Source organism: Macrobrachium nipponense, chromosome 20 (genome assembly GCF_015104395.2).
Source record: "Macrobrachium nipponense isolate FS-2020 chromosome 20, ASM1510439v2, whole genome shotgun sequence".
In the NCBI taxonomy this organism is placed as follows: domain Eukaryota; kingdom Metazoa; phylum Arthropoda; class Malacostraca; order Decapoda; family Palaemonidae; genus Macrobrachium; species Macrobrachium nipponense.
The window spans coordinates 66,209,366-66,497,723 of NC_061089.1; the positions used below are offsets into that span (position 1 = coordinate 66,209,366).

At 38.6% G+C, this 288,358-nt stretch overlaps 8 protein-coding genes across 13 annotated transcripts; 4 read left to right on the top strand and 4 right to left on the bottom strand.

The window, feature by feature from the left end:
• Positions 1-245: 245 nt before the first annotated feature.
• Positions 246-49,121, bottom strand: LOC135226925 (regulator of microtubule dynamics protein 1-like). 5 transcript variants are annotated; one of them, XM_064266614.1, is made up of 10 exons: positions 49,016-49,121; positions 26,333-26,409; positions 25,946-26,105; positions 25,042-25,074; positions 24,045-24,252; positions 22,494-22,677; positions 22,056-22,167; positions 21,161-21,375; positions 13,158-13,391; positions 246-12,890 (listed from the first exon to the last, which is right to left on the bottom strand). In XM_064266614.1, exons 2-10 carry the CDS (start codon positions 26,372-26,374, stop codon positions 12,825-12,827), a joined length of 1,254 nt encoding a protein of 417 aa, XP_064122684.1. In that variant the 5' UTR covers positions 26,375-26,409; positions 49,016-49,121; the 3' UTR covers positions 246-12,824. The 5 variants fall into 5 exon arrangements, with proteins under 5 accessions (XP_064122684.1, XP_064122698.1, XP_064122690.1 ...); XM_064266628.1 differs by lacking the exon at positions 49,016-49,121 and adding an exon at positions 48,988-49,011; XM_064266620.1 differs by lacking the exon at positions 49,016-49,121 and adding an exon at positions 47,068-47,203.
• On the top strand, positions 47,241-52,308 carry LOC135226956 (sodium/potassium-transporting ATPase subunit beta-1-like). The gene is made up of 7 exons (XM_064266644.1): positions 47,241-47,427; positions 49,037-49,180; positions 49,846-49,962; positions 50,715-50,875; positions 51,225-51,323; positions 51,449-51,596; positions 51,865-52,308. Exons 1-7 carry the CDS (start codon positions 47,241-47,243, stop codon positions 51,963-51,965), a joined length of 957 nt encoding a protein of 318 aa, XP_064122714.1. The 3' UTR covers positions 51,966-52,308.
• A 152-nt stretch (positions 52,309-52,460) lies between these two features.
• Positions 52,461-62,262, bottom strand: LOC135226963 (sialin-like). Its single transcript, XM_064266657.1, has 10 exons — positions 61,431-62,262; positions 58,879-59,078; positions 57,536-57,626; positions 57,169-57,405; positions 56,349-56,560; positions 55,628-55,753; positions 54,665-54,830; positions 54,423-54,578; positions 54,071-54,150; positions 52,461-53,831 (listed from the first exon to the last, which is right to left on the bottom strand). The coding sequence occupies exons 1-10, from the start codon at positions 61,465-61,467 to the stop codon at positions 53,685-53,687; spliced, it is 1,452 nt and encodes a 483-aa protein (XP_064122727.1). The 5' UTR covers positions 61,468-62,262; the 3' UTR covers positions 52,461-53,684.
• Positions 62,263-75,501: 13,239 nt separating this feature from the next.
• LOC135220464 (protein transport protein Sec16A-like) lies at positions 75,502-167,922 on the top strand. The gene is made up of 23 exons (XM_064257595.1): positions 75,502-75,638; positions 78,809-78,912; positions 79,393-82,372; positions 84,911-86,819; positions 89,981-90,234; positions 131,998-132,214; positions 134,148-134,216; positions 135,526-135,627; positions 138,617-138,880; positions 139,337-139,898; positions 140,216-140,458; positions 140,644-140,798; positions 141,070-141,634; positions 142,402-142,583; positions 143,219-143,271; positions 145,168-145,206; positions 146,208-146,443; positions 152,043-152,462; positions 152,960-153,142; positions 155,493-155,637; positions 155,860-156,140; positions 160,628-160,699; positions 165,209-167,922. The coding sequence occupies exons 2-23, from the start codon at positions 78,820-78,822 to the stop codon at positions 165,383-165,385; spliced, it is 9,201 nt and encodes a 3,066-aa protein (XP_064113665.1). The 5' UTR covers positions 75,502-75,638; positions 78,809-78,819; the 3' UTR covers positions 165,386-167,922.
• Positions 167,923-171,970: 4,048 nt separating this feature from the next.
• LOC135226966 (ER membrane protein complex subunit 4-like) lies at positions 171,971-178,360 on the top strand. The gene is made up of 4 exons (XM_064266671.1): positions 171,971-172,105; positions 175,869-176,103; positions 177,056-177,211; positions 178,065-178,360. The coding sequence occupies exons 2-4, from the start codon at positions 175,900-175,902 to the stop codon at positions 178,221-178,223; spliced, it is 519 nt and encodes a 172-aa protein (XP_064122741.1). The 5' UTR covers positions 171,971-172,105; positions 175,869-175,899; the 3' UTR covers positions 178,224-178,360.
• Positions 178,361-182,215: 3,855 nt separating this feature from the next.
• On the bottom strand, positions 182,216-211,163 carry LOC135226975 (pre-mRNA-processing factor 6-like). Its single transcript, XM_064266683.1, has 3 exons — positions 210,951-211,163; positions 192,590-192,734; positions 182,216-185,379 (listed from the first exon to the last, which is right to left on the bottom strand). The coding sequence occupies exons 1-3, from the start codon at positions 211,043-211,045 to the stop codon at positions 182,815-182,817; spliced, it is 2,805 nt and encodes a 934-aa protein (XP_064122753.1). The 5' UTR covers positions 211,046-211,163; the 3' UTR covers positions 182,216-182,814.
• Positions 211,164-225,518: 14,355 nt separating this feature from the next.
• Positions 225,519-266,339, top strand: LOC135226981 (organic cation transporter protein-like). Of its 2 annotated transcripts, none has more exons than XM_064266695.1 (12): positions 225,519-225,704; positions 256,024-256,161; positions 258,872-259,004; positions 260,392-260,581; positions 260,976-261,079; positions 261,888-262,039; positions 262,444-262,612; positions 263,237-263,384; positions 263,980-264,173; positions 264,512-264,672; positions 265,005-265,189; positions 265,513-266,339. In XM_064266695.1, the coding sequence occupies exons 2-12, from the start codon at positions 256,077-256,079 to the stop codon at positions 265,741-265,743; spliced, it is 1,752 nt and encodes a 583-aa protein (XP_064122765.1). In that variant the 5' UTR covers positions 225,519-225,704; positions 256,024-256,076; the 3' UTR covers positions 265,744-266,339. The 2 variants fall into 2 exon arrangements, with proteins under 2 accessions (XP_064122765.1, XP_064122773.1); XM_064266703.1 differs by lacking the exon at positions 225,519-225,704 and adding an exon at positions 231,575-231,764.
• Positions 266,340-280,374: 14,035 nt separating this feature from the next.
• LOC135220473 (golgin subfamily A member 6-like protein 25) lies at positions 280,375-282,862 on the bottom strand. The gene is made up of 2 exons (XM_064257602.1): positions 281,440-282,862; positions 280,375-281,318 (listed from the first exon to the last, which is right to left on the bottom strand). The coding sequence occupies exons 1-2, from the start codon at positions 282,860-282,862 to the stop codon at positions 280,375-280,377; spliced, it is 2,367 nt and encodes a 788-aa protein (XP_064113672.1).
• Positions 282,863-288,358: the final 5,496 nt, after the last annotated feature.

The window sequence follows — 288,358 nt, forward strand, 5'->3', positions numbered from 1 at the left end:
AATTCTCATATAAGAACGAATTCTTCAGGCGATCTGTATGAGAGTCTTGCATAGTGAAACCATGGTCCTGTTTGATAACAATAATGATTCTTTAAATATGTATTACAATCCTCTAAAAAATATTGCATCATTGTAAAATGAGCTACAAAACTAAATCATAATTCTAAAAAATCTAAGTTCTAAAGATTTTTCTAATCGTCAGCATAAAAACTACGATCTTTCTTATACTTGTACATATCTAGATGTAGCCAAACTTTTAAGGTGAAGGGATAGAAACAGAAATGGATATAGTTGAGTATACGGGCAGCATAACAGCAGGAAAAGCAGCTATGGACTTCCATTTCTAGGTGTACTATATTGACTAAGAATGTTGGGGATGACATTATGTACATGCAAAAACAATAATTCCAACTAAAAACACTAAAACCATACTCTTCAAATATGACAGAGCATTAAAAAAACATTTTTCACACAATGCAAAATATGACTAATTTTTAATCAATTTGTATTTTTTATAGCTAACAAACTTGAGGTCTTAACAATAGGCTCATGCATATACGAGGTGGAAGCTAGTCACTGACCAGGCTTGGGACCTTGTGACGCGTCAGTCTTTCTTTCAACCCAGGATATGAGAGGGGCGGCTATAAGTAAGCAGTAAACATCAAGACCTCAGGTTTGTTAGCTATGAAAAATAAAAATTAATAAAAAATTTGCCATTTGTTCATACATGGAACAAACATTCAGTCTTAATAACAGGATAGACTTATACACACTAATTGGAGGGAGGTCTAAGTACTCTGAACCAGCTGGGGTTTCAGCCCACCTGACCACCCTTCCTAGAAGATAGAGTTCTAAAGAAGAGTTTGAGCCCGTGAGAAACTAGGTAAGTGAGTATCTAAAAACTCAGCCTGCTGGGTTTAAACACAATGAGACATGTCTACTTTGATTGTTTTAACTGGTTTCCAGCTGGTGCTAGAAGATTAGTATCCTAATGTTAAGACCGAAGATTTGTCCCGCGTATGAACAGAATTTTTGCTGCTTTGCAAAAGAATGAAATGGCTATATGATGGAAACTAATATACTGCAGTTCAGAAATTTTAAAATGAATTTATGGAATTTTAAAAACTTACACTGCTTAAGGAAAATAAATCCTCTACTACTAAATGGACTATGCGAGATTAGTCAATGTGCATTATAAAGAAACTACTGTACAACTATACCTGATCAACCTCCAAGGTTACTTGATGATGTTACATCTTTTCCTTTCTGAAGAGACCTGCTATTTTGACATATCCTTTCACTCCTTCCTTCAAAACTGCTTACCTCACTCATTCATATTATGTTGCGGTAATTCTATTCTTCACGTATCTTCCTTACCCTCTCCATTTATTCTTGAATATTGTTTACTAGTTTGCTCAATACACCTTCACAAATTTCATTTTTGAGACAAGATTTAACTCTCATCAGTAAATGAATGATTTCAAGAATTAAGTAAATTATCACATGAAATATATACTACTATAGAAATTGATACATGACCATATTTAAACTCTGAGTGATCTAAATTACCATCACAATATGATCATTCAACTGTAGCTTCATAATAACAATACAGTACAAGCTTAAAAAAATCCAAACATTACTATGATTACACAGGCTGAGACTTCCCAATGCTCAAGTGAGTTCCACATTTCATTTATTCCTTTCCCTTACTGGCTCATTAAGTGGCTAAGTGCCATACTTGCATTTATGTCAATCAGAATGTCAAGGAGGAGGAAGATACTCAAAGGAAATTAAGAAAACTATTCTTAAGTAATAAGAAAATGTAAGCAACGGTTCATTTTATCACTGTTATTACAAGCTAAACTGCAACCCTAGTTGGAAATGCCATAGGGGGAGATCTCAGCCTGAGTAACTACCCCTCAATTTCTAAGTAGGAAATCTTCATTCTCTTTTCTGTACACACTAAACATTATGGCATAGGTACAATGAGAAGTACTACTACAGTTGTTCTGCTGAATGAACACTGACTACTGGGAAAGATAACCCTATAACCCTAAAGTTTTGTTAAATGGACACTAAACCTTGAGAAAAGTCATTTCAAGTCCCATAAGAACTCACCTTTACACAACTTTTGAGGCAGTGCTGAGTTACTTGGCACCAAAGATGCTGATTAAGAGTGAAGGATTTATTGGGAAAAATTAACAGCAGTACAGCTGGAAATGCTAGAGTGAGCAGAGAAATGGATGGTGGCCTTCATATCATGATTCATGTATATACAACATCTCTTAATACTGGAATGTAGTTTGTGTGGATACAGTATTATATGGCATAAATACCTGACAGATTAAAAATATTGTGAACTGCAAAAAGGCACTAAAAGTACAACAAATATTGTATACACTAAAAGTAACAAAGACCCTAAAATATCTGTATCAATAAACATATGGTAATAACTTGCATTAATGGATCTCATCTTGAAAGATTTTACTATAGATTTACCAATAGCTGACACAAACACCTGAAGTTCAAATTAACAATTACAGAATAAATGGCATTACTACAAGTTTTCAGGGTCTACAAATATACTACTTTTATTATTTTTCATGTTTCCAAAAAAGAAATTAAATGCAGAGCATAATAAATACAGTAGTATTACAAAAAGCCTACATTATCCAGGAACATATGATTCATTTAAAGTTTTTCCTCTCGTATAAATATGTATGAATTGTGTTTCTTATCCTAATAGATTTCAATATGTGACATTCATCATTCTCTTGAATACCCTTCTTACATAATGGGTTCATAAACCCTTTCAAGAAAATGCTTATATATTAGTAATAAACACCCAAAAACACACACAGGATTTGTAAAAGTGAGGTGGTACTATTCATAAAATCATTTATGATTTCTGACCTTTATCCACAAAACACAGTTTGTATTGTCAAGAGTTATTGTACATCATCGCATAAAGCATACATTAAAGAACAGTTGAAAAAAATTAAGGCACAAAACTAGATACATGACTGACTACTTGGGGTGAAAATCAAAAGTTGTTCAACTAAATTACAGGCATAACTGTAGTTTCAAGTTTTACTAGATATTCACGAAAATGCAAGTGTTTTGTCAGGTGACTTTTGACATCAAATCAGGCATCTTTCTATTACTTATGGAGAGATATTATCTTATTTACAGACTAATATTCAAGGTTTCAATTATCTATGTTTGGAAAAGTTAAATAATGTAAAAAAAAAAAAATGTTCGATATTAGCCTTCAAAATTTTTCACACCCATCCTGCACCATGGCAAACTTCTCAAGTAATTCAGCTCTAGGCCAGTGTTCTATGTATCCCACTGATTCTCTAAGCTCACCTGAGAATCTGCTCTTATGCTAGTGTTTAGTAGTCCTTAATGCCCCACAATAGTACACTGGCAGTGTTGATGACAGGCATGAAGAGAAAAGACTATATCAAATTTCTCAGAAATACAAAAAGAAGGAAATTTTTTAAGTAAATAAAACTTATGCTGCTTTTGCTTCTGCCCCATTTCACTGCAGAAGTTAGTCATAGATGTATTCATTTATTATTGCCCCATTTCACTGCAGAAGTTAGTCATAGATGTATTCATTTATTATTATGTTCAGAAGCTGAACCCTATTCATATGGAGCAAGCCAACAGGGGACATTGACTTGCAATTCAAGCTTCCAAAGAATGTGGTGTTCATATGAAAGAAGTAAAAGAAGGTAATGGGCAATGGAAAACACTTTACATTTGGGGTCAGAAGATGAAACATAAAATATGCAGAAATCTTAAAATGTGTGCAAGGACTCTCAAAAATCATCTACAAGACTGAGTGATGTAAACAAATTCCTTTATGGATGTAAACTCAAAAATATAAAAAAAAATCCGAGACTGAAGTTGACAGAAGAGAAAAGAGACCTCCAAGAACAAGTGTTCTCAGAAACTTGTTCTGAAATTAGATGCTGACCTGTAAGCATAGTGACAAAAGTGCCTGATTTGTTTCATTATTTACTTTCACAGTAAACTAAGTTTGCAATCTTTTCCCATAACAGCACTGATACCAACCTGCCATTTGTATTCTATTTCTTAGTTCTTCATTGTTAATTGAATAAATATGCTGCAGTACCATCATTCAAAAAAGGTTTAAACATAATCAAAGTATCTAACTTGCACAACCCTTTTAAACATTAATAAAAATCATTACACAAAAGTTCATGTAGAAGGACGGACTCTTGAACAATCCAAAGACTTCAAAAATTACTAAATATCTATTACACTTAGGGTGGGGAAAAAACCAATGAGTATGTGCTATACAAATCTATACATTATTGAGCTGGTTCGTAAAACTCTCAACATGGCATATTATACACTACTTTTACCTAACGGTAACAGATGAAGAAAATTAATCCTGTGAGGAATTTTTCTGGACACCAACACATTCAAGTTCCCAACTTCCAAGGGCAAAAACCTACAACTCATCATTCCCATTTCATTTTCACAAAATATTCCCTCCCAACAAAGGAGCAAAACAATATCAGACCATGTCACTTGGGTAGTGCATATATACAGAGAAATACATCAATTTCATCTATGATTAATGGTTTAGACAAGTTACCTTGCATTGTTTGTTAGTTAGTGCCTTTTCAAAAACTTGGGGATTTGTCATGCAGCTTACTTAAGATAGTGTAGGATAAGTAAGCACATGTTATCTGTATGTTGTTCATGTTCGAACTGGAATTGGAATAAGGAATATAGGCCAAAGACCAAATGCTGGGACACTACGAGGTCATTCAGTGCCATAATATTCATGTTAATGCTCTCTTTTTTTGTCTTGATTCAAAGTGTATACATAGTTTTTTCCTGAGGTAATTACAATACCTTGTGCCTTGTTACATGTTGAGCTAATAATTTGTGCTATATTATTATATTTGGTATTGTTTATTTTGTGCTATATGTACGTACTTATTGTAGGAACCATGCTTAGCAGTAAGCGTGAGCAGACACCTGACTTATCATGTAAGCTGTGTAATACCTATAAAACTACATTGCAAGAAAGCCACATAAGTTGTGCAAATCTTTAGAGAGACAAGTGTCTCTGCGTAATGCTATCTATACCACCAGTGCACACTGGTACAAAGAGTAGTTGATAGGGAGTAATACACAGGTCTATAGGCAGAGGCACCTTAGAGCCAATGTTTCTTCCTGAGCCTTTGATCCTTCTGTGTCAACTCCTAATTTGCAAATAAAACCAAAGTGCTCCCACTCTACAAGCTGCTCCAGTAATTCACTAATGGTGGTCAAAAAGTATTTATGTATCTACCCACAATAAGTCCGCTAATACCAGACCTAAATTAGAATAGCTCAATTTATGTTCTTTCACCAAGCTGAGCAGTTGAAACAACATCCTATAGCTTCCAATCAAGAGATAATGCAGTGGGAATGAACCTTTTATTGCCTCCAATCAAGAGATAATGCAGTGGGAATGAGCCCTCTTTTCTGTCTGGCCACAAGGTTTCTCACTAAATCTGAGCAAACCCATTATACTTGAATCTCACTCAAAATCACTCCACTGCATTGTTAAAGAATGCACTCACCCAGTTTTAGCAATCAATCAATCTGAGTAACTTAGCTGTCTCAGAGACTTCCATGTTGACAATAGAATTAGAGTTTACGCCTAAGGCCATGCGCTGGGGCCTATGAGGTCATTCAGTGCTGAAACTGAAGCTTTGAAAGGTGTAACAGGAGGAAAACCTTGCAGTTGCACTGTGAAACAATTGTTAGAGGGGGTGGAAAGTCAGATGGAAGAGAGAAAATTTGAACAGAGTTACAGTAAATTTCCACATTATAAGCCAGGTTGAGAGCATCAAACCATGATTTTTCTGAACTGAACTCCTAGAATAAACCCTGGCACAACAGTGACCTTGTGTCTTTCTGCCTCAGCAAAGATCTCTACTGTCAGAAAGGAGACTATTTTATTGTAAACCCCCTGACTTCTCAGGCATGTTAATATTTCAAACTTCAAACTTGTATTTTTGTTATTTAAGCCTAATTGCAAAAAGAATGAGCTGGGATGACAGCTGAGATCAGGTAAATCTTACTGCACAAATGCACTACCCATCTGCAGGTTAGTTATCGATATTCTTCCTGTGGAAAAGTTCTGTCTGCAAACATTTCACGATAAATGAACCTGGCACTATATGTGTTGTATTATGAAAATCAACTTTGATAAAAAAAACTATATATTTACAGCCTGTCCCCAATTTACAAGCCTGAAAGTTGTCTATATGCAATTAAATTACATTTCCCAAAGCCAACCCTTGCCCAAAATGAAGTAAAAAAAAAAAAAAAAAAAAAAAAAAAAAAACTTTCCAAATGTAATATAAACAATTATGTACTACACAAAATGAACTAATACATACATAATTATCCTCCAAAATATGACCAGCTGAAGTAAATTTTACTCAAGTTATACAAAAGGAATCGCATATTTAAATAAGACATATACATTATTGCATTTGCTGGTCTCTGGTTGATATCTATCCCATTTAATGTCTGATGACTTGAACCTAACCCCTGCATAATTTGGGGACTATCTGTATTTAAGTGGCCATTGCAACAACAGAAAACTAACATTAATTATAGCAAAGTAGCTGCAGGTTCAGTAGTACTATTACACAAAAACTGTAATAACCATTTACTAACTCTGAATTCCTGAAACCTTGTTGTCAGTGACCATTAAAACTTCACAATTACTGACAAAGATATGAAGGTGGATAAAGGTTGAGACAAAAACTGCAAAACTAAAACTACTGACAATGTTATTACAAGCTGCCATGTCAAATACTTTCCAATTTGTTGAAAAAAGGAATTAAACCTCATTTCCTGAATGCAGCATCAAAAAATGCACATGGATTCTATTAAATAAACTATAATAAATAAATCTATACTTCATTTGATATCAAAATCCCCCCCTGTAACAGGTATCACTGAGTAAATTACAGAGTGAGTACAGCAAATACTAATAATAACGTCTTCATCACCAATATTTCATCTCTTTATAAAATTAATAGTGACTACATTCTAAAACAACCTTCATTCATCTTTGAAAAAACCACAATGGACAAGATTAAATAAATGGCAAACATGGCAACACCATACAAAAAAAAATTAACAGTCACAGAGACATAACGTCCCTCTTGATAACCTTTGCTTGTGTCAGAAAAAATAATTCATCTTAAAAGGGCCTATCATTATATATAAATCAGAATAGGACACAAACTTAAAAGCATCCTATTTAAAGTGTGATTTTTTTTATAGGAATGCCTGAAAGCCCCCAACAAATGAAAAGAATAAATGCATACCTATATTTGTCTCTTGATTAGGCTCTGAAATATAGCAATCACAACCAAGTGTATGTCAAAATTTTGTTTTTCTTGACAGTGCCACAGATTTCATATACAATGGAAATGGATCTTCTTTCATGAGCGCCAATAACTGGGACCTCTAGTGATACTGTTCGGGACTGATACTTACTTTGACCCGGACTAATTCAATCTGACCCAGTTCTCAATCTATCTTGACTGTCTAATATAGTTTTCAAATACTTCCTCTGCTATCATTTACTCTTGCCTTTCTGTTCCAAGTGACTCCTGTGTTTTACATACCTGCATTAACTTTGAGCAGAAAATACTGGTAGTATTGGCTTTGTTACCATAGAATATACATTATTCTGTTCACATATTTTAGGTAGCATATTCATTACATAAGTTTTGATGGTTCTACATACTGTACTAGTAGGTTTTAGGTTGCTTTTGGTCCTATTTCAACTGAGCACAGGAACAACATGTATGCCTTACAATGAATTTTAAGATTTTAATGGTTTTTACTTCATTTTCATTCTCCTAATGTGTAAAAAACAGGGCTAGTTGATTATTTGGCCACAATCCCCTTTTTCATGCCCATAAATGACTTTTTACCTAACCAATCACTGAAAGTTCTACCTTACACACAACCTATTGTTGTGCCGTGATAACTTATTACAAAAATCTGTCATATTTTAAAAAAATTTTCTCTGTCTTCTAACTAAAAGCTACGGAGGCATAAAAGGTCCATCAAAATGAGTGACTCTTTTATACGAATTCTGTGAACTCCTAAGGTATTCTACACCATACAAGAAAAAGAAATAGACTTTAGAAAGGTTTAACTCAGCCATGTTGTCAACCAATGACTTCATCCATCAGGATATTATATGGCACAACCTCTAAGAGGCCAAAGAAGAGCCGATATAAAAACAGCTAGTGGGTGATGTGATGACATGTAGTCCTACTGGGAGGCAAAATTAATACTGTCTTTCAAGAAATTGGTCTCGTTTTAGTGTCTTTTCTTTTATTGCAGCTATGAAAGCTATATTAAGTATTTCCTATACCTGTTAGTTTTTCATACATTGCTCTTATAGTACATGGTGTCTTTGCAGCAGTATAGAATTCAAAGTACAGTATTTTGACTAATCAATGACACCATTCACCACTCCTTTATAGATCTTTTCTTCTCTCTTTTTTTTTTTTTTTTTTTTTGCAGGTTCCACTTTTGTCATTTCCACTGGCTTGAAATACTTGCTTTTAAACCTTCCAGGTGGTTTGTAACATACTCAAGCATGCCACTTCCCACAGTTACTCAGCAGTACAGCCATCTTTAGATTGCTTGGCTTCAAAGGAGTTTCTCTCTCTCTACTAAACTCTGTAACTCTCACTCTTTTAAGTTTTTCTGCAGTCAAGTTTTCAGGTAATCTCTATGGCACCTTTTTTTCATTTTTAATAGTCAAACTGGGCTTGATTTCATAATTTAACAATGACTTCAGTTACCTTTATACAGTACTGTAATTTCTAAAACTAGAGTAACTTAGTCACCCTAGTATGTCTGCTCTCTCCCCTGGGAGCAAGTTGATTGTCCTTGGAAACAGCTCAACTACTGCTACAAATTTATCAATTAGAGATTATGTCTTTTTTTTTGTTAGCCAATAGAACAAGCACTTGACCCAGAACTTCATTTTTCTAATACTTTGCATGACATTAGTTCTCTCTTCAAATGGGGTTTTGTGCTTAAATTTTGTTCATCTACAATGTTTGATCTTCATAGCAAACTCAGAGTACATTCAATAAAATCCAATATATTCTGAAGTTCTAACCTCTGAATTCTGTTTTCCCATAACAAGCTTCTACTTCAACTGTCATGTATCTCCTCTGACTTTGTCTCTCTAGGTGCAATTTGCTTTCCTTTGGGTGCTTTCTGGTATATATCTGCTAGTGGTTATTGGGTTGAGAATGCTATACAACAGTAAGTCCTTGGTCTAAACCCTTACACTTCTTCCAAGAGCTGTCAGTTGAGCTAGCACCTGGAGCACGGCAAGTAAAAACTAACTAAAGCCAGCCATCTCCCAGGTTCATACTACAAGGGGATTTTCTTGTCCATAAAGGGCTCACAGTCACTTCATTTTCTGGGTTCTGGGAAGCAATTGTACTGATGTTATTCTCATAGAATTCTACTATAATCTCATACTTTTCTGGTCACTTCTACCTTACATATCCTAGTGTGCTTTCAATTAAAACCAATTGTGCTCTAGACAAGCTGAACAGCCAAGAATTCTTTCTACTCATGCAACCCATACTAAACACTTTTTTAAATAAAAACTAAATGATGTTATAACAACAGACTGATGCCTGAAACAGCAAAATGTTTGTGATCTTGAGAATTTTTTTAATATCCACATTTTAGTTTCAATAAAATTATGTAGTTATGCAGAGCATAAAAATTGTTGCCTAAGGCTTTCAAATGTACTGAAATCTGAGCCATATTTATGCCTGCATCACTGTTTCACACAGACTGCCAAACTGGAACAGCAATATTTTCAAAACTGTCCAAGAACATACCAGGTCCTCAACTATGATAAAAAGGTTTACTTTCTTCTACATCATAACTAATACTCTAGATACCTACATAAAAATCTAACTACATAATACTCTAGATACCTACATAAAATCAACATAGAATTTGCAAATATAATTTTAAAAGAGGTATGCTCAAAAGCTGGTAGCTTGCTTCACAATGATGGATAGAAAGAATAAAAGGAAAGAGATACTCAAAAGAATTCATACAAGGAAACTGAAAAGCAAAGAATCAGAGAGAGGTATCAAAACACATCAAAAAATATAACAACAAAATGTGGTTGGTGGAAAACACAGTAGTGGGCCACACAAATAGACTAACATTCTAGTAAATCTTGATATGGCATTTGACAAAGTACAAATTAGAAGGTCAGAGATGCAATTTATCATCAAATGAGGAACAGTCAGTCTGCCCTAAACTTACACAAACAGAAAACATACACTTGAAAATAAAATCACACAATGTTCTAAAACACATACAACTTGAACTAACTGTGTGCCAAGACTACCAAGAACATAAAGGAAAATTAAAATAAATTTCTATTTAAACATAACAGAAGAAAATATAATCCTAGAACACTCCAATACAAAACTTGAATTGGCCAAGAGCCAAATTCACCAAAAACATACAAAAATGTAAAGTGCATCTTAACTGGAAGAAATATAACACTATGTCATATCCTTACAACTGCTGTAGATGTACTACCTTGCATAATGCTGTTGTATAATAGACTTGAAACTAGCACTAAGACTATTCCTATCAAAGGGTACTGAATTTAAAACCACTGTTATATATTAGTGAAAATTAGGCTTATGTAGCTTAGTTAAATTAACTGTTTCCTAACTGAAACCCTAGTGAATAAGAGAGAGAGAGAGAGAGAGAGAGAAAAATTTGTATTTTCTCGTTTTATTATGTATCCATATGTAAATATCCTACACGGTGTACAGAATCGTTTTATATGAGGGATTTGACTCTACGCAAAATCCTGATAAAATGAAGCTTCAGTGAACTTACCACAAGCTCAAGTCAAGCTAACTGTAGTAGATAAGGGTGGACAAAAATGAACACCAGTAAGAATGTATAGGAAATCAGAAGGAAAGTGTCAGAAGGAAAGTGTACACAACTTACGACTTTAGAGAAAACTTATTTCACATCTAACCTTGTGGAAAAATCTGATATCAAATCTTTATTGTTGATGAATCTTAAAAACTATGTACAAAAGTATCGTATGGATGGATATGGAAAAAAATGTAAAATCCAACACTTCAACTTTCTATGAGGACAAGAAACTCTTATAATTAAGACTTTGTACTAGGAAGAACTAAAGTATCGTTAGTTACAGAAACATCAACTCTTACAATGACATTTTTATGCTGTTCCTGATAAAAACATAAATGGAGATAATAGCTGTACTGTATTCTCAAGCCAGGCTAAGTAAAATCTTTTCTGCTTTGCTACAGTACTAATACTGCTTGTCAAAGACTGCCGTCTACTTCAATGAAATACTATGCAAAACTGAGGCACGAAGTTAATGGTTAAGCCAGACTACAAAAAAAATTAATAAGTCTGCTTCATGTGGCTTGTGAGGCAGGGTGTAAACTTATGATTGTAATGGTATTGAACTTTCCAAATCATTTTGGCTTTATAAACTATAGTAAACAGAGGCAAATTTAATGACGTCACAAAAAAAGTCAATTTAAAAAAAGTTCTAAAAGATTAAAAATTTAATAAGGTTTACAAAATTCCCTTCATACTTCTGAAGAATTAAAATAAATAAATATGGCTTGATTACCTTTGAAACCAAGCTAAAAGTCACAACAGAACACAGCTTTGTTTCTTCAAGTTTTCCCCTACAACTTCAGCAAAAACTTCATTTCCTGAACATGAACACTCAATAAAAATTTTATTTGAAAACTCTAGTTGTTTATTGAAAGTAGTACCATTTTTCATGTATGTACTTCTCATTGTCTATCCTAAATGTCAAATCTCCACGGGTAAATAAAAGACGCCTTCATGCCTCCAGCCTTGGTCAACTAGTCTTCACTCAGTAACCTCACAAAGAACTTCTACATACCAAGGTATATACTACTTCTACACCATTTGTAAAGTGCTTAGCACTTACTAATGAACAAACCATTTACCTCAGACTAAAACTGACAAATTTTACAGAGTGGTGTGTTTACTATATCATCATACATCCCATCTGAAGTCTACATCCTATAATAACAAAACTGATAACAAAATGATAATTGATTGATTGACTGTTTATTGGTTATGTGGTTTCCTACTCACAAAATGATGAAGACTGACATTATGCATTACCACAATTAAAACACGGAACCTGTTTATGTATGTTTAATAAAAAATAAAAAAAATTTGAATTCCTTCATGAATGTAAAATATCGTAAGAACTAACTCTTATATCTACTAAACAACCACAAAATAGATGCAAAATAATCATGGTAAAATCTCTAATCGAATAGTAGCATTCCACTTAAATAACTTTCTGTGATACTGTCATAACTTACTGATAATAAAAATAAAGCATTCCTGTTCTGACTGAAACATCACAATAGCAAGAGCACAGTACAATACTCTCAGTACCCACAATTACTGAAACCACTCGCAAATAACACTATAAAATCACAGAGGCTATATCGCAGCTAAAAGTAGGGATGGTCTAATACGCTCTTAATGGTAATTTTGGTACAAACCAATCTCTTTTATGCAAAGCAATAGTGAGCTGGGATTCCAGGTAGCCAGTTTTAAAGTGTATGAAAAATTGCTATCCTGCCTAACTTGATTCTCATTGTATTTCTGCAATGTTTCAAGTACAGAAGCTTAACAGAAACAGCACTATTTCATAAGTCAGTGTATGACGCATACTTAACCTGCAACTCCCATACTTCTTTATGTACAATTTCATCCTGAAAAGAAAAGGAATCCTTTGTTACTTAACTCATCAATAAACTTAAGCATTTGATGAAAGAGAGAAACCATAATTTTTTCAAGCAAAATTAATTCTTTCATAAAAACCCACTTCTTATTTCTGGCCCTTGTTTGTGATCTTCAACTTCATTGATTCTGAGGTCCTGGCGAGTCAAGATCATTCATTTTTGTGAAGTATTATACCATTATAAATAAAGTCCACACACAACATAATTATTAACTACTAAAAGGAAATGAAAACTTACATCAGGTGTAATAATAGGGGCATCAAATGCCCTCTGTAACCACGATGCTGCAGCAATATAGTTGCTCAGCTGGATGTAACATTTTGCAATAAAGAGACGATTTTCCTTCCATCCTGAGGATCTCAGTTCTTCAGCAGCCTGGAAATGCTGCAGAGCCTCTTCGAAACTTGATGAAGGAACTTCTCCGAAGAGTGTTGCTGCAGCTCTGCGTTCCAACCAAGATAGTTGAGACACCTGTTACAAGAAATAAGTATAAGTAATTAAGTAATTACCTGAGTAAATCTAACACCAAATGGTAAAACATGATAAGAGATCGTGATGCACACACTGCAACTTTCTATTTTCATAAATGAAAAACAAGTATATCTCTTGAATTATAAAGTTTACTGTGCAGCCAATTCTTTTTGAAAGCATAACAAATAAATAAACAAATTTCATACACATTTTGGAAAAACTGCAAACCATGAAATTTTGCTGTCTGTTTCATTAACCAACGCAATTATTATTAATAGGTGTTAGTTTTTCCAGACCTCTGAGTCTCAAGTAGACTCTTCTCGGGCTGGTTCTCAGGGATCAATCCTGAGAAAGGGGGGAAAAAAAAAAAAAAAAAAAAAAAAAAATTTAGACTTTATTTGAGAAACCCGTCTTATTTAAAAAATTTATGATTTTATTAATTGAAAAATCCCTGCTTTCCGCAAGAATATTTTTCATTTCTGAACTCCGCAGATAAATAGATCTTTGCTGGGTCCAATTTGGGCACTCAACAAGCAAATGCTGTACTGTCATGGGTGTTTGACATCTGTTACATTTCACTGGGTCAGCATGTGGTGTTGACATCAAGTGACCATGTGAGAATCTTGTGTGTCCTATACGTAGCCTTGCTAGGATCACCTCTTTTGCTCTTTCCTCCTGTGAGGATGTCCTCCATGCATAGACTTCAGTTTTTATATTTTTAAGTTTGTTTGTTGTTGGCACCGAGGCCCATTCTTCTTTCCAATCCTGGTAAATTAATGTTTTAACTGATTTTACCCAGTCTGACACTGGGGCATATGAAATTGTTGGAGGGATAGTGCAGGCTAATTTGGCAGCAGAGTCTGCATATTCATTTTTTCCTTTTATTCCCACGTGTGCTGGGATCCAACATATTTCCATTGATATTCCTGATTGGAGGAGTTGATGAATTTTTATTTGAATTTCCTGTACTATTTGGTTTCCTGATTTATACTGTCCTATTGCATCTATAGCGCTACGTGAGTCACTGAAAATTACAGAGACACTTGCTTTTGCCTCAGATATCATATCTAGAGCCATCTGTATGGCTGTGACTTCAGCAGTAAATACTGATGATATTGAAGGTAGGCTTTTTTTATTTAACATATTTTTCGAATATGCAGATGCTCCTACTCCAACATTATTTTTGGAGCCGTCTGTATATATCATAAATTTGTCGCCTTTTCTTCTAATGTGCTCCAAAGCATGTTGGCGGTACATTTCCGTACTTGTCATTTGTTTTTTGAGTAGGTAAGACAGGGAGGTACATATCTTTACTCTATTTAAAATCCATGGTGGTGGCAATTCCATTGGTGGGTGAAAAATTGGATTCATATTATGTATGTTCATTATGTATCTAGCTCTTTTTGGGAAAGAGCTAGTACTATTAACTGCTGTTACTTGATTACAGTTTTGGAAGCAGTAAGTTGCAGGAGACGATCCCGCTTGCATTGAAAGACCTCTTTGTATTGTTATTAAATTACGGTGATGTTTTAAGGGCAAAATACCTGCCTCCACCAAAAGTGAGTTTGTTGGGGACGATCGGAAAGCTCCTGTGCACAATCGCACGCCTTCATGGTGCACTGCATCGAGAGATTTTAATGCAGATTCTGAGGCGGATGAATATATTGGACAGCAGTAATCTATTATGGATAAGACTGTTGCCTTATATATCATTAATAAAATGTCTCGCTTTGCTCCCCAATTAGTGTGTGATAACTTTTTTAATATGGCAAGGGCTTTGATGCCCTTGGCTTTAATGTATTTGATGTGCTCTTTCCAATTTAAATGTTGATCAAATATTACTCCTAGATACTTGATTTTTGTACAAAATTGTATTTCAGTGCTATAAAGATGCAGTTTGATTGTTTGGTTCTTCATCCACCTTTTGTCTTTGTAGAAGACGATTGCTTTTGTTTTATCAGTTGAAAATTTAAATCCAACTGAATTTGCCCAACTACATATATTTGAAATGGCAGTACTGAGAACTCTCTGAGCATGTCTCAGATTACTACTCGTATAGTAAATGACAAAGTCATCAACATATAAACTGTTTTTTACACCACTTGGTAAATTTATAGTAATGTCATTGATTGCTAAAGCAAACAATGTACAGCTCAAGACACTACCTTGAGGGATTCCTTCTTCCAGTTTATAGGTTACTGAGTAGGAATTTTCTACTCTTACTTGAAAAGTTCTGTTTGTTAAGAAGTTCTTAATAATATTGGTAAGTGGCCTCTTAGTCCCTTGGAGTGGAGTTTTTGCATGATGTTATGTTTCCATGTTGTATCGTATGCTTTTTCTATATCAAAAAATATAGCTACTGTTAATTTCTTTTGTTCAAAGCCTTTTTTGATATGATCTTCTAAATGTGTTAAGGGATCTAGGGTTGATCTGCCAGCTATTGAACCAGATTGTGTTGGTGTTAAAATGGATTCTTTGGTTATTACATACGTTAATCGTGCATTAACCATTTTTTCTAAGATTTTGCATAGGCAACTTGTTAGAGATATCGGTCTATAATTGGATGGATTACTTGCATCCTTTCCTGGTTTGTTTATTGGAATAATTATGGCATGTTTCCATTTATCAGGAAAGACACGTTTTAGCCAGATACTATTGTAAAATTTTAATAAATATGATTTAGCTATAGGAGCTAATTTTTCTATCATTTCAAATGATATTTTATCATATCCTGGTGCAGAGGGATGACAAGAGTTGATGGCATTATCTAGTTCATCCATGTTAAAAATATAGTTATATTCCAGGTCTTCAAGAGTTTCAAAATTGAGTATTATATTTTCTTTTTGTTTTCTGATACTTTGAAAATGTGTATCTAGGCTGGAGTAAGCACTGATGTTTTCAAAATGTTTCCCAATTATGTTTGATATTTCATAAGTATCATGGTATATTTTTCCATTTAAATGTATTGCACTTCTTGGAGGTCTTATATGTTTTCCATTGATTTTCCTTATCTTTTGCCAGACATCCCTTGTGGATGTGTTTGAAGATATGTTTGAGACATATTCCTTCCATGATGCGATTTTTTCAGCTATTACCGTTTTTCTAAATTTGGCTGTATATTTGTTATATAGTGGTTTAATGTGGTTAATTGTTATGTTTGTTATAACTATTTTGTTTAATATGTTTATACTATAGGGCATTTTGTTGAGTGATTTAAGGCGAGTTTTGAGTCTGTTTAGATTGCGACTCAATATATGTTTTATTTTACTTAATGTTGTTAATGTTGGATTCCACCATGGGACAGGGGATTTTGTGGAATGTGTTTTGGTTTTTGGAATACTTTTATCTGCAGCATTTATTATGAAGTTTGAGAAGGATTCACATGTAGTATTGTGATCTTCATTATGTGGGAATGGTGGTATGTTTCGTGTGTATAGGAAATATTTATCCCAGTTAGCTTTTTGGATATTATATCTTGTAGGTGGCAATATTTTGACATTACTTAAGTAGTTCAGAATGATTGGGAAATGGTCACTTGTGTATGAATCGTCTAGGACGTTCCATTCAAATTTCTCCGCTACATCATTTGAACATAATGAAATGTCAATTGAAGAAAAGGTTAGGTGTGTATTTGAAAAATATGTTGGAACTTCACTTTCATTGAGACAATACAGGTTGTGTTTCATTATAGTATTCTCTATGTTGATTCCGGATGTGTCAGTGGGTTATTAATATCCCATAATGGATTATGTGCATTAAAATCTCCTACTATAAGTAGTGGTTCCTGTATACTTTTGCTAATAAGTTCAGAAAAATCACTGAAATTTGCATTGAAATTTGGTTGGTTATATAAATTACAAATAGTAATTTTACTTTTATCAGGCATATACAGTTTAATTGATGTTATTTGATATGGCATAGATGGTATGTCAACAGGTTCATATGTAATGCTATTATGAACGTATATGGCTGTGCCTAATTTTCCACCGTCAGTTGGTGAATAACAGGCAATTTTATAGTGTTGGATATTTGTAGGGTTACTTCCTATATGTTGTAGACATATGCACATTGGGTTGTGGTCTCGTATGATTCTTTGTAATTCACCCAGACGTAGTCGGGTTAAGAGACCATTTATATTCCATTGAATGATTTTATATTCCATTATTGGGAGGAATTGGTGTTAAATTCTGTAAATTGATTGCTGATTTTACTTTATCTCGTAGTTTATATGCATTTGAATTTATTTGTGGTTTTTTAATCGTTGTATTTGTATGTTGGTTATTAGATTCTGCCGTTGTTTGTTTTTCATAGTTGAATATTAATAAGTCTATTTTGATTTTATAATTTCCTTTTTGTATTTTAAGGATTCAGAACATAATTCGTTCTCATGTTGGTGTGTTAAAGGGCACCTCCTTAATTTGGTAAAATTGTCAATACAATTTCGTACTGTGTCCTCTGTCTTGGTAGTTAGTTGGTTATATGTACTTACAAAGCATTCATTACAACCACAAGATGAAGCATGTTTGGTAATGTTAATTATTGGTTCAGAAGTTTTTGGTCTAGCTTTAGAAATTTCTGGTTTTGTAATTCTATTGTTCCTTTTCTGTAGTGATAAGGACTGTTGGTTTGAGGGGTTATTTGTTTTGTTGTTGTTGTTAATGGGATATTTCGGTCTTGTGGATGGTTGGGGGGTGATAGTTATATTTTGGTTTGGTTTAATGGTATGATTTTCATTAGTATTATTTGATGGAACTTGTAAAGAGTGATCTTTACTGTCCAGATGTTGGCTGTTTGATTGAGATTGAGGGTAATTGTGTATTTCCACTTGTGATGAGGTTAGTTTAATATCTTTTTTAAAATGTTCTCCTGGTGTAGTTGAGTCTCTCTGGATTGAATGTAATTTTCAATATTTACCTTTTTTCCCTTAGGTGGGGTTCTTTCTAGAATTCTTTTCTTTTTGCCAGTTCGATTATCATCATTATTTAATTCTTCTTCTATTGGAAGTTCTTTTCCATGGATAACTGAATCATCTATGTTAGTGGTGGTATTGGTTGTTGTAATATCACTTTTATTTTGTGTTTCAGTATTATTGGTATGAAATCCAGTTTCCCTGTTTATACTATCTTGTTTGTCATTGTGCTGTTTGATGTCTTGATTTTTAGTCACATTTGAAAAGGTGGGGGTTTTGGATGGATTGTTAACGCCTCTTACTTTTAGCTCAAGTCTGGCTTCCATGACTGACATTCCTGTCCTATTTATTAACAACTGAAGTTCTGTGTTATATTGGTAAAATGAACACTCCTTAGATTTTGCGTGATGGGCTAGTCCACAATTAATACATTTTGATTGATTACAGTTCCAATTAGTGGTATGGTCATCTGATGCACAGACTGCACATATAGCTTTATTACGGCATCTTTTGTATGTGTGTCCATACCTTGAGCACTGTGTACATTGTAATGGTTTAGGAACAAAAGGACGAACTTCTCTATTTTGTCCAAGAATTTTTATTTTAAATGGTAAGTCTTGGCCTGTAAATTTTATTTGGCAATGTTGATATTTTTACTTTTATCTTTCCTACTTGAAATAGAGTATATTTCTAAATCGTGGATATTGTTATATCTCAATTTTAGGGAGTCTAGCAATAGTTGTTTTGAAGGAAGCTCCTGCTCGCTATTGGGTAGGATGACTGTACCCTGTACATAATTCAATGTTTCGTGGCTTGTAATTATTACCTTTATATTATTTATTTCTGTTATACTTAAAAAGGCAGTGGACTGCTTTTTATTGGTTACTTGGATAAGCCATTCATTGTCCTTGATGTGTCTGCATTCCATGTCTTGTGTTGGATATATGTTAAGTAATTTGTTTTCTAGCATCGCTGCTGAGATTTTGTTGTCAGCTTTGAGGACTAGAAATCTTGACCAATTATCTGGTCCAAAGAGGTCATCAAAATGTACCAATGTGGGATTAAGTCGGTAATTTTTGTTTCTTTTTGGTCCCTTTTTTATGTATGTTGCTTGTCTATTATGATTTTTATATTTTTCTGTATTGCTGGGAGGATTATTTGTCTCTAATTCAGAATTATTGTTCATCATATATGGTTCCATTGTTACGATATTGGAGTTTACCAATTTATTTTTGTTTGTTTCTTTTTTATTTATGCACTCTATTTGGTTTTCTGGCTCTGCTGCTTTACTTGGAACAGGGTGTTCCTTTGTATCTTTTATAGTACTTTCACTACTTGTGGCAGTACCTAGGAAATTCGGGAGTGACGTGCCAATGGTCATCAACTGTGCCGTAGTTTTTCCATCATGGGGCCCAGGGGTACTCAAATAATTTATTTCACAGTTCATAAATTTTGAGTTTTTACAAAAAAAAAAAAAAAAAAAAAAAAAAAAAAAAAAAAAAAAAAAAAAAAAAAAAAAAAAAAAACTCTTGAAAAGATATCATTGGCCCTTCGCGAAGTTAAATCTTCTGCCAAAGGCACAAGTGAGAAAGGACTCCCAAATGTCCGCATCCCTACCCTACCCCAAAAGGGGATGGCATAACATGATTAGTATGGCCCAAGTGTAAGCAGAACCCGCTTGCTAGGACTAAGAGTATTATGTTAATACAATTATCCCCATCCTAATCACATTATGGGCAAACTGGATAGAATGCCGAGAGTTCTATTCCTAGAACCAGGCCCCCCCTGGAATCCGTGGTCCAGCTCCACAGAATAGTTCCGCCTGAAAAACAGGTCCGAACATTGTCGGGTAGATGATGGATCTACCACAGTTCTCACTATTTAGTTTCGGATTTAACTCCACGTTAAGCCATGATATGTTTTCTCATTTATTTGCTTTTAAAAATTTTGGCAAAAAATGGAAAAGTCCACATAAGTTTACTCGAAAATATATAATGTCATATGGGACTCTTGGGTTCGAACCTGGGAAGAGATTCCTGAGGTTCGAGAGCCCCCTCACCACGTCAAGGTGGTCCCAAAATGAGGGGGTAACCAACGCAAAAAATGCAAAATTCAAAATCACATGCTCATAAACAAAATGGCCTGTAAAAGAAAATTGCAGCCTACTGACTTAAAATAGCTATTAAAACTACCTATTCTCCTGTCGAATGTCACAACATCCTTGTCAGGGACAGGGATGGTCTAAGGACTAGTATAGCAGAAAGTACCACTGGACGTGTTAGTTTCCAAATGACTTTGTGAACTCCCACATCACTAGTTTTGCTACAGTACAATCATCGATAGTCATACAAAATCTAGTTTAGTATGACTGATATAGTGGTATCTTTATGCATCCGTTTTTAATATGAGCAGCGTATATAGTCAGTAGCCTATCATTCATTACATTTCCATTGTTAATAGTTCTATACAAAAAGAAAGTTTAATTATTCCTGATTTACAGCGCACACCAAAAGATAGCTTGATGATATGACTAATTGCTTTCATGCATGACCACAATCAGTAAAAACTACCTATATATAAGTAGTTGGTGTAATTGAATAAAAAAAAAAAAAATCTGGTAACTGAGGAATTTTTGTCAGTCCTCTGCAGTGGAAATCCCATAAATGGAACAAGGTTCTGCTAAATTACGTACTCTGTTCGTAATAATGATTACTGCAGTATTATCACAAAATAACTCAGAATCATAGATCATCTGAGAGTATTTCTCCTGAAACTTAGTAATATGAGTGCCAAAAAGACTTTGCATAGGACATTTTTTATTTCATCTCCAAATCAAATAAAAAAAATAAAAAACGCATACCTCAAAACAAAAGCGTCCCAATAAATGGTGGAGGGTAGAGTCGTCAGGGTTAAGATCCAGGGCTCTATCTATGTGCTCCTTGAAGACGTTGCCACTCTGAACACGTTCCTTTATGCCAAGGAACTCGCCTCTTGCCCCTGATAAAATGGCATACCATTTGTGGATTTCAGGGTGCTCCTCATTCAGTTTCAGGGCTCTTGCTGCATAATCATATGCTAATCAAAAGAACAAAGATACATAATATCAATGTATCAATCTTACACAGCACTACAAATTTTTCAAACATGATATCAATGTATCAATCTTACACAGCACTACAAATTTTTCAAACATGATATCAATGTATCAATCTTACACAGCACTACAAATTTTTCAAACACCTTGGGTCAGGTGACATGAATTAAGAGAACTACAATTGCTGGAGACCTAAGACCCACCTACCCATGGCAAGTACATACTATAATTTGACTGACACTCTCTCCTCCTTTAAGACGGACTAAAGGATCTGAGATGATGTGAGACAAGAAAGGGCTAATCATAAGTAATGGTTTTTGTATGATACAAATCTAAAGCAAAAATGACATAGCTTTTCTAGTCATGTTACAATGCTACAACAAAGTGCAAGAAAAAGATAATAGTTCAACAAATTTTAAAAAAATTTATTTACCCAAGTACATTTTTATTTGTTTATGTATATATTCATCTCTTGTGTATAATGTTTCATATCTATGTTTAGCCGACAAAGTATTTGACTGAATTGACCATACATTAATATACTATCATGATTGTTTAAAAGAAACCAAAATTTCACATTCTGCTTCTCTAACAGAAGCTGACAACCCAGCCGTATGCAAAATCTTATGTACATGATCCTAAAAATAAAATGGACGCTTACCTTCAAAAATCAATTTTTCTCTTTCTTTTACATTTCCCAGTTTTTCCTGGATTGCTGCCATATTTTTTGTTGCCTTAGCTAGCCGCCATAAAACTTCAGCATTTTGAGAATACTGAAAAGTATAACAGAAAAGTGAACATCAGAACATGGCTACTGGGCACAGGATGCAAATGAACAAATCATAAGAAATATAATTCTGTTACACGTCAAGTCTAACAATTATATCTACATAAAACAAAAATATGACAGATTAAACGTACCAGTTTAATATTTAATATTAAATCTACAAAAACATAGAGAGCTTTCTATAGGGTCAAATACAAATGCATAAAGAGCAACAAAGTTTTTAAAGTACACACACCAAATTCCTACCTCATAAATTCAGTAATAACCTCTAAACTTTAAAATGTTGATCAAAAGTATGTAAAAAGTTCTTACCGCTTGTAATTCTTTCTTCAATAGTTGGTATGCTTTGGTTTGGTCTTCAGCTGTACCATCATTCAGCACATCAACTTGTTGTAAGTCTTCATATAAGCTTTCATCTTCCAGAGAGAGAGGTAAAAGACGGCTTCTTTCAGGCGAAGACGTGGGATGCTGTTTCCCAAATGTTATCACTTCTAAACTAAAGAGCAATAACAATAAACAAATACAATCAAACTTCATTCTGCACTGAAACTTTTGGGCAAGCAAAATTTTTAAGTGCTAACTCCAATATTTCTTCTCTATCTTCACCACAATAATTATGGATTAGTCTTACAAGTGCACGATCTCAAAATAATTTAAAACAGCATGGATGAAATTATGGAAATGGTAACACAAGTACAGGTCTTGAAAATCAAATAGCATCTACTTTTAAAAAGACAAGTGGACAATGTCCACACTATCAACAATGATATGATAAGGTTTCACAAAGACAAAAACAACATCTCAGCAGGAATTACAGGTACTGCTATAGCACTATATCACTTAATGAACAACACTGAGCAATATTATCACACAATTGGAAATTAATATTCCACGAAACACAAAAATTTATGAAAATAGACCAACATATCTAAATGATCATAGCAGAGTTTGTTCCATAATTACACATACATACATCTGATAAAAAATGATAAGATATAGAGATTATCAAACTATAAACATCTTTAATTCACAGTCCTTTATCTATCTTTGTATGGCATTTGTCTTGAAAAAAAACTGAAGCAGCAACCACAGAAAATATGACAGAATGAAAAAAAGGGAAAAATTATATACATATATAAAATACATAGTACAACATATACTTTACTGTAAAACTGAAATCATCATCCTCATCATCAGTAAAATTGTAAAATCTATAACCACTCTCAATCACTTTCTACTATATAACTTCAAAGAGAATGAAGAAGCTATGCACATTACACATGACACTCTTTGCAATGCAACTTTGTGCAAGTACATTTGGATACAACAGGCCTCTGCCACATGATTGATCAATCCATAAGTCCATAAAATAAAGTTGCTAAATGTGACATCTTTATTTTGTATAACACAGTTCAGAAGGTATAGTCATCATCTGCACTGACATCATTTGTAGATTACGTAAGCCAAATAGTACAAAGCTTCTATCATATGGGTTAAAAGTTATGATAAGGGTACATGCTTATAAGCCCTTTGATCCCCCAATACGTCCCTGATATTTAGCCTGACACACTGTTATTAGTGGATTATGCATCTCAAATCTCAAATAACTCAAAAGTTATAGATCGGTTTATAATCCTACATGACCTTTGATCCCCTGAAAAGTAACAATTTACATTTCTATCTTCCCCAAAATTTAACCAGTTCTTGACAGTTACCTTGGGAAAAACCTTTATAAGAATTCCCTCATAACTTTTTCCAAGACCCTATTAGCAAACAGATAAAGATACAGGCAAAATGAACAAAAATCATGACCTCCCTGTCATAGTTAACAAACTTGATCAATACGAACTTTCCAAAACTCACCTATCATCTGGTGACAAGTCAAAAAATTCGTCGTCATCTTCATCAGGGGAGTAATAGTCTGTGTCGTTAGCTCGGCTACTATCAGTATCATATTCACGTGCTGTGTGGTAGCTACCTGTGGTAGTGGTGCTGCTGAAACTGACAGTTTTCTTGCGGAATGCTGACCGAGAGACGACCGGGTCTCTGTCTAGTTGTGCCTTTTCTAGTTCTAAAAAGATAAATAATTAGTTTACTCCAAATGTAACGATTATTCAGGCTCTTTTCAGTACAACAGTTCTTAATATAAGTAGCCTCTGGCTAAATATTTTTTACCTGATGTAGTTACAAACATTTACAGCTTTAAAAAAATTTCAAGTTTCACTCAGTTTACATAAGTTTTTCCAATAGGTATGAAAACACTATAGGGCATCAATTGCAACTGAGAAAAGTATAGTTGTATTCCTTATCCTTCTGATAACTAATTTTAATATAGTATACTGGACAGAAATGTAGACAATCAAGTAAACAAGCTGACAAACTCATAGAAGAGGAACAACTTGTAATACTATTGTAATTACTAACTGACAGTGATGAAAAATGCAGCTGCTAGCATCAATGGTCTGGACCACAGTGGTGCCTAATCAAACTTTTAGATGTCACTATGTGGGCTAAAACAAAATGCTCATCTAAAACTTGATACAGCTTACTGATATACTACATAAATACCAATTTTTCCTTTCATCTGTAATAAAAGTTGAGATATCAAATTATCTGGAGACGCAAATATTACATGAGAAACTCTGTAGCAAAGCAGGAGTGACAAAGTACTTGTACTGAATACATTCAAGACCCAAAATATATTTGTGTAGTACAGTATTTGGTAAAATCTATGTAGTCCACTTAAGAGGATTTTCATGTCATTACTAATAGTTAAGAGACATTTGATCCAGACTAATTTTTTTGCAGCTATAAACAAGGTATCAAGATTATTTACGTATAGCGAAACAAATCAACTAACCTTGCCAGTTGCCCAACTCCTTCTGAGATAGACCTATAAGATATTAAAATTATTGCAACTACTGTACAGAACTAAAAGCATTTTGCTTTCCAGTTGTAGAATAACTTTTGCAACTTAACTTTGTTCAACAAAAACCATTACAAGTGCTTATAATCAGAACAGTATAATGTAGATAATAAATCTGCATAACAAAACACAGGATGTCACTCCACAGGAATATAGTCGGCTGTCATTTTCAATTGGTATAATTACTGACAGTCTTGCCAGAGGTATTCAACCCCTGTTTGTATTATGTATCAACATCTCTCTCAAAATTCCATGCATGAATGACATTAACTGCAATATGTACTGCACTAACAAATAAGAAAATCATCTTTCTATATTTTTACTCTACAATGTACGTAAAGTGTATTGTGTTTTAGGCCAAAAAAACGTACAGCACCGTAATGATATGATATCACAATGTACTTCAAGAGGCATGAAGAGTACAGTTACCAATTTCCAAACAATCCAACATGCAAACGGCTGTCTGCAATGTAACTTGTTTTGTAAGTACAGGCAGTCGCAGGTTATCAGCGGGGGTTCCATTCTCGGCGGGATGCTGAGAAGCGAAAAACCGCCATTAACCGAAACTCAGCAATTTATGGCGCTTATGGCACTGATAACTAGTTACTGGCGCCTTTGTTAGGTATGTTATGGTGCCATAACTCTAATATCAGCACCTTATGGTGCCGATAACCAGAACTTGGCACGTTACGGCGCTATAAATCGCTGATTTTATGGTAAAACCAGATCGCAATTGACCAAGTCTGCCGATAACCGGGGACTGCCTGTAGGTGGTGATGATTGTACTCCATTCAGGATTTTGCTATATTAAACACCAGTGAATAAAGAGCCACCACACCTGTTTCCAAAGAGGCTAAATCTCGTTTCACTTCTAAGATCGTAGCGTGTAGGCTTGAAATCTGCTGCGTGAGGTGCGTGTGCTCATTGATGCGTGTTAGCAAATACGCTGTCCCTGCTCCCACCAGGACTCCAGCACCCAAGGCTGCTGCTACAGCAACCTTGAAGTTGAGAAGCAAATATCTAATTCAGCATATACCGTGGTCTCTTTCAGTACATTACATAATGAAAATAATTAGTACTCCACTATGAAGACCATACTAGACTTACCCAAGGGAAATGGTTATAATATTCATAAGTTCCCTCTGTAAATCTTATATATTTCAAATAAAGAGTTATTTCAAGAAGGTCCTTCTGCTGAATTAATAAAAAATTCACTCAAACTCACCTTGGTATTAACATTCACGATGAATGATTTTCCTCCATTCATGTTGGTGGATTAGCTAAATGTTAGTGTGTTCTCATCTGAAAAAATAGATAAATAATTTGAATTATAAAACATACACAAATAACTCACAGCAAAACAGTGTGTATCCAATCATATATGACAAAATAAGAAAAGTCAACCTATGTGGAAGGTGAAGTAAAAACTTCCCTAAAAACTAATATGATTTCCCGTAAGGGATATTCAAACTCCATTAAAATCTAAAAGAAATGTGTATGGTTGATCTATAGCCCTCACAGGCATCAAGTCAGAAGTCTTTAATAACATAATTTGGCTTATTCTGCACCTAGCAAATGTGTTAATAGGTTTTTTATCTCATTTCTCTGCTACATGCAAAGATATAATGCCATGTAACTGTGTTAAATTTGGCAGGGATCCACATTCGCCCCCAACGCATCTCGTAAGAATACAGCCAACATCAATGACTGCCTGAACAATGCCCCCACTTCAAATAGCACCCAGATTCACCCAGGTTAAAATATTTCCTCATACAAAATAAAGCAAGAGAAAGTGCCATACAACCCTTAACAAACTGTCTGAACTCCCCCCAACTTAATGGTATCACAGTATTACCAATGAAAGTGCAAACGTATTATATGATCATAGACAATTTCTACATTTATACAAAATAGACTGATGATAGTCTCCCTCTATTATTATAGAAACTGTAGTTTATCATTAGAATATCGCATCTGTCCTCCATCATATACACCCTTTTCTATATTGTACAGTAAAAAATTTTCATTAATAAACAATATCTCTTGGAATGTACCTTAGGCAAGGTTAGATTACATTTCTGTGAATGTCAATACGCACTACATTTACAAATCTGGGACTGTTACCGCTGTATATGTGAACTACAAATTATTATGGCTGCCTATGTTATTATTTATGCATTTCCTACACTCATGACTGGTACTTTTCACATTTTTCTACCCAAAAACTGTCTCTTTCCCACCAGGATCCCCCCAAAATTACTTGATAATAGTGGGGATGGGAGTGAAAAACCAAATGATTTACACAAACAATAAAAGGTAAAAAGGCATAAAACACAGGGTATCCAACCAGAAAAATAGTATCTTCCTTTTTATGTGTGTGCTCTGAACATTTCTGACAATCGTCTCATTAGCAAATAAGTAAAGTACTTTCAGAGATAATGAGCCCCCATTCTTATATCCTATCAATTGCATGGCCACGATGTGAAAACTTGGGATTTAGGGAGGGGAAAAACACAACAAAAGTTAAATACCTTGTCGTTTAAGATTGTTGTGAATAAAGTGTCCCAGCGTCCATGGGTACAAGTGGTGTGCAGACTTAGCACAGGAAATGGGAAGTTTGTTGACACAGGTGACTCCGCAAACACCGAGATGGCGATAATCTTCTAAACATAAGGTGTTTAAAGTAAAATTTCGAAAGCAACATAGAGGTAAGTTTGCACTGAGCATGGCTAGACTTTCATTAACTTCTTTTTAATCGGAAATTATGGCATTATTTTGTGACTTGAAAGAACAAACTTACTTTGAGAGGAAAGTAGAGGTCTCAATCTGTTGTTTCCACGGTGGTTGGGTTATGACTGGCGTCTAATTAAGGATACTGGAAGTGCTAAAGTTATTTTTAAAGAAAGTGACCAAGCAACGGTATAGTGTCCCCCTGTCCGCACAGTGGTGTTTTACCCTACTAGGGGAAAGAACCAAATGGACTAGCTGATCCAGTTTCCACCGCGTTTGAAGCCACCCTCCGAAAATGATATTGTTATGATACAATAAAGTTTCATACATACTTACCTGGCAGATATATATGTACATAGCTAAGACTCCGTCATCCCCGACAGAAATTCAAATTTCGCGCCACTCACTACAGGTAGGTCAGGTGATCTACCGGCCTGCCCTGGGTGGCAGGACTAGGAACCATTCCCGTTTTCTATCATATTTTCTCTCTTCCACCTGTCTCCTGCGGGGAGGCTGGGTGGGCCATTAATCGTATGTATCTGCCAGGTAAGTATGTATGAAAATGATATTGTAATGATACAATTAAGTTTGTTCATACTTACCTGGCAGATATATATATAGCTGTATTTTTCCGAATCCGACAGAAATTTAAACACTTACGACACACGCAGTGGGAGTCAGGTGGTTAGTACCCATTCCCGCCGCTGGGAGGCGGGTATCAGGAATCATTCCCATTTTCTATTCATAATTTTTTATTTCCACTGTCTCCTGAGGGGAGGTGGGTGGGTACTTGATTATATATATCTGCCAGGTAAGTATGAACAAAACGTTAATTGTATCATTACAATATCATTTTGTTCATGAAACTTACCTGTCAGATATATATATAGCTGAATCCCACCTTTGGTGGTGGGAGTAGACAGAATAGAAGATTTTAGGAAACATATATATGCAGATAATTGATATCTTGATTCCTTACCTGTTAGCATAGCTGACTTCGTGGTTACTGCCGCGTAAGTCTGCTTGTGCTACTAGAGTTGCCAGCGAGGTAGAGACCTATATAGCTGGTGCACTCCAGATGATCTTGTCAACAGGGGCGAGACCACGACGTGACTAGACCATTGACCATACAAATGAGGGCAACGAAGTAAAAACCAAAACCACCTGGCGTAGCCTACCAAAAGTATCCCACATAGACTAAGCTAATGGAAGGGAGATCCGCCGCAGGCAGGTCAACCCACAACCATAACACAAGTTAAAAACTCACCTAAACCATTAAAGGATAGGATGAGCGCTACTCCTGCCCCCAAAACAGTGTCTGCAGCGACGTATGGTCGAGCGAGTAACAATTTTCGTATGTTGCTTTCACCTCCCGCAGGTAGTGTGAAGCGAACACCGAATTGCTTCGCCAATAAGTGGCGCCCAAAATGTCTTTGATTGCCATATTTTTGTGAAAAGCCACCGAAGTAGCAATAGCCCTCAGCTCGTGGGCTTTCACTTTCAGAAAGCTCCATGTCACTTTCACTACACTTTTCATGGGCTTCCTTAACTGTACGTCTTAAGAAGAACGCAGTGCATTCTTCGACATTGGAAGATCTGGTTTTTTCACAGAGCACCACAAGTTCTCCGAAGAACCTCTGCATGCTCTGGTTCTCTGCAAATAAAACTTGAGAGCCCTGACAGGACACAGGACTCTCTCAGCTTCAGGTCCCACTAGCTCCGACAACCCCTTGATCTCGAACGTTTCTCGGCCAAGGGTTGGAAGGGTTCTCGTTCTTTGCTAAGAACGTAGACTTAAGGAACAAACTGCACTATGATCCTTGAACCCAATATGCTTGCTTATGACTTGAATTTCGCTAACCCTCTTCGCCGTCGCCAGAGCGGTTAGGAAAATGGTCTTCTTAGTAAGATTCCTAAGCGAGGCTAAATGGAGCGGTTCAATTGACTCGACATGAGAAACTTCAGTACCACGTCTAAGTTCCACGATGGTACTTTAGGTTGGAGAACTTTCACAGTCTCAAATGATCTAATGAGATCGTGAATGTCTCTATCATTCGCTAAGTCGAGTCCTCTATGTCTGAAGACCACAGAAAGCACGCTTCTGTAGCCTTTAATCGTGGGAACGGCTAGTTTCGCTTCTTTCCTAAGGTGAAGAAGGAAATCTGCTACTGGCTCACAGAGGTTGAGGTGGAGGAAATGCCCTTCCTTCTGCACCAACTTCTAAAAGACAGCCCACTTTGAATTGGTAAACTGCGATTGAGGAGGGCCTCCTTGCGGTGGCAATCGCCGTTGCCACAGGTCTTGAAAAAACCCCTCGCTCTGGCCAACTTCTTGATAGTCTGAACGCAGTCAGACTCAGAGCGGGGAGGTTTTTGTGGTTACCCTCTCGAAGTGGGGCTGTCTGAGTAGATCTTTCCTTAGGGCAGAGTCCTCGGAAAGTCTACTAGGAAGGACATCACCTCCGTGGTGAACCAGTCGGCCGCTGGCCAGAAGGGGGCGATGAGGGTCATTCTCGCTCCTTCTGATGCAGCGAACTTCCTCATTACTTCCCCGAGGATTTTGAATGTGGGAAAAGCGTAAATATCTAGTCCCACCGACCAATTCCACAGTAGGTGGCGTCTACTGCCACTGCTCCGGGTCCAGAACTGGGGAGCAATACAGCGGGAAGTCTCTTCGTTCGGGAAGTTGCGAAAACGTCCACATGAGGACGTCCACCCCCACAGCTTCCATAGCGCCTGGCATACTTCCTGATGAAGGGTCCATTCCGTCGGCAGAAGCTGGTCCTTGCCGACTGAGAAGGTCCGCTCGCACGTTTTCCACGCCTGATACAAACCTTGTCAGAATCGTGACGTTTTGCGACTTTCGGCCCAAATCAGGATATCCCTTCCTGCGCGATGACGAACAGAGAATGAGAGTGATTTCCCCCTTCCCCCCTGTTTCCTGAGGTATGCCAAGGCTGTGGTGTTTTGTCCGAGTTTATCTGAACCACTTTGCTGGAGACCTTCCTCCTCGAAGAACCTTAGAGCAAGGTAAACCGCTGAGAGTTCTTTTAGATTAAAATTGATGTGCCAGGACACCTGTTCCCCTCTCCAGGTGCCTGACACTTTCTCTCCCTCCCAGTGTTGCTCCCCAACCCGTCCCGGAGGACGCGTCGGAGAACAACACTAGGTCGGGTTCCGAAGCTTGAGCGAAAGTCCTTCCGCAAGCTTCTTTGGATCCAACCACCATTTGAGGTGCTTTTTCACTTTCTTCCGTCAAAAACAAGACCTCTTCTAGATCCTGTTTGCCGTGACCAATTGCTTGAGAGGAAGAACTGAAGTGGTCGGAGGTGCAACCTTCCCAGAGAAACAAACTTCTCCAGTGAGGAAATGGTCCCCAGCAGAACTCATCCATTCCCTCACCGAGCATGTTTCCTTCCCTAGAAAGGCCGACACTTTGTCCAGGCATTGAAGTTGTCGCCCCTGGGACGGAGGACGGAAAAGCCGAAAAGCCACTGAGTCCATCTGAATCCCCAGATAGACTAAGGATTGAGAAGGAGTCAGATGCGACTTCTCGAGATTCACCAGAAGTCCCAGGGACTTCGCTAACGACAGAGTCGTGTGAAGGTCCTTCAGACACCTGTCTGGCGATGAGCTCGAATAAGCCAGTCGTCTAGTAGAGGAGAGATCCTTATTTCCGCAAGATGGAGCCACCTCGCAACGTTCTTCATAAGAACGGTGAACACCATCGGCGCCGTGCTGAGACCGAAGCAGAGTGACCCTGAATTGGAAAAATCTTTCCCTTTCAGGACAAACCGCCAGGTATTTCCTTGAACGGGCGGGGATGGATGGGGACGTGGAAGTATGCGTCCTGAAGGTCTAACGAGACCATCCAATCCCCGGTCTTAAAGCTGCAAGCACGGATTGAGGTGTCTCCATCTGAAATTCTGCTTGGTAACGAAAAAGCGATTTAGACTGCTGACATCCAGAACGGGGCGCCACCCCCTGACTGCTTCGGCACTAGGAACAGGACGGTTGTTAAAACCCCAGGAGAACTCTGGTCGAAGACCTGTTCCACTGCCTGCGTTCTCGATCATTTGATCTAGTAGATCGTGAAGCACTTTCCGCTTTTCTCCCTGATACGACGGAGACAAATCCTTTGGTGTCGAAGACAGCGGGGGTAACATCAGGAAAGGAATTTCTGTACCCCTTCTTGACGATGTCCAGAGACCAAGCGTCGGCACCTCTCTCACCCAAGCTTTCGCAAAATGTAGAAGCCTGGCTCCTACCGGTGTCTGAAGGACTTCCCTCTCACTTCTTGCTCTTGGAAGGAGCGGGAGTCTTGCCTCTGAAAGAGCCTCTTCCTCGAGGGGCTGGCTTCGAGGAAGAAGCGGATCGAAAGGGCTTCGACTTCTTCAAAGCAGAGGACCCAGAAGACGAAGACGTAGTAGGCTTCCTAGAAGACTGTGCCAGAAGGTCTTGAGTTGCTTTCTCCTGAAGACTAGCAGCTATATCCTTTACCATAGACTGGGGGAAGAGATGTCTGAGAAAGGAGCGAAAAGAAGATCCGCTTTTTGCGCTGGTGAGACCGACTTTGCAGTAAAATTGCAAAAAAGTGCTCTTGTTTTCTTAAGCAGTCCCGTGCTGAAATGAGGCAGCCAATTCCTCAGAACCATCCCTGACGGCCTTGTCCATGCAAAGACAATACACTGGACAGCTCCCCCAGACTGATGGAATCAGAACTCCTGGACCTGGCATCCATACTCCCAGGCACCACCGTCAAGAAAATTAAAGACCTCTAGTGTCCTGAAGAGGCCTTTAAGGGGATGAAAAGTTCTAACTCGCTATGTGTCCACGAGACCTTCGAGGAAGACAAAAAAGATCTTCTGGTGGCGTCTACAATGCTACCAAAGTCTCCTTGAGCTGAGGCAGGAAGCTTGACTCCGACGTTTTCTCCCGTCTCATACCACATACCAGCTTTGCCACCGAGTCTTGAAGGTGGTAAAGCGAAAGAAGTCTTGCCCGAAGCTTTCCTCTTTTCCATCCAATCATGGAACCTTTCTAAAAAGCTTGCTTCGTAGAAAGCGACTTCTTCATTCTCACAAAGCCCGAGATCTTAGCAGCTTTGGAAGACGAAAACTGAGAGGGAGGAGTACGTGGAGCTTCAGGTTGGAAATGTCTGCAAAGACTGACTGAAGTAAACGAGTCAAAACCTTGTAGTCCGTCGAAACTGGAGCCAACTGCTGTTCTTCATCCACTTCGACGAAAGCGTCACTAACTTCCTCTTCAGACACTGGAGAAGTCGGAGGAAGAATAAAGAAGAGTCCCGTAGCTTTCTCAAAAGAGAAGAACGGCGAACAGGAAGAGTTCCCGCCTCCGCTTGTGCTTGCGGAAGTGGAAAACTGACGTCCGTAGGCGCGCGTTTGGCGTCCGAAGCCAATCTACTGGCGCCGACAGACGCGCGCTCAAACGCCGCAGGTGTACACCTGGCGTCCACTTGTGCGCGCTGAGCGGTCCACTGGTGCGCGCCGAGCGTCCACTGATGCGCGCCGAGCGTCCACTGGTGCACGCCGAGCGTCCACTAAAACTCGCTGAGCGTCCACTGGCGCTCGCGAAACTTGCACCGAGTCGTTCGGCGTCCACAAAGCGCGTTTGACTTTCACAGAAGCGCGGCTCGGCATCTAAAGAAACTCGCTTCTTACCACAAGTTTCGTAGCAGCGGAAACAACCGCTTCACGAGAGCGAGAAACGAATTTCCTGCCTCTAGAAAGTTGCTGGGGAGCAGCAGACGAACTCTAGAGGGAGACTCAAACGAGGAGACGAGCGAGGAGGAGAGAGAGAGGGAGAACCTCGCCTCGACTCTTCACAGGAAGATTGTCATCCTTCTTACGGCGACGTGGAACAGTCTCCCTCGAAGGAAAAACATCTCGAAGTTGCTGCTGAAGAGATGGAGAATCTTGCTTGTAGGTGAAGCCTCCTTTTCTGGGGAGGGGTGATCCTGTGAGCAGGAGAGTGGCGAGCAGGGGACGCCTTCTTGCTACTCCCAGGAACCGCCGCTTCACGCACCTTAGAGCGACTGCGGCGCTCGAAAGAAACATCTAGGGAAGACTCGGACCTCCGAATAATCCTTTACGCTTCTTCTGCGGAGGAAAAGCAGCAAACGCACTATCGGGCGACGATCAAAGTTCTGGAGAACAACTTGGACGTGAAGCGTCCCGCACGCGAGCCGTCCTTTTCAGCGGACGTGATGCGGTATGAGAGTCACCCCTTGCGCGGGGAGGAAGCTTCAGAAGAAGAAAAGCGACTCCTTGAGAAGACGTGCACGGCGCACGCTCCTTGGCAGTCTGGGTATGTTCGTCAGAAGCTGCCGAAGGCACGCCAGATCGGTGGGGGTTCCTCGTAACCCTCCTTCGACTTTCGACATGCTCTCTCCCCGTAATCTGGGAGTCAAGCAGAGGTCTAGGTCTAGAGGCGGAATGAGGCCGATCTGACGCACCCTCCACTACACAAGGGGCACTTTCACTGCACTTCTCTTCACTTTTTGCTCTCCAGAGCTAACACTTTGATTCTAAGTTACGAATCGACTCAAGAATTAGCGATAATGTATTACCTTCTACCGACACTGTCTCAGGGGCCGGAGGCAACACTACAGGGGTAGGAGCATAATCTACAGAAGGAGGGTTAGCAGGAGGAATAATTTAAATCTTGGCCTACCTGAAACACTCCTGGAGGAAGACCTCCTTAACCTACTCCGCTCGCTCAAGTTTCTTAAGATAGGTTTCATACGCCTTCCATTCCGACTCAGTTAGTCTTGTTTCACACTCCTTACAACGACTTTCAAACGTACATTCATTCCCCTGCAAACTTTACAAACAGAATGTGGGTCTACTGAAGCTTTCAGTAGCCTACCTCTACATTCAGACATGGAACAAATCTAGCGCTAGCAGAACTAGACACCCTGACATCTTGATCAAGAAAATCAATACCAAATTCAAATCAAACCAAAGTCAACGTGTGCCAAGCCACCGATCCAATTCAGATACCAAAGAAAAACCAAAAGGGATACTCAAGTAGCTAGTAAGTTTCCAAAATCTGGACGGAGGTGCTGCAAAACAGGTGTTTCCAGCACCGGCGACAGAAAAATTATGAATAGAAAATGGGAATGATTCCTGATACCCGCCTCCCAGCGGCGGGAATGGGTACTAACCACCTGACTCCCACTGCGTGTGTCGTAAGTGTTTCAATTTCTGTCGGATCGGAAAAATTACAGCTATATATAATCTGGACAGGTAGTTTCATGAACAAACTTTATTGTATCATAACAATATCATTTTCTTATACAATCAACTTACCTGTCAGATATATACATATGTTGATTGGCACCTCTTTGGTGGAGGGGTAAGAGACAGCTACTTATGGAATAGACAGGTAAACAACATATGTTTGTAGTATAAATAAACCTTGGTTTCCTACCTGATAGGTGGTAGACTTCGTGGCTGCTGCCCAGGAGTCTGCATCACCTCAAGAAACTTTAGCGAGATATATGATCTATGGCCAGAGTTCTTGTGGGTCTGCCGATGGGGTCTTATCCGCTTACTCGGCAGAGCCTGAAAGGACTGTTTGTCAATGGGTGCTGATCCACTTATATGACAATACACTTTATGAAGGAAGTACACCAACCAATCCGACCACCGTTGTAGTATTAAAAAATTGTTCCGAGTAGTTATCCCCAAACTCTTCACAACAACCATAATCAAAAACACCATTACGCACACACACATAAATTAAAAAAAAAAAAATAATGATCTCATCTAATAAGATATCACAAGAGTTCCTTACTGAACAGTAGTGACTGGCCGCCAGTGCGGCATCTAGCACTTTTGTCAGCAGAAAGTCTAGAACATATCTAATAGACGGTATGTACAATTTTAAGGATTGGTGTTAGCTCCTATACCCAGGATCGTATCCGCCGACACGAAAGGACCTAGAGAAAAACAATTCTCGTAGGTCACACGAACATCTCTCAAGTAGTGAGATGCAAATACTGAGTTGCATCTCCAAAATGTCGCTTCCAAGATGTTCTTTAGCGACATATTTTTTTGAAACGAGAGACGTCACTACTGCTTTTACTTCATGAGCTTTCACTCTTAAAAGTCGGAAAGCTTCGTCAGGACAGATCTTATGCGCATCTGTAATGACGCTTCTCACAAAGAACGTAGAGCATTTCTTAGACATCAGTCTTGTGGGGTCTTTACCGCGCACCAAAGACCTTGTCTAGAGACCCCCCATCTGGTGTTTTCTCTGAAGATAGAATTTCAGAGCTCTTACAGGACAAAGAGATCTTTCTGCCTCTCTCCCTACGAGACTCGATAAGCCTTTACCTCAAGGTCCTAGGCCAGGGATTCGAGGGATTCTCGTTTTTAGCTAGAAATAAAGCTTTAAACGAGCAAATGGCTGAGTCCCCCCTAAAATCCTACTTATCCTCTAGAGCATGCAATTCCACTAACTCTTTTGCTGTGGCTAAAGCTAATAGGAACAAACATTTCTAGTCAGGTCTCGAAAAGACGCCAGATGAGGAGGTTCGAACTTTTCAAATGATAGGAATTTTAGAACTACAGTACATCAAGGTTCCAGCTAGGAGGAGATGGCCCCGAAGACTTCGTAGTTTCAAAGGATCTTACGAGATCGTGGAGATCCTTATTCTCTGTCAGATCTAGTCCTCTATTCCTGAAGACTGCAGAAAGCATACTTCTGTATCCCTTAATTGTGGGTACAGATAGATGCGAATCTTCCCTCAAGAATAGCAAGAAATCAGCGATTTCTGTCACAGAGGTAGTGGAGGAGGAAACAACTTCGAGACTTGCCACCACCTTCGAAAAACTTCCCACTTAGACTGATATACTCGTCTAGTGGAAGCTCTGCGGGCCTCTCACAATCGCGCTTGCAACTTTGCACAAAACCCTCTCGCTCTGACAAGTCTTTCGATAGTCGAAAGGCAGTTCAGAGCTAGAGCGGGGAGGTTTTGGTTTTATGATTACCTCTGGAAGTGTGGTTTGTTTGAGAAGATCCGTCCTTCTTGGGAGGGATCTGGGAAATCTACTGTCCACTCACCAACTCTGTGAACCAGTCTTGTGCTGGCCAAAAGGGGCTTATCAGGGTCATCTGTGTTCCTTCTGAAGCCACAAAATTTCTTTAAGAACTAGTCCCAGGATCTTGACAACGGTGGAAAGGCGTAGAGTCTACGTGAGACCAGTCTAGTAGGAAGGCGTCAACCATCAGAGCTCTGGGGTCTTCTACCACTGAACAAAATACTTCTAGTCTTTTGGATAGGAATGTGGCGAAGAGATCCACATGAGGAGTCCCCCAAAGAGACCAGAGGGACTCTGACACACTTCTGAGTGGAGGGTCCACTCTGTGTGAAGGACCTGGCCTTCCTCCTGCTTGGAGCCTGTCCGCCCCATTACATTTCCTTTCTCCCTGAATAAATCTCGTAAGCAGGGAGATATTTCTCTGGGAAGTCCAAAGCAGTAGGTCTCTTGCCAGTTCGTAAAGGAACAAGGAGTGAGTCCCTCCTTGTTTCCGAATGTAGGCCAACGCTGTGGTGTTGTGTATATTCACTTGAACTACTTTGTTCGGTACCAAAGGTTCTAGGCTCTTTAAAGCCAGGTGTACGGCAAAGAGCTCCTTGCAGTTTATGTGCCAGGACACCTGTGCTGCTTCCCAGATGCCTGACACCTCTCTCGAGCCTAATGTTGCTCCCCAACCCTTCTCCGACGCATCGGAGAATAACACTAGGTTTGGGTTCTGAACCTTCAGGGAGATTCCCTTGTTCTCCTTCAATGGGGGCAACCACCATTCCAAGTAAGGCTTCATCTCCACTGGAATGGGAAAGGCGTCTGATAGATTTCCTGTCTTCCAACTCCAAGACCTCTTGAGGAAGAATTGAAGTGGACGTATATGCAGTCTTCCTAGAGGAAAGAACTGTTTGAGCGAGGAAAGGGTTCCTAGAAGGCTTAACCATTCCCTCGCCGACATCCGTTCTTTCCTTAAGAAGAGAGAGACTTTTTCCAAGCCTCTCGCGAGTCTCTCTTGCGAAGGAAATACTCGAAAACCCCGAGAATCCATCTGAATCCCCAGATAGACTAAGTTCTGTCTGGGGGTCAGCTGCGACTTCTCGAGGTTCACGAGTAATACCAACGACTTGATCAAGTTCATGGTCAGAATAAGGTCCTCCAAACACTGTCTCTCTGATCTGGCCCTGATGAGCCAGTCGTCCAGATACAGAGAGATATTCACCCCTTTTAGGTGAAACCTCGCCACATTCTTCATCAGGCTTGTGAAGACCTGAGGAGCTGTGGACAGGCCGCAACACAAGGCCCTGAACTGAAAGATCCTTCCCTCTGCCATGTAACGGAGGTACTTCTTCGACGAAGGGTGAATCGGTACGTGAAAATAGGCGTCCTGGAGATCCAGAGACACCATCCAATCTCCTTGGCATAAAGCTGAAAGGACTGAGGCAGAAGTCTCCATGGAGAACTTCTCCTTCTGAACAAATTTGTTCAGAGCGCTGACGTCTAGTACTGGTCTCCAGCCCCCCGAGGCCTTTGCAACCAGAAAAAGGCAATTGTAAAACCCCGGGGAGTTTTGATCCAGCACTAGTTCTATCGCTCTCTTGTCCCACATCTGATCCACTATCAGTCGAAGAGTATCCCTCAGTACAGGGTCCCTGTATCTGGCTGACAGTTCCCGCGGAGTTGACGTTAGGGGAGGACTGTCGTGGAAAGGTATAAGGTATTCCTTCCTTATCATAGACAAAGATGAGGCGTCCGTGCCTATACGTGCCCAGGCCTCCGCAAATTCTAAGAGCCTGGCACCTACTGGTGTTTGGAGGTGTGTAGAATTATTTACCCTTCTTAAAGGGACAGAAGGCAAACCTACCTCTCCTCTCAGGAGCCTTCCTTCTTGAGGGTGCTTTCTTTTCAACCGCAGCCGCAGGTCTCTTCTTCCTCGATGACTGAGTAAGAAGGTCTTGAGTCGCCTTCTCAGTTAATGACCGGGAAATGTCTTTCACCAACTGAGAAGGAAACAAAAAGTCCGATAAGGGAGAGTACAAAAGTGCTGCTCTCTGAGAGTGGGAGACCGCTTTGGTCAAAAAAGCACTGAAGACTGTCCTCTTTTTAAGAAGTCCCGCTCCAAATAAAGAGGAGATTTCTAAAGAGCCATCTTGTACTGCCTTGTCGATACACGACAGAATACAAAGGAGTACATCTGGGTCGAGACCTTCTGTGTCATGCGCCTTTTTGGACATCACCCCAAGGAACCAATCTAAGAAATTGAAAACTTCCAATACATGGAAGAGTCCCTTGAGGAGATGATCCAGTTCTGAAATGCCCCAAGTCACACGGGCAGAGTTCAAACCTTGTCTTCTCGACGCATCCACTAACGTTGAAAAGTCTGCTTCAGCCGAAGACGGGAGAGAAAGGCCCATATTCTCTCCCGTCTGATACCAAATGCCCCTTCTGCCAGCGAGTCTCACTGGGGGCATGCAGAAGACCGTCCTGACCAGCTCCTTCTTCGAATCCATCCAAGAATTCAAAGACTGAAGAGCCCTCTTCATAGATATGGTGGGTCTCATTCTAAGGAAAGATGAAGATTTTTTCGCCTTTGCGCTCGAAAACAGAGAGCGTGGAGAAGGAGGAGCGGCAGGGGTTAATGCGTCTCCATATTCCTCAAGAAGAAGGGCTGTCAAGACTTTGTAGCTTGACAGTCCTTCCCTTCCACGAGTCTCGTCTTCTGAGTTCTCATCTAACTAGGGGTCTAAAGGAGAATCCGAAGTAAAATCAGGACGTCTTTTCTCTGGGGGAGACAAACTCCTGATAGGAGAGGGACTAAGAGAGTGATAATCTCTCCTCTTCACAAAAGTTGGAGCCTCACGTCTGGAAGGCGCATCTTGTCTGAAAGAATGTTCAGCCTTGTAAGACGCTTCCCGCTTGGCTGGCACCACGCGCTTAGGTGGCTCCTCATATATGGATGACGTCTCGCGCTTGGATGACGCCTTGCGTCCGCCTGGCGTCCTGGCTGACGCCTAGCGCTTGGCTGGCTCCTCACGTCTGGAAGACGCCTCGCGCCTGGAAAACGTCTCGCGCTCAACTGGCGTCCTGGCTGGCGCCTCGCGCTTGGATGACGCTTCATGTCCGGAAGGCGTCCTGGCTGGAGCCTCGCGCCTGGCTGCTTCCACGCGTCTGGAGGACGCCTCGCGCCTGGAAGCGTCTGGCTGGCGTCCTGTCTTGCGCTTCGCGCCTGGTATATGCCTCTCTCGCTCTTGCTCTAGAAAGAATGTCCTCTTCTACCTGTTTAGAAGAGGAAGCTTCATGCCTGGAAGACGCCTCGCGCCTGGCAGGGGAGAGAGGACGAGACTTCTTGATAGGAAGAGAAACGTCCTTCTTACGAGGAGGATCTCTAGCCAAAACTCCAACCAATGAGGCTAGCTGCTCTTGGACAGCTAGAAGAATTTTCCTTGAAGCTTCTCCCACGTCTTCTTCAATGGGAGGAGAAGGAGAGTTTGAAGGCGAGCGATCCGCTACGTCCATGTAGGGAGATGTTGACACAACCTTAGCCTTCTTGATTGAAGAGGGAACTTCATCCGAGAAGCGCTCCGGGCTCGAATTCAAATAAGGTTCCCTCCAATGCCTTTTCAGGGGCCTGGAAAGGTCCGAATCCTTCCATCCTCGTTTAAGTGAAGGAGAGGGAGAGGAAGAGAAACACTCTCGCAGGACGCTTTTTCTAAAGCGGTCCTGAGCAGTCTGAAGCGAAACAGAGCCTGCTGAAGGGACGTCTGACCGTTGGGGATTCTCCACGACCTCCTTAAGGCTTTCGACTTTCCTTCTCCTCTGGGCATGGGAGCTTGGAAGCGGTCTAGGCCTTGGAGCGTCGCAGAGACGATCAAACGCCCCCTCCACAACACTGGGAGCACTCACTTCACTTAACACTTCACTCTCACTATCCTTACCTTGTAAGGCCGCCATTTTGGACCTCATCTTAGAGATAGTAGCCTTCAGATCGGCGATTTCAGAGGCCGATTCTGAAAGTAAAGCCTGTGAATGATTCGACACAGAGGGAGAATCAAATTCATTAAGGTTAGAGATAGAATCAATAAAAGGCTCAATAGGCCTTGTACACACACTCTTTGAACGTCTAACTCTATCCCTCTCTAACTTCCTCAAATAAGAAGTTAGAGTCTTCCATTCTTCCGCATTCAACCCCTCACATTCATGACAGGTATTAGAAGAAGAACATTCAAACCCCCTACATTTACGACATACAGTGTGAGGATCAACCGAAGCCTTCGGTATCCTCACCTTGCAGCCTACATTCACACACATTCTCACACTTACATTTGAGTCAGACATACTGAGAAAAATCAAAAAGCATCAAAAAGCAAGTCCAAATTCAGTCCACAGTAGCAAATGCCAAAAACCACGATCCAGGTACGTCACCAAAAAGCCGAGAAATGATGATCAAAAGGTTGAAATAATATTCCAGGTCAGGAGGTAGTAACAACAATGTTGATACCACTGGCGACAGAGAAAATATGATAGAAAACGGGAATGGTTCCTAGTCCTGCCACCCAGGGCAGGCAGGTAGATCACCTGACCTACCTGTAGCGAGTGGTGCAAAATTTGAATTTCTGTCGGGGACGACGGAGTCTTAGCTGTGTATATATCTGACAGGTAAGTTGATTGTATGAAAAAGTACTTTAACACATCCTGACACCGGAGATGGTCATCAGTCACGAGCTGTTGGTGGTGAGAGAAGGAGCTCGAGACCTCTACCTCCTTTCGAAGTAAGTATTTTCTCAAAAGTTGGAAATTAAGGTCATATTTTAAGTTTAAACAGAGGGTAATGAAAAGTATGGCTCTACGCAGTGCACACTACCACCATGACACTTTTGAAATTTTTACTTACAACTCGGAATATTTAGAAGATTGAGGCCATCTCGATGTTTGCGGAGTCGCTTGTGTAAATAAACTTCCCATTCCATGTGCTAAATCCACACACCACTTGTACCCATAGAAGCTGGGGCACTTTCTTCACAAAAATTGTAAACAATGACTTCCAACCACTACTTTTCCAAAGGAACTACGATTTTTGGTAGAAGAAGAAAAAGAAGTGTGCACTAGATAATTATTTAAATAAATAGTTAAATGGCAGTATGTATAAGGTCATGAATTGCATAAATATCTTTACATATTCATGATTATTAATTTGAAAATATTCGTTGTTGAAAAAGTGACTAGATTCCTGACTCAAATATCAACAGTTTTGCTTGTGAATGGTACCTACGGCATTCTTCATGCTCTTCAATTGTTTTATCAGTGTTGCCAATTGGTAAGTGTTTACCCTCCAAACTGGGTACAAGACTTAAACAAAACTGGGGAAATAAGAGAAATTAGTGTATCTATTTGTAGTATATATACATATTAGAGCAATTTTATCATTATTGCATTACTATGACAACTAGAATTCATGGAAACAGTTTGTAAATGCATCGGCGTATGTGTGAAGCTCCACTAGATTGGCAACAATGAGTCATTTTGCCGTCGTCTGCTTATATGTACTTCAGAAATATCTGTAATTTTGGGGGGTTAATTTGGTTGCAAAAAAGGGATAATAGACATTAATTAAATAAAAATTTTGAAGTAACAAAGTAAAGTTAAACTAAATAATGATTACAGTAAACAATTAAGGGAATATAACTTTGCACCTCATAAACCGTGTACTCGGGTGCTGCCCATAACTGTGTTTGTGGAGTGAGCACTTAGGAACCAGGAACCGCAACGTAGTTCAAGTGCAATTTGGAGTGAATTAAGACCAAAATGTGTACAATTACAATCAAATGAGCACTGTGGAATTTCAGTTGTGATGGTAGTAAGGATAAAACCACCGATTACAAGGTAAAAATGAATTACAGTTCAAACCATGACCCCAGGAATAAGAAGTTTCATACTTACACTAATATAGGCAACAAAATGTTGTTTAATTGTGCTGATTACAATTGCAGTCTTGAGTAAGATCAATAAACGTTACATACATTTGCTAACATTGTTCAATTGAGTGCTGGGAAGGCTGGGAAAGATGGTGGTTTCGCTGTGCTTACAAACGGCACCTCACGTGGTTGCCGCCATATTGGATTTCAAAACTGCCTTGAAAACATATTTTACGAAGACCTCACATGCTTAATTTAGTTCGTATGGCACTTTCATATATCACATTATGTTGACGAAACTTGAATTTTTTTAATGGTATGCTTAAAGGTGTAATTATATTTTTGTTTCACCAATTAAATATAGAGTGAATAAGGCTGATCCACGCGATGATGATGGATCCACTGCAGTGTTTCCCCCATACGATATGTAGTAGTAGGCCTCTTACCCTATGCTACTTAACAAAAGGCTTCTTTTGTAGGGCATGTGTCTGAATTGATCAGTTTTCTGTATTTCTACAGAAGCAGTCCGCACGGACTGCAAGGAACATAACCGCGGATACAGCATCCACTAGGGATTGGGGCATCCAATGTATTTCGCCGTGTTTAGTACTGGCCCCTGGGGGTTAATTACAGTCATCCGAATGAATATTTCTTAAAATTCTTGTTCAGTACCTAGGTAAAACTGCATAGAAAAACTGCAACTGCCATAGTCAGGTACCCTAGATAGGTACCCTAGATCTACCCAGTTTTCTTCTGTAATGGGCTATAGGCTACTACAAATTAAAAAGATCTGACATGATAATAAAGGCGTAGGCCTCGAAACTGCTTCTAGAAAGCGAGAGTTCAAAGTTCATTCACCTGTCTCCTGTACCTTAATCTGTCTAGCCTATACATAAAAATACAATAAGAAAACATCTTAAAATATACCATTTACTGTATAAATATAAAGGCTTTAGCCTCGAATGGCTTTTAGAAAGAGAGAGTTCAAAGTTCACTCGTCGTGCCAACCCTAAAATGCCCAAAACTCGAAGGGTACAAAACAAACAAAAAAAGAACCACTTCCTCACCTTATTTCTGACGCCTCTATGATTGATCTGAGTAATGCCAGGCACACACGAGGAGATTAATGGTTAAATTTGTCTTTCCTCGTAAAATGAAGAGCTTCAAGTGTTACGTTGAACAAGACCGAGAAACAAAATCAGCTGATCAATGTCAACATTTTCACTTGTGTTTGGTAGGAGGACTCCGGCGCGTTTCATCCGTCAACGGTGATGTTTAACCACGAACAAACATTATCGTCTATTGAGCTGCTTTGCAATAAGAATTCTTCTATATTATATTTAGCTTAACGAGCGAACGTATAGCATGAATTCACAAGTTACTTTATAACTCTGTCGCACTAATAAATTTGTTTTAGCAAATTTGCAAAGGTATTTCCTCCTACCACGAAACAACCAAACGTAACTTCCCCATAATAGAACGCATCTTTATCGAGTAAAAAAACCAAAACTTTCGAACCCGGTCACCAAACACAGTCATTTACTTTCTAAACCACTCTTGATATTCAGTCGTCTGTGTCTGCTTTGCTTTCTTGCTAGAAGTTTTTATAAGGCTCAGATATTGATACACTTATTATGTCTGATTACTTCGCTTATGAAGTCAATTTGTTATTGCGTCATTCGGTAAAGATAGACATCTTCAAGCAACAGCGATAAAGCAAAGAGATATCGGGAAGTAATCTCGCCTCTAGAGATCTGTTCTACAGGATGTTTTCTGCGTAGAATAACAATCATGTTAATTTATTATAATGGATCGGAGAGAAAGGCACCGGACTTGCAAAGCAACAGTAAAGCAGCCGTTATACTGATAAGCGATGGCAGTAAGTTTAGGTTGATGGAAGTTTATTAAAAGTAAGTTTTAAGCTGTAGTATCCACCATATACCCGTTCACAAAGTGAGCTGGTCAGTTTTAATCCCTGGACAAAATAGATTTGTGACATTCAGTTAAACCCCATTGGGTTTCTGTTGCCATAAGCACAAATTACGTTTGTGGTAGCCAGTAAACTATGGTGCTCATTGCAGCTGAAGTGGAAAAGCATGTGGCTAGCAACTTCATCCCAAAATACTTCATTCATTCCTGTCTTTCCCTAACATAGGACTTTTTGTTCCAAATACCTCTTTCACACCATCTATTCAGTCGTTAAGGGTCGTTATTGTGCTCTATGTCGAACCAGCTCTCCTATATGGAAGTGAAGTGTTGATATCCAGTTGAATCCAAGGAGACACAGCACCAACTCATTAACCCTAGTCATCAATCCACTGCCCAGTTGATTTTGCGCTGGAGTTAAGTGGAGAACCGTGAAGGATGAAGCACAGGGGAGACATAAATGAGGGAGTTTCAGAAAGGCCCCTTCAGCAACACTGCTCAGAAGCACAGAAGATTAATCTCGGCGCCATATTGATAATCTTTGCAATGTCAGCCTATCAACTCTAGGCTAATTTTATTCATCTGTAACTTTAGAAGCAGATCAGACGAAAATTCCACCAGTTTAAATAGACAACATGATATAATAAGCCCTTGTCAGCATGTCAATGGATATTTAAAATGGATTGCAGTATAAAATTTAGGGTGAAAGGCCAAGTGCTGGGACCTATGAGGTCATTCAGTGCTGAAATGGCAATTGAGAGTAAAAATGTGTTTTAAAGGTGTAAAGAAAGCCTTGCAGTTGCGCTATGAAAGAATTGTTTGGAGAGGGTTGGAAGAAAGGTAATATGAACGGAGGTACGATAAAAGGAATGAAAGAGTTTGCAGGTAGGGGCCGAAGGGACATTGCAAAGAAACTTAAGTAATGCCTACAGTGCACCACGGAAGGTGCACTGACAGCAATGCACCCCTAACCAGGGATATATTTAATATGGATCTACGGATTGAAAGCATTTATCTAAACATGCAGCCAGTAGTACTAATTACGTCTAGCTGCAATTGATCTACTGGGCAATTACGCAAATGGTCATGATAAAAGAAATACAGGAGAGAGAGAGAGAGAGAGAAAGCTGAACGTCCTGCGTCATTCCTTTTATTATGAGCTGTGTTGTCACCTAGCATTTCATAAAAATACTGAGTCTCTCTCTCTCTCTCTCTCTCTCTCTCTCTCTCTTCTCTCTCTCTCTCTGATCTTTGTGTCTTTCACCACGTTTGTTTAATTTCATTATTTACAAAAAAAAAAACAACCTTGGTTTCTCTGTGAATTTCAAATAAAAGTCATCATCTATTACGTTGATTGAAGTGAAAGGATTTATACCAACACGTTTTGCAATCCGCTACAAAATAAATAAATAAATAAAGTGTAAAAAATGAGCTTTTGAAATACTTCTTTGGAAGTGATTCTGTCATGTTGTAGAAATGACTAACCGTAGTTAGCGACCGTTGCGTAAGAACCAGCTAGCAAGCTCTTGGTATAAGGGACCTTTCTCTCTTTCTTTTTAAAATTGCAACATCCTCTGGCGGGCTCAACGAAGTAGGAAAATGCCTCAATGCTCTTCGGTAGCATCTCTAGAAATCTTTAAGATTAGGTGAAAGATGTAAAGAATAATATACAAGGATATACAAGCTTTCACACACACACACACACACACGCACAAAGGAGTATCAAGAATGTCTAGTTTGAGCTCCACCTTAATGGCGAACAATATTAGTCTACAAAAACATCGAGCGAGAGGAGAGCAGAGTAGACCCACTCGTTAAAAGTTTGTGACCAAAGCATGGCTTTGTTTTAACTCCTAGAACGCACGTGTCTTTGGCTTCAGAAATATGTCTGTTTATTTAGCAAGACACAAATCAAACATTCATTTATCATATGCAGTAAGGCATAAAGAAACCGGAATTATAGAAAAATAAATAAAAAACTGATACTCTGAAGTGCTACATATGCATATGATATGTCAGCGTATGTTTATAGAGATGTTTGTATATAGATTTACGAACGAGGGAGTTTAATAATTAAAAATGTCTCTCTTATTGGCTCTAGCGGATGCTAAGCAAGATTAGACTTGCACCTATCGCCCATTTTCAACAAGCAGACGGTTGGTTGTATCTCTGTTTATATTAATGTACTTATTTCAATAGCAAATAGCCCATTACGCAATGGCAAAAATCAATGAATACGTATCTCGAGGAAAAACCAGATATAGTACTAGGCCTATGGATAAACAAATACAGTAACTGCTGGGGGCACAAAGACATTGGCCCTCATTTCGGAGAAATTACCATTGCCGAAACTTGCACGAATATGGCCCAGATGCCTAATGTGAATTTTTGGGACAGGAAATCAAGGACCACATGTTGATAAAACATCCCGCCCGTCAGTTGCTGCTCTCTCTCTCTTTCTCTCGGTCGACGGTCGAAGGTGGTCTCCCTTCAAGCTGGAGAAGTTCGTCACGATGTCGAAAACTCCGAACAGCAAGACGGCCGTGTATGATGGAAAGGAGGTCGATCTCAGGCGCCCTCCTCCTCCTTCGCAGCCCTCTGGCGCCCCGCCGGCGTTCTACGACAGGGGCGTGGAGTGGAGGACGTTTTTGTGGAATCCGAAAACTAAGGAATTCCTCGGACGTAACGCCCAGTCATGGGGTAAGTGCTTTGATTGGCTTACGGGTTAATTAACTAACTTTCGATTGGTGTGCGAAAATAGATACGTTAAGTATGTAAGAATTGTGATCTACTTTGCATAAGTAGAACAAAATCTTGCAGCCTCAGTACATTGAGAGAGAGAGAGAGAGAGAGAGAGAGAGAGAGAGAGAGAGAGAGAGAGAGAGAGAGAGAGTTTTTATCATCAGTACCTATACATCATAATTCAATAGCAGATGCTGTTCTCTCTCTCTCTCTCTCTCTCTCTCTCTCTCTCTCACATATTTTCTATATTAGTATAAGCCTATACATCATAATTTCAAAGCTGATAATTTTCTCAGAGAGAGAGAGATCTCTGAGAAAATTATCAGCTTTGAAATTATGATGTATAGGCCTATACTAATGATAGAAAATATCTGTGTATGTGTGTAATAGAGAGAGAGAGAGAGAGAGAGAGAGAGAGAGAGAGAGAGAGAGAGATTTCTATCATCAGTAAAGCATCATAATATAAAAGCAGACCATTTACGTACAAAGAGAGAGAGAGAGAGAGAGAGAAGCGTTTCTTAAATTTGGTTTCATTAATGGCAACATCAGTATAAAATAATTTTGTAAGAAACGTGACCTCTTGAGTAGGTGTATGTCCTAATTTCACGTCCTCGGTTTTAAATCTTGCAGTTGGTTTTCAAGAAGAATTTGTTTCAACACTTATAAAAAAAGAAAAATCTGCTGTAATATTCTGACAAATATTCTCTTACTCTGTGATTATATTCGCTTCGTCATTTCCTGTAGCTGACTCACTGACAGATACAGAGTTTCAGGTACAGAGCGTTACATAACCACGCACTGGGGGCTTACAATATTACAAAGCAGATACGCACGAGTCTCCTTGGTTCAATTAAACAGTAATTACCCATTTGAATACAGCATTAGTCCGAAGATGAATCCTATTCATAAGGAACAAGCCCACATGGGCCACTTGATATCCAAGCTTCCGTAGATTATGACATTTTGAATAACAGGCTATTCGAAAATGGCAATTCATTATCACTAAATATTTTATTAATATCTAATTAATAAGACGGATAAAGTTATAAGGGGAAATAAATGTTAGAGAGAATATTAGGTCTATAGATTCAGCAGATTTTTGGATCGTGTCCGAGTGTTGCAACAGTAATATCTGTCACACGCTTATTTATAGAAGAGGGTTTGACGTACTTTTTATTAGTCTACAGTTTCTTCAATTATATATATATATATATATATATATATATATATATATATATATATATATACAAACGCTCCTGGGAAAATAATTAAAGACGGTTGTAAATCACGACCGGTGTCGGCGTTATTGCTAATCAGCAACCGGTGATGATTTACTAAAACCGTCTCTCATTGTTTCCCGGTGGTGTTTGATATACAAAATCACGTGTAAACGTCATTATAAGCATATATATATATATATATATATATATATATATATATATATATATATATGTGTGTGTTGTGTGTGTGTGTGTGGTGTGTGTTGTGTGTGTGTGTGTGGAGAAGAGGAATAATTACCACTAGGCCTGGACGTATAAACACTAACTATAAACTCCTCCTGTCGCAGGAAAGATCACAGCTTTCTACGTCGTCTTCTACGCCTTCCTGGCCTGCTACTTCGCCTTCATGATGACTGTCCTGTACCACACACTCGAAGACGACCGCCCTAAGTACACTTCGCACGGAGGGGAGTCCATCCTCAAAGCCCCAGGTAATTCAGACTGAGATGAGACTACATCTTGTCCATACACATACGTAAGTCATCGCCTGTGCTTAGGTTCACAGTACCACAAGACCTCGTCAGTTCAGGGAACTGGCTCAAGTCGTATTTCCCGCCTGGGATCGATCGTGGGCCTCTCATTGGTGAGGCGAGGCTGGTGCTCGTGGTCAGGTGGTACTAGCCTGAGTATAATATGGCCTGGATAAGTGGCTTAGGCCTAAATATCGAATTAAGCCTATGCATATGGTAGTTGGTTAGTCATGGAGGATTGTTGTTAGCTTGAATAAGGTTACACAACCAGCGATGTCATTCTAGGGTTCCTATATACGTAATAGTATATATACACATATATACCAATATAGATCTAATACATAGGTTTGTGTGTGCCTTTTTTTTTTAACCAAACAATAACTCATTATTCAGTGACCAAGTTAAATATTTATATGTAACGTAAATTGTACTACCCATATTTTTCTGCTTGGCAATAGAAGTCTACGGTAAAAATGATAATAATCGCTATTCTAAATACACTTTATGAACGCCGTTACTGAATCGCCAAACATAACAGTATCCCGTATCATTCACATATACACAACCTCTCACTTGTTTCCACCATAATTTCAGTTTTACTATTATTCTCTTTTGGCGCAAATCAGGTCTGGGGATGAGACCAGATTATCGGTCTTCTGACCTGTACCATCTCATGGAATACGACCCCAACGACGAGGATTCGTATGTGCCTTACGTGAACTCCATAAAGAACCTTCTTGCCGGTAAGTTTTCAGTTGTCATTCAAATCCAGTCTTCAAGTTTTCCTTCTTCTCATAGGCCTATATGAGTCTATGGCCCGTGTCTCGTACGTGGATTCCATAAACATTGAGCTTGCTTTCAAATCCAGAATATTCTTCGAGGTGTCTTCTTTTCGGTCTAATGACATATTTACTGTCAAAGCTTCAGTTTTCTTTCAAATCCAGAGTTTTCTTCTTCTTCTCTTTTAGACCTATGACTTGTTCAAGTTTGCGGATCTCTACATTTTCATAACTGAATCCTCTTTTTAAGTATTGAAGAATGAAGCCACCATATTAACATATTTTTGTAAAGGATGAACGTTACGCAGACTTAAGGGAATTTGATTATGCAAACTTAGATGCAACTATATTTTTATAAAGATATTTTTTTTTTGCATTTTTACATGTTTATTCCGTCCTATTTATTCCTCGTCATGCACGTATTGTATTTTTTTTTATATAGTTTTCATATTTAAACTGCTAAAGATGTCAGTATTACGCCATTGAGTTTTTATATATTCTCTCCCAACAACTGCAAGTTCTGTATTGTCTATTTCTTTTTTATTCATGAAATACCTAAATACATTTGGTAGCTTCATTCTTATCGACATTTAAAGATACAGATTCAAGGTAACATCTGAAATAGAATCTTAGTAATCAGTTCAAGCTGAATTAGTTTTTCTTGGTAAACCATCGAAGCCCAAGAGTGCTAAGAATATTTCCCGTTTTATTTCAAGGTTACGACAGTACCAGTGACGATATTCCAAACTGCAAAACGAGAGTGAGTATTCCCTGTGGTTTCGACGTAACTTCTCTGCGAGATTCGCAGTCGACGTGGGACGAAACTACCTGGGGATACAACACTGTTTCCCCTGTGGTCATCTTGAAGTTGAATAAGGTGGGGTACTGATGCGTATATAGTACTACAATCTATAGTGATTTCCTGCTTTCGTTTCGTTTTTAGTCATTTCGTGGTCTCATATTAGAAAAAAATCTTTCTCAATTATGGATTTATTTGCTTCACACGGCAGCAATCTCACGAACGTTGACAAAAAAATTGCAGTAAAATAAACTAAAGAGAATTCCATTGGTTTCCTTCCTATTACTGTAGTACCATGTGAAGTTCATTTGCCCTGCTATGGTATGACAGCCATTGGAAATAACAGTTAACGTACATTTCAGACATTTTATTTGTATTTTATTTGTGTTGTATTTCTAACTTACGAGGATATTTTGATTTATTCCAGGTTTTCGACTGGATTCCAAAACCTTACAGCCCCAGTGGTACCGGTCTTCCAGAAGGACTCGGGGCCTACATCAACGAAACTGTCACAACACAACCTCAGGTACTGTATCGATTGGTATCATTATATCCTCTTGAACTGCTTAATATATTAATCAACATAAACGTGAGAAATCTATCCTAAATATCAAATAGCTTATTCATTCTTTATCCGGCTTTTTTTTTCAGATGGTGTGGGTTTGGTGCGAGACTAAAGAGGAAGGGGTGACCTTTACCTACACCCCCTATCCCGGTTTCCCAGTTTATTACTACCCCTTCGTGAACCAACCAGCGTTCGTGTCTCCTTTGGTAGCTGTGCATATCCAAGATGTCCCTGGTATGTATAGTCTCTCTCTCTCTCTCTCTCTCTCTCTCTCTCTCTCTCTCTCTCTCTCTCTCTCTCTCTCTCTCTCAAATAAATTCTCGTATATACCCTCATCAGCGAGCTCTGTAGTTTTAAATTTACATTCATTCAACAAATATCATACGGAGAATTCGATATATTTTCATACTTCAATCTACTTTCTCTGTCTGCAGATACGCATGAACATTGTTACGAATAGATTCAATTCTTGTGTTTAATAGACTCTAATATTTGCTTCCAGTTGAGACTGAAGTAAGGATCTCCTGCAAAGCTTACGCTAAAAACGTCAAAGACGAAGCTCTTCTGTTCACCTTGAAAGTGAAACCGGTAATACCAGCCTAACCAGAAAGAAAAGAAAATAATCCCGTTTTAAACGAATCCAGGTAAAAATGTCACAGGAAAAAAAAGGCACAATTAATTTATGTGCCGGATAAGGCGTGAAATTGGGTCTCTCAATTATTTTATGTCTAGTAGAAGTCTTCACCTTTGGTCTAAAGATTCCATGCCGATTGGTTCCAATACTTTCCTGACATCGAGTTTCATTTTTGTTGACAGGCTGTGGACGAACTATTCCATAGTATAAGCTTGTAGACCTACTGTAGATATTGTTTGTCTGTTTGACTGCTTTTTTGTATTCTTGTTGCAATTTTTTAAAATCATATGATAAATTAAACATTTAACAAGTGGTGTGATTCTTTTTAACTTTGCATAATTCATTCTGGTATAAAAACCATAGTCTGTGGTAGGTATACAGTTTTCAATTTTGTTCGGGAACTTAAGTCTCCTATGAATTTTGAGCGATTTTGAAGTTTTATATAAAAATACATAAATAAAAGACTGATATTTTCACCTATATGCCATTTATTCTCGAAAAAGAAGTTAATAAAACTTACTATAGTAAACAAATGAAAGGCGAAACATACAATGACATACGATGAAAGTACCTTATAATAACACAGACTTAAATGAATGAACATCATAAACAACACAGGACTGTTTGTAACAAAACTCGTATATAGAACTAAGTCTACAGTAACATAGTAGATAAGATGGCTTCAGCTGATATACCTCATATACCACTTTTCATAATTGTTGCTATTGCATTGCAATAGCTGCAATGAAAGTAGTTACAGGTCAGAGCATATATCTTTTTTTATTGTTTTCCATAGCAATTATAATGAAAGCAGATGAAAGATTGGCAGCTGTACTAGGACTTTCATAATAGCTGATTTCTGCATAACAATGTGATGAAAGATAAATTTGAGTATTTTAATTTTTTTTATCAAATGTAATTGAAGGAAAGCTTTCACTATAGACTTATAAAATATGGAGAATGTTCAGCGTGCTGTTATGAGATTCTGTTAGAATTGCTACAAAGAATTATTATTAGATTAAAATAATAATGATGCTTATAAAAGTAACAAAAATATATAAGGCTTAAATTCATTACGAGATTGTACAGTATAGTATGTCAGATCTAGCAGAATATCGACTCTGTTAAATTAATTACTCAACATTTGTTATAAAATCATGAACTGAAATATTTTCCTGAATCTGTCAAAAACTAGATCATTATTATTTTTTCAGTGGTTGCTAAAATATTTTCCGTTAAGAACTATGTCTGATATTTTTAATATATTAATTTTAAAGAGTATTTTTAATTGCAACTACTTCGAATATTCTTGAAAAATTAAATTGAAAAAAATGAGACTGCAATTTCTCGAGTATAAAAAATAAAATCGAATAAAGTTTGACTTAAATGAATACTTATGAAGGTGATTTGATGAATTATTTGTATTTCTGCTAACTGTATTCGACGAATTCAGAATGCGAATAGGCAAATGAACTATGAAAACATCAGGTGCAAAAATGAATCGATGAAGTTGGAGGTCCATGAAGAAAAAAAGGGATGAACACAGACAGATGAACTAGGCTGATGATCATCTCTGCCCTTTCTATCCTATTAAACAATGTTTCTATGCATTGCAGCTCAGTAGTGAAAGAGACCACGTATAATACTACTAGAGTTACTCAAGAGATGAGTCTTTCCGAGTATATACTTTATCGACCTGATTCCACATCTGAGCTCGGGATTTCTTCGTAATAGTTCCAGTCCTGGATTTCAGTGGTCGTTAACATGACGTACAAGATTCCAGAGCAGAGGTAGACTCCTCCTGCTAGGAGAACGGAAGAGGTCCAGCTGCCACTCTGCAAACAAATGAACAACTACGTGAAAAATACGAATAAAACATAGGCCTATAAGTTCACGTTTTCGACTTACAATTGACAAGGCATTCGTATGGTTTTCGTCTACCATGCCGTAGTAATTAGCTCAAAATACACAAGTTTATTGCCCATTCAAAATCTTATATGCCAATTTAAACGAAGTAGAGGGGGAAAATCCACAGTAGAATTTTGTAACAATCGTATAAACGTAGACCATTTACCTGCAGAATCAATGCGTTTGTAACAACAGGCGCTACAAAGCCGCTGATGTTTCCAATTCCCAGAAGACCAGAGAGTGTACCTGTGAACAAAGGGTAAAATTGGTCACCATAGGCCTAGAAATATCTCAGTCCCCAGTAAGGGAGGTCTCACTAAAATATCAAACATAAGATTTATTGTTTGTTTCAGGTTGTAATAATTAGCCTAAAAAGATCATTAAAGTGTGGATAAGTCTTTGGAACATGTTTATAATGTATACATATGGTCACGCGTTACCGTTTTTGTCACATACGTTTCTAACTGTAATAACAATAAGTTAGTGTTATATATGAAACTATAACCTTTATTTCTAACCTGCATAGTTAGGGGCGATGTCCATAGGAGACAGAGTGTAGGTGGACAGTGAACAAGAGCTTCCTATCGTCAGAATCACCATCATGGCTGACACAGCCAACGAATTGCAGCCGCTCAGTACGATCCCAAGAGTTCCCATCGTTATGAGAATTGTACCTGGAAGCATAAAATTAAACAGTTCCACGAAATCGCGACAAAAAAATATTATAAATATGACAAATGGCTGACAAAATACTTTCTACTTTTCTCGGGTCTTACCTGAGAGTGGATGGCCCTTCTGGTATTGAGCTTAGAGAGCAGGTACTTGTTCAGGTAGTCGGAAATCCTGCCGAAGGTGAAGGCTCCGATCCAAGACCCGACTTGCATCATTGTCAGAACCCTGCTCACTTGGTTCATGTTCATTCCAAACTGTTAGAGAGAGATTATAGAGTTACAGTCTGGTTAAAAAAAAAAATAGATTATAGAATTACAGTCTGGGTCAAAATAATAAACTATTAACACGGAGAGATAATGTGTAGGCCTACAGTTATGCCTAGTCGGGGTTAGAAAAATAAAACTATAACACCGAAAATAAAGGCCAACAGTGTTTAAAAAATAAAACTATAACACCGAAAATAAAGGCCTACAGTGTTTAAAAAATAAAACTATAACACCGAGAGAATATAGACCAACAGTTATAGTCGGGGTTATAAAAATAAAACTAACAGCGAGAGAATATAGGCCTACAGTTACATGTTGAATTCTATGAGCATGTAGGCCTAAATTCGCAAAATGAGTTTAAAAGTAATAAACACTTTGAAAATGTATATAGGCCTACAGTTACAGTCTGGATTGAAAAATAAACTATAAATACAGTGAGAGAATGCATATAGGCCTACAGTTGCAGTCTGGATTGAAAAATAAGCTATAAATACAGTGACACAACGTAGGCCTACATTACAAACTGAGTTAAAAAATAAAGCTAAACACTGAGAGAATATAGGCCTTCATTTAAAGCCGAGTTAAGAAATAAATTGTCATGGCATAACTAAATAAACATGAAAAGACTAACATAGCTCACCAACCAACATGGAGAACTATCTAGTGTATATATATATATATATATATATATATATATATATATATATCATATATATATAATATTACATATATATACATATAATATATATATATATATATATATATATATATATATATAGGCCTACCTTAGCTGTCAGGAAAGTGGGTCCTTCTGTTGTCGTGATGTTCGCCAGCCAAGACGTCGCTACTTCCCCTAAAATACTCGGGTAATATCTCCAGCACGTAATGAGTTTCCGCCATGGAACGGAGTGCTGAAAAAAAAAAGGCAAAGGAATCACTTGGTTTATTTGCATCAAACTAAGCCATATTGTAAATGTGTCATACAGATGGAGGTGAAACTGAAAACTATTACCCCGGAATATTTACCGCCTTTTATTCATGATTTAGTTTGTGTTTATGTCTTTTGTTCTTCTCTATGATATTTGCCGTCTTTTGCTATACTGTTTACAATCGTCTCCAGCCCACTTTGCACGTAAACTGGTGTAGTTACTAAAACCACAGGGGCGTACCCAGAGTTTTTTTTTTATAGGGGCGGGGGTTGGGGGCGTCGTTTTTCCCAAAACTGGACCTTTACTTCTATAAATGTCATTGCATATATATAGGTATATACAAGATGAAATACTCGCAAATGTTATTTTAGTTATTTTAAGAAGACAAATTGGGTATGTGGTCTATGCACTTTAACCCGATTAGATGTTATTCTAAGTTTACTGACTTTGGTTGACAGAAAATATGGACTTCCAGAAATTTGGGGAAGGACTATAGTAGTCCTTCGCCTTCAGTTTCATCTATATACGGGGTAAGCGCTGGTATTGGTTAGGCCCCAGAGAAATTCCTATCTTATACCTTAGGTTGGATGGACTCGTTGATCAGCAGAAGGTCCTGCTCGTATTTGGAGATGTAAGGGTGCTGCTGGGGGTCGTTGGTCACGAAGAACAGCCAGAGGGGCGTCCACAGAATGGCCAGGATCCCCCCGCCGTAGAACACCCACTGCCAACCCAACTCGCTGACTATGTAGCCTGATCCTCCTAGGGCTATGAGGCTGCCGACGGACATACCTGAGGAAGTAGACGATTGATAAATAGATAGATAGATATTTACTCTTCCGCAAACAAACTTACAAAAGGGTACTAAGGCGACGATAACTAATCCAGACTTATTTTGAAATGGTCTATTTAGGCCTAGTCCCTGCTATTTCTACTGTGTAAATACTGAAGTCCAGCTCGTTCTATTAAACAGAATAATAGTTAGCTAAAGAGTTATTGACCTTTAAAAAGTGTTCGTACGTACGTACGTACATACAAGAAAACCATTTGTTCCTGTGATAAAGTGGTCATACAACAATGCTGAAAAATTTTCCCATCATATAATATTTCTTTGCACGGGACGTTATAGTCCTACTGAATAAAATACAGTCATTTATCAAAGCAATTAATTAAAAGAAATGTGCAAGAATTCATATTTATCAGATGCTTACATTATGACTCCACAAAATAAATAAACAAATAAATTAGGCGATTGCCAATTAGAAAACACTTGAACTTAGTAATAACTTTAACGCTAACAACTGTGCATTGTTTAGAAGCACCATTGTTATCAACTGAACTGCGCTTATGACTTTTTAAACTAATTATTGAAAATGTCAAAAACCTGTTATGAAACCTACCCGAATAAGCGACTGTAACCATAGTAGCCAGCTCGTCGGGCGGAGCCCATTTGGCAATGACGAAGTACAGGGCGGGGAAGGCAGGCCCTTGGACTAGACCCATGCAGAACCTCACACCAGCCAGGGCCAGAGGATGGACATGGGCCATGAAGGGGCACATCATACTCAGGATACCGGAGCTGAACAGGCTGACGGCCATGACTTCCCGCGCTCCGAATAATTCGCTGATGCGTCCTCCTGAAGGAGAAAGGTTCGTGGAAATCGTTATAGGCCTATGTGCGTTGGTTTCGCCAATCGCGTTGTATTATAGAACGATCTTGCATTAGCAATGAATTCGACATTCAAGGGGGAATTGGGGTTGCTTTACCTGAGCTTTTGGTCATAAAGTAGCCCCAGAAAAACGTTCCGAGGATGACGCTTTGTTCGTATCCGCTCCAGTTGAACTGTTCTTCGGAAGTCTGCGGAGAGAATTTTCGATCATTTTTTGCTTCGCGAATCGTATAAATAAGTTCGGACAACTTGTTGAGCTATGGCCGAATTTATTTTTACTTTTATCAAGCTGTTATATCAAAGATATGTTCTTGACTAACACATCTATTGAGAGAGAGAGAGAGAGAGAGAGAGAGAGAGAGAGAGAGAGAGAGAGAGAGAGAGAGAGAGAGAGAGAGAGATAACTTAAACAAGATCTTTTAAAGAGAAAATTAGGTTAGACATTAAGGTCTTGTTAGAGAGAGAGAGGAGAATAGTTTAAATATTGAGGCGTTATTTTAGAGAGAGAGAGAGAGAGAGAGAGAGAGAGAGAGAGAGAGAGAGAGAGAGAGAGAGAGAGAGAGCTTAAACAATAATACCTTTATTCCACAATATTACAAGGGTTATTCTTACAAAATGCAATGGATTAAAATATACATAAAATGTTTGTTTAAAATTTAACCTCTGCTGATTAAAGTAATATGCACATAGATTAATATCTAAATATCCATTAAAAGTATTTGACATAAAATCATTAGATACTTATAATAAGAGCAATGTCTTTTTTTAGAGAGAGAATTAGATTAGACATTAAGGTCTTGTTAGAGTGTGAGAGAGAATAGTTTATATAATATTGAGGCGTTACTTTAGAGAGAGAGAGATCATAGTTTAAACAAGGCCTTTTTTTAGAGAAAGAGAAAATAGTTTAAATATTGGGGCGTTATTTTAGAGAGAGAATAGTTTACATAATATTGAGGCGTTTTTGAGAGAGAAGGAGAGGGGGTAGTTTATATGAAATTGAGGCGTTATTTTAGAGAGAGAGAGAGAGAGAGAACTTAAACAAGGCCTTTTTTAGAGAGAGAATTAGCTTACACATTACGGCCTCGTTAGAGAGAGAGAGAGAGCATGGTTCAAACCAGGCCTTTTTTATTAGAGAGAGAATTAGATTACACATCAACGCCTTATTAGAGAGAGAGAGAGAGAATAATTTAGATATTGAGGTGATATTATAGGGAGAGAGAGGGAGAGCATAGTTTAAACAAGGCCTTTTTTAGAGAGAAAATTAGGTTAGACATTACGGCTTTGTTAGAGAGAGAGAATAGTTTAAATATTGAGGCATTATTTGAGAGCGAGAGAGCTTAAACAAGGCCCTTTTTTGAGAGAGAGAGAGAATTAGGTTACACATCACGGCCTTGATAGAAAGAGAGAGAGAGCGAGAGAGAGAGAGAGAGAGAGACTTACCGAGGTGTCGGTGTCATTATTCAGGTCTTGCACAATGGCCGCGGGACAGGACTCTTCCGCAGTCATGGTAGCGTTGGCGTTCGTGTTGTTCACCATGGCTACGATAGCGACGCTCAGACCGTATCTCACCAGATAGTCGACGCTGCATCCCACCATTCCCAGGACCGTCACGACGTAACGGATTCGGGGAGTCCACCATTCTGGTCAAAGATAAGAAGAAAACGGTCAGAATGGCGGAGTTTTTAGGACATTGGCCGGCGCAATGAGCCTATAAAAAAATAGGCTAAGTAGTACGATACATATTCTTGAACAATGTCTAGGTCTAAGTCTTGCGTATGAGACCACGAAATCGCTTGCTATACACCATTGAACGCATAAATGAACACAACAAGTCGTTTTCCAACCAAGAAATGATCGGAAATGAACGCGCCGCCCCACCAAACCTCAACAGGTGAACACGTGGTCTTGTTTACACCGTTTCCTTATCGTTAGGTCTAACTTGTAAACCAGCTTGAAATCTCAGCAAGAGATAATCTAACCTTGATTCGTCTCGTCTGATAAGAACTCTATTTTCTACCGCGATTTTGGATTAGGGATGACCACCCGAAAGATAAGGGAAATACGCAGATAATCATTATCGTAGTCTAGTTCAGCAGATACATTCGTGAGGCTCGCTCGAGCATATCAGATATCTAGAGTCTAGACCGATTTACACTGGAATGTAAGAGAGAGAGAGAGAGAGAGAGAGAGAGAGAGAGAGAGAGAGAGAGAGATGGTTAAATAAAAAAAGCGCACCCCAGATGGATGTAACAGGATAATGTTAATTATCCTTGCTCGCTGACTTGAATCTCCGGTCACATGACACAGGTCAGTTCCGTAAACATGAGCAGGTGTTGCCAAAACCGATGATACTTTGGTCAAAATAAGATAATGCATAGACATCTGGCCTACGCGGATTTCTGAGAGAGAGAGAGAGAGAGAGAGAGAGAGAGAGAATCTCTGCATGTAGTTTAGATTTTCTCTGGTAGTAGACTAAAAAACATATGAAAAATGTATTACATTACATTTTATCGTTTTAGTGGTCACTTTTTTTTAATCTTTTATTAAAAAAATATCAGTCATTACACAACACGTATGGTATTACAAAATATTACAAAATTAAATATACATACAATATTTACAATTACTATTGGTTAAAAAGAATTAGAAATCAAAATCAATGTAATTTTTGCTAAACAAATTTTCAATCTGTCTAGTGGTTAGAGATATGGTAAAGTTTTTTTTATTAGTAGAGATTTTTTCAGGTGAATTAGCGTCGCAAAACGTCACAGTATTATGTATATTAATACCAAATTCGAGATCGACGACGTGTGAAAAGGACTTTCATAAAAAGATGTAGAAAAACTGCAGACGTTTATAGTCTATTTCTTCATAGTATGATTATCGATCATTTCTTATTCTATTTTGAAAAACTGCTGTAAAACCTTATTCTATTTTGAAAAACTGCTGTAACAATCAAGGATTGTTAGAGTAAAACAGTGTAACGGAGTCCTATACCATTGGCGAACAAAGTACGCATAAGTCCAAGGTCTTTGGGCTACAAGACAATCTGAGGGCGTAAGGAAAGTTATTCGTTATATCAGCCTGTGCAGATTTCGACGCTGCGAGAAATCAAAATAAGAAATATGAAAATGATGAGGAGAATAGTGAAAGGAAGAGAAAATAGTTAAGACGAGAACGAAAGGAGCGCGTGAATAGGTAGAGGATGAAAATCTATAAAAGGGCAGTGTAATAGTACCATAGCAAGCATCCAGATGTCCGCTCTTGTGACGTCAGCACTGATATCACATGAACCGGAAAAAAATGTACACCCTCTGCATATCACATATCATTCTTTAGCCATGACCCGTCGATTCATTACCATTCGCACTAAAGCTGCAAACTTTTTTTATTTGAAAATATACAATATTTTACAATTTTAATAGTATTGCAAGCAGAATTTCATCAAAGTTGACTTAAATTTTGTCTGTGGATTTGCCTGTTGTTTAAAAAAAAGCTACGTGATTTAAAAAAAAATAATTAAAAGCTTGTTGAATGAGGTTGTATGAATTCTTGTATTAATCGTGAAACTGACAGGTGGGCTAAAAATACAAGTTTAACTGAATGTTGTACTACAACATTCTACGAAGTCTGTGAGTAGGCAAATCTCGTGATAGTACCACAGATCGTATTATTATCAAACGTATTTAGAGCTTTCATCATATAAGAAAACTAACCACTATCGTTGCGACGCTAGATTGCAAGAGTAAAGAAAACATATATAAATTATAAATTTCTCTCCTAAAATGTATACAACTAAATATAGCCTTATCCCGATGCATTAAGTAATGAAATCCTCCTACAGTTTGCCATTTTGGTATAGAAATTTGATATCTTAAGAGACAATATAGATCAATATCGCGTACGTTTATCGTCCGAGGAATTAAATATACATCAAATAAGCCAAAACAATTGAGCTAAACTAAAAATAAAGAGGTTCAAATCGTACTTACTTGGCCGCGGGATCTGGACTTGGCCTTCGTACGGCATTTTGCAGTTGTCGTCGATGACCGTTGTAATTAAGTCGTGTGACCAGTATACCGAAAATAAATCTATCAATGCAACCCACGTACAATTATGCAAACTTCACTATAATCAAACTGTCTATAGACAAGATACAACCTCAGAAATTCAAACCTCAGAGTGGGAAATATATAGTACTACGATCCCTGAACTCAACTGAATCTGCTCCTCCCTTTTTTCCCCGCTAGACCTAACTATTGAAATAGGTGTAAACCGGCACAATACTTCATGATGAGACGAGATGATGTGAATTTTAACCATAAAACGATCAGGATGAAAGCTTTTATTTAAAAACTGAGATTGTGTGAACCACCGGATGGATATATCAAAGCTCAACAGATGAACTTTTAGATGCAACGTTGGAAATCCATAGCATCAAACTCCCTTGTGGACGGAGCCTCGTGCCAGACACACAATGGGGGTGCTAGACACATTCCTCTGGTGTTTACTCCTAGACATGTAAGGTAACCTCCAAGAAATGGCGACATTATGGTTAGAATAAATCATTTTAAAGTAATTTTATGGGAAAAAATACTATGGGAGGGGGAAAATCCCAAACCTAAAACAACCACCCGTGAAAAATGAGGACGAAAACTAATCTCCAAAGCGAACCTCAGTGATTGTGTTTCGTCAGGGACAAAACACAAAACAAACCTTTCCTAAACAAACACACACACAAACGGACAACAAACTGCAGCCAGACGGTTCGTTGCTGAGGCCTCGAAGTCTCGTAGATGGTTAAATGGCAAATGCACCGAATAGGTCCACTGGCTGGCTTTTATATCTGCCCAAAACGACCTGATAAGACTTGCGTCAGCTCCGCCTCCATATTGGAGGCCAAAGATCATTGGTTGGATACGCTTTGACGCAGAGGCCTACCCACGGTCTATCTGGACCGTGGGCCTACCCTGGGCCTATCTATCAACAAACGCACTTGCAGTAGATTGTAATTTGTATACTGTAAGGAAAAAATACAATACTGAAAAGACTATAGGTATGGATACGCTTTAACGCTATTGGCCTTCCTACCAATAAATGCACGTGTAGTGGATGGTAATTTGTATACTGCAAGTAAGGAAAATATATAATGAAAAGACGATAGGTAATATTAATAGATATCATTTTTGCGCTCTCTCAGTCGTTTAACCATTTATCCCGCATTTCGAGAATAATCATTATAGTTTCATTTCCAACAACAATCAGCATTAAAAGTAAATTAGGAAATGATTTGGATGACTATTCCAAACAGATTTATTCAAATTGTATTTTTATCTCCTAGGCCAATAAACTGTCCAACCCAGAACTATCTAACATTAGAAATCATGGGAAATTTTGTAAAAATAGTATAAATTATAAGGATTTTAAGATATTGTTATCAAGTCCATACGCACATCACCTTCTAATTTTAGAATCTCTAGCTATAAAGAAACTAGTTCCAACCTTGAACAACCACTCTTCATCTGTTCCCTTGTTACAAATAGCTTAAAAACCAGGCCCATATTCGTTGTTTAAATTTCGATGCGTTTCCCATACAGCAACCGACGTCGTTGAGACAAGGTGTCTTTTTTTTAATAAATTCCTAATTTGTTAATAATGCTTTAATATAATTATATATATATATTATATATATATAGATATATTAATATATTATTTATATTCCTAATTTTAATAATGCCTTATATATATATATATATATATAATATATATATATATATAGATATATATATATATATATATATATATTCATTTTCGTTTTATTTTATTTCATTATTTAGAGTAACTTGTATTTCAATGTTGTGAATTTCCTTGTATTACTTTATTCAATGTGTTTTTTTTTCAACAAAAATAATTTAATGCTGTATTGTATATCAGTTTTTATCTTTATTTTAGCCTGGATGATGAGACATTGGTCTCGAAACGTCGCAATGAGAATAAAGTGACATATGTTTAATGCTGTCTTCTTCAACGCCTTCTGATATGTGTATATATATATATATATTATATATATATATATATATATATATATATATATATATATATATATATATATATATATATATATATTTTGGAGAATTTGAGTCTAAAGAAATTGTATTACCATTTTCTACTCTAAATATAGAATTCAGAATTTTTTTTTCTTACATATAATATTATAAAGAGCATTTTAGTGTTTTCATTTACTTATTTTTTAAGTTATCTTCCTTTTTTTGCTATTTCCGGAAAAGCTCGAGTAAAAAAAAAAAAACGTATTTCTATAAGTCAAACTCGAATTAGACTAAGGACAAATAAATTTGATGAAGAGACAAAAATAGGTTTTTCATGGTCTCAACCTGAGTATTTCGAGATTCTAAACGACGCCATGTCTAAAATAGGACCCCATATTACGATATTGGTCAAAATTGTTCTTTGTATTGAATGAAACAGATTCAGTTTTGCCTATCGAGACTGGACGGCTATCCGGTTTGGACTAGTTTGAACCATCAGAGAGATGCGCAGATACGCCACCAAGTATACGCCGCTGAGTCACTTTTGGTAAACAAGAATTAGACATTTCTAACGGTTCTCTTTAATCCCGAGGGTTAGTTCAAAGGTCAGTTCTTGGTCACGGGTCCTAATCCATCCCAGGCTTGCGCACTGCAGGCCACCCACCGTCTTCACCTGGCCTGGTCACGTGACCGGCGGTGCCATGTTTGCCGGGTTTTAATTTCGCGTTTGCGTCTCGAACGGCAAGTTGGGGATCGCTAATATAAGTGGTGTTTTTTTTAAGGGTATTTTCAAGAACGCGTGAATACTTATTCATTTTCAGCTCTTAAATTTAATTTAGTCTTCTATATTACGAGGAATAAGGTTGTGTGTTATTAAAGGTAATATATATATATATATATATATATATATATTATATATATATATATATATTATATATATATATATATTATATATATACATATTATTTATATTATATACTTTGCCGTCCATATCTTTCCACTATCCATTCATTCCTTAGGCACGCCAGTCTGTATAGGGCCGATTCTGAGTACAAATGTCCTCGACACGTCTTGACGAAAATATTCGGAGCCTGAAACTGCCCATGTGACTCGATAAAGAGCCTAGCAAAGCTCTGAAGTCCAGTGCATTTAGAAATTCTGTATAGAGCGATGTCATTCAAGATGTAATATTTATTAAGAATAATCATAATGAAATAAGATGTGTATGATATCCCCTTGAACGTAAGAGAAAGCTTTGTTATGTATTCTTGAAAGTAAACTACTACTTATTATTATTATTATTATTATTATTATTATTATTATTATACTTAGGAAGCAGACCCTCTCTCAAGCATACTTTATTAAAAGTAATGGCTACTTCAGCAGCGTTACACTTGTAGAGATTCTTCTCTAGTATTTTGCGAATAGCAGCTTTTTCCGTGCTACCTAAACAGGCTAGTAGAGCGCCTATAGAGGTCATGGTCAAATACAGGGTCAAAATAGGTGTATATATCTGAATTTTACAACATAGTTTATCTGTAAAATTCAAATATATATACCTATTTTGACCCTGTATTTGACCATGACCTCTATAGGCGCTCTACTAGCCTGTTTAAGTAGCACGGAAAAAGCCGCTATTCGCAAAATAGAGAGAATCTCTACAAGTGTAACGCTGCTGAAGTAGCCATTACTTTTAATAAAGTATTATATTATTATTATTATTATTATTATTATTATTATTATTATTATTATTATTATTATTTCTTACAAGGGCATTGCAGATAAGTACAAATTATTATTATTTCTTACAAACGTATTACAGATGAATACGAATTATTATTATTATAATTATTATTATTATTATTATTATTATTATTATTATTATTATTATTATTATTATTATTTCTTACAAGGGTGTTGTAGAGAATGCGAATTGTTATTATTTCTTCCATATTTATTACAGGTGAATAAGAATTAATATTATTACTTATTATTATTATTATTATTTCTTACAAGGGTGTTGTAGATGAATGCGATTTGTTATTATTTCTTCCATATTTATTACAGATGAATAAGAATTATTATTATTATTATTATTATTATTATTATTATTATTATTATTATTATTATAAGAAATGGCTCCAGCGAAAAACGAAACATTATTCACTGCCTTTTTCACAATGTAACTGCTTTAAGCAAAATCGTAGTAAATAGCAATCTTCAATAAATACAACATATACTGGTGACAATATCCCCATAATATAACAAATTAATTAAGAAATGCGCAAAAACTCCTCTGACTTGACTTAGTTGTAATTATCTATGCATTTTATTTTTGCTAAGGCAAATATTCGAAAGTATTTGAACACAAACTACGGAAAATATGGATGAATCTTTTAATCTTTACATACATACATACATACATACATACATACATATCATACATATATGGGCTCCTTTTATTAGATATATATATATATATATATATATATATATATATATATATATATATGTAGATATATATATATGTGTGTGTGTGTGTGTGTGTGTGTGAAATGAATTTTTATCATTTCGCCGTGATTCATATACATGCATTAAGCTACAAATGTCCTTTAATATCCAATTCGCTCTACCTCGGAATTAATATATTTTTTTTTCATATATTTTAAACGAAGGGGAATTATTATTATCAATTAAAAATTCCCCTTCGGTTAACATATATATGAAGGAAGATATATTAATTCCGAGGCAGAGCGAAGTGGATATTAAAGGACATCTGTAGCTTAATGCATATATATATATATATATATATATATATATATATATATATATATATATATATATATATATGTATATATATATATGTATATATATATATATATATATATATATATATATATATATAGTATATATATATATCATATATACATATATATATGTATATATATATATATATATATATATATATATATATATATATATATATATAAATGTATATATAAATGTATATATCACACTATATGAGAGAGAGAGAGAGAGAGAGAGAGAAGAGAGAGAGAGAGAGAGAGAGAGAGAGAGAGAGAGAGAGATATGCAACATGTTAAGCTATAATTATAGTGTTTTTATTTTAACTTTCTTTTTATTTATTTATCATTTTTTACATCAGGAGTTTATTTTGTTCACTTCAACACGTACCCTCAAAGAGGCTACTCATTAAGATGTTCTAAGTAAAAAAAATAAAAACCTCACGTATAGCGTATTTTCTATCTCCATGAAGTTGTCAACGTTCATTCTTGTGTTATAGTCAATCCTAGCTTTCTGTGTAAATATTCTTAACTCTAGATTAAGATTCGGTTACGTAGATTTTGTAGCGAATTTTATTCATTTTCCACACAAATATCTTCACCTTAAAATGTTATCGTGCAATATACAGTTTTGAACACTATTATTAAAAGTGTAGGGATAGCATCGACGTCAAAAAGATTTAAAATTTTCTTGCACAAGACGAATATATCTAGTTGTGTGAGACTAACATTGGGCTAAATATCCTATCAGTGAGCTCCCCGCCCTCATACATTTCTGGCAAAAAGGATGATCGACAATTCCTACTATTCATTCGCATATAATTTGAATAATTCCCTGGTTCATGATATTGAGCAATAATATGGAGCCATGTTGGGGGAGTCACATAGTAATGATACTCGTAGACTGATAGCGCAACCTCCTTCCAAGAAGTCCCTATTATTCCTCTTGTTATCTTCAGAAAACAAAGATCACTGCAGCTGTGCAGCTTAAACAACTACAAAAACAATGTGCAGTTTATTCAAACAACAAAAACAAAAGCTGTGCAGTCATTGAAACAACAAACTAAAACAAAAGCTAGACTGATAGTTTCCCGCTCAAATCACCCCTCCCTGCTCCAGTTACCAACGGTTTTCGAGCCGCATGGCATATAGGCCTAAAGAATAATAATTTTAAACTTAATCCTGTTTTATTAGAGGGATGTTTGTCCTTCAGATTACAAGGGTTTATGGGCCTTTTCCAAGTCTGGTTTCGCTACCCGTTGAAACCTGTCAACATCGCCTCTGTGTTTGATTTGATGTTGAAGTTTTGGAAAAGTAGTACTATATAAATATACCAGATGTTCTCATGCAGTGACAAGCTGTAGTTTTGGTCTACTGTTTGTTTATTTGATAAAATTTCTCGATAACAATAATTAATAATAATAACGCATTTCAACAAAAAGAAGCTACAAAATTTGTAACATGATTTAATCATGCTATTTTCATAAGGCAACTCTTGGCCTGGATAACGTCTTTCTTCGAATAGGACCACCCCATGAGGTCCTAAATCAGGATTTAGCCAGGACCCCGATATAAACTTTAATCTGCCCAACTACATGACCACCTGCATATCACGTGACCGTCAAACGAAGCGCACGCACTGAGAATTCGGCAAATAATTCACGTAGGCCTATAGCGAACATGTTTTGCTTGTGGTGAATGACCGCCCCTAGGCATAATTTTCAAACTGCAAATCGGTTATCACCAAGTGTGGCCGTATAAGTTTGATTTCGCCCTGCCTGGAGTTTCTTTTATCTCCATACGAGTTATACTGGCTGCCCTAAGCCAGGTAAATTTAGAACAATTATATACGACCATTCTTTTCGGTGCGTTCTTCATCTGTGTTTCTTGGGCTAATACGTTCGTTAAACAGTAAACACTTTTTGTACTATCTCTCTCTCTCTCTCTCTCTCTCTCTCTCTCTCTCTCTCTCTCTCTCTCTCTCTCTCTCTCTCTCTCTCTCTCTGGTATACAGCCTATACCTATCTTGTAATTTGACACGCTTATCTCACTTAGCCATCCTCCTCCGAACTTATATTCAATTTCAAATGGCTGCTGATTCATACGCTGGATACATAATCGAAACACATTTAACGTCCCGAAACGACATTTTGTTGCTATGAGCCCGGAAGTAAATATATTGCTAGAGTAAGAGACGTTTTTAGTTTATTTTAGTAGTACATGGGTCGACTATGCCTATTTATTACGCATTGGCAAATTACTTAGTTGGAATATAGGTGATCAAAACAACGATCTAAGCACTGTGGGATATCCTGAGAGCATGAACCTGTGCTAACATAATGTTAGATTAGAGTAGACGATGGTTGTCATATTGAGAAAGTAGCTTAGTTACCCATAAAATTCGTTATGGACTAGTTTTCTATGAATCCTTTGAGAGATTTCAGTTTTCTTCATTTCATCTTATGAATGATTTGTTTTTTCTTTGTAACTGCGCTAAAATTTGTTGCTCACAGAAAATTCCATCGATTACTTTTTGTTTGAAATATCTCTACTTATTGATTTGTTTTAGAGACTTAGAAAGCTAAAATTATAGCCTACTACTCTACAGATAACTGTTCATTTAGAAAAAATGTACTAACAAAATTATAAAGTTTATGTTTTAGATATACCTAATAAAAGACTAAAGAGATCAAGTAATACGAGAAAGGCTATACCGGCAATTGTATAGGCCTAACTAGTTTAGAACAAAACTTCCAATTCAGAATACTAAAAGCGAAAAAATACAGAATAATAATTTAAAGAAATACATGACTTTTATTCACTCAACTAGAAGTATTACTGCCCATGACAGCAATGCTCTGGATTTAGCACGAGTGATCGATAATTTCGGTAGAGATATGTGGAGGCTTAGGAGATGATAAGCGAGTTTAGCCTTCTTTTTAAAGTCTTGTTTTCGTGTAGATGTGCGATAATTGGCCGTTCGTGATCTTGCAAGAGCTTATAAGTCTTATCAGCACGAACAGGAAAATGTCAACATTGAATCATTCGTAAGAAACTGCGGCCTCATTTTCGGTAAATTTAAGTGTTGATACCGCACCCCTAAAAGTAAAGTTTGGAAGACGCGTTATTATTATATTATTATTATATTATTATTATTATTATTATTATTATTATTATTATTATATTATTATTATTATTATTATTATTATTATTATTATTATTATTATTGACTTGAAAGGAAGGTGTAATTCTAAAAAAACAGCTGTTATTATTATTATTATTTGTAAGAATACCTGTAATGGAGTGTATATTAAATGAATGGTTTTTATATCAATATCATTATCATTAAGAATACACCGAAAGATACAAACATATAGGAAATTATTGCCATTATTATTATGATATAAGAGGCGCAGTTGAATAATGCAAGTTGAGGTAAAGGAATTTATTAGTCAGTAATTTCATTAGTAAATATATATATATATATATATATATAGATATATATATATATATATATATATATATATATATATATATATAATATATATATATATATATATATATATATATATATATATATATATATATATCTAATAAAAGGAGCCCATAAAAACACCAAAATATAGAGAAAAAAGTACTGTATTTCAGAGACTGCTGTCTCCCTCTTCAGGTAGATGAATGAGAAAAGTTTACAGAAAAGGTGGTATTTATACAAAGAGGTCCATCCACAAACAAGCCAATTTAAGTCACCCCCGGTGATAATCTTCCTTTAATCTTCTTAAGTGTTGGTTGAATGAAGACGTTGTCGATCGTATCTGAAATCCATGCTCCTTTTGAGATGTTCATTACCTGCCTCTCTTTTATTAAGGCCGATTCCATCATTTGACTCTTGTACCGGCAGTTGCTGCTATAAATTACACGTGACAAATTCCAGTTTATTCTATGGTTATGTTCATTTATATGGTTGAAAATAGCCGAGTTCTGTTGTCCATACCTAACTGACCGTTTGTGTTGTATTAATCTCTGGGGAAGGGATTTACCTGTAAATCCGATGTAAGATTGGTCACAGTCCTGGCATGGGATTTCGTATACCCCAGAGTCCTTTGAAGATGTCTTTTGTTGGACGTTAATCGGGGATTTGGCTAAGGTGTTTGGGTAAGTAAATACAAAAGGGTTCGATTTTCCGAGGGGGTTGGTTATTCTCTTAATCGTGTCCAGGTGGGAATTATTATTTTATTGTTGGGTGTATCTCTGGTCTTGTCTTTAGGGGGTCGGTAGAAAATTACGTTTGCTTTGTGAATTGCTTTCTCAATTATATGGTCAGGATATATATATATATATATTACTTTTTTGAAATTGCTTCATATTTTCTAATTATTTTCTTTACTTCATTGTTCAGGTTACTAATGAACCCCATTATGTGTCCATTAGTAACCTGAACAATGAAGTACAGAAAATAATTAGAAAATATGAAGAAATTTAAAAAAAGCTGGTTAACAGTGAGAAAGCCATTCTATTAATTATATATATATATATATATATATATATATATATATATATATATATATATATATATATAATGTGTGTGTGTGTGTGTGTCTCATAAAACTTACGAAGGGCTGTAGGATTTTTAAAAATATAGGATTTAGTGTAAGTAATGCGGTATACTACTCCAGCTTTCTGTCAAATTGCACAGGATGTTTTTTTTTTTTTTTTTTTTTTTTTTTTTTTTTTTTTTTTTTTTTTTTTTTAAGAAATTCGTGTTTTCATCTCCATTTTTTTTTGTCACGTTGCCATAAGGTGAATCACCCCCTGCTTCTGAGGAGGGGAATATTATTCCCCAATTTACTTCTGCTTTTATTACCAAGATTTTACGAAAGTTGGACATCGGGAACCAAGAACTTTTTCCTTTTTTTATATTAAGGATGGATGAATGATATGTTCATGCTTTTACACAAAAAAATTCTATTTAAGACATTTCAGAATTTTGAATAATGCCCACACCTGTGTGTTTATGACTTCTTCAGCTAGCAATCTGGCAATGGACATCACTTTCAACTCACAAAGGCTTAAAGATTAAAATGCGAAATAACTGTGCAAATTATGAGTTACAATATCCAATGTGCTCAAATATATATCCGTTAATTTTGATAGACCTACTGCTCTAGTACTAGTTACATATCCTATGTAGACAATAAAAATGTCATTTCAAAAGGCACATTTGGGTTAACATTATATATTTTATATATTATGAATAAGATAATATAGCAAAGTTACCCAAACGTACCCATTAATTCTGACGAACTGATCACCCTGGTACTATAGTACTATGCAAATTATAGGAGTAACAATAAAAAAAAAACAGCTTTGGTTGCTAAACAGAAAACTATTCAGGCTTAAAAGTCACAGTACACTAGACTAATGCTATTTATGATATGCTATTTTCCTAAACAATTCTAGCGATAAGAGTAAACAATGTTTGTTTTGAGTACGGAGCTTTATCGACTGCAGGAGAGGTTCGCCATGATAAGACTACAAGGACTTGGACTTATTTGTCTGAGGCTCGAACTTGATTAGTTGCAAGATGTCCGTAATCTGGTAAACAAATGAATATTATTAGGACACAGTATAGTTTTGATGTGTTTATTAGGACGGTGTTCGCTTAGCTTACTCTACAGAATATCGTACTTTGTACTCAACAAACATGTTTACTCTTATCGCTAAAATTGTTTAGGCTAACAGAGTATCATAAACAGTATTAGTCTAGTGTACTGTGACTTTTAAAGTGTGTGTGTGTGTGTACAGAAGACTAAACAGAACCTACACAGTAGAGTACATAAATAACTCAAGTGTACGTACGCATGCACAAACCAGCCAGATTCTTGCGTAAGACCATCAGAAATCTCTATCATCAAGAATTCAATAATGCAAATGCAATTCTTAGACAAACATCTTTCATACAATATAAATACAATTCTTATACAAACACATCTCTTACAGTATCGTGCATCAGGTCCGAAACACATGTCTTTTATAGCCTATCAAAGGAGTCCCACACTTGCCTCTCTCGTGTACAGTGACGTCAAAACTGTTTTGAACATACAATATATCAAGTTGTTAAGTCCAGGCTAGTTCATTGTTCAAGGATACACCAAAGTACTGTCTTCTCCCTGATAAGACGAAAAACAAAGTTTCAGATACACACTGGAGGTTTTTATTTATTTATTTTTATTTTACGGCCAGTTCAGTGTTGGTTACTCGCTGAGTGAGTGAGCTTGTTACTTTCCAAGTGACTGGAATCAACCAGGGAGAAATCGGCATAAAAGTAAATTGTTATCGCAAGATTTATTATCGTTGTTAAATATGAAACGTGCAGAAATTTAAGTGTAATGAACACGAGTGTGTAGTTAATACCTGAAACAATTTCAGAGCCAGTGTAAAAAATAAAGTGTCGTCTTAAAAAGGTGACGAAACTGAGTCTTGACAAACAGCTGAATAATCTCGCATATTTTTTATCAAATGTGAAAGGTATATTGCTATCGATTCATAACTTTTTTTATTTATTATTTTCTTTTTTACTAAGAAACAATTAAAGTACGTGCTCCTGGATTGTTAATAAGTGGCTCAATACTGCAAAAAAGAAGAAGAAACAGATAAACCGAACATACGCTTGCGTTTGTAAGCTCTTGTCTGTGTCCTCTTATCTTAGTATGTTACACAAGCACACATACAAGTAGGCTCACTGTCGCTGGCTAGCACAGCTACTCGCATGTGCATAAACGCACGTACACACACACACACACACATTCACGTACATACACGCAAAGTTACACGCATGCACACACACACACACTTACACACAAAATATAGCATTAATAAAAATCACACGTCAGTGACGTCACACTTACGGCTTCCTGATCCAAGTCAAGTTTTTTCGTCTAGATTTTTCTCTCTTGAGTTTCTCTCTTTCTGTCGCCTCAGGAATTTGTAAGGTTGCCGAGTATATTCCTGCGATTTATAAGCTTGGGGTTCAGCAAGAAAAAGAAAGAAGGACAGGGTACGTAAACAGAAGAAGAAGAAAGGAAAATGTCGAGATCTCTGCCCTTAGCAGTACAAGCACAGTAGCATCTACGTCATAATATCTAGTAGCTCTACAGTAGCCTAGACCGATCAGCAACAAGAAGTTCGCTCAGCAAATTGATTGATAGCCAGTATCGAGCGAACTCTGCCCGATGTGTGTGTGCGTGTGTGTGTGTATCTTGGCGAATGTCTCACATTACAGATCTCAATTGCCATTTAATACAGTTTTGCTCTTTGTTAGGCCAAACCTTTGTAGCTAACCTGTTTAATAAACAATATTGGCATTAAATATAAATGCCAGCTGCTTTTCAACGATGCTGATCTTTTCTTTCAGCCTCTTCTCACTTGTAGACTACAAGTTGTAGTCTCACCAGCCTGTAGTGTCTTTCCACTCTGCAACCACTCAATTCCCTCTTACGTACTCACCAGTCACACTTCCACGCGCACTCTCAAAATTTGACACACTTGGGCCATTCTGCTCTGTCACTCCTATCTCCTCTCATACTCGACGAATCGTCAAAGTACTCCATCGATCAAGGAATGTATTCATTCCAGAGATGTTGTTAAACTTGAGGCTGAATTTATATATCGGACTTTATGACATGGATAATAATTGTTCTGCGCGCTGTTACGATTGGCAATAGGACGGTGACGACAGTTAGTCCTACATAGCTTGTAACTTTTCCTGAATAGATCTGTCCACTAGATACCATCCTGTTAAAATGAGGTCCTGCTTTTAAACACATTATATATATATATATATATATATATATATATATATATATATATATATATATATATATATAGATAGATAGATAGATAGATAGATAGATAGATAGATAGATAATAGATAGATAGATAGATAGATAGATAGATAGATAGATAGATAGATAGATAGATAGATAGATAGATAGATGCAATCAGTTACTTCAGTCTGAAACAGACAGACTCGTTATATTATTTGAGATGACTCAGCTGTCACAAGTGTAGATATAATCTATTGAACAACCGAAATTTATTTGGAAATGGTATAAACATCTGTGTTCTGGCTAATTGGGAAGATTAAAATAGTCCCAATTTATTGGAAATGTTTCAATTCAACATCTGTTTCTTTCTGTCAGAGTAAATTCGTTCTTTTTATGGCGTTTTTACTTGCTGTAGATTAAGTCAGCCTTTTTCTAGCACGGGCTCTTGCTATTCAGCAGCTCGTAACAACCTGGCGTTCCTCTGGTATAAACGAGAATGGAGAAAGTCTAATGGAGATACATTTGGAAAGAGGTTTATTAGGAAATCGCGGTTTTCAGCGAGGAGTGTTCATGAATATAGGCCTACTTGGGAAAGCGTATATATGGTTTGAATAAGAGTTTGTTAGAGTACTATATCTCTGTACTACAGAGTGGCTGGAAGAGCAAGTTGATGGAAGAGTAAGAATAGAAGTGGCTGGAGGTATATCTGGTCATTATTTGAAACAAAGTAATTGGTAAGGATCTCCAGTAAGCGCAACTGTGTATGAGAGAGAGAGAGAGAGAGAGAGAGAGAGAGAGAGAGAGAGAGAGAGAGAGAGAGAGAGAGAGAGAGAGAGAGAGAGAGAGAGAGAGGAAGTTTTCTACATGGAGGCTTCATCCACGATTAAGTAGCCAATCTATGATTATGTCAGTATTCAGTTATTTGTAGGTTTTAAACGATAAATGGAGAGTTTCCAAGACCATCATTTCTACTTTAATGAATGTAAAACATTTCTCTATATCGAACATTTGAAGTAGAGTTAAAAAACATAGTCATTCCTAGCCTTTTAAATGTTATTTGGGTCAAGTTATTTTAGGCATAATGTCACTATACTTACCATTACACTCTTCTGCGTAATATTTTATCGTTATAGTCTTTAACAGAAGCAAATTTATGGAATAAAAATATGACAAAGAGCAAAGCGAACGTTTTCCATTAAAATACGAATCCAGAAATGAACCATCGTCTTAGTTGTTACTCCAACTTTTGACAACTCTGTTCGATTGGTATACCAAGTTGATGCGAATTAACAATGTAACGCCTGAATTACGTATTCGTGAAAATATAGCATTAAAAGATTTTTATTTATATATTTATTAATATACTAGAATAGAATTTGCCATAAAACTAAATTTGAAACTAAGAAAATGAGTCGTGTTTTGCCGAACATAAAAGTTAGTTGAAGGCGTTCGAACGCGGCTCCCTAGTACACGTAAAACCCATAATATGGCTGTCCGGCCTTCTGGCTAATTTTTGTATTTAAGTAAGTTTTGCCGCTTCCAGCGGCTTGAAAACGTTTAGAGTGTATTATTACAAATCCGCAATGTTGTTATTTATCATTCAGTGTGATATTATCCGTTAAATACGGAAGGAAAGTCGGGAAAAAGCGACGAATTCCACAAGGTAAAGGTGATCAGCTGCTTCGTCTGCAGACGAAAGGGGCGACCAGATTGTCACTTTCTTATCCTGCCAGGAACCTCAGTTGACGCTTAAATCTACCCTTGACCCTTTATTTAACGTTGCCGTGACCTGTGAAGACCTGTGTGTTGACCTGTAAGTGGTGTACAATCCGGGAATTCGGGTGTGTGGAAAGCCCTTTGTGTGTTTTCGTGGGTGTCAATGAAGGGGGCCTAAGTAGTAGGTATAAGACTGGTCGTCTCTGACTTACGGTATTCAAAGTCAACTTCTTTACTTATCTATCAAAGATACAATTCTTTAGGTCATTTATTCTTTTAGAAACATCAAACGTGAAATAATATGTGTTTTGAGGGTAGGCCTGCTGGAATTGTAGCCAAAGGACAAGGCTAAAATCTAGGTAATGATTCTGATGTCTGGCTAGGCTAGCCCTAAGGTGAGATACCTCAGGTAGGGTAACTGTGATAGCTTAGTTTGTTATAGGCTTACTGAAAACTTTTTTTTAGGTAATAATGCATAATGTTATTTTACCTTTAATTACACCTACCTAAGTATTAGGCTATGTAATAGGATAGGGTAAATGACCAATCGGTGACACACCGGCCACCTCTCTCGGAATGCGGCGGCTTCCTGAAAAAGTGCCTGAATTACGCCATTATTTCGTAATTCAAGAGAAAACTTCCATCAAAATGAACGTAGAGTTCTCGGTGTGCTGCCTGGATAGGCCACAGCTCTTGACTGACACTCAAAGCAACCAATTCAAGTACTCTTTCGGGAAGTTGGCCACATTCCGGGATTGTTGGCTGCTAGGGTAAAAAACCGCATGGTACAGGGGTTGACCATGTACGATCAATGTGTACAACCCCCAAAAAAGTACATTATAATGCATCCTGACATCGGAGATGGTCATCAGACGCGACTTGTTGTTGGTGAGAAACGGAGCTAAAGACCTCTACTCCGGTGTTAGGACGCGTTATAATGTACTTTTCTTGGGGTTGTACACATTGATCGTACATGGTCCACCCCTGTACCATGCGGTTTTTTACCCTATGTCACAGCTTGGTCATTTACCCTACTTTTGTTTTCATGCTGTGATCTTAGGCCTCCTCAACATCAGTGCAAAACTCGTGCTCAAATCTATTGTAATTTTAAGCTGGCAGAGATGTTTATCATCTTTTGTTATATTTTACTGATATTTTTATGTGGCAAATATATAGTACCTAGCTTAGACTTATTCCTGATCTTGTTTCTCTGACCAGCCTGTGTGTTATGTGCATTTTCGACCTTTTTTCTTTTTTTGGTTACAACCACTTGTGTTTTTCTTGCTCCTTTGGTAAGACTTTGGATCTTCCAATCATTTGCGCAACTCTTCGGATTTCTCGAGCTTCATGTTGCACAATTTTCAATTAGGCCATGATATGTTTAGTAGACTAGCAGATATTGATTCCTCAGATACCAAGTTCAGTCTATAAAACTCACAGAAAGGTAGTGAAATGCCCTTGCCAGTTTTAAAGGATAAGTCTGTGTAATCAGTAGGAGTGATTTGTCATCCATTAGTACTCACTGTGTCATTCATCATCACTATTGAACTTGTTAATGTAGCATCTGCTCTATTGCATTCCAAGAGCTTCCATATACAGGCAGTCCCCCGGTTATCGGTGCGGGTGCCATTCTTGGCCGGGTGCTGATAAGCAAAAACTGCCATTAACAGAAAATTGGCGATTTATGGCATTTTGGTGCCAATTTTCAGTTAATGGAGCCAATAACCGCATAATGGTGCCTGTATTACGTGCGTTGTGGCGCCATAACTCAATTATTGCCACCTTGTGATGCTGATAACCCGCCATAAAACTGGATTGCCATAACTTGGAACTGCCTACTGCTTCTGAATGTTGTACTGGCTTGAGTTATATCTCATGAAATATCTGAGAAATATATCGGACGATGTGCTTCAGTTATTGGTGACATGTTTTATTTATGTAGGGTTTTGAAGGGGTTTGCGAGATCGAAAGTTTGCTTGCACATCTCTGAATTTGCTGGCCATCCATGCTGACTACATAGTAAGACTGAAAAATTAATCAAGTTTGAACAATGTTTTTAATGTATGTACTTTAAAAAATAACATTTTTGCAAAGATATACTATACCAAAAGTCAGGTTGGAAGAAAAATATTTGGTGAGGCATGAACAGTTCAAGTTTTCAACTTCTTAATGGGAATACTGTATTTTGTAACAATGTACTGGATTTGTTTTCTCAGTTTTATGTAGGTACAATAATGAAAGTGTAATAGATAATGAATTGCAGGTGTAGCTTAATTAGTGCCTCTAATGGTCAGGATTAGGCTTCTCTAGGTTGCTTGGTCTTAAATGCCTTAACGGGGTTGCCCTGCTAGACCACTCAACCTAACTTGACATAGAGTTCTGTTAGTTATTCCTACAGCATTGTGAAGCTGATAGGTCAAGGGGCCCTTGGTCTCTTATAGTGCACAAACTGGAAGAGATCTGGTGAATGTGACTAGAAGGATCAATGTATAATGATTAACAGCTTCATAGGTTAGAAATGTGATAAACAAAATTTATCCTACAGCAGGTATTAAATGTGGGATGACATGTACATATTTTTATTGATACTGTTATCTTTTTAATTTTGGAATGTTTGTAAAAATAACTACAGAATTTTCAGGCATCAAGCAGAATTGGTAGATAGGAAAATGGTCTTCATAGTGGGTGACAATGTAGGTAGAATCCTCCTTAAGCGACTGCAAAGAATCCAGATTTTTCACCCAACAGATTATGTACCACAAGTTAGCTTTGGATTGTTCATATGCAGATTTAAATGGAAAACTGAATGGTTAATACCTGTATGTTATGAAATAGATTAAAAAACTCTGTAAGATTAACTGGGTATATGGTATGAATTGAAAAGCTATTGTATTATTGACAGTTCTCATTTTGTTTTACTCTTTTTCTTTTGATTTGATTTGCATTCTTCTACATACTAATTGCTTCGTATTTTCAGATGTCAGAGCGATGTTCCGTAATAGACTGAAAGGTGGTCATAGAGTTGGTGCTAGTACTTATCAGCAAAATTCCCAGGGTCAGTCAGCTCCAGTTCAACCATCGGTAAGTGTTAACATGAGTTACTCGGGTGTTTTGTGGAGTACAAAGGCATTGCGTCACTTTGTAAATACAGCTATTGGTTTAGTTCAATATTTGTTTCCATTTGCAAATTGCATAGATATTAATTCTTTCATAGTTGGTTGGTGCTTGGTGATTATTTTTGAATACTGGACTGAAAATTGATGTATACATACTTGGCAAGTTTCTACATAATACGTATTAATGTCTTTTTGTGGAATTAGTAAGGCAAACAAACCCACAGAAAGGAGTAGTGTATGAACTTTAATATATAAGTAACGATAAAAAAATTCTAAATAATCTTGAATAGATAAAAGGTAAAATTTAGAAGAACTAAGGTGGTGTGCTGCAGAGACATTACCTTTAAACAAGGAAACAAACCCGAGGATATGGATACTATTTTTATTTATATATTATTGAAAACTGCATAATTGACTGTGTATCTTAAAAGAATATCAATTTCAGGGAGGATGGGGCAGGCCACCACCACAGCCATATCCAACCCCCATGACACCCGGACAGCCGCCTCCACAGCAGCCAGTTCAACTGCAGCAAGCGCCTAACGCAGCAGGCTGGGGTAATGAGAATGCAGACAATTCCTGGAACTGGGGAGAAACTGACCCATGGTCCAATAACAGTAATCAAGGTTTTACTTCACAACAACAATTAAATCAACAGCATCAGCTAAATCAGCAACAAAACTCGCATGCCCTAAGCCAACAGCCTTCTCAGCCGCCTGTGCCTCAGTATAACCACCCACCTCAGGCTTATCCGCAGCAGCCGCTGCAGCTTACTTCTCAGCAGCAACAATTTGCCAAACCATCCACAAATGCAGTTCACAATAACCAGCATGCAGTGAATAATGCGGCCGTCTATGCACCTTCGCAACACCAGCAGTTTTCTGCCGGCTCGCAGCCGCAGTACGTGAACGGCAACAGCCAGAACGGAAACGATGATTGGGGGAATGACAATTGGGGAGATGATTGGTCCCAGAATGAAGCTAACAAGAATAACAACAAACCAGCTAATTATGGCAGGCAAGAGCAACATTACAACCAGCAGCCGCAACAACAACAACAGTATCAAACACAGCAGCAGCAACAGTACCATACACAACAGCAATATCAACAGCAGCAGCAGCATAGTCAGCTTCAGCAGAACTATCCACATGATGCATACTCAAACTTACAGCAGCAACAGCAACTACAATATGAACAGCAGCAGAAGCAGGAACAGCAGTATAAAGAACAGCAGGAGCATAACATCCAGCAGTCACAACAATATCCCGTTGATCAGCAAAACTATTATCAACAACCGTATCAACAGTATAATAGTGAAAGTAATGCAGTGCAGCAGCATAATGATCAGCAGAAACCAGCAGTGGAACAGCAGCAACAGCCATCAGTGGAGCAACAGCAGCAACAGCCATCAGTGGAACAACAGCTGCAGCAACAACAGGGTCCAATGCAGCCAGCTCCAGCTACCGAAGCAGATGCGTGGGGGTGGGGTAATGAGGACTGGGATGCTGCAAGAAAGGAAGAGCAAAGCCACAGTACTTATGAACACCAACAACTACAGCAGCAGCCTATGATGGCACTACAACCTGAAGGTTCTGCTCCCCCAAATGCCAGTACTCAGGAGATATCTCAAGAAACTCCAGCTGATCATGGATTGTCTTCTTTTGCTAATGACCTTTCTCAAAAGGCTGTAAATAGAGACACTGCTGGAGATGGCTGGCCTGACTGGGAGTCAGGAGATCAGCAACATCAGCAGCAGCAAACGCTTGAGGTCACACACGTAGCTGAGCAGCCTGTTGCACCAACAGGTCTAGAAAGAATGCCTGCACAACAGGAAGATCATGGACAGTCTTACCAAATGCATCAGGGTAGCCACCAGTGGGATGATGGCCTAGAGCATAAAAAAGAAGCTGGAAATGACATAGATACTGCTGCTGTAACCTCTGCAGAAGTGACAAGCCATCATACTGCAGTTCCTGAATCAGGCCAGGAGTCAAGTTCATCTGAAATTGCTTCTACTCACATAAAGCAAGACTCTTGGGGCTGGGATACTTCTGAAATGGAAGTTAGACTAGATGAACATCCTCATAATGCTCAGGTTTCCATGAACGATGCTATGGTCACGTCTGAAAGCTCTGTAGTTCAGCATGATAATCTGCAGGCGCACACACAATTGTCAGAACAAATTTCACCTGAGGAAAGAGATGCCACTTCCACAGCTCAGCATGATTTGGAAACCAGTACTGCAGGTATCTCAAGCAATGAAGAAGTCTCAGCACCAACTGCTGCAGTACCTGGCCCTGCCGTCGGTGAAACTTGGGATGATGATGGATGGGGAGATGGATGGGAAGCAGAGAGTTCTACCATTCAAGAAGTAGGAACATCAGAAAAGAATTTAAAAACAGAGGAACATTCTGGGGAACATCAGCAACATCAGGATTCTCTACAGCCACCTGCTAATTTTAACTCTGCTCATCAGCTACCAGATGTTTCAGAGACCTTGAATCATCCTCCAGCTGAAGCTGGACATGCTCATGATGATGTTGATATTCAGCAACAGAGTTACCAGCAAGAGACAGCAGTCTCAGAAGGATACCAGTATGGACAAGAAAAGGTAATTGAACGCCCTCACGATGTGGCCCAGCAAGAGGGTTCAGGTTGGGTAAATAGTTGGAATGAAGATATTCCAGTTGACCCTTCTAGCAAACATGCTCAGTCTAGTGAAGTTATGGAATCTGTAGCTCAAGAAAATACGGAACAACCAAGTTCTGCTTACGATCATTATGGGCATACTGGCATGGGAGAAAGTGTAGCTCAGCCTCAACACATAGAAGACCCTTATCAGTATTCTGGTTATCACATGCAGCAGCCAGGAGTTTATCATATGCCACAAGGAGAAGCACAGGCACACCTACATTGGCCTACTAATCAGGCTAGGTCGGAGCAAGGAAATGAATCTCAGCATAATGTGCAGTGCCCTTCCATCGTGGAAAAAACAAATAGAGCGGAGCATAACGAAGAGCTACTGAATGTACATAGCCAGAGTGGTCACGGAGTAAGTCTAGCACCAGAAAAGGCCAATTCTCACACTAGATTGACACCAAGCCCTCACCCTCCAGCTGTTCCAAATCCTCAGACAGACCATAATCACTACTCACATCCAGAGCCAGTGCCTAGTCCGCACACTTCTGCCCCAGAGGCAGTTTCTGCTGAGGGGTCTGAGGGTCACCATATACCTTTGCAAGACTCAGCATATCATTATTCATCTTATCAAGCAAATCAGCATCATGTTTATCATCAGTATCAAGGTTTAAACCAGGAAGTCATAGATGAACCAGAACAACCTACCTCTGAATTACCAGATCCTATGGTATCAAGAATTCCTGATGGTGCATCATCAGTGTCTGAAATGTCTGCTAGCAATGCAGGTTAGTTGCAAAATTGCTTTCAGGGAAGGGGAATGTTTGAACAATAGCGAACCTTTTAATTTGAGGAGTTAATTTTCTTTGATTGTGTTAAGGTTTTATCTTGCAGCTCATGAGTACATATATAAAAATGAAGTTAACAAAATAGCATTTATTAACAGACTCAAGTTAATCAGGCATTACTTTGGAAAGTAATTTGAGGGTTATTTTGTGAATTGATTATTGGCTGTAGGCTGTATGCATTTTAAGGTTATATTGCAATTTTGAAATATTTTAAGGATATTACAATATAAAAATAAATGTGGATTAGTTCCTAGAATAGAAGGTCATGTCTTAATTTTTCTAGGAATTTCAGACCTGCCTTAAGATTTGGTATTTATTATGAACAGCTTTCTATAGGTAGCATGTTCTTTTTTTAATTTAAAACCTTGGTGCATTAAATTATGAAAATTAATTAGCCTAAGCCAATTTCTGAAATTTCTGGTTTGCAATGTATCCTTTATTTCTAGATCCCTTTAAGCCACTGCTCTTACGTTACTCCATAATTTTTTTTACTATTAAAGTTTGCATGCATTTTACATCCTAATTTCCATTTGGATAGCTATAAGGCATTTTCCTTTTCAAATCATTTTCATGCTTTCACGTTCTCTTAATATCCTTGATTTATTTGTTGGCTTTTAGATTGTGCTGTATTTCTTATGTGAAAACCTTTGGTCGTTGCTTATTCTTTTCTTAGTCCCACGTTTTGCTAGTTTTCAGTTCCTGTATACACCATACTAGTATACAGAATAATTTTAGTATGACTCAGATATGAGTAAGTTTTTGGATGTTAAGGAACGTGTTCCCGATTGGTTCATAAACATTTCTCACCGAGTGACAAAGCCTGTAAGCCTAAATACAGAATTTCAGATAACAAACTTCAGTGGTACTGAATTAGTATTTACATGTGCAGATGTAAACAAGGAAAACTTCAAATACTAATACAGTATACGTACGTAGGTGTTCATCCAGAGCATCAGGAGAGGAAATGTGATGCTGCTTTGGTCCACAGAAGTTTGCCACCTTTTGCATTATCTTCTTGTTATTCTGTCTTGTTTTTGATTCTTAAGTCCTCTTCCCGAGAATTTGAATAAAAGTATGTATTACTAGACTGATGTCTAGCCTCTCATTGATGTTTGCTGCTAACAAATGTTTAGTAAATTGGATATTGTAGTTTCAGAGATTTAATTTTTGCTTGGGAAAAATAAATTAAATCCTGTACCTTCAAGACATATTGGCAGTTTTTCAATAATGTAATCTTTGTTACCATTTATAAATTGGATAAGCCTTTGAAGAACCTCAGCGCCTCAGTGGCATGGTTGGTACAGTGTTTGCGTCCCACCTCGGTGGTCGCGGGTTCGATTCTCGGCCATTCCATTGAGGAGTGAGAGATGTGTATTTCTGGTGATAGAAATTCACTCTCGACGTGGTTCGGAAGTCACGTCAAGCCGTTGGTCCCATTGCTGAATAACCACTGGTTCCATGCAACGTAAAAACACCATACAAACAAAATTTGAAAAACCTCAAATCTCAAAATGTTGCTATTTATCCTGCTTATCTGATTATGTTTGTCTTTAGTTTGTGATATACTATGATGAATGTTATTGCTGAAGGATAGGAATCAGTGGGCTTTTTATTACAAAAATATGAGCGTCTTCGTTGATGTATCGATGTTTTCACTGTATAAATCTTTTCAAGGCCATTAATATTAGAAGACGTACAATGTTTACCTGTATGTGCTCTTAAGTACAGAAGCAGAGGTGTTAAATCTATCTTGCATGTGTTTAACAAAGGCAATTTTCTTATGTTAATAATCCTGATGCCCTCATGCCCCTTTCCTGTAGGGAGGCACTACCATTTACTACAATGAATTGTGTTTAGCATGTTTACCCCACCCAGGGCTGACAAAACAGATTATTAGTACTAGATAAGCACAGAACAAAGATCAAAGCAGCAAAAATGGATGACAAACCAATACAGTGGATACACACACACACACACAGTGCTCATACCTATTAACTATTAAAAAAAAAAAAAAAAAAAAAAAAAAAAAAAAAAATTGACATCCTTTGCCGAGTACCAAAAATAAAAATTAAAGGTTAAAAGGAATATTTGGAATCTGCTTCAAGTATGAGATTTAAAGGAAAATAAGTACGTAGGATAAGAGCAGTTGGGATGTCCAGAATTCTTGAGAAAGGCAGAGGTGAAGAAAACTGTATACAAGGAAAATCCAATTTGAAGACAATGCTGTTGACGAGTTTGACCTCAGTTTATATAATGTTTTGGGTCGACAGTGGCATAGTAGATGGAATAACGTTTTATGTAGCAACATGATTGTATTGTAGCAATGTTTTATTCTTTTATCAATTCTTAACCATATATAACTTAACAAGGTAAATTTTGGGTTGTATCTTTTGTTGTCATCAAGTTATTTACATTATTTTTGTCTTGACTTCTAATTGTCTTTCCTTTGACCATTTTTTCCCCCCCTCTTATTTTCAGCTGCAGCAGACATTGGAAGTCATATAATGGAAGAGCCACAAGGAGATTTTAGACATTCTTCATCAGAAATGTTAGATAGACCATCCTCCACTCAGTCGGCTCACTCCGTTACTTCACAACCTGCTCTTGTGCCATCCCAACCTGTTCGCCCTCCATCTACCCATTCTTATCCAGAGAGACCTGCCTCCAATCAGTCTGCCCATTCTGTTCATTCTGTTCGATCATCACATTCGGTGCACTCTGCTTATTCTAATAGGTCAACCCAGTCATCCCATTCATTATTAGGCCAGAACCAGGAGGTTCCTTCAGGTGAGGAGGTAAAAATGACTACACCACAGTCAAACACTTTTCAAGCTGTTCCACACGACCTCGCAGCCGATTCCTTGCCTTCTGGTAATGTTCAGAATGCCAATAGCAAAGCTGCCCCACCTTCATTGCCAGCTGATGGTAGCATTGATCCTACAGCACCTCCTGCAAATAACCCAGTTGCTCCTCCTCCGAAATCAGGGCCCCTGGGTTCAGTTTCTAATTCTAATTTTAGAGTGAGGAAAAGTAGTCCATTTCAGCCACCTTTAGGGAAGCCTCCTCAAACTCAACCGTTTTCGACTCCAAGAGCCAATTCTAGTTTTTCTGATGATGTAAGTGCCAACTTAGAAATGCCCCCGGATAATAACGAACAACCCCTTAGTGCTGAGAGAAATGCTGTGCCATTATGGACTAGCTCAGAAAACTTAACTTCTAATGTTAAGCTGGCAGTAGCTGCTCCATCTATTGAAACTGCACCTCCGGTACAGTCATCTCAGGAGGCAAATCCTGGGATGTCTGATGCTTCTGTCTCCATTCCTTCAACGACCGTAAATAATGTTCCATCTGTTCCCAATAATCCCATCCCCTTAGTGGTTCCTGGCATGATGAAAGAAGAACATCCAGAGATGGAGCCTTCCAGTGCAACTGTAAATCCACCTCAGGCTACTTGGAACCAGCCTGATCCCCCAGTTGCTCATAATATTCATTCTCAGTCTTCTGTAGTGTTGCCAAAGATGCAGTCGCAACTAAATACGGCTCCCGCTGCAGCAACCCCTGGGGTCCTCGATCTTTCTAGGTCTTCACGCTCGCTGAATGAGCCCAGAGGCGATGGCTCTCAGAACAAAACAGAAACTCCCAACTTCAGTCGAATGGTTCCTGGTGAATCGAGCAAAGGAGAAAGTGCATCTTCATCAACTTATCAGGCGCCATCTGTTGTCCCATCCATGCCATCAGAGAGAGTTGTGACAGGTAATGATAATCCACAGCCAGTGCTGCCAGTAAGAATTAAACAGGAACCAGCTGAAGTTAGGTCCCCTCCAGATGGCCCATACACAAGCGATCTGTCGGGTCAGGGTGCTTCAGTGGTTCCTCCCATACGTAGCGAGACCATCGGATCCGAGGAACCGACTTCCCGCAATTTCACGTCGGCTAATTCTGGAAGCAGACCTGACTTAACGAACGAACACAGAAGTGATCGTGGGGGTCGCTGGGAGAGAGATCATTCCCGAGATCGAGACAGCCGCAGTGGTGATCGGTATCGGGAAAGAAGTCGAGAGCATAGCCGTGATTACTACAGAGATGATTCTCCTCATAGCAGGAGATCTTATGATCGGGATTATGATTATAAGTATGATTCTGATCGAAGGATGTGGCGACACGAATCCGAAGATGATGAAGACGGTGATAGGAGGTACTATGAGTCAAGAGACAGGAGAGATAGAGCATACAGAGATGAATTGGACAGATACAGTGACAGGCCAGTTAAAGAAGAAAAGGATCGTTCTCACAGGGAGAGCAGCAGGGATAAGCGGAGAGACTATCGGGACAGGTCAAGAGATTACAGGAGCTATGATGATGATCCATATTTTGGAAGAAATGACAGGTTAGTTCACCTTCATTTGATTGATTTCTAATTAAGGAGGACCATTAATGTTAATGTGAATGTACTTAACAAGCACATGGTTGGCTATTACATCCTTTTCTACTTGAAAATTATTATTATAAATGGGACTCTAGGGCTCATTTTCTTTCTGTGACACTGTTACTGGTTTGAGTAACTCTTCTCATAATTTTTCTTATTTAATTTTTATGCTACATTTTTTGTTTCTAAACTGTGTTCTTGTTCAGCTTGTAAACGAAATATCCAGCTTGTGAACTTGGTTGAATCCGGTTATTGATATTGAAGTTATACAGATTCATGACAAGGTTGTTAATTAAAATGTTGGTTTAACCAAACTAGGATCTACTTATGGCTGAGGTTCTTTTGGTTAATGAAACAAAATTTTATATTTTCTGAATAGCATGATTATTTTGAATACTGTTAAACAGGAAGTGGCAAACTGTAGAGGGATCATTTGAAAAGGGATAATATTTCATGAATTTATCAAATTGTATTGCTTTATGTAAGTACAGGTCAAAACTGCTTATTTGTCAATTCAGTGACTTGATTGTGACTGCCAGTGAGCTGTCACCCAGCATAATTTGGCAGAGCTAATTTTATGAAGTGTTTTATCCAATATTTGACGGGTCATTTTACATAATGTCAAAGGAAGGTTTAATTTATTTTTGCTTTGCTTATTTTAGATGCTTGTTTCTAGAAACTCACTCGTGGGATGGAATACATATGAAACAAGGCACACGAGTACTAACCCGTAGCAATTTTGAAAACCGAAAAGTTCGATTTGTCAATTTCAACTATCCAGATATTTAGCTTAAATCCTCAGTCACTTTTAGCAAACTGTGTTAAGTACCTTAATTGCCTAATGGTATGCTTCTAGATTTTGGACTATTGCTCTTAATACTTATGTAAGTGAAGACTACAAGTACTAGTGCCAGGTGATTACTATATATATATGTACAGTGGTGCTCAAATCTCCCACGTTATGATTCTTTTTGTATCGTCCAGATTCCCAGACTCAACGTGACGTTGCCAAGTAGTGTTAAACTTTTTTTTTTTTTTTTTTTCTAATGTCATACATGTAAAGTTTGCGAATTCACAGCTAGCCCTATTTTCATTATGGTTATATAAATATGTTCCCTTTTATGCATTAGTATAAGTCGTAATCTTTGTGATTTGAACTGATTTTTTTTTTTACGTTGCTTAGTTCAAAGTGGGGTGTGATAAGGTTAGCGGTGCCATCAATGAAAGCACACTTAACATGCTCCTCGGACTGGTCAACATAACTACGTCTGCATCATAACACCGTCTGCAGCATTATGACAGTAGACTTAATAAGCTCAACAGTCATAACAACATTTTCAAAGTAGGAATATGAATTAAAACAAGTTTTCTTTGAATTTTGAAGTTTTCTGCTGTGTTTAAGCTGCCTGAATGTTGCAAAATGTTGTATAGGCCTAAAAAAGTAATCTAAGCCTTCTGAGGTTTAATTTGTTACTAATGTTTTTATTTGTAGAGATTACCTGTTCTTTGAGGAATAAAAGATGATGGTGATTTTGATGATATGGAGAAGATGGCGATTAATCAAAATATCATAAGTACTAATATCAAGGCGTAAGGAACACTCGTTTTTCAACTGTTTTAAAATATTATTTTCTTAAGTCCTTCTGCTCACTTTTGGTGTATAATTTATTCTTTCATAAGGTAACTTTAAGTGCAAAAATGTGTAGATAACCTCATTTGCTTTCTGGCCAGAAATTGTTAATAGAGAGATGTGAATGTTAAGTGTAAAGTAAAGAAATCTAACACCTATGCCTAGAAACAATATCTTGGCTTCGACAAAAGAATAATTGCATAGGCGAATATTTGCTAGTATGCCATCATTTTTTAAGTACTTAAGAAATATGATAATCCAATATTCCTCAAACACATGTAAAGTAAATGTTTTCAAGATAATTTCATTGTCGCTACTCATTGTAGACCTACTTACGTTACACCAGGTGGTTGTTGCACCGACACTAATGATACGTCACACATGCTCCCTTCACACCTTGATATCGGTGGGAGCAATTCTACTTTTGTATATACATATTTACATTTTTTTAGCGTTGAGGTGTAAAAGCAATCAAATAGGACTATATTTCAGATTTTATGCTTGCTTTGGAAGCATTATTAATGTTATGACAGTTTTTTCGGATTTTTGTTTAAACATTTGAACTGAGGTTTGATGTTGACTTTGTTTTGGCCAAACGCTTCAGCGATGTGTGAACGAAAGTTTTGAAAATGTTTTGTAAGAGATTTTTTTCTGATATTTGGCTACCCGTGACATTTCTTACAGTTTTGAAATATGACAGATTTCACTCTTATGAAACATATTATGGCCTTATTGTATGCAATAATCACATTTTCCCATTGAAATAATAGATAAATATGGAGCATGCTAGGTTGCCAGTTTGTGAATTTTGAATGAAATCCTATATAGTCATGTCGCATGAGATTTGAGCATCACTGTACTTAGAATTTATATATAAACTCGGTATATAAACACAAATTTTTAGGTCACACTGGAAATGATAGCTTACTAAATTATTGTACATACAGAAACACTTAAAAGTGAGGAATCATTCTCACTGGTATAGGCTTCATTTTTTATTATTTTCTCAGAAGGATCAGTTCATGAATCTTTCAGGTTATTAGATTTACATTAGATTGATTTATTACTTTGAGACTGTAATTTAAAGAAACCAAAGAGAACAGATGAAAATTACAAGGTAAAAATCCATCCAACTGGGCCTCGGGTATGCCGCAAAGAACTTTAAATTAGATGTCTGTGTCAGGATAAATATAACTGCTGTTCAAGTTAGAATATTGAAGGATATGAAAGATCAGGAGTTGTAGTTGATGATAAACTTGATTTCATAAAAGTTTTATTGGCATAAAAATCTAATTGTGATCAGACACATTGGTTCAAGGTGTTTATAAAGAGAGTAATTTATCGTTCATATTCAGCAGCAAAGTATATTAGTGAATTGTATTAGTACTTTACAGAAGTTGAAGTAGTACTACTTGCATGATTTAAATCTTTTGATTAGTTGTCAGTAAAGTGTGATATTTTGGTTTTAAGTACATTTGTTATACCACCGCAGGTCCCAGCCGGTGTCTCGATCAAGCAGCATTAACAATTTGGACAATGAGGGAGATCGCTCTGGCCACTCGCATCGATCGCGCCACGATTATTACGATCGACATGACCGCCGTGACTCTCGATCTAGGGACTCTGACCACAGGGACAGGGATGGCCCGTATTCAAGAAACCACAGGGACAGGGATTCGTCGTACGGGCAAGACGGACGAGAAGGACGTGACCCCAGGAGAGATCCGAGATATTATGGACAGAGGGGTAAGTACTACTGTTTTAGGTACTGGTTGTGGATTATACAGCTACCCATTAATTTGAAATCATATTCACAATTTATTTTGGATTGATTATTTACTAGGATATTAAAGGATTTAGTTGAATACATTTTTTTCATTTGCTTAATGATTTCAGCTCTTTGATTCATATGTAGAGAAAGTATTTGCAATGCTTTTAAAGAATATTTTATTTTATTTTTGAACAAATAACAATGGGTTGTTGTTTTGTGTTTCTAGAATTTTTTTCTTAGAATAGTTATCTTTTATCCTCTTGATCCAATGATTATGTTTTTCCAACGTGATATTTACTATACCGAAATACAAAACCAACTGAGGCTTTTAATGAATATTCATCCTTGATATTTTGGAGGTTGCTTTTGTTTGGTTTTGGAAATTTGGACTTATTTTCTGGCACAGTTTTGACTTTTGAAAAAAATACAGTGTACGTAATGTCTTGGTGACAAAATTTGTTTACGGTATAGAACCCCTTTAACAGCAAATTTAGGGAACGTAGTGAAGGGCTCAAAAAATGCATGAATTTGCAGTAATTGTTCATGAATTCCATGATGCATTTATTTACTCACTGCAATAGATATATACAGGCGGTCCTTGGGTTACGAAGAGGGTTCCGTTCTTGAGACGCGTGGTAAGCTGAAAATCGTTGTAAGCCGGAACATCGTCAAAAATCCTAAGAAAACCTTACTTTTAATGCTTTGGGTGCATTGAAAACTATGTAAACTGCATTCTTATGGCATTTTTCATAAAAAAACCTTCAAATATTGATTATTTTGCATTTTTGGTGTCATATTTCATCTCCCAGATGAGCGTTGTAGGCGGCGTAACCCTGGAACATGCGTCGTAACCCTGGAACGTGCGTCGTAACCCTGGAAATAACGTCTATTGACAAGCGTCGTAACCTCGGAACGTCGTAAGCTGACACCGTCGTAACCCAGGGACTGCCTGTATATATATATATATAGTAAGCAGCATCACGTATTTCCCTGAAGTGCTTCAGTGACGTGATCGGTATGGTCTTGGCCTGCCACCTCGGTGGCTGTGAGTTCGATTCTCGGGGATTCTACTGAGGGGTTAGAGATGTGTATTTCTGGTGATAGAAGTTCATTCTCGACGTGGTTCGGAAGTCACGTAAAGCCGTTGGTCCCATTGCTGAATAACCACTGGTTCCATGCAACGTAAAAACACCATACAAACAAACACGTATTTCCCTTGATCCCAACTACTGTACTGTTGTCTCATCTTATCTTGGCAGTCATTAGTCTTTTCACTGTGAAGCAGCAATGTATGTAACATCTTGTTCAAATTAACCTATGTACAGTGGGCCCTTAGTATACGGGGGCCGATGTGTACTATGCCCCCCCTCCCCTGCAAATAGTTGAATTCTATGAATACTTAAAATCCCTCAAAATATATTTAGAAATGCCTCTTTTGATAGTTCAAAAAAAAAAAAAAGTTTCATACATTCAACTTACCTGTCAGATATATACTTAGCTATAGACTCCGTCGTCCCCGATAGAAATTCGAATTTCGCGGCACACGCTACAGGTAGGTAGGTCAGGTGATCTACCGGCCTGCCGCTGGGTGGCAGGAATAGGAACTATTACCTTCTAAGGACAGATTTTCTTTATCGTTTGGAATGTAAACATACGTTTACGGTTCCTCCTGATTTGATTTTCGTGTTTCATCGCCATCGATCTTCTGGGCTGTCTTTTGCAGGGAAGTACTGGGTCTTTGGTTCGGCATATGCTTTGATTAACTTTTTAATGAATTTCGCTTCGAAATTTCAAAGAAAATACTAAGTGAAACTACCGAAATTATCGGTAGACACTCACATAGTTTGCAATAAAGGGAATTATTAATATTTATTCATTATTACATGTAATTAAGGTTACAACTTTATTAAGGAAATATTAAACTCTAATTTCCTACTGTAGGAAGTCAGAAAAGCATATAACTAGATACGCTTACTTTATAAGCTTTAATAGCGTTTGTGCTAACGAGCAGTTAGAGTATTAGCAGTACTAGTAGTTGTTGCATCCTCATCACCTTCTTACTCCACAGAAACTACAAATTTATATATGCAAATTTGAAGATAATGGATGTTAGCTCAAAAGCGAGCTCTTAAAAGGTAAGAAGTGAATATAGTGTTCCCCATTGAAGTGGAGGGTGCGTCTGATCGGCTCTGTCTCGCTCCCAGACCTAGACCTCTTCCAAGCTCCCAGGCCCAGGGGAGAAGGAATGTCGACAGTCGTACGGAGGTTACGGAGAATCCCCACCGGTCAGGCGTCCCCTTGGCAGAATCTGTAGCGTCCCAGACTGCCAAGGATCGCCATTGGAAGGGCATCCTAAAAGAGTGCTTTTCGTCTTCCAGTTCGTCTCCTCGAAGAAGTGGATGGACTTCCGACGAACTGTCGCGTCCGATCAAGAGGAGTTGGAAAGCTCCGACGTTGGACTCGAGCCCGGAACGTTTCCCGGACGATTCTCCCTACGAGAGGAAAAGAGCCAAGAGGACAATATCTCGATCTCCTACGCCTTCCAGAGCGCATTCTCCTATTCATGGCAAAGAAAAGGAAGAAACCGCGACGGACATCCTACTTAAAATGCAGGAACAAATTTCCTCTTTAGTAGGAGTATTGAGGAAAGACCTTCCGAGGAGAAAGGACGATTTTCTTCCTGTTAAGAGATCTCGTCCTATGGGCGTTCCGGACTCCAGACTTATCTCCTCTACTCCTTGTACGAGTACAGAGAGGAATAAAGAAAGAAGGACGAAAACTCATAGGATTGAGACGCAACATACGGACAATGACGAAGAGTGTCCGAGTCAGACAGAACCACCCAGGCGCTCGGCGCCAGAATTGGACTACTCGGACAGGAAAAAGTGTCCTACGCGGACGGTGCCAACCAGACACCATTCGCCAGATGCGGACAGCCCGGACAGGCGGATATGTCCTATGCGGACAACTATGTCCAAGCGACTTGTGCCGATTGCGGGCAACCTTGACAAGGCGGACAGCCTGGATTGGACAAAACGTCGTGCGCAGGCAACTCCGTCCGGGCGCCAGGCGCCAGAAGCGGACAAGACGGACAAGCAGAAGTGTCGTACTGGAATGACACCAGCCAAGCGCCAAGTTCCATATGTGGACAGCTTGGACAGACGACACGGTCCGAGACGGACAGATACGTCCAAGCGCATTGAACAAACCAGACTTTCGGCAACGGTTAAGCACCAAGCGCCAAGATCTTCCTCAAAAGAATCATACGGAGAAATCAACCGGATTTCTCTGGACAGAGACGAAAGGTGCCGCACAGGCGGCCGTCGTCCTGTTCACGATATGTCCTTTTCGGGTGGAAATCTGCCGCAAGCACAGCTGTCTCCTGAGAAGAATGCAATATGTCGCACAGGCGGCCGTCATTCTTGTCAGGAGGACTTAGATGATGATGGGTTTTTTTCTCAGGATCGTTTGCAAATTAAACAAGATTCGTATGAGCTCTCATTCATTGATTAGAGGCTCTTCCAAATAATAGAGGCATAGAATACGGCCTTATATCCAAGAGAATAAAATTTGAGGGATTCTCTTCGATCCAAGAGTTTTCATTGCGATCTGTTTCGACTAATACTAATTCGTGTTTATTGACGAAAAGAACGAAGAGGGCAAGATTTCCATTCTCTCTCTGAATCAGAGAGGAAAGAATGTAGTAGCAAGACTTGCTGTATACGACTACTGAATGACAAGTCATATACCCATACCAGAGTTGTCTTTGTGGTTCGCTACGGAATTATCTATATCCTTACAGGTTTTTTCCTGGTAAGGACTTCGCTTAAAAGGTTTGTTACGACAGTACCTACTCAGCTTCGGTATTTAACAAAGGTTGTTTGGCTTAAATTTGCATTATTAAGAGCTTCCTTAGGCTCGAGAATAATTTTATTATATTCCTTCATTGAATGAAGTAACTGGCAACTCATGATGAATGCAGTCAGGCAGCGAGCGAGACTGCCGGGCTGTCATTCTAAGGCCAATACAGTACCATCCGGTTCTCGGTCATGAGTAGTCGTTTACATCTCTCTCCAACGGGATCGAATGGTTAACCGTATATTCCCCCTACAATCATGGACTTAGTCTCGAATGGAGGAGATAGTTATGCTAACACAAATAAAATATTGTCTGCCTTTTGCTAAGAAGCTTTCAATAAGAAAGATATTATAACCTTTCAATGCTGTTTACCATAGGTAACATTATTAAAGGATTCTAACGCAGCAGAACATTATATTATATAATGCTCTCATGCTTACGAAAGCATGGCTTATTAGAATACATGCTTAGTGAGAAGATGGATGTAGTAGAGAATTCACTTTAAGACTATGGTATGGTCAAGTCTTTCGAGAAACGCACACAACCTTTTTAGAATCGGATATTGCTCAAGAGAAGATGGATGAGTGGGATGGGAAACATTCTCTTCGTGGCAGAAATGGTTTCCCTGAATGGACTATACTTCGTATATAAGAGTTTTTTCCTACTAAGAACAGAATTAACATGTGAAAGGAGGTCGGGTACCATAAAGGCACAGATGTTCTGGCACATAACATAAAGAGAATTAGAAGAAAGCGCCAGCCTGGCGCAATGCGCCAGAAGCGCCAGCCTGGCGCAATGGGCCAAGAGCACCATCCAAGATATTTTCTCGTTTTAGCGAGTTATTAACCTAAGAATCCAGTAGCCTCTCGGACAGCAGGCTCGGTAACGGCAAGATTCGTTCCTGATTTCGTTACCCTTTTTATCACTTAGGCCAATTCCACGACTCTCTCATACCGCAAAGAGCATCGAGAATCTCTTTTTTCGCTCCTGTTCGCGTTAAAAAAGAGAACCTATTTGGAAAACAGACAGGGAACGTAACGATCCTTAAGAGGTTCGATGCAAGATTTTGCATGTCCGTGAGAACCTTCTCGATCGACGATAATAACTGTTAACGTATGTCTAACATTTGTTGGAAAGAGTTGTGAGAACCTGCGGAAAGTCTTCTTCATAGATCTCTTAGCAAGGTAGAAGACGAACAGGCTTCCTATAGACTGCTTCCTTTTCCTCGAACCAAGAGAGGTAGCAATATACGCCATCTTTATTTTATAGAAAGGGGAATATACTTTAGTCTTTTTTTTTTTTTTTTTTCCCTAAATATAAATATAAATTCTTTACAGAATTTAAGATAAAGGGCGTCAAAGAAAGAGAGGATAATACTTTATGCCTCATTTTGGCCTCAGAGAGGTTGGATTCACAGAGGTCACGTTCTTCTCACAGCATGTTTTTGGAAGTCTTTTCCAAGAGAGTCTGGATATTCTATCAGCATCTATTATTAAATGGACCTTAACAACCTCTCCACTCTGAGTCTGTCTGCATGCAGACTGACCAGAAGTGGACATAAATGAGAGGATTTTTCAAGGTAGATGACAATAGTCATGGCCAAGACATAGAATTGCTGCAGATCGTGCTAGAGGGAATGAGGAAACTGTCCTCTTCCGATACCTCTGTGAACCACATAGCGGTTTTTTCTTCCCTTTCAGAGGGAAGAATCACCTTTGTATATATCTGCTATCAGAGAACGCAGTAAAAGGCTATACTCTGTCTCTACAAAGGGAATTGGAGATAGCAGAGGATTAAGATCTTCGGGATCTTATACGATACCTCAATATGACAAGAGTAGGATATCATGTACTTCTAATGGGATCTTTTTTGTGGCCACAGATTCCATGTTCCGACAAGATGGAACTGCTCCTCATCAAACTTCTTTGAGAAATTTTTATGAGGGAATTCTTCGTTTCTCTTGGTCCTAAACGACCAAGAAGACAAGTGAATTTTTTGAGCATTGGAATCTCGCATCAGATTCTATGGAGACTAGACAATGGGTTTTTGCCAGCATAGTATGTCTGGCAAAAGAACTGAAACCCCCTATTCCTGATTCAATGTTTTCAGATAGAGGTTTTGTTGTCCAGGCAGGGTACTTACGTTTTCATCTACAGTAGAATGGTTCAAACGTTTGCCTACAGAGTCTTTGGTATGTGATGACGGCTCGAAATGCTTCCCAGAAGGTGTTCAGAGGGATACAATAAAGAGCTAGAAATCAGGAGTCCTCCCAATTTCAGCTCGGAGTCTCCTTCGACTTCCAGGCTTCTTCCCTTCCGTCGGGCAAGGATAGGGAAGATTCTGTAACGAGAAACCCCTTCTACATGTAAGAAGAGATCTCGTGAGCAACGGAAGTATTCAAGAAGGATCCTCCTCGGAGGAAGACTCTTATCTCTCGTACAGTTAGATATCCTATCGTCTACTGGATGTAGCTGATTACAATCACCTCCCCTTACCGGAGAGACCAAAAGCTCAAAGTGAAAGAATTTCTTCCACCCTTCTCCAGTCCCCTGATAAATGATTGTGGATGTTCAGGACTTTCGGACAATGTAGCGCCAATCAGGCGCCAAAATACCAGAACAGGCGTAAAGACGCCAGAGGAAGACAGTCCAAATAAACACTGTCATTGTCGGACGAGGAGAAGGAGCGTGCCTCCAACCTGGCGCAGATGCGCTAGAGGCAAATAAATCGGAAAAAGTGTCCGATGTGGGCATCGCCAGTTTCCTCGAGACTCTTAACAAGCTCGAAGCTCCAGCAAGTGGGGAGAAGTCAGCCAGGCGCCAGGCGCGAGGCTCCAGGCAGGCGCAAGGCGCTAGCCAGGTGCGAGGCGCCAGGCAAGCAACATGCGCCAGCCAGGCACAAGCCAGGCTCTAGGCTTCATCCAGAAGAGATCAATTTCAAAGAAAGCCCTGGTCTTCTTTGGAACAGTGTGATCTCAAAAGCACTTCTTAAGTAACTTGATGATTCCTTCAAACAGCTGAGAATTAAAAGCGCTTGAAGTGCGAGCTTTTAACAATTCTTGTTCTTTCCATAACAATATGTCGTGAGAGACATATTAGCTGTAATTTACGGGAGATGCAACTCTGTGTTGTCTTCTCTTTGCACGAAGGAGGTCAAGTTGACCTATGAGAGATCCTTCTCTCTTGGTTACGTGTCTACGGATACGTTGCTGGGATAGGGAGCCGACACTGATCCTTAACTAGTGAGTTAAAAAATTTTATTTTAACATAAGTATACTATTTTCTTTGGGTTATTTGAAATGAGTTTGGGGATAGCTCTTTTCAAATTAAGCACAAACCCTCGTGTTAGGATCAGGTGATCGGGATCGGTGTTGTGCTCCTTAATTATGCCAGTAGGCATAGGTGTGTTGTCATGTAAGTGGATAAGACCCCATTGACAAATGCCCATTAGATTCTGTCAAGTAAGTGGATAAGACCCCATTGACAGATCTACAAGAACTCTTAGCCATAGGTCACATCCTCGCTGAGGCTCTTGAGACAAAGCAGACTACTAGCAATAGCTAGGAAGTCGACCCTTCGTCGAAACACATAGGAACCAAGGTTTTATTTATTTATTACCTACAACGTATGTTGTTTACCTGTCTAATCAGTAAATATCTGTCTCTTGCCCTCCACCGAGGGGTGCCAATCAGCTAAGTATATATCTGACAGGTAAGTTGAATGTATGAAAATGATATTGTTATGATACAATAAAGTTTCATACATACTTACCTGGCAGATATATACGATTATGGCCCACCCAGCCTCCCCGCAGGAGACAGGTGGAAGAGAAAATCTGTCCTTAGAAGGTAATAGTTCCTATTCCTGCCACCCAGCGGCAGGCCGGTAGATCACCTGACCTACCTACCTGTAGCGTGTGCCGCGAAATTCGAATTTCTATCGGGGACGACGGAGTCTATAGCTAAGTATATATCTGCCAGGTAAGTATGTATGAAACTTTATTGTATCATAACAATATCCTTTTAAAATGCTTATACCCAAGTATTTTAATGTGTTGTCACAAAACGTGCATTTAGTCATGAAAATATGAAAAAAGTATAATTAGTGAATATTTCTCAGTGAAAAATATGTATGGCAATAGTTGAATTTTATGCAAATAATTTGTATATATGTATGTTCTATAGAGAAGTCTGCGAATCAGTGTCTGTGAATTGTGAGGCCTCGAATCGAGGGTGTTTACTCTGTTGACTGTGAGATTGCAATTGTTACTGTTATACATTTATCTAGGGAAATGGGCCGTTATCAGGATGTAATTGCAAGCTTCTGCTGTGTCCAAGTTTTTCTGATTGTGTATCCAGAAGTGTAGCACTCGGTCAACGTTTCATTAGTGTTGGTACATTTGTGGTCAGTCACCATTCAGATGTGGTAGAGTTCTTTTATTCATTTTTTTCTGTTTCTTTATTTGTTTCTTTTGTTTCTCTCATGTGTTTCTCAGTGTCATCATAAGTGTGTTATGTAATAATACACAGACTTTGCAAATCAGTGCAGATAGGTCATATTTTGTTTTTATATAAATAATTGGAAAGGGGAAATAAGAAGTCAAAAGATGGAGAATTCTTTGTTTTTTTTTATGATATACCACTGACAATATCTATACTTTTCTAACTTTCTCATGACATACCCAAACTACGCCAGTCTTGTACATCAGTCTATATTGGCTTCTGGCATAGACCACTGCCTTCACTGTTAATTTCTTCATATTTCTGTTTCTGTAGAGAGAGAGAGAGAGAGAGAGAGAGAGAGAGAGAGAGAGAGAGAGAGCAGTGAACATTCTGTTTAAAGATACCAGAGACCTGCAGTCACTGTAAAAAATAAAACCTAGAAATCATTAAAATTCAAACAGCACTGTTTGGCTTGATATAAGAACACTTGTATGGATCGATTAACTGCCCTGGTTATCAATGATTCGAGTGCAGTATGCTTTGAAAATGCACTTGTAAGGTGTACACATATGAAATCACCTCTTTTGTCAACCATGCTTTAAACCTGTTTAAATGAAACAAGATATACATATTTATATTGCTTATTTTGGCGTCTTTGAGACTGACAGGACTCGGCAAAAGGATTAGGTGTAAGTTAGAACTGAAAATTTGGTTAAGTCGAAGGAAGATACATCTGAAAAATACCTTTAGGAAATCAGATTACTTCAGAATAAAGATATCTTAATACTGAAGGCCTTGAAGGTAAACTTTGAGTAGTTATAGACATGTAAAGTGTAAATTATGATTATTAGTTTAATCAGACCACTTGGCTGATTTTAATACCCCTCACTGGATTGGCCAGTATACTATGAAAAAGAGTAATACACACAGTCACCTGGCATGCTACTTCAGTGGCCAGCAGTTCAAATAACCAAAGTAGTAGGTTCTTAGTCTACTCATTTTTATATAGATATCCTGCGGAAGCAGTGAGTGAATGAAAACTTGCTTCTTATATATAAATAAACAGGTTGCATAATACAGAAGAGAGAGTAGCAAAGAATACCGCTTCTTAAAAGTAAATATAAAACTCTTTTAGGCCTAACTACTGGTAGGAACGTAGATTAATATGGATTTATGGAGCAAGTATTTAAAGGTTTATCTAATAGATCTAATAGAATAACTTAGGCCTTCCTCCAAAATAAAATAACTGGTATGAGTGATGATTATATAGGATTAATAGAACAGACTGACGCATTCTGAGTAGCGTTAAGTGGTCTTTAACTTTAGTACTACCCAGGAATTGATTTCTGTAGATAAGATCTTGCCATATTTTTCTTCTGTTTACAAACAAATTCAAGGTTATTACTTGGCACCCATCCGCTAGATATCGACGTAATGGCTCTCGAGATTGTTAATTATGAACTAGATCAAGTTATTACTTACGGCTGAGGTTTCGTTAATGAAAAACAACATGAAATTTTGAATTTATTAGTATATAGATAATTTAAGGAGAGAAAAAGTGACAACTCGGGCAAGGATTGGCAAATAAATTATGCAATTACAGTTTAGTCATTGACTGATTTTAAAGCTCGTGTTTTGAGAGAGAGAGAGAGAGAGAGAGAGAGAGAGAGAGAGAGAGAGAGAGAGAGAGAGAGAGAGAGAGCGAGCGAGCGTGTACAATTGCTCCGTACTGTATGCAATGAAAAAAATACTTTTAGATTAAGTTCGTCGTTTAAAACATGTAAGTTCTCTCATTTTCCTCTTATTTATAGACGATATAAACTGGCGTCAGTAGTAGTTGATTTTATAACTATTGCACGATGCTCTTTCAGTAAGTGGCTTTTGCAGACATCAGTTTTGATGAGCATCCGCTAAACCCTTTTGTTTGATCCTGTTATGTAAAGGTTACCTTATAGCATCTTTATTTATTTTCCCGTTACTATCTTCTCTTCTAGGTGGAAGAAATTATGTTTTTACTTTTAGTGAGATTGAATATTGATGACGAACTTCGATAGGCCTAGGGTCATGTCCGAACTCGAGAATATTCAGTACGAACCTTCTTCAGGCCGTAAGTGTGGCCACTCTTGAGGCCTTAAGTATGGCCACGTTACAGGATAACGTGGTGGCGAAAAGAACAGGAAAATAACTTCGGTTTTAATCGTTTATTGTTTACATTTTCCCATGTCAAGGCGTTTGACAGAAGCTCCTATTGCGATAAAAGCCTTTTGTCACACGCTTCTGTTCAAAGTTCGACTTGACAGACGTGGTTCGCAGTTTCCAATTGCAGTTTTTACCAATCATTCGAGCCGGAATGGATGCAAAAGCGGCCGATTGTAAAATGCAAAGGATGATGCATCCAGTCGGGAGCTCCTGGTCGAAGCCATTGCTGCAGCTCACGACGCATGCGCGGCCGAACATGACAAGGGCAGCTCGCTCTCTCTCCACAGCTGAGCGTGACGTCACTGCCACGTGTACTGCCTATAAGCCTGAGCTGTCAGTGTGAGGCGGACTGTTGCAAGGGGTGGGTGTGTCGCCGCTCTGGCCGAGTGCTTCCATATGTTTTTATGAAACGGTCTTGATTACGCTTACGATGTGTTTTTAATCGTTCGTTACTTGAGTGGATTCGTTTTAGTAAACGTTAGTTTGTCGTAAATTGTCGGTGTTTTAGCGAATAAAGAATTTTTTCTCAAATACGTTGATATGGATTGTCTGTCGATCAGCTAGCGAGCGGGCTGGCGGTGATGGTGGTGCTAGCGTAACCAAGGACGGGTTCGGAAGATGTGATTTACCTCTTCGTCGCTGTTAAAGTGTTTCGTTTCGTCGCATAAAGACCCTCTCGAGGCCCTGATAACCACTATGGTGCAGTTGTCACTGGAGCGAAGTGTCGAAAAAGAGGATGTTGTGAATTTGCCAGGTGGTGGGAGCAGTGGTAGTCCCCTGGGGAGAGGGGGTTTAGGGATAACGATGACGCAATCGACCCAGCTGACGGATGGCGGTAACAACATCAACAACAATAACAGTAGTTTCAACAGCCATCCGCAGGATAACGGTTCTTCCAGCGCCCCTGGAAAAGGATACGCCAACGGGGACGTCCTTAAAAATGGATACCTAAGGGGAACTCCCTCCAGCAGGACTACTCCCGTAACCAGCCACCGGAGGCCGCCTCCCCCCGCCCAGGATGCTGCTGCTGCTGCTGTGGCGGCCTCCACCAGGGAGACGAGCGTGCGGACGAGGAGGGAGATGCCCTCGGGTGGCGGGGAACGCCCTCATCCTCATCCTCCTCCTACGACGACTACTCGAGACCGCAGGAGTGACCCACGTGACCAGTATTCCCGGGATCGCTGGAGTTACTATGGAGACCCGAGGGTGAGGGCCGACCAGCAGTTTCTCAGGGACGACAGGTCTCGCAGGGACGACAGAGGAGATCGAAGGGATGATCGAGACCGCCGCGACAGGCGAGACCGTCCGAGGGATGACCGCTATAGGCATCCTGAGAGCAGAAGTAGCAACAGAGATCGGTACCCTCCCGCCCGAGAAAGAGGCTCTGAGAGAGAGAAGACCTCATCATCATCCAGTCGAGACCCCGAGATCGAAGGGGGTCGAGATAGAGGAAGTTATTCGTCACGTGATAACAGGGAGCAGCAGCAGCAGGTCGCCGATGGGTACCTGGAAGACGTGCCCGAGGCCGCGTCGGAGAACCACCATAGCCCAGGGGCGGAGGACGGCGGCAGGTCGGAAGCCCCGGTGGAGAGGAGCGACGGCGAGAGAGAAGAAGACAGCTCGAGTCAGCAGGACCCTGACAGGAGCTACCAGGAGGACAACAACGCCCCCGACAAAGAACGCCCCAGGAATCACGACGGGGACTACAGACAAGGGCGGGATCGCAGCTACGAGAGGCACCGCCGTCGGGAGTATGACCGAGAGAGGGACAGGAGCTACGAAAGGGAGCGGGAGAGGGACAGAGACCTCGGGCGCGACAGGGACCACCAGCCCCTTCGTCGGGAGCCCGTGGGAGAGGAAACTGGATACGATTCCGACCATTCGAGGGTGTCCCGCTCGACGGCCGTCAGCTACTCGACCCGATCTCTAGGTCGGAGGCCAAGGGCGGATTCCGTGGCCTCTCACGCCTCCATGGCTTCTCACATGTCTGGGAGGCCGCCCCCTGCCCCTGCGAGGACCCCGAGAGGAGGAGCCAGAGGTCAGTTAGAACTGCTTGATTGGGAGGAATTTGGTTTTCGATGGATATTTAAAATAGTGATTTGGATGGAGGAGGAATTGGAAGTAAACGTTGCAATACAGGAATTGCTGATGTACATGGAGGTCAAATTGTAAACATAGAATACCGATTTACTTGGGGGTTAAATTGCAAACATAACATACTGGGATGCATTATTTCTTAATGTAAACATTACAATACAAGAATTGCTTATGCACACGTAAGTGAAATTGTAAACATAAAATATGGATATAAATGAGTGAAAATAAGTAAAATGTTATCTACTTATATATATATATCTATATATATATGTGCTGCATTCCTTGGCGTATAAAAGACTACCTATATATAATTTACTACTCTTATATATCAAATATAAGCAGTAGCTGTTATAAATCATACTATTGCTGAGAGACTCAAGTATTGTGCAGGTCAAATGGGGTCGTTATTTCAAAAAATATATTACATCTGTATAATATACGTATAACATCACAGACAGTTCAGGAATGACTTGAACTGGTGGCACCTTCTATAGGTTTGCCTAAGTTAAACGGAAGAGATAGAGAAAGAAAAACTGGTTCACGTGCCCTTACGGGTGAAACTAAGTACATTCCGAGAACTTCCGGTCATTAAACGTCCAGATATGAGCATCCGACGGGTCTCTTTCTCTCGTGACTAATGTATTTTCACTAGTAGGGTACGAGGGGGAGAAGGGGTAGTTATGTATGCACGTTGATGGGCTTTGTTGTCTTGCACGGCCACGAGTTATGTTCGGTGTTTGGCAAACCAGTCTTTCAATATTACTATTATTGGTTGCAGGTCCACAATAATATAGCATGTTGGTATATGGTCTTTAATGGATATTAAAAGCTTTCGAACCTTGTACTTTGACTGAAGATGAACCTAGTACAAGGTTCGAAAGCTTTTAATATCCACCTTATTTGCAAATGCTACATTATTAAGGATTTTTAACCATTGTCTTCATTTTAGACACGGAAAACTGTGCCCATTAATTATTATTATTATCATTATCATTATTCAGAAGAATGAATCCTATTCATACTGAAAAAGCCAACCACAGGGGCTATTGACTTGAAATTCGAGCTTCCAATGAATATAATAATAATGATGATGTTTTGTTAAAGATGATGGCAGCATCAGTGGAATTTCAACGTTTCCAACCGATGATACGGTTGGAAACGTTGGAATTCCGTTACGCCCTTAGACTAAGAATTTGTTAACCACTTTTGTTATCATATCAATAAATTAGTATTTTTAGAAAACATTTCTTTAACCAAGATATGAACATTGGCCAGCGATTAGCAAATATCAGCCCTGATGAGAAGAGAATAATAAGAATTATTGAAAAGACCATACATAAAATCAATTCCACTGATGCTGCCATCATCTTTAACAAAACATGTTTAAGAGAGGGTGTCTCCTACCTTAATAATGATGATGATAATAAATATAAATGTATATTGTGTATATTCATACATAGATTCATATATTAAAATTAAATACTTACACAGACGACAAGTTATAAATAGACATTGTATTCATACACAGGCAGTTAATTATTGGACGTTTCATGCCTATGCTAAGGACAGATTATTAAAGACAATCGATACAAATCATTATAGATAACGTGACAGGTTGTTGCAAGGAATGAAGCTGGGGCAGGGGCATTTTCCCAGTGTTTTGCCGCAGGAGGTAGTAACTCGCCTTCAGGATGCCAACAGAGCGTCTTGTTGACCTTGAACGACGCGCTTGCTTTGTAACCATGCGGTTAGGTACTGGTTGCAAGACTTAATTGCCATTGCTCATCCCCAAGACTTTTGTATCCTTCATTTCCTAGAGGCTGGCTCGTTCTGGTAACATTTAAGTAAGAGCTGGACCGCGTCATAGGGCGGTAGTAGCGTCCCTTCGTCCCCTAGCTGCAACTGCTTTTATTCCTTTTACTGCACCTCTGTTCATGTTCCACCCTCTCGAACAATTGTTTTATAGTGCAACTGCGAGGTTATCCTCCTGTTCCAACCTTTCAAAACCTTTCCACGGTTTCCCTTCCAGCGCTGAATGACTTCATAGATGTCGGTGCTTGGTCTTTTGGTCGAAATAACGTGCACGCTGTCTCAGTGAATTCTCTTTTGTTCAGATAATTCTCTCGGTTGGTTCCGACTCTCAAGAACTTAATTAATCATCACAGACAAATGATCTCCATGTGACTCCCATTATCCTCTGCTCAAGAAAATGGCGTCAGGTCGAGCATTGTTACTATGGTGGGTTTTCAATTTTTTTTTGTTTTATTTTAAATTTTGTATGGTTTTACTCGTCTGTAGTAAAAGTGTTGTTTTCTTTACGGTTTTGAATTCGGTTTCTATTTTCGTAGTTTTTTCTTTTTTACGGTTTTAGTCGTCCCACCGTAATTTTTTTTTTTTCGCTGTAAAGTCTGTCTCAAGAGTTGCTTCTTTTACGTAACGCTACTTGATACTTCAGGCAGGTGAGGTACCTTAAACAGTTGCGTAACTAATTTTTTTCCGAGGGAAATTTTCTATTTTCCTTCGCATCTCTTGCGTTTGGTAGAGGAACTAATTTAAATCGTCAAGTTGTTTTAAGCTGGGATTATATTCGATTGTTTGCATTTTATCTATGTATTTACAAGTTGTTGAAACTTCGAAAATTCAAGCGTATATGCAATGCTATCCACCTTGCATTTTAATAAATGTTTATATATTTATTTTTTTTCTTTGTAGTAATTGTGAGGTGTCTCTATATCACTTAATTTCTTTATAAGCACCATATTCTTTGGAAACAAGTCACTGGCCCCCTGTAGTGGGCTTGTTCCGTGTGAATAGGGTTCATCCTCGGGCTTCTGGATTATTATAATAATAATTGGGGAAAAACTCTATCGCGAGAGTATATATAACGTTTTAAGAGGTCCACAATAATATGTTGCACCTCTAGAACAGTAATAATATAATCTGTGTATGCTGGAAACAGACATTGTTTCAAACATGCTTTACAAAATATAATGGCAGAATTTATATGATGATGATAAAACATAAACTTGGTTATTCGTATTTTTGCGACAGTATTTGACATATACTACATGAGAACTGTTTAATGTTGGAGTCATTCCTTGTATTGAGAACAGCTGCCGCGTCTATATGATTCCACTGAATACCTTATCTTAGTCCTCGTGAGAAGAGGCTTTTTTTGTATTGATAAAAGTTATCTGTGGGAATAGACATGTGGCTTTGAATTATTATCCAGATTGATTAATTCTCTCTCTCTCTCTCTCTCTCTCTCTCTCTCTCTCTCTCTCTCTCTCTCTCTCTCTCTCTCTCTCTCTCTCTCTCTGATGAGGTAGCTGAAAAGTTGGACGCGTCGCTCGTGGTCATGATATTTATGACGTCGTTATCAGTTGGAGATTATATATTGGCGTTTGTCATTATGTGCACTGGTTAGCTTCCTGACACGTGATGAACAACAATACCACCAGAAAAAAATAGATCAGTTTCATTCTTGTCAACGTAAAATTCCTGGCTAGTTTGCGCTCCACGTAAACCATCAGCAGATGACAGATAATATTTGGGTCTATATTTGTGTAGAGTTATCTATAAATAAAGGTATATTTTTATTTTTTAGTTAGCTCTACAGGGGAAATACAAATTATAGACATTAAAGAGTAAATTAAGACCCCTTACTGGATTTAGCTCTACAGGTGGAATATATATTATACAGACATTAGAGTAAAGTGAACTTTAAACTGTTCGGCATTACGGGGTTAGTGCCGTCAGTGTGCCTCGTGCGGTGCACTGTGGGTATCACTGAAACTTCGTTTGCAGCGTCCCTTCGGCCCCTTGCTGTAGCCCCTTTCATTCCTTTAACTGTACCTCCGTTCGCATTCTCACTTTTAACTTCTGGCTGTCCATCCTCTCTAACAATGCTCCTGTCACACACCTTTCAAAACTTGGCTACCGTCAGATATCCCTTTCAGCGCCGAGTGACCTCTTAGGGGCCAGCACTTGGCCCTTTGGCCTAGATTCCGTATTCTGTTTTGAGGGATAAATGTGCTGCGTTAGCATCTGCTGTTGATGCTGCTGCTTCTTGCGTCACTTCAGGAAGCGATGGGGGGTCGTCGGTCAATAGCAGCATCAAGGGGTGAAGGGGTGAGGGGGGGGGGGGGAATATATGTAGGATTCATTTCTCTCCTCTCTTATAATATATGAAATATTACTCTCTCTCATATGAAATATTACTTTAACTCTCTCTCTCTCTCTCTCTCTCTCTCTCTCTCTCTCTCTCTCTCTCTTGCATAATGTATGAAATTTACTCTCTCTCTCTCTCTCTCTCTCTCTCTCTCTCTCTCTCTCTCTCTCTCGCATAATGTATGAAATTTCTCTCTCTCTCTCTCTCTCTCTCTCTCTCTCTCTCTCTCTCTCTCTCTCTCTCATATACTGATACTTGGACAACAGCAGCTTGTTTCGAACGATGATGTTATTCGTAGTCTGAATCGCTCTTATTTTTCGTTGCGACGCTAATCTTAATAGTACACCGCTATCAATCAATCGTTACTTTTCTCCGCCTTCGTTTAATACTGCGGAGGATGTGCTGTCGTCCGTCGTCGTCGTCTCCTCCTCCTCCTCCTCCTCCTCCTCCTCCTCCTCCTCCTCCTCCTCCTCCTCCTCCTCTATTTTCAGGATGCCTTTGTCTTACGGAGTTCTCTCGTCTGTGACTATATTGTCTGTCCTTGGTGCTGGGGAAAGAAAATTCCTTGGTTGGAGAATCCTTCGTCGCTCAGATATCCTAGTACTTGTAAGGATTTCATCCGGTGTGGGTCCTATATACACTAAAGCTATACAGTCTCTCTCTCTCTCTCTCTCTCTCTTTTCAAATACTGGTAGGGTTTTTGTCCACTATCATAGCTAGACTTGACATTCTCTCTCTCTCTCTCTCTCTCTCTCTTTTCAAATACTGGTAGGTTTTTTGTCCACTATCATAGCTAGACTTGACATTCTCTCTCTCTCTCTCTCTCTCTCTCTCTCTCTCTCTCTCTCTCTCTCTCTCTCTCTCTCTCTCTCGGGAGAACGAATGTCGACTCCCGTATTGACTGACAGGCGGAAGTTGTTATAGGAAGCACAACAGAAAACGCTGTTCACTCCTGACTCTCTTTTTCTCTGAAGGTTGTCTCCTCCTCCTCCTCCTCTGTATTTCTCCAGGTTGGAGGGCGGCGTGAGTAGGTGCTCGTCCTTGGACACGTGAATGGCGCTCAGGATGCCCTTTCTGTTTCTCTATTGTTTTTTTTTTTTTTTCCTTGTTCATGCTTCAGGGGAAAATAGGGGAACAGGTGTTGGCAACATTGGAAATCTAATTTTTATTTAAAGTTTTTTTGAAAATATCTTAAACTACTGAGGCTGGAGGGCTGTAAATTGGTATGCTGATCATCCACCCTCCAATCATTAAACGTAACAAATTGCAGCTTTCTAGCCTCGGTAGCTTTTATTTTATTTTAGGTTAAAGTTAGCCGTAATCGTGCTTCTGGCAACGGTGTAGTATAGGCCACCAAAGGGTGGTGGTTAACGTTTCATGGGCCGCGGCTCGTACAGCGTTATACTGAGCCCACCGACGGATATGTCTTGTTTTTGTTGGCTTGATTATACGCTGTAGCGGCTGTATACAGCGCTGAATGACTTCTTGGATCCCAGTGCTTGTCCTCTAGCCTAATTTCTATATTCTATTATAATAAAAAGCAAAAATGAACAGCAGAAGTGCTAAGTTAAAAAGCTGTCCATGTCTGAATTAACAATTTATCCTTGGAGGAGGTGCCTCCAAGCAAGAGTTCAATAACCCAGCTGCCGTGACGGGCCAGTTTTAGCAACCGTAATCAATCAATCAAGTAAGGTGATTCCCGTGACGGACAGGACAGATATCCGGTAGTAGAAACGCGTCAGATTTTAAAGTCTCTCACCTGTGTCTTTCTCTTTCAAAGGCGGTCGCTATTGTGGTATGGGACGTGATGGAATTCTAAACCTCCTGGATTAGTAATCGACCTTCCGATGGGGACATTTCGCTTCATTCGAAGTCCTTTCGCTTTTAAAAGAATCTCCGTTGCGTATTTTGATTGGAATGGAGATCATTGTCGCCTTTGGCCTTCGAGTCTGATTGCCTCTTAATGATGGTGGTCGTGTTATGTTCAATACGCGTCTTTTTATTCCCTTGTCTTGTTATGTATATATATATATATATATATATATATATATATATATATATATATATATATATATATATATGTAGTGTGTGTGTGTGTTCATTTTTGTTGTTACGTGAGAATTTCTCCTAGCGTCCGATGGTCCATTGTGCTTTCTTTCTGTATAGTTAATTACCCTACAGTTATATTATATATATATATATATATATATATATATATATATATATATATATATATATATATATATGTATATGTATGTATGTATGTATGTATGTAGTATGTATGTCTGTCTTATGTATGTATGTATGTATGTATGTTGTATGTATGTATGGATGTATGTATGAATGTATGTATATGTATGGTATGTATATATAGTATATGGTATATGGATATGGATATGGATATGTATGTATGTATATGTATATGGTATATGTATATGTATATGATATATGGATATGGATATGGCTGGATATGGATATTGGATATGGATATGGATATGGAGGATATGTATGCTATGTTAAGGTTTACAAAATCACAGTAGGGTAATTAACTATTTACAAAGAGAGCATTGTGGACTACCAGAAGCTAGGACAAATTCTATAAATGTACCTTAAGTATAGGCTGCACGTTCACCTTTCAAATGAAGTAAGAGTATTTGCTGTGAAAGAATTCTTTGCGTCTTTGAAAGCCGAAGGAAGAAGTGTCACCGAGCCCAGCAACAGGTGAGATTTGCTGGGGTCTTAACATGACATTTTGGGATGTGGTTGAATCGTATAGGGTCGGACGCTAAACAGTGAAACCAGGGAATGAGATGTGTAGATTCGAGCATCTTGTAGCATTGGGTCGTTTTTGACGTCATTGTTAGAGGATTATCGTGATTTTTTAATGATGTTTGAAGTGCTTTTTTAGAACAACTACATTATTATTATACAGATGACGAACAAATATATTAAATTGATGGATAGATCAAAATGTATTGAAATGCAACGAGAATAGGTTTAGGGTAGTTATGCATTGCATCTTCTCTTGAACTCTTGATGTTCCAATTGGACGACGTCCTCTGAAGGGAGGCTGTTCCAATTCCAGACGGTGTGAGGAATAAAGGACCTCTGGAACTAAGAAGTTCGGCTTCATATTGGTGCTTCTGCTGTTCAGCGAATCTGGTCGCTCTCGGCATACAAAGGAGATCAGGGTGTCAGTTGTGAATGTGAAAGATCTCGATTAAAGTTTTGATTATGAATATACTTTAAAAAAAAACTGCTCGTGGGAATTATAGCGTAGTCTCCATCAGAATGTAGAGCAGTGGTTTTTAACCTGGGGGGCACGGGCCCCTAGGGGCGTCAGCAATTTACAGGGGAGGCGGAAGCCCTAGGGATAAAAAAAAAATCTAATTATATTCGTTATTCTCTTAAAGTGAGGAACTAATATTCAGAAGTTTATGAAAAATGCAAAAATATCGTCTTCTGACGTTACTTTCCTAGAGTCTACTGCTCTAGTTAGGCTCGCTAGTTTGACCTTGTTTCGTAATTACTGACCTCCCTTCTTATCCCTCGAAATCCCTTCTCTTTCCCATTATTTTTTTTTATTTTCCTTCAAATCTGGGAGGGAATTTGACTCATAGATGCAAGGGGGGCGTGGAAGGAAGGACCAACTCTTGGAGGGGGCGTGGTCATAAAAAAGGTTAAGAACCACTGATCTAGATTCTAGAGTCTATGGAAGACAGATCATAATTGAAGCTTCGCATTGACTGACAGAGGAATGTTGTGTTTTAATGTATAATAAGCGCATGCGCAGTGTCGTCGTGAGAAATGATTCATCAAGGTTAAATTGCTTCTCGCTGAGTTGTGGTACTTTCACTTCTGTGTTATGTAGGTCGTAATTTCTCTTCAGTGGCTACATTCCATTTTGCGTGGTTGTCTTTCGTAAGGTCTGAATTTGTGCATTTATAGTTAAAATATTTTTGACGCCAACAGTAGTTAACTGTTAGTTACTGTAACTAAAACTTTTATTTCAATCTCCCTCTTTCAGACAGTTCGTTCGCTAAGGTTTTTAGGGTTATGTAATAGTTTTAAAGACGATAGCTTGTATTATCTACGAAGATAAAGACTTTAGAATTGGTATTTACCTTCTGTGGCCGATGTGCAATAAACATCTTACTTGCTGGATCCAACTCAGTGCACCCTCACGCGGTGCACTGTAGGCATTACTTGTAGGTACTTTGCAGCGTTCCTTTGGCCCCCTAGCAGTAACCCCTTTGTTCTTTTACTGTACCTCCATTCGTAATCTCCTTCTTCCATCTTGCTATCCACCCTCTCCCAACCATTGTTTCGTAGTACAACTGCTTTGAGGTTTCCCTCCTGTTATACACCTTCCAGCCCTTTCCATTTCCCTTCCAGCGCTGGTTGACGTCTTAGGCCCCAGCTGTTAGACACCTTCTAGACCTTTCGATCTCCCTTCCAGCGAATTTCCCTTTCAGCGCAGGTTGATATCTTAGGTCCCAGCCGTTACACACCTTCCAGGCCTTTTCGTATTCCCTTCCCAGAGCTGAATGACGTTCTTAAGCCCCAGCGCTTGGCCTTTGGCTTAAGTTCTATACTACATTCTATCCTGTTCTATTCATTCCATGTTATTTTTTAACAGATAAAGACCTTTATCTTCTGTAAGCGATGAGTATTAAGCTTAGTTGTTGGATGCAAAGATCAAGGTCAGACTCAAAGGTCTGATGTCCTGGTATTCAATACTTTTTTTTTATATTACACGAGAGAGAGAGAGAGAGAGAGAGAGAGAGAGCAGAGAGAGAGAGAGCGAGAGAGAGAGAGAGAGAGGGAGGGAGAGAGGAGAGAGAGAGGGGGTGGGGTGGGGTGGGGAGCGCTTCGTACTATCCGGAAGTGAAGCCCGAATGCGCAGGGGAAGGATGGAAGGTCAAGGTCGCGCATACCCCGCGTCAGAGATGCCAAGTAGGGATTTAACCTAAATTTTTTTTAACCTTAGTCACGACTTTGCACTAGACGAGATAAGGTGTCTCAGTGTATGACACGGATACTAGTCTTCATAAAAGTCGATGTTCACTGTGAGGTTAGGTCGTGGTTTTACTTAGAGATTGAGCTGAAATAACTCTGCAGTACCAGAGAGAATAAACTAATAATACTAATGGTAAAACATTTATTACGTTACACGCATAATTCTCTAATAAAACCGATCTACATAGTGAGATTAGATCAGGATATTACCGAAAAGAAAATTGAAATAGTTCTGCCAAGCCTTTGCTAATAATAATAATAATAATAATACCTTTATTACATTACACGCTTATTCCTCTAATAAAAGCGATGTACATCGAAAGATTACCTCAAGTTCTTACTGAAGAGTAAAGTGAAGTAATTCTGCTAAGCTCTAGGTAGTAATAGTAATGAATTCTTCTTACAGAATAAAGTGGGTATTTTAGGTGATTATCACTGTATTGTAGTAATTTATTATTCCTTAAGGAGTTCTGTAGCTGATAATGTTCTAGATAAATATATATTTGTTAATTGTTTTACGTTCCTGAGTTTTGCCTAAAATGTAACATTTTAAAAGTTATAACATTCAGTTACTAACAGAATGTATTGGACAAAAGATTGATCTTAGGACAAAGATAAATATACTCTCTCTCTCTCTCTCTCTCTCTCTCTCTCTCTCTCTCTCTCTCCTCTCTCTCTCTCTCTCTCTCCTTTTCTTTAAATGTCTCCGCTGGTTAAACTTAAAAGTATAAACACTTGACCTACCAAGTTGTCATTCGTATTTCTTCCAAAGCATTTATCAGATTTATAACATTTTATAAAACATAACATGCCTTCAGTATATCCTGTCATATTGACGGATAGTGGTATAGCACCGCTGCAATATATCCCGTCAAATCGACGGATGTTCGTTCAATCAATTTATATATCGGTTATAACGTAGTTTCAGTATATCCCGTCCAATGATATATCCCGTCAAATGGACGGATATTCACTTCTGATAAATCGTTTATGACAGTTGAAACATACTAATAGCACAGCTTCAATATATCCTGTCAAATTGGCTGATGTTCTTTCCATCATCATTCCGCCAGTCCTCCTCCTCCTCCTCCTTCGTCTTGTCCTGGGAGCGTTCTCAGTCGCCCTCGATCTCCCCGTCTTTATCGATCCCGTCTCCTGGTGTGTTGGTGTGGCCTCTAGGTCTCTGCCAACTGCGGTAGTATTCTGTCAAACCATGGACACACACACACACACTTAAAAATTAGTCGTCTCGGGGTCTACTTATTTATTTATTTTTTTTTTTCCAGTTGGTTTCCTTCGATGGTTGTGACGATCTCTCCCCCCTTTTTAGTTATCTATAGTCTCCTGTTTATACTTTGTTGATGGCACGTTTTTGTTTTTGTATATGTTCTTTGCTCCTTTTTTTGTGTGATGTTTTGTTTATAATGTTGAATTTATACCTTTACTTATCGACCGTGTTGTGGGGCCTTCTATGTTCAGGCTTTTTTTATTTTTTTTTTTTTTTTATTATTTTTTTAGTTTTAGCGCTCCACCTGTGGCTCTGCAGATTCTCTCTCTCTGACTGTGTTGCAGTGGTTCATATTGCACTTATAGCTGCATGATGGAGTGAAAAAATGTAGGATGCAGTCACGAGAATATATGTGCGCCTCAATAAACTATTGTTGTTTTTTTGGCTGTGGCAATTTACGTACTGATTAATATAATATATATATCTATATATATATATATATATATTATATATATCTATCTAATATATCTTATATATATTTATATATATATATAATATTTATATATTATCATTCTCTTATATATCTATTATATATATATTATATTATAATATAATATATATATATATACTATCTAGATAGTATATATATATTTATTCTCTATATATATTATAGTATTATATTATAATCTATATATGTTATATATATATATATATATATATATATATACTTTATATATTATATATATATAGATTATTTAAATAATATATATATAATATTATATATACTATATAATATATATATAATATATATTATATATATATATATATATATATATGAATAATTATCACATCGAACCGTGATCCATTTATATATCAATTCAAGCTACAATGTCCTTTAATATCTAAATTCACTTTACCTCCCAAATGATATATTTCATATATGTACCGGAGGGGAATTTTTTTAATTGATAATAATTTCGTCCCCCCATGGGATCGAACCACCGTCCAAGTGACGGGGACGAAATCAGGACAGTCAGTGACTGTTGGCTGATTGGATAGCGTCACTGACTGTCCTGATTTCGTCCCCGTCCACTTGGACGGTGGTTTGATCCCATGGGGGGACGAAATTATTATCAATTAAAAAATTCCCCTTCGGTACATATATGAAAATATATCATTTGGGAGGTAAAGTGAATTTAGATATTAAAGGACATTGTAGCTTGAATTGATATATATATATATATATATATATATATATATATATATATATATATATATATTATATATATATATTATATATATATATATATATATATATATATATATATATATATATATATATATGAAATAAGAGGAGCTCATAAAGACGCCAAAATATAGAAGAGAGAACTGCAGCCTCTGAAATCGGTATAGTACTTACTTCTGTATTTTGGTGTCTTTATGGGCTCCTTTTACTAGATGGAATTCTGTTGTAACGAACATACCAGTCTATATATATATATATATATATATATATATATATATATATATATGAATATAATTAGGTTTCTAATTCATTTAAGTTGTATTTATCGGTCGTGTGATTACACTAATTACCCACCATTTATTCACCCGTATCAAACATGTGTACACGTCGTACATACATGCGGGATTCCTTAAATTATTAATTTGTATAACCAACCGTCCGATAATGAGATGACTGTACTTTGAACGAATATAAATAGATTGCAAGCTCTAATCACCCTCTCAAGGCTGTGCTGTCTGTCCTTATCAGCGTTGAACTAAATTCACGTCGGATATTAACTGCGGAGTTAAGAGTGCATTGTTTACATACTCCTTGTGTTTGGAAGTGACCTGCTGTATCTTCAATAATTTGTTATTATGGCGCGTCCAATCTTTAGATAAAAGCATGTCATGAGCGCATGTTGGCAACTTATTGAATACATGTCACCAGCATGTTGAATACATATGAAACCTGTCACGAGCATATGTTGGCAACGAAAATGTTGAAAACAATTAAAACATGTTTTAAACATATGTTAGCCTTAAACATATTGCATACATGTTGCCAGCATGTTGAAAACAGATGAAACATGTCATAAACATGTTTGCAACTTAATGCATATGTCACTAAAATGTTGAAAATAATTAAAATGTTATAAACATATGTTGGTAACTTGCTGCATGCATATCACTAAAATGTTGAAAAACGGAACAGGCAACTGATTGCATACATGTCACTAAATTGTTGAAAACAATTAAAATGTTATAAACATATTGGCAGCTTGCATACATATCACTAAAATGTTGAAAACAATCAGAACATATTATAAAAATGTTGGCAACTGATTACATAAATATCACTAAACTGTTGAAAAAAAGCGGAACATGTTATCTACAAATGTTGGCAACTGATTGCGTACATGTCACTAAAATGTTGAAAACAAGTATATAATAATGTTAAAAACACGTTGGCAACTTACCACATACAATCATTTAAACGCTGAAAACGAGCAAAACATGGTATGAACACATGGCAACTAACCACAAATCACTTTGTTGAAAACAATTCAAACATACCATAAACATAAGTTGGCAACTTACTGAACATGTCGCTAATATGTTGGCAGGAAGTCGGTGACCATAAAGTGAGATGACGAATCTTTGGCTTGTACTGGGTAACTGCATGTTAGGAATAACAGTTAAATCGTTAGCTTGCATTCAGCATGTTTTTGGACGTGTGTGCGGTAAGTTGCCGACATGTTTGGTATGTGTTGCTGCGTTGTGGGCGAGCAGTTATTGTTTTTTTTTCATGAAGGATGGGTTCTCATGCAATGTTCTGTCAGTGTATTCGTGTAAGTCTGGCGTTAGTTTATAAAGTTGTAGACAGAATTTGGATTAATATCGAAAGTTTTAAGATTTAAGCGATCCTCTTAAACACAGAGAGAGAGAGAGAGAGAGAGAGAGAGAGAGAGAGAGAGAGAGAATCTATGGTAAATGTTGAGGACAAGTTCGTTGCTTTGACGAGAGAGAGAGAGAGATGAGTGAGTTACAAGGATTAGGATGTTTCATAGACTTGTTAGTCCATCCTAAGAGGACAAGTTCGTTTCTTTGACGAGAAAGAGAGAGAGAGAGAGTTACAAGGATTAGGATGTCTCATAGACATGTTAGTCCATCCTAAGAGGAGACATCGTGTGCTCACCTAGCTGTAGGAGCAGGTTTTACTGTGCACTCACAGTGTCCTAATGATTTTGTCTATCTTACTTTTAAACTTTTCCACACTGTTGCTATTTACAACTTCTGGTGGGAGTTTATTCCACGTGTCATATATCTCGTATGTAAAGAAGTTCCCACAATGGGATGTGTTGTATCTCTTCAGTTCTAGTTTCCACCCGTTATTTCTTGTCTGGTTTTCGTTTAATGTAAATAGGTTACTGTCTACTTCTGTTATGGCTTTCATACACACACACACACACACACACACACACACACACACACACACACACACACACACACAGAGAGAGAGAGAGAGAGAGAGAGAATCTGTGGTAAATGTTGAGGGCAAGTTCGTTGCTTTGCAGAGAGAGAGAGAGAGAGAGAGAGAGAGAGAGAGAGAGAGAGAGAGAGAGAGAGAGAGAGATTGTGGTAAATGTAGAGGGCAAGTTCGTTGCTTTGACGAATTGCTAAGTCGTATCTTATCAGCAAGTTGAAACAAAAGCACTACCTCAGCTTTGATACAAGTTATTTTGATGGAAATATTATTTTTAAGTTTTCATTCCCTTTAGGTTATCATCACCTTCATTTACATTTCACTAATCATTTAAGTTGTTTATTTCATTCCCCTACGGCGCTGAATGACCAAAATAGGAACCCAGTGCTTGGGCTTGTCCCTAAATTTGATAATAGCCTATGTCTGGAAAATATTCTGAAAATGTTAGGTCTTATTTTTATAGTTTTCGCTGATTATGGACACTGACAAGTAGTTTATTACCAAAGGTAGTATATGGCTGAATTGGAGTAGTTGGTAAAGGAATGAGGAAAGGGTTATTGAAAGTGATGGTATTTCTTTTGGTGTTTCCCATACGAAAGCTTGACAACAGCGAGAAAACAAAAGTATGACTTCAGATATCAACGAAAACAGGTATAAATGGCATCATTATCTTGGCCAGTTCGTATAGACGAGGTAGACAGCCAAAGACCACTGACCTAGAGAAATCAAGAGGGGGGGGGGGGGGGCGGTCGGTTGGAGGAGCTTAACACCACTTGAAACGGGTGGTGGGGGGTGAGCAGATGACGTACCTTTATCTACTGAACGTAGAAAGAATGAGATAAGGAGCTGAAGAGGTCTCTCTCTCTCTCTCTCTCTCTCTCTCTCTCTCTCTCTCTCTCTCAAATGACCCTCCTTTCAAGCCTTCCTATACACGCCCATTTCGCCCACTCGAGTGTCTCCCCATAAATTTCGACCTAAGACTAACGGTACTGTCTATATCAGGACTTGGCCTAATGGCCAATACCGTCCTCTTCAAACCCTTGCGTCGGCACGCCTTAGTAGTTCCTCTCTGTCGTGTGGTTAAATGCCGTCAGTGCACCTCATGCGGTGCGTTGTAGGCATTGCGCAAGGTTCTTTGCGGCGCTCCTACTGCCCCTAGCTGCGACCCCTTTCATTCCTTTTACTGTAGCTCCGTTCGTATTCTCTCTCTCATCTTTATTTCCTTTCCACCCTCTCCTAATGGCCTCTAGCTTGAATTGTATATTTTGTTCTATTCATTTGAGAAGTAACCTAACCACTTCCTCCAGTTTCTTGTGTGGTTGGAAGTGTTAAGAAGTGGGCCACTGGCAAATAATTTTTTGTATACCTTCCGTTGACAAAGATTGCGAATTTTGGGTAGATGTAGCTTAAGTGGGTATTTATTTAGCTAAGAATGCTGGATTTGGAAGGCATTCAAGCTTTTAAATCAGTATCTTGGTGCTTAAGAGGCAATTTCCGTCAGTGCATTCGGTGCAATGTAGGCATTGCTGAAGGTTCTTCGCCCCCTAGCTGCAACTACTTTAATTACTTTTACTGTACCTCCGTTCATATTCTCTTCCATTTTATTGTCCACCCTCTCCTAACAATTGTTTCATAGTGCAACTGCTTTGAGGTTTTCCTCCTGTAACACCTTTCAAACTTTTTTTTTTTTTTTCTTTCAATTTCCGTTTTAGCTTTGACTGGCCTTAGTTGCCCCAGTGCTTGGCATAATGCCAAAAATTTGTGTAATTAAAATCAAATTAAGAGGTGATTCAAGTAGTTCGAGGTAGTAGATAGCTAGGAAAAATACAAATGAATTTGTGGTTTCCTTACCGCTACGGTGTTGAAATCCTCTTTGAAAACAACTCTTATGAGCTTAGGATTTTTCTTTTTTATTATTGTCCGTACATCCAACTAGTACTGGGAAAAGGAATATTCCAAAGACAACTCATAATCACACCAGTCAATAAAATGGAAAAGTAAATCCACCATCGTATGTCTGGTTGATTTTGTTATTTAAAATATAAAGCTTTATATTTCAAATAGCAAAATCAACCAGACATACGATTGTGGATCTACTTTTCCAAAACTAATAATGATAACAATAATGCACCTGTCTTCATTAGCCGAAGTTGAAGTGGCCGCTTCTGAACGTGTTATGATGTATACCCAGCTACGCGCATTTTATTGTGGGAGCCTAAAGCAAGTTGCCCGCCCCGGTACAAAGATTAAAAAAAGGCGCCTTTGCCGCGTTTGTATGGTTCCAAGCACATATCGGTTATTGTTTACTTTTTATGGGAAGAAACCTCCACAAAGCAGTGGATTTGTGACCTGAGGTGACTTTCGGATGTCTATGTTTAAATGAGGTAGGATATCCACTTTTAAATTACCAAAACATTTAAAAAATGAAGTGTTTACCGCCTGTTAGTCCCAAATGCAGATGAAGTTTCTTTTATGGATACACAGGATTCTTTTGTGGGGGCGGGGAGACCTCTTTGAAAACTCAACAATTTCAAGTCCAGTGAAATATCCACTTTAGACCACCAAAACAAGTTGCTGGCCTTGGTTCAATAAAAGTGTTTATTACGTTTATTTGGTTTCATATATCTATATATATATATATAGATTATATATATATATATAAAACACACTGGTTTAAGCTAAGGACTGTATTTCGGTGGCATGACTATAGCAGCTCCCTTATCAAGCAGTGATAAGGGTGATAATCAGACCCCGAAATATAGTCCTCCGCTTTAAACCAGTGTGTTTTAATGGGCCTTTAACTTGAGACGTATCTTGTTTTAACAATTTAATTAATTATATATATATATATTATTTAGAAATATTTTTATATATACGTAAAACTTTTATATGGAAAAGCATCCGTAAAAAGGGGTTTTATGACCTGAGGCCACTTTCAGAAGTAAAATTACTTTTTTAATTAAAAATTAGACCAACAGTATAACAAACAGTCTTTGTTAACTTGTCTTGTGTGCTGGAGAATTCTCTTCCTCGACAGCTTCGCGTTACTTGTAGCTCGAGTGACTAAGCGTATCAAAAAAATGCGTCAGCATACCTCAGAAAAAAAGTGTGGGATCTGAGGCCATAAAGAAATATTATGAGGCATTACTCAAGGGTCTTAGCAGCGTCTATTCGGCCCCTAGCTGCAACCCCTACCATTCCTTTGTTTACTGTACCTCCGTTCATATTCTCTTCCATCTGACTTTCCAGCCTCTTATAAACAGTTGCTTTGTAGCGCAACTCTGTCTACACTTTCAGTTCAGTTCTCTCTCCTGACTGCAGGACAGATGAGACTAAATTAATGCCTTTGATGTCACTGGACGCGGCCTGGCCTTAATTTCTGCCCTTTCCTCGTCGTCAGTGTCACAATAGAGTTGTTTAAATGCCACTTGGCCTCTTCGGTCAAGTTTTGTTTTTATTCGTTTGTTGGTGAAATCGTTTTGTAAGCGTCGAGTAGTGTCTGAAGTTTGTAAGTGTGCTGTTGTGTTTATTCATAAATTGAAAGATATGTTTATGATTGTAAATAGTTGTATGATCATTCAGTATTCTTGTATTTTTTAAGGTGATACTGTACACAATAAGTCAATTCAAGTACAAGCACATGTCCAGCATTCTCTCTCTCTCTCTCTCTCTCTCTCTCTCTCTCTCTCTCTCTCTCTCTCTCTCTCTCTCTCTCCAAAACAGTTCTTTGACCTCAAAATGTGGCTTACATGCACATAATACGTGTTACTCGTCCTCAGATTCTCTCTCTCTCTCTCTCTCTCTCTCTCTCTCTCTCTCTCTCTCTCTCTCTCTCTCTCTCTCCCAGAGCCAACCACTGTTTGACTCTAATGTGGCTTGCGTGATAACCACAAGCATTTATACCTAAATATCCCCATTACGTTCTTGAGGAATCTCCACATGATGTTTAGAGGGCTAATTATAATTTCTCTTTGGTATGAACGATTCACCTCTTTCCTTGTAGATCCAGTCCTGATTTCCGTCTCTGCTGGAGGAATGTGGGACATAGTCATGGAAAGTGAAAGGGAAATGTCCCAAAGTTCTTCAGCACACTTTAGTTGGGTTTCAGTTTTTGAAGGCTGTTTACTCATTTAATTTTGTCACCTGTTCCTATAATGTCTCCCTGTGTACGTAGACTATTCCCTCATATTTTACCCTTTTTCCTATTACTTGTATTCCTCTCAGCAGTCTGTTTCCCCTTCTCTTAAATGATATACGCAGTCTTTTTTTAATACAATTTCTCTCTCTCTCTCTCTCTCTCTCTCTCTCTCTCTCTCTCTCTCTCTCTCTCTCTCTCTCTCTCTATTATCTGTTGACTCTTTCCATAAGGGTTTTTAATTGAAGATTTAAAGGAAAAAGGAAGAAAAGAATGCTTGCTATTGGAGGCAAGGTGTTTCTATGCAGTCAGTTTCTCCTATTGTTATCAGTCCTGTGCAGTTATGTGGAAAAGAAACACCTTAGTAACCCATGGCGAATTTAACCAATGTAAAGCTTGTATAAAAGTGTATAAAGGACACCAGTTGATTTTGTAGAGTTAACTAAAAAAAATACTGCTTCCTAAAACCAGTTCTTACTAGTTTATTAAAATTGTTCAAGAAACACGCAGTAGAAGAGTTAAATGTCAGGCTAGCTGTAAGTGGAGTGGTTTTAGGTCAACGTAGCATAAGTCGTCATGAAATTGAAATAATTTGTGTGCTATGTTATCCCACAAATCTTGATTCGATTATTCTCGGTTTATTATCATAAAGTAAAGAGAACTTCGTTTTACGTATTCCATTATCAGTGGCGATTAGTGCATAATCTTCAAGTCTTGTGGTGTCGGATATGGAGAAGAATCTCTCTCTCTCTCTCTCTCTCTCTCTCTCTCTCTCTCTCTCTCTCTCTCTCTCTCTCTCTCTCATCAAACGGTTCGTGTAGCGTTGTCGCATGATAAGTGACTATTTTGGTGGCGGTTGTAGAATATATAGGACGGTTGGCTGTTGAAGATGGTAGGATGCCGTTATCTGCTTGTAATGCTTGGTTAGTTTTGAGAGAGAGAGAGAGAGAGAGAGAGAGAGAGAGAGAGAGAGAGAGAGAGAGAGAGAGAGGAAAGTACCTGTTGATATTAGTAGACTGCCGTTATCTGCCCGTATTGCGTATGTGTGGTTTTACTATTAAAACTGGATTCCAGGAGATTGTTGGTGGGGGAAGGGGGGAGATTACCTTGTCGAGATCTAATCCCCGTGCTGCAGATTCGAATATCAATCGTAACAGATATCGAAAGAAATTGTTTTGGTCTCAATCCCGAATAGGATGCAAGGTGGCTCAATAAAGGGGATCATGCCGTAAGAGTGCCAGGAGGAGTTACAAGGATTAGGATGTCTCAAATACTAATTTATTAGTCCATCAGAGGAGACATCGTGAGCGGTGGCCTTGTTACGCACGTGAGAATTTTTGTGCTATGCTTCAAGTAACCGCGAATAATTAATACTTGTAAGAGTCATGCGTAGAATTTCTCTCTCTCTCTCTCTCTCTCTCTCTCTCTCTCTCTCTCTCTCTCTCTCTCTCTCTCTCACACACACAGTTAAATGCAGTTTCTCATTTTGTTAAATTATAATTTTTCTCTTGAATGACAAACGCAGCCTCTCTTATTTTAAAAACAATCTCCTCTCCTCTCCTCTCTCTCTCTCTCTCTCTCTCTCTCTCTCGTCTCTCTCTCTCTCTCTCACACACTTAAATGCAGTTTCTCATTTTGTTAAATTATAATTTTTCTCTTGAATGACAAACGCAGCCTCTCTTTTTTTAAAAACAATCTCTCTCTCTCTCTCTCTCTCTCTCTCTCTCTCTCTCTCTCTCTCTCTCTCTCTCATCCCCTCTCTCTCTCTCTCTCTCTCTCTCTCTGCCCCTGAGTGCGTCTTGTTACGCCTACCTTGTCGTCGCAACTCTTCTCTCGTCATGCGTAGGTGAGCGTGAAGAGAGGGATCGTCTGTCTGTTGTCTGTCTTTTGTCTTTATGAACTGTAAGGTACTGACATCTTATCTGGCTAGCCTAAATATCCTCGTGAAGGTTTTCTTCTCGTTTTTATATGTGCGTCTGGCCGCCCGTCATTCTCTATGGCGTTTATCTTTTCAGCGTCACTCTTTCCCCGCTTTGTAAGGGGGGTAGTGCCGCCAGTGCACCTCATGCGGTGCACTGTAGGCATTACTTAAGGTTGTGTGCAGCGTCCTTTTCGTCCCCCAGCTACAAACACTCTTCGTTCCTTTTACTGTCCCGCTAATTCATCTTCCCTTTCCTCCATCTTACTGTCCGTCCACCCTTTCCTAACTATTGTTTAAGAGTGCAACTGCTTTGAAGTTTTCCTCCAGTTACACATTTCATACCTATTTATTGTCAATTTCCATTTCGGCGCTGAATGGCCTTGGTTGCCCCAGTGCTTGGCATAATGGCAAAAATCTATATAAAAAGAAAGGATGTCAGTCAATCTTTGTAAATTGGTACCGTCATGCGTAGACTTATATGCAGGGACAGTATCTTTGTCTGCGTGGAACTTTAGATTTTGCCTTGGGGTTTTGAGCTGAGAGATGCCATCAGAAGTAGCGACCTTGACCATGAACGTACAGAAAATATAGATGCCACGCTTGCTTTGCCGTTGTAATTCTCTCAAACTTGAAAGGATTTCAGTCAGGCTATATAAAGTTGGACCATCATTCATAGATTTGAAACGAAGGGAGATTGTCTGTCTGATCAGTCACTCACTGTCTGTCTGTGTCCGTCCGTCAGTGTATGATGTCACTTTGTCTTCACAATTGGCTTGGCAGAAAGGTAATAACCCATTGTGCTTAAGTAATGTAGGTAGGAGATCGCCTATTTGTTTACATTGTTTATGTGAACAACTTTGAACTTTCGCCATATCTTCGAACAAGAAGCAGAGAAGTGTCATATTTCGAAGGGGATATATACCCCACTAATGGACCCGTCTCAAATGTTACCAAGGGTAGTGACCTCGTGACCTTGACCATAACCTTACGCTAAGAATGGCTACCCTTTCGGGGTGTGTTTCGGGGACGGGTGGGGGGGGGGGGGGGCGACATTTCGTAAGCACGTGACGGGGAAAAAATTGTTTTTGTCTAGTGTTACGAGAATGGTAGTGGTATTGTTTACATCATCATTAGTGGAATTTTAGGTCGGGGTCGGAAAGGGGGTTGGGGGGGAAGGGACCACGTATTGCCTATTTACTTCGTCTTCCTTCGTCCTTTTCTTCCTAATTATTACTGTGTTGTATTATGTATGGAGAGCCCTTTTGTATACAAATTAGGAATGTGATATTTCACGAGTGAGAAGTTTATTCACTGGGGGCTGGGAGTGTCAACTTGTGCCTCAATAGTTATTTTTGTTATATATTTGAAGTCCTGAATACTCCTAATAACATTCTCTCTCTCTCTCTCAATTGACGAAAAGTCTTCCTAATTCCACTGCGCCTACTACCAGCAGTTGCCCCCTTTAAGGGGGTTAGTGCCGTCAGTACACCTCACGCAGTGCACTGTAGGCATTACTTAAGGTTCTTTGAAGCGTCCCTACCGCCTCAAGGTGCAACCCTTTCTATTCACTTTACTGTACCTCCATTCATATTACCTCTTCCACCTTGCTATTCACCCTCTCCTAATATAGCTGGATGACCTCGTAGGGCCCAGCGCATGGCCCCTGGCCTGATTTCCATATGCTATTCCACTCCTAACAGCAGTGGCAGGTATGTGTCTCCTAACTGCGGAAGCCAGCCACTTTCTGCACACTTGTTACACATGCTAATTAGCCCAGATGTAAAATCAGCTGATAACTTGAACATATTTAAGCTGTACATTAAACTAAAAAAAAAATTATTTTAAGTATTTCTAGAAATCCTTTCTATTCTCAATCTTAAGCTATGGGAAGTATTAATACTAAAAACGAACCGGAATCTTGAGCATCATGAATAGTTTAAAAGGATGAAATATGTATAATACGCTCAGGTATGCATTCCGAGCATCTGTTCGCCACACCTGCTACGATAAATAACCACACAGGTTACGACAGATGTTTGGCAGCTCAATTTGCCGTTTTAAAAAGTTAGCCACTTGTGATTTCAGCTTTACTCCACCAGACTGCCAGACCAATCTGTTCAAAAATGGCTGTAAAATATTCTCTCTCTCTCTCTCTCTCTCTCTCTCTCTCTCTCTCTCTCTCTCTCTCTCTCTGTGTGTGTGTGTGTGTGTGTGTGTGTGTGTGTTTACTCCAGCATACTAAAGACCAATATGTTTAAAAATGGCAGTAAAAAAATTCTCTCTCTCTCTCTCTCTTTTCCGGTATACTAAGACCAATCTGTTCAAAAATGGCATCAAGAATATCTCTCTCTCTCTCTCTCTCTCTCAATCCTCTCTCTCTCTCCTCTCTCTGCTCCCTCTCCCCCCCCCCCCCCCCCCCACTCTCTTCTCTCTCCTCTTCTCCTCTCTCAACACAATTGACATTTTATTTATTTATTTCATTTATTTCTGATCAATTAAGTAGAAGCGGTTTGTCAGTATTTGTCATCTCCCATAACGCTCCGAATAAAAAACAAATAAAAAATTCATAAGTGCTTTTGTGTAAGGAACAAAATAGGATATTGAAAAAAAAAACCGAAGCCCTGCAGCGGGAAGAAGAAGTTGCTTTCGTCGTGTTGATGTCTGCAAACATTGCTTCATTTTGTTCTGCTTTGTACAGGTTTTCTGGAAGATGTCTACGTGAACTTCAATAGTTAGGATATATATTTTAATATATATTTATATTTCAGTGATATATTTTTTTTTACTATTTTTTAGCTGCAGTTTAGAAGGGGAATGGGTCTCTCTCTCTCTCTCTATCTCTCTCTCTCTATCTCCTCCTCTCTCTTCTCTTCTGCTCTCTCTCTATATATATATATAATAAATATAATATATATATATATATATATAATATTATATTATATTCATAATAATCTATATATATATATATAGATATATAGTATTATATACATAGATATTCATATACATATATACATATGTTTCATATATATAAACCAGATGATTAATAAATTGAGGTATGTAGACTATGTTTGCATGATTCTCTCTCTCTCTCTCTCTCTCTCTCTCTATCATATATATATATATAATATATATATATAATATATATATATTATATATATATGCTTAAAAAATCACAGTAGATGCACGTGACTTCATAAATAAGCGAATACCACGGGAAATGATAGACAGGAATCCAAGCGCTTTCGTCTTTTATTCAGACATCGTCAAGGAGCTACTGACGATGTCTGAATAAAGACGAAAGCGCTTGGATTCCTGTCTATCATTTCCCGTGGTATTGCGCTTATGATCTATATAATATATATAGAAGATATATATATACGATATTATATATATATATAGTTATAGATATTATATAAGTACACACATTTTATTCGTATTCTAATAGTTACCCGTTCATCCGTCAGTGCACCTCGTGCCATGCACTGTAGGCATTACTTCAAGGTTCTTCTTCGACCCCTAGCTGCAACCCCTTTTCGTTCCTTTTACTGTACCTCCTTTTATATTCTCTCTATTCCACCTTACTTGGCCACTTTCCCCTAACAATTTATTCATAGTGCAACTGCTTTGAGATTTCCAAGCCATTTACTGTCAGTTTCCGTTTCAGCGCTGAATGACCTCACAGGTCCCGGCGGTTGGCCATTCTGTACTTTTTCTCGAATTGTATTGTTCTTATACATGATAGTATAATACGAGTACTAACCCCAGCATAGGTTACAAAGATAGAATGTTACAAAGATCATTTATATTCATGATAATACGCTACATTAACCGTAACATAGGTCACAAAGATTATTTATATACGTGAAAGTAGACTATACTGTGTTACCACCAATATACAAGACTTAGCGAATAGGAACTCACGTATAGTATTCGTAAAAGGACATAATAATATATGGCTTTGATGTCCTTAGATGTCGTCAACTTTGACATAAACAGTAGTGATATATTTTTATATTTTGTAATATATATTTTTGTCGTTGGTATAATTTTGATAAATATTAGGACTTACTCTTACCTCCCTTATGTCTTGTCTTGTATAGTTTGTTGTGTGTGTGTTCAAGAACGTTTAATTGTTTCCGTTATGCGTATGGAGAGAGAGAGAGAGAGAGAGAGAGAGAGAGAGAGAGAGAGAGAGAGAGAGAGAGAATGACTCACCTCTCATTGATCAGTTACCATGGCAGACGCTGTGTGAAACTTCTCCGTAAAGAGCATATGCTCATAAAGGCTGGCTCTCTCTCTCTCTCTCTCTCTCTCTCTCTCTCTCTCTCTCTCTCTCTCTCTCATTGTTTAGCTCATCACTCCAGTGTATGATTATTCTTTTAGCTGTTTTTGTGTGTGCGCGTGTACGTGCGTCTATCTTCTGCTATCCAGTTCATAATTCGCTGTCCAGTCCGCTAGTTCCAGTCCTGATAGAGGGGGTAGGGTGTCATTCCATGGTGGGGGCGGGGGGGGAGAGTGTAGGGGGAAGGGGGGTTAGGGAAGCTGCTGATGTGGAAGCCGGGTGTGAACGAAGAAAGATGGAAGAAAAAGAAGACGAAGAAGAAGAAGAAGAAGAAGAAATAATGGTGGAAGTCAGGGAGGGGTTCGAACGGGCTTGTACGTATATGTGTGTCAGTAGGCGAAGAGAGAGAGAGAGAGAGAGAGAGAGAGAGAGAGAGAGAGAGAGAGAGAGAGAGAGAGAGGCAGGATCAGGCTAAAGGCTAAAGGCTTGCATGTCCACTTTTTAGTTGAGACGAAACAGAATACAAAACCAGCCTTGCAAAGACTTGAGCGAGACAGAGAGGACGTTGAACTAGTTTTCTGTATTATACACCTGCTGATTCAGCCTTTCCTCCCTCCCCCTTCCCCCTCCCACTAAGCGTTGTTGTTTTCCATTTTACGTTGTTTCACTTTGTTTCGCTTCCGCGTTTCAGCTCGGCAACCTATTCAGTGTGGATTCTGTGTCCATGACAGTGAATAGTACTATACTGTTATGGGCGGGGGTCGTCTTCCGTGTTGTAACTGTAAATCTCTCTCTCTCTCTCTCTCTCTCTCTCTCTCTCTCTCTCTCTCTCTCTCTGTGTGTGTGTGTGTGTGTGTGTGTCCAAGAACCGGTTATGTTAGGAAGCAGGAAAACATGGAAGAAAAATGATCGTGATATATTGTCTCGCTTTCGTCTCGACTTTCAACGATATTAGTTGTGCTAGCCATATTTATATATACAGTCTATATATGTATATAGATTTTATATCGTATAGAATTTATAGATTTGGACAGGTCACGAAAGCGTTCGTATAGATTGTAGGAATAAGATTGTTTGGTTGACTGCACGACTGCGAGTCATTAAAAAAAAGTATTTTTTTATATTTTCTTCAGCTTCTCTACCTATTTTGCTTGCGTTAGCTTAGAATCTTGTAATTTTATTTTAATTCTCCTGTGCCTTCATGCACTTCACGATTGTCGCAAGGTGTCTTGTATTGTGGCCTTCTTCGTGTAAATATTAATTATCGTGAACATTTGTCTCGAAGTTCCTATCCTTGGAAACTTAACCGCTGTGTGTACGTAGTCCCGACCTCGTTCAAGAGGAAACGGTTGCCAGTTAATGATTTCCGTGTGTGGGGGAAGTGTTGCCACTTCGTAGACTGTTCCCGTAATTCTGCGAACTACGGTGTAGAAGTACATCACATGAGGTTCTTACCAGTTAATGTCGAGACTAGGGATGAGTTATTTCGTAATCGGATAGGAATGCTTGCTTGTCTCTGATGTTGATGTTAGTTGTTTGTGTGAATGTGGGTTAAGGCACATTACGTATGGGCTACGTATACAGTTAGTTATCAGGTAATGTATTTTGGGTGTGGCTGCCGTACCTTTAATATTATTATATACAGTATTCCATCCAGCGCTAATAGTGTTTTTTTTTTTTTTTTTTTTTTTTTTTTTTTTGTTGTTATTGCTTGTTTGCGTGGACTCTCTATCATCTCTCTATCTATCTCTCCTCTCTCTCTCTTCTCCTCCTCTCTCTCTATCTCTTCTCTCTCTCCCGTTCCGAGTTAAGTACATGGGAAGCCCCTGTTGTGTCGTCTTTCGTAATAGTAGCTTGGTAAAAAAAGATGCCTTATCACATTTAAAATGTTCTGCGTAGTGCGCATCTGTGTTTTGTTATTAATGCAGTCCAGTGTCCGTGAGTTCTGTCTTTAATAATAAAAAAAAAATGCAAAAAATATCATTGTCATGTTATTAATGCAGTCAAATATCCCTGAATCTTGTCTTTAATTAACAAAAAATGCAAAAAAAAAATCCTTGTCTTGTGATTAATGCAGTCAAATGTCCCTGAGTCATGTCATTATTGAAAAAAAAATGCAAAAACAGAAAGATAAGGATTTAAAAAGAAAAGGAAAGAAGAAAAAGTATTGCTGTGGAAGGACTCGGACCTTTGGACCTCTTGTCTTCTGTGGGCATGATGATGATGGTGGATGGGGGTGCCCTGTAGGTATGGGCCTTCAAGGTCTTGGTTTACACTGGTTCAAACAAACTTCTAAGGTTGAGTGAGATATATCTTTCTTGGGGTATACTTTTTTTTTTTTTTTTTTTAATTCAGAATGAACCCTATTCATAGGAACAAGCCCACCAAAGGGGCCATTGACATGAGATTCAAACTTCCAAAGAATATTAGTGCTGTCAGTGCACCTCATGCGGCGCAATGTAAGCATGACTTAAGGTTCTTTGCAGCGTCCTTTCGGCCCCTGACTGTGACCCCTTTCAGTCCTTTTTTACTGTACCTCCATTCATATTCTTTCTTCCACATTCCTTTCTACCCTCTCCTAACAATTGATTCATAGTGCAACTGCTTTGAGGTTTTCCTCGTGTTACACTTTTCAAACATTTTCACTGTCGATTCCCGTTTCAGCGCTGAACAGCCTTAGTTACCCCAGTGCTTGATGTGTATGGCTAAAAATCTATGAATCTATCTATCTATCCAAAGAATGTGGTGCTCATAAGGAAGTAAGCAAAGTTAAAGGGAATTACAGAAAAAATTAAGAGGTCTTAATAAGAAAAATTATAATAGATCAAACTATATTGAAATGCGAGGAGAATAGCATCAGGAAAATAAGTCATTTTTAAGGACTGTGTCTGGAAATCCCAGGATTTTGGCCTCAAGAAATTCCTGGAAAAAGATTGGACTTCTGTCAAAGAATTTCCAGTAGTCCCTTCTGGCCTCAGATAGCCAAGGTCTTACTGTGTAATAAAAGCTATTTTACATTTTTTGTCTCAATAATCCTTCCATCATTACTATCATAAAAAGAAGCAAATGTGAGCTCTTTTATTTTCATGGCCACTTGTGGTTGCGCAAGCTTGAGTTTTTTTTTTCTTTTCCGGACACCTGATGTTGAGGAGGGGTGCAGGAATTACCCAGCAGAACGGGACTACCTTTTCGTTGGGGTTGGGAGGGAAGGAAGAATGGGTTGTGAGGTTTGAGCTCGTTTGAGGTTTTCTGTCCCGTTTTGTTGTAAGTTTTCAGGAAGTGCTGCAGTGTTCTTAATGAGAGGCATGTTTTCTGAATTATTAATTTGAATAGCTTATTAGTTTTATGATTTTTGTTTTTCTGATTAAAGTGATTTAAAATTATAAAGTTAAATATTAAAAGTTGGCTCAGTTACTGTGTGTGTTGTTAAAATAATTTATGTATTGACAAGTTGCTAAATAATTTCATGTTACATAATGGGATGAAATTATATGTAAAAGAAGAACCTGTCATTTAATTGTTAAAAAGTTAGCTTTGCAAATGGTTAAACTGCATTCAGGAAGTGTTGCATTCTTGAAATCCACAAGTGCATGGAACCTGCAACCGGAAGAGCATGTGAGAGAGAGAGAGAGAGAGAGAGAGAGAGAGAGAGAGAGAGAGAGAGAGAGAGAGAATGCATTACAGACAGTGAGAGTGCTCCAGGAACTTAGGGGTATTGGTTTCTGGGAAAGATTAGTGGTGTGTGTGGTGTAAGCTTTGCGGGTTTGCCTTATGGTCAGGGAGAGTGAGAATGACAGGGAAGGAAGTACTTCTCACCACCTCCCTTCGTCCATTTATCATTCTCAGATGCTGCATTATGGCATTGGACAACACCTGTTGCAGTGATTCACCTCAGTGATGTTTATGCAATTTTCATTTTTCTTGAAGTGCTTACACAGATGAATGAAAGAAATGTGATATGAACAATGGCATATGAATAATTTCAAAAACGGTGTTCTACACTTTTTTTTTCTCTTAATTGTAAAATACCGTGGAGGGGGGGGGGGGTGAAAAAACTTGGAGGATCACTGCTTTGCACACAGTAATAAAACTACTATTTCTAAACAGTCATTGTCATAATTTAGTTAGTGCAATCAATCATTTGAATGAATTGTTTGAAAATTCCTCAAAATGCAATCGTAGTAACTGTGTTTATCTGATCCAAAAAAGTTATTCTGAACACTAATGAAAATAACTTTCTTATGCATATTCTATTGCATTTGATTACTGTAAAATTTTTGTAAGTCACAGACCTGAATGAATTTGCTTAGAGTTCCTCCTGTTCTGGTATATGGTTATTCATCCATTTCCAAGTGGAGACAAGGTATGAAGTTTTCTCAAGGTAACCATGCAGTAGAGTCCAAAATTTTTTTGTGTCAAGTCTGTATATTCCTTTATCTACTCGTATTTCTTAATGAAAACCATATTCTTTGAAGCTTGAATTTCAAGTCAATGGCCCCTGTGGGTTTGTTCCATATGAGTAGGGTTCATCATCTGAATGATGATGATAATAATATAATAGTAATAATGATAATAATTATCTTGAAGCTTGAATTTCAAGTCAGTGTTCCCTGGGCCTTGTTCCATATGAGTAGGGTTGCATTATGTGAATAATAATAATAATAATAAAAATAATAATAATTATTATAATAATAATAATAGAAATGGCGGGCGCACATAGTAAGAAAAGTGATGGATTCCTAAGGAGGCAGGATGCAACCCGGAACCCCACACTATAAATACCATCCAGTCGAATTGAAGGACTGTGATAGAGCAAGAAAAAAAAAAATAATATTAATGCATATCAACACAGGTCCAAAATCTTGCTGGAATATTCAGGGCAATTCTTCCGTTCCAGGTTACGATGATTCTTACGGGTCACGAGAGTTGTATGACCAATACCACTACTACTACCAATATTACCAGGGTCATCCCTACTATAAGGAGTACTATCGGCAGTGGATGAAACAGTATGGGCACGCATATCAGTCCCACGAGTCTTTTTACGATGATAGGACCAGCATCCACTCAGGCCGATCTTCGGTCAATGACGAGCTTAAGAAGTCCATCAGTAGGTGAGTCTTGAAATACTAATTCATAGTTTTTGTTCCCTGAATTGTGAGAGTGGAGTGAGCTTTTCCAAGCGTTATTTAACGAGACTGAAAAAACTAAACTCTAAACTAAAAAACTTCTTATAGCAATGGAATGAATTACTACTTATGAAATGGCAGTTGCATCCCCACAGTTAAATTAGCCAGATGAAATTATCTGGTTATTGTAATTGCATGGTGCTAAACTTTAATATTAAGTTCATTTGTTGAATTTAAATACAGTATATTCATTGTGAACAGTATATTTATACATGTGGAATAAGTGTTGCATTGCCATACATGTGAAACCAAATAGTCTGAAGTTTTGCAGTTTAGTTTTTGAAGTTTTCAGGTAGCTTATGTATTACTGTGTATGGTTGCAAGAGGGTTTTGTGTTTAGCAGTCTGAACAATTAGTGTGTATTATGTTCACAAGTATATTTACATAATAGGAGGTCAGAATATAAAGTATTACTGTAATTTTTAATTAGCTTTTGAGTTTTTTTACTGGTTTTATGTTTGCTTATTTTTGAGAATGCATTACATTTTATTATATGGCATGAATTCCCCTTTTTATTTGACACTTGCCAGTCCTGAATTGTCAGTTCCCACGTTCTGCGTAATTTAGATTATATACCAGTTTCCTGCACCATATGTCTTAGTTGAACATTATCTTTCCCTGTGTTGGCAACAATAGTATTGCATGAGTGAGAATGAAGATGGTTAGGTAGCGTGATTAGTGTTGTTTTACGTACTGTAGGTTCCTGAACCTTAAAAAGCTATTGGGGCTGACCATTATCCAGGAGTTAGAGAATTGAGATGAACAAGGACGGAGTAACCAAGTAGTTCGATGTGAAATCCAATTGATTAAGTATGAGTGATTGTCATTTCATTGGAAGTTTGGCTATCAGAGCTCTCCTTCCCGGTAGTAAAGCACATTTTATTCATTTTTCCCCAGATTCTCTATTGATGTAGATAATTCGTCTGTGATTCTGTGACGAGTTAGATTGTAACTGTTTGAAGCTTTGGGTTTTTCTAAGTAGGTGCCTCACACCTATTTAGTTGCACCTGCATTTGTCATCAACCCTTTCTATTTTGGAAACTTGTGCCTAGTAAAATTCTTACATTAATTTTCATAGCTTGTCAGATGACTAGTAGACACTTGGGCTGATTTTTGCAGCAAGAGGTGGCTAAGATCACAGATTTATTAATACAGTTACATGATTTTTAAAAATGAGGCCTATAAGGACTAACCTTGGATTTAGGTCAGTCTGACTCACTATGTTAATAGATTGATTTTGGGAAATTGATCATGAAATGTTTCTGTAACCTTACCTTTTTTTTTTTTTTTTTTCAGTAATTGGACATGTTCATTGTTAGTGTTCTAAACATATCCTTAAGAGCAGCCTTTTAGAATCATTGATGTATTATAATATTTGGAGCATAGATATTAGGGATTAACCTAGAGTATAAATGGTGTACAATACCAAGATTGACCTTTTTGCAGTGCTATGAATTAGATCTCTTCTACTGCATCAGTGAACTTTTATTTTTTGTTTTTTACTTTTAAAAGCATAAATGTGAACTAGACCTTGTAGGTAGGTTATCGAATCTCTTGAAGCTTTGCACTCAAGGGTAAGTAATGATGTTAGAGTAATAATCTGTCTTCAGAGAATACAATCAAGGATTACCTCTTGAGGTAACCAGTTATGCTGGAAGAGAGCTAATTGATAGGAAGTATATATCTCTCTAACTTAAGATGTTCAGTACAGTACTCACATAGTCATGGAGTCCAAAAATATTCTCATGACCTTCTTAGTGACTTGGTGCATTTGTAGAGTGGCTGCTAATCTCAAAATGTACGTTGTCAATGCATTTTGTTATGGCTGTGATCTCACGGTACAATTGTTTGCAAACAGTCCGCGTGCGGCATACGATCCGTATGGCTACTATTACGGCCATGCAACTCAGCCCCCCCATAGCTCCAGGTAAAAGAGTATGTTTACTAGCATGTCGACATTAAAAATTCTGCCCCCGTATAACTGCTCAGTAAATACTAGTGGAGTTGTGTAATCCTGAAACTTACCTTTGTTTTGTAATAATCTTACTTGTTTGTTCTGCTTTTTTTAATTGGCTAGATTTTCTGGTTGGGAGAACTTAATCTTATTTTATTTTATTGTACTGTATTTTATACCTCTTATATTCATGTCTAGTGAGTTTTATGTATACCTGCAATGTCATGATAGTGTAGTGTTTTTGTAGTTTGTAGTTTTGGGAATTTTAGTATATGACAGTATTGTTCAGTATAGTGAGTTGTTTAGTATTCTGCATAGTGTTGAAGCAGTTTTTTTGAATGATTAGAATTCACATATTCTGAAACTGATGTAATGACGATACGAGTGGATAATACTGAATACGTACAGCATTTTTTATTATGTATGTAGATGTTATTAAATAGTGTAAGAGTATTTCCAATATTTAATTTCTCTTTATTAAATAGCGTAAGAGTATTTCCAATATTTAATTTCTCTTAAGTGTTTGCTTCTCCTAACTGTACTCACTCTGCTAATGCCCTTAACATTGAAGTCAGGTAGCGTATTGTAATAGCAATGATAGGATTTACAGTAATGATTTCTTTAGAATTATTCGTTTGATGTAACATTTGCTCACTTAAGTAGATGTTTTTGTTGTATTAATTGAATGGGTTGAGTATTCTAGTCTATTAATGCAATTAACTGGAACTTAACTTTAAAAGTTTATTTTCATTACATTGGGATTAATGGGGCATGGTATTTTGTCAAGTTTTTTAATTTAAAATATTTTAGATGTATGAATTTATCTCAAACATTTCTTTTTATTATTATTTTGTATTTTTAGTGTATGCATATTATGGTTATTGCTCATGTGTTATTTTTTGAGAGCTGTAAAGTATTGTCCTCGGATTAAGATGTTTCAGTGTATGATAAAACAAATATATTGGTAGAATTAGACATTTGCATTGCAAGAGAATTTTAATACAAGATCACAGATGGCTGCTTATACATTATTTTGTTTAATTTGCATCTTTTTTCATAGTGTATTATTGCATTTTTATGTCAGATATTATGTAAATATTTTCACACAAGGTACGAGACAATAATAGTCTTCTTTTATTATTTAGAAATGAGTTCACAGCAGGGTTTCATATTTGCTCGTGACTGCACGATTAAAACGCTTAGCTTGCATGGCATTGATGGAATTTTTTGTTGTTTTTCTTTTATTTTCGTGTTTTGTGTGTGTGTGATATTTGATGTGCAGCCAGTTTATGCAAGACTTCCATGGCCGGTCGTCTGTGGGGGCCTACGAGCCCTCTGCTATTTATCCAGATGGCTCATATTCCCAACTCAAGTCTTATGCCAGGTGGGTCGTTATTGCCCTCATTCAATGATCTTGCTGCTGTAGTACTTACTATTTACTAACTGCTGTCAGCTGTTCTCTTAACTGATAATGAATCATTTTGAGAGAGTTTGGCTTAGGACTTTTGAAGATGTATTGTCCATCTTCGCAAGTTAGTTATGAAGCTGTGATAGAAATTTCCTTCTTGGATATTTACAGGAGGTACAGATTAACTTATATTGTTTAATGCGAGTTTTCTAAAAGATAAGTCCCCGGTTATCAGCAATTTGGTTTTATGGTGCTTGTCTAACGATGACGATAACTGAATTTTTTGCGCCAGTATGCGCCGATCCCCAGTTATAGGTGCCTGTAACTGGGGATTGGTGTTATTATCGCTGATTTTCGGTTATCAATTTTCGGAACCCCAGCCAATATCCGGGGACTACCTGTAATTTGTAGGTACATATAATAGTGTAAATAAATCACAATACTAATTTATTGAGTTAATGCTACTTGACTTTTGAGTTTTGAGGAGCTTAATAATGTAATAAAGATATTGGGAATTCTAGCGCAGGGCAGCAAGAGCTAAAACAAACTGAAAAATATTGGGAAAATACTTTGATATTATAGAGATAGGTAATGGAAGACCAACTATTAGAGAGGGATTTGTTGCAAGCTGCCTCATTTAAGAAAATTATTCTTCAGTAATGATAGTTTTTAAGGGAATATAGTATGAGAACAGTCATGTATTCATAGCAGATTCGTATGTCCATTTAAATACTCTAATCCTTGTAGATTGAACATCTTATGCTTATTGTTAAGAAAGGAGTGCTAACTCCCCAAGTTAATAATAACCCAAAGTATGTAAAACTCATACTGCAGGCATATTTGTGTAGACCACCTCTAAGGTGTTAGTGCCTATATCACTTGTTTGTTCCATCTTCAACATTTCTTTTAAACTTAAATATGCAAGCTTGCACTTAGTGGCTGTTGAGTACAGACAGATTTCCTGGTATGGACAGTTATTTTGGAATGGTTGGTGTAATGGTTTCTGTAGTATTTGGTATTCATGTTTTTTTTTTTTTTTTTTTACTTATGTACTTTCATTCTGTGTTCTTTCAATCTCTAGGTACACCTGTAAGATAAAGGCTGAGGATAATATTTGCAGTATTTGCATCATGAATTTATTTTACCATTTTTTGTCATAATGGTGATTTTCAACTTTTATTTCAAATTATCACTTTTTGTTTTTATTAATTAATGAGATACGTACAGTAGACTTGCAGCTTATGTGGAATTTTCATTGCCTTTTAACTTACTCATTGAATTTAAGATATTGATGTTCAATATTTTTTTTACTATCATTAGGTGTCTTTTAATATAATTGACTTGATTAATTGAAGAATAAAGAACTATGATGTATATGGAATAACTTGGAGTTATAAGAACAAGATCTATAAGGAAGAATTATTTATGCCATACTCTATTAATGGCTAAAAGTTGAAGAAAAACAAGGAAAATTGAAATTATTTGAAGGTCAGTCTGGACTACGTTTGTGTTGAGGTAGGATCCCGATACTGATTGTTGACAATCTACATCTGTATGCAGTTTGGTTTTCTTTTTTTTACCAAGAATAAATAAATGAGTAAGAATGAATAAGGCAATAGTAATTAAAGGAATAAGTTAACATGGTCATTTGATTAACAGTAATTGTAGAAACTTAAATTTTCCAGAATGATTGATGATGATATTTTTGGGATGGGAATATTGGTAACAAATTATTGGAAAGTGGTGGGCTAGCTTTTATTCACTCTTGAGTATCCACTCCCCTATAAAACATAATTGAAAGGATGATAGATAGGAGTAGATATAAGAGTCCTTTGACTACTGGAGGAATGTGGAACTTTAGTGAGTCTTCAGCAGACTCAGCATGTTACTGCAAAGCATCCTGGAAATAGAAATGCATTGGGCTGGGTAGTTTTTTATTGAATGGGTCAAATATAGTTTCACCTTATGGTGAGTTAGTTTTCTTTTGGTGTTCATTATAATGGTAAGTTTGAATTCAAGGGGCCCAAGCAATTTTCATCATGTTTTTTTATCACAGATTTAAGAAGAATTACCATAGAATAGTTTGGAGTTTATATAAAATTTTCACAGTACAGTATGTAATTGGATTGTATACTAGGTCGACCTGAATGTAAGTGTCCCTGTACACTAAGTCAGTTACTATTAATTTGTCTGATGAGCAGGAAATTAGATTATTAAGCTTTCAGTTAATCTTGGATTATTTTGGTCTTTGGCTCCTCCAGCCAGTGCCCTTTCTGTAAGGTTGCCCTACATTATGTATGCTTCGGGATTTCTTTGGTGAATGTCAGGGAAAATGTTCATTATAAAAAGGAATTGTGATCTGTCAGCATGAAGTATTCACATTTTATGGATTTGTTTTCCCATTGTATCAGTATAAAGAGTCATTTGTTTGCATATTGTTGACACTATTTTATGTATCAATTCTTAAACATCAGATAAAATAAAAGGGCCATTGAGTTTATGTATTGAATGTATTCATTCACTTAATTTGTTAAAAATATGTATTCATCATCTGTATTTGTTTCTGGAAGACCTTTTCTGTTGACCTTGCTTTGGTCCGTGATGTGTGTTTCTGGTGCAGTTGAAAATAAATTCCAGACATAGGTTGGGAGTCTACTGTATGCTTTTCATATTTTTCTCATTCATAGCTAGCAGCTTTGATTTTATTTCTCTCTCAAAAATAACCTGACCAAGGGACTGAAACTTGGAATTTTTTAAAATGCAGCACATACTTAAAAAGTCTTTGGTTATTTATTCTTATGCCTTTTAGAAATATTTAATTTTGGATGATTACTGTGGTTTGTTGTGAATTGTTTTTATCTAATTGTGGCCTGTTTAGTATGATAATTTCGGTAGAAATTAACTTTGGAGGACAGTATTGAAATTTTTTTATTATTTTGAAGTGACATTACTGAATTGTTTTCAGTGGCGAACTAAGTGGGGTTCCATCAGTTGGTGGAGACTCGGCTAGTGAGGCACCTCAGCGTCTTACACCTGTGCAACACGGCCTGCCCCACATCAATGCTCGGTTCACTCCAGGTGGCCAGCTACTCCTCGTTTTACCCAAGGACCCGAGAGATGGTGAAAAGGCTGTTGTTCAGATACGAGATGTACAGAAGATGCTCAGCATTGATGCTTCTCTGAATAGATCCATATGGCAGATGAAGAGTTATCCTGGACCACTAACACTGTAGGTTATATAGAGTTTTTGTTTGAATTAGTGTTTATGTAGTTTATTTATTTACCCTTGATATTTACTGTACAATGCAGTTATTGTGTGTGTACATATATGTAACTAGTCTTTATACATATAGTGTGATTGCTTATGAACAATATTGTAAACTGCATAATTGTTAAACCCTGAAAACAATAGTGCTGTTAGTGTACCTCGTGCTGCACTGTATCCATTATTTAAGGCTATTTGCAGTCTCTTTGGATCATAGCTGCAGCTCTTTTCATTCCTTTTACTGGACCTCCATTCATATTTTTTTTCTAATACAATTGCTTCAACACTATTTTCAGCATTGAATGACTTCATAGGCCCCAGTGCATGGCCTTTGGCCTAGATTTGATATTCCAATTCTAATGAATGATATTGCAAACTGTATCATAAATTAAAAATGCTTTTGATTGCTTTGTGTTACAGTGCTGACACACACAAGGATGTGGTTGTGAGATACTGTGAGCAGCAAGCAGCCGGGGCAGCAAAAAATCAGGCGCTTCCAGATGGGGAATCAGTCACGTTAATTTGGGAGTATTTGGCTCTCTTAGTAAAACAAAACGGTAAACTGTACGGCTCGGACGTTGCTGGACTACTGCTCAAGGGTCAAGATAGATTATCTCAGCCTCAGCACAGTGCCTCTCATTCGTCTCCTGAAGATGATGCGGCAGAAGTTTCGTCATCAGATGGAAGCCCCCAAGATGAAGGGATTGACATGCAGTTGCAGTCGACACCAGTGCCGCCTCCCCGTGATGAAGTAGCACTCCTCAAGAAATTTACCGAGTACCTCTGCCTTGGCAGAAAGAAAGAGGCTGTTGATTACGCAATGCGTGAAGGTCTCTGGGGTCATGCATTAGCCTTGTCTTACAAGATGGACAGTACGACTCACACCCGTGTATTAGCAGCCTTTTCAAATTCCCTCCCACGCAATGACGTTTTACTAACGCTGTTCCAGCAGTTGTCAGGAAAGCGACCAGAAGTAGCCAAGGTAACTTTTGCTTTCATGTGATATTTCTTCTATGCAGCAATTTAGTGATGAGCCTCTGATTGAGATAATGATAATCTTTCTTATTCTTTTATTAACAAGTGGAAAATATTATGGCTTGATTATTGAAGAAGTGTAACCAGACCACTGAGTAAGGTTTTAACTCTATAATAAGTTGATAAGCTTTCCAAAAATATTGGTTTTTGGCCTTTTTAAGTAAAACAGTATTGTACAATGTAAGGTTGATTTAACCAATGGTTTTAAATTAATTGTGTATTAAAATTGAGGAGGATTTTTATATGAAACACTGTATCCAACAGAATTACACACCACAGCAATGGGGAAATTGGCGTCAGCATTTAGCGATGATGGTTTCAAACCCAACAGGGCAGAGTCAGCGTGACAAGGCTTCTGTTGTGGCCTTGGGAGAAACTTTGGCCTCTCGTGGACAACTTCATGCTGCGCATTTTTGTTACCTTGTTGCTGAAACAGAATGGGGAAGCTTTTCAAATAAAGAATCAAAATTGGTACTTATAGGATCGTCTCATAATCTTCCCTTCCAGGTAATATCATTCATTGGAGTATTTAACAGAGAAGCTTACTCTAAGGATAAAGTGTTGTAAACTTTGTTGATTATCACTATGTTTTTGAGAGATTTTTTGAGACTGTGGTGTTGGTTTTAGCAAAATTTATATTATCTGAAAATTTTGAAAAATATCTGATATTAAAATTTTTTTTCCTTCATCAGGCATTTGCCACCAATGAAGCCATCCAGTGCACAGAGATATATGAATTTGCTCGTTCCCTTGAACCAAGCAACCCTGTCTTGGAGAAGTTCCAGTCTTATAAACTCATATATGCACTCAGGCTAGCAGAATTTGGGTTCCCTTCAGAAGCACTCAGGTGATGTGAATTGACAGTTTTGGTTTTTAAAGTCAACTAACAGGAATAGTTTAGAAGTTGCACCTGACAGAATTAAAGTTTATAAGATTAAGTGTTGAGAAAGTTCTGTTGTGATGTTTAAAGTTTAGTGTTCAGTTTTCTCAGGCTAGTCCAAATTTAATGAACCAAACCATTCTTGTTGAAGTTTGAGAATGAGGTGAATGATTAATAATAGTAAGTGAATAATGTAAAGGTATTAATAATAGTGATAATTTAATTATATATTTTTCAGGTATTGTGAAGTTATAAGTCAGATAGTAAGCAAAGATCCACACACATACCAAGGAGATTTCCTTGCTCAGGTGTATGAACTTGGCCTACGTTTGAAGTATCATGACCTTCACTATCAGATGTATGAGGGAGAAGTGGCTGAAATCCCAGATCCTCAGTGGCTCACAAATTTGGCCTCGCTGGTGGTGATCGTCAGGCAGCAGGAAGCAGAACAGGCACCATCACAGTCAACTAAGGAGTACCAGTCCAACACCCAAGATTATTCATCAGCGAATACGTATCAGGGTTCAAGCGCAACTCCTGATTTGTATTCCCAGAATATGCAGACCACTACTGATTCTTATTCTCTTGGGTATAGTGGGGTTGACACCTCCCATCAGCAAGGCCAGGCCACACCTGACCTAAGCAAGGGACATCCTGTATCAGCAGATGCTATGGATGGTGGATACCATCAACAACTCATCCCTACATATCCCTTAGCCTCTGGTACTCCTAATGAAGGGCCGGCTGCACAAGTCATGCAGAGTGAAAGTGGACAAAGTGTGGAAAGTACTTCTCACATTCAGGTATGTTAAGTTTATAGTTAAGGAACTTCTGTGTGCCTACACAGCAAAATCATTGTAACATGCATTTGGGTTGTTGATTACTAATGTAAACAAACAAAGTCCAAGGACAGTAGAATAGTTTATAGCCAAGATATGAATTTTCTATTGTCAGACGAGACCAAATTAACTGGTCATATGTGAAGAAAGGAAAGTAGGAGAAGAGCAAGAATTCAGTAATATCAGATATTTTAAATCAAGCCAACAACTTACAGCAACTGCAGAATGATACAGGAAGCCGTAAAGCAGTCAAAAAGTGTGATTTGACTCTAAAACAAAGTAGCCTATGGTGATGCCTTTTATAAATGAACATTCAACCTCTCCTGTCACACGTAATCACAACAGATTGCATATGTATTTGACCTCTCTCAGCAGATACATATGTCATTAAACCTTACATATTAAGGGGTAATTAATTTGTTCTGTTTGAATGGTAAATCCTACTCAATTTTGTTTTAAAAAGATAAATTCTATAGTTCTGAATGAGTGAATATATTGATTACTATGGTTTTATAATTTTTGTTATATGAAAGTCTTGAAGTCTTCAAATGTCATGATTTTTCAGTTAGTGTGAATTATTGATTTCATCATCATTTAATGCCATGAGACTTTTGTCATCAAGGTTTTTTTTTTTTTACAATTAAAGGGGTTGGATGGAAAGTGTATTATATTTAAAAAAAAAAAAAGTTTTAAGTTTGTTTTGGGTGACAATATATTTTTTATCTCCACAGGAGAGTTCTTCACCTCACCCTGAGAATGTCCCTATGATGATGCAACCACAAAATCAGTCACAGTATGGGGGATATGGCAGTAATTATTGGCCCGGCTATACGCAGCCAGATGTCAATGCCTCTTCGAGTTATGTCTCCAGAGTCCGCAGATGTGTCACACTCAAGCCTTCCAGCCTCTCCTGGTTAGTATAGTTGTCAGGAGTTCAGAATTAGGTATACTGCCTAGCACGTAAGAAATATTAATTCTAATAATCTCAGATGTATATATAACAAAGTGATCTGCAATTTCTGGTTGTTCATATACGAAACAAACCTTCGGTCTTAACATTAGGATAAATACTCAGCGCCAGCTGGAAACCGGTAGTTTTAAGTAATTATGTACGCAAGCGACTATTGGCATCTGTGCTTGGTCACGAGACATGTGGAGCCACCCACATACCCCACTTTTACTCGTGACCCCGTTAGTTATTCTTCCAACCCAGGTTAGTAGATAGAGGGGTGGTTTGCCCCCCCTGTTGTTTTGAATTTTTTGTTTGCCGGGCATGTGAACATGAAGCCTTCTCATGCTTCCCGACTTCCTGGATATCACAAGAAGCAGATAAATGCCCTGATATTTTCTTTGACGATTTCGACGTCGAGGTACTCATCGTTGTAGTAAGTCGTAGGTGCAGAAACTCTTCAGGTACAGTTAATTCGTTGCCTGTGCTTTGGAATATCACATATTCATATGGATTGCCTGTAAATCCAAAGCTTGGATGTATCAGGATGTGCTTTGGGAAGTAATTGTGACTAATTGCTCCTTTCCATGCGGGGAGAGGAGTGCATCGCCATCTTGTTTTCGTTCCAGATACGTGGGTAGAGATGATGCAGGTGTGTGGTCGGCGTTAGGCTTATCAGGAGAACCAACCCAAGAAGGACAGTTGGTTTGCTGTATAACGTAGAGCTGCCATCCAGAGTCCCAGGTGAGATGTCCCTTTTATCCTGATGTGCACTGAATGGAAGTCGGATGGGTCGCCTTCTGTAAAGAAGCAGATAGTGCTACACGGTAGCCTTTAATGTCAGGTTGCTATGCCTACGAGAATAACAACAGCAGCCTTGCACTTCTTGTAGAGTTGCATGTATAGTGATACACATTGGAATGGTGAGTGGGCATGTGAACATCACTTCACACTGAGTAATCTTCAGATGAATCAGGAGCAGTGAACTGGATGGGGCACATAAGAACTCCGATCTGATAAGTGAGAACATACTCTGTATCAGAGTAGACTTGATGGATTACCACCAGGCACATACATCAGTCACGTTACAGGAAACTGACGGTGGATGGTGGTCTTCCTCTGACCTTGGTAGAGTGGGAGTACTCAATAACCAGGTTTTTGACGTAGACTCAAAAGTAGTTAGGAACAACGGTTCCAATTTGCCCAAGAATCTGGGATAATGAGTCAATGCAGCACAGGTCATGATGACAGATACATTTCTTAGTCATGCTCAGTATGGTGTGAGTATGCGTAAGGAGGGTCGGTTTGACCTGTCAAAGTACTCTGTGGTTATAGAAAGAACTACGTCACCTAGAACTTAAAAGTGGTAGACGTAAAGGAACAGGCCAAACAGAGGCGATCGGTCAAGCCTACTCCTTGTTGTCAAGTTGTACCAATAGGGTCATACAGAAGAGAAGGTCATTAGAGGAATACGTGCCTTCTTGCAATTAAGAACATAACTGTTAAAATGATTGTGACGGTGGGTCTGTGACTGTATCGAAGCTCAAGTTGAGCAATGTTATGAAGGTGTCTGTCTGTTCATGGAAATTTGAGAGTTGGTTCATTGTTATGAAAAACCATTTTCAATTTCCTGTATATAAATAAGGTTGCCCAGAGGTTCTTGGACACAATTTCCTTGGGTCTTTTGGTGGCTGCTCAACAAATTGTTCTGTCTCCTTTATTCAGGCAGTAAGAAGAGAGTATCATCATAAGCTGGAACAGACAAGATACAGGTGAGTGAAGTAGCCATACTGTTAGGTTAGTATCAGTAAGATACCTATCAGTAGCAGGACATTCCTCTCTTTAGCAGGGGGGAGAGGAATAACAACCTACATGAGTGGATGAATTGGTTTGTTAGAAGAACAGATCTTCTTATCTTCCTCGGACGCAATGAACTATGACATTGTGTAGAACCCAGAAGTCTGACTCTATGATATTCATATATGTCTTAGATTCTGAAATACTGGTCAGTTGTTTCGTAGAATTCTGGTATTCAGAAAACTGATCAACGGTGGCAAACTCCCAGTTGGTTAATAGTACTTACATCCCACCAAAAGTAAGTCTATCCTAATGTTAAGCCTGAAGGTTTGTTTCGTATATGAACACAAATTTTTAACCAATTTGTATTTTTCTTAACTTACAAACTTGAGGTCTTAACATACAAAGGCCTACCTCTAACCACCCCTTTATCAACTAACGTGGGTTGGAAGAATAACTAACGGGGTCACGAGTTAAAGAGGATTATGTGGGTGGCTCCACATGTCTTGTGACCAAGCACAGATACCAATAGTCCCTTGCGTACACAATTATTTTAAACTTTACCGGTTTCCAGCTGGCGCTGAGTATTTATCCTAATGTTAATACCTCAGGTTTGTAAGTTATGAAAAATACAAATTTGTTAAAAATTTGTCATGTTTGGTATGAATGTTTATAAAAGCTTGCTTAAGTTAACTAGGTTCTTGACATTTTGAACTTGAACCATCATTGGATTCTTTTACACATGCCACAGTTCCCAGTATAACTGTAAATGCGTATACTGCGGATTCAGGTAATAAGACTTATTTTGAATAGTTTGTGTAGATTTTGTAGAGTGAAGTAGATACTGTATAGGATAGTTAATCGGGTTATTCATCCTTGTATACCGATGAGATGCTTTGTTAGGAGTAACATTTCATTAGCAAACTCAAAAAGTAAAGAGAGAGTAGAGTGTATTTAGGTTTTTGTTAATAGATTGTGTACTATATATATTGGATCCTGTTGTTTAGAGCCCCTACAGACTGTCACTACTTTTGATTTTAAAATTTGAAAAAGTATAAGTACATTTTTTGATACAAAGATATAATTAAAGTATAGTTATTGAGTAGTTTAGTCTTGAGTATATAAATGAAAGTACAGTTGTCATTCTTAAATACTGACTTTGTAACATAACCTTGTAAGGATGCAGTGTTGCATACATTAGGAATTGTCCCTAAGAATTTGTTGAGGGACAGACCCTGTAAACTCATGAATATATCACATACTGAAAGTAGTGGTGTAGTGCTTACACTCTTTAAGAGGGAAATTTTGTGTGGTTGAAAGTGCTAAAAGGAAGCAGAAAAGATAAACACCACATTTCATTTCAGTTGGACGTTAAAATTTTCCAGAGGCTTGGAATCTTGAGTTTGATGTTATCAAAGTTGCATCTCTTATGTTAATTTTATGACTGCTCATTTGAAGTGTTGCCCCATATAATATATATAGATATATATATATATATGATATATATATATATATATATATATATATATATATATATATATATATATATATATACATATATATATCTATATATAATATATATATATATCTATATAGATATATATATATCATATATTTTAAAAATAATAAAATATATATTATATATATTATAATATAATATATATATATATACAAGTATATGTATTACACATTACAGATTGCACCATATTCTACTTGAATATGTGTTTTTTAGTCTTTAATTCTAGATTTTTCAAATTTTATTACCTATTAACTTATATTTTTGTCTTGTAGAAGTATCCAGTGAGCAACGGTCAAACAGTGCTACATCCATGACACAGCCCAATAGCCTTGGCAGCTATCCACCTTATCAGCAACCATATCAACCATGGGATCAGCAACACCAGCATCCAGGAAGTAGCATTGATGCTGACCAGCCACAGTCTTCATCTCCAGAATCACCTCAGAACTCGGGTGCTCAGAGAACGGCGGAAGAAGAAGCATACTGGGCAGAAATGACAGGGAAGAAGGTAAGAAAGGGACTCGTTTTATGTGGCAAGTGTTTGGTTTGGTAGAGAAAGGGACATGAGGGATAAAACTAATTCAGTTTCCATACTTTTCATTTAATGTGTTGGGATCTGTAGTAATGTAACTGGATTTAAGAGACCTCACAGGAAATCTTGGGACTTTCTTTGTGGACATTTTTATATAGTTAACTGATAAAGCAATGCAGTTATTAATCAGAATTTTAGTTGCCTGACATTTTGTCCTACATTTTGTTGTGTTTGCTGTGAAGTTGATTGTTATTGGCCAAAGAAGCAAAGTCTATTAAGATCTACGTTGACATATCTTGTGAATAATGTTGTGCCAGATGGAACAGAAATGCAAATGAGAAGTAAAGTGTTCAGCATTTGTACCTCCTGCACTTCAGGGGAATCAATTTTGAAATTGAATTACTCCTGTCAAGACATTGTTATAGTTTATGATAATGGCCATCCGTATGAGTCACTTGTGTTGACTCATGTCTGGTAATTATTACCAGTTGTAATATGACTGAAAATAGTCATTTTATTCTGCCAGCCATAAAATTATAGAATCAGTGTCCTACTTGGTTAGTTCTTTTACGGTATTTTCACGCAGTTATTAGCCTTGTTTCCTTAGAACAGTCTTGGTAGTGCATTCATTCAATGGACCTTACAGTTTTTTTCCTTGATTTCTCTTCCTATAGAAATTATGAGTGTATTTCATTGCATTTAAGAATTTATAGCACAGCACTGTGTGTGTTGTAAAGAGGCTGGGAGCGTCTGAGAATGTAAACACAGTTTCACCTTAGTTAAATTACATGCAACATGAAGTCAGAAGTAGCCTAAGATGGACTAAGGAAGTTGGTGCATTGTATAGGTGGATAATGCAATCCTTCTTTCTACTTGTCAATCACTTGTATATCTTCTGACTTGAAGTACTAAACCTAAACCTTTTAGTGGTATAAGTGCACTCTAATTTAGTCAGTTTGTGTATGGTTCATAAAAATACTGAGAACAGTTTCAGAACAAATTAATACCAATACTTTTACACTTAAGAAAAATTGTAGGTTGTTTCTTTGTACTGTGTAATGAAAAAATTCTATAGAGACTACTACTTTGTTTGATTCTCAGAAACTGTATTGAGACAGAATGCTAAGTTAACATTCTCCTGAAAGGCAGCTCCTTCATAGTAGTGCCTGTTGCAGCTACATTGGTTAGGCATTGCCAGTAAGCATAGTTTCAAGTGTGACGTACTATTTTTTCTGCAGGTTTGCAGTCTTTCAAATCATGATCTCAATGTTAATAGCCAATGGCTCTGACTTAAACATATGTTGTGTTTTTTCATTTTTTAAGTAAAGGAAGTAAACAGATTCAGACATTTTCGAACTAAATTTACTGTGTAAAAGATTCCATAGATTTTGTCAATTGGAAATAAGTCAAGGGAGATAAAAAGTTTTATTTATTTCACTGGACCTTTGAATTACTTGCGTATAGCTCATGTATATAGTTATCGTATATAGTTATCAATTGTCCCAGACTTTGCAGTCTCTAACAAAAGGTTTTAGGGAGCAGTGTAGAAAGTGCTTTTTATGAATACCTGGAGCTTGGTTGTGTAGATTTCATAGAGAGTAAGTCCTTGTCATTACAAGTATTGCAAATCTAATGTAGGAACATGCTTTGTGTGAAATACAGTATACATTACGTATACTATTCATTTCATGTGAAACCAACCTATGCAACAAAAGGACTTGAATCAATCCATTAGTAGGTAATGTTTATTCAACAACATACTGCCAATGTTTAATAGAAATGCACATTTAAATATCAAACTATCCTTATTCAAGAATTTTTTTCTGTTGAGATAAAAAATATTCTTTGTGTAATAATTTGGCTGCTCTTCACAATACAGTACATTGTTATACAATCGGTAAACTTTGGTGTAATTCTCAATAAACAGAGGAAAAAATTTGTCAAGAAGGTAGAGGTATTTATAAATGTGCTGTGAGCTTGACAAATAGGGAAGTTTTTAAGACAAATAGGGAAGGTTTTTAAGTAAGACTTTTCCTTTTATTTTTTCAAAATCAAAACGATTCCACTCTCCAGGATAATTTTGAAAATAGCTTTAGGAAGCCGTTTTCAAATCTGAATACAGTAACACCTTAAATTGAGCACCTCAACTAAGCTACCATAATATGTGTAATTTTTCCTTTAATACCTTTTCCGATTTGATACGTTTTTAGAAATTTCTCATAATTTGAATGTTAAATGGGAAGTACTACAGGTTAGTTTATTTTGTAAGTTATCTACAAGTTATTAGAGTGTAACTTAAATATAGGGTCTGTGGTACTGAACACACTTTGTTAGTTATTGGAATGGCAAACCCCAAAGCATTTGTTAGTTTGAGGTGCTACTCTATTAAATTTTTCTGTTTTTTGTGAATAATTTACAGTTGACACCCTAAAATCTACAAATACTTGACGCCACTATAAAAGCGCGTATAACTGCCTATTTTGATAGTTCAAATACAAAATGCCCCTCTAGAAATGCTTATACCAAAGTATTTTAATAGTTTTTCACAAAAAATGCATTTGGTCCTGAAAATATGAAAATACAGTAATTAGTGAATCTCTATGGAAAACACTGCGAGTTAGTGAATTTTCGGCGAAAAATGTGGATGTATGTTCATAAAAAAAAAAAATGCGAATCCTGAACCGCGAAGGGAGGGGGGAAGGTTGTCCACTGTGTATTTGTATGGGGAGAGTTTCATGAAGAGTAGGTCTTTACAGGATTGCAAATCTTTGGTAGTGCAGGTATATGTTCTGTTTAGAATACCAAATATAGTTGCATCTGAAACAACCTTAAGTACTTCACTGGCGTGATTGGTATGGTCTTGGCCTGCCACCTCGGTGTTTGATTCTCAGGCATTCCATTGAGGTGTAAGAGATGTGTATTTCTGGTGATGGAAGTTCACTCTTGACGTGGTTCAGAAGTCACGTAAAGGCGTTCGTCCCCGTTGCTGAATAACCACTGGTCCCATGCAACATAAAAACACCATACAAACAAACTAAACAAACAAACAAACTGAAACAACCTTAGGTAACACAAAGTGTACATAGGCTACTCAAGTTACAGTGTTTGCTGAGGCTGCGAAAATTGGTGGTTTTGTGTATGTGCAGTATGATTTTAAGAGGGGTCCTTACTGGCGTGTAAACAATTATTTATAAATAAAATTTGACACATTGAATGATCCGTGTAAAACATTGTGCAATATCTTTTTTCATAAGACATAATAAAATATTGCTTAAAAATATTTTGTAAAATTCGATAGAATACTAGAATAGGTATGTATTTTTGGTGTTCCAGATACCCAGATAAGTCAACCTCTTAAGTGGCATACAGTATTGTTTAGAAACTCTTAGATTTAAGGTACTTAGGTGTTTTGACATTGATGCTTAATTTTAGCCTCTGAAGAAAAGAAAGGTTTAATTTTTTTGTGTGGTTTTGTATTTTTTATAGTAAATTTTAGGCATTTTTTTTTTATAGAATAACTTCAATACAGAGCTCAAAATGTAGGTTATGGTTTCAGAGGAGAAAATAAATCTTTTCTCATACATTGACATTTATTGTCTAAGTAATGTTAGTAAATTTTTATGAACGTGGATTGAAGAAATAGGGAATTTATAAATAATATAGAAAGAATTGTGATCAGTTTCCCACTTGTAATTAAAAGGTGAATGTACTGAATGCAAAACTAAAGATAAGCCTGTTTTTATTGCATGTTATGTAGTAATTTGGGGTTGATTAATGGAATTTGTATAGATTTGTCCCATTTTTTTTATTTTTTCATTGAAGGAGCATAAATTCTCTTTGCATTATTCGAATATTTAGTTACTTGGAAATAGGCTTTCAACCTGAATTTATTGGAAGTTCTTTTTAAATGTTGCTTGTGCTGGCATTGAACCTTGGCTTACCCCAGCTATGCAGAACGTTTTTAAAGGAGTTTTGATGTGATCTGGTTAAATATTTCTTGGCTCTGCTCTTCAAAAGTTCAGCATACTGTACTTTGCTTTTGAATGAAATAAAAACTTTTTCCGTTACTTTTAGGCTAAAGGTTGTTTTCCCTTCGTTTTGTTTGATGTTCTCGTGAGTCGTGAGAGAATAGCTTTACTTGCCATTATTTTGCTTAGGTTTCCTCATTTGGTTCTTTGTTTTTACCTAGAAGAGAGTCATTATGCTCATATGTGTTGTTTTGACATAGATAAAAGTAGACATGGAATCTTGTGTGTCTGGCGAGAGCTGTTTTGCAATGTTTATTGGAGTCGCCAGTGTTTTGAAATGCCACAAGGCCCATTATTTCATTACTTTGTCAATTCCTTTGTCTTGTAGAAAAAATGTTTTAAAATATATAAATTATTTTTAGTAACCGATTAGATGCTCTACTTTTCAAAGGCACCTTGAGTCTCTGTTGAACTGGATTAATATTAACCTCAGCTTGTAAAGGTGTCTTAATATTTCAAATATTACAACAAGAACTGAATAATAGATATGTAGTTTGGTAACAGACACCAATGTTGTTTAAGCTACTTTGTAGAAGCTAAATTTTGTAGAGATTCAAGTAGGTGACCTTTTAGTCTTGACTGCTTTGTCCCTATAAACGTAGGGGAGTAATGGTGCCAAGCAAGCCAACAAAAATCCTAAGAAAATTGGCCAAGGAGAGGTTACTCAAGAACCGTCGGTTCCACTGAAAGCTGAAAGCAAGAATAAGAGGGTGTCCTTCAAATCCCAGGCGAGTGACATGGAGAAGACCGAGAAAACTACCAAAAACCAGAAGACTGGCTCCATTACTCCGGAAGGCAATCGTAGCACTAAACCTTCTAGATCCTCTGTTAGTATGGCATCCAAAGCTAAGCACCTTGAGCATAAGGGACGCTCGCCTCCCACAGTGCAGGCATTCCCTGGTAGAGTCACCAACATGGAACTGACAATGGCTTCACTGCCTGCTAACCACCCTAATCGTGTGGTTCCCCCTTCACGCATCCCTCGCACTTTCCCTTCGACCATGCTTCCTAATTCTCACAAGTTGAAAATTCCTACAAATCCTCTCGTGTTTGGTGGCTCCTTTCCAATAGATGATCCAATATCTCCTCGACAATTAGGATCGGGATGTAGCGATACTTCTAGAGTATCTCCTCCTCCTCCACGCACTTATCAAGTAGATACCATTTGCTGTCAAGCCCCTAATCTCTGTGATGAACATGCCAGGTTAGGGCGAGATACAGACATTGCCAGAGCCGAGGCCCGATTGAAAGCTGCTCAAAGTGATGAGAGTGATGACGAAAACTCCAGACCGTCCAGTTGCCCTCTTACATCTGACAGTCCTCCTCATACTGTAGATTCTTTCATCGCAGACGATATTCACCAAATAGATTCATTTTCCTGTAGTCCTAGCAGTAATCAGAAGTGTTCCTATAGGTATAACAATACTTCTGTACCCTGTTACACAGTTTTTACCTATCCTGTTGACCATAGCGTAGAGGATGGTCTTCACCCTGTTTTGACTGAAGATGATGATGATGATGATGATGATTATCGTTATGACTACCAGGATGATGAGTATGATGAGTTTGGTGGTGACCTGTATGAATATGAAGATATTGAGGAGGTAGGGGCACGCGAATCGGACACCGACGTAGAATACCAGTTGCGTCATCGTCACCCCACATCTCTGGTGAGCAATCAGGAGCCCCTGGCTGTTACAAGCACTATTCCCACGTCACTGCAGCAGCCACCTTCACATCAGCCCTTTGAGCCGTCAGAATCTGTTCAAGATTCACTGAGCCAAATTCCCGAGTGTCTTGGGTCAACCACGACCACAACAGCAACTCTTTCTCCAAGTCTGGAATCCTCCACTTCATCCATGGCTTTACCCAACTCCCTTCCTATGTTCCAACCACTACCTCAACATTCACCACTTTTGTCAAGTCCACTTCCTCCACCACTGGGCCTTAACAGTCATGTGACGCAGGTATTAATGGGCCCTGTGCACGACCATTTTTGTATCATGGCATTTTTTTGTTTTATTTTAGTAGAGTATTTTAGGTTGCCTACTTTTGTATGTAATTGGTTTGTTGTGAATCGGATTGATTTTATTTTTGTTTTATTTTCCTTATTTAAAATGCTCACAAATCTTGCTGCTGGCTGTTGAATAATTTAGCATCGTAATATATATTTTATTTGGCTTTAAATGTGGCATGCAGGATGGATGCTGTAGCACTGTGTACAGTTATTCATGCCTAGGTGTTGTACTTGAGTTTATGCATTAATATTTGAATGTAATAATGTATATTGTAGTACTAGTGTGATAATGTGTTTTATGTTTTTGGAAATACACTACCTTGGTGACATGGTCATACAGAAAAGTGAAAAACCTGGATGAAATTGAAAACTTAATAAAAGGCTGTTTAGATACATAGTGAAAATTTTTGATGTATGTCATTGGTTTGTTTTTCTGTTTCATTTCAGACGTCTAATGATATGGCTGAACCTACCTCTAAGGAAAATGAAAATTCAGAAGACGGCCAGAAAAACAAGGAGAAAAACCCAGACCCCTCTCAAGAGAAAAGCACTGGATGGTCAATTGGATCCCTATTTAGGTGGAAAACTAATACTAAGCAAGCAGTGCTTCCAGATGATAAAAATCCTTCAGTAAGTCGGAAGTGTATTCTGTAGTGTTGAGTTTTCACTAATGTATAGTGGGTGTATGCAAAAGGTCAAGGTCCTTTAGCATGTCTGTCAAGGATGTCTGATCAAACATGATAAAAATTTGTGAAACCACAGAGTAATCTTAAGAGCCGCAACTGAAAACATTCCTCCACAATATATAATTTCTATATCCAAAAAGAGAAGAAGAAAAACTCATTCAACAAACATAAATGTGTCCAAAACATGTGGACAGGCAGTCCCCGGTTTACAGCAGGGGTTCCGTCCCTGCCTGCATGATGTAAACTGGAAATTGTTGTAACATGAAGCATCATAAATATAACGGGAATCAATATTTGTTCCGATACGTAATACAAACCTTTCGGTCCTTTAACAATAGAAAGTGTATTCCTATTGTTAAAGGACGTCAGGTTTGTATAGTTAGGAAAAATACAATTTTCGACATTTTTTTCCTAACTACAAACCTGAGGTCCTTTAACAATAGGAATATACTTTCTATTGTTAAAGGACCTCAGGTTTGTATAGTTAGGAAAAATACAATTTTCGACAAATTGTTATATCTTACAGTGCTGTTATGGTTATGCAGCCGCCGTAAATCCAGGTTACAGTGCTGTAAAACCACTTACGGCACCAAATAATCAGGGTTAATGGCGCCGAAAAGTCTCCGGGACAACATAACCTGAACCCAACATAACCCGGAGAGTGCCTGCATGGTTATACAATGCAATCAACATTAGTGATACCATTTGTCTGTTGAAATGCATGTTACAGAAGATGGTCAAGTAGGATATCTTATAACAAAATCGCAAATGATACGTATTTGGAAAAATATGAGCAGTTATATAATTTCAAAAGTTAAAAGATAGCATATGAACAATTCCTTCTTTTTTTTATTGGCTCTGTTTTTTACCATTCGGAGTGAAAGCTCCAAGTCAAAGGGATCACCAGCTTTCAAGCGCCTTAGTGGCATGATTGGTATGGTCTTGGCCTGCCACCTCGGTGGCTGTGAGTTTGATTCTCGGGAATTCCATTGAGGTGTGAGATTTCTGGTGATAGAAGTTCACTGTCAACGTGGTTCAGAAGTCACACAAAGCCGTTGGTCCCATTGCTGAATAACCACTGGTTCCATGCAGCGTAAAAACAACAAACAAACAAACAATCATTAGCTATCGTATATGTAATACCTGTAAAAAGACCATAAAGTGAAGAATAGCTGACCAATATTGTCTTGGTTATGGTTTCCCTTACCAGAGGTTTTTCCAGATCTCTATTGAGGCTTTAAAAACCATTTCTGACCTGAGGGGAGTCTGTAACAGCAGCAATAGTTATTTGCATACTTTATCATCTTAACAGGCTGGGTATTTAGTTTTGATTGTGCTCTAATATATATGAAATGCTTGTGGGTTAGAGATTTGTATCAGGTCTTAATTTTCTTAGTACTTCTATGTAGATAGCATCAAATGTTTTTCAAATACCTCTTCAGAACAAACCCACTACATTAAACCTTTCCAGTTACCCTCGTTCCACCCCTCTTTGCCCGTTCTCTCTCTCTCGTCTTCTATGAATGCATGGCAGGGTGAAATTCAGGCTAATTCACAATTAGTCGCATAGGCTTTAATTAGCTAGTGGTATTCTTCATAGCAAGTTTATTCACAGATGTTTGCATGCGTGCACTTATGGATATGCAGTTACATGATGTAGTGGTTTGTATTGTTAAGGAAAATACAAATTTCTTTGCAATGGATGTTGTGGATTTCCCATTTGAACAATTATTATTTCTATGTAGCTCTCTAGCTTGACTCTCTTCCAACATTTACTCATTGATAAAGCCTTTGTATATCTTTGGAATGAGGAAGGTATGAATATGACTAAAAATGTTTTCCTTATAGTACAGTGAACCCCCCCCACTCGCGCACTTTGGAATCCAGACTCAAGGATTTTCAGATTTCTCTCTGGAAGATATATACCCATTATTCATGAAAAATTTGCCTATCCATGGTAGTTTTCTATGAGAAATATCCATAAATTTTTTTTTCTCTTCATAAAATGCACTTTTTGTGATAAAGCTTTTTAAGAAACCAGGTGTAAACAATTTTAGTGGGCTTTTTTTAATTTTAACTAACAAAATAGGCAGTTTTAAACATTTATTTAGGGGTTCAACTATTCGCGGATTCTTGCTTTTTGCGGGGGGAAGGAGGATTCTGGTACGCCTCCCCCGCGAACATGGGGGGAAACACTTGCCTCCTTTTCCACTTATTTAGGTGTAAATTTAGTTCAAGTGAAGTTTGCCTCTCAATGTTTCCTGTGTTTGCTACATTACCTTTGATGTTTGCAGATTGTATGGAATGAAGAAAAGAAAAGGTGGGAGAATAAAGATGGAGAGGAAGAATTAAACAACCCCCCTCCACCACCTCCAAAATCTGCTACTGGTGGACCTGGAGCACCACCACCTATGTTCCTAGCAAGAGCAGGACCCAGAAGTAAGAAGCCAGATTTCGTTCTTTTCAAAATGTTAAAATGTTCATTTGAATCTGTTAATTTTTTAATGGTTAGTACTTGCAAAACATGGTTACACCATTTCATTTGATATGGTGGTAACATGACTAAATGCATAGGAGTTCTTGTTTGTTCTTTTAGTGAATCCTAGATCAAAATGAGTTCTTTATCTTGTAGTTGAATTGGCCCTCTTTTTGTCTTTCTAGAATCGAGATATGTTAATACCGAAAAAGATTCGTCCAAGCAACCTCTCAATGGCCCAAATCCAATGTTAAACCCATTGGGTGGAAATCCTCCCATTCCCGGTGGTCCTATGCCAATCCCAAGCGGAGCCCCCACGCCCCCTTCATTTATGGTCCCTGGTCCTGCATCAGAGGGCAGCAGCAGTTCTCAGCAGCCCCCAAATATGCAACCAATGGAGCAGCAACAACCACCACAGCAGCCTTTACCTCAAGTCCCGCCAACTTCATTACCAGATAGTTCCTTGGTAAGTTGAAAGACATTGCAGCTTGGTTTTGCCATGCATGTCAAGTGTCTTTTACATTACATCTGTACGTATATTTATTTAAGTTTATTAAATATGAAATGAAATACAGAATCAAAAAGTGATTTCTTGTAGAATTATGCAAATTCCCTTGTATGTGTCTTTCATTTTTTATTAACTGCCTTTTTCCTCCACTGTTACTTATATTCAGTTTCAGTGATTACATTAAGCATGTCCTTGTTAATTATTGTAATGATGAGTTTTGCCTGATGGCTTTATTAGTATGTTTTCATTTAACAGTTTTTGCAAGCACCTGTGCACATGCGCGCACACACACACACGCACACGCATACTTAACATTCGACCATGAAGTTTCTCATCTTACGCAGTTACAAAGCCTAGTATTGTCTTACGTAATTACAAAGCCTAGTATTGTAAATATGTTTCCTGTTGCTTAGAGAAAATCTGGACCATTATTAAGCTACCTTTGAAATACTGACTGTGGTAGCCAAGAGAGGTTTTACTTTCCCTAAAACCACTTCCTAACACATCTGACATCATCTTTGGTCAGTCTTCCAGTTGCTGTTACAAGTTGAACTGAGAAGTCTTGTGATTTTGTTTCTTTCCTCAGTTTGTTGCCAGGAATGATTAGAAGGAAGTTGCCATTATTTGTTGGTTGTATTTGATGATTGTGGATTGCTAATTGTTAGTTTTTTTTGCCACTTTATTTCCAATGTTAAAATTTTTAATTGTTAATACAGTCAAACCTCATATTTCGTATGGCCTGGTTTTCATATGATTCAGGTTTCGTTGACTTTTTTGATGACATTTTTTTACTCTGGTTTCATATATTTCCTCGGAAATATATGAAATGCTCCTTCCAGGGCCCACCTTGTGAGTAGCCCATAACAAACACCCAAACAAAGCATCCCACATTCTCTTGTGACCTGTTCTGCTCTTTACTGTTTGTTTGTAATTGTTCAGTCAAGGACAGAGATCTTGTACTGGTTCAAGGGCAACTTTTGTCCCCACTACCATAATAAATTTTGAGTCTTCATGGTAATGTCTTGGATCTTTGGACTGAGTTCAAGATGATGTAATCTTACTTGGAAAGATCCACATTATTTTGATTTAGAAATTCTGACAGTTTGTAATGGCTGTGTATGCATATAGGTTTTTGTATTCATATTTGTTTTCATCTACATTTTGCCGTTTTCTCTTGACTGTGGCTTTATCTCTTAACATCAAGACTTCTTTTTAGTCACCAGTTTTTTTAGTTGTCTTATTGGTGTGAACCTCATGTGAGTGTGCATATTGATATATTGTAAGCTCTGAATATTAATGACTCAAAGGTGGTCTTCTCGTATTTCCCTATAGAGCTTGCAAAAACTACCTATTTTCAGATAGTCTACCCAGCTCTGTGAGAAGGACAGCTTTGTGCTTGTATTTTTGTGTAGGACCAAGTTTTAACTTTTCCTATTTTCTAAAATTAAATAACCCTTGATATAACATACAGGTCCCCTCCCTGCAGGAGGATATCACTTACAATTTGCCTAGCATGGCTCATAGTAGATGGCTCTAACAGAGACCTTTCAGCCCCAGCTGTTGTATTTATTTTTCCATTTACAGTTTATTAATTTCCTTTGGTCAATTCTTACTTAACTGTAACTAAGGAAACTAGACAAGTTCAAGGGTTTCGTTTTTTGCGTGACATCAAGGAGCAAATCCTTCTGTTAAGCATTACAAAATAAATTCATAATTCATTTTGTATTGAAATGACATATATAAGTATTAAGTGGCTGTTGCTTTTCTCCATTTGGAGAAGGTTAATCCTCATGTGACAGTCAAATGAATATTGGTATTCTACCAATTTTGTGAATTTTTTTATCTGGTATAAAAGCCTACATAAAAATGAGTATTTAAGAGGTCAGAATTCTCTCTTTGAGTGAAGGTAATTGATAAGGAGTTTTGTTAGGCATTTTTATTTGAAATGTCAGAAATCACACCTGAAGCAAAAGTAACTAATGTTACAAAGTTTTTTTTTTTTTTTTTTACTTTATTTTCCTTTTCTCTTATTTGAATAGCTGCATGTTGAGGAAGATGAGGAGGATGAGTATGAAGATTGTAGTGAAGCAGAGAGCTTTATTGGTGATCCATTAGTGATTTCTGAGACTTAGTCTTTGGGATTGCTTATTGTAGTCCAGATGATGTCAATAGGGTATGATTGCTTTTCGGTGTTGAGCTCTGCTCTGATAGGTTTTCCAGAGTTGCTAGACATGGAAATTGAAGTTGAAGAACAGTTGTAAAATGCCCCAGGTCCCATTATTAGTAGGTACAGTGTTAGGGCTTTGGTATTTTACTTCAACATGCTTTGTCTTGACATTTTACTAAATATGCTTGGTTTGGTAGGGATTAGAAATATTAGAATTTATGTCCCAGTCTTATTTAATTAGACCATGTTATGTAGGGAAGGTGCTTGAATAATTAAATTGCTATTTTTAGGAAGCCTTGATATGTAGTAGTAGAATCCTGTATTGGTAACTGGAAGTAGTTTTTAAATTTTTGTGATTGTAGCGTGATAAATTGGGTTGCATAGTCACTTGAAATTGATGTAAGAATAAATAGCAAAAATATGTATTCTGTTGTACCCTACAACCTTTTTAAACACTGATCTTCAGTATCTTGGGTCTTACACTTAAATAGTGATTCAGGCATCTTACAATCATTGAGGTTGTGATGAAACAAAATGTACTTGAAAAAGTTTTTAATGCAAAACTTGTGTCCTCCCATCCCCATGAATGTTGCTTCCTTGGAATCCCAAATGGTTGGCTCTCGAAAGGTTTAGTAAAGACATACATGAAGGTCCAGGAATTATTTTGGTGAGAATACCTTCCTCTCTTTTAGGCAGAAGACTGGAGATTCTGGCTCTTTTGTGTCAGCATTGGAGGCAGCGATGATGATGATTTTTTTTTTTGTGAACATCATTTGTATGCTTCCTTACTACCAACTTACTGATGCATTTTTTAAGTGGAAGATTGTCAGTAAGTTGGAAGAAGTGCTCCTTTTGCAGTTAGAGATAGAGTACTTTAGTTGGAAGGATCTTTGATTAAGGGAAGAGATTGGCTAAGTAAACTTTAGTACTTACAGCAAAAGGATGCCATGGTAGACTGCACCATGCAAACAGTATTACAAGTGTTAGAAATTCCTCCCTGCTTCTCATTCCCAACCTTGTAGTAATTTTTTCTCTAATAGACAAGATTGTAACATCTTCACAACCAGTGGCGTGGTTGGTATGGTGTTGGCATTCCACCTCGGTGGTCGCGGGTTCGATTCTCAGCTATTCCATTGAGGAGTGAGAGATGTGTATTTCTGGTGATAGAAGTTCACTCTCGACGTGGTTCAGAAGTCACGTAAAGCCGTTGGCCCCGTTGCTGAATAACCACTGGTTCCATGCAACGTAAAAGCACCATACGAAAAAAAAAAACAGGCTTCACTTTTTCTTTGATTGATTTTTCATTATTCGGACCTGGGCTTGATGGTGGTGTCTGTTCAATATTGAACCAGGATTTCCTTTCGTGAAATGAACAAGTTGTACATTTAGTGTGAAGTTCTCAAGCATTTTAATTAGGCTACTCTATTACCTTACTCGAGGTAGAACATTTGTTCCATCAGTTTGATACTGACACTACTTAGTTTTTAGTAGTTATCTCAGTTGATTTCAGTGCAAGGAGTTGACTATTTCTCATGCTCAAGATCTCAATGTACACCCCTCTTCATTATGCAATATAATTGAGATTTTGCTAGTGAACATAAGTTGCATGTTTCTTTAGTTCTTTTTTCCAGTAGACTTGACTGCTTTTCGTGTAGTTGTAAGTATTGATGATGTCCTTTTGTGGAAATCTTAGGTGAACGTAGTTGTTGAAATCTTTTTAGAATAAGCAATTCTTTAATAATGTTGACCAGTAGTTTAGTACTGTACTTTTAATTTTATTCAATTTCATGTTTTTTATATTTTATTCATAATCTTTAAGGAATCTTAGCTTAACAAAAGTTAAGTTTTCAAATCATATAAGGAATTACTTGCTGGCCAGCTATGTCAGGTAAGTAATGGTAAGAGTGACCTCTAATATGTATATTTTTTATATTTTTTCTTTTTAGTTATCGTAATGGAGTAAGAACATGGGTTTACGCTTGGTGTATAAAAAGTTCCTTGACCGAATTTTGTGAAGGAGTAGTAGTATGACTTTTTACTTGATATGTAGCCAGTATAAATCAAAAGTTCTAAATGTTTAGTTAAGCAGAGCGTATTTATTGACTCCTCCAGAAGTAAAAAATAAAAACTCGGAGGGATCTGTGTTATTTTTGTTCAGACCCATGGTCTTGAATCATTATAGCAAGTGAGTAAATTTTAAGCCATGATGATACTAGAATTAGAAGAGAGGGCATGTCCTTTTTTTTTTTATAACCTTTTTATATCGTTCAACCCTTAGATGAGGAGGTCGCGATATATTTCTGAAAGTTCCATAGAGCTAGAGGAAGACTGGCCCCCTACCAATCCAGAGGTAATAGAAAAGGAAAAACAGAGCGTAGCTCGTGCCTCTTTGGTGTTTTTAGAGATAAAGGTCATTCGGATCACTGCGGTTGGATTTTTTGGGTTTATTTCCCGTGATTTGCGCGCACAATTATGTGATGTTCATTGTCCATATCTCTCTAAAATATACTGCATTTCTGCACGGTGTTTTCCTCAGAAAAATTTCCTGCAACTCCAGTTGAGCATTCTGTAATTTATACAGGTTCTTATGCATTATTATTGGAAATTTTTGTTGTTGTTTTCACCCTTCATTGTTGAATGGAGACACTCTAGCTAGTTTGCTTTGTATTTGAATGCTGTGATTATCAGTTGGAAGTGTTTGAGCACAGTGTGATACACAGGCTTGAGTGTTTTAATTACAACCTTTTTGTAAACCATTGAAATTATTTTTGTAAAATCACACTTGTCCAGCTTGAAGTGAATGATTGTGAAGCATGAAATTACCAGGTGACAGAACAGCAATTGCCTCCGCCATTCAGCTCGAGTGGTGGAAATCCGAGATGATTTCAAGATTTGTGATACAATGTGGTATACTAGTGCTGACTGAAAAATGGCAATATGTACGTACTCAGAGGACTTGTTTCCAAACAAGGCTTATATGTCATTGTTGAGGTTGGTTTACCAATGTGCTTATGTTTTTAATGTATGTGTGTGAATGTACTTTATTGGAATCCCATTATTTTCCAGATAATTTTAGTCAAGAATATAACTTTAAATTATTTAATTTTGTCGAAGTTTACATTTTGAATTCCATTCCTAGTGAGCATCACATACTTGATGTGAAACCTTAAAAAAAAATCCATGCCCTTTTTCAGTTTCTTGTTTTGTGGAGGTACTATTGAAATTGTAAGATATTTGATAAACCTTATCCTTTTTTTGGTCACTTGATATATTTCCTGAATTCTTATCCATTAGCTGAGAAGGACCTTTACCTTTGCACCATCCTTTATTTACAAAAGCTTTTAAGTCCAATGTCTCACAATATGGTTTGGGCCTTTTGTCCATTTTTGCTTGGTTTTGGGTTTATTTTATGCAGTGTTTTTTGGCTTGCGTTTGGGTTTTTTTAATTTTAGATGTTAAAGTACAGGCCAACAGCTTACTGACATATTTTGTAATGCTTGTGTGCTCACTTCTTCATAGATGACACTCATTTCTGCACACTGCTTGAAGAGCGTATCAAGAAAATCAGCATTGCCTTGTTTATATTACCTGTAGTTATGGTGATGGTTTGTGTGTCTTGTTATGAGTCATTTAAAGTCTCTTCTCTAAGGTGTTGAATGTCTATGACCATTTTGTAATGTTATACTGTGCAGCGTTTTGGTTACTATTGGCACTTTGTCACAGTGACAGACACGAGCTCGTAAATTGTGTGGGTGTCACTCACGTCTTTCGTTAGCAATACATGTATGTAATGCTGATCACACGTTAACTTCTAGTATCAGTGTTGATTAGGCTTTCATGGATATGCTTTTGGTTTTCAAATAATTTACATGTTAAGCCTTTCACCTATCAATTTCATTCTTACTGAAAATGGTATGAATAAATGCACTGAACCATTTGTATTTTGCAATTCAGGTAACCCTTTTAAAGTTTTGTTATTTAGTGGTTGTATGCCAGTGGATGATGAGAATACTTATTTGTGGGATGTTAAAAACTGAATTAAGAATAGTGTAGCCAATCAATAACAGAGTTTTGTTTTTGTATTAGTTACTCAAATGGGGATAAAATGACCAAAGGAATATAGTACCATATTAGAGAGAAGCTGTCTTTGTTAATTGATTCACTAGTTTTAGAATACATATTTGTTTCATCACAAACCACTGCCTGGATCTCCAGGCACCACAATCACGTACTTCACTTTTCATGTGTTTGCAGCAATGCTAACAGTTGAGCTTTATTACTCTTGACAGTTTTCACAATTGCAGGATTATGTATCAGAATCCATCATTGAGATATGGATATAATAAATATACATAAAGGACAATATAGCATCAGTATCTGCATACACATATACATATATAATCAAAAACTCTATTTTACCATTTTCATTTAAAAAAGAGAGAATTTCAAATGGCAATTCCATGTGCACTATAATGCCTCCAGAGAATCAGATTAATATTGTAATATCCATAGCTTTGGGAACATGTCACGTTAAGGACTTATACCTCCACAATTTTTGTGTTGTATTTTATCTTCCAATATGAATTTTTTTTATTTGCCATATCCTCGTGACATAGCTAACTTACCTCTTAGAGGTGCATGCCTACTTCAAGAGGGAGTGGCATTTTAAAAAATAATCCCTCACAAATACTGTCTGGTAAACTCTTTAAATTGTGTTTGCAGTAACCTGCTAGCTTTGGGTAAGCTAGGTCTGAGTCTTTGCAATAACCTACCAGCTTTGGGTCCAAATAGACTGTGGTCAAGTTAAGTATATCTTCGTTTAACCAAACTATTGTGCTAATTAACAGCTCTCCTAGGGCTGGCCCGAAGGTTTAGATATTTTTACTTGGCTAGGAACAAATTGGTTACCTTGCAATGGGACCTACAGCTTATTGTGGGATCTGAAGCACATTATATCGAGAAATTAATTTCTAAATACTATACTAGAAATAAATTCCTCTGATTCCACACTGGCGGAACAGAACTTCGGACTGTGGAATCAGTAGGCGAGCTTGTAAGCCACTCGTTCAATGAGGAACTTAGACTGTGGTGAACAGATATATTAAATGAGGTGTCTTTAAGTCTTTTAAGATTCTTTTTCCAGTAATATCATCGTTTGTTGTAACAAAAATGTCAAGACCCATTCGCGTCATGAGTGAGACCTACAGAATGAATACAGACAACATAAGTTTGATATCAGTATATGTACTACTCACAGTAGTTAACTGTAAATAGCAAAGGCGGTTGACCAGCAGTACAATGTTCTTTTAAAAAGAATACTGAATAGAGAAGAAAATTACTGTAAATACTGTAAATTGAAATGTTGACAGAACCTGCGATATATAGTATATGGCATAAATAAATGGAAGATAGAAAATAGACTATATAGAGTGGGAGTATTACATAAGAATGTAGTTATGTATATTAGGAGTATTACATAAGAATATAGCACTTTGAAGTAACATCAACATCAAAAACTCCCATATGAAAGATTTTTTATGAAGTGACTATCAAGCAAACATATTTAATCTGTAACTTATGTTAGGAAGTATTGAACTGGAGCATGAATATTTCACTGAGAATAGGGAGGGCATTATGGTGCTGGTACCCTGCGCAGGAATTTTAGTCAGCAGCAGAGGTACCTGTAGAGTAAATATGTGGCTGTCATTTTGAAGAGTGATTGTTGGTGACACCTTTACAAGTAATAACAGTTTTCCAAAGATAAACCTCTGGACAATTTTGTATTTTATTCTTTGATATTAGTGGACAGCATCTTTCAGTAGTATACTTTTAAGTTGACATTGATATGCACTCATAATGTAGGATTCTGCTTGCCAGTTTTGCTATGGTCCATTTTTTTATGTATCTGCACAATCCTTGCTCAAAAGCAGTAACCATACCCATCATCCATTCTTGAAAATCACGTCTACCTCTAATATTGAGATTTTTAACAGTTATTATCACATCCTTGCATGTTGAGTTGAGAACCTTCAGATAGAGCAGTTTGGACTTCTGTGTAGTAAGTATGTCATCAGGAAAGGTGTTTGGGCTTTTCTTATGATCAGTAATGTCATACTGTACTAATAAAGGTATAATTTTATGGCTTAGACATTGTGGAAGGTATTGCACACACAGAGAGAGAGAGAGAGAGAGAGAGAGAGAGAGAGAGAGAGAGAGATGAGCTGAGTTGCACCATAACCAACTATTATTGAAATGTGCCCTTGATGATGATAGTTCTTTTATCCTTGTCTAGCTCATATTTGATCAAGTTAATCAAAAGCATCTTGATAATGCCTGTAAGTGCTTGGGTTTATTTAACTTGGGTTTTTTTCACTGATTAATATCAGTATGTATTTGCTTAGAAGGTCTTATTTCATTGCTTGCAATCTATTAACTGTTCACAAACTGTATTTTAGTATTCTCATAAACCTTCTCACTTAGTATTTCTCTGTTCATTGGAGGTGAAAACATTATTTTAGAATGATATAGATTTAAAATGGAGCATGTCTTGATATGTTACTGTATAGTTTTTCCTTTTCCAGAGGTGTCATATTCAGCAGTTGTATTCATTTCAGAATATTGACTATACTGTATTTTGAATGCTGAATTTAGTAGTTCTTGGAATTAAGGGCTGTTTTGTTGTCTCCTTTCAAGAGGTGAATGTTACATGGTGGATTGTAATTGTACTCAAGGAGAAATCTTTTAATAGTTTCTGAGAGAAATCCAGTTTCTCTTAAAGTCACTGACATAATTACTATGGAGGAATGATTAAGAAGAGGATAGCTGTGGATAATGAGATCCTCTCGTTATTTATTAACAGGGGACATCGAGTGATGGTGCTGAGGGACCGGTACCCATGATGGCTCCTCCAGGTCAACCCCAGTTCTTCAACCCTTCTCAGTTCAACCCAACTGCTTCATCCAACCCAGCACAGACAAAGAGTAGGCCCGGGAAAGAGATTGTACCAAGGGAAACGATGAAGAAAACCCTAATGTGAATACGAGCCTTTGGTAATGCAGGGTTTACTACCTTTTTTTTTTCTTCCTGTGATTCTAGATTTTTATATGAAGTTAGAGGATATTTATTAGGTATCTTAATTTTAGTGAAGGGGTCACTTAGGTCATGACACCACTGTGATGGGGGGTGGGGGGAGGGGTGCAAAACCATCTTGACCATTTCAGTGCTGCCAGTGAAGTGAGATGTATGTACAGTTGTTCCTGAATGCAGCTCAGTGTCTCAAGTGAATACGGTAATAGTGGAGGATTTTAACTTTTATTTGTAATTAGTTTTCACAATGTTAATAGTACGTGGTTTATAATATAAGATTGGAAAATAGTTGTGTTCATTTTCATCAGAATTTCCAGCCATTAATATACTGTTATGATTTTATCTACTTATTCTGGGAAGGGAAGATCAGTGCAATGTTGTGTATAGAGCATTAGTTTAAGTCCTGAAGATGTAATATATTCAGAATTTTACAGTTGATTATATTATTGCCTTGAAAAGATTATATTGTGTATATGCAGGAGCAAAAGCTGTTAAAAAGTTTGATATTTGTATCATCAGATATTAATTGTAAGTTGCAAATACAGGGCTTTCAGACTGTGCAAGACCTGACAGCTCAGGTGCTAAGTGTGTGTTCATTGCAACAGCAATGTCTCTGTGTACTGTACTTTTACAGTTGGATCAGGAAGCAGGTGTAGTGCCAACACATTGGAGAGCTGAATATGCACTGCATTAGTTTTGCAATTGTTCATGGAAAGAGGTAGAGAAAAAATTGTTTGAAACTAGTTGATAAGGTAGTTTCATACAGGTTTTCAAAGTGTTGGCAAGGAAAATAAAAGTAAGCAAGATAAATAACACAATGCTGCAGTTCATCAGTGGTGCATATTTTCAGTTGTGCAATGTTCACATTGGTCACAATTTGGCAAGTCAGTATTTCTGACCTTTGCCAATTAAGTCCACATGTCATGTGGTGGAGTTCCATCTCACATAAGAAAATTGATGATGACTATGCATCTCTCTCGTGCTCATAAAATTGTGACAACATTAATGACTGCAGACCTATCCATTGATTTTGTTCAAGTTGATGATACAGACTCAGAAAATAAAATCTTTTAAAATAAGCAGATGACATGGCTGTGGGATGTTATGGTAAAGTAAATGATTTAAGTAGGATATTTACATATGCTTTATTTAGTTTTGCTAATGAGAGTATATTTTGTAGTATGTCATAAGTTGGTATATATTACTCGATATAATTTTGTTGGGAAGTTTCTATAAACACACTTTAATTTTTTGCAAGCTCTTGTCTTGCTGAAGGTTGTATCTGTGAAGTTTAATTGGAATTGTATTTTAATAAGTTCCTATAGCTTGGGTGCTTTTTACCGGGGATGCAGTATTGGTTTCAGAATCAGAAAAACATTTGAGAATTATTTCTATACGAATATCGTTATTTAATGAAAGCCTTTGTATATAGCATTGGTTTCAGAATCAGAAAAACTTATTTGAGAATTATTTCCATACGAAGAATATCATTATTTAATGAAAGCCTTTGTATTTAGCAAGTGCAAATTTTCCGAAATATGTAACAATTTTTTCCACTTGTGTATCAGTGGCAACTGATGAAAAGAAAGATCTATAGATGGTTAAATTCAGTTTATATCTGAATGTGTAGGAAAAATTTTCAGCTATTCTTGCACTATTGAGTTTTATCTCTTGACCAAGGATAGTAGTGAACCTATGATGAGCATTAGCTGTAAGGAAACAGTCTTCTTCAGTACATCTCTCTAAACTTGATATAAACTGCATTTAGTGTCAGCGTGTTCCTTTTACCATCAGGTGCAACTGGTCATTAGTAATGCTGAAAGAGCATATGTGGAGTAAAGGCCTTGATATTATAAGAATAATAAGACTTAATAGTAAGCCATTCAATTTTATATGAAAAACATTTACTTTGACTACAAGCATCGATCCTCCTTGTTTTAAGTAAAACTAAACAGTGTACCTTATAGAGACATGATAAATATTTAATTTTTGTTAAGTTGATGTGCTTAAGAGAATTCATGTGCACATTTCCAAATGAGTCTAGGACAGTTCGTATGTCCCGTGGTCCTCGCCTATCCCCGTTTTTTTCATTACCAGTGTATAGTAGCGTAGTCATATCATTATTATTTATCATGTGTTATTGTAAATCCTTATATCTTTGTTACTTTGAGATGGTGAGATAAATAATAGCAAAAGTAGTATGATTAACAGGTTTCCAGTTGATGACTGTTCCCTTCTGCTTCCTTTGGAAATTTACATTACTGTATTCTGTAAGTCATTTTTATTAAGATGGTATTTTTGCCTTGCATCACTCTTGGTTATTTGTTAAGGGCTGTATGTACTCTTGTTAGAAAACAGTTCTATGAATGTAAAATCCTTCTAAATATGACTGGAAATTTAAAAAATCATGTACTTTTGCTAGGGGTAGAGGAAAACATTTATGTACATATTGGAATATTAATAAAATATATGTGGTCCCTCCTTTTACTGATGATTTTATCAACCCTTGATGATTCAAAGATAATATGTGTGGGTTCCAGATGAAGAGAGAATACTTCCTGGGTTCCAGATGAAGAGAGAATACTTCCAACTCATACATTTCGTTTATTGTTCAATGATACCTCACTGTAAGAAGTGGATTTGTGGCTATGATCTTTTTCCAGACAAGTGTCTTGAATCTTTCAAATTAAATTATTCCTGAGTGGAATGAAAGCTGAACATTATTGAAAGTAAACCATCCAGGCCAACCCAATGAGTTTACGGTATTTTACTGAAAGGTGGGTCAGACTAACTATTATAGCAAGGTGGTCACAAGCCACTGTGTACCACCCCATAGGTTCCAATCTCAAGTTAAGGGTATGTCATCAGAGAGCAGTATACAGTGTGGTTTGAAATTTTCGTTTAGGTTCCCCATACTCATGCCTATTTCCCATAAAAGATGTGACTTATTTTTAAGTGATTAGTTCCTTGTTGGACGAGTGGTTAACGTGCTATCCTACCAATTTGTTATTTGCGAGTTCGATTCTCTGCTCTGCCAACGTGGAATCGGAAGAATGTATTGCTGGTGATTAGAAATTAATTTCTCGATACAATGTGGTTCGGATCCCACATTAAGCTTTAGGTCCCGTTGCCAGGTAACCAATTTGTAGAAGAGCTGTTATTCAGCTCAGTGGTCTGGTTAAACTAAGATATACTTAACTTTGTTGAATTATCTATTATGAGTTTCCTTTTAACAAGTCATGGTAATCATGACGCCCTATCTAATGCAAGAAAAGTAGATTGGATCTTTGTAGACATCGGTTGTGTATTTTGCTCTGATTAAGATGGTAGGACATCATAATTCCAGGATTATCCACAAACTTGAGGTTTGGAAACTCATATTAATCCACCCTGTTAGACATTTTTTCCTTGATATTCTGTGAATGTGTAAACCTATAAGAGGTGTCGCAACAAATCTAGAGAAACCAAATGCTCCATGCTTTGCTTTAATTTATTCAAGAACCCTGGACTCCTAACATGCTGGGTGGGGGATTCAGAAACCAGTAACTAGCTTTAAACTAAATTGGCTAGGATTTTAACATTTTTAACTTTTTGTCACCTTACAGTCAGGATTGATTTTCGGATGGTAACGCCAGCCTTTTCGTTACATTATTTTGATTGTGAGATTACCAAAGAAAGTGATGCAGGACAGCATGCAGCTTCTCCAGTAGAACTGGTGCAGCAGATGTGATCAAGGAACATTGTCAAATGTGACAAGCATTCTCTTTGCTGGGATTTATCTATACAGCCTGAGACCTTCAAGGCTGCATGCCTAACGCCTTGAAGGCCATCAGGCTCAGCTTTTAAATGTGTTATCATAGTATGTACAAACAGGAAAATAACTCGGGATTTTCATAGTTCACGTCCCATGACAATGGGTAATTCTGTTGACCCCTCCCTTAAAAGTGAGTGAACCCTATGTCGCGCTGCATATGACACGAGAGCCTTATAAAAATAAAAGGATTAGAAAAAAAAGATCCTAGATGCAAATGTTGACTTTTAACTGCCTTTTAGGGAGTGAAGTTTGATCAAGGTGTTTATTGCTTGAAATATGAATTTAGTATTTCTATTAAATATTAAAAACTTGAAAGGTGGAGGAAATGGGATCCAGACAATTCAGTAAGTACTAGTTAATATACATCAAGACAACCAATCTTACCAAAAATTATAACATTTTGTTTTAAAACTTAATGCATATAGTAGTACTACTTAGTAAACCTCACTGAAAAAATTCTCTAAAAAAAGCAGCAGTAGAATACCCGGAGTCTCAAGACACTACTGCATCACACCTGGAGGGGAAAAGCGCCTCGATGGCGTGGTTGACTTGGTGTTGGCCTGCCACCTCGGTTGCCGCGAGTTCGATTCTCGGGCATTTCATCGAGGCGTCAGAGATGTGTATTTCTGGTGATAGAAGTTCACCCTCGACGTGGTTCGGAAGTCACGTCAAACCGTTGGTCCCATTGCTGAATAACCAACTGGTTCCATGCAACGTAAAAACACCATACAAACAAACAAACAAAAAAAATAATACCAGGTATTACGTCACATTCAGTCAGAATAAACTATAAGAGACAGAAAAACTAAACAAAGAAAGAAGATTGCAATATGTAGAACCACTGGAGATAATCACCAACTCAAACCTTAAAAAACCATGTCATTTTGGTCTGTCAGTCTGAAGAGAATGGGGTAGGTATATGGTACTAATCGGTGCACGTGGAAAGCTGGTTGGTTCTTTAAACGGGAAGAAGGTGATCACTTGACAATTAATAAATTAAAGCCTTTACCCAACACTGGCTCTTGTTTGGGGTGTATTTAATGCTAATGAAGATAAGTCGGTGGAATATACCACAATTTTCAGTGTTAAAGCGACAAATATTTAAAGCACTTTCAAAGGTACCTGAAAGGCATTCAGTAATTATTTGGTAAGTTAAATAAACACAGTTTAATTTCTTTCGATTTCATATGCATAGATTAACCTGTCATCGGATTATGAGAAATTTTGGGATTATTTTGAATTGGAGGTATTTGGAGCAATGATCACATCATTGGACGATTATTAGTAATGAGATAGTGTATGGCCAAGGTCAGTAGATTTATTTATAATTTCCAAACTTCAAGTTTATATAGTTGTTTATTTAAGTGAATTTTCTTAGTTCCTCATTGGACGAGTGGGTTGCGTACTAGCCATTAATTTGGTAGCCCGAGTTCGCTCCACAATGCCGCCAATGCTGGACCAGAGGAATTTATTTCTGGTGATCAGAAATTCATTTCTGGATATATTCCGATATAATTGATGGTTCGGATCCCACAATAAGCTGTAGGTTCCATTGCTAAGTAACCGATTGGTTCTTAGCCACGTAAATAAAAATCAAATCCTGGGCCAGCCCTAGGAGAGCTGTTAATCAGCTTAGTGGTCTGGTTAAACTTAAGATATACTTATATTATTTAAAACTTTAATAGGTATTCAAATACTTACGTAGTTTATTTATATTTGTAATTATGTATAAGGTGCGCAACAAAGCATCGTAGAAAACGTATCAATCAAATTATAGAAAATTTTATAATCCTAAACTTTAATAAAACACGTTTTCTCTGTGACCACCTGCAGGTCATTACAAAATGGTCATACTTCCAGTTGTTTGAGGTTATCTAATAGATAAATGTTAAGCACAAAAATACAATTAAATCGCCAAATTATTAATGTGACGTCCTTAACTAACGTCTTATATGTCTATCCGAGAGCCCGGTAGTTATAAACTCGCAAATCTATTTTCAGAAATAAACTTTCTTTTCAAATGCTATCACTAACTGCATTTAATGAGGATAATTTATAGTACACGTGCCAATGTTACCATTGTCTGATAAAGTAATTAAACCACGTTTCACTGATCTTTTCTATGAATCATGCTTCATCAAGTACAAATTAAATTTCCAAGAAATTTTCACCTGCAATCATAGCAAAGCCGTTTTTGATCAAGGATTATAAAACGATTATACGCAGTGTATTTATTAATAACCATAATCTATAGGTGACAAGGAAATGCAGTAATAAAACCGTATTGAAACTGGGGTATCCTGGCCTTACAAATCAAGCCAAAATGATACGGTGAGGAAATTAAAGACAACGGAAATGTGTAAATATTAAACAGAGAGAGAGAGAGAGAGCACTTCTTATTTATTGGATTAAAATTTAACGAGAGAGAGAGCACTTCTTATTTATTGGATTAAAATGTAACTCTCGCTGGACCTCCCTCTGTGTTGAGAGAGAGAGAGAGAGAGAGAGAGAGAGTTTCCTTTTAGACTAAAGGATGATGATGACACCTGCCCTGACAAGTGTCAGGAAGACCATTACGTTAATCTTACGCCTTGGCTACTTTATAAGTATTTTGAATGGGTAAAAGAGAGCATAATAATTTGATACATATTTAGAATATTATAATCATCATAATCATCACCATATTTAGATATAAAATGGGAAAATAGAAGAAAAAATAAAGATACCATCATATGGAACGCACCCTCAACCACACCAAAACCACCCGTGTTGTGACGAAAACCTTTAATCATATTTGGGTCATTTTATCATTTTTGAGACCCATTTCCGGCGAGGTCAGACGAGGATACTAGTGAGGTAAGGGGAGGTCAAGATATCTGGGTGAAATTGACTTAGATATAGAGAGATATAAGGGTATTTATGATGAAGGTTCATATGCCTATAGGATGTGGACTCGACGGAAGTGCATCCTATGTTGGGTTGCGTAGGCCTATTTAAAAGGCCTCAATGGCCTCGCATTGGCCGTATTAGGCCATTTTAAGACTTTTATAAACATTAACACCTTAATAGGAAACCGGATTCGTGGTTTCATTAAGCGCTACTTTCCGTAGTTCGCGATGGGTAGGCCTACCTACTACCAGCTAAGGCCTTGTTAATAAAACTTTTAGCGTAGGCCCATTTAGGCAACTTTTACGTCTAAACAGCCGAAAGTTTAATTAATTTTGAAGCCTAGGCTCATTTAGGCTAGTTTGATAACTCGCCCACCAAGTTCTTGAAGTTTTTGTAGCCTAGGGTAGGCCTATTCAGGCTACTTTTGTATAGGCTAATTTTATATCTAGACTACTAAAAACTTAACTAATTTTGTAGCCTATGTCTATTTAGGCTAATTTTATATCTAGCCTACCAAAAGCTTAACTAATTTTGTAGCCTCCTTAGGCCAATTTTAAATCTACCCTACCAAAAACGTAACTGATTTTAGCGTTAGAATGACCCATTTTTACTGACAAATCTAAGTTCAGTTCCACCACGCATATAGGGGAAAATTACTTGGCACCGAATGAAAAATAGGTCATACCTAACCTACCAGACCTAGGGTAAAAAACCGCATGGTACAGGGGTGGACCATGTACGATCAATGTGTACAACCCCCAAAAAAGTACATTATAACGCGTCCTGACATCGGAGATGGGCATCAGACGCGACTTCTTGTTGGTGAGAAACGGAGCTAAAGACCTCTACTCCGGTGTCAGGACGCGTTATAATGTACTTTTCTTGGGGTTGTACACATTGATCGTACATAGTCCACCCCTGTACCATGCAGTTTTTTACCCTAGAAGTTGTAAATTTTTACTCCACAACTGAAATATTGGACTTAGGTATAATTCTATTAGCAAGTGAAGCTTTACGTTTGTGGGTTTTCCGTGACCTCTTTCAAGGGAACTCGTGGAAGGTGCCTTGGCTACAGCCAAATACCCCTTTTTGGGTTAGTGTCGTCAGTGCACCTTTTAAGGTTGTTTGCAGCATTCCTTCGGCCCCTGGGTGCAACCCTTTTTATTCCTTTCACTGTAACCTCCATTCATATGAGATATGAAATGTTCACAGAATCGAAGTGTTAAATGAATTACCAGCCATCTTGTAGTTCAGCTAGAGAGGTAGAGGGAGGGAGGAATGTAGATATGTGGAGAATAGTGCTATATTGCAGCATTTCAGAAGCTTTTGTGATGCAATAATACATAATACATATACAGTAGTATATAATTGATGCATTGCACATAATAGAATACAGTACAGTAGTATGTTTATCAGTATTTTTGTCGCATTTATGTAAAATTATTTGTTTCACTGTAGTAACCAAAATACAGGGCACAATTTTAACTCAATCTGGCGTAATGAATTCAATTCCAAAGCCTTATCTTCCCCCGGGGGAGTGGGGTGGGTGGGGGTTTAGTTCCATCAGTGCCCCCCCCCCCCCCCCCCTCCCCCCCCCCCCCCCCCCCCCCCCCCCCCCCCCCCCCATGTGGTATACTGTAGCTGCACTCACATTTTAGCCTTTTACTTTACCTATATTTTCCCATTTCATTCTTTCTTTCCAAGAGCTGAGACTCCTTTTCACCCAAATTTTTATAAATCAATCAGTCACTCAAGCCTTATCAAACATCATTGCTGTAAATAACTGGAATTAGTAATATCAAAGTCCCCACAAAGTAACAACTCTTAAGAAGCAATCCCCTTTCACCTTTTTGTTGATATGTACTTGTGTTTGTTTATATGTCAGTGCTAAAAGCAGAGTGAAACATAGCCACTTCATTTCACCTTGTTAGGTAGGACAAATCACAGAGATCATGATGGCCATGAGCAAGACATTTTCCTTCCCAAAGTACTGTGTTTATTGGTGTATTTCAAGTAAGATATGTTTCTGTTGACATATTTTTTACTGCAGTTCATGCCTCTATGAATTCTGTGGGTTTTACAGACTTTACATGTATATTCACATAAGCTAGGTTAAGTAAATTTCAAGGTTTGGCTCAGGTTTTGTGTATTCTAAGCACACTTTGTTTGTATTCTGCAAAAATCCACCCCCATTTGGAAGCATTAGTAAAAATGATAAGTTCTTATATAGGATTCTTCTATAGGTGCTTCAGAAAAAATAAGTTTCAAGTCTATGATTTTAACAATTCTGTAGTTATGGGTTAAGCGATCAGTGGTGGTATTCAGGTTTTAACCCCCCCCCCCCCCCTATTCTTTGCATTAACTTCATCAGTCTGAAGGAATTATGAACTTGTAAGAGATAACTTTTCTTTTGTTCCTAAATTTCACCTGTCCTAGGAGAGGAAGTCATGACTCACTGCTGAGAACTCACTTTTATGGTTAGCCGTACACATTTAGACAGTACCATAGGTCAAAAAATGATTATTGAAAGCCAAAATCAATAGAAATTAGTCAAGGTAAAATTTTAGTTAGTCTTTGCCATATATGTACATGTATATTTAATTACGAGTTGCAGAAGATCTATTGTTGAAGGCAATGTAACCAGAAGAGCTCATGATGCTTGAATCAGATTCAACTTTTGAGAAACTTGAGAAACATCAATTTAGTTTCAGCAGTTGTCACACGAAAGTTGGGTATTGTTCGTATGGCCTCATATATTTATAACTCGTAAAATAAATACCTTTTGTAGTTCATTTGTTCTTCCTTCACCAGGATACTATTCTACAGTGTGGTTGTCTGCTCCTGCCAGAGGTTTATCTCTTCTAGATATTGGTTCATAGTGACAGGTTTCTAATTTTCTAATAGTAACAGTTATGACTTGTCACTTTTTCATAAGTTGTATTTCAATGTCAACAGAGATCTTTCACATTCACAATTGATCCCTGATCCTCATTATCTGGCAAGGGTAACCAGATTCAATGAACACTGGCATCAATATGCAGTAAATGTGCCTCTCTGTCGAACTTGGTTCCAGAGGTCCTTTAATCCTCACACTCTTGGACTGTGGAACGCCTCCTTTATTCCTCTCGCACTCTTGGACTGTGGAACACCTCCTTGAGGATGTCGTGCAATTGGAAATTAAGAAGTTCAAGAATATTTTTTCACTTTTGATAAGTACAATCTATTCTTTCTGTATTTCCCTTTATACTTCCTTTTATTATAGGTTCTCAACAAGCAATTTCCTCTAGGTAAGGTGGTATCCCGTACCATTAGTTAGTTATCAATTAGAGTAACTGTTAACTGTTTAACACTTAGTTGGTTCACTCTCAAAGACAGGAAGGGATAAGTAAAATTATTTTGCCTTTTTTTTTAATGCATTTTCAACCCTTTGAGTATGCAGTACTACAGGTAATCACAAGAAAGAATTTTTATTTTTCCCAATAAAACTGCTTCAGCGGTCACTTCCCTTTTCATGAGGGTAAATATTATTTGTTTAGGCTATCAATGGGGGTATACCCCCCCCTTTTTTTTTGTATGTCTACAGAATTACCAGTCCATCAATTTTAAATTACATTTTTAAGTCAGGACAGCCTGAGCTGTTGCATGCCAAAAATTGAGTCAGTAACTACCTATGTTATAATTAGGAGAAAATTTTTCGTATTTGTACTGTAGCATAAATTTTTATTTTCAGGTAATCACCGTTGTACAGTACAGTTGTACAAATGGCAAACAGAACAATCACAAACCGACGGAAATGGGCTTTAGACCTGGCTGGCCGACGTGGAGAGAGGGGAGGAGATAATTTGCCAGCTCCTCCTGGGTATATGAGTTCCATCAACCAAGTTCATGCTGAAGCAAACAGACAGGGAGATCCAAACCTAGTCATAAAGAAGGCTTGGGATACTGCAATTGGCCCTCTGAAATCAGTATGTACTGCATTTTACTGTAGATTTTCATATTGTACATTTCAGTTTTTGAACTGTGTATTCAGTAAGTTTGATTCTATTCATATTATTATAATAATGGAAAACTGTTCTCAGTAGATTGGTGATAGACTACTGGTCTTCAAATAATGCTCAGTGTACATTCCTCTTAAAGATACTAATAGTTTATTGTTAGATTAACCATAAATTAGGACTTGGTTGCTGTTATACATAAAATTACTTGGAGTTGTCATTACTGTGTGGTGGGAAGAAATTGTGGCAACCAATATCTCACAGTAGATGTCCATGACACTGCCTACTCTCCTTAATATACAGGCAGTCCCTGGGTTACAACGGCGGTTCCGTTCTTGAGACACGTTGTAAGCCGAAAATCGTCTTAAGCCAGAACATCATCAAAAATCCTAAGAAAACCTTAATTTTAATGCTTTGGGTGCATTAAAAACAATGTAAACTGCATTCTTATTGCATTTTTCATAAAAAAAAACTTCAAATATTGATTATTTTGCATTTTTGGAGTCATATTTGTTCTGCCAGATCAGCATTGTAAGCGGCGTAACCCTGGAAATAATTTCTGATAAATATAATTGAAAAGCGCTGTAACCTCAGAGCGTCGTAAGCCGGGGACTTCCTGTACTGTATATCCATATTCACTCAATACAATAACTGGTTCAGTAGTCTTATTTAGATGTTTGTTAGCAGGTTCTGCAAAAGTTGGATGGTATTTACTTGTGAAATAGGTTTTGCAATATTTCTGGTACAGTTCATATTAGCATTAATTAGTAATGATTATGTTTTGCTTTGCCGTATTTAAATTACAAATATAATGTACAGTATAGTTATTGTTTATTAAGGTGGTAATATAATAATGTACCATGATTTAAGAAATTATAGTTTATAATGCTAATGATGATAAGGAAAATGGTTTTACCTACAGGTACCAATGAATCTTTTCCTCATGTTTATGGCTGGAAACAGCATCAGCATATTCCCGATTATGATGGTAGGCATGATGCTTCTGAGACCAATTAAGGCCCTTTGGGCTACAAACACAACATTCAAATCCATTGAGGGGACACACGCTGCATTCCAAGTAAGTGTATGCAACATTAGAAATGTTTGTCATAATTTGTATATATTTTAACACAGCTTTTCTTTGGTATAAGAACAAACTTCTCAATTAATTTTTAGATTCTGTGTAGATTATTTCCTTTTTACTAGAGGTATTGTATATTTATTTTCATGTGAAAAATTTATCGTATACTGTCATGCACTACAATAGCTATTTGGTAGTCGTAAGTTCGATTCCCTGCCCCGCCAACGTGGAATCAGAGGAATTTGTTTCATGATTAGAAATTCATTTATCATATAATGTGGTTCGGATCCCACAATAAGCTGTAGGTCCCGTTGCTAGGTAACCAGTTGGTTCCTAGCCTAATCTTTTGAGCCAGCCCTAGGAGAGCTGTTTATCAGCTCAGTGGTCTGATTAAACTAAGATATACTTATTTACATGATAGCTTGAATGAAATTACCTTCCTATATCATTTGCAATCTCAGCATTCAAGCAGTTCAAAGGATACATGCGTTCAAAAACAAGATAATTTCCAGATCTACCAAATAGAATAAGATCATTTCCGGATCTACCAAATGGGTTTTCCTTGTCTGTTCTCACTCTTTGTACATTGACTAATTCCAAATTCTAAAAGTTTAGTACACACTCATTTGGCCTTTACTATATTTTTTGCAAGAGATAAAAGTATGATTAAATATAATGTTCATAATGGTTTAAATTTGACCATTTTCTTTGTTACTATTTTAGTTTAGCTACTGAGAACTGAATAACACCATATGTGAATCACTGGAGAACTACACTTTGTGCAGTGTCACTTTGAAATGAAGTTTCATTGGTCCTCATGTAACCAAATCCTTTTTTTTTTTATTCTCAGAAACTTGTCTACTTGCTGGGAAATCTTGTGAATGTTGGATTAGCATTGTATAAGTGCCACAGTATGGGTATTCTTCCAACTCACGCCTCGGATTGGTTAGCTTTCCAAGAACCTGCTATTCAGATGGAGTATTCTTATGGCGGGATGACTATGCTGTAGGTCACACCCAAGACTATGGTGCATGTAGTGGAATAGACGTACGAACTGATAAGATTAATTTAAACCATGTAATGGTACACATGTTGCATTTCAGAATGTGATGTACAGTATTTATTGTAAAGTGTGCCGTGTAAAGGCAGTAGAGTGGGCTTTGCAGAAAATCAAAGTGCACTTTGGCAGTTACTGAAACACCCCCAGCCCCCCTCCCATGGATGATTATTATATCTTTGTTGAAGTTGCCTCTGTAGCATTCAGGGCTCTTTTGTTCCCTGCAGGGTAGAATGCTTTTTAATGACCCTACTTAAGTCTCAAAAGCTCCGTATTTTAGAAAATTTGAGAAAACAAAAAGTAACTTTTGACTATATTTTCTAAGATTTATGCAAATGGTTTCACATTAATTTTATGTGCATTTGCAAAAGAATGACTGAAGCCAGTGATTGTAATAATGCTAGATTTTCCTATATTCATAAGTTTTTTAAGTTTTATCATTTGTTTAAGCTTGGTAAAATAGTTCATATTCTGTTTTCAAGAAATTTTGGTAGTTCAAGGATATTAGAATTAGCTCCATTCTATATCTGTTCTCCCAGCACCACAGTGATCCAGATGTCATTGTTATATAGCCTTTCATCAGGGAAGCAAGACTAATTTTCTAACAAGAGGCTGCAATATACTTTGTACAGTACTTAGATTCCTTGCATTGGAATGTAATGAGTAGGTTAGTTTTAATACAAGTTTGTAAAAATATTTTGTAAATCTAAATATGTAGTTTATGTGCAGATTATAAAGTTTCAATGTATGTCAAGCATTTTAGGTGTGCTGGTAATATATGTTGTGCTACTGTAATGTTATTAAATATGAAACAATTATAATTTTGTTTTATGTGAATTGAATAAATAATTTAGGTCAAAGGCCAAGCACTGGGATCTATGAGGAAATTCAGTGCTGAAACAAAAGTTAACAGTAACAGTTTGAAAGGTGTATCATCAGGAACCGCTTGCAGTTGCACTATGAATCAATTGCTAGGAGAGGGTGGAAAGTAAGATAGATGGAAGAGAATGTGAAAGGAGCAGTACACCGCATGATGGGGCACTGACGGCAATATCCCCGTATGGGGAATTTGTTTTATAAAATATTCTGTACTAAGCATCTGCATCCTTCATATTGTTAGTGTTGTTTTAAGGAATAGTTCTCTGGAAATAAATGCTAAAAATTTTGTTTTGCTGAATTGTAAAAGGAACAGTTTTGGAGATAGTGAGGAAATAAATGTAAGGAAATGTGCTATGTGATGTATACATAGTCATTCTAAACTATTTCTTCCTTAATGTGTGAAAATAGTCGAGAGAAAAAACAAAATTCCAAAATATTGTTTAGATTCTCATCATTTAGTTGCCAATCTTTGATAAAGGTAAACTGAAAAGCTTGGGAAGATGGCATATAAAGAATGTCCTATTAAGAGGAATACAAAAAGTGATCAGATCAATTGTGTACCAAAATATTAATAAAACAACTGTGGTGCAAAAATTCCAAAATATTAATAAAATAAAAACTGATGGCTCAAAAATTCAATAAATAGTGAGTGGTAAAGAGGACCCAGAATTTTTAATGGAAATGTAAAAATGAAGTTTTTATGATAAAGTTTAATGTATACTTACCTGGCAGGTATATATATAGCTATATTCTCTGTCACACTGGCAGAAATTTTCAAAACTCGCGGCAAACGCTAGTTACCTAGTAGTTCAGGTGACCACCACCCCGTTCCCGTGGTGCTGGCGCTCGGAACCATTCCCATTTACGTCAGATTTTCTCTGAACCCTGTCTCCTGAGGGGAGGAGGGTGGGAATTTAATTATATATACCTGCCAGGTAAGTATACATTAAACTTTGTTTTATCATAAAAACTTCATTTTAATGTATGACACTTACCTGGCAGGTATATATATAGCTGATTGACACATTTGGAGGTGGGTCAAAGACAGCAACATTGTTAGAGTTCAAATAATTAAAAATTATTATATCACTCTTGGTTCCTTACCTGCTAAGGTAGTTGACTTCATAGGTCCTGCCTCTGAGCCTGCTTAAACCTTAAGAGCTCTCAACTAGGACATGGCCTGTTTGTTGAAGAAGCTAATAAAGGGTCTGACAACTGGACGTGACCAATTTGTTGACAGGAAACCCACAGCCCTCTCATACCACGGGCATTAATGCTAGGAATTGTAAATTCACCTGAACTACACACATACATCACCAATAACAAAAACCACTTGTCTACATACTTCGTGAGGATCTTCCACTCCTTCTAGTCAAATTCTCACATTCTATGCACCTATTATCCCAAGTGCACACATTCTCTCTACATTTCTTGCATTCCGTGTGAGGGTCCACCGAAGCTTTCGGCAACCTCCCCTTACAACCTTCTTTCACACAAACTCTAAACATACCTTAAGCGATTGCCAAGCCAACATCCCAAATACAATACCAAATAATCCATCCAAAATCGGCGAAAAGTCGGCAACGAGATCGAAAATCTAGCAGGGAACCACCAACAATGTTGACGGTTCGGCTGGCAGAGAAAATCGGACGTAAATGGGAATGGTTCCGAGCGCCAGCGCCACGGGAACGGGGTGGTGGTCACCTGAACTACTAGGTAACTAGCGTTTGCCGCAAGTTTTGAAAATTTCTGCCAGTGCGACAGAGAATATAGCTATATACTATATACCTGCCAGGTAAGTGTCATACATTAAATCTATCATTGAAAACTAAGTGCAGTACCCTTGTTTCCTCATTTCTATCAAGAAGCTATACTGTACGCGTCCTTTCTTGTGAAAACTGATTGCTTTTCATTTACACAAGTATCACATTTTTAAAGTAATTTGTAATGTACCAGGTATAGAAACCAAAACCTTTCATATAGAAAATTCCTAAGTAAGAGCTAATCAGTGATTGAAACTCGGTAACAAGGTATAGTTAACTAGTGGTAGAGACAAGGGGACCACCCCCCGTCACCTGTACTTTTTCGTTCAGCATCAGGAACGACATTGTGAGATTCTGCCAAGTCTTTGGTTTGAATACCTAGACAAAATTCAAGCTGCTTAAAAAATTTGTGACTTGGTCCTATGGAAAAAATCATACATTGCCTTTTATGTCAAATCTAGCATAGGGATGCAAGATAGATAAAGCCATGTGCAAGGGTGAAAGGCATCAGAATTCTCAGCCTAGGAAAATTTTTTGAGAACTAATTGCTGCTGTCAAGGTAGGTTAGGACATACTGGAAGGCAGCTAGTATGAGTCAGTCAATACTGATGAGTTCACATAACAGCTTTATTCCCCTTCCCATGTAAAAGGGAGAGACTTAGTCTCTTCAAAAACAGTGTTGAGGAAGTATGCTCTAAAGGGCATTACTGCCAAATAGCCCCACAGGTAGGAGGCTTAAAAATGTTGAGTTCCTTGGCCGAAGCAGCATTGAAAGTTGGATTACATACTTTGAATTCAGTGGAAACACGTCAATAGTCCAGTGAAAAAATGGCTGGAGGTGACCACAAACATGCTCTTCTTACTTGGGTTAGAAGTGTTGGAGACCATACACTGGTCTCCTATACAATATAAGAGAGAGAGAGCAAACTCCTAGTACCAATGCAAAACAAATCTGGTTACAGTACCATGCAGACAATATAAAAGATGAAAGAAGTTTCAAATTGACAGTCACACAGAGCATAGCAAGATGTCTACATTGACCACAACCAAAAATAGTGCATGAAATGATGGCAGATGAGTTGAGGATTCCTCCTTACTCACTCAATGCAATACCACCCATTACCTTGTTGCCAAGTTTCAACAGCCGAGTCCAGCTTATGTTGAGTACCATTCCTTTATAAAAGGCGATGGTTGCATTCCTGTTTGAACAATTCATGACAATCTTCTCTCACATCAAAACCAGCTTGCCTGGTTAAACTGAAAGGATATTCTTAATTTTTCAAACTAATTTATACACACATAGAATCCATCATATTTATAAAATTTTTCATACAAATCTATACACTTAAGAAGAATCCATGATAAAATGTGTATAGCTTTACAACAATGAAATGAAAATTTCCAAGATTCATCATAAAACTGAATTTCTGATTAACAAAGGTTGATTACAGCTTAGAAAACATATAAGAATTCCCTTTCACATAATGGGTACCTGTGGGCACACACAATATCATAAGACTTACAAGGGAATTCCATACTTACTCAACAACCATCAAGTGGATGGGGAAGAAATTATTGTACTATATGACAAAAGATTAATTCACAAATATTCATGCCTGGAATAGTGAAAAAATGAAAAACTAAACAGTTATTTATAAGAAATCTTGAAAAAATTCATGGATAAAATATTTTGTACTTAAAATACAGAGATTACAGTATACCATAGCACTATTATCCTTGTCTTGACTGACGTATCTCCCATAAATCTTAATTTACTCAACAGATATTAAATAACACAAGTTTGTAGTAATGTACAGAAAATAAGTATAGTACTTAAAAGTCATAGCTTGTGATTATTGTCAACCCCAACATAAGCAGGAGATAATTTTCAATGTCATTACTTAGAAGTAAACTTCCCTATTCATAACTGGAATGGGGAGTTTATCTGCAACAAGCTGTAGAATTTCAGGCGTCTTTTTTCTCCAGTTATGAATGAGCTTTGAAGAAGCGCACCAATGTTCTCCGTGATGAGGATCTGCTGTAATGCATCTCTTCTTAACTTCTTGCTGCTGCTCTTCAGTTCCAAATAAAATTTCCATTTTGAAGTACCATGCCCATGCATCACCTAAGTCTGGATCAATTTTCACAGTTTTGTTGAACCATTCTCTAGCCTTGTTTTTCTTCCCATCCATCCAAAACATCTTGGCAACTGCTAAAACCACATGGGCATCATCCTGGCATCTTTTAAGAGCATCTACACTTCTGCTTTTTCTCTGAGCTGGATCCTCAAGAAAGATTGCTTGTGCCCACAAGATACCAGATGTAGGACACTCCTGTAATGCACGTGCCATGAGGGATCGGCTTACCTCTCGCTGGCCTGCTCTTAGCTCTAAACGGATAGCCATTAACCACAGTTCATCATTCATTGGATTTCGAACTCTTGATTTCTCCAAAGTTGCACGAGCTGTAACTAATCTACCTTGGCGCTCTTCTAATGAGCATAACAAACGCCAGAGCGGAATTGATGACTGACATCGTTTCACTGCTTCCCTGTACACTTCCCAGGCTTCATCCACTTTACCTTGCTGCTCTAAAATTTGGCCTTTCATCATCCACAATTTGGCAAAGTCACCCGACTCCTTTAAGCCCTCGTCTAATAAATTTATGGATACGTCCAGGTTACCAAGAGCCCATTCCAAGTGAGCTGATTTCATCATCACTTTAGGAGTGGCTGTCTGAGACCGAGCCTTTGCCAAAAGTCGTCTGGCTCGTTCATATTCGTTATTTTCAGATTCAAGTTTTACAGCAGCCAGCCAAATCTCTTCAGAGTTAGGATTTGCTTTGAAAGCAAGTGCAAGAATTGAACGCGCTGCTGGTACATCACCTGCCAGCCATTTTGACTTTGCACCCATAAGCCAAAGAGTTTCTTCTTGTGGACAATGTGTTACAGCTTGCTGAAGAAGTGTTTCTAGGGACTCTCTGGTACCATTACTTCGTTCAAAATGAGCAGCAGCCAGCCACACAGATTTCTTCTTAGGAAATACAGAGAGAGCATGGCTGTAAATTGCACGGGCACATTCAAAAGCTCCCTGGGAGGCACAGCTGTCTGCATCTTCCATCCAACTATGTTTACGATCTTCATCCTCAACTCCATAACCAATGATATTTTTAATAATAGACTGACAAGTGAGGACGGCACCAGCATGTTCAGCCTCCATTGCATCTTTGATCCAAAAGTCACGGTTAATATCCACCATGTTTGCCTGAAGAGTGGAAATGGCACGTTCTATGATTTTGCCAACTAAGGTATTATTACCATTAGCTTCTTCTAATTTTGCTGCAGTGATCCATATCTGACGATCCTTAGGATTATTTTCACGGGCCTTATTCAAAACTTTCCTAGAATTTTCATATTTTTCTAAACGCGCAAGGGCTAACCACAAGTCGACTGAAGTGGGACAACACTCCACAGCACGACTCAAAAGAATTTTTGCATCCTCTTCCTCTTCTAGTTCTACAGCCAATTTCCATAACAACTCAGAATTTGGAATCTGTTCCAGAGCTTTGCGATAAACTCTCTTCTTTGCTTTAAGTTCCAACTCCAGATCTGCAGCTTTGGTCCATATCCTTGGAGAGTGGGAGAGAGTTTGTACAGCCTGAGCAATGACTGCCCGAGCCATATCAGGAGGCTGCAATCTCGCTGCCTCTAGCCACAGGTCCTCTGATTTAGGGCACATTTCACACCCTTTCATAATGAGGTTACGTGCCGACTGAATCTTCCCAGTAACCTCCTCTAGACGGGCTGAAGCAATCCATGCAGGTGGATGATTTGGATTGGTCTCCCTAACAGATTTAAGAAGCAATCGAGCTTTCTTCACATCATTGATGTCGCCACCATACTGAGGGATCATACTCTGGAGGTCAGTTAAATAACCTTTTGGATCAACCACAGTCTGTCCCCCGACAGCATCTGACACTTGATTTAATCTCATACCCATCAATGTATTACGAGCCTGTCCAATTTTCCTCAAATCTAGATCACCGCTAGGAGTCAACATGCCAGGAGTAGAAGTGCCAGGCATCATGGAGGCGAGTCCAGATCCAGGATCAATAGTAGTTACATTTTCTCCTCCCAAATTATGAGACAGCACGCTATCAGGCAAAGGTGTGAACCTCTCAGCTCTGGGATTACGCTGCTTCCTATTCCTTGCATCACCGACTTCAGGAATTGTACTCCATTCATTCTCTGAAACGTGTGCTAACTCTCGTTTAAGATCACTGAACATCTGTTGAATTTTAGGACGCTCCTGACGATAATTCTCCAACTCCGCTTTCAGGCGTTGTTCACGATACTCGCGCCTTTTCTCATCCATTCGTTTATCAATCTCATCGTAAATGGCGTCTGCCTCTTCATCATCTTTGTCGTATGGATCTTTACTGCAAAGTGATCCTCCATATCCATTGAACTGCAATGAGAAAATGGGTTAAAACAAATCATCTACTCTGGAGATATCTGAAGTAATGACAAAAGATTTTTTAAAGTTCTATAGATTATAAAAAAATCAGTAAGAAAAGGAAGAAGGCCCACAAAGAATCTTCATTTAAAAAATATACTAGAGATCTGAAATACAGTACATAAAGTATAACTGGATTATAGATATCTGAGAACGCATCAACAGAGAAGTGGCAGTAAAATTAAAATGATATTGTTATAATACAATAAAGTTTCATACATACTTACCTGGCAGATATATACTTAGCTAAGACTCCGTCGTCCCCGACAGAAATTCAAATTTCGCGCCACTCGCTACAGGTAGGTCAGGTGATCTACCGGCCTGCCCTGGGCGGCAGGACTAGGAACCATTCCCGTTTTCTGTCATATTTTCTCTCTTCCACCTGTCTCCTGCGGGGAGGCTGGGTGGGCCATTAATCGTATATATCTGCCAGGTAAGTATGTATGAAACTTTATTGTATTATAACAATATCATTTTCATACAATGAACTTACCTGTCAGATATATACTTAGCTGATTGGCACCCTTTGGTGGAGGGTAAGAGACAGTTAAAATGGAATAGACAGGTAAACAACATATGTTGTAGGTATAAAAGAAAAAACCTTGGTTCCTACCTGATAGGTGGTAGACTTCGTGGCTGTTGCCCGGTAGTCTGCATCACCTCAAGACTTTAGCGAGATATGTGATCTATGGCTAAGAGTTCTTGTGGGTCTGTCGATGGGTATATGAACCGCTTATTCGGCAGAGCCTGAAAGGACTTTGTCAATGGGTACTGGACCACTTCTATGACAACACACCTTATGAAGGAGCACACAACCAATCCCGACCACCTGATCCTAACCACCATGTTAGTAAAAAGAATTGTTCTGAGTTATCCCCGAACTCATTACAAACAACCCATAACTCGAAACTCATACGCATTCATACAAAAATTCCAAAAAAAAATTTTTTTTTAAATACTCCTCCAAAAGATATCACAAGAGTTCCTTACTGAACAACAGTGACTGGCCGCCAGTGCAGCACCGAGCCCTCTTTGTCAGCAGAAATCTAGAACATATCTAGTAGAGGGTATGTACAAAGTTAAGGATTGGTGTTTGCTCCCGTACCCAGTATCGTATCCGCCGATACGAAAGGCCCCAGAGAAAAACATTTCTCGTAGGTTACGCGAACGTCTTTAAGATAGTGAGATGCAAAAACCGAATTGCACCTCCAATATGTCGTATCAAGTATTTTCTTAAGCGACATATTCTTCTGAAAAGAGAGAGACGTCGCCACTGCTAAATGAGGAGGCTCGAATCTTTCAGACGAAAGGAACTTGAGAACTACATCCAGGTTCCAGCTGGGAGGAGTTAGTTCCTTAGATTTCGTTGTTTCAAACGATCTAATAAGGTCGTGCAGATCTTTATTATCAGCAAGCTCTAGGTCTCTGTTTCTGAAGACTGCCGAATGCATGCTCCTGTATCCTTTTATAGTCGATACAGACAAGTGAGAGTCGTCTCTCAGGAACAAAAGGAAATCAGCGATTTCGGTTATAGAGGTACTGGAGGAGGACAACTTCTTAGACTTACACCACCTTCTAAAAACCTCCCACTTAGACTGATAGACTCGTCTAGTGGAAGCTCTGCGGGCTCTAGCGATAGCGCTTGCAGCTTTTCGAGAAAACCCCCTCGCTCTGACAAGTCTTTCGATAGTCGAAAGGCAGTCAGAGCGAGAGCAGAGCGAGAGCGGGGAGGTTTTGATGAAACCTCTCGAAGTGTGGCTGTCTGAGAAGATCCATCCTTCTTGGAAGGGATCTGGGGAAGTCTACTGTCCACTCCAGCACCTCTGCAAACCAATCCTGTGCTGGCCAAAAAGGGGCTATCAGGGTCATTCTTGTTCCGTTGGACGCTACAAACTTTCTCAACACTTGCCCCAGGATTTTGAAAGGAGGGAAAGCGTACATGTCTACATGAGACCAGTCTAGCAGGAAGGCGTCGACCACGAGAGCTCTTGGGTCTTCCACCACTGAGCAAAAGACTTCCAGCCTTTTGGAAAGGAATGTGGCGAACAGGTCTACATGAGGAGTGCCCCAAAGATCCCAAAGACTCTGACACACCTCTGAATGAAGGGTCCACTCTGTGTGAAGGACCTGGCTTCTCCTGCTGAGTCTGTCCGCCCTTACGTTTCTCGTACCCTGAACAAATCTTGTCAGGAGGGAGATGTTCCTCTGGGAGGTCCAAAGTAGCAGATCTCTTGCTATTTCGTATAGGAACAAGGAGTGTGTTCCTCCCTGTTTCCGAATGTAGGAAAGGGCGGTAGTGTTGTCCACATTCACTTGGACCACACTGTTGGTCACAAAAGGTTCGAAGAACTTTAGAGACAAGTGTACTGCCAGAAGTTCTTTGCAATTTATGTGCCAGGACACCTGAGCTGCCTTCCAGGTGCCTGACACTTCTCTCGGTCCTAGTGTTGCTCCCCAACCCTTCTCCGATGCGTCTGAATATAACACTCGGCTTGGGTTCGGAACTTCCAGAGAAATTCCCTTGTTCTCTTTTAGAGGGGACAACCACCATTGCAGGTGTGGTTTCATTTCCATTGGAAGGAGAAAACTGTCGGAGAGAAGTCCCGTCTTCCAATTCCAAGATCTCCTTAGGAAAAACTGAAGAGGACGAAGATGAAGTCTTCCTAGAGGAAAGAACTGTTCGAGCGAGGAAAGGGTCCCTAGAAAGCTTAACCATTCCCTCGCCGAAGTTCGTTCTTTCCCTAAGAAGAGAGAGACTTTTTCCAAGCCTCTCATGATTCTCTCTTGCGAAGGAAATACTCGAAAACCCCGAGAATCCATCTGAATCCCCAGTTAGACTAAGTTCTGTCTGGGATCAGCTGTGACTTCTCGAGGTTCACGAGTAGTCCCAACGGGAACTTTATCAGGTCTAGGGTCAAAGAAAGGTCCTCCAAACACTGTCTCTCTGTTCTGGCCCTGATGAGCCAATCGTCCAGATATAGAGAGATGTTGACGTCTTTGAGGTGAAGAAACCTCGCCACATTCTTCATCAGGTTTGTGAAGACCTGAGGAGCTGTGGACAGGCCGAAACACAAGGCCCTGAACTGAAAGATCCTTCCCCCCGTCATGAAACGGAGGTACTTCTTCGAAGAAGGGTGAATCGGGACATGAAAATAAGCGTCCTGGAGATCCAGCGACACCATCCAATCTCCTTGTCGTAAAGCTGCAAGGACTGAGGCCGAAGTCTCCACAGAGAACTTCTCCTTTAGAACAAACTTGTTCAGAGCGCTGACGTCTAGTACTGGTCTCCAGCCCCCCGAGGCTTTTGCAACCAGAAAAAGACGATTGCAAAACCCTGGAGAGTTTTGCTCCAGTACTAATTCTATAGCTCGTTTGTCCCACATTTGATCCACCATCAGACGAAGAGTATCCTTCAGTACAGTCCCTGTCTCTGCTGACAGTTCCCGCGGAATAGTCGTTAGGGGTGGAGGACTGTCCTGGAAGGGGATAAGATATCCCTTCCTGATTATAGACATCGAAGAGGCGTCCGAGTTTATGAATGTCCAGGCGTCTGCAAATCCGAGAAGCCTGGCACCCACTGGTGTTTGGAGGTTGGCTGTCTCATTTCCCTTTCTTAAAGGGACGGGAAGAAGTTCTACCTCTCCTCTCAGGACCTCTCCTTTTTGAGGGAGCTCTGGAGGGAGGGCCTCCTCGAAAGGGCTGAACCGTAGAAGTAGGTCCTTTCTTGTCAACCGCAACAAGGGGTCTCTTCTTCCTTGCAGTCTGAAGTAGAAGATCTTGTGTCGCCTTCTCAGTCAGTGAGCGAGAAATGTCCTTCACTAACTGAGAAGGAAACAAGAAATCTGACATGGGAGCGAAAACCAGGGCTGCTCTCTGTGAGGGTGAAACCGCCTTGGTTAAGAAGGTACTAAAAATACTCCTCTTCTTAAGAAGTACCGCTCCAAAGAGGGAGAAGACTTCTCCCGATCCGTCTTGTACTGCCTTGTCAATACATGACAGTATACTAAGAATGACTTCGGGGTCTAGACCTTCCGAGTCATGAGCCTTCTTAGACATCACCCCAAGGGACCAGTCTAAGAAATTAAAAACTAACAAAATATGGAAGAGGCCCTTGAGGAGATGATCAGTCTCAGAAATCGCCCAAGTCACATGAGCTCCATTCAAAGCGTGTCTACGTGATGAATCAACCAAGGTTGAAAAGTCTGCTTCAGCCAATGCTGGGAGAGAAAGGCCCATGTTCTCCCCAGTTCGGTACCACACGCCTCTTTTTCTAGAAAGTATGGCTGGAGGCATACAGAAGGTGGTTCTGACCAGATCCTTCTTTGATAACATCCACTTGTCAAGCGACTGTAGAGCTCTTTTCATCGAGATAGTCAGTCTCATCTTCAAAACCGACGAAGACTTAGGTACGATCGCACTCGAAAACAGTGATCAAGGCGAAGGAGGAGCAGCTGGAGTCAAGGAATCTCCATACTCTTGCAAAAGAAGGTCTGTCAAAACTCTATTGTTAGAGAAGCCTTCTCTACCGTTAGCCTCGTCTTCCGAATCTACGTTCACACCGTGCGGAGAATCGGCTTGAAATACGAGAGGATCTTCACCAAGTTCTCTCTCTACTGGCGACAAACTCCTACTAGGAGAAGGACTCATCGAGTGAACAGATTCTCTCTCAAGTCTACTAGATGTCTCGCGTCTGCTTGACTTCTCACGCCTGGCAAGCTCTTCGCGCTTGGCTGGCGCATCGCGCTTGGCTGGCGCATCGCGCTTGGCTGGAGCTTGTTGCTTGGCTGGCATCTCGCGCCTGGCTGACGCCTCGCGCTTGTCTGGCCCGATCGCGCTTGGCTGACTCCTCGGCGCCTGGCTGGCAGCCTCGCGCTTGGCTGACTCCTTCGCGCCTAGGCTGGCGCCTGCGCCGCTTGGCCGAACTTCCTCGCGGCCGTGGCTGGCCGCCGCGCGCAATTGGCTGACTCCTCGCGCCTGGCTGGCGCCTCGCGCTTGGCTGACTCCTCGTGCCTGGCTGGCGCCTAGCGCCTGGCTGGCGCCTCGCGCCTGAGAGTATCCTTATCTAGAGCAACTCGCTCGGATAGCTCCTGACGCCTGAAAGAATCTTAGCGCCTGGAATACGTCTCGCGCTTGTAAGGCTCTTCATGCCTGGAGGACACTTCACGTCTGGCAGGCGAAAGAAGACGAGACTTCTTAATAGGAAGTCTAGCGTCCTTCTTGCGAGGGGGATCCCTCGAAAGAAACTCCCAACTCAAAAGAGGCTAAACTGTTCCTGCAACCCAAAGCTAACAATATCCTCTTGGAAGCCACACCAGCGTCCTCTTCAATAGAAGAAGCAGGAGACCTCGAAGGTGTGCGATCCTCAACTACCGATCGAGGAGGCGTCGAGACCATCTTAGACTTCTTGATAGAAGAGGGGGCTTCCTCCGAGAAGCGCTCCGGGCTCGAGTCAAACGCGGGCTCTTTCCAGTGCCTTTTCAATGGCCTAGAAAGATCCGAGTCCTTCCACCCTCGTTTAGGTGAAGGAGAACCGGACGACGAGAAACAATCTCGTAGGACGCTTCTATTAAAGCGGTCCTGAGCAGTCTGTAGCGAAACAGAACCTGCTGAAGGGACGCCTGACCGTTGGGTTATTCCCCACAACCTCCGTACGGCTTTCGACTTTCCTTCTCCTCTCGGTATGTGAGTTTGGAAGAGGTCTAGGCCTGGGAGCATCGCAGGGATGGTCAGACGCCCCCTCCACAACACTGGGAACACTCACTTCACTAAGTAAATCACTATCACTTCCCTTACCTTGCATGGCCGCCATTTTTGTCTTCATCTTACGAAGAGTAGCCTTCAGATTGGCGATTTCAGAAGCCGAATCCCGAATGCAAAGCCTGTGAGGGTTCAAGAGTTACAGAGGGAGAATCAAAAATCATTTAATTACAGGCGAGGTTAGACCTCAGAAAAAGGCTCAATAGGCCTTGTACTCACACCCTTTTGTGCAGCCCGTCTAATTCTATCCCTCTCTAACTTCTTCAAGTAAGAAGTTAGAGTCTTCCATTCATTAGCATTCAACTTTTCACACTCAATACAGGTGTTAGCTAAAGAACAGTCAAACCCCCTACACTTACGACATACAGTGTGAGGATCAACCGAAGCCTTCGGTATCCTCACCTTGCAGCCTACATTCACACACACTCTCACACTAACACTTGAATCAGACATTCTATCAGAAAAATCAAAAGCAAGTCCAAATCCAGTCCACGGTAGCGAATGCCAAAACAACGATCCAATACGTCACCAAGAAATCCAATAAAGATGATCAAAAAGTCTTGAAAAGCGAATTCCAGTCAGGAGGTAGTAACAACAATGTTGATACCACCGGCGACAGAGAAAATATGATAGAAAACGGGAATGGTTCCTAGTCCTGCCGCCCAGGGCAGGCCGGTAGATCACCTGACCTACCTGTAGCGAGTGGCGTGAAATTTGAATTTCTGTCGGGGACGACGGAGTCTTAGCTAAGTATATATCTGACAGGTAAGTTCATTGTATGAAAACCTTATTTATGGCATTACCCCATAAATGAGAACAGTCCCCAATTTTTCTTTTTTTGGAGAGGGGGATGTTGGACTCAGCCAGTGAAAGTGCCCTAAGGAACTTTACAGGAATGCTGAAGTGAGCTACATGCCTTTGGCCTACCTAGATCCAATCACCCTAAGGAATATGGGAGTAGAGAATAAAGGGGAAGGTATAGGCATAGTCTAAACAGGCAAAGTAGAGATGATCAGGAAAACAAGAACCTTTCAGTTAGGAATCAGTCAATAACAAGCAGGAAGAAAGGTTATGGTTGACAAGTTACAGAAGTTGTCTTTTGACACGACCACTGAAAATTTGTTCAATGAGAGAAAAGATAAAATTTCCTTATGGTGTGGAGAACAAATATTTCGTTGTAAGCTAGGTATAGGCACTTAGTACTGAATAACAAAAGAGTTCCAGTGCCAGGGCAACAAACCATAATTTCATAAATAAAATAAAATTAAACCTATGGCACAGAGGTAAGAAAACTTTACAAGACATATGCTTCAGTAACTTTGGTCAAGACAACACCAAATTAATTTCTTAAATAAAAATACAGTATGTAGTTAAATTAAGATTTAACCTGTTAAAAGGTTCTAACCTCATCATAATTAGCATCATTCAGATCTTCGTCATCATCATCATCTTTTTTCTTTCTCTTATTTGGAGGTGCGTGTCGATCGTCAGAGACATCATTCGCATCACGTGCCGGACCAATATCAGAACGGGTAGTGAATCCCGTTGCTCTGAAAATAGAATAGTACTCTAATGTAAAATTTATAATTATAAAAAGAATAAATTATTTTGCATATATTACAAAGTTCCGTTATAGCCTATCATGAAAAGAAAGAATCATTTTGCATATATTACACAGCACCATTATATAAAATATACAACTAACTGAGGTGAAACTGTATATAGACACCACTCTATTTATGAATAGGTTGCTAATTATGTTTTAATTAATTACCAGATGATGTACTGTGTGATTTAATTGGAATTATAAAAATGATATTGTTAAACTACAATAAAGTTTTGTACATACTTACCTGGCAGATATATACTTAGCTATAGTCTCCGACGTTCCCGACAGAATTTCAAATCTCGCGGCACACGCGACAGTAGGTCAGGTGGTCTACCTTACCCGCGCTGGGTGGCGGATGTACGAACCACTCCCGTAAGCTTGTCAGATTTTTCTCTTCCACCTGTCTCCTGAGGGGAGGCTGGGTGGGCCATTAATCGTATATATCTGCCAGGTAAGTATGTACAAAACTTTATTGTAGTTTAACAATATCATTTTTGTACATGAACTTCCCTGACAGATATATACTTAGCTGATTGGCACCCTTGGTGGAGGGTAAGAGACAGCTCAATAATACAGGTAAGACGGGAAACAACTAATGTTGTAGGATATAAAAACCTTGGTTCTCACCTTTTCAGGATGAAGACTTCATAGATACTATCTCTGAGTCTGCATTGCCTGGAGAGCTACAGCTAGGACGTGACCCTGATGCTGAAGACTCTCGGATCTACCACTGGGATATGTGATCCCCTATTGTGGTAGAATCCAAGTCGGATGCTGTTAGAGGGACCTTGTCCGCTTACCTAACAGATCCTTACCACTACCTCTGCAAGGAGCCAAAACCCACCAGACCACCTAACCAAAATACAAAGGGTTAATATTACGACAAAAAGAGGTGCTCCTGCAACCTCTTTCAGACAACCAAAAAACAACAATATATATAGGGTAACATATAAAGAATTTACACAGGATAAGTTTCAGCTCCCTGCCCCAGCACCGAATCCGCCGATACGAAAGGACCCAAGGCGAAGCATTTATCATATGTGATTTTTACATCACGTAGGTAGTGGTTTGCGAAAACCGATTGGCATCTCCAAAAAGTCGCCTCCATCAAGTTCCGCACAGACATATTTTTTCTGAATGCAAGCGAAGTTGCGATGGCTCTCACCTCGTGAGCTTTCACTTTCAGTAGTTTAAAATGTTCTTCCTTACAAGCAACATGTGCCTCTGTAATAAGGCTTCTCAGAAAAAAGGAAAGAGCATTCTTCGACATGGGCCGAGTGGGGTCCTTTACAGAGCACCAAAGCACATCTTGATTCGCCTTAAGTTGTTCCTTCCTCTTAAGGAAATACTTCATAATTCTCATAGGGCAAAGAGTTCTTTCAGGCTCTTCCCCTACTAGAAAGATAAACTACGAACTTCAAGCTCCTGGGCCAAGGCCGTTGATGGGTTTTCATTCTTTGCAAGGAAATTTGGAAGAAACGAACACACCATAGAATCTTCCTTACCCTACATTGCCCTCAATAGCTTGGAGCTCACTCACTCTCTTAGCTGTAGCAAGGGCCAAAAGGAAGATAGCCTTCTTCGTCAGATCCTTGAAAGAGGCTAAGCTAGGAGGTTCGAATCTAGACGATCCAAGGAATTGTAGAACTACGTCTAGATTCCAGTTTGGTACCACATGAGGACGCTTACCCCTTCTTTACCGGGTGGGTGAGCAGAATGTAAACATTGTGTTCGCTGCCGAACTGAATCTCTCGGTAGTGACTCGAGTTTGGAGGGGTGCCCATCGTAAAAATATTTGCCAAAAATACACTAATCAAGACAGGCTTAATGAAATTATCAGGGTATTATTAGCACAATAATAACGCATATTCTCTGTTAGTTTTATCATCCTACAGGGAAAATAAATGATTTTATGAAAAAAAAATGTGAAACTCCAGTGTCCCTTGTACAAGGACACTGGTGGTCGGTGAGAAAACTACGGTCTTGAAATAGAAATTCGGTCTTACAGAATGTTGGTATATCGCACCTGGAACATGCACATAAAGTATTATCAAAATGAACAGTAAATAAGCACGTAATAACAAAAAAAAAAAAAAGAGCAAAAACTAAAGCGAAAGCCCCGCCAATAAATATGGAAATCGCAAATTTTATAGTATCTTTCAAAAATTGGGCGATGTCATTTTATCTCGTTTTCTAATTTAGTTTTCATCACAGAAAACAACTTTAGGGGCATTAGGGGTATCTAAACTAATTTTTCAAGTTTCTTGTCCTCAGAAAAAATCGCTTTTTTGCTTTTTCTCTGGTTTGTTTTTTATATATAAAGTTACTATAAGGCTTTATTTCTACCTTCATTTATCTGGTGTTCATATCTTTTATTTGTAAAATGTAATAAGTGAATAAATAAATAAATACAAGTAAATGATGATACAACTGGTTTTTTTACTTGGGTAGAAGTTATTACATGTTTACGCTTGTCTGGTTTTGTGATTTTTTGTTGAGACCAGTTCATCTGTCACCTACACACTACTATAAGCAGTATAATACTATTTTTTTGGGTCATCATACGTCTGGCATCGTGTCATACTGTTTATTTTGCTCCAAACTCTTCAAAACCGAAATTACAGAATGATTGGAAGTCCCTATCTGAAAAAGAGGAGTTTTGGTGGTACTATGGGCGACCACCTTTTATTTAAATGCAACCCCCGGTGCGGTATAGTAGACTTCAATGGTGGTACCCACCTACCTCCAAACAAACTTTCGGTAATGAAGAGGTTAATGGTTTCAAATGATCTAATAAGATCATGCAAGTCCTTATCATCGGATATCTTTAAGCCTCTATGCCGAAATAACCGCCGCCAACATACTGCGGTATCCCTTAATAGTTGACACGACCAGATGACATTCTTCTTTGAGGAAAATAAGGAAATCCGCAATTTGGGTCACAGAGGTTAACTGGAAGAGGAAATGTTCTTCCTCTTGCACCAACGTCTGAAGACATCCCACTTTGACTGGTATACACGCCAAGGTGGAAGGTCTCCTCGCTCGATTGCGATTGCTTTAGCAGCTGTTGCTGAAAAGCCTTTTGCTCTGACCAAACTTTGGACAGTCTGAAGCCAGTCAGACTGAGAGCGAGGAGATTTTTGTGGTACCTGTCGAAGTGGGGTTGTCTGAGTAGATCGCTCCTTAGCGGGAGCGATCTTGGAAGGTCCACCAACCATTCCAGTACCTCTGTGAACCATTCTTGGGCCGGCCAAAAGGGAGCGATTAAGGTCATTCTCGTTGAATCGGACTCTACGAACTTCTTGATGGTTAGCCCCAGGATCTTGAAGGGGGGAAAAGCGTAGACGTCGAGTCCGTTCCAGTCCAGAAGAAGAGCATCTATTGCTAATGCCTCTGGATCCGATATCGGAGAGCAGTAGGATCCAGCCTCTTGTTCTTTGACGTTCAAAGAGGTCTATGTGTGGCCTGACCTGCCCCATAAACTTCCACAGGCTCTGGCATACATCCAGATGAAGGGTCCACTCTGTGGGAAGGACCTGATCTTTCCTGCTGAGGAGGGATATGCTCACTTACATTCCTTTCTCCCTGCCACGAAAACCTGGTGAGAAGCTGATTCCTCCTTCCTTTCTTTCTTCTGCCCACAGAAGAAGGTCTCTTGCTGTCTCATACAGGGAGAAGGAATGCGTCTCCCCCCCTGTTTCCTGATATATGCCAGAGCTGTAGTGTTGTCCGCGTTGACCTGCACTACCGATCTTCTGACTTTGGGCTCGAAAGCCTTCAGAGCAACAACCACACCCGCCATCAACTCCTTTCTGTTGATGTGCAGGCTACCTGGTCCCCCACCCAGGTACCTGACACTTCGCTGGTTCCCAGAGTTGCACCCCACCCCGTGTCCGACGCGTCGGAGAACAACACCAGGTTGGGGGTCTGTGATTGAAGAGACGTCCCTTCGCAAAGAGGTTGGGATCTGTCCACCATAAGAGATGTGTTTTCTTGATGTCCTGGGATAACGACAGGGAGAACGTCAAATCCTGAGAACGACGACTCCAATTCCGATGAAGAAAGAATTGGAGCGGTCTCAGGTGCAACCTTCCTAGGGAAACGAATTGCTCCAGCGAGGAGAGCGTCCCCAGCAGACTCATCCACTCCCTCACTGTGCATACTTCTTTCCCTAAGAAGGTTGTTACTCTCTCGTAAATCCTCGTGGGCGATCCTTTTCCCTGCGAGGGAAAAGCCCGAAAACTCAGAGAGTTCTCTGTATCCCGAATACACACACTCTTGCTCGGGAATTAGTGACGACTCCTTTGAAATTGACGAGAAGTCCCAAAGCCTTCGTCAATTCTAAAGTTACTTGTAAGTCCTTCAAACAACGATCTTCTGAATTGGCCCCTTATTAGCCAATCGTCGAGGTACATGGATATCCTCACCCCTTTCAAATGAAGCCATTGAGCCACATTCCTCAAAATCCCCGTGAACACTTGAGGGGCCGTCGAGAGGCCGAAACACAGAGCCCTGAACTGAAAAATTTTCCCCCCCATCATGAATCTGAGAAACTTCCTCGAGGAAGGATGGATCGGTACGTGGAAGTAAGCGTCCTGTAAATCCAAGGAAACCATCCAGTCCCCTGGACGAAGTGCTGCCAGCACTGATGAAGGCGTTTTCCATCGTGAACTTCTTCTTTTCTACGAAGAAGTTCAGGGCGCTTACATCCAACACCGTCTCCATCCCCCTGAGGACTTCGGAACTAGGAAAAGGCGGTTTGTAGAAGCCCGATGAATGTGGTCTGTCACCTAGTTTGATAGCCCCCTTCTCCAGCATCCTGATCTAACTGCTAATGTAAGGAAGCTTGATTCATGATGGGGTCTCTGTCCTGGCTGTCAGTTCCCTTGGGATGGTCGTCAAGGGAGGTCTTTCGACGAAAGGGATGAGGTAACCTCTCCTCAAAATAGAAAGGGTCCAAGGATCCGCCCCTTTTTGGGCCCAGACTTCTGCAAACTCTAAGAGTCTGGCGCCCACCGTTGTTTGAAGGACTTGCAAGTTATTTGGGGGCTTTAACAGACTTGGCGAAAGTCTTACCCCTTCTTGAAGGTCTACGACCTCTAAAACGTAGAGGTTCTTGATGAAGACGCCCCTCGAAAAGGGTTCTCGAACACTTGCTTTTCCTTCTTAGCCTTGGTAGGGAAGGAAGGGCGAGGTTTTCTTGCCGACTGTGCCAAAAGGTCCTGGGTGGCTTTGGCCGACAGTGATCTTGAAATGTCCTGCACTCGATGTTTAGGGAACAACTGAGCAGACAGAGGAGCAAACAGCAAAGAAGACCTCTGGGCATGGGAGACAGACTTCGTTAAGAAGGAACAATAAACCGACCTCGTTCTTCACGATACCGGCCACCCCATACAGGGAGGCGATTTCACTCGCTCCGTCTACTTACCGACTTGTCCATACAAGACAAAACACACATAAGATCTTCTGGCGAAATTGACTCTGGCACTTCAATTTTCTTGGCTAGGACTCCCAACGACCAATCAAGGAAGTTAAATACTTCTAGCACTCTAAAACATGCCTTTGAGCATGTGATCCAATTCATTCATTGCCCAAGTCGTCTTAGCAGAGTTAAGGGCAGTTCTCCTGTCGAATCTACCAGCGCCGAAAAAAATCCGAATCAGCCGAAGACGGTAGACCCAATCCTAAGGACTCTCCTGTTTCATACCAGAAACCAGCGCGTCCTGATAACTTCGAAGGAGGAAAAGCGAACATCGTTTTCCCCGCTTCTTCTTTGGAAGCCATCCAGGAACCAAAACTCCTCAGTGCCTTCTTCATAGAAAGAGTTGGCTTCATCCTCACACAAGAAGAACTCTTCGCTGTCTTCGCCGTTGAAAAAAGTGAGTGAGGAGAAGGAGAGCGTAGGAGAAAGGGAATCCCCAAAAACTTGCAAAAGTAGCTCTGTAAGCTTCTTGTAAGAAGACACAGCAGCAGAAGTGTTCGGTTCCTCATCCGAACCTTCTAGGACGTCTTGTCGAGGCGAGCGCGGAAGATCCTTAGGTGACGAAGGGATCCTAGTAGGAGTTGAGCGAGAGGTTGGAGAACGCCCTCTCTTAGAAGAGTTCACATCCACTGGAGAATGAAGAGAAGATCTGGGATGCCTACGATGAGACTCCCTCTTCGAGGTAGACTGAATCTCAGCCGAAGGAGAGGTAGGGCTCCTACTCCGAGAATCCTCGGAAATATCCAACAGGGCGCTTACGAGGAGGCGAGCGCGCTACTATACTCTTTGCGCCTATCCCGAGGCGAGCGGCTGCCAGGAGAAGAGCGCCTATCGAGAGCAGAGCGAGCAGAGCGTTGCGCGGCTCTCCATACCTGTCCAGTTGCGTACGATCAACGGAAGTTCGACTGGAAGGCGAAATGCGCCTACTAGGAGAAGGCTGCTTGCGAGACTCTTGACGTCTAACAAGAGGGTAACATTCATGAGAAGGGCGCTTCAAAGCTAACGAGCGCCTACTTGGAGAAGGGCGCTTCCGAGATTCCTGTTGTCTACCAAGAGACAAACGGTCAGGAGAAGTGCGCCTAGAAGCGGGAGAGCGCCTACACGGAGAAGGGCGCTTGAAAGACTCTTGTTGTCTGCCCCGAGGAGAATAATCAGGAGTATGACGCCTTAAAAGAGACGAGCGCCTACTAGGAGATCGATGTGCAGTAGGCTCTTGGCGCCTACCTTGCGGGGAGCGGCTAACAGCAGGCCGTCTATCATGCACACGACTCCTACCAGACTCTTGATGCCTGTCAGGAGAGAAAGTCACGATCCGACGAAACTCGAGGAGAGTGACATCTGGACGAAGAACGCCTACTTGCATAAGGACGCCTTCTAGAATCTTGAGGCTGCTGAGGAGAAGTCTCACGCGAGGGAGTTGAAGAAATAGCGTGATGAGCAGGTGCAGTGCGCTTACCGGAAGCGGGAATCCAATCTGGAGAAAAAATTCTTTCTCCACCTAGAGCGTCCTACTGATGTTTGGCGCCTTGAAGTTGAAAGAGAGCCAGGCGAGCGAGGCGCTCACGCGAGCCCCTACCTTCATACGAAACCTCCCCATATGAAGGAGAACGCCTAAAACGAGTGAGAACGATCCTCTGAAGAGCGGCGCCTAGATCTCTTGATCGGAAGAGAAACGTCCTTCTTCCTACGTGATCTAACTGCTAGAGAGTCTGCTAACGCCGTGATCTGAGCTTGAAGTCCCGCGAGTACCTCGTAGGCGAATCTTGTTGTTCTTCCTCGGAAGCAGGCGCCGAGCGCGGAGCGCGAGAAGAAGAACGCTCACAGGATTTCATTGGGTTTCTTCGCCTCCACCGACGATTCTTCCGGGAAAACCTCCGGACTAGAAGCCAAAGGACTGCAGGGAGCCTTCCAAGCCCTCTTCAACGGGCGCGACGCATCCGGGGAGTTCCAACCTCTCTTCGGAGAGGGAGACGACGAAGAGGAGAAGCATTGGCGTATTAGCTCCTTCTTGTAGTGATCCGAGGCAGCCTGGAGCGTACTTCAGGATCTGCCGAGGGGACGCCTGACCGGTGGGGGTTCTCCCTAGCCCTCTTGCGGCTTTCGACTTTCCTACTCCACTGGAACTGGGAGTCTGGAAGAGGTCTAGGCCTAGAGGCACTAAGGAGCCGGTCAGACGCACCCTCCACAACACTGGGGACACTGCACTGATCACTAACACTCTCCTTACCTTCCAACTGACGAATCTTCTGATCCATAGAACGAATCGTGGCTCTCAGAGCTGCCGCCTCCGAAGGCGAATCTTCGGCTTCGGTGCGGGGAGCAGGGGCTGCACTTGGGAAGAAGGTTCTAATTCTACGTTAGCATTAGGATCCACATCCAACTCACTCATTCTAGATCTACTAGAACTTCTAGAGGAAGCCTTACGCACTCTATCACGTTCCAACTTCCTAACATAAGAAGAGAGAGCCTTATATTCTTCTTCATTCAATCCCTTACATTCACTACAAGGGTTAGCAAAAGAACATTCATTCCCCCTGCATTTCATGCAAACCGTGTGGGGGTCTACCGAAGCTTTCGGCAACCTCACCTTACATCCTTCATTCACGCAAACCCTAAACAAAACCGAAGTTTTAACTACCGAATCTAGGTCAGACATCGTTAAAGAAAATCAAACGCAAAATCAAACCGTCCACAATCAGCGTATGCCAAGCCAAACAAAGCGAATACGTCACCAAAGAAGTCCAAATTAACTCCAGGCAAGCGAGAATCGAAAAACTATCGAGAGGAACCGACAACAGTTGTTATCGTTCCCGCGACAGAGAAAAATCTGACAAGCTTACGGGAGTGGTTCGTACATCCGCCACCCAGCGGCGGGTAAGGTAGACCACCTGACCTACCTGTCGCGTGTGCCGCGAGATTTGAAATTCTGTCGGGAACGTCGGAGACTATAGCTAAGTATATATCTGTCAGGGAAGTTCATGTACAAAATTGAAGTGGTAAGGGTCGGGTTCCATTAGGAGAGATGGGTTATTTATAAGATTTAAATTTGTTGGTGCTCAGCCCTTGGGAGCAGCATCGTATGTGATGGGCATGTCTGGTTCATGACTGTGTCCTGTAGGTAACGTGTATTGAACAAGAAACAGATGGTCTTTAATTTGCTGCTAACGCCCGTACCAAACATTAGCGTTTACTCTCGCACCCAAATCCCTTATAATTGTTATAGTAATCGAATTTGCTGTTAAGTAATTGTAATGTAATTGCCATTTCCAAATGTAATTATAATTTCAGTTTACATTTTCTGAAAGTAACTGTAATTTATTTCTTCAAGTGTAATCACTCCAACACTGGTAAGGACCTGGCACCCCAGGTTAGGTTTAGTTAAATACATCTGTGTATTTCACTGTTTCATGCTTTCCCCTACATAAATACCCCTGCTTTCACAATGAGACTCCCCCACTATTATAGGGGGATTTCCAGTATCTCTAAAAATGACAATTTGTCGAAAATTGCATTTTTCCTAACTATACAAACCTGAGGTCCTTTAACAATAGGAAGGTAACTAGCGGCAGCTGGGACGGTCGTAAGCTTCGAACAAGGGGAGAACGGTAGTTAACTGCTTGTCCGGTCGTGCGCGCGCCGCGCGCGCCGGGCGGTGAAGAATCACTTTTGCTTTAGGCCCATGCAAAAAGTTGCAGAGTGAGGGTGGTATGAGGTGGGACTATATGTAAAGGACCTCAGGTTTGTATAGTTAGGAAAAATGCAATTTTCGACAAATTGTCATTTGTTCCGATACGTAATACAAACCCTCGTCCTTTAACAATAGGAAGACTCACTTCTTTGGTGGGTGGAATTCTTGAGTCTTTTTGGGTGAACAGACTGGTGTTCGTCCAACCTTGGAATGCCTCCCTGGTCGTAAGAGCAAGGGAGGGATCCAAACCTCTGTCCGATTGATCGGGGTGTGCACCGCTAGGATCAATGGTCAGACCTCTGAGCCAAGTACTAAGAGAGAGGCAAGCGTATCTCTTCGTACCAGCATTGCAAGAACTTGTTCCTGTACAGGAGCCAACATAAAGTTATGGGTTTGTCTCAAGTAGGCATCCACTCCTTCCCCCTTGGTTGGAGGGAGTGGAGGATATTTGCTTCTATCCCTAACTAAAGGGATAGATTGGGGCTCGGTTGAGTAGCTTACCTGCATCGGATTCCTTTCCAGCATGGTGACGACCGTGACCCTCTGCCCACAGGTAGAGAGAGAGAAAGATGGAGAAGAGAAGCCAGTCGCACTCTCATTCAACCATTCATTCCTACAGTCACACCAGGAATCGATGCTGTTCTGCCTGCTCGGGTGCTGGGTAAGCTTACACAACGTGTTGAGCAGCCACCACAGGTCCCAAGGAAAAAGTATCCAAGGACTTGTGGGCAATATCCCGAAGGTAGAAGGACGTGAAGGTAGTCTGGTTGGCCCAGACACCTGCCTTCAGGACCTGCGCCACGGAGAAGTTCTTGCGGAACGCCAAAGAGGGTCCAATACCTCTGACTTCGTGGGCTCTCGGTCGGAGCGTACGGATGTCGTCACTACCATCAGCCTCGTACGCTCTCCTGATCACCTCACGTAGCCAGAAAGAAAGCGTGTTCTTGGATACTTCTTTCTTGGTAACCCCAGTGCTAACGAACAAGAGGACTCGACAACTCCGAGCCTGAGGTGTCGAGTTTTCTTCAGATAGCGCCGTAGCGCCCTCACAGGACAAAGCAGCATCTCATCCGTATCGTTGTCGGTGAAATCCATTAGGGAGGGGATTGTGAAAGACTCGAACCTGTCGTCAGGGATCGACGGATTCTGAGTCTTAGCTACGAAATTCGGGACGAAATCGAGCGTCACAGATCCCCAGCCCCTGGAATGTTTAACATTGAAGGACAGACCATGAAGTTCCCCTACTCTCTTCGCCGATGCCAGGGCCAGCAAGAAGAGGGTCTTGAGGGTCAGATCCCTGTCTGACGACTCTCGGAGTGGCTCGAATGGTCTTCGAGTCAAACTCCTAAGGACGAGAGTCACATCCCACTCAGGTGGCCTGAGCTCCCTGGGTGGGCAAGACCTTTCGAAGCTCCTCATTAGCAAGGAGATCTCGAACGAGTTCGAGATGTCCAGTCCCCTCAGTTTCAGGACGAGTGCCAGTGCAGCTCTATATCCTTTAACTGTGGGTACTGAGAGGAGCTTCTCTCGGCGAAGAAATACGAGGAAATCCGCTACCTGCTGAAGAGTGGCTCTGAGAGGAGATAGACCCCGTCTACGACACAACCACAGAAGACGGCCCACTTCCCTGGTACACAGCTGCAGAGGACTGTCTGACGTGTCCAGCCATCTCTGTTGCTGCGCTGCGAGAAAAGCCTCTCGTTCGCAAGAGATGGTGGATAACAGCCAGCCGTGAAGTTGTAGGGACTGGACTGCTCGGTGTACCGCTCTACGTGTGGCTGGGCTAGAAGGTTGTGCCAGTGGGGCATCTCTCTCGGTTCTTCTGCAAGAAGAGCCAGCAGGTCCGGATACCAAACGGCTTGAGGTCGTTTGGGAGCCACCAGGATCATCCTGAGATTGGGAGTGACCAGCGCTCGGCTGATCACTTTCCGAATCAGACAAAAGGGAGGAAAGGCGTAAACGAAGAGGTTGTCCCAGGGGTGTTGAAGAGCGTCCTCTGCAGCTGCCCATGGGTCCGGCACGGCTGAGCAAAAAACTTGAAGTTTTTTGTTGTGCCGGGTGGCGAACAGGTCTATGACTGGACGCCCCCACAGGTTGAAGAGCCTTTCCGCCACTTCTGGGTGTAGGGACCACTCGGTCCCTATTACCTGATCCCGACGGCTGAGCTTGTCCGCTACTACATTCCTCTTGCCTGGAATGTAGCGTGCTGACAGCTCTATCGAATGAGCCGTGGCCCACTCGTGCACCTGCACCGTCAACTGGTGTAGCGGGAGAGACACTAGGCCCCCCTGCTTGTTGACGTATGCCACTACCGTGGTGTTGTCGCACATCAACACCACTGAGTGTCCCATCAAGCGGTCTTGGAACTCTTGGAGAGCGTAAAACGCCGCCTTGAGTTCCAGGACATTGATGTGAAGGTGCTTGTCGTGATGGTCCCACACACCTGCAGCCAGCAACTCCTCCAGGTGTGCGCCCCATCCCTCGGTCGATGCGTCTGAAAACAGCAGCATCTCCGGGGGGGGAGTGCGTAGGGGCACTCCTCTTAAGAGGTTCCTGTCGTCGAGCCACCAGGCTAGGTCCTGCCTCACTTCTCCGTGATGGACACGGGGAAGTAAGGTGGATCCTTTATTTACCTGTGACCAACTCTCCCTTAGTCTCCACTGGAGAGACCGCAGGTGAAGACGTCCGTGAGGAACTAACTTCTCGAGTGACGACAGGTGGCCGATCACGACTTGCCATTGCTGAGCTGCCTGTTCCTGCCGAGACAGGAACCGGCCGGCTGCCTCCCTGAATTTGCTGATCCTCAAGTCTGCGGGGCGGACTTGAGCTGCTACCGTATCGATCAGCATACCCAGGTACTTCATCTTCTGCTTGGGTTCGAGATCGGACTTCTCGTAGTTTATCACGATCCCCAGATCGCGACAAAACTTTAGAAGTCGATCCCTGTCCTGCAGCAACTGCGAGCGGGAGCTCGCCAGGACCAGCCAATCGTCGAGATACCTCAGAAGACGTATCCCGTGCGAATGGGCCCAAGCCAGACACCAGCGTGAACACTCTCGTGAACACCTGTGGGGCGGTTGAGAGACCGAAGCAGAGTGCCCTGAATTGGTACACCGTCCCGTCGAAGATGAAGCGGAGGTACTTTCTGGAGGACTGATGGATGGGTATTTGGAAATACGCATCCTTCAGGTCCACTGAAAGCATGAAGTCGTTCTCCCTGATGGAGTCCAGCACGGAACGTGCCGTCTCCATCTTGAACCGAGTCTGGCGAACAAATCGGTTCAGGGGAGAGAGACTCATCTATCACCGGGCGCCAGCCCCCCTGGCCTTTTCCACATAAGAAAAGCGGCTGTAAAAGCCCGGTGACCGATCCACTACGACTTCTACAGCTCGTTTGGTCAGCATGGTCTTGATCTCCTGCCGAAGAGCGTCGTCCTTTGAGGATCCCAGAACATATGTCTGCAGATGGACCGGGTTGGAGGTGAGGGGTGGCCGAGATTCGAAGGGTAGTAGATATCCCTCCCGAAGGACGTCTACTATCCAGGTCTCGGCACCGTAGCGCTGCCAAGTTGCCCAATGGCTCGCCAGGCACCCCCCCACTTCCGGCAGCTGGTGAGGGGGAACGCCGTCCCTAGCGTTTCCCACCTCGCTTCGAACTTCTTCCCCAGCACCTCCTCGGGGAAAGGAGGGCTGGGAGGAGGGCTGGTTACGGCCTCCTTTACTAGAAGTTGAAGCAGGAAGAGTCTTTCCTCGGGGCTTCGATGGAGCAGCCGTCTTAGCAGCCGAGGAAGCGCTAGCTAAACTCTTAGGCTTAGCCGCAGATGTACGAGGTTGCCCAGAAACCTTCGTAACTGCCTGGTGAACCAGACGGTCACTGTCATCAGTGCGCCGTCTTTCCACCGCAGCGTCCACCATCTCTCCGGGAAAGAGAGCGGAGGAACTCTTCATTTGGTCCGTTACGTAGTCCATTTACCGCTTCACGCCCGGCCCCCTTGGCTACTCGTGTAAGGACAGCGTCCCTACGACGGAGAACCAAGTTGGCCCACAGGTTTGCCGTCTGATGGGCGAGGTAGGAGATGGCCCTACCTCCAGACTGGCACAGTCTCCTGAAGTCGGGGTCGTCTTCGAGGGCAGCGCCCCCGGCGTCGGCCGCGACCTTGGATACTGTGAGGGACCACAGATCCAACCAAGAGACTGCCTGGAAAGCTGCCATAGCGTAGCTTCCAGGCCCAGTGCCTCCTGCTGCGAGAACCATAGGTTCTCTGACAGGAGCTGCTGCAGGGACACACCTGGAGTTAGCCTAGCTAGCTCCGGGTTAACCTGTTTGGGCGGTATTGGATCTACTGATGGCACGTAGAACTTCCGCTGTCGCTGCAGAGGAGGAGGAAGTAGCTTGGAAGACCGTCCTGACTTAAGTGAGTCCTCCCGTCCTGAGACGAAATACTCCACCTGGTCAAGGACTGAGTCTGCAAGCTCCGATCGCGGCAGTCCCACCGTCAATTTGGGTTCCCTCTTCGGGCCCGCCCCAAAATGACTCGAGCCGGGACGTGGGCTCAGATGGTGGTAGCGGCGATCCTTCCCCCAGGTCGTTGTGCTGACGAATCAGCGCAATAACCTGGGCAAAGTTCCTCTGGATCTCAGGAGTTACAGCGTCCTGAGGAGTAGGACCGTCCAGTCCCTCCAACAGGAGCAGCTCTCGAGACCCTCCTCCTTCAGAAGGAGGAACAGCAACAGACCCCTGACGGTCGCCTCCAACCACTTGCGCGTACGACCTGGCTGGTCCTACAACCATGCCTGGTTCGTGCGGCGTCGTGGCGGGATCGTGAGCGGCGCACCTCTCACGATCACTCCTGGGTACCTCGCTCTTCCCGGTGTAGCCCGAGGAAGTTGAAGGTATAGGAGAGACAGACCTGACGCTCCCCCCCCGTTTCGCTGGCAGGACCAGCGTACGTGGGGGGGCTGCAGCCGATCACCAACCCGCGGTGGGGATCGTACTGCAGGCCTGGTCGTGCCGCTCACCTGTGGCGAGCGGCTCGACTGAGCACGTCGACCCCGATCTCGTGCGTCAGACGAGCTGCTGCTGGCCACCGTCTCCGTCCGGTCCCTGTGGGAGCGGCGGTCAGGTGATCTGCAGAGCTCGCTTTCGCGGTGAGACCGGTGAGCGTCCTCACGGCACGTCAAACCGCTGGTACCAGCCGAAGCTGGTGCCGTTGGTCGAGGGGACCTCTTCTCAGCCTCAACCCGTGGCCGGTCAGAGACCGTCACGTCAACCCGAGGTACCGGCTGGTCGCTACGAGAGCGGCCGCTGGCCTGGCGAGCGTCACTTGCGCGACTCTCGACAGTCTTCTGCTCCGTGCCTCTGTCGTGACGGTGAGCAAGCTCAGGCGTCTTGACGTTGGCTGCACGGTCGCCGAAGGAGACCGTACACTCGGACCTTCTCGCGAACGAGAAGTCGAGCCGGTACCTGACTTAGCAGCAGTGCTACTAAGACCAGGCGCGGATGTACCAGCAGTAGCCAGCACATCCTTGGTCCCCGTCTTCTTCTTCTTCTCAGAAGAGGAGACGGGCCCCGTTCCCGAGGGAACAGGAGGACCAGCAGAAGCACCCCCGTCACGCCAGAGCGAGACGGGCCCTTCGAAGGTCCCGTAGGAGCCTTCTTAGGGGGGGAGGAGGCAGCCTTCTTCTTCTTCGGCTTGGAAGCCTTAGAAGTCGAAGGGGAAGAGGCGGCAACAGACGACGAAGAAGACGATGAAGACGACGACGACATCTTCCTCTTCTTCTTCCTCTTCTTCGTCAGCTCTCTCAGGACGGACGTCAGGTCTTCCATCCACGGAAAAGTCGGGCCAATTGCCGAAGCAACACGCCCCGACTGATCCTGTCCGGAAAGACCTGAGACCGGTGCAGCACCCTCCATGACGAGACGCGACGTGGGCAGGGGCAGGCACGGCAGGAGCGGCAGGAACACCAGCAGCAGGACCAGCACCATCAGGACCAGCACCAGCAGGACCAGCACCAGCAGGACCAGCAGCAGCAGGACCAGCACCAATAGGACCAGCACCAGCAGGACCAGCACCAGCAGCAACATCAACATTAGAGTCCCGCACCGCGCGCTTCGTAGGAGCGGCGCGCGAGGGGCTGGGCCAGCAACACTCGCTGCAGGTACGGCAGGTACGGCAGCATAATCCGGCGTCACAGACCTCTCCATCTCAGCCAAACTCATCATTGGGACGGGCGGTAGATCCAGGGGCGAACTTTTGGGGCAGCGAAAGTCGGGCGTCGGCAGCACATAAAACCCATGGTGCGGCGGCACGCCCCTCTTAGGCACGGCAGCGATCGGCATTTGAATTGACGCCGTTGGAGTCACTGACGCAATGTGTTGCGTATACACCACATGAGGAGGGGCGGCGTACGCTGGTGTTGACACTGTATTGGTCGTAGTTGTAACCACACCATGAGTTACCACTGCCGACCCCGCTAGCCGTTGAATCAAGCCCTGGATACTGGGGGCGCCCTGCAGTCCCAACGACGCCCACACCTGTCCAAGGTCGTCACTCACAGAAGGCACACCTGAGGGAGGAACAGTCGGGTCAGTTAGAGGGGCACCCTCACGCCTGGGGGAGGACGAACCCCACCCAGAGCGGACGGAAGACCCCGAATACAATTGCACATCCGGGTATCGGGCACCCTCCTCCACACTCGACGGATCGAGTGAGGAGAAGGACTCCGAAACCCCCCCCGCAGGGGAAGGCGCAAATCGTGGGGGCTGAGCTGGAGGCAGGAAGGATGACGAGGTATCCGTAACCAAAGGAGTCGCTGGAGAGCTTTCCGACGACTCCTTGGTCAACCTACGCCTCTTCCTACCCTCGTACAGCACCCACTGCGCCTCGGACCAATTTACACATACATCACATGGTTCGGTTCGGGAGCATTCTCGCCCCCGACACCGAAAACATAACTCATGAGGATCAATATCTGGGTAAGAGCGGAATCCGCCGCATTTACGCCCCTCCAACCCGGGACACACTCTACGGGCAGTTGGTGGGCGCGGCGAAAGCTCTTCTTGATCCATGATTAATTAATCTTCACTCAATGAAAAATGAAAACAAAGTACTTACAATTTCATTCAAGACCACACACAAACCAGTCAGAAGAAATTGTAACATCCAAAGCACACGACGAAAATAGCGGGCAGAGCGATGACGAACACGTCCTGTCACACCACGGCCGAAAGCAAAAGTGATTCTTCACCGCCCGGGCGCGCGGCGCGCGCACGACCGGACAAGCAGTTAACTACCGTTCTCCCCTTGTTCGAAGCTTACGACCGTCCCAGCTGCCGCTAGTTACCTTCCTATTGTTAAAGGACCGAGGGTTTGTATTACGTATCGGAACAACTACACATTAGCAAACGAAATGTAAATTAGAAATGTCCAAAGCAGACATTAAAACCGGAAAATAATTTTTTAATCTCTGGAATATATATAGTTAAGATTTAAAGTAAAACTTTATGAAGGTCTAAAACCATGACTAATTTAGCTGAATTATACAAATGGGTGCTGCAACTCTTAATCCTTAAATTTCTTCAGAGGAAAATTCTAAATGCTGATAAAGTGTTCTCTGAAATGGAAATGGCCAAACATCTAATTCACTGGTTGCCAAAATAATTTGGGGGAATCAGGGAAGAAATCATGTTCCGTTACGCGTTAGTGTTGCCTATGGGAGGCAAATTTTAATGGGACATTCTAAAACAGAATGGAATTTAATTTGAACTAAACATTTTTAAGCGAAGGCCAAGCACTACAAACTATGAAGTCATTCAGCATGAAAGTGAAATTGCAAGTAGCCTAAATGGTTTTAAAGGTGTCAAAAGATGAAAACCTCGCAGTTACACTTTAAAACAGCTGTCAATTGCAAGTGGAATTTATAGGTAAACAACAGAGGTGGCATAGCAGCCACCAATCCCGGAATGAGGCCCCCTTCCTGAAAAAGTACTTGAATTCGCTGCCATGAACATCAGTCAAGAGTTGCGGCCAATCCTGGCAGCACACCAAGACCTCTACATTCCTCTCAAAGTAAGTGTTTCCGCCTAAATTACGATATTAGGGCAAGGAAAGAAATATCGAATAATGAAAAAAAAAATTTATCTCCTACAGATTATGTGGGCACGGGTAAAACTATAGTGGGCAAGGGTAAAAATATTGAATAATGTAAAAAGAATGGAGCTCCTACAAATTAGTTGGGCAAGGGTAAAAATATCGAATAATGTAAAAAAAAAAAAAAATGGAACTCCTACAGATTAGTTGGGCAGGGGTAAAAATATTGAATAATGTAAATTAAAGTGGAGCTCCTAAAGATTAGTTGGGCAAGGGTAAAAATATCGAATGGAATAGGCGGATTAATCGTTTGTTTTGGCTTTCAAGTTGTTGCATGTTCGGGTTCGGGCCGGGTCGGTTCCGTGGGTTCGCTTCTGGTCGGCTGCGGGTCGTCTGCGAGAACTACTTGCCTTGGCGGAGTTATTAAAGACCGGGCAAAATGGTGTTACGCAGCCCGGACAACTAAACTGTAATCAACCCAAGCATTTTTTTGGGAAGTGGCCACGGTCTGAGAGAGGTGGCTGCTATGTAGCAGTTCGGTCATTTACCCTATATAAAATGGACGAAATAGTATAATACGAACGGAGTCACAGTAAAACGAATGATAGGGATGGAATTTAGGACCCGAAAGGAAGCCACAAAGTACCGTAGGTAATGCCTACAGGTCACTGCGTGTGGTGCACCGACGGCATTAACCTGGGACCCAATTTACGAGAGAACAATCTGATACAGAATTAAGAGAAAGAGAATATCCTTTGGTTTAATGGTTCCCATAGGAAATTAATGGTACAAATGGCCCTACGAGGTCAATCAGGTTGATTATTTCCCAATATTTTCGCACCCTATGCCCTTGGCATCCTAGTATGGCTAAATAGCCTATACCCCTAAGGCACTCACCCTCTGCCAACGCCAGCCACATATCCCAAGGGCGCCGGCATACCAATGAAGTTCTTCTTGTTTTTGTTCAGTAAAGCGGCCGGTGGGGTCGTCATTTTGCCGGTTTTATCTCCAAATATTAGGTAAAAAGGTAGTATTAGGTTGGGTCTCTCCACAGGACGTCTTAGCTATAACCACGCACTGTAAACAAATGACGTAATACTCCACCAAAGAGAATTCGGAATCTCTCATTCCATGACGTAGAATGTCAGTGAGGGAGAAACGTTTTGGGTAAATTTTGTTGCAAAAAATGGGATAATAGAGGTGAAGAGGTGAATTAAATTAAACATTTTGAAGTAACATAAAGTAAATTTAAACTAAATAATAAGTTAAAGTAAACAATTAAGGGAAATAAAGCGTTGCACCGCATAAAAAGTGTAGTAGTGTGCCCGCAACTGTGTTTGTGGAGTGAGCGCTTAGGAACTAGGAACCAGAAGTCTAGAAATACTTTATTTTATTGTAAAGGTTTTCATTTTAATTAAATATTACTCTGTCTAACCGTTGAAACTATTTTATTTAAAGAGGGATCATATCTGCTATGAGCCCCAAAGAATGATGTAATAGTTAATTCATCATTTTTTTTTTTATAGAAATTTATACTCATAGGAATAGGATTAAACCACACATTGAACTGCTTTTAAACCTTTAAGAAATCGTTAAATATGTAACCATTGAATCATTAGCGTAGTTATTATTGGAAAGGGCGATTTCCTGGTTCCTTTTCGTTCCTCTACAACGTAAATTTAAGAGCAGACTGTCTCTTTGCACAACACTTTCCTTCCACTTTTAAATAATTTTTTTTTTCATGTATTACTTACTTGTATCAGGGAATATGTCTGCTTCATGATTCTCTTCTCCTCCCTGTAGTATTTCCTATTCATCCCATAAGCCATGCAGTCACTCAATTGTTCATTTGCAGAAATAACAAAAAGATAATCTCGATAAACAAATACAGCAGTTTAATAAAATGTTGTGTCCTTTTGACACTGAAATGGTGAAGCATAAAAGAATAGTGATAAAAATAAAATATCGACTGAGTGGCAACAAACCAAGCAAAAAATCATTTTAAACCTTACAAAATAAAAGACAAAGGAGGAAGTATTAACTCCTAATCAAGAGGCATTACAAACAATGTGTGATCCGACCTCCAGCTTAGTCGGAACGCAGAAGTTGTAAACATCATATTCCTAACTTTGGTCGTAAATTAAAACAAGCTAAAATCTACGGTCAAATAGATCCTTGTTTCACCAACAAAAATTAAAATAATTGTTCTGTACTGGTTAACATGCACATTATTTATTTTTTACATTTTCTTTCTAATAAATAAATCATAAATATCGTATCTTAGAATTCATGTATCTTTAACTCAACACAAAACTCCTTTTTGAGGCCTTTTTAGGCTCTTCCATAGACCTTTCTTACACAACCCCCCCCCCCCCCACCCAAAAAAAAAAAAAAAAGTAGTTTGTAGGCTTACTACCTGAGTAAGCGAAAAATTTTGAAAGTGAAGGAGTTATGACTAACATTCCTTGCAACAACTCTCTCTCTCTCTCTCTCTCTCTCTCTCTCTCTCTCTCTCTCTCTCTCTCTCTCTCTCTCTCTCTCTCTCAACCTTGTCCCGGTACAGCAGGTTATACTCAGTTTTTAATTTCTCTTTTCTCCTTCCTTCAATTCCACAATTCTGTGGCCTTTATATACACATCTGGTGTTATTTCATTGTAATCGTGTAAGTCTCCCTTATGTGTGTGTGTGTGTGTGTGTGTGTGTGTGTGTGTGTGTGTGTGTATCTGCCACAGTTTCCTTATTCCAAAAAACTAGATGATAACTTTTTTTTTATCATCTCCATAGCAATAGCAACGCTATATGCAGTGAATATAGGACTATAGTACCCTATAGAACATCCCTTAAGACAACGCCACCAAGGTCAAAATTTAAAAGACAAAACCCCCTCAGAAGAAAAGCATGAGACTAACTTCAACTTATAGGCTCAGACAAGTTGTGCATCAAAAGGTTCTGAAAGAAGAGATGGTACGATGTTAACAAAAATATTCGTACGAGGTTTATTTTCTGTCATGTTTTACTTTGAGGAAGAGGGTTTTGATCTGAAACGATTTCATCCTGGAGAGCTTAATAGTGTCTATTTACCCTTGCACTGCATACTCTAGCTAAGCTATAAGTTTGGTTTTCACACTGGTCACTAAATGACGGTGCATACACTATTAGAAAACAAAATGGTCTCATGTCAGAATGACTTTGGAGAGGGAATCTCTGGCTATCTTGCAAAATCTGCATCGATGCATCATTACGACAATACCTTTTGTTAAAAATGCAAAATAAATCTAACGAGACAATTATTTGGTTATGTAATTTGAACACCCTTAGTTGAACTATAACTTAAAACGTAATTAGAAACCAAAGCTTGCCCTACAAACGGCAATTATGACCTAGAAACTTGTTTAGGAAATGGGATTTCCCTTACTGCTTGAAGAAATTGGGGTACCTTCTGAAAGAGCAAGATCATAACAAAAAGAAGAAGAAATCACGCACAAGAGCAATGTAAGAACTTGGAGATGACCCACATGCAAGCTATTTTTAGTCTACTTTTATCTCCCTCACTTCCGAATAATGTTTCACAAGATTATGAGAGGTTACCTAATGCAAAATTCAGTCAAATTACCACAGGTAATGTCGGCAATATGATCTCACCACATCATTGTTCCCTTGCATGAAGGGTTGGGGTATGTTGGAGGGGTGGGGGATGGTTGAGCAGGTAGCAGGTGGTCATTACTGATTCTTTATTCTGCACGATTTTTGAGCTGCATTTCGTCAGGCTGATAACTCAACCATGCATTCTGGATGCAATTCTTGATTAAAAATGGGGATGGGGGTGGGGGTGGGGGCGGCAAATTCCTCTTCCCAAGGATATACGCGAGGAAACAACGCTGACATCGGATGTTATCAGACACTTATGTGATCACGGCGACTTATGCGGTCAGTTGCTTACAAACCCAGTTAAGTGGGAAGAATGGAGCAGCTTTTAAACAACCAGAGGCGTTCCTCTCTTTATTTCGATATTTTGTTGTCCAGTTCACGTTTCGTTTGAATTGTCCATAAATATTATACTCAATCTAGTTTTGTTCAAGTTCAGCGCGCTGCTTCCGGGTTATTTTTTTTTTCTTCTTCTTTTCTTTTTTTGAGGATTATGTCGCTAGCTGACGCAAGCTTAGTAAGTATCATTATACAGGGTGTCCATAAAGTCCCAGTACCATTTCAAGTATTTATATACTGTAATGGTACTGGGACTTTATGGACACCATGTACATACGAAGGAATGAAATGGTTAATGATTATCTATATCTATTTCTCGCAAAGAATTAAACCCGGTGGTACACCTTGATAATGAAGCGAGCATCGTAACTACTGAATCCTAAGGGCTTATAAATACCTCTAGCATTATTCGCTAGAGAGGAGAAAACGTGGGAAAACCTTGCTCTTCGAGAGCCGCCATTAGAAACTGCAAGCAGTGCATCTTGACGCCGGAATGTCAGATTCCAGACGGAACCGCAAAATGCAGGAAATAACCAGATTTTTAACAAACAACGAGCATCGTTGTGTGCAATCTTTCGCTCTCTCTCCCTCTCTCTCTTTTCATAACTGGGCATGTTTGATTGTTGACTTTTTCTTATCAGGTAGTTGTTCGTTTTCTGATTACTGCTGGTGATTGACTCTGGCCTGCTTTGCATCCATATAGGCGTGACCTGTACTTCAATGTTATGGCTTGGTCGATTTTCTCTTTATTGCTTAGAGGTAATTGAACATTTCTCAGCTTAGCAGACATATTTTAAGCATAGTAGTAATACTACTGATTTAATAATGTTTTATGTTTACATACACATCTTTATCTAATTGCCAGTGGTTTGCAACTATAGGTCTACAGGCCAGAGCTCTCAGTCCTCTACACTAGCGTATGGATTGAGACGTGCCTGATACAGTCTAGAATGAAAATATATATAAAGCAAAAAATTTATATACACCTTCACAGGATACGGTCCTGAGTTTCTGAACTTTGAACAGTTTAGTGTCCAAGGGAAACTGCAGTAAATGGGCGTTGATGTACACATAACCATTATGGCTGCCGCACTGACTTGCCCTTGTGCTCAATATAGTCTCATAACCTAGACCTAGTCCACAAATGTGGAAATTCTTTTCGTTCTCTGGCACCAATATTAGTTCCTTATGCCTTTTCCTGCTCAGTAATATCAATCCCAGTACTTGGCCTGTGTTAATAACTGGCCATGCAAATTATTTTTGGTCGTAGTCAGATCATTGGCCTTAATATTTATGCATAAGCTTTTGATTCAAAATGCTCTAACATGTTTTATTTATATACTTACTATCTCAAAGGCATTATATATATATATATATATATATATAGATATATATATATATATAATATATAATATATATATATATATGTGTGTGTGTGTGTGTGTGTGTGTGTGTGTGTGTGTGTGTGTATGTATATATATATATATATATATATATATTTATATATATATATATATATATAATATTATAACAGTCTTTTGCTGGGTAAATTCTGAGGTACAATAATAATTGCATTGCTCTACAAAATAGAAATGGAATTTAGTATCATTATTATGAGGTGAAGACAGCGACCATGAATAGAAAAAAAACTCTCATTATAAAAACAAGTTGCAGATAAAACCGAATATTAATGTACGGCGGAAGCTATTCTAAACCATTTTAACAGATTTAAACAGGTGCTTTTATTTTTTGCGTGTCTTTTGACCTGAGGCAATACACCGAACGCTGCCAACGGACATAACGTCATTAAGTGTAGATTTTTATCAAGTGCAGATAAACTAAAAATAGCAGATTCTATTTAAAAATTAAAAAGACATGAGGATACTTTACAACAAGAAAAAAAAGGATTTTTTTTGCAATCGATTTCCTAGTAATTTAAATATCTGATAGACGAAAAATGTAAACAACTGGTTTTATCCTTTGGCGATGAACAGGAAGTTATAGGTCTAACGAACTTGTATTTAAAAGATACACCTTTTATTTTATTTCATTGTTTGTTGTATGTGTTTAAGCACGACATCGTCACACAATGGTGCATTTATCACCTACTATTTCTGACTTTGAACCGCTTCCAGATTTCCGTTCTTGGCTTTAACCAGCTTTGAGTTGTATCGTGTATAAATGTCACGTGACGTATGTACGTTCGCGCTATACAGCATTTCGTGGCCAGAGCCGCGGTTGACAACTGGTAGTGGTGTCAGTTTAGGCAGAGGCACCGGCCAGACAACGTCGTAGGAGAAGGCACTGGCTGTTGTAGTCTGGCACTTGGTTTTTAGAGATCTTCCTCCCGAGTTGTGTATATACTACAAAGACACCACGCCGCCGTCCGCTCGGTCTAGACTGTTGTGTGGTTCTCAGTCATTTTCCTGCAGGCAAGTTGCTTATTTTTCTTTGTCTTTTCTCACTGCTAAAGTATTCTGGCCCTATACCTTACGAATGAAAATCAAGGATAGTTTGGAATAGGCCGCTTTGACTAACCGAGTTATCTAGTGGCCTATAGTTAGATGCAAAGGCAAAAAAGTTGATAGTCGTCCAGTTACCCTATGTCCTGTGTTTAGTCTTGAATTTTGGGCGTTTTCGTTTGAATGGCCCCCTAACGGCATTACCTGACACCCTCCAGGCGGGCCATTGTGTAATTTAGCAATTATTGCTTTACAGGTTTCCTGGGTATCTTATTCCTGTAGACCAAAGCATCTGTTTTTGAGTATCTGTCTTATTTTTCGTTATTTTTTCCCACTTTTTTACGCCTCTTGAGTAGCCTTAGGGCCATGGGCTCAAGAATAGATTTTCTAGTGCTTTTGTTCGACTTTGGGCCATGAATTTTTCTCCATTCATGCTTACTATTAAGAGTTTTTATTGTTTTGTTTAGTATTTAGTTCACAAATTCGACCAGCTGATTTTGGCAGGTTTTCTGTTTTCATTCACAGAGGTACTACACAAACATCCGTGAAAACAGAATGTTGATTTTTATGTCGTGTATGTGCGTGTTTATGTACACCCTTTACTTTCCTTTTCAAAAATTGCCTTGTCTCGAAGTTTTCTTGACTTACTGTACTACAATAAGCTTGGATTTTTTTTTTTTTTTTTTTTTTTTGCCTGTCAAGATGCGTGTCTATGGCTTCATTTGGTTAGGTGAAAATGCCACAGGTAAAAAGTTACAGAAAAAAGTCAATCTTTCATTGATAGTGAACCCCAAGGGTAAATTTTAACCCGGTATATCCATTTATCTATTTTTACGGTGTGTTTAGTATAAGGCTGTTTGGGTGTCGCCGTAAAAAAAAAAATTAATAAACAAGAGTTTGTAAATACGTAAAAGATGATCCCTGGGAAATATTGTGAATTCATCCACGTGAATTTATTACCAGAGAGAGAGAGAGAGAGAGAGAGAGAGAGAGAGAGAGAGAGAGAGAGAGAGAGAGAGAGAGAGAGAGAGAGAGAGAGAGAGAGCACCATGACTGTAGATAGTAAACAGTTAAAAAAGAAGACTGGATAATTTACAGAAAACGGAAGTTATATACATATGAAACGCTAATCGTTATAAATGCACTCTAGGCAAAGACGTCTTTTAGAGAAATTCTCTGGTAGAAACAAAAATGATACTTTTGGTCACGTCTCTTAAGTGAACAGAAACTTGTTTGCAATGGGTGGTAGCGAATTCAAATATTTATTTCCATATAGTGCTTGTGATTTATTATCGTTAACGTTTATTGTCACTTTTAAAAGGTTGCCTTAACTCATTACGCATATAAGGTGAGAAATAAGAAAGATATTTGATATAGTATCCTTTAAACATTTGTCATGAAATATATACGTGGACAATGTTTCTTCAGTCCCCCCAAAAGTTGAAAGCTCCATTTTCTGTATCAAGCAGGATTAATGCTCACGTCTTCTCGGTATTTATTGTTATTATTATATTTTTTATTTATAAATTAGTTGTATATGAAGGGTATAATTACTTATTACATTTGGAGGGTCTTTTCGTGTATTATTTCTTACTGAATTTTTTTCTCATTTAATTTGAAATGCGTCTTGCGTAGGTCATTCTTATTGTTTTGCTCTACTTTTGAAGGCCATGCTGTTTTTTTTCACGCGTTTTAACTAGGTAATGTTTATATATTTATTCATTCATATATTTCTTTACCCTCAATTACGAAATTTCTTATATAACTCTTTACGTATTTTACATAGTCAAAATAGAAAAGGGTTTTATTGAAAAACAAAAAATTGAGGACAGTTTACACACAAACTAGACTATTTACTTCGTTCAAAGTTTACACCTGGAAGCTAGAATTAGAAGAGCGCATCACTGCAAACTTCAGCCATATTTGAGGGATTTGTATTCTCCACGAAAGTTAGCATGCAGAACTGTTCTTACGAAGTAACGCTCAATACGCCGTTATCATACCATTCAATATCGAAACGAACTATAATATATTTCTCATAACGGTTGTGATGAAACATTGTTATTAGTTATAAAAATCGAATATACCACAACGCAAACTTATGAAGAAATCATTACTACATATCCTCCATCTTTCACAGACCAGAATAGGACCATTAAGCCTAGCTTAACATTATTAAAAAAATTTCTTTATATTTTGATTATGATAAAATATATAGAAAAATAGTTTTGTTTTTAACGCTGTAATATACGCAAAATAGTATGTAGACCTACAATTTTGAGTGCTAAAATAAAAACCATCTCCAAACCGAAAAAAAAAATGTTAGGTCGAGTTACAAGGAAAAATGAATACCATAATTATTAACTGCCTTTCTTTATTATTACATATTACATATGACATTTGCAATGTAGTAAACTTTCAGTTCTTAGTAACTTTCTTATATGCACTGTGGCTATAATACATACATAGGCTATATGTGTTTATTACTTTTTAAAGTATTCCCTAACTCGTATGCAGTGTGGAATCTTGATTTCATAAGTCTACATCCTCTATATATATATATATATATATATATCTATATATATATATATATATTATATGAGATATATATAAATATATATATATAAAGTTTCCTTTGAGCATTTATTTATGAAAAAGGAGTGGAAAATATTTTCCTTAGTTCCCCCAAAAGTTGAAAGAAACCATTTTCTATGTCGAGCAGGATTAATGCTAATTTCATCTTCGTTTTTGTTGTTATAATAATTATCCTATTTTGTTTACGCGCCTTGACTAGATAATGTTTATTCATTTATTTGTTTGTTCATTTAATCACCTTCATATATCATATTTTACTGATATTTCTTGCTTATTTACATGTCAAAATTCTTTATTCACAGGCTTGGACTACTTTTATGAGTGATAAATATTACTCAACAACAAAATATGTACCATTCCTGCTATTCTTGATTACTTTTGACGGGTATTCTTACCTACTAATATGAGTAATACTTACCCCCTTAATTCTGTAAAAATAATACGTATTTAATACATATCAGTTAACGGGAATGAATTGAAAAAGCATTACTATTACAGGATTGCCATACTTATAGTAGAATAGATTAAATATTGGTTACTTCCCTCTAATTTACTTTCCACTTGCAGTAACATATGTTTTAAAACAAGATACTAATTCCTCTAATCTATTTATACATTAAATCTGCAATATACGATTTTTTTTCACAGAAAATATCAAATTTTTTTATATAAATAAAATATGGCAACTGCTTAAAAGTATTAATATATATATATATATATATATATATATATATATATATATATATATATATATTGCAAGAGTAAATTGAAGTACCAAAAATATAGTTGATCATCAGTTATTAAAAACGAAAATAGATAGATAATAATAGTACCATCCCTCCCCCCTACCATTGCTTCGGTTCGGTCCCTGTTTAACACTTTTAAAAGTATACCTTAACTCATTGTGCAGAGTAGAATCTTGATTTCAGAGGCCCACAGCCAGATGAAGCCCCAAATGAAATAGAGCTGGAAAATTCTCTTTGAGTTTCCCCTGAAGTCGAAGTTCCCATTTTCTATTTCAAGCAGGATTACAGCTCAGTGCTTCTGCTTGTTATCAATGATTTTTGTTATTTCGTTAATTTTATCTGTATTTTCCATATAGATTAGTTTTTTCGTTTAATTGTAGATCTATTTTGAGCTTTTTTCTTTATTTTTGCTTTCCTTTCAAACGTTTTAATTGACGGATTTTATTAATTTATTATTATTATATTTATTTTACTTTTAACGATGAATTTCTCCTCTTAATTGTTTCATTTTTACAAAGCGAACATCTCTACTCACAATTTTTTTTTATTCCATTTACATTAAAGACTCCTGTTAAACAAGAGCCCGTGCCATCAATAAACCAATCATCCGTTACCTTGTATAATTACTATGTCCTATCTGGTATAATGATCTATATTAGTAATTAAATTATTCTCTGTTTTTTTCCATCTGTCCATCCGCCTGTGGTGGTCGCGCATGGTAACACTGCATCCCGAGCTTCAAATAGTTACACTATGTGTAAGTTTTAGGTAAATAAATGGATATCTGGATATACATTTGCAAACAACACAGGCGGAGTCGTTCTACAAATCATCTGATAGAGCAATGATTAGACAAGTTTCGACAGTATTTTTATTCATAGTTATTGCGAATTATATATAGTTTATTATACCGTCCAAGAAAAAATATTACTACAGAATTAAAGCGAATTAGTTATTAAAGGACATTTGTAGGTTAATGCGTATATATCACTCCAGTATTCATTGGATGTGCCAATATATGATCGTTAAAGTTTATTTTGTTAATAATTGAAGGATATCTCGCCATCTGTTGGAACAATTTGCGTGCCCAGACATTGACAAATATTTTGCCATTCTTAAAATAGAGCTGTCAGTTGAGGGAAACCGGATAAAACCGGTTTGTAGTTTTTTTTGTTTTTTTTTTTTTTTTTTTCAAGGATTTTGGTTCCATATCTAGTGAAGGGAAACTCTCTCTCTCTCTCTCTCTCTCTCTCTCTCTCTCTCTCTCTCTCTCTCTCTCTCTCTCTCTATCATTAAATAATAAAGGTTATCTCTCGTAAGGTTTAGTGGTAGATTTGATTAAGATTCATCACTTATTCTAATTGAAAATTGCTATGATAATAATAATAATAATAAATAAACTCATTTGAAGTCTCATACGCTTGCTAATCTTATGGAATAACACACACACACACACACACACACACACACACACACATATATATATATATATATATATATATATATATATATATATATATATATAATAATAATGGGATGAGGTTGCCATGTCCTGAACCAAATAGACTATTGGCGCCAATGTGCTAGTGATATCTGGCATTCCTGAATGGTCACCTGTCCAAGCACTGACCAGGCTTGTTGTTTTGTGTGCTGTATGTAATATATATATAATATATATATCTATATATAATATATTTAATATATTTTACTAAGCAGACTGATAGAAATATGAAAATAAGTTGACAAAAAAAAGCTTGTATAAATGACAGATAGGGATTATAAATGGGATATATGGAAATGACACCTTTTTTCCTGCCTTAGAGGGTCACCCATCCAAGTAGAGACCAGACCCAGTTTCACCGCTATTAATAGAATTAACTCGGTTACCGTAGTAGTACCATAATGAATTAGGGGTTCTCCAGGTGACCCCGACATGAAAGGCGCGCTATTTCGGGGCACTGGCCCAGTGCCACATCGGCGATTGTGGCATGACAGACAGAATGCAGGGGCACAAGCTGCCCCGAGCCGGATTGAACCGGAAATAAGCTGGCATCTTTCCCCGGATAATCCGAGTTGAAAGCAGTGTCAGGCAATGAGAGAGAGAGAGAGAGAGAGAGACACTTTTGGTATGTAATTTATATACCTTCATCTTGAGAGAGAGAGAGAGAGAGAGAGAGAGAGAGAGAGAGAGGACTTTTGGTATGTAATTTATATACCTTCATCTTGAGAGAGAGAGAGAGAGAGAGAGAGGAATCTTTTTCATTTATAGAACTTTGATTACTTACACGCTACATAAACAATAACAAGCCCTTCCTTGTGACAGAAGAGAGAGAGAGAGAGAGAGAGAGAGAGAGGAGAGAGAGAGAGAGAGAGAGAGAGAGCTGATCCAATTGGAACTTCATAACTTCAAGGGAAGGTACAATATATCACTGCCCTAATATTATTCTTCTTACATGTTAATTCATTTTTATCCATTTGTTAATTCACTAATTAATTTTCTTTATGTTTTCATAAGTGAGATCTCTTCTTCTTTCTATTTCCCTTAACCTCGTCTTACTTCTTCCTTATAAACACCATAATATTCTTTGGAAGCTTCAATTTCAAGTCAGTGGCCTCCTTGGTGGGCTTGTTCCATATGAAGAGGTTTCATCTTCCGAATAATAATAATAATAATAATAATAATAATAATAATAATAATAATAATAATAATAATAATAATAATAATAATAATAATGATAATAATAATAATAATAATAATAATAATAATAATAATAATAATAATAATGGATGACCACAGGAACATCCTTAGTACAAAAAGACAAGAGTAAGGGAAATATAGCCAGTAACTACAGGCCTATCACCTGCCTATCAATAATGTGGAAGTTACTAACAGGTATCATCAGTGAAAGGCTATACAATTACCTAGAGGAGACAAACACCATCCCCCACCAACAGAAAGGCTGCAGAAGGAAGTGTAGGGGCACAAAAGACCAGCTCCTGATAGACAAAATGGTAATGAAGAACAGTAGGAGAAGGAAAACCAACCTAAGCATGGCATGGATAGACTATAAGAAAGCCTTCGACATGATACCACACACATGGCTAATAGAATGCCTGAAAATATATGGGGCAGAGGAAAACACCATCAGCTTCCTCAAAAATACAATGCGCAACTGGCATACAATACTTACAAGCTCTGGAATAACACTAGCAGAGGTTGATATTAGGAGAGGGATCTTCCAGGGCGACTCGCTGTCCCCACTACTCTTCGTAGTAGCCATGATTCCCATGACAAAAGTACTACATGAGAGGGAAAAAATGGATAAGTATCAAGATCTGAAAATAGAAATAAGAAGGATATGGGATATGCCAGTGGAAATCGTACCCATAATCATAGGAGCACTAGGCACGATCCCAAGATCCCTGAAAAGGAATCTAGAAAAACTAGAGGCTGAAGTAGCTCCTGGACTCATGCAGAAGAGTGTGATCCTAGAAACGGCGCACATAGTAAGAAAAGTGATGGACTCCTAAGGAGGCAGGATGCAACCCGGAAAACCCCACACTATACTAAATACCACCCAGTCGAATTGGCGGACTGTGATAGAAAAAAAAAATAAATAAATAAAAATAAATAATAATAATAATGAAACCCAGACCAGTTCTGTACGACATATGTCCACTTCATGCAACGAATATGATTTTTAATTATTGAAACGAGATACCTGGATAGAGATATTCTAAAGAAATGATTCTATATGGTTTTCAAAGGCATTCTATGGTACCTACTCTTTGCCTTGTTTCTGATATGCATATATCTACATGTATAGGCATTATTCTTAGGTGTTATATGCATATGTCTACATGTATAGGCATTATTCTTAGGTGTCATATGCATATGTCTACATGTATAGGCATTATTCTTAGGTGTCATATGCATATGTTTACATGTATAGGCATTATTCTTAGGTGTCATATGCATATGTCTACATGTATAGGCATTATTCTTAGGTGTCATATGCATATCTTTACATGTATAGGCATTATTCTTAGGTGTCATATGCATATGTTTTACTTGTATAGGCATTATTCTTAGTAATGCTATGTTTTCATGTATAGCATTACTAGGTGTCATATGCTATGCTACAGTATAGGCATTATTCTTAGGTGTCATATGCATATCATTAGGCATTACTTATGTCATATGCATAGTTACAGTAGGCATTATTAGTCATATGCATATGTCTACATGTATAGGCATTATTCTTAGGTGTCATATGCATATGTCTACATGTATAGGCATTATGTGTGCGAAGTATTAAAAAAAGGGGTGAATTTAGCACTGTTTTGATGTCAGTCAGTCATTTAAAATTTGGTAGAATCGAAATTCAAAGAAAATAAAAGATGAATGATTAATGATTTATTTATTGTTTTTATTTATTTTATTTATCTATTTATTTATTTATTTTTGATAAAAATCTACACTTAATGACGTTATGTCCATTGGCAGCGTTCGGTGTAATGCCTCAGGTCAGTACACACTCGCAAAAAATAAAAGCACCTGTTTAAATCTGTTAAAATGGTTTAGAATAGCTTCCGCCGTACATTAATATTCGGTTTTATCTGCAACTTGTTTTTATAGCGAGAGTTTTTTTTTTTTTTTTTTTTTTTCTGTTCATGGTCGCTGTCTTCACCTCATAATAATGGTACTAAATTCCATTGCTATTTTGTAGAGCAATGCAATTATTATTGTACCTCAGAATTTACCCAGCAACAGACTGTTATAATATATGTATATATATATATATATATATATATATATATATATATATATATATGATATATATATATATATATATACATATACATATATAACAGTCTGTTGCTGGGTAAATTATGAGGTACAATAATAATTGTATATATATATATATATATATATATATACATATATTATAACAGTCTGTTGCTGGGTAAATTCTGAGGTACAATAATAATTGCATTGCTCTACAAAATAGCAATGGAATTTAGTACCATTATTATGAGGTGAAGACAGCGACCATGAACAGAAAAAAAAAAAAAAAAACTCTCGCTATAAAAACAAGTTGCAGATAAAACCGTTTATTAATGTACGGCGGAAGCTATTCTAAACCATTTTAACAGATTTAAACTGGTGCTTTTATTTTTTGCGAGTGTCTACTGACCTGAGGCAATACACCGAACGCTGCCAACGGACATAACGTCATTAAGTGTAGATTTTTATCAAGTGCAGATAAACTAAAAATGGCAGATTCTACTTAAAAATTAGAAAAGACATGAGGATACTTTACAACTAGAAAAAAAGGATTTTTTTGCAATCGATTTCCTAGTAATTTAAATATCTGATAGACGAAAAATGTAAACAACTGGTTTTATCCTTTGGCGATGAACAGGAAGTTATAGGTCTAGCGAACATGTGTTAAAAAGATACACCTTTTTTTTTTTTTCATTGTATGTTGTATGTGTTTAAGCACGACATCGTCACACAATGGTGCATTTATCACCTACTATATCTGACTTTGAACCGCTTCCAGATTTCCGTTCTTGGCTTTAACCAGCTTTGAGTTGTACCGTGTATAAATGTCACGTGACGTATGTACGTTCGCGCTATACAGCATTTCGTGGCCAGAGCCGCGGTTGACAACTGGTAGTGGTGTCAGTTTAGGCAGAGGCACCGGCCAGACAACGTCGTAGGAGAAGGCACTGGCTGTTGTAGTCTGGCACTTGGTTTTTAGAGATCTTCCTCCCGAGTTGTGTATATACTACAAAGACACCACGCCGCCGTCCGCTCGGTCTAGACTGTTGTGTGGTTCTCAGTCATTTTCCTGCAGGCAAGTTGCTTATTTTTCTTTGTCTTTTCTCACTGCTAAAGTATTCTGGCCCTATACCTTACGAATGAAAATCAAGGATAGTTTGGAATAGGCCGCTTTGACTAACCGAGTTATCTAGTGGTCTATAGTTAGATGCAAAGGCAAAAAAGTTGATAGTCGTCCAGTTACCCTATGTCCTGTGTTTAGTCTTGAATTTTGGGCGTTTTAGTTTGAATGGCCCCCTAACGGCATTACCTGACACCCTCCAGGCGGGCCATTGTGTAATTTAGCAATTATTGCTTTATAGGTTTCCTGGGTATCTTATTCCTGTAGACCAAAGCAGCTGTTTTTGAGTATCGGTGTCTTGTTTTTCGTTATTTTTCCCCCCTTTTTTACGCCTCTTGAGTAGCATTAGGCCCATGGGCTCAAGAATAGATTTTCTAATGCTTTTGTTCGACTTTGGGCCATGAATTTTTCTCCATTCATGCTTACTGTTAAGAGTTTTTATTGTTTTGTTTAGTATTTATGCATTTATGAATTCATATACCATAACTATGCAGATTACGTGGTTTTCCTTCAGAAGGAGAAATTATAGTTTTCGAAATAGTCCTGACTCAAGACCTTGAACATCGACAACGGTTTTGACGTCAGAAGTTGACAGATTCGACCAGCTGATTTTGGCAGGTTTTCTGTTTTCATTCACAGAGGTACTACACAAACTTCCGTGAAAACAGAATGTTGATTTTTATGTCGTGTATGTGCGTGTTTATGTACATCCTTTACTTTCCTTTTCAAAAATTGCCTTGTCTCGAAGTTTTCTTGACTTCCTGTACTACAAAAAGCTTGGACTTTTTTCTTTTGCCTTTCAAGATGCGTGTCTATAGCTTCATTTGGTTAGGTGAAAATGCCACAAGTAAAAAGTTACAGAAAAAAAGTCAATCTTTCATTGATAGTGAACCCCAAGGGTAAATTTTAACCCGGTATATCCATTTATCTATCTTTACGGCGTGTTTAGTATAAGACTGTTTGGGTGTTGCCGTAAAAAAAAAAAAAATAAATAAACAAAATTTGTAAATACGGAAAAGATGATCCCTGGGAAATATCGTGAATTCATCCACGTGAATTTATCACCAGAGAGATAGAGAGAGAGCACCATGACTGTAGATAGTAAACAGTTAAAAAAGAAGACTGGATAATTTACAGAAAACGGAAGTTATATACATATGAAACGTTAATCGTTATAAATGCACTCTAGGCAAAGACTTCTTTTAGAGAAATTCTCTGGTAGAAACAAAAATGATACTTTTGGTCACGTCTCTTAAGTGAACAGAAACTTGTTTGCAATGGGTGGTAGCGAATTCAAATATTTATTTCCATATAGCAACGAATTTATCTAACCTAATAGTGCTTGTGATTTATTATCGTTAACGTTTATTGTCACTTTTAAAAGGTTGCCTTAACTCATTACGCATATAAGGTGAGAAATAAAAAAGATATTTGATATAGTATCCTTTAAACATTTGTCATGAAATATATACGTGGACAATTTTTCTTCAGTCCCCCCAAAAGTGGAAAGCTCCATTTTCTGTATCAAGCAGAATTAATGCTCACGTCTTCTCGGTATTTATTGTTATTATTATAATTTGTATTTATAAATTAGTTTTATATGAAGGGTATAATTACTTATTACACTTGGAGGGTCTTTTCATGTATTGTTTCTTACTGAATCATTTTCTCATTTAATTTGAAGTGCGTTTTGCGTAGGTCATTCTCATTGTTTTGCTCTACTTTTGAAGGCCATGCTGTTTTTTTCACGCGTTTTAACTAGGTAATGTTTATTTATTTATTCATTCATATATCTCTTTACCTTCATTTACGGAATTTTTATATAATTCTTACGTGTTTACATATCAAAAGTGTTTATTGAAAAACATGGAAAACATTTACAAATAGATTATCTTCGTGTAAAACTTTTACCTGGTATCGGTATAGCCTGTCAGTGCAAACTTCAGCCATTTTTGAGGAATTTATATTCCCTAGAGACCCCACGAAAGTCAGCATGCAGAACAACTGTTCTTACTAGGTAACGCTCAATTCAATACATCGTTATTATACCATTTAATATCGAAACGGAGTATAATATATTTTTCATATCGATTGTGATGAAACATTGTTATTAGTTATAAAAATCGAATATACCACAACGCAAACTTATGAAGAAATCATTACTACATATCCTCCATCTTTCACAGACCAGAATAGGACCATTAAGCCTAGCCTAACATTGTTAAAAAAATTCTTTATATTTTGATTATGATAAAACATATAGAAAAATAGTTTTGTTTTTAACGCTGTAATATACTCAAAATATATAGACCTACAATTTTGAGTGCTAAAATAAAAACCATCTCCAAACCGAAAAAAAAATGTTAGGTCGAGTTACAAGAAAAAATGAATACCATAATTATTAACTGCCTTTCTTTATTATTACATATAACATTTGCAATGTAGTTAACATTCAGATCTTGGTAACTTTCTTATATGCACAGGGGCTATAGCTAATACATACATAGGCTATATGTGTTTATTACTTTGTTAAGTATTCCTTAACTCGTGTATATATATATATATATATATATATATATATATATATATATATATATATATATATATATATATAAAGTTTCCTTTGAGCATTTATTTATGAAAGAGTAGTGGAAAATATTTTCCTTAGGTCCCCCAAAAGTTGAAAGAAACCATTTTCTATGTCAACCAGGATTAATGCTAATTTCATCTTCGTTTTTGTTGTTGTAATAATTATCCTATCTTGTTTACGCGTCTTGACTAAATATTGTGTATTTATTTATTTGTTTATTGATATATTTACCTTCATATATCATATTTCACTGATATTTCTTGCGTATTGACATATCAAAATCTTTTATTCACAGACATGGACTACTTTTATAAGTGGCGAATGTTACTTAATAAAAGTGTATGTACCATTCCTGCTATTCTTGATTACTTTTGACGGGTATTCTTTCTTACCTAACTATACAAGTAATAAGTAGTCCTTTTGACCTGTAAAAACGAAGTGATTGTAATATATAACGATTACCGGGAGTGAAATGTTAAATAAAGCCCCACTATCGTAATGCAACCACGCATATAGATTGATATTAAACATAGGTTACTTGCCTCTAATTTACTTTCCACTTGCAGTAACATGTTGAAAACAAGATATCAATTCATCTTGATTTTTTTTATACACTAAATCTGCAATATACGAATTTAATCAGCATTTTTTTTCCACAGAAAATGTCAAATTTTTTATATTAAGAAAATATGGCAACGCTGCTTAAAAAGCATTAATATGTATATCTAAATATATATGCGGCGAAAAAGATGGACTAAGTGGACTGTATATTGTGCTTAAAGCTGTTACTTGGTCAAAAACCGCTAAAAGCCTTACGTAACAACTCCACGAAACTCCCTTTGTGGTTTCTAAATTATGGGGAGATATCTCTCAACTCAATTCATTATTAACGAGGATAACACACCAATATCATTAATGAATAGTACCACAATTAAGTAAGTTTCACTTCTGAGCAGTCTTTGTAGACATGAACTCAGATCATAAATCGCTATACGAGATACGACGAGAGGTACGCCCCCCCCCCCCCTCTCTCTCTCTCTCTCTCTCTCAAAATGTTGCGAGTGTTCATGGGTTGATAGAGGACCGCTGTGTTATCTCGTTTCTAAAAGTTATTTGCATAACCTTAAAGTATGAACAAAATAAAGGTTTATCAGATCAATTTATATTCACCATCCACAAAACTGAAACAGGAAAAATGAAATAAAATCAAGGGATATTGAAACGCATCTGATAAATGTGAAGTTAAAATTAATTTAATAACTAAAAGTTAATCATATCAAAGAGTAATAACATATAAGTTAAAAATGAAATTAATCACTCAAGGGGAATTGTAAATCAATGGCACTCAAATGAAACAAATTACGACAAAATTAAAAGAATCAGGGCAATGCCCTTTCTAAATCCACACACACATCACTACACAACACTATATAACAGGTCACCTCAAAAGTTGAGCCAAGAAGCTGTTCGTTCGTTCCGTCCTACATTCGGGTTTTGTTGGGGAAAAGAGACAAGTTATACAATTACCACGAATGCAGAACTGAATTACAAGGTTTTCATGAACATAAAAAACTTCACATGAACATAAAAAACTTTACATGAACATAAAAAACTGTACAATAAGTTCGTTGTCAAAAATAAATTCCAAATATAATAGTGTGCAACTTCAACATATTTATTAAATGTAGTGAATTAATTGGTGGTGTGTGTCAATACAATTTTGGGCGATATCACGCCCATACAGTGTACTACGCACATACGCATACACACCCCTAGAGGGGTACGCAAAGGAGCGATTAGAGGGGCGAACTACTACCCTTCCTTTCCCCTCCCGATCTCTTGACCTCTCCTAACGGCTTCTCTAGCGAGTGGCACAAACAAGACCCAATAACACCTTCAACTTTTACCTTACGTAATATGCGCAATACATTCACCAAGAGCAATTTCATATATATAAGACAAATGAATTATCATAACTAAAACAGTAATCATAGTGCGTTACTAAAACGTCTGCCGACGTTTATGTCAAAAGACTTCGTCTTTGTGTAAAACCATCCTTTTGGTGCTAACCGCACCACAGATACTACGTACTAGAACATAGCAAAATCAGATAAAATAGTGTTAAAAGTGTCATTCTTGAGTAGATGTGGTTCTTTCACCCTTATTATGTCATGCAATATAGACGTAGATATTTTACAAAATATATGGGCATGCAAATACATTTGGTTTTCACAGGAATACAAATACAGTAATATAGTTCCTGTCTGTCGATTACCTGACAGACGGCAATACGCAGTGAAAATCAATAAATAATTTCTTATGAGACAGACACTAATAACTATAATAAAAGACAAATAGCACGGAAACAAGTGAATACACAAAAGCATTAGAAAATAAAATCGTGAGAGGAATTCCCCACAATATATATATTATATATATATATAATATATATATATAATAATATATATATAATATATATATATATATAATACGTATATATATATATGATAATAATAGTCTTTTGGTGGGTAAATTCTGAGGTACAATAATAATTGCATTGCTCTACAAAATAGAAATGGAATTTAGTACCATTATTATGAGGTGAAGACAGCGACCATGAACAGAAAAAAAAAAAAAAAACTCTCACTATAAAAACAAGTTGCAGATAAAACCGACTATTAATGTACGGCGGAAGCTATTCTAAACTATTTTAACAGATTTAAACAGGTGCTTTTATTTTTTGCGAGTGTCTGCTGACCTTAGGCAATACACCGAACGCTGCCAACGGACATGAGGTCATTGAGTGTAGATTTTTATCAAGTGCAGATAAACTAAAAATGGCAGATTCTACTTAGAAATTAGAGAAGACATGAGGATACTTTACAACGAAAAAAAAAAAAAAATTTTTTTTTGCAATCGATTTCCTAGTAATTTAAATATCTGATAGACGAAAAATGTAAACGACTGGTTTTATCCTTTGACGATGAACAGGAAGTTATAGGTCTAGCAAACTTGTATTTAAAAGATACACCTTTTATTTTATTTCATTGTTTGTTGTATGTGTTTAAGCACGACATCGTTACACAATGGTGCATTTATCACCTATTATATTTGGCTTTGAACCGCTTCCAGATTTCCGTTCTTGGCTTTAACCAGCTTTGAGTTGTACCGTGTATAAATGTCACGTGACTTACGTTCGCGCTATACAGCATTTCGTGGCCAGAGCCGCGGTTGACAACTGGTAGTGGTGTCAGTTTAGGCAGAGGCACCGGCCAGACAACGTCGTAGGAGAAGGCACTGGCTGTTGTAGTCTGGCTCTTGGTTTTTAGAGATCTTCCTCCCGAGTTGTGTATATACTACAAAGACACCACGCCGCCGTCCGCTCGGTCTAGACTGTTGTGTGGTTCTCATTTATTTTCCTGCAGGCAAGTTGCTTATTTTTCTTTGTCTTTTCTCACTGCTAAAGTATTCTGGCCCTATACCTTACGAATGAAAATCAAGGATAGTTTGGAATAGGCCGCTTTGACTAACCGAGTTATCTAGTGGTCTATAGTTAGATGCAAAGGCAAAAAAGTTGATAGTCGTCCAGTTACCCTATGTCCTGTGTTTAGTCTTGAATTTTGGGCGTTTTAGTTTGAATGGCCCCCTAACGGCATTACCTGACACCCTCCAGGCGGGCCATTGTGTAATTTAGCAATTATTGCTTTATAGGTTTCCTGGGTATCTTATTCCTGTAGACCAAAGCAGCTGTTTTTGAGTATCTGTGTCTTGTTTTTCGTTATTTTTCCCCCCTTTTTTACGCCTCTTGAGTAGCCTTAGGCCCATGGGCTCAAGAATAGATTTTCTAGTGTTTTTGTTCGACTTTGGGCCATGAATTTTTCTCCATTCATGCTTACTGTTAAGAGTTTTTATAGTTTTGTTTAGTATTTATGCATTTATGAATTCATATACCATAACTATGCAGATTACGTGGTTTTCCTTCAGAAGGAGAAATTATAGTTTTCGAAATAGTCCTGACTCAGACCCTGAACGTCAGAAGTTCACAAATTCGACCAGCTGATTTTGGCAGGTTTTCTGTTTTCATTCACAGAGGTACTACACAAACATCTATGAAAACAGAATGTTGATTTTTATGTCGTGTATGTGCGTGTTTATGTACACCCTTTACTTTCCTTTTCAAAAATTGCCTTGTCTCGAAGTTTTCTTGACTTACTGTACTACAATATGCTTGGATTTTTTTTTTCTTTTGCCTCTCAAGATGCGTGTCTATGGCTTCATTTGGTTAGGTGAAAATGCCACAGGTAAAAAGTTACAGAAAAAAGTCAATCTTTCATTGATAGTGAACCCCAAGGGTAAATTTTAACCCAGTATATCCATTTATCTATCTTTGCGGCGTGTTTAGTATAAGACTGTTTGGGTGTTGCTGTAAAAAAAATTAAATAAACAAAAGTTTGTAAATACGGAAAAGATGATCCCTGAGAAATATTGTGAATTCATCCACGTGAATTTATCACCAGAGAGAGAGAGAGAGAGAGAGAGAGAGAGAGAGAGAGAGAGAGAGAGAGAGAGAGAGCACCATGACTGTAGACTAGTAAACAGTTAAAAAAGAAGACTGGATAATTTACAGAAAACGGAAGTTATATACATATGAAACGCTAATCGTTATAAATGCACTCTAGGCAAAGACGTCTTTTAGAGAAATTCTCTGGTAGAAACAAAAATGATACTTTTGGTCACGTCTCTTAAGTGAACAGAAACTTGTTTGCAATGGGTGGTAGCGAATTCAAATATTTATTTCCATATAGCAACGAATTGATCTAACCTAATAGTACTTGTGATTTATTATCGTTAACGTTTATTGTCACTTTTAAAAGGTTGCCTTAACTCATTACGCATTTGAGGTGAGAAATAAAAAAGATATTAGATATAATATCCTTTAAACATTTGTCATGAAATATATACGTGGACAATTTTTCTTCAGTCCCCCCAAAAGTTGAAAGCTCCATTTTCTGTATCAAGCAGGATTAATGCTCACGTCTTCTCGGTATTTAATGTTATTATTACGTATTATTATTATTTTGTATTTATAAATTAGTTGTATATGAAGGGGATAATACTTATTACACTTGGAGGGTCTTGTCGTGTATTGTTTCTTACCGAATTTTTTTTCGCATTTGATTTGAAGTGCGTCTTGCGTAGGTCATTCTTATTGTTTTGCTCTACTTTTGAAGGTCATGCTGTTTTTTTTCACGCGTTTTGACTAGGTAATATTTATTTATTTATTTATTCATATATCTTTTCACCTTCAATTACGAAATTTCTTATATAATTCTTACGTGTTTACATATTAAAAGTGTTTATTGAAAAACATGGAGGCCATTTACAACTGGATTGTGTTAGTTCTCTACACCTGGTAATAGTTCTTGTTCTAAACACATTTCATCCATTTTTGAGGAGTTCAAATCTCCACTAGTGGTTAATAAGAACTCCTTACTGAGTAACTCTCAATATGCTAGTATTATACTATTCAATATTGAAATTAACAATTATATATTTTGCATAACGGTTGTGATGGAACACATTGCGCCTGTTACGAACTGGATATTGGTACGGCAGCCGTACCCCGATCGCGGTAGATATTGGTACGGTAGTGAATAATGTGAATTGCGCATGCGCGAACCCTTGTTTACTGCCTCAGGATTCACAGGGTTGCCACTCCTGGGTTTTGAAACCCAGATCTGGGTTTTTTGTCTCTCGTCTGGGTTTTTTATTCGGAAATTTGGGTTTTTTTGTGAGATTACACAGAAATAAGATATTTTGTGAAAATATGTATCCATGGTCCGCAAGCACATTACATCAGCAAAGATGTGCAGAGACAAACTTGATTTGTACTTAGGTGGCAGAGAAATAGCTTTATTAAGAAAAGAGCCACTTGGTGTTCAAGTAGAGAAAACTTTCAAAACAGATTGTCTAAATTTTCTTGTTGAAATATAAGAAAAAAAAAAAAAATAGCAAAGGTTCCCCCTTCATGAAGATGGTGTTATTGCTAATTTCAGCATCTTTGATCCAGCTTTGGCTCTTGATACTGCAGTCACCAACAGCTCTTGTCAAATTAGCAATTAGTTTTCCATAAATTATCCCTGAACAGGAATTGAATGACTTAGACGACGAATGGAGATCGTTCCGAAATTCAAAAGATAAAACTCTAATTTATAATTAAATTCCAGAATTCTGGTACAAATTAAGAAATATAAGAGATGGCTTTGATATTCCCAAATTTGAAAAGGTTTCCTGTTTTATGACAAATTTACCAATACTACCACATTCTTCTGCCTCAGTAGAACAAGTTTTCTCTCAAGTTAATTTAGTCAAATAATAAAATACAAAACTCTCTCAAGCCCTATTCAATGAGAGACAAGCTGCTTGCTAAACAGGCAATAACCAGAGGTGGTCTTAGTAGTGATACTTGGGAACCTACATCAGAACTTGTAAAGATGTAATGGGTGGTGTTTGACATAAGAGGTATCAAAAACGTCTGAAAGATCTACAAGATTCAAATAAAGTGACCATAAAGAAGTTTCTGAATTTGAGAGCGATCCGGATCTAGAAACACAAGTGAAAGCCTTTTCCTTCCATCACCTTAGTTACTGGAAGCCTAAGGTTCTTCTAATTATTTATATCCCAAGTATGTCTAATCAAATTATTTAGCACTACTACCAAGTGTACACACATATATATACACACACACACACAATATATATATATATATATATATATATATATATATATATATATATATATATATATATATATATATATTATATATATATATATATACATATATAATATATATATACATATGTATGTAGTATATATATATATATATATATATATATACTCTATATACTATATATATATAATATATATACATATATATAATATACTATACATATGTATATATATATATATATATAATATATATATATATATATCGCTGGGTTTTTTGTATAGGAATCTGGGTTTTTTTTTCCATCTGAATCTGGGGTTTTCTGAAAAATACGAGTGGCAGCCCTGCTCAGGAATATCAGCGACAAGAAAAATGTCAACGGAACAGCATGAACCGCGGAATAATACTTTAGTTTTCACCGAAAAACTGATGTTTTCAGGCTTTAACGAGCTGAAAAAAGCCATAGACAAAACTTTCAAAAATTGTATATACGTAGGTCACGAACGATCGAATCGGCCCTGAAAAGAACTCCGAAGAGGAGATTGAAAGAGGATTGCCTATAACGTAAAAAAAATAAGAGAAATTGGTATCTTGTTTTAACATATGTTACTGCAAGTGAAAAGTAAATTAGAAGAAAGTAACCACTATTGAATATTAATCTATAAGTGTGGCATCATTTTAATAATGGGGCTTTTTCATTTCTTTCCCGGTTATTATTAGGTATCAATACCGCTCCCTTTCAACGTTGCAAGAGGGGAAAGAACTACTTATTATATTAGGTAAGAATACCAGTCAAAAGTATTGAAGAATAGTTGGAATGGTACGACTCATAATAAGTAACATTCGTCACTTATAAAAGTAGTTCATGTCTGTGAATAAAGAATTTTGATATGTCAATACGCAAGAAATATCAATGAAATATGGTAAATAAAGTTGAATAAATAAATAAACAAAGAAATAAATTAACATAATTTAGTCAAGGCGCGTAAACAGAATAGGATAATTATTATAACACCAAAAACGAAGATGAAATTAGCATTAATCCTGCTTGACATAGAAAATGGTTTCTTTCAACTTTTGGGGGAACTAAGGAAAATATTTTCTACTACTCTTTCATAAATAAATGCTCAAAGGAAACTTTAATATATATATATATATATATATATATATATATATATATATATATATATATATATATATATATACATATAGCCTATGTATGTATTATAGCCCCTGTGCATATCAGAAAGTTACCAAGAACTGAATGTTAACTACATTACAAATGTCATATGTAATAATAATAATAAAGAAAAGCAGTTAATAATTATAGTATTCATTTTTTCTTGTAACTCAACCTAACATTTTTTTTCGGTCTGAAGATGGTTTTTATTTTAGCACTCAAAATTGTAGGTCTATATATTTTGCGTATATTACAGCGTTAAAAACAAAACTATTTTTTATATATATTTTATCATACTCAAAATATAAAGAAAATTTTTTTTTTGAAATGTAAGGCTAGGCTTAATGGTTCTAATTTGGTCTGTGAAAGGTGGAGGGTATGTACTGTAGTAATGATTTCTTCATAAGTTTGCGTTGTGGAATATTCGATTTTTATAACTAATAACAATATATAAATATATACACTATCATCGTACCTTTGATGACTTTCTCGGCCCTTTATTCTGCCCGACATCGGCAGTTGCAGAGGGCCGCCTTTATACACTGTACAATATTCTTTTAATTCACTTCATTGGGTATTGCAGCTGTCGGAGAAGACTATAGAATTTACTAGCTAGTGAAATGGCAAAATTAAACAAAATTTCAGGACTATTCCATTGAAATTGGGATAGCTTTGTTTTTGTAGCACAAAAAAGCGGGACAAAATTCACAAAAGCAAAACATAAAGGGGGGGGGGGGGGCATTTTGCTAACTAAAAAAAAGGGGGACAGATGTTCAAAAAGCGGGACTGTCCCGCCTGAAAGCCGAACTCTGGTCACATAATACTAAACTGGTAAACGGACACAGCTAACTGCCGTACCTACAGCAAGTCAAGAGCGCAATACGGCACCACTGACAGAATCTGCCGTACCCACACCACACTATGTTATTTGTAGGGCAGGAAGTCTGAAATTGACGCATGCGCAATTCACTGCCGTACCAATATCTACCTCTATCGGGATACGGCTGCCGTACCAATATCCTGTGCCTTTTTTTTATGCATTAAATCTGCAATATACAAATTTAATCAGATTTTTTTTTTTTCACAGAACATATAAAATTTTTATTAATGAGAGTAGTTTCCAATTTCTCGAAGATGCCTGGTGGATATCGCTCGTCGCCCATAATCTCTTGTTGGTCACTAATCGCTGGTACGGACAGAGGCTTTTGGGGGAGAATGAAAACAGAAAAAAGTCTAATGCTAAAAGCCTAATGTTTTGAGTAACAAAATCCCTTCGCTAAGAAAAATCATTATCTTATTATTCCCTTTCCCTTCTTCCTTATTATCCGTTTCGTGCCTTTTTCTTAAGTATTATTAAGTTATTGTCTTTTGGAATAACGACACTGTGCCACACTATTACATATATGTGGCGAAAAAGATGGACTTAGTGGACTGTATTATGCTTAGCGTTGTTACTTGGTCATAAACCGCTAAAAGCCTTACGTAACAACTCCACAAAATTCCCTTTGCGGTTTCTAAATTACGGGGAGATATCTCTCAACTCAATTAACGAGGATAACACACCAATATCATTAATGAATAGTACCACAATTAAGTAAGTTTCACTTCTAAGCAGTCTTTGTAGATATGAACTCAGATCATAAATCGCTATACGAGATACGACGAGAGGTACGCGCCTCTCTCTCTCTCTCTCTTTTTCTCAAAATGTTGCGAGTACTCATGGGTTGATAGAGGACCGCTGTGTTATCTCGTTTCTAAAAGTTATTTGCATAACCTTAAAGTATGAAAAAAATAAAGGTTTATCAGATCAATTTATATTCACCATCCACAAAACTGAAACAGGAAAAATGAAATAAAATCAAGGGATATTGAAACGCATTTGATAAATGTAAAGTTAAAATTAATTTAATAATTAAAAGTTAATCATATCAAAGAGTAATAACATATAAGATAAGTTAAAAATGAAATTAATCACTCAAGGGGAATTGTAAATCAATGGCACTCAAATGAAACAAATTACGACAAAATTAAAAGAATCAGGGCAATGCCCTTTCTAAATCCACACACACATCACTACACAGCACTATAACAGGTCACCTTACAAGGTTTTCATGAACATAAAAAAACTTTACAATAATTATCAAGTTCGTTGTCAAAAATAAATTCCAAATATAATAGTGTGCAACTTCAACATATTTATTAAATGTAGTGAATTAATTGGTGGTGTGTATCAATACAATTTTGGGCGATATCACGGCCATACAGTGTACTACGCACATACGCATACACACCCCTAGAGGGGGACGCAAAGGAGCGATTAGAGGGGCGAACTACTACCCTTCCTTTCCCCTCCCGATCTCTTGACCTCTCCTAATGGCTTCTCTGGCGAGTGGCACAAACAAGACCCAATAACACCTTCAACTTTTACCATACGTAATATGCGCAATACATTCACCAAGAGCAATTTCATATATATAAGACAAATGAATTATCATAACTAAAACAGTAATCATAGTGCGTTACTAAAACGTCTGCCGACGTTTATGTCAAAAGACTTCGTCTTTGTGTAAAACCATCTTTTCGGTGCTAACCGCACCACAGATACTACGTACTACCATGAGATTCAGGGTCTCTGTAACACGGTTTTTTGGACTTTGCTTCTTGTCAAACCATCGGATGTAGCTGAAAGTTGACATATGTATATTTTACAACCACACAAATTTTGTCAGCATTATCGATAACCTAAACCCGATAGTTTTAATTTTTATAGAGTAAAAATGACCTAGCCGACGCCATGGCCAATGATTACGAGGCAAGAGTCGAAAAACATTCATTACGTAAGCAAGGTAAACACCTCTTGGCGAAATGTTGCCCCGCCCATCCACTAGACAGAAACTCCATCGGCTCTGAAACCCAAAGACTTTATGAATGGCGGAACGATACTTAGATGTTGGTGGGGTATCAGTGCTAGCGTAATAATACTACTGTAGCAGTAGTACCGCAACAGTATAGCAGTAATATACATGAATTAAACGTTTAGGCCAAATGTTGGGATCCTTGAGGATCATTAGCACTTCTTACAAGTACTCGAGAAATTAGTTTTTATAGCCAGAATTTAATTTTCTAGTCCAACATTGCCCATGGTAGCCTTCAGTGTTATCCTGAATTATAATGAGGCCAAAGTGGGTGGAGCCTTATGAAGTCATCATTCTGACGATAATTACTGGTGAAGGTTTAAAGCCAATATACGGTACCGGCTATTTTTTTTTTCAGTAAATAGGTAGAAAGCCAATAAATAAAAATTGCTTGACATTGCATATAGCAGTTATCAAATCAAGCTTGTCTACTATGTTTTTGAAAATTACCAACTATTCCCTACATCTTGTCAATCTGATTGTGACCTATAAAGTAGACTGTAATTTCTTAGGAAACCTGTTTTGGGAGTTAGACTAATAATCGAAGTGTTTTTGTATTTATTAACATATTTTGTTGGTTTGTTCATTATGACAATTATCAGTGGAGAGGTACCAGAGTTCATAAAGGTGTACTGCTTTGCTTGTATTTAAATTTGTATGTCATTGTTGCCAGAGGTTTAGCCTTCGTTACGTATAGCCAATCATCCATCGAGAAAGAGGGAAGAAATGCTGTCATAAGTTACGTAACGAGTGCGTTCGAAACCTTTTCTCTGAGTAAGTTGGCCCGTCTTCAAAAAAAGTCACTTTTACATTGTAAGTACCAAATTTATTCAACCTACGTAATGCAGAATACAGTCAAAATTTATGTGTAGATATAATGTGTATTCTGAATAAACGTTATATTTATGAAATGCATAGATAAAAAGTTATTGCGAAAAAACCGTGTTACAGAGGCCCTGAATCTCATAGTAGTTCATGAAATATAGCTGGAAAAATTCTCTTTGAGTTTCCCCTGAACTCGAAGTTCCCATTTTCTATTTCAAGCAGGATTACAGCTCATTGCTTCTTCTTGTTATCAATGATTTTTTTATTTCAATAATTTTATCTGTATTTTTCCTTGTAGATTAGTTTTTTGATTGTTGATCTATTTTGAGAATTTTTTTCTTTTTTTGCTTTTCTTTCAAATGATTTAATTGACGTATTTTATTAATTTATTATTAATACATTTATTTGTTTACTTTTAATAATCAAATTCTCCATACAATTGTCTAATTTTTACAAAGCAAAAAGCTCTATTCACAAGTTTTTTTTTTCTTTGGCCTCTTACATTACGGGCACCTGTGAAGCAAGAGCCCGTGCCTTTTTAATCTAACCAACCATCCGTTGCTTTGTATAATTATGTCCTATCTGGTATAATGATCTATATTAGTAACTGAATTAGTCGTTCTACAAATCATCTGATAGAGTAATGATTAGACATGTTTCGAAAGTATTTTTATTCATAATTATTACGAATTATATATAGTTTATTATACCGTCCAAGAAAAAATATTACTATAATATATGAAAATATATTATTTCCGAGGTAAAGCGAATTAGATATTAAAGGACATTTGTAGTTTAATGCGTATATATTCACTCCAGTATTCATTGTATGTGCCAATATATGATCGTTAAGGTTTATTTTGTTGATAATTGAAGGATATCTCGCCATCTGTTGGAACAATTTGCGTGCCCAGACATTGCCAAATATTTTGCCATTCTTAAAATAGAGCTGTCAGTTGAGGGAAACCGGATAAAACCGGTTTGTAGTTTTTTTTTTTCAATGATTTTGATTCCATATCTAGTGAAGGGAAACTCTCTCTCTCTCTCTCTCTCTCTCTCTCTCTCTCTCTCTCTCTCTCTCTCTCTCTCTCTCTCATCAAATAATAAAGGTTTAGTGGTGGATTTGATTAAGATTCAACACTTATTCTAATTGAAAATTGCAATAATAATAATAATAATAATAATAATAATAATAATAAATAAATTCATTTGAAGTCTTATACGTCTGCTAACCTTATGATACACACATTATATATATATATATATATATATATATATATATAATATATATATCTAGTATATACATACTATATACATATATACTACATATATATATATAGATATATATATATTATATATATTTTATATAAATTAATATATCTCAATATATATATATATATATATATATATATATATATGCATATATATATATATATATATATAATTTTGCATATATATATATAATATAAAATATATAATATATAATGCATATATTTAAACAGTATATATTTACTAAGCAGACTGATAGAAATATGAAAATAAGTTGACAAAAAAAAAAGCTTGTATAAATGACAGATAGGGATTATAAAGGGGCTATATGGCAATCACGCCTTTTTTTTTGCCTTAGAGGGTCACCCATCCAAGTAGAGACCAGACCCAGTTTCACCGCTATTAATAGAATTAACTCGGTTACCGTAGTAGTACCATAATGAATTAGGGTTCTCCAGGTGACCCCGACATGAAAGGCGCGCTATTTCGGGGCACTGGCCCAGTGCTACATCGGCGATTGTGGCATGACAGACAGAATGCAGGGGCACAAGCTGCCCCGAGCCGGATTGAACCGGAAATAAGCTGGCATCTTTCCCCCGGATAATCCGAGTTGAAAGCAGTGTCAGGCAATGAGAGAGAGAGAGAGACTTTTGGTATGTCATTTATATATCTTCATCTTGAGAGAGAGAGAGAGAGAAACCTTTTTGATGTAATTTATTTGCCTTCAGCTAGATTTGAGAGAGAGAGAGAGAGAGAGAGAGAGAGAGAGAGAGAGAGAGAGAAAGGAAGCTTTTTCATTTATAGAACTTTGACTTACTTACGCTACATAAACAATAACAAGCCCTTCCTTGTGACAGAAGAGAGAGAGAGAGAGAGAGAGAGAGCCCTTTGGGATGTTATTTGTTTACCTTCATCTTGAGAGAGAGAGAGAGAGAGAGAGAGCTGATCCAATTGGAACTTCATGACTTCAAGGGAAGGTACAATATATTACTGCCCTAATATTATTCTCCTTACAAGTTAATTCATTTTTATCCATTTGTTAATTCACTAATTTATTTTTTTTATGTTTTCATTAGTGGGATCTCTTCTTCTTTCAGTATTTACCTATACCTCGTCTTACTTCTTCCTTATAAACACCATAATATTCTTTGGAAGCTAGAATTTCAAGTCAGTGGCCCCTTTGGTGGGCTTGTTCCATATGAAGAGGTTTCATCTTCCGAATAATAATCATAATCATAATAATAATAATAATAATAATAATAATAATAATAATAATAATAATAATAATAATAATAATAATAAAGATCCCCTCCATGAAAGCCTACAACACCAAGAAATTAAGGGAGAAAACAAGTGAGGTCAATGAAATAATGGGCATAATACACACCACCAATATCACAGAAACAAAGAACTTGGCATATGCAGGAGCAAGATTAGTAGCAGAACTGATGGGGATTCGAACACCAACACCACCAGCACAAACAACCCAACAGAAACCAAAACAGCAACCTCCTTGGAAAAGGCGCCTGGAAAAGCAAATCATGGTGATGAGATCTGACTTGAGTAAACTGAAAGAGATGGCAGAAAAAAGGCTAAGAAGCAAGAAAACAAGGGAGGAACTCAACGAGAACTACAAAGTACAAGAGAGGGGACTAAACAACACAATAGAAGATGTAAAACAGAGGCTTAAGGCCAAAGCACATAAGATCCAACGGTACATGAACAGGAATAAGGGATACCAACAGAACAAACTATTCGGAACCAACCAGAAAAGACTATTCAGCCAACCAAGAGGGGAAGACAACCACCAAGAAATTCCTGAAGCCGAACCAAGTAAGAGACTCTGGGAAAACATATGGAGCAATCCGGTATCACACAACAAACATGCAACATGGCTCCAGGAAGTCAAGGAAGAAGAAACAGGGAGAATAAAACAAAGATTCACAGAGATCACAACAGACACAGTCAGTCACCAACTAAAGAAAATGCCAAACTGGAAAGCCCCAGGTCCCGATGAAGTCCATGGATACTGGCTCAAAAACTTCAAGGCCCTACACCCACGAATAGCAGAACAACTCCGGCATTGTATCTCAAACCACCATGCACCCAAATGGATGACCACAGGAAGAACATCCTTAGTCCAAAAAGACAAGAGTAAGGGAAATATAGCCAGTAACTACAGTCCTATCACCTGCCTACCAATAATGTGGAAGTTACTAACAGTTATCATCAGTGAAAGGCTATACAATTACCTAGAGGAGACAAACACCATCCCCCACCAACAGAAAGGCTGCAGAACGAAGTGTAGGGGCACAAAAGACCAGCTCCTGATAGACAAAATGGTAATGAAGAACAGTAGAAGGAAAACCAACCTAAGCATGGCATGGATAGACTATAAGAAAGCCTTCGACATGATACCACACACATGGCTAATAGAATGCCTGAAAATATATGGGGCAGAGGAAAAACACATCAGCTTCCTCAAAAAATACAATGCGCAACTGGAATACAATACTTACAAGCTCTGGAATAAGACTAGCAGAGGTTAATATCAGGAGAGGGATCTTCCAGGGCAACTCACTGTCCCCACTACTCTTCGTAGTAGCCATGATTCCCATGACAAAAGTACTACAGAAGATGGATGCCGGGTACCAACTCAAGAAACGAGGCAACAGAATCAACCATCTGATGTTCATGGACGACATCAAGCTGTATGGTAAGAGCATCAAGGAAATAGATACCCTAATCCAGACTCTAAGGATTGTATCTTGGGACATCAGGATGGAGTTTGGAATAGAAAAATGCGCCTTAGTCAACATACAAAAAGGCAAAGTAACGAGAACTAAAGGGATAAAGCTAACAGATGGGAGCAACATCAAACACATAGATAAGACAGGATACAAATACCTGGGAATAATGGAAGGATGGGATATAAAACACCAAGAGATGAAGGACACGATCAGGAAAGAATATACGCAGAGACTCAAGGCGATACTCGAGTCAAAACTCAACGCCGGAAATATGATAAAAGCCATAAACACATGGGCAGTGCCAGTAATCAGATACAGCGCAGGAATAGTGGAATGGACGAAGGCAGAACTCCGCACCACAGATCAGAAAACCAGGAAACATATGACAATACACAAAGCACTACACCCAAGAGCAAATACAGACAGACTATACATAACACGAAAGGAAGGAGGAAGAGGACTACTAAGAATAGAGGACTGCGTCAACATCGAGAACAGAGCACTGGGGCAATATCTGAAAACCAGTGAAGACCAGTGGCTAAAGAGTTCATGGGAAGAAGGACTAATAAAAGTAGACGAAGACCCAGAAATATACAGAGACAGGAGAATGACAGACAGAACAGAGGACTGGCACAACAAACCCATGCACGGACAATACATGAGACAGACTAAAGAACTAGCCAGCGATGACACATGGCAATGTCTACAGAGGGGAGAGCTAAAGAAGGAAACTGAAGGAATGATAACAGCGGCACAAGATCAGGCCCTAAGAACCAGATATGTTCAAAGAACGATAGACGGAAATAACATCTCTCCCATATGTAGGAAGTGCAATACGAAAAATGAAACCATAAACCACATAGCAAGCAAATGCCCGGAACTTGCACAGAACCAGTACAAAAAGATGCATGATTCAGTGGCAAAAGTCCTCCACTGGAGCCTGTGCAAGAAACATTAGCTACCTTGCAGTAATAAGTGGTACGAGCACCAACCTGAGGGAGTGATAGAAAACGATCAGGCAAAGATCCTTTGGGACTATGGTATCAGAACGGATAGGGTGATACGTGCAAATAGACCAGACGTGACGTTGATTGACAAAGTCAAGAAGAAAGTATCACTCATTGATGTCGCAATACCATGTGACACCAGAGTTGAAGAGAAAGAGACGGAAAAAATGGATAAGTATCAAGATCTGAAAATAGAAATAAGAAGGATATGGGATATGCCAGTGGAAATCGTACCCATAATCATAGGAGCACTAGGCACGATTCCAAGATCCCTGAAAAGGAGTCTAGAAAACTAGAGGCTGAAGTAGCTCCAGGACTCATGCAGAAGAGTGTGATCCTAGAAACGGCGCACATAGTAAGAAAAGTGATGGACTCCTAAGGAGGCAGGATGCAACCCGGAACCCCACACTATAAATACCACCCAGTCGAACTGGAGGACTGTGATAGAGCAAAAAAAAAACAAAAAACAAAAAAAAACAATAATAATGATAATAATAATAATAATAATGATAATAATAATAATAATAATAATAATAATAATAATAATAATAATAATAATAATAATAATAATAATAATAATAATAATGAAGCCCAGACCAGTTCTGTACGACATATGTCCACTTCATGCAACGAATATGATTTTTAGTTATTGAAATGAGATACCTGGATAGAGATATTTTAAAATTGATTCTATATGGTTTTCAAAGGCATTCTATGGTACCTACTCTTTGCCTTGTTTCTGATATGCATATATCTACATGTATAGGCATTATTCATGCGATTGTATTCTTAGGTGTCATATGCATATGTCTACATGTATAGGCATTATGTGTGCGAAGTATTAAAAAAAAGGGGTGAATTTAGCACTGTTTTGATGTCAGTTAGTCATTTAAAATTTGGTAGAATCGAAATCCAAAGAAAATAAAAGATGAATGATTAATGGTTTGTTTATTTTATTTATCTATTTATTTATTTATTTTTGCAATCTTTCATTCCCTTAAGGACCAACTTGCAGGGTGAACCTCGTGCCCTCGGATCTGAGAGAGAGAGAGAGAGAGAGAGAGAGAGAGAGAGAGAGAGAGAGAGAGAGAGAGAGAGAGAGAGAGAGAGAGAGAGAGAGAGAGATATAAAAAAACATTCTCTTTCTCGTTGTTTATTTTGGAGGCCCCTATACAAGCGCCTCGATAAAAACCCACGTGGCACATACATGAGAGAGAGAGAGAGAGAGAGAGAGAGAGAGAGAGAGAGAGAGAGAGAGAGAGAGAGAGAGATAAAAAAACATTCTCTTTCTCGTTGTTTATTTTGGAGGCCCCTATACAAGCGCCTCGATAAAAACCCACGTGGCACATACATGAGAGAGAGAGAGAGAGAGAGAGAGAGAGAGAGAGAGAGGCGAATATCCTATTTTCTTGCGCAAATAGTTCCGTCTTGTACCATATGCAAAATGACAAAACATGCTGGAGAGAGAGAGAGAGAGAGAGAGAGACCTTACCTTACCTTACAGACCTTATATCTTGTTCGGGTTGCCCCAGGTCCCTCAGTGTGAGGCACCTCTAATGTCTACCAGAGAGTTGCTAGTACATCTTCCGGTATATTTTGCATCTTCCAATCTTGGATGGTCTGGGATGTACCTTAGATATTTGTCGAGCTTCTTCTTAAACACATCTACGCTCACTCCTGATATATTCCTCAGATGAGCTGGCAACGCACTGTATAGACGCTGCATTATCGATGCTTGTGCGTAGTGAATTGATGTCCTGTGTGCTTTCCTTATTTTTCCTGGTATAGTTTTGGGCACTATTAATCTACCTCTGCTTGCTCTTTCTGATATTTTTAGCTCCATGAAGTTTTCGGCTATTCCTTCTATCTGTTTCCATGCCTGAATTATCATGTAGCGTTCTCTTCTCCTTTCTAGACTATATACTTTTAAGGATTGTAGTCTTTCCCAGTAGTCAAGGTCCTTAACTTCTTCTATTTTAGCTGTAAATGACCTTTGTACACTCTCTATTTGTGCAATATCCTTTTGATAGTGTGGGTACCATATCATATTGCAATATTCAAGTGGACTACGAACATATGTTTTATAAAGCATAATCATGTGTTCAGCTTTTCTTGTTTTGAAGTGCCGTAACAACATTTCCATTTTTGCTTTACATTTTGCCAGTAGAATTGCAATTTGATCATTGTATAACATGTTCCTATTCATCATCACACCAAGGTCTTTAACTGCTTCCTTATTTGTGATTGTCTCATTATTAGGTCCCCTATATGCATATAGCTTTCCTTCTCTGTCTCCGTAATTTATTTATTCAAATTTATCTGAGTTAAATACCATTCTATTTACCTCTGCCCAATCATATACTTTGTTAAGGTCTCTTTGTAGCGCATTCCTATCTTCATCACAAGTAATTTCTCTACTTATTCTTGTGTCATCGGCGAAACTACTCACTACCGAGTCCTTAACATTACTGTCTATGTCTGCAATCATAATAACAAACATTAATGCAGCTAACACCGTACCTTGTGGCACACCGGATATTACCTTAGCTTCATCCGATTTCTCATCGTTTGCAATAACTATCTGTTTTCTGTTGTGTAAAAATTCTTTTAACCATCTTCCTACTTTATCCACTATATTATGTTTTCTAATTTTTTTCGCTAATATATTATGATCTATCTTGTCAAAAGCTTTTGCAAAGTCTAGATAAACCACATCTGTTTCATTTCCGCTTTTCATATTTTTGTATATGTTCTCACGGTGGACTAACAGTTGGGTTTGTGTACTTTTTCCAGGTACGAATCCATGTTGTCCTATATTAAACAAATTATTTTTTATTAAATGTTTCATAATATTTTTCTTCATTACCCTTTCATACACTTCATATGTGATGTTAGACTCACAGGCCTATAATTACTTGCCTCTAGTCTTGATCCACTTTTGAAAGTAGGGGTAATATATGCTAATTTGTGCTCATCATAAATCTTGCCTGTATCTATACTTTGTCTTAATAATATTGCAAGTGGCTTTGCGATAGAATGAACTACCTTCTTTAACAAAATAGCTGGGACACCATCAGGCCCTGCTGCAGCTCCATTTTTAATTTCATTAATAGCCTGCACAATATCAGCTTCATTAATATCTATGTCTGCTAAATATTCACTATTTTCATCCATTACTTCTATATCATTATCTTCATTATCAATTCTAGGGGTGAATTCTCTCTTATATCGCTCTGCCAATATGTTGCATATTTCCTTTTTTTCATTCGTTAATCTGCCCTTCAATCTTAGAGGCCTATTTCTATTCTTCTTTTATTCATCTTTTTTGCATACGAGTATAATAGTTAGGGGTTTTGCTTGATATTTACTAGGGTTTTTTCTTCCAAGTCCCGTTTTTCATTTTCTTTTGATTGTATAATCTTTTGTTCTGCATTTTCTATCTTACTTTTTAGTTCGATCACTTTCCATGTATTTTTTTTCTTTTGCAAGACCTTTTTTCCACTTTCTCTGATTTTCTGGAACAAGATCCTTCTGTCTCTTGGTATGCATGACTGATGATTACTTTTCTTCTTCAGTATATATTTATCCACTATTTTCATCTAATATTTTATATAATATCTCCGTATTTACCTTTATATCATCACTTACGAAAATGTTATCCCAATCTTTGTTTAATTCTTCATTTATTTCTGACCATTTTATATTTCTACTGTAGAAGTTGTATTTCCCATATCCTTCCCACTTTTTCATTTCTTGCTTATCTCTGTTTCACTTGCTTTGGAATGGAATGTTAATTCTATGACATTATGGTCTGAAATACTCGCATTATAAACTACTATTTCTTTAACATAATTCACCTCGTTCACAAATACTAGGTCTAAAGTATTTTCCTTTCTTGTTGGCAGGTGATTTATTTGTTGAATGTTGTATTCTAGTAGCATATCTAATAGTTTTTCGAATTGCCTCTTATCTTCTGCACTACTATTACTCTCTTTTTTATAAGTATAAATACAACCACAATCTCCTATTCGTTCTTTCCAGTCTACGAAAGGAAAGTTAAAGTCTCCGGATAGGAGAATAGTCCAGTCCTTGTGATTTCTACATATATCATTTTTGGGCCCTATTATATAGAATATATACTTTTAATTATACATGTACATTATGCTCTTAGTGAATACCAAATTCCTTTTGTGTTTATTTACATTAGGTATTGATTTCATCATAAAAACAATTTACTTATATATATATATACATATATATATATATATATATATATATATTATATATATATATATATATATATATATATATATATATATGTATATATATATATATATATATATATATATATATATATATATATATATACACACATAGGCTCTTCGTGAATGGCAAACTCCCGCGTATCCTTACTGCGTAGTTTATCGCTTTTACACACCAAACATTTTTGTATACAAGGTCTAGAACTCTAGATTATCTCTACACCTTCGTGTAGAAGTATACCTACATCATCAATCCCTGTTACGGCATCGTGGCCTCCCCCTTGCCAAAATCTACAAGAGTACTACGATGTCCAGAATCTGTCCTAAGGGGGATGGGGGTCGGGGGCGACCTGGGGGGGTCTGGTCACGTGGACCCCCCACCGCCTCTTCTTCCCCCATGGATATGAATAATGGAACATCGTTTTCTTTCAGTAAATCATTACTGAAAACGCCCCAGCGAAAGGTTTCTAGATCAGCCACTTGATCCGTCTAACGACCTTTTCGTGTTTACATTTTTTTGTTTCTTTATCGTTTTCTGTTTGCATTATTTCTTGGTGTCACGGAGAACGCGAAGACTAGAATTATCTTTATTAATATTAATATATTATATATTATTCAGAGCTGGTTAATTAAGGTCTTAAGTATAAAGCAGGCTAGAGAGAGAGAGAGAGAGAGAGAGAGAGAGAGAGAGAGAGAGAGAGAGAGAGAGAGAGAGCAATTCACCCGAAGAACGTATTACGAACTTGGGCGAAAGCGAGAGCTTTGCATCGGATATTTATCGGCTGTTACCTAGACCGAGGAGCCCCCAAGTTGGTCTTTGGTCTAGACTAGTGTGGTTTTGAACCTGTGGGTCCATGGCCCACTGGTGGGCTATGCCACGGACATCTTCAAAATATTGTTAAAAAAAAAAAAAAAAAAAAAAATCTAGAAATGCTGAAGAGCAAACTAAACAGCAAATGCAGGCCAGTGCTTTCTTTTAAAAAAAATGAAAATGTCTTACTAATAAAGAGTTCTGAAAATACTTTATGACAATTCTACTATCATCATTACATAATTCTGAAGGGCAGTGGGCCATGAGTATTAAGGGATGCCAAAAATGGGCCATGGGCAACAAAAATGTTGAAAACCACTGGTCTAGAGTCAAGAGCCTCTAGACCATACAGCGTCAACCATCTTTGGTAAGTATACCCCGTGTGGCTTATTAGAGCTATGTGGACAGCTCGAACTTTTTGGCAGTTCATAGCATCATCTGTCAGTGGGGGCTGACTTGATGATCCTTTCAGGCGTTTTATTGTTGTTATAGAATGCGGATTTGTCTTTAATTATGCGAATAGTACTACGCCTGTCTGTATGCGCGCTTTAATTGAACGTAGTTAGACATGATTAACACTGTTACGAAGCCAGAGGCGTAAGTAATATAGCCTGGTTAACTACAATGTTATTAAAGTATTTCAAATACAATGAGGTGTACTAAGTTCCCAAGAGTTCATTATGACGTCTAAGGGTTTCCAATAAATAAGTCATAGTGCATCAAGTGTGCATTACTTCACTTAATCAAATGTTACCGTAGGTAGGCTCTTTCCTCTCCCCCACCTCCCTCTTTACTGCCAAGGTTTAGAAAATTCATGCCTTCATGCTTCCGTGTTCCCATTAACCTTCTATCCTTCCATCGGTCTAACCTCGTCTTGACCATCCTCAAGATTTCCATAGTATGCAGGCTCTCTCTCTCTCTCTCTCTCTCTCTCTCTCTCTCTCTCTCTCATTTCTGTGGATTGGCGTTGATTCACAGCGTTTAATAATAGCTAGGACGTATTCGTACCTCGTGTTTTGTGCCCTCAAGTCAAGATATTTAGGCCTACTCGGCCCGGCAAAGTGTCAGCAACAACGCCAAATCGTCGTTAAACAATTCATGTGGTAACAAGAGAAGCACATGGACAAGACCAGCAGAAAAAGGGGGGAGAAAGCTATTCTTTTTTATGTTTAGAATCCTGGCACTGAAATGTCTGTTTTAACAGATTAGTGCGGAATGTGAAGAGTAATAGTACTGGTAAACTTAGGCCTAGAGACGATTTTGCTCAACGGAATCAACAATAGGTTTCAGCGATTTCATTTCAAGGTTGTTACTGTTGGTTTTTCGTTATTCGATCTCACGGCGTTTAAAAATATATATAAAAATGTGAGTGGATAGATAACGTGGTGCATTTACGATGGGGAATTGAGTGTACTATTTAGAGCTTGTTCCTGATAATTTGTTTCGTTAAGTGAATTTATTCAATTTGACAGATTGTTATTTAATTCAAGTCCATCTAACTTAGGCAGCAGATACGCATGAATTGAATAAATAAGTAGGAATAGATAGATACAGCCGATAAATAATGCATACAATAATATTAAAAGCTGAGAATAGGGCTAAATTAGGGAGCTTGTAGTAATACTAGTGATATAACAGTGAAATCCTATTGAAAAAACAAATTCAGACGATTGAAATAATACTTGATTTGTACTTCCTGTTAGTCATTTGTTATTTTAAAAAATGCATTAGACCATAGAGCGTCAATCACTGGAGTGGCGATCTCCCTCCCTGCCGAGAGTGTGACTTCGGGCGGCCATATTGAAAGGTCTCGGACCAGCGCATAGTACTATACTTTATTACCATTATAATTATTTTTAATCTTATTTATTATTAGCATTGCTGATATTATCATTGTCATTTTTATTATTATTTAGTACTGGACCCAATTTCATAGAGAAAAATTACCTTACAAATCCAGGTTGGCCTAAGCACTCCAACCACTGTAGTCAAGGCCTAAGCATCTGTTCTTGGATCTAAGCAGTGTCAAGCATAAATAGCTCCTGTTAATTACAGAACTTTCTTTGTATACAGTCACTAAGCACTAACTAAACAGTAATGTATACAATCACTAAACACTGACATTCACAATGCACTTGCGTTCACTAAACACACATACTTAACTTACACTCACACTCAATAACACTAAACACTCGCGGTATACCAAACATTCACTACACATAACGTTCACTAAACAATCATTAAACACTAAACTCACTAAACCCCATGCACTCAGTAAACATTCACTAAACACTCACTCAATCCCAAACATTAATTAAACACTAAACAATCACGAAGCAGTCACTAAGCACCCACTATATACTAAATATTCACTAAGTACTCTCAATACACTAAACACCCACTAAACGCTTATTAAACACTAAATACTCACTAAGCAATAAATGCTCATTAAATCCCTAAACACTTATTAAACACTAAACAGTGAATGATCATCCACTCATTAAACATTTACACAGTAAAAATGAACATGCACAAGACTAAACACTCAATAAACACAATAAACATTCACTAAACACTCACTACACACAAACATTCACAAAATATTAATGAAACCTAAACACTCGCTAAACATTCACACAATACATACACATTAACATTCACATAATACTTACACACTAAAAATTCACTAGATAATAACATTCACTAAACACTAACATTCAATAAACTCTAAACATTCACTGAACACTTACTCACTAAACACTAACATGCACTAAACCTTCACTAAACCCTAAACACTCACTAAACACGTACACACTAGACATTCATTAAACCCTAAACACTCACTGAACTCTAAACTAAACATTCACTAAACACTTACTCATAAACATTAACTAAACTCTTACTCACTAAACCCTAAAAATTTGCTAAACACTAGCTCAATAAACATTAATGATAAAAAAATTAACATTCGCAAGGCTTTGCAACGCCGCCCTGGTGGAAGACCACCAAACTATGTGGTATTGGTATAGATCGCAACTCTAGGTATATACTCTCTATGATTAGGACTCAGCAAGGCGTTTCAGATGGGAAATCTCGAGAAAAAGGTGGTTGGGTAGTCGGCACCTAACTTGTGCAACCAGATTTGCAAAGCTTAGTCTAGCTCTGTTTGTTTGCGATACCTCGCCTGCAAGATCTTAGTCATGCGAATGCTTTAAAGGAAATCAGTGTTTTAACAACAAGGCATTGCTTTTCAACAGACAAAAGTCGTTCTTTAACCATCTTTCTAGTGAGCAGAATCGCTTGTCCTCGTACGCGCGCGAAAGTAAAGAAGAAGAAGAAGAGGAAGAGGAGGAGAATGGATGATTAAGAAAATATCTCAGGGCATTGCACCCTGCAGTTAACTTTAGCGCCCCCATCTCCCTGCTCTTTCGTTAGCAAGGGACGTCGCCCCCTTCCTTGTCCCGACAGAAGGAAAACAAGGCGGTTTAGAAAAGCGAGATATGTAGGGCTCTTCATCCCCTCCTGGTAACTGGCATTCGCTCAAAGTTAATACGTAAAGAGGGTAGAGTCACCTCGATCTTTTGCTTCGTTACCTACAGGAGGTGTTTGCCAGGAGCCGTTTCATAGGAAAAACCCTGTTACTAGTCCAACTACTACTACTTCGATCGATCACCTAGACTTATGGGTTATAGAATGATTAAACGATAGAGGCAAGACTTTTCATAAAATAAGGATATTATTAAGATTTATATGGGAAAGACTTATACCATTAATTAATAAGAACAACACATGAATGTTTATAATGGAAAATACTAATCGTATGCTTGTTTGAGTTACAGCTTGATATGAATGAACTGAAATACGAATTGTTTTTAATTTACTTTCAACGGTGAAAGACTTTCCTACCTTTCATTTCAATTATACATCATTCATTTAATATGGAAGCCATCATATTTCGCTGTGCAAGCATTACTTCTAACTGCACGTGAGTCGGTATAAATAAATATCGGCCTAACAAAGCACCACAGCTCTCACGATTCGCCGTTTCCTTGCTCTCTGACGCAATCATAATACTCGGTTTCATGATTGCTAAGAAAAAAAAATGGAGTCCATTCAGGTCAGGTTTAAGGAGCTTTTAAAGCCACGATTAAAACAAGTTTGGCGGGTAGGTAATCCGCCATTGTTGTCTTCCTGTGTTACGAAAACTATTTTCTTTTTTTTTTCATTTCTCTCGATAGAAGAGGAAAGTAGTACTTTGTGTGCACGTGATTCTAACCGGGTCCTTGCGTGGTCCTTCTTGGCGAAGTTGTGGTCTATTGCAGTTGTTTCTTACACACACACACACACACACACACACACACACATGCTTTAACAGAAATTTAATCAAAACACAGGAACCTTTGCGTAATCACCGTTTTAAGAATCTCACCACACAGCACCTTTTACCTAGACCTAACCAAAGAGGTTTTAGCTTATATGCAAGTAAATCCAACCTCTCCTTAGTGGTTGCGGAAGTAGATCACGTTCATCTTTTGAAGACCCGGGGATTTCACATGGTTATGTGGGCGGATTTAATGACCAAAAGCCGTAATATTAGCTACTATACAAGAGGGTGGCAACCGGCTTCAAGGTACGGTGAATTCGGGTAGTTTTCATAATAACGTGACGAATCTGAGACGGACGTTACCTTGTAATGTTATATCTAAGATTGTGTGTGCGTGTACTTATATATTTTTCCAAAATAAATTACGGTACGTTTGAGATTTTACGTCTCACTAAAGTTAACATACATCTGGATTTACCAGGAATTATCAAGGGTATATAGCCTACATCCATGATACTTCATTTTTCGTACTTAATTTTTTTCGGCGAAAGTGTACATAGAGCTAATCACAATGTCCATAGATTTGAGTAATCTAATTTATGTGGTTTATAAATTTTCTATACGAACAGCAACAAAACTGCAGGATTTTTTTTTGCAATTTTAGAGGTTTTATTAAAGTTCTTAGACTACAATTATTCTAAATATTAAATGTTTTGATGTAGGTTAAAAAGATTCAGATACTTTTATAAAGTAGTACACACACATACACACACGCGCACATTTAACACACACACACACACACACAGAGAGAGAGAGAGAGAGAGAGAGAGAGAGAGAGAGAGAGAGAGAGAGAGAGGTAATGGGCTCACTCAGGGCAGGTTATTCTCGTTTATACTACCACCCTCACCTACGCCCTTGGCTTTCGTGTCCCTTGTCACCACCTGCTATATAAAAGAAGAAGAAGAGAAGGAAGAAGAAGAAGAAACTGTGAACGATCACTCATCCATATTATTAACCGCTCTATAGGTTTTTAGAAGCCTTCATTCCCTGTTCTTTAGAGAACTGATAAAGAGCTACATTTAAATAGTCCTTATTGTTTTGTTTTTTTTCAGAGTTACGCTATAGAGGCACCTTTATTTAACTGGAAAAGGGTGCAAATTATGCCTTTGATACTTTTAGTTTTGCAATGCGAAATGTTGGGTGGTCTGTCAAAATCAACAAGAGTGCGTTAGCGGATTGTGTGTGTGTGTGTGTTCGTTTGTTTCTATGGTGTTTTTCGTTGCCTGGAACCAGTGGTTATTTAGCAACGGGACCAACTGCTTTACGTGACTTCCGAACCTCGTCGAGAGTGAACTTCTATCACCAGAAATACACATCTCTCACTCCTCAATAATATGGCCGAGAATCGAACTCGCGACCACCGAGGTGGGACGCTAATACCATACCACCCACGCCGCTGAGGCGCTGTGTGTGTGTGTGTTGTAGTACCAGCGGTAGTACTACAGTAGCAGTTTATGTGCGTGTCCTTGAAAAATCATATCGTATGTAACCTTATCATATGTGAATTGTAAAATCTATGAATATTAATACTTATTTTTTATTCTTCTTACTCAGGTGTCCTAGAATCCCTCCACAGCCAGAATAAGAAGAAGAAGAAGAAGAAGAAGATGGAGTTCAAAACATTCGATGATCTCTTAGACACAATAGGGGTGGGGCGCTGGACACTTTTCATGTTCAGTTCCTACATCTTGTGTAAGTCTCGCTCTCCTTTTATTTTACAGCTCTTCTATTTCCTTCCATTTATGACCTGTTTTGGAAACCTTGACTCACTAGATGCAATGTATCAATGAAATGCATTCTCTAGGCTAATCAGAAACCCTTGTCCTTAAATTAGGAGAACTGTTTTTAATTTCCTTTCATATTCCAAGGTTTTCAGCGGGAAGCTTAACCCCGAAAAAATAATATTAGGAAGTAAAGAAGTTACGAGGCCACTGTGGTTATGAAAATGAAAACACGTAGCCATAATGGACTGCATGTTTTCGATTACGTCCATTACTAACCTACATTTTCTCTTTTGCCAGTGTCTTTCGTAAAGTATTATTATTCTTACTCGTTCATTTTTGCATATTCTAACTCTTTCTCCTAGGCGTTTTTTTCGTATTTGTTTCTAATTAACGTTGTTTATTAGTTTGGTTTCTTACGCTGGTATCTCTTCAAATGTCAGATTAGGCCTATTATGTATTTCCTCAATATATATATATATATATATATATATATATATATATATATATATATATAATATATATATATATATTATATATATATATGTGTGTGTGTGTGTGTGTGTGTGTGTGTGTGTGTGTCGACTATTCGCTCATATTCCCATTCACTTACTTGCTTGTTGGCTAGTCTGTGTTCTGTTTGGTTTCATGACCAGACAGAAGGTGTTTATTACCTATTATTCACGAAAGTTCATAAACAGCAGACGTGTAACTAGACTAAATCGAACTCCAAAGGCTGATTTTGATATAGGCCTAATGGTTGTTGGAGATTTTTCGTTCGTTAATTGAATGCACGCATTATACCCTCAACCAATGAACCCAGAAACAGTGATGTATCCCGGGATATCTTTAGCTGTGAGTGGACGCTATCCAAAACTTTCAGTTTCTGCCACCCAAGAATCCTTTTATGTAACCAGCCATTAGGACGAAATGTCCCCGTAACTAAGGCTTAGGATCTAGTGGCGTACAGAATGAGATTTATAAGATACTGGTTAGTTAAGGAGTAAAGGATATTAATTTTTATTAATGTAAGGTGGCCTGTAATTGCCAAAATAAAAAAAAATTAAGAATTTTCTCAGTATTTCTGGAGAATATTGTGAGTTGTTCAGAGAGTATTTTTCGTGGCATCTTAAAACTTTTACTCCAAAGTAAACAAAGACACTCGAATGTCAGACACAGATTTCTTCCTTTGTCTCCATTCTGGCCAGAGCCAATTGAAAGTGCGCAAGAGAGACAGAGACAGATAGATACAGAGTCTCTTAACTGGTTCCGTTGCCAAAGGCACAGTTCCCGTCACCCGTGCTTGGCATTTTCGGGACTGTTTCATGAGATCGAAAAGATTAGGTTACTGCTCTGTGCAGTGGATTGTCTGAAGTCTTTCGCTTTAGCACCTAATTTTAGTTTTATTCTGACTTGTTTTTTTTCTGGGGAACATAGTAGTATTTCTCGTTTTTTCTAGATACCTGGAGCAGCATTCTCTCTCTCTCTCTCTCTCTTTCTCTCTGTGCGGCATCATGAACATTTTCGTTTGAATGTCTCTCTCTCTCTCTCTCACTATTTGAATGGCAAACGTGGCTGTGGCTAAAATGTGGTACATTTAACAACACCAAGGTCTAAGCCCTGACGCCTTGTCCGAAACCGTCAATTTTCTTTATAGTGAATTACCGCGCGATAGGACGTTTGACGTCTGTGTAATACTAAGCGTTATCCTAATACCTTTAATCTTTCACAACGTAATACGGACTCTGATAACCAGAAACACGGAGCAACACTCACGCTGTTGGCTCTGGCTCCTGAGGCAACCTTGAAAGTTGAAAACGTCGTGGGAATAAATAGGTACGCCCACTCGATCGACTTTGTCTTGTCTCATCGCCTCGTAAATAGTTCGTATGGGAAAGCCAGGGTCGGTTGTGAAGCATTCAAGATTGTTGTCTTTCATTTCGTTCCGTTTAATTTTCGTGTAATATATAGATAATCCCACTTCCTCGAGATATGTGCTGCCTGCCAAGTATATAATCACGGTCTAGGTCTAATATAACTAGACCGTGAGTACAATGTAACAAATATGAGCGTTGTCGATATATATTTTTTCGAAATTTTGGCTTCATTCTTTAGTGGAATTGCGTTGATTATGGTTCCATTTATGAGACTAATAGTCTTTCACCTCATATTCAATAATACTTTTCATTTAATGAAAGAAAATAGTTTGGAAATGTTAAAGATAAGAGCATGAGACTAAATATTAGGCCGATTCAGTCCTGACTGCGTTGTCATAACTAGTAAAACTTTTCCTTTCCGTTAAATATTTAAGTGATATGTGGTTAATGGCATCCTCTCTCATATCCTCATAACCCACAGAATACAGCTGGTGGTGTGTTCAGAAACCATGCTTCATGGGAAACAAGTGAGTTATAAGTACCGACTAAAGATAGAGAGCACCATTATCCTGACAGGACGTCACTAGGCGCACTGCCAACTGTAACACCGATTAATCAGACAAAGCTGTCATGTGGCCACAGTTTTCTGTCAGGAATTTTTGCCAGTGAAACTGAAATGTCAACAGAAACAAAAAACGTTAGGGTACAATATTAAGTGTTCAGGATGTATATATAGAAGGCCATTACCAATTTACTATTACCTGCAGCTATCATATGTACGAATATTCACCTCCTCCTTTCCAGGGGCGTTTCAAATCCCATATTTCTCTTTGGGAGGCGCTTTCTATAACCCGAAAGTAGACCACTGGTGCCACGTCCCAGAGCTGCAAAATTCTTCTTGGACTGAGGAGCAGAGGCTAAATTACTCGATTCCTTGGTAAGTATTTGCAGCTAATTCTGTTTCAAATGATTCCCTCATTCATTGACAGATTAGTGTAGGCCTACACCAGTCGTAGTCTCAACGAATAATTCTTGTGTTCTCTTAGAACCCTGGACAGGTATCGCTATTTTGTTGCCCCTTTAAAGGTTTGTGGGGTCGAGCTCGACCCAAGCGCCCAGAAAAATTTGTGTAAATTCAAAAACTGTAGCTATGCTGTACATTTTAATTTCTAAAATCAATTTCACCATGGCCGAACACTACTGAGAAGATAAATCATAACCATCTACAATATTTAAAAAATAAGTATATGAAAGAAAATAATTTACGAAAATATTTACAAAAAGTACAAAACACGCTATATACACAAAAAAATTGTGGGAATCCTTCCTAAAACTATTATTTACAATATGTGATTGCCAGAAAAGGTTTCGGACCCATAGAGGTCAAAATCTGAAACGAGGAAAAAAGGGTGAGAAATAGGAAAAGGCTAATTTTCTTTTTTTTTTATAGAACAAACTCATATTATCCTAGAATTGAATTATGTAAAAAGATCTGCACTAAGATGTAATTTACTCTCATATCAGAAATTTTATTCTCTCTCTCTCTCTCCTCTCTCTCTCCTCTCTCTCTCTCTCTCTTTCTCTACAGTGTGTTATGATTTATTGACATAAGCTCATGTAATCTGTCACCAGAGAAGGCAGAGACCCACCCCCTCTCTCCCCCTCTTGTGTCGTAACCATTTTAAGGCCACTACCCTCCTGTCCAATTCTTTGTTACACAAACTTGGCTTCTTGCCATATACATCTAGAGTTGTCAGCAACCTCTAAATTATCATCAAAATCACTTTATAATTCCATTAGAAGTAAGTTGATGACATCCACCAGAAAGAATACTGCCTGCTGGCCATTGTTGATGAAAAATGGAAAAAAAATGCAAAAACTGAGAAATTGGCATTCAAAAGAAATTGGAATAAATTGCAATATAAGTCATCTCAGCCACAACCAGTGACATGCATAATGTACACACACCACGTACCTACAGTTTCCAACAATATAAAACTATCCCATAGTCGCACAGTGTTAGACAGGAAATCACTACTTGATAACTTTGCCTTTGTATCCCACACATGTTCAATACAAACTATTACTCAGAAAAGGGGAAAGGACAAAGGCTAAGCAAACACAAGTTTTGACATGATTGTAGAGTGTGTTCTGCTATCTTCTTGCAGATCGATCACACCCAGATTCGAGATAGACGAAGATTTATGGGAAAAAAACATGTTTTTTTAAACACTCCTCGGGTCATGCTCGACCCAACAAACCTATCCAGGGTAATTAAAATGTCGACATGAATCTTTGGTTTGATTGTTTAATTGGTGTTATAGGGAAGATCGAGGTGGGCAGTTACAGAGGTCACAATGCAGGGAGTTCGTGAGAGACTACGAGCAAGTAGCCAACCAGGAGTGGAGTCCTGCTTTCATGACGACGCTGGAAGAAGCTGCCACATTGGAAACCCGTTCGTGCAGCGAGTGGCACTATGACACTTCTACCTTCAGCACTACAGTTGCCATGGAGGTATATGCAAATAAAGCACCAGATTTTAAAATGGTGTTTAGTGCGTTTAGCATTTAGTTAGAATTCACATTAGTAGCAGCTATTGTGTTGCCTTTCCTTATCAAGCATAGGTATGGTTTCAGTTTTACGTATTTGGGTTTTCCTTATATAATTCCTATGCTATTTAAACGTTTTCATCTCAAACCAATTGCTGTATATAAATCAAAGAACCCACATTTATCGAAAAAGTCTCTATAAATCTATAAATGATATAGAAAAGAGGCAACAGAAGAGGAATAATATATTGATGACTTTAAGACTCGAAGATACTGATTTGAAACATGGCTTAAAAAGAGGAAGAAGAAGAAGCGTTTGTTTACAAATGACGATGACCAGCCAATGTGTACCTTTGCAGTGGGATCTGGTCTGCGACAGAGCCAGCATGAGTCCTTTCTTCCAGAGCTTCTACTTCTTTGGAATTGCTGTTGGAGAGCCTCTGCTGGGAGTTTTGTCTGACAAGTAAGTTTCATGGGATGATTACGTATGAGAGAGAAAGAGAGTTTGTATATATATATATATACACACACATTATATAATATATATATATATATATATATATATATATATATATATATATATATATATATATATATATATATATATATATATATATATATATAACTAATTCAAAAATAAAATTGTGTAGCATTCAATTGTACATTCACTCAGTCTTCAGGTTAGAGAGAGAGAGAAAGAGAGAGAGACAGAGAGAGACAGAGAGAGAGAGAGAGAGAGAGAGGTTGTACTTTATAGAAAAGAACTAATTCAAAAAAAAAATTCCGTAGCATGCAATTGTACATCTCATTCAGTCTTCAGGTTAGAGAGAGAGAGAGAGAGAGAGAGAGAGAGAGAGAGAGAGAGAGAGAGAGAGAGAGAGAGAGAGAGGTTGTGTTACATAAAAAACTGTAATTATTTCATAAATTTACATCTGAAACATGCAATTGTTTATCTAATTCAGTCTTTAGTAGAGAGAGAGAGAGAGAGAGAGAGAGAGAGAGAGAGAGAGAGAGAGAGAGAGAGAGAGAGAGAGAATCATATAAGCACAGAGAGTGATTAAAAGTCACAATATTTACAAGAGATATAGTCTTGTTATATACAATCAATTCAAAATGTTGATTTTAATTCATGTCTATTGTCCTTTCCTATTGCTATGGTAACCACGAAAAGTTAAAGATGTCTCTGAATTAGATATAACACGATATTTCTACTTTACTTTATCGGAGCGGATTAAGCGCGAATCATTCTTCTTCTTCTTCTTCTCGCCCAGGTATGGGAGACGGATGGTCCTCATCATGTCCGCCGTCGGTTTCGTTGTGACGGCCACGTCCTCAGCTCTCGTTCCTCTCTACTCTCTAGTCCTGGCAGGCCGCTTTATCTTGGGCATGATCCATTCTATCATTGGCCCGGCCTATATTCAAGGTGAGTATTACCCCTAGGAGATATTTCGTGAACTTGATTGCGTTGGAAATTGTCACAGCAAATATCTGTAAGGCAGTCTGCTGCCCAGAATATCTGGTTTCTGATTTATTGGCATCATTTAGAATTAGCATTAGATGCATTTTCAAATAAGATATATAGACATTTATGTACCATATATAATAATATATATATATATATATATATAGATTTATATAATATATATAACGAACTGCTCTTTATGGCTTATTGCTCTGATTAAATTAAATAGACTCATGGTACGCTAAGGAGGCAGGATGCAACCCGCTACCCCACATTATAAGTACCACTATGTCGAATTGGATGGATGTGATAGAATAATAATAAGAATAGTAATAAACGATTTGACTACTCTCATACCTCTGTAGGCATAGAAGTGACCCCCAAGAAGTACCGTACGGTGATTGGCCTTCTGTCAACCGTACCCTTTGCCATCACGGGCATGCTCTTTGGCACCTGGGCCTACTTCATCAGAGACTGGAGGACGCTTCAGTTGGTCTGCACCGTCCCCATCACCTTCCTCTTGTTGCAGCTCCCGTAAGTTAGATTTTTAGTTCTTTTACAAACGAGGGAATTGCGTTGAGAATTTGGAAGGACAATTTTGATTGATGACCGCAGATCGGTGTCGAACTTTGAAACTCGAAAAAAACCACAAATTGCTGAACGAATTCATTCAAAGCCACATACTGTTTCTGACGCTACGAAACTTCATTTGGTTCTGACTATATTTATCCAGCCAACTTGTGGTTTCTTGAATATATCCATTCTTCAGTTTGTGTGTTTTATTTCAACGATCTATTTACTCGGTTGTTGTTCGCTGTTGCCAGTACTAGGTTGTGTGAGATGAAAGCCTCTCGCGGTAGTTTGTGTCAGGCTGATTTGACAGATCTAGAAGTAGTGATGATTAGCAGTAGATCTGAAATTGAATCTCTGGGTTACTTCCACTGAAGTATAGGGTTCAAGACACATTACAGCAACGATGACTTCTGCAATTGCTAAAAGGTTATTGTTTATCTTGAATAACTTATTTCCAAGCATCAGATCAACTCTTGGCCGAGACTGTCTTACAAACAAAACACTTTCACAGAAGCGTCTCTCAAAAACGAAGTCTTTTCCTTTAATCCTTGAGTTTCCTTTTTTATTCCTTCCTTCCTTCCCAAGATTCCTCGACGAGTCTCCTCGTTGGCTGATACTCCAGGGACGTCTGAAGGAGGCAGCCAGGACCCTGAAGAGGGGGGCGAGGTGGCAGGGCGTCAGCATCCCTCCCCACGACGAGCTCATGAACTTACTGCAGTCCTTCGAGAGACAGGTATATAGGACCTTTCGTTTAAGTATGAACTGTAGGTTTTTTTTTTTTTTTCTTTTTGTGAACATTGATAGACGTCGTATGATCCTACCTTACTAAGGGGAGAAGGTTGACTCATTGTTTCAGGAAATAATAATTCGACCCAAATACTTTTAAAATGATCTCCCCTGCAGTTCACAAAAGTGGAAATCTTCCACGAAATCGGTCGTACAGGAATTCATAAGACTGTCATACAACCCCAGTATAGTTGGGAAAAATATTTTTGGCCTTGCAAAACAATTTGACAGTTATGTATGAAGTAAATTCCCATTTTCCTCTACCTGTCAGCTCAATGATATACTGCATGATGAAATCTCTGGTAACAGAGATAGTATAACATGCAATTGCTTTGAAATATGTAACTGAAAAGTTAGATCCTCATGAAATAGCATAAATTCCTTTAACGACTCGTCTATGGCAGTGCATACCTTCAGCCCTAGCTTACGAGTGTCCTATAGAGACAGCATTGACAAATTCGACATAAAATCCAGAATGCATGCACCTGAGTCCGATCCCGAGCCTCATGCAAAACTTACCAAACCACCTTTGCATTCGACAGAACAACCAGCCCTCTAGAGTTGAAGACTACGTCGCCGAAGAAGAACAGCGCAGCTTCTTGTCCAAAGCGTGGAGGGAACTGACAGCTCTTGTGAGGACTCCCACCCTCAAGAGGATTACGATCGGCCTCTTCGGATGCTGGTTCTGCGTAGGACTGACTTACTGGGGGATGAGTCTCTCTGGCACCACCTACACGTGAGTTCAGGTGGCGCTGAAAGCTGGTGGTGCTTTCTTTTGAACAGTATTGCCAGTGAATGAAGACTGAATTCCTATTTTTTCTGACCCTCTGAGGGCCGTCTGATCTCTTTCGTTTAAGGCAACAGTTGCCAGTGTTCAGATATTAATTCAAAAGCCTCTTTTGCACATTTAAAAAAGGGCTTCTTTAATCCTTCTTTCATTATAAGAAATTTCTTTGAATTATTATTATTCAGGAGATGAACCATATTCATATGGGCCAGGCCTGCAGGTGGCCATTGACTTGAAGTTCAAGCATCTAAGGAATGTGATCTATAAAATAGATTTTTCTCCCACAGAAACGACCCCTTCTTGTACATGATCATGAGCTCCCTCATGGAGGTACCTGGATACACTGGTTTCACACCTGTGGTGTCAAGATTTGGCAGACGGTCTGTCCTGGCTTTCAACTTCTCGGTCTGCGCGGCTGCCATTTTTACGATCTTGGCCACGCCTGAGAGTAAGGGATCACAGTTTTTGGTTTTTTGCCTGATTCTGGAGTTCTGGATCTGAGTTAAAGTTATCAAATTATTTTGGTAGACATTAGACCACATTATAACTAGTGACACTAGCACTAGATACTTAAGGACTGTTGCAACTTTCATTAAAAACTTATTTTACTTTCTTTTCAACGAGACACAGCCGTTGTCTCTAAGCTCAGTTGTACTCTTAACCCAGGTCTGATTAGAATTTTCGAGTGCCAGTTAGAGCCATACGCAACTTAGTGAATGTAATTGCACATGCAGAAACTAATTTCGATTATTGATGATTAACCTCTACATTTCATTCCAGGCTACACCTGGATGGTGTTTGCGCTGGCTCTCGTGGGGAAGCTGTTCATCACAGGTAGCTATGGAATACTGTACCTGACGACTTCAGAACTGTTCCCCACTTGCGTGAGGTCTCGTGGCCTCAGCCTGTCGTCTGTGATGGCCAGGCTGGGATCCATTGTGTCGCCTTTCATCATCAAAGTTCTGGTGAGTGGGACGACTTTTAGTTGTCTGAGATTACCGTAAGAAATCTCGTGGATCCCTCTGAAATTTGGTGTCGTTCACATAGGATTTTTCCAAAAAATATTATTATTATTATTATTCAGAGGATGAACGCTATTCAAGCTTTCAGAGAATATGGTATTCATTATGAAACATGCTTCGTTAAGTGTTAATGTTTTATGAATCGTCTTTAATATAGATTTGTGTTACAGTAATAAAGTAATTATTTCATAGAATATTCACCTTCAACGTCGATCATTTAGCGTCCATGGCGTCATCACGAATACAATCTTAATCCCCCACTACAGGCTAATTCCTACTACTGGGCCCCATCTGTGGCCTTCGGCGCATGCGCAGCCCTGGGCAGCGGCTTTGCCCTGGTCATACCCGAGTCTGGCAACAGGCCTTTGGCTGATACTGTCGAGGAACTGGAAGAAATCTACAGCAGGAGCAGATCCTCGTCGTCAGGCAGCATCGAAATCAAGGGTCTCATCCAGCCTTCTGCGAAGTCAGACCCCACAGCCTCCAATGCTGTCTGATTTAAGACTGATCTCTTTTGACTTCAGTGTTCTATGGAAAATGACGAGAAGCAATACCATAGGCCTAATTATTTTATACTTTTCCTTCAATAAGACAATTTCGGAATGCATTGTCAATATTTTATATTTCTAAACGGAATATACAATGCGTTTTTTGTCCATTTTTATCTACGTGGAATTAATTTTTTTCACATTGTAGCCTATGAATTGTTCGCTCTAAGAGTGTAAAACGTATCTAGTTATGATTGTAATCCAGTTTTGTAATATATAATTGTGTATAACCGTCTTACGTATGAAAGTATTGAGATAAGTAAAGTATTTTTTGACGTAGGAGGGTGATTGCCAAAATTCATTCATTCTTGCTTAATTTCTCCTGTATTCAAGTGCGGACATGAGGCTCGTTTTCTTTGAATTGATTAATGTCTATTTACGGAGAAAATGTTGTAGGGCAAACTAAAGAAATGGTTTGATATATTTCTCTCGCACAGCGCAGGCGCTTTAGTGTGAGGAAAATGATTATAGAATTTCTTCTTTGAGCCTCAATGTGTTATTCGAACACACACACACACACACACACACACACACACACACACACACACACATATATATATTATATATATATATATATATATATATATATATATATATATATATATATATATATATAATATATATATATATATATGTATATTTATATACTATATATATATATATATATATATAATATATACACAACAGAACATATATATATATATATATATATATATAATTATATATATATAATTATATATATGTGTGTGTGTGTGTTCTGTTGTGATGTGAAACATGAAATTGTTCTATTGTGATGTGAAATTATGTGTATGTTCTAATATTATCAATAAAATGTGTTTAGACAAACATGTACATAATAGATTAACATATATATTGATAAGAAGTTACATTAACTACGAAATGTGTTTTGGACATTGTATGTAGCTATATATAATGTTCAAAACACATTTCGTAATTAATGTATTGTCTTATCAATATATATGATAAGCTCTTAATCCATCAGTCTGTCGATCTAAATAATCACTTTCACTTTTCATTTTGTCGTTCCCTTCGTTAGTATCATTATTATCATCATCATTACTCTGTAGTAATTAGTTATGATATTGATTATAATGAGCACGAACATCATCATTATCGTCACAATTCACAATTTTCATTGTAGTTAATGTTAGCAACTTTTTTTTTCGTAGCAAACGCAATCAGTAAACATTAATTCGCGAATGCTGCATTTGAGAACGCCCTTCTTCTTGTTTTCGTGTCTCATTAGGAGGCACTGCTATTTACACCAGGCATTTTTATATACATTTCTCGTTTATCCAGACACGAGACCAACGTGAGTGCATCAACCCTAACGTCACAGAACTGCTACAAATGATTAAATTTTCCTGTTGTAAGGAGAATGTTTGTTTAAACGAGGTTTTTAGTATGGAAACATTTCCCATTCTTTCTGAGAAAGATTGAGGGATGAACGCCTTTCATTTCAAAGGGAAACCATTATTTTTACCTATTTCAACAAAAGCCCAAGAATAAAAAAATATCCTTGAGCAATAATTCACTAGTGATTATTTGCATAATCACATTAAGCTAATTGGAAAGTGATCCTTTTCGTATTAGAATTATTTGTATTATAAGATGACGGATTCTCAAGGTATTGATGCATGTATAACTTCCTGATGTATAAATATTATTCTTCTTAGAGAACCGGCCATGTAGGAGTTGTGATTATACATATTTGTGTGCGTGTTTTTTTAAATCAATATATGCTTCCTAGAATGGATTATACAATGTATAATATTTTTTCTCGTTGCTGAAGAATTGGTTATATATATAACACTTTTAAAGGATACTTTTGTAAATTGATATTAGGTTTAAACATTTCTTTATTGTGTCGTTTATTTTTATGATGATACCATGCAATTATTGTTATGTTAGCTTTTACTGTGCAATAAAGTGTCTGTGAAAGGCATAGGCACAAATTGCTCTTGTATATTTATGCTTGTTCTACTGTATATCTTGAAATAAACTTTTTTTTTCTTGAGTTGAACCATTATTTAAATTGTATACAAGCGCTCATCTCTACAAACAGTTGCGGGCACGTTACACTATACTCATGAGCTGCAATATTCCTTGTTATTTAAAACTTTACACGTATTTACTTTTACTCTACTTTATTGAGCTTCAAAATTTGTATTTTAATTCTTGTCTGTTACCCTTTTCAACAAATTGTTGAAAAGCGGTTATCGTTAGATTCAGAATAAAGCATATACTACTTGGTGCCTTTGTTGTACTTACAATTGAAAAAAAGTGACAGTCGGTGACAGCTGTCAACTCTTTAGTCAGTGCATAGATATAAAAGCCTAGATGCCGCATCGGGCGCTAGCTGAATAGGCTGGCGCACGTCATCAGGCCCGCCATCTTGGGGCGGTAATTCAAACAATGCAGCAGGCTGCAGTATATGACGTTTTTTTCGCCACTATTCGCTTAATATTGCACGGATTTTCTTGTCTGATGGCTCGTTACAAAGCTTACATAATTCCCTACAAGGATCTAATAAAATAAAGTTGTTCCTTATTGTTTGAAAGTTAACTTACAATGACTTTGTTTTAGCAGGTAGGGGGAAGGGGGCTAGTTGTACACAAATGTTAATATTTACCCATAACTATTGCTGTAAACAATAATTTGAAATGCTGTGATAAGACAGCCTACGAAAAAAAATGGTTAAAACAATATTGTTTAAGGGCCATTAGGTCAATAGGGTAAAATGTTGGACACTAATTTGATGTTTCTAGATTTCTTTCACTGCATTATAGCTATGTAATATTAGTGTTAATCTGGTCCTTGTAATAAGAACTAAATGGCCAAGCAAGGCACATAATGAGTTTTTGTTGATGTTTTGATATAGCCTGCTGATTTCATATCAATGCATATAGATTATCATTACAATGTAGTATCATTAAACTGTTGGAAACAGCAATGAAAAAAAAACTTGTTTAAATTGCTGGGAATATTTATAAATAAATGCACAGATGTACAATAAATGTTATATATACATTCAATGAAAGAACAAATATCATGAAAATAAATCATTGTGCAATACATTTTGAGAGTTGTTACTTCAAAGTATAGGCTTAATGACCCATAAGGCCACCCACAGCTTTAAATTTATACATGTGTGACCAAACCAATGAACAGTTAGCTGAAAAAAAATTAGACTGGCCTTATGATTGTGGTCTAGGCTGAAAGGCTCGGTGGGGGGGGGGGGGGGGGGGGGGGGGACGGTTACTATGACCGGGTATACAGGGTTGCTCGTCAGGATTGGCTCATTTTGGCAATTTTGGTCTATAGAAGTATAGAGATGGCCCAGGCCCTTATCCCAAATAAGGTATATAATTTGGGTCCTTGACAACACAGGTCTAGAGATGAGCTATATTGAACTGTTAATGCTTGCCATAATGATATATCTTAGTCTGAGCAAATTAAAGGTAGTTTGTGAAAAATTTAAGTTCTATATAATTATTTCACCATATAAAATTAGGTCTAGAGATAGGTCACTTTTGCCACTAGACGAGGTCTCTTGATACCCGCTAAATTTTCCAAAGCCAGGTCTAGAGGTCAGAATTCACTGAGGAGCATCCCGTTCCAAAAAAATGGAAGAACCCCCACCCCACCCAGGCTCAAAGGATCAGGCAGAGATGCAAAGGCTAGATAACACAGAAATCCTAGTTATTCTAGGGCCTACTGTAGTTTATTTTAGGCTCAACCCTACAGTTTTATGACTTAAACTTGTAGGCCTGTGCCAAAAATTATATTGGGGGATTTTTTAACAGAGCACTTCGAGAGACAAAGATTTTACTTAAGTTGCACAGATCCATAGCTGTAGGCCTACTTTAGTCATCTGTCTTATCACAGCATTTCAAATTATTGTTTACAGCAATAGTTATGGGTAAATATTAACATTTGTGTACAACTAGCCCCCTCCTTCCCCCTACCTGCTAAAACAAAGTCAATGCAAGTTAACTTTCAAACAATAAAGAACAACTTTATTTTATTAGATCCTTGTAGGGAATTATGTAAGCTTTGTAACGAGCCATCAGACAAGAAAATCCGTGCAATATTAAGCGAATAGTGGCGGAAAAACGTCATATACTGCAGCCTGCTGCATTGTTTGAATTACCGCGCCAAGATGGCGGACTTGTTGACGTATGTCCGGCCGGCCGATGCGGCATCTAGGCTTTTATATCTATGGGGGCGAGCACCATAGAACCAAGTCTGGCTGAGCAAGAGACAGCTGGAAAAGATTCACATTAGATGTAGACTGAAGGGGAAGGGGAAGGGAGGGAGGGAGCGGGGAAAATGAAGGGGGAGGGGGAGGGGGCCGGGGGCCGGCAGGAAGAGGAGTAGGAATGAAGGAGAGATTGGAAGGTAGAATAATAATGGTACAAAAGCAAATTATGTTTAGAGTACAGTAAATAGAAAGAGTGAAGGGGAGATCATACAATCTTATGGTTAATTTTCTAATAATTTTTGAATCCTTTTAAATCGCTAAATATGCTTTTAATGCAGCTTTATTCAAAGAATCCAATTCCGATACGTATATACGTGTATATATATATATATATATATATATATATATATATATATATATATATATATATACATATATATTTACACCTAAACTTACATACAAAGAACGTTTTTCTAGTTCATATCCATGAAACCAACACAATTCTCCTAAATCTCTCCCTTTCTCTCTTCGTGACAGACAACTCAACGAATGTGAAATACTAAGAAATAAGTCATTTATATCCGGCAGTTCACTCTAAGTAGGGAATGTAAGGAGAGAGAAAAAAAGGTTTGCAAGACCAAAAAAGACAGCGAGATAAAAATATGTACACCTTAGAATGGCAAAAACAGAGTAGTAGTTGTAGTAGTAGTAAAAAAATTAAACATCCAGAGAACAATTCCATTTACAATTAAGTAAAAAAATGGTTGAAATCCCACAGACACATTAAAAAAATATTCCATCTACATGGAAAGATTAAAAGGTCTATGGCTACAGACTATTTGACAATAAAAACAAGAGTAAACTATGATTAAATACCTAAAAGAACACATTTCGAGGGTCATAATTTTTGTTCGATCAACTGGTCCGAATAAGGATTGTAACAGGATCTCGGAAATTCAACTTTAACAATGAGTACTGTGGCAGAGAGAACACAAACACGCCTATACTGTGGCGTTTGTGATATCTCCAGTTTTATTATTTGTGGCATTCTAAATATTTTTCCTTGTAATGAAAAATCTCGTTAATTTTTCAGTATCGTTTTTACCTGAAAACGGCTGAATATGGATGTTATACAAATGTTAAAATATACTAAACAGCAATGAAATGTATAAATGTTAGTCTAAAAAAAACCATGATTTCTTAAGGGTCATAGGCAGACAAAACAAGAAAACAGATAAAATATCAAGAAATTAAAAAAAGATGAAAACCATTATTCCCCACAAAAACATACAATACACAATAAAGACGAAAATCCTGAGACTAACAGAACATAGCAGTCATTGTCGACGTATAATACCACTAACGCAAAGTGGGAGTTGGTCTAACAAGATGATGGCTCGACTTAATTCTTCACACTTTTGGGGGTGGAATTTGAAACGGGGGTTAAAACAAAGGGAATGATTCTGTTCCTCTCATCGTCTATGTTTAGCGGTGTTCATGTTAAGAGATGAAGGATTTTGTGGTTAGAACACAAACATTATGTAAACCACCCATACCACACATATTACTTTAAACCTGAACACATTAAAAATCAGCATCCTGATGTAACTAAGCAGTGAAAAAGTAAAGATTTACATTTATATAAGAAAACAAGAGTTTCAGTTATTGGTAAACAAATGTATTTAATTAAGGAAGTGCGATTCTAGTGATTTTGCTACTTGAGTGATCTTGCTACTTTATCTACTTTTCACTCTTCCTACCATTTACTTTTGGCTTTGTGCAGGAATCACCAAAGTGCTATTTACGGGGAGTATGGAACCTATGAAAACTAGGATGCCAATAAAAAACACCACTGTTCGAACAATACAATTCAATCCAATGTCCTGTTTTTCATGCATTTTCACAAACTATCTCAACATTTCAGCTCTACAAACAAAAATATCCTCGACATTTTATCAGTAGATGGGTGAGTATCTACAAACATTTTAAAACTAGACAGAAACAAAAACGGAGAAAAATGTTAATTGATAAATAAATTACACTCGTCTTCAGGTCTCTCACCCCATGACTCTCCACCTGCGACTGTTCCCGTACCTGTCGCCCCTGTTCCTGCCCGTGGGAGTGCTGCTGCGGCGTCAGTTTCCCGTCCCAGACCGTGCTGGAGCCCACTGCAGCCCCATCCTGGGTGGGGGACCTTTCGGCTGTTTTGAGGAAGCTGGCGAAGAAGAAGTCCAAGAAGAAGCGGAAGGTGTCGTCGTCTGCCGCCTCCTCCACTTCTTCTGAGGCTGCCCGGCTGAAGAAGAAGAAGTAGGTGGTCTCGCCCCCTCCTAAGGAGTCTCGTTCAGGGACTTCTAAGGGTCTGTCTCATCGTCCTGGTGAGACAGGTGGGCCTTCCACTGTTCCTCCTGTTCCTTCAGGAGGTCTGGCCATTGGTCTAGCAGTGATCTCACTCTGATCAATTGGACAGAGGCAAAGTTCCTCCCCTTGCTCTTATGACCAGGGAGGGAACCTTGGTTGGGCAAACATCAGTCTATTCACAAGACTCAGATTCCTCCCACCAATCAGTGAGTCTTCCTTATGTAATGGACCGATGGTTTGTATAACGTGTAGGAACAAATCAAAATTTTTGGAAGTAAATTGTATTTTTCCTAACTCTACAAACATGAGGTCCTTTACATATAGGCCCACCTCATGCCACCCCTCAATCTGTTATTGGGCCTAAACCAAAGTGGAATGTTTACGTCCAGTCGGCCGGGACTCCCGACTATCGGACAAGCAGTTACTGCTTAACTACCTTGTTATTAGAATCTTAACCGAGTTCCAGCTGCGCTGAAAGTAATTCCTTATGTAAAGGACCTCAGGTTTGTATAGTTAGGAAAAATAAAATTTACTTTCAAAAATTGTGATTTTTCCTTGAAAGGCTTAATATTTTCAGTCCTGTATAGTCTTGGAGCTGAAAATCTAATGGCTTTAAACATAGTGTTGACTGTCAGTAGGCTGTAGGGATTCTCGGCAACTCAAACAACATGGGTAATCCAGTTGTGAGGGGTGGGCATGTTTGTATGTTAGTCTCATCTCTAATATTTAATAGGCCTATATTTTGTGGCTTCGTAAGTTGCCTCATAGTCAGAATATGAGAGAGTTGCAATAACCCATTCTAGTTATGACACAATCACATTTTTAGAAGTCTTTATTAAAAGACATAGCATACTTGATGGAACTAAGTTCTTTCTTTTATGCAGAGCCAGTCTTCTAGATTATTCCAACAGAATTACCAGAAGGAAGACATCTGCAAGAATAGATCTAGATATCCGACTATTTCCCAATTTGACAGAGACCTTCTATTAGAAGTCTTCATCAAGGGACGTAACATACTTGAATTAACAGAGTTCCACTTTTCTTTGACCGAGATCTTCTATTAGAAGTCTTCATCGAGGGACATAGCATACTTGATGGAACTGAGTTTCTTCTTTCTGCAGAGCTGGTCTTCTAGATTATTCCAACAGAATTACCAGAAGGAAGACATCTGCAAGAATAGATCTAGATATTCGACTATTTGTCCGCTTTGACAGAGATCTTCTATTAGAGTTCTTCATCAAAGGACATAGCAAACTTGATGGAACTGAGTTCCTCCTTTATGTAGAGACGGTCTTCTAGATTATTCAAGCAGGAATTAACTAGGGGAGAAGGGACATCTGGCAAGAATAGATCTAGATATCCTAACCTATTTGTACCACCCCCTTTTGAACAGAGATCTTCTATTGAGAAGTCCTTCATCAACAAAGGACATCCACCCTTTACTTGATGGAACCGAGTTCCTCCTTTCTGTACAGACAGTCTTCTAGATTATTCCAGCAGAATTACTAGAGAGAAGTAATCTGTAAGAATAGATCTAGATATCTGACTATTTGTCCGCTGTGACAGAGATCTTCTATTCCAACAGAATTACCAGAAGGGAGACATCTGCCAGAATAGATCTAGATATCCGACTATTTGTCTGCTTTGACAGAGATCTTCTATTTGAAGTCTTCATCAAGGGACAGAGCATACTTGAAGGAAGAGTTCCTTCTTTCTGCAGAGCCGGTCTTCTAGATTATTCCAACAGAATTACCAGAAGGAAGACATCTGTAAGAATAGATCTAGATATCCGACTATTTGTCTACTTTGACAGAGATCTTCTATTAGAAGTCTTCATCAAGGGACAGAGCATACTCGAAGGAAGAGTTCCTTTTTTCTGCAGAGCCGGTCTTCTAGATTATTCCAACAGAATTACCAGAAGGAAGACATCTGTGAGAATAGATCTAGATATCCGACTATTTGTCCACTTTGACAGAGATCTTCTATTAGAAGTCTACATCAAGGGGCATAGCATACTTGATGGAACCGAGTTCCTTCTTTCTGCAGAGCCGGTCTTCTAGATTATTCCAACAGAATTACCAGAAGGGAGACATCTGCCAGAATCGATCTAGATATCCGACTATTTGCCCGCTTTGATAGAGATATTCTATTTGAAGTCTTCATCAAGGGACAGAGCAAAATCGAAGGAAGAGTGCCTTCTTTCTGCAGAGCCGGTCTTCTAGATTATTCCAACAGAATTACCAGAAGGAAGACATCTGCCAGAACATATCTAGATATTCGACTATTTGCCCGCTTTGACAGAGAATCTTCTATTTTGAAGTCTTCATCAAGGGACAGAGCAAAATCGAAGGAAGAGTGCCTTCTTTCTGCAGAGCCGGTCTTCTAGATTATTCCAACAGAATTACCAGAAGGGAGACACCCGCCAGAATCGATCTAGATATCCGACTATTTGCTCGCTTTGACAGAGATCTTCTATTTGAAGTCTTCATCAAGGGACAGAGCACACTCGAAGGAAGAATTCCTTCTTTCTGCAGAGCCGGTCCTCTAGATTATTCCAACAAAATTACCAGAAGGGAGACAACCCGCCAGAATCGATCTAGATATTCGACTATTTGCTCGCTTTGACAGAGATCTTCTATTTGAAGTCTTCATCAGGGACAGAGCACACTCGAAAGAAAGAATTCCCCCCCTTCTTTCTGCAGAGCCGGTCTTCTAGATTATTCCCAACAGAATTACCGAAGGAAAACATGTGCAGAATGATCTAGATATCCGACTATATGTCCGCTTGACAGAGATCTTCTATAGAATCTTCATCAGGACAGAGCATACTCGAAGGAAGAGTTCCTTTTTTCTTTTTTCTGCAGAGCCGGTCTTCTAGATTATTCCAACAGAATTTACAGAAGGGGAGACATCTGCAGAATAGATCTAGATATCCGACTATTTGCCCCTCTTTGATAGAGATATTCTATTTGAAGTCTTCATCAAGGGACAGAGCAAAATCGAAGGAAGAGTGCCTTCTTTCTGCAGAGCCGGTCTTCTAGATTATTCCAACAGAATTACCAGAAGGAAGACATCTGCCAGAACATATCTAGATATTCGACTATTTGCCCGCTTTGACAGAGATCTTCTATTTGAAGTCTTCATCAAGGGACAGAGCATCTCGAAGGAAGAGTGCCTTCTTTCTGCAGAGCCGGTCTTCTAGATTATTCCAACAGAATTACCAGAAGGGAGACACCCGCCAGAATCGATCTAGATATCCGACTATTTGCTCGCTTTGACAGAGATCTTCTATTTGAAGTCTTCATCAAGGGACAGAGCACACTCGAAGGAAGAATTCCTTCTTTCTGCAGAGCCGGTCCTCTAGATTATTCCAACAAAATTACCAGAAGGGAGACACCCGCCAGAATCGATCTAGATATCCGACTATTTGCTCGCTTTGACAGAGATCTTCTATTTGAAGTCTTCATCAAGGGACAGAGCACACTCGAAGGAAGAATTCCTTCTTTCTGCAGAGCCGGTCTTCTAGATTTCCAACAAGAATTACCAAGAAGGAAAACAATGTGCAAGAGAGATCTAGATATCCGACTATATGTTCCGCTTTGACAGAGATCTTCTATTTAGAAGTCTTCATCAAGGGACAGAGCATACTCGAAGGAAGAGTTCCTTTTTTCTGCAGAGCCGGTCTTCTAGATTATTCCAACAGAATTACCAGAAGGGAGACATCTGCCAGAATAGATCTAGATATCCGACTATTTGCCCGCTTTGACAGAGATCTTCTATTTGAAGTCTTCGTGAAGGGACAGAGCATACTCGAAGGAAGCGTTCCTTCTTTCTGCAGAGCCTGTCTTCTAGATTATTCCAACAGAATTACCAGAAGAGAGACATCTGCCAGAACATATCTAGATATCCGACTATTTGCCCGCTTTGACAGAGATCTTCTATTTGAAGTCTTCATCAAGGGACAGAGCATACTCGAAGGAAGCGTTCCTTCGTTCTGCAGAGCCTGTCTTCTAGATTATTCCAACAGAATTACCAGAAGAGAGACATCTGCCAGAACATATCTAGATATTCGACTATTTGCCTGCTTTGACAGAGATCTTCTATTTGAAGTCTTCATCAAGGGACAGAGCATACTCGAAGGAAGAATTCCTTCGTTCTGCAGAGCCTGTCTTCTAGATTATTCCAACAGAATTACCAGAAGGAAGACATCCGTAAGAATAGATCTAGATATCCGACTATTTGTCCGCTTTGACAGAGATCTTCTATTTGAAGTCTTCATCAAGGGACAGAGCATACTCGAAGGAAGAATTCCTTCTTTCTGCAGAGCCGGTCTTCTAGATTATTCCAACAGAATTACCAGAAGGGAGACATCTGCCAGAATAGATCTAGATATCCGACTATTTGCCCGCTTTGACAGAGATCTTCATTGGAAGTCCTCATCAAGGGACAGAGCATACTCGAAGGAAGAGTTCCTTCTTTCTGCAGAGCTGGTCTTCTGGATTTTTCCAACAGAATTACCAGAAGGGAGCCATCTGCCATAATCGATCTAGATATCCGACTATTTGCCCACTTTGACAGAGATCTTCTATTTGAAGTCTTCATCAAGGTACAGAGCATACTCGAAGGAAGCGTTCCTTCTTTCTGCAGAGCCTGTCTTCTAGATTATTCCAACAGAATTACCAGAAGGAAGACATCTGTAAGAATAGAGCTAGATATCCGAATATTTGTCCGCTTTGACAGAGATCTTCTATTAGTAGTTTACATCAAGGGGCATAGCATACTTGATGGAACCGAGTTCCTTCTTTCTGTAGAGCCGGTCTTCTGGATTATTCCAACAGAATTACCAGAAGGGAGACATCTGCCAGAATAGATCTAGATATCCGACTATTTGCCCGCTTTGACAGAGATCTTCTATTAGAAGTCTTCATCAAGGGACAGAGCATACTCGAAGGAAGAGTTCCTTCTTTCTGCAGAGCCGGTCTTCTAGATTATTCCAACAGAATTACCAGAAGGGAGACATCTGTAAGAATAGATCTAGATATTCGACTATTTGCCCGCTTTGACCGAGATCTTCATTTGAAGTCTTCATCAAGGGACAGAGCATACTCGAAGGAAGAGTTCCTTCTTTCTGCAGAGCCGGTCTTCTAGATTATTCCAACAGAATTATCAGAAGGAAGACATCTGTAAGAATAGATCTAGATATCTGACTATTTGTCCGCTTTGACAGAGATCTTCTATTAGAAGTCTACATCAAGGGGCATAGCATACTCGAAGGAAGAGTTCCTTCTTTCTGCAGAGCCGGTCCTCTAGATTATTCCAACAGAAAATTTTAAAACCAAAAGAAAAGGAATACATCTGTAAGAATAGATCTAGATTAAAATCCGTCTATTTGCCCCGCTTTGACAGAGATCTTTCATTTGGAAAAAGTCTTCATCAAGGGACAGAGCATACTCAAAAGGAAGAGTTCCCTTCCCCCCTTTCTGCAAGAAGCCGGTCTTTTCTAAAGATTATTTTTCCATTTCAGAATTACCAGAAGGAAAAGACATCTGTTAAGAAAATAGATCTAGATATCCGACTTTTATCCGCTTTGACAGAGATCTTCATTTTTGAAGTCCTTCATTCAAGGGACAGAGCTAACTCAAAGGAAGAGTTTTCCTTCTTTTTCTGGCAGAGCCCGGGTCTTCTAGATTATTCCAACAGAAATTACCAGAAAGAGAGAACCCATCTGCCCAGAATAGATTTCTAGATATCCGAAACTATTTGCCCCGCTTTTTTTTTGACAGAGATCTTTTCATTTTTGAAGTCTTCATCAAAGGGACAGAGCATACTTGAAGGAAGAGTTCCTTTTTCTTTTTTTCCCTGCAGAGCCGGTCCTTCTAAGATTATTCCAACAGAATTACCAGAAGGAAAGACATCTGTAAGAATAGAATCTAGATATCCGACTATTTTGCCCCGCTTTGGGACAGAGATCTTTCATTTGAAGTCTTCATCAAGGGGGACAGAGCATACTCCGAGGGGAAGAAGTTCCCTTTTCTTTCTGCAGAGCCGGTCTTCTAGATTATTCCAACAGAAATTTACCCAGAAAGGAAGACATCTGTATGAATAGAAAAATCTAAGATATCCGACTATTTGTCCACTTTGACAGAGAAAATCTTTTTTTCAAAATTTGAAGTCTTCATCAAGGGACAGAGCATACTCGAAGGAAGAGTTCCTTCTTTCTGCAGAGCCGGTCTTCTAGATTATTCCAACAGAATTACCAGAAGGAAGACATCTGTATGAATAGATCTAGATATCCGACTATTTGTCCGCTTTGACAGAGATCTTCATTTGAAGTCTTCATCAAGGGACAGAGCATACTTGAAGGAAGAGTTCCTTCTTTCTGCAGAGCCGGTCCTCTAGATTATTCCAACAGAATGAATAGATCTAGATATCCGACTATTTGTCCGCTTTGACAGAGATCTTCATTTGAAGTCTTCATCAAGGGACAGAGCATACTCGAAGGAAGAGTTCCTTCTTTCTGCAGAGCCGGTCTTCTAGATTATTCCAACAGAATTACCAGAAGGAAGACATCTGTAAGAATAGATCTAGATATCCGACTTTTTATCCGCTTTGACAGAGATCTTCATTTGAAGTCTTCATCAAGGGACAGAGCATACTCAAAGGAAGAGTTCCTTCTTTCTGCAGAGCCGGTCTTCTAGATTATTCCAACAGAATTACCAGAAGGGAGACATCTGCCAGAATAGATCTAGATATCCGACTATTTGCCCGCTTTGACAGAGATCTTCATTTGAAGTCTTCATCAAGGGACAGAGCATACTCGAAGGAAGAGTTCCTTCTTCTGCGGGAGCCGGTCTTCTCGATTATTCAGAATTCCATAAGGAAGCATCTGTATAATAGCTAGATATCCGACTATTTGCCCGCTTTGACAGATCTTCATTTGAAGTTCTTTCATCAAGACAGAGCATACTCGAGGGAAGAGTTCCTTCTTTCTGCAGAGCCGGTCTTCTAGATTATTCCAACAGAATTACCAGAAGGAAGACATCTGTAAAAATAGATCTAGATATCCGACTATTTGTCCGCTTTGACAGAGATCTTCTATTAGAAGTCTACATCAAGGGGCATAGCATACTTGATGGAACCGAGTTCCTTCTTTCTGCAGAGCCGGTCTTCTAGATTATTCCAACAGAATTACCAGAAGGGAGACATCTGCCAGAATAGATCTAGATATCCGACTATTTGCCCGCTTTGACAGAGATCTTCATTTGAAGTCTTCATCAAGGGACAGAGCATACTCGAAGGAAGAGTTCCTTCTTTCTGCAGAGCCGGTCTTCTAGATTATTCCAACAGAATTACCAGAAGGAAGACATCTGTATGAATAGATCTAGATATCCGACTATTTGCCCGCTTTGACAGAGATCTTCATTTAAAGTCTTCATCAAGGGACAGAGCATACTCGAAGGAAGCGTTCCTTCTTTCTGCAGAGCCGGTCCTCTAGATTATTCCAACAGAATTACCAGAAGGAAGACATCTGTAAGAATAGATCTAGATATCCGACTATTTGCCCGCTTTGACAGAGATCTTCATTTGAAGTCTTCATCAAGGGACAGAGCATACTCGAGGGAAGAGTTCCTTCTTTCTGCAGAGCCGGTCTTCTAGATTATTCCAACAGAATGAATAGATCTAGATATCCGACTATTTGTCCGCTTTGACAGAGATCTTCTATTAGAAGTCTACATCAAGGGGCATAGCATACTTGATGGAACCGAGTTCCTTCTTTCTGCAGAGCCGGTCTTCTAGATTATTCCAACAGAGTTATCTTCTGGCATCCCTCTGGTATCCCTCTGGTATCCATCTGATATCCCTCTGGCATCCTTCTGGTATCCCTCTGGCATTCCTCTGGTATTCCTCTGGAGGCCTTCTGGTATACCTCTGGTGGCCTTCTGGAGGCCCTCCTATTGGCCTTCTGGTATTCCTCTGTAGGCCGTATGGAGCCCCTCCTATGGGCCTCTGGTGTCCCTCTCACCCTGAGACCTCATCCACCAACCCACTAAACAGCTGGTGACTCTCCACATGAGAGTTCTTCCACCTGCCGTGATGGGGGAATCTCGCCGGATAAGAGTTCCTTTGCTTGGCGAGGTGGTTGGGAAGATCTCTGGCCATTGGCTCTCACTCTCACTCCGAGATGGTGAGAGCCAATTACGTATCCTCCCGAGTTGAGGAAAATTCCTCAGACATAAAGATATCCTACTCCTGACGAGTTGGAGGCAACTCGCCAGCCATCGAGATGCTCCTTTCTTCTTACGAGACTTTTTTGTCTTCAATTTCTGCATTTTTTCTTCCAGTAGTCTCTCTTTTATATTCACCCTTTGTTCCCATTCCCGCAACTTTTCTTGATCATGTTCCAGTTCTCCCCTTCTTTTAATGAGATCTAATTCCCATTGCATGAGGTTTCCTTTCCGTCGTTCCCGTTCTTTATGATATTCATCCAATGCCTTCTGCTGATCATCCAGCTTTTGCTGGTTTTCTTTCAGTTCCATCTCTCTAGCATACAGCTCTTGCTGATTTTTATGCAGCGCTCTCTGTTGTTCCGCAAAAATCTCGTTTTCCTTTTGGTATTGGTGCTTCTCTGACATCAATGCTTCTCTGTGCTTGTCAAGACCACAAGCAATGTGTTCCAGCTCCTTGTACTTATTATTCAATTTTTCCTTCTCTCCATCGAGGTATTGCCTCTCCTTGATGAAGGCTTCTCTTTCCTCTTGGAACTTTTGTTTCTGTATGCTGAAGGCTGCTCTCTCAGCAGCAAATTGTGAGGTCGTGCTGAGCTCCTCCTTCCAGGCCTCGCTTTGGGTGGTGGGGACGTAATCCTCCCTAGGGGAGGTAACTTCTGAAGCCTCCTCACTGGGGATGATGTCCTCCAACGTCGGAGCTTCCTTTTTTTCCTCTGATCCAATCTTCGTTCCAGTTCTGTTCCCTCGAGATTCAGCTGCCCTCGTGTTCTGATCCTAGATTCTCGACTTCGTTTTTGGACTTGTCCTCCAGTCCTTGTATAATTTCCCTCTTACCCTGAGACCTCATCCACCAACCCACTAAACAGCTGGTGACTCTCCACATGAGAGTTCTTCCACCTGCCGTGATGGGGGAATCTCGCCGGATAAGAGTTCCTTTGCTTGGCGAGGTGGTTGGGAAGATCTCTGGCCATTGGCTCTCACTCTCACTCCGAGATGATGAGAGCCAATTACGTATCCTCCCGAGTTGAGGAAAATTCCTCAGACATAAAGATATCCTACTCCTGACGAGTTGGAGGCAACTCGCCAGCCATCGAGATGCTCCTTTCTTCTTACGAGACTTTTTTGTCTTCAATTTCTGCATTTTTTCTTCCAGTAGTCTCTCTTTTATATTCACCCTTTGCTCCCATTCCTGCAACTTTTCTTGATCATGTTTCAGTTCTCCCCTTCTTTTAATGAGATCTAATTCCCATTGCATGAGGTTTCCTTTCCGTCGTTCTCGTTCTTTATGATATTCATCCAATGCCTTCTGCTGATCATCCAGCTTTTGCTGGTTTTCTTTCAGTTCCATCTCTCTAGCATACAGCTCTTGCTGATTTTTATGCAGCGCTCTCTGTTGTTCCGCAAAAATCTCGTTTTCCTTTTGGTATTGGTGCTTCTCTGACATCAATGCTTCTCTGTGCTTGTCAAGACCACAAGCAATGTGTTCCAGCTCCTTGTACTTATTATTCAAATTTTCCTTCTCTCCATCGAGGTATTGCCTCTCCTTGATGAAGGCTTCTCTTTCCTCTTGGAACTTTTGTTTCTGTATGCTGAAGGCTGCTCTCTCAGCAACAAATTGTGAGGTCGTGCTGAGCTCCTCCTTCCAGGCCTCGCTTTGGGTGGTGGGGACGTAATCCTCCCTAGGGGAGGTAACTTCTGAAGCCTCCTCACTGGGGATGATGTCCTCCAAAGTCGGAGCTTCCTTTTTTTCCTCTGATCCAATCTTCGTTTCAGTTCTGTTCCCTCGAGATTCAGCTGCCCTCGTGTCTGATCCTAGATTCTCGACTTCGTTTTTGGACTTGTCCTCCAGTCCTTGTATAATTTGCTTGAGGGATTCGATTTCCTCACGGAGGCCTTTCACTTCCAAGTCCTTATCCTTTTGAAGTCCCTTTGTTTGTTCCTCCATCAGTTTCCTCGCTGCCTCCAGAAGCTCGCATCGATAGACCAGCTCTTCCATTGTTCTTTCCAGACGAGGGATGACGATCGAATCTCTCTTATGGGTTTCCTTTTCTGCAAGAGCATTCTCCAGAGATTCGATCTTCTGGTCCCTCACGATCGCTTCCGCTTGTAATGAGTGTATGAGACTGGTCTGGGTCGAGATCACTTGTTCATTTCTTTCATTCTTCTCCTCCAACTGCTGCAGCTTTTGTTGTTGGGTCGCGATGTCCTTCTTCAGAAAGCTCGTCTCTAGGAGGCAGCGTTCGAATTTCGCCGCCATGAGGTCCAGCTGCCTCCTCGTCGCCTCCAGTTCTTGTTCCAAACGGCAGACATCCGGCCGCCCCAGAAGTTTAATCTCATCTTCAACTTTTTGGGTTTCCTTCGGCGGCCCTACACTTTCGACGGGAGTCCTTTGTTGTATATTAATAGAGTCTCCTCCGCAGTTGCCGACGGCAGGTGCTACGGAGCCAATTTTACCTGCTTCAAAGCAGGACAATAAAGAACAGTTTTCAATATTAATAGTTATCATATTTCTATATCTGTACTCGATGCGTTGCGCTATGGCTAGTTTTAGGAACTCCGGGAGAGAGAGAGAGAGAGAGAGAGCTCTGGCTCCTGGAGACTTTGGATTTGTTGCACTATACGGAGTGAAGCCCTTCTTGGAGACTGGAGCCGCGGATGATGCAGAAGTCTTCTCTTGGAAATCCCGAAGTAATTCTTTAGAGTTCTCCAGTTGCTTTTACACACACACACACACACACACACAACACACACACACGTTTTAAACTGATCTTAGGTTTCGAGAGTTCCACAGTAGGAAACTTCTGATGATTCTCCACGGCTCCAGTTTTCCAGACGTTGGTTTCACCCTCTGGGTATCACAGTATATATATATATATATATATATATATATATATATATCTATATATATATATATATATAATATATATATATATATATATATTTATTTATATCTATGATATATAATTTATACACATGTATATACTTGATATACATACATATGAATATATATACGTATACATAATATATGCAATACATACATTACATGTATGTGTGTGGATGTGTGTTATCATGATTACATATAAATGAATACATTCTGTATTATGTTATTTGATGAACAGCCATCCTTATTCAGTATAAGTAAATCGTCAAATTATTTAATGGTCATTCTGAGATATATAAGTGTTACAGGAAATATGTGAAATCCAGGGATTTCACGTAATCCCTAGAGCATATGTGAAATAACCAATTCTCTCAATAACATTTGATCTCAGAGGGCTAGTGCTCAACACGGTGAAGCAGGCAGTGAGTCATCCACACTATTTTGCCGTGTTAAGTACTGGCCCTCTGGGGATCAAATGTTCGTAAGCGAATTGGTTACTTCACTTATGCAACTCTACCACCATGAATGAAATATACCGCAAATTGATCTCTTGCTGAGGCAGCGACGAGACAGGTTAATCAGTGGTGTTGAAATAGCATATCTTCGTAGCTACCTATAGAGACATCTCGTGCCCTTATTTAGTTAAACAAAATGCTACATGTTTGTATTATATATTTTAAGCAGGGAAACGTAAATTTATTTCTTTTGCACGCGTGATTGGTGTCCTATATATATATATATATATATATATATATACTATATATATATATATATATATGTGTGTGTGGTGTGTGTGTGTGTGTGTGTGTGTGTGTGTGTGTGTGTGTGTGTGTGTGTCTGTGTCACAGGGAATATGTGAAATCAGGAATTTCACGAAATCCCTAGGGCATATGTGAATTACCAATTCGCAAATGAACATTTGATCCCAGAGGGCTAGTACTGAACACGGCGAAACAGTGATATATCTACACTGTTTCGCTGTGTTTGGTACTAACCCTTGGGGAGTCAAATGGATTTCTCCGTGTTTAGTACTAGCCCCTGTGGGAATCAAATGCTCTCAGGTGTTACAGCACACAAAACCTTGAAAGATACAGCCAAAATTAGGAAAACTTCTAAAGAATACATAGCATAAAATGAAATGGATATGCTAAGAGAGAGAATGGAAGAAGTGGCGAACAAGATACATTTTTTTTTAGACAAGAGGAATCACATAAGCACAGAGGCCAAACCCAGTATGGGCAGAAGTATTAAGAAACCCCAGAGTGCCATATATACCTGGGAAGAGAAGGTCAGTAGGGACAGAGACGTGCAAGACTAAAAAACAGATGTCAAAAGACAAGAAGTAGTATGAAAAAAAAAGAGACTACAAACTGACTGTGGAATATATTATGTAAATAATATTAGGGGCATCAAGTCAAAATTAGAATCATTGAGTGACATCATCGTAAAGGTGGACACAGTAATAATGTGCCTAACAGAAACTCACCTCCACGAAAATATGTGAAAATAATTGGTTACAAGGGCTCCTAATAGGCATCAAGAATGAACTGGCCAAGTGTCACTGTACAAACTAAAGGAGAAAACATAACAGCTCCATGATCTGATCACCTGAAGACTCGCCTGGCTTCTCTCGATGTCCAGCACTGCCTTCCTCTCTCTCTCTCTCTCTCTCTCTCGTCGTCAGATGTCTCCCCAGCTTCCAGAATATCCACATCTGCACACTCACCCGCACATCCACAACCTCTCTTATGAGACATAGCCACAACAACCCTTAAACCATAAAGCTATAACCCACCACATCACACACTCACCCACATATTTACTACATCCATCCTCCACCCTCATGTCCATACCCACTACATCCACAGACTCACCCACAGCCACATCAACGCTTAAACCATATATCCAGATCCACCACATCCACAGCCTCACCCACTTATCCACACTTATTCTTTTATAATATATCTACATCCACCACATCCACAGTCTCACCCACTTATCCACACTTTTTTTATGTAATATATCTACATCTATATCCTCACCCACATATCCACATCTGCCACATCAACATCCTCACCCACATATCTGTACCCACTGTATAACATATCTATACCAACTGTATCCACATCCTCACCCATGTATCCCCCTCCACTACATCAACATCCTCACCCACATATCTATACCCACTGTAACCACATCCTTACCCACATATCTACATCAACCCCTTAATGTCAAAGTAAAGGTTGTTTGCTCCTACAGGAAATTCCTGGAACCATCCCAGCCATGTTGACGAATTTTTCCTTCTTTTCAACATTATCGTACTGCAAACATATGGCAGAACATTGTAACTTCGTAAGCATTCATTATTAAAGACTATTTTGCTCCCTGTGCAGTTCCTGAGGCTATGTACGACCTCGCTACTTTGACGAAATTTGCGTCTCTTGCAACAATACCGCATTGCCCAATTGGGGACATTGCAATGAGTGTTGATACATATTGTCCATTTGTCTTGATTAAGTTTCATAAACATGAAACAAAACTAAAATGGTCATGTGATCAAATGAAGTTATCATGTGTTCGGAGGCTATATTACGTACCGGTATCAGTTGTCTTTAGCCTCCTGTCTAAGGAGACGATGACTGGGGCTTTCCCATTAGTTATCAAAGGGAATCGTACGAAAACTATTAATGAAATCTTTATTTAGTTCTGTCTTCAATTCTCCATATACTACTCTAAGGCGGCCACGTGGTCACCATGCAGTCCTTTCTCCACAGAACGCCATCTATTGGCCACCTAAGAAAATCAGACAAAATATACCAACTGCATCTTTAAAGATGGGCGTGAGACCTACCTAGATTGCCTTTATTACAATTTTTCCTCATAACTTAACATGTTAATTATGTTTAGATAACTAAATACAACATCGACATGGGTAAATAATTCATATAAAGGAAACGTTACACTAAAATTATCACCCCTAGCGAAAATACGTCGCACATCATAGACGATATGAAGATCCAGGCAGGCCTACATAAACAGATTTAACATCGCATTTTGTACAAAAATACTACAGTTCTGAGTATAAAATGATAGAATAAAAAGCTATTTACTTAACATTCATCTTTCTGAACTTACTACAGACTACTTGAAATAGCAAACTACCTTTAATTCATCTGCTTTAAAAGCTAAATATAGATTGGCAGTTCCGACCATCCAGGCATACCAACAAAATTATATTTAACGCCGTATTTTGGACAAGTACAATGCAGTTCTGATTGTAAAATAATGTTATTGAAGTTTATTTATCATATATTCAGGTTTCTGACCTAACGGGAGTTTACTTGAAATAAGAAAAACTTTTTTAGTTCGTCAACTTTGAAAGCTGTATTATGGAGGAGTTACAGTGGTTCCATTTGGCAACGTCCTTGAGGATTGAGAGAGAGAGAGAGAGAGAGCGGTGAATGTAAGCGGCATTAGGTTGTTTGTGTCCGTGTCAATGGATGGTTAACAAGTCTGGTCTGTGTTTTGAGTCAGTCTGTAATGAGAAATCGTGAAGGACAGATGTTTGGGCAGCGGTCTTGGCAGATTGTTGGTCAGTTGTGTTGTGTTTTCAGGGAGTTATTTGAGTTGTTTGTGCTGTGTGTTTGAAAGTTGTTGCGCTTGTGTGTTGCATGGTTATTGAGGTTGTGAGTTTCTGTCGAGTTGTGAGTATGTTGGGGAGCTGTTGTGTTTTCTTGTTGTTGTTGTGAGTGGTTGGGTGTGGGGTTGTTGGTTTGGTGTTGTGGAGTGGGGTTGTTCCTGAGCTGTTGTGCTTTCTTGTTGTTGTTGTGGTTGTAGTCCTTATTTGTTTGTTGTGTTGGTGAGTTGCAGGGTTGTGGTCCTTGGGTGTTGTGTTGTTGTTGAGTTGTGGTTCTTGGTTGTTGTCGTGTTGTTGTTGAGTTGTGGTTCTTGGTTGTTGTCGTGTTGTTGTTGAGTTGTGTGTTGGTTTGCGGCAGTTGTTGGTGTCTCAGCGACCCCGTCCAGCGGACAGCACAGCCTAGCCCTGTTTCTGAAGTAGGGGTAAGTGTGGCTGAGGGTGAGTTTCGCATTCGGATTGGTTAAATTTATGTGGGGGTTTTGCCCGCTTGGTTTTAGCTTGTGATCCCGCCACATTAAATTTTTTGGGGAAGGAAAGAAGACGACATATCAGTCACGAAGGAAGTCGAAGGGGATGTCTCATATCTCTCCCACTGCTCCTCCGACCAAGAGATACAAGTGTCACATTTGTTAACCCTATCACACTCACGCCCTTGGCACCTAGCACAAAAGGCGTGAGAGTCAACGTCAATACTAGAGCGAAAAGCTCCACATTTCTTGCCCCCTACTCCAGGGCACAGATGGGGGGCGAGAGGGCTTACTAGATTCGTGGGTTTGCATTGTAAAAATATCACAAACACACAAAAAGCAATTATAACAATCAAAAACAAAAGCAAGGAAAGATCTCACGACATAGGTGGGCAGAGAGGACGTCTGCACACGATCATGGCCTAAAGCAAAATGGAATGTTTACGTTCGTCCAGTCGGAGGGGACTCCCGACTATTGGACAAGCAGTTACCGCCTAACTACTTTGTTATTAGAATCTTACGACCGAGTTCCAGCTGTGCTGAAAGTAATTCCTTATGTAAAGGACCGATGGTTTGTATAACGTGTAGGAACAACCAACAATTTCAAAAAATTCTTTCATATGACCCAGCCTTAGGAAAACTATTCAAGGGATATGGAAAGGTCCAAGTATGAAAAAATAAAAATCTAGAAACAGAAATTCTGTCTAAATCTCGGCGGAATCCCAAAATCTGTTGCACTATTGGCCTCATAATAAAAGATCAGAGGGA

Bases quoted from the DNA above. Each gene is read 5' to 3' on its own strand.
- LOC135226925 (XM_064266614.1), bottom strand. From the start codon at position 26,374: ATGAATGGAGGAAAATCATTCATCGTGAATGTTAATACCAAG. The intron at 24,253-25,041 runs GTTAGTTGATTT...TTATCTTTTTAG, and splicing joins GGAGTTGGGCAACTGGCAAG to AACTAGAAAAGGCACAACTA. The intron at 22,168-22,493 runs GTAAGAACTTTT...TATACTTTTCAG, and splicing joins TGAAGAAAGAATTACAAGCG to TATTCTCAAAATGCTGAAGT.
- LOC135226956 (XM_064266644.1), top strand. From the start codon at position 47,241: ATGTCGAAAACTCCGAACAGCAAGACGGCCGTGTATGATGGAAAGGAG. The intron at 49,963-50,714 runs GTAAGTTTTCAG...TTTTATTTCAAG, and splicing joins CATAAAGAACCTTCTTGCCG to GTTACGACAGTACCAGTGAC. The intron at 51,597-51,864 runs GTATGTATAGTC...ATTTGCTTCCAG, and splicing joins GCATATCCAAGATGTCCCTG to TTGAGACTGAAGTAAGGATC.
- LOC135226963 (XM_064266657.1), bottom strand. From the start codon at position 61,467: ATGCCGTACGAAGGCCAAGTCCAGATCCCGCGGCCAA. The intron at 59,079-61,430 runs GTAAGTACGATT...ATCTTTGACCAG, and splicing joins AGTCCAGATCCCGCGGCCAA to AATGGTGGACTCCCCGAATC. The intron at 56,561-57,168 runs GTAGGTTTCATA...CTACTTCCTCAG, and splicing joins GGTTACAGTCGCTTATTCGG to GTATGTCCGTCGGCAGCCTC.
- LOC135220464 (XM_064257595.1), top strand. From the start codon at position 78,820: ATGTTCCGTAATAGACTGAAAGGTGGTCATAGAGTTGGTGCTAGTACT. The intron at 82,373-84,910 runs GTTAGTTGCAAA...TCTTATTTTCAG, and splicing joins AATGTCTGCTAGCAATGCAG to CTGCAGCAGACATTGGAAGT. The intron at 139,899-140,215 runs GTAACTTTTGCT...TGTATCCAACAG, and splicing joins AGCGACCAGAAGTAGCCAAG to AATTACACACCACAGCAATG.
- LOC135226966 (XM_064266671.1), top strand. From the start codon at position 175,900: ATGGCAAACAGAACAATCACAAACCGACGGAAATGGGCTTTAGACCTG. The intron at 176,104-177,055 runs GTATGTACTGCA...TTTTACCTACAG, and splicing joins CAATTGGCCCTCTGAAATCA to GTACCAATGAATCTTTTCCT. The intron at 177,212-178,064 runs GTAAGTGTATGC...TTTTATTCTCAG, and splicing joins GGACACACGCTGCATTCCAA to AAACTTGTCTACTTGCTGGG.
- LOC135226975 (XM_064266683.1), bottom strand. From the start codon at position 211,045: ATGACGACCCCACCGGCCGCTTTACTGAACAAAAACAAGAAGAACTTC. The intron at 192,735-210,950 runs GTGAGTGCCTTA...TTCTATTTTCAG, and splicing joins GTGGCTGGCGTTGGCAGAGG to AGCAACGGGATTCACTACCC. The intron at 185,380-192,589 runs GTTAGAACCTTT...TTCTCATTGCAG, and splicing joins ATGATGCTAATTATGATGAG to TTCAATGGATATGGAGGATC.
- LOC135226981 (XM_064266695.1), top strand. From the start codon at position 256,077: ATGGAGTTCAAAACATTCGATGATCTCTTAGACACAATAGGGGTGGGG. The intron at 260,582-260,975 runs GTATATGCAAAT...GTACCTTTGCAG, and splicing joins GCACTACAGTTGCCATGGAG to TGGGATCTGGTCTGCGACAG. The intron at 261,080-261,887 runs GTAAGTTTCATG...CTTCTCGCCCAG, and splicing joins CTGGGAGTTTTGTCTGACAA to GTATGGGAGACGGATGGTCC.
- LOC135220473 (XM_064257602.1), bottom strand. From the start codon at position 282,862: ATGGCGGCGAAATTCGAACGCTGCCTCCTAGAGACGAGCTTTCTGAAG. The intron at 281,319-281,439 runs GTAAGAGGGAAA...AGATTGGATCAG, and splicing joins TTGGTGGATGAGGTCTCAGG to AGGAAAAAAAGGAAGCTCCG.